The 282,892-nt window shown below is 44.8% G+C and overlaps 16 protein-coding genes, 2 long non-coding RNA genes and 1 pseudogene across 22 annotated transcripts; 6 read left to right on the plus strand and 13 right to left on the minus strand.

Moving 5' to 3' along the window:
- Window positions 1–748: 748 nt before the first annotated feature.
- Window positions 749–7,936, minus strand: LOC114588154 (uncharacterized). The gene is made up of 2 exons (XR_003704394.2): window positions 6,787–7,936; window positions 749–5,359 (listed from the first exon to the last, which is right to left on the minus strand). It is a non-coding gene; the product is annotated as an uncharacterized LOC114588154 (long non-coding RNA).
- A 118-nt stretch (window positions 7,937–8,054) lies between these two features.
- CDC37 (cell division cycle 37, HSP90 cochaperone) lies at window positions 8,055–22,985 on the plus strand. The gene is made up of 8 exons (XM_028712204.2): window positions 8,055–8,222; window positions 13,647–13,928; window positions 15,739–15,844; window positions 17,545–17,660; window positions 18,612–18,734; window positions 19,339–19,521; window positions 20,816–20,887; window positions 22,434–22,985. Exons 1-8 carry the CDS (start codon window positions 8,121–8,123, stop codon window positions 22,584–22,586), a joined length of 1,137 nt encoding a protein of 378 aa, XP_028568037.1. The 5' UTR covers window positions 8,055–8,120; the 3' UTR covers window positions 22,587–22,985.
- A 5,364-nt stretch (window positions 22,986–28,349) lies between these two features.
- On the plus strand, window positions 28,350–76,509 carry TYK2 (tyrosine kinase 2). 3 transcript variants are annotated; one of them, XM_028711858.2, is made up of 24 exons: window positions 28,350–28,517; window positions 35,659–35,863; window positions 40,129–40,252; window positions 45,687–45,846; window positions 47,176–47,339; window positions 47,523–47,907; window positions 50,118–50,306; window positions 52,456–52,613; window positions 52,714–52,831; window positions 54,119–54,311; window positions 55,746–55,852; window positions 56,480–56,656; window positions 58,390–58,477; window positions 58,882–59,009; window positions 60,052–60,187; window positions 62,181–62,332; window positions 64,244–64,394; window positions 65,783–65,880; window positions 67,297–67,489; window positions 68,779–68,897; window positions 70,155–70,327; window positions 71,012–71,129; window positions 72,218–72,328; window positions 72,418–76,509. In XM_028711858.2, the coding sequence occupies exons 1-24, from the start codon at window positions 28,365–28,367 to the stop codon at window positions 72,550–72,552; spliced, it is 3,735 nt and encodes a 1,244-aa protein (XP_028567691.2). In that variant the 5' UTR covers window positions 28,350–28,364; the 3' UTR covers window positions 72,553–76,509. The 3 variants fall into 3 exon arrangements, with proteins under 3 accessions (XP_028567691.2, XP_028567690.2, XP_028567689.2); XM_028711857.2 differs by lacking the exon at window positions 28,350–28,517 and adding an exon at window positions 28,557–28,799; XM_028711856.2 differs by lacking the exon at window positions 28,350–28,517 and adding an exon at window positions 28,931–29,038.
- On the minus strand, window positions 68,472–79,872 carry LOC144326036 (uncharacterized). Its single transcript, XR_013391193.1, has 2 exons — window positions 79,466–79,872; window positions 68,472–70,616 (listed from the first exon to the last, which is right to left on the minus strand). It is a non-coding gene; the product is annotated as an uncharacterized LOC144326036 (long non-coding RNA).
- A 107-nt stretch (window positions 79,873–79,979) lies between these two features.
- RAVER1 (ribonucleoprotein, PTB binding 1) lies at window positions 79,980–104,007 on the plus strand. 3 transcript variants are annotated; one of them, XM_028711908.2, is made up of 15 exons: window positions 79,980–80,213; window positions 85,987–86,053; window positions 87,755–88,224; window positions 89,653–89,844; window positions 90,538–90,667; window positions 91,330–91,430; window positions 92,015–92,101; window positions 93,880–93,991; window positions 95,373–95,608; window positions 96,636–96,729; window positions 97,138–97,280; window positions 97,813–97,890; window positions 98,605–98,730; window positions 101,657–101,740; window positions 102,325–104,007. In XM_028711908.2, the coding sequence occupies exons 1-15, from the start codon at window positions 79,995–79,997 to the stop codon at window positions 102,469–102,471; spliced, it is 2,286 nt and encodes a 761-aa protein (XP_028567741.2). In that variant the 5' UTR covers window positions 79,980–79,994; the 3' UTR covers window positions 102,472–104,007. The 3 variants fall into 3 exon arrangements, with proteins under 3 accessions (XP_028567741.2, XP_028567742.2, XP_028567743.2); XM_028711909.2 differs by having other exon boundaries at window positions 92,018–92,101; XM_028711910.2 differs by lacking the exon at window positions 92,015–92,101.
- A 3,459-nt stretch (window positions 104,008–107,466) lies between these two features.
- FDX2 (ferredoxin 2) lies at window positions 107,467–113,263 on the plus strand. The gene is made up of 5 exons (XM_028712781.2): window positions 107,467–107,705; window positions 108,329–108,368; window positions 109,771–109,877; window positions 110,658–110,745; window positions 112,446–113,263. Exons 1-5 carry the CDS (start codon window positions 107,591–107,593, stop codon window positions 112,600–112,602), a joined length of 507 nt encoding a protein of 168 aa, XP_028568614.1. The 5' UTR covers window positions 107,467–107,590; the 3' UTR covers window positions 112,603–113,263.
- Window positions 113,264–118,103: 4,840 nt separating this feature from the next.
- ZGLP1 (zinc finger GATA like protein 1) lies at window positions 118,104–131,353 on the plus strand. Its single transcript, XM_077921722.1, has 6 exons — window positions 118,104–118,720; window positions 121,696–122,208; window positions 127,182–127,276; window positions 128,294–128,387; window positions 129,918–130,049; window positions 130,177–131,353. The coding sequence occupies exons 1-6, from the start codon at window positions 118,563–118,565 to the stop codon at window positions 130,205–130,207; spliced, it is 1,023 nt and encodes a 340-aa protein (XP_077777848.1). The 5' UTR covers window positions 118,104–118,562; the 3' UTR covers window positions 130,208–131,353.
- Window positions 131,354–134,565: 3,212 nt separating this feature from the next.
- Window positions 134,566–135,882, minus strand: LOC114588094 (olfactory receptor 1B1-like). Its single transcript, XM_028713023.2, has one exon. The coding sequence runs from the start codon at window positions 135,867–135,869 to the stop codon at window positions 134,874–134,876; it is 996 nt and encodes a 331-aa protein (XP_028568856.2). The 5' UTR covers window positions 135,870–135,882; the 3' UTR covers window positions 134,566–134,873.
- Window positions 135,883–145,873: 9,991 nt separating this feature from the next.
- On the minus strand, window positions 145,874–146,837 carry LOC114588095 (olfactory receptor 1B1-like). The gene has a single exon (XM_028713024.2). The coding sequence runs from the start codon at window positions 146,813–146,815 to the stop codon at window positions 145,874–145,876; it is 942 nt and encodes a 313-aa protein (XP_028568857.2). The 5' UTR covers window positions 146,816–146,837.
- An 11,922-nt stretch (window positions 146,838–158,759) lies between these two features.
- LOC114587947 (olfactory receptor 1f45-like) lies at window positions 158,760–159,749 on the minus strand. Its single transcript, XM_028712841.2, has one exon. The coding sequence runs from the start codon at window positions 159,738–159,740 to the stop codon at window positions 158,760–158,762; it is 981 nt and encodes a 326-aa protein (XP_028568674.2). The 5' UTR covers window positions 159,741–159,749.
- A 6,250-nt stretch (window positions 159,750–165,999) lies between these two features.
- On the minus strand, window positions 166,000–166,950 carry LOC114588096 (olfactory receptor 1468-like). The gene has a single exon (XM_028713025.2). It carries the CDS (start codon window positions 166,948–166,950, stop codon window positions 166,000–166,002), a length of 951 nt encoding a protein of 316 aa, XP_028568858.2.
- Window positions 166,951–172,594: 5,644 nt separating this feature from the next.
- On the minus strand, window positions 172,595–173,549 carry LOC144326025 (olfactory receptor 1L4-like; annotated as a pseudogene).
- An 844-nt stretch (window positions 173,550–174,393) lies between these two features.
- Window positions 174,394–175,362, minus strand: LOC114587943 (olfactory receptor 1f45-like). Its single transcript, XM_028712836.2, has one exon. The coding sequence runs from the start codon at window positions 175,360–175,362 to the stop codon at window positions 174,394–174,396; it is 969 nt and encodes a 322-aa protein (XP_028568669.2).
- An 8,441-nt stretch (window positions 175,363–183,803) lies between these two features.
- LOC114587942 (olfactory receptor 1E5-like) lies at window positions 183,804–185,869 on the minus strand. The gene has a single exon (XM_028712834.2). The coding sequence runs from the start codon at window positions 185,867–185,869 to the stop codon at window positions 184,934–184,936; it is 936 nt and encodes a 311-aa protein (XP_028568667.2). The 3' UTR covers window positions 183,804–184,933.
- A 7,221-nt stretch (window positions 185,870–193,090) lies between these two features.
- On the minus strand, window positions 193,091–194,108 carry LOC114588029 (olfactory receptor 1J1-like). Its single transcript, XM_028712947.2, has one exon. The coding sequence runs from the start codon at window positions 194,106–194,108 to the stop codon at window positions 193,173–193,175; it is 936 nt and encodes a 311-aa protein (XP_028568780.1). The 3' UTR covers window positions 193,091–193,172.
- A 14,652-nt stretch (window positions 194,109–208,760) lies between these two features.
- On the minus strand, window positions 208,761–209,696 carry LOC114588097 (olfactory receptor 1468-like). Its single transcript, XM_028713026.2, has one exon. It carries the CDS (start codon window positions 209,694–209,696, stop codon window positions 208,761–208,763), a length of 936 nt encoding a protein of 311 aa, XP_028568859.2.
- A 5,158-nt stretch (window positions 209,697–214,854) lies between these two features.
- On the minus strand, window positions 214,855–215,950 carry LOC114588100 (olfactory receptor 1L4-like). The gene has a single exon (XM_028713029.2). It carries the CDS (start codon window positions 215,790–215,792, stop codon window positions 214,986–214,988), a length of 807 nt encoding a protein of 268 aa, XP_028568862.2. The 5' UTR covers window positions 215,793–215,950; the 3' UTR covers window positions 214,855–214,985.
- A 7,988-nt stretch (window positions 215,951–223,938) lies between these two features.
- Window positions 223,939–232,675, minus strand: LOC114588101 (uncharacterized). The gene is made up of 4 exons (XM_077921664.1): window positions 232,669–232,675; window positions 228,316–228,392; window positions 227,736–227,931; window positions 223,939–226,062 (listed from the first exon to the last, which is right to left on the minus strand). The coding sequence occupies exons 1-4, from the start codon at window positions 232,673–232,675 to the stop codon at window positions 224,165–224,167; spliced, it is 2,178 nt and encodes a 725-aa protein (XP_077777790.1). The 3' UTR covers window positions 223,939–224,164.
- A 28,486-nt stretch (window positions 232,676–261,161) lies between these two features.
- Window positions 261,162–262,127, plus strand: LOC114588103 (olfactory receptor 1E5-like). The gene has a single exon (XM_028713033.2). It carries the CDS (start codon window positions 261,162–261,164, stop codon window positions 262,125–262,127), a length of 966 nt encoding a protein of 321 aa, XP_028568866.2.
- The last annotated feature ends 20,765 nt before the right edge of the window (window positions 262,128–282,892 follow it).

Here is a 282,892-nt window from a genome sequence, read left to right on the forward strand (position 1 = left end):
CAGACATTGAAAATCAACACAACCTCGCCAGGGGCGGGGGTGTCTGCTCCCCCAGGTATCACGGAATAACCCCACCACTTGGCCTTCCATCATACATGTCATCCCTTTCATCTGTACCACACCGACTTGCATTTATTCGTGCAAGGTTCAATATTCTTCCATCGAACCTGCTGAGCCACAGATTTTCCAAGGGTTTGGTGTCTCCGCTATGCGTGTGTGACGGGAAAACTGTTGAATCTCTTCCACATATAATGTTCAACTGTCCCCTACATAGCATAGCCAGGACTAAATTCCTGGGCCCTGCTTTACTGCGCTTGGTTGGCAGGCCTGTTGAGTCACACGCCGCACTGCTTTTGCAGGATACAGATCCTTCTGTAACTCTGCAGGTGGCGAGATTCCTGAATGCGGTTATCTCACACACAAAAATCACCAAAAAACAACAACAACATCAAAAACTAATCGGACAGTTATGATGAGAGTGCATGTCGGATCTCGTCTTCAGTTTTCCTTTTTCTGTGAACCGTCCCTTGGAGCTCTCCGGGCCCCAAGCTGTTATTTGGCTCTGCTCAATGACCCTCCCTTGCATCGTGGTGTTCACCTTCTGTTGTCGGATATATCGATCTTTATGCCTCTGTGCTTTTATGTTTGTACATATTTTATGGGCTAATAGCCGTAAATAAATAAATAAATCAATAAATCATGTAATTAGAAATAATCTATAGAGTATGGGAGAAATAAAAAAACCTGCTTGAAACTCTCACCCAAAGAAGCAATTTATTTGAAAAGATTGAACATGGACCAGCATTGGGGAACATACAGAGATCTTCTAGATTGTTTAGAGCAAGACGTAAAACTGAATAAATTAGAAGATGTTAGTAATATGGTGACTGACTGGCTACAATAACACCAACGAAATGTAATGTCTAGACTACATAAGCAGTATGGTTTTATGGATCAAAGTTTCCAATTCAAAAGCGAATAGAAAATAGAGACCAACTGATCTCTAGAATGTACAAGTTATTAGGAGAGTGGGAAACAAAAGATGAATCGGTAAAATTTGCTACGATACATTGGGCGAGGGTTATGGAACATGATATTGAATTTACTTTGTGGGAGAAACTGTGGAAAATTGATTTAAAATTTGCAGCTTGTTATGCATTGAATGAGAATTATATGAAAATGACATATAAGTGGAACCTGACACCGAGTAAATTAGCTCAGATTCAGGTAATGGCTGGAAATGTAACAAAAACCACCAGAAGTTACGTTTTACCTATGTGGTGGGTATGTAAACTAGCTAAAGGCTTATGGGAGATGATATATAATGTAATGGGGGGGGGGGAATCTTTAAAAGGTCTTTTATAAAAAGACCAGAAGCTTTTCTTTTAGGAATAATTGAGTCAGATGTCAGATTTAAGGTGCTGGTTTTGACCTTTAAGCCCTTCACGGCCTAGGACCCTCGTACCTACGGTACCGCCTCTCCCGGTATGTCCCACGAAGAGCCTCAAGGTCCATAAATAGCAACACCCTAGTGGTCCCAGGCCCTAAGGAAGTTAGATTAGCTTCAACCAGAGCCAGGGCCTTTTCAACTCTGGCTCCGGCCTGGTGGAACTCTCTGCCTCATGAGACCAGGGCCCTGCGGGATCTGATTTCTTTCCGCAGGGCCTGTAAGACAGAGTTGTTCTGCCTGGCCTTTGGCTTGGGGTCAATTTGATTCCCTCCCTCCCTCTCTTTCTTTTTTCTTTTCCTTCTCCTCCTGCGATGAGGCTACATTTTAATATTTTAATGTTTCTTTATTTTAATGTTGTATTTTAATTTTGTTTTTAAGTTGTAATCATTCAGCTTGTTTTTATTATTGCTTGTAAGCCGCTCTGAGCTCGGCCTTGGCTGGGGAGGGCGGGGTATAAACAAAAGTTGTTGTTGTTATGTCCCCAGAAATAATAATAATAATAATAAATATTAATCTATGTAAGTACAGCAGCCCAAATTTTATATGCTCAGACATGGAAAGAGGGGGCATTTCCGATGAGGGAGGAGTGGCAGATGAAGATGATGGAATATGCAGAACTAGCGAGTCTAACCAGCAGAATAAGAGATCAGGAAGAGTGTTCAAGGAAAACTGGAAAACGTTTGTAGAATATATGAAGAATCACTGTAAACAAGTTAAATCATTAATGATAATAATGCCCCACCCAATGTATAAGTGTGGGGTGGGATAATATTGTTTTTGTTTGTTACTGTGGTATGCACTTTTGTGTTTTTGTGCATTTTTGTGTTTTCCTAAACAACTTTTGTGTCCGGATTTTCACTTTTTGAAGTATGTATTTTTTCATTTGTATTTGCATTTTCAAAAACAGGAATGGGGAGCATATTTTAACCCCCCTCCCCTCCCCTCACAACTTCATATAAAATACAGTGGTACCTCGGGTTAAGAACTTAATTTGTTCCGGAGGTCCATACTTAACCTGAAACTGTTCTTAACCTGAAGTACCACTTTAGCTAATGCGGCCTCCTGCTGCTGCTGGAGCACAATTTCTGTTCTCATCCTGAAGCAAAGTTCTTAACCTGAGGTACTATTTCTGGGTTAGCGGAGTCTGTAACCTGAAGCGTATGTAACACGAGGTACCACTGTACATGCGTACATATACCATATGACTTCCCTTCCACACTTTCCCTGGTTCCTTTTACTTTTCTACTACTCCACATAATCAACATCTTTTTAATTATCCAAACTGTTACCTCTTGAAATAGATAAGATCCAACTCTGCTGGATTTACTCGAGAGTCTATACTGATTCTTGAAATAGTCAATAAACATTAACCATTCCTCCTTATATTCCTTATCTTCGTTTTCTCTTATCCTGTTCCTCAGACCAGCCAGTTCAGCATATGTGAACATTTTGCACTGCCATTCTTCCTTAGTGGGTACTAGACTTGTTCTCTACCTATTGAAATACTGTACGGCAACCCTATTTTCTGTTTCTGTTTTGTTATTTTTGGAAAATCAATAAATTGTTATCATAAAATAACAGTAAAAAAGTAAAGTAAAAAAAAAAAAGCGCCTCAGCCAAAGAAGATAGGCAAAATAAATTACTGAACTATGCAGGACAAATTATTACAAAAAAGGGCAATTGTTCAATGCATATTTTTAAAGCTTTGTGTAGAGATTTTTACATTAGCTTAACTTTTAAACGTCACTTGTAATAAGATGAAGGTTTTAAGATTGGATTGTTAAGTATATAAGGTTTTATGGACGTGCATAAACAAGTATATTATAATGGAACCAAGAGGGGGAGTGGAGGGAAGTGGACCAAAAATTTATGGTTTAATTTGGCTATTATTATTTTTTGTTGTTGTTATTTTTGGGAAATCAATAAATTGTTATCATAAAATTAATAATAATAATAACAACAATAACAATAATAACAATAACAATAACAACAATACTGTAATGTAAGAAATATGGCAACCCTACAACCGGGCCATAGCTGTCAACTTACAGATTAGGGGAAAAAAGGGACCAGCAGCCAAAATAAGGGACCTGCAGCCTCACCTGTAGCCAACACTGAACTAGATGGACCAATGATCTGGCTCCATAGAGGGCAGCAGCTTATAATCTTACGGTCTGCTCTGCAGGTCACTGGGACTGTCTCCCTACGTGTCTTCAATCTGCAATTCCCAGTGCAATCCCAGGCAAGCGGGAAACGACCAAAGAGGCAGAAGTCACAGCAACGGGCGAAAAAGAAAACTCGGCCAACCCCAGCCAGCAACATTGGGCAGGTAAGCAGTTGATAGGTTGGGCAACACCAGAAAACGAATCCCTGGATCCCTGTGGCTTCGCTGCCTTGGGCTGCAACCGAGAAATGAATGGTTGGAGATCCTGAAGCTGTAAGGAATGCACTTCTGAGCATGTGCAGAGTGCTTTCTTTGGGTAACACTGGACAACCTCCAGCCACTTCCACCCCTCTGGATTTAGAAGGCCCATTGAGCTTGTGCTTCCTACCAGACTTTAGCCCTGGTGGCATCTCCTTGCAATAATAATAATAAATATTTTTATTTATATCCCGCCCTCCCCAGCCAGAGCCTGGCTCAGGGCGGCTAACACCTGTAAAATTACAGTAAAAACATAATAGGAAAAGAAGAAAAATAAAAATAAAATACAGGTTAAAATGCAATTCAAAATGCAGTCTCGTTTTAAAAGTACTGTAGCCCATAGATCAAAACCATAAGGGGAGGGAAGCATAAGGGCCAGACTGAGTCCAAACCAAAGGCCAGGCGGAACAGCTCTGTCTTGCAGGCCCTGCGGAAAGATGTCAAGTCCCGCAGGGCCCTGGTCTCTTGTGACAGAGACCTAAGTCCATAAAGAATGCTGTATTATTTTACTGTTGTTAGCCACTCTGAGCCCGGCTTTGGCTGGGAGGGTAGAATATAAATAAAATATTATTATTATTTATTATTATTATTCAAAGAAGTGACCCAACTGTTGGATAAACAAGCCCCCTCCGTAGAGGCTGGCCCCTCTCACTGCTCTCGGAGCTTGTTTTCCGGTAACCTCCTCTGGCTGACATCCCGGACAGACCAGGGAAATTTTGATAGGCGACATTTTCCCAGCGTGGGTAAATGCACACCCCCTCCTCCTGCTTCCCTAGCAGGGAAAGGAGATAGTCAGAAACGTCTATTTACATCCTTTTATTTCTGACTTTACAGCACTACAGAAATCATGTCTGACCACTTCAAACTTCATCTAGCAAGAATGACAAACTTCCTTTACATACGCAAACGGAAGGTCTCAAATTACACTCTTCACAGAGCTCTGAGAAGCCTGTGAACTTCCGGGGATATTCTTTCCCACAGCTAGCCGCATCATGTGATGCAAACAATCCAGTTTGCAGCTGCGTTGCTCTCATTTACTGACACCAACAACCAGATTTACGAATCTGAACCATTTGCTTCCCCTTCCGGATCCAGCCTACAAGAGCCTTCAATCATCTCCTGCCTCCCAACCCAGAAGCCCCCCAGACTCCCTGCCATATAGAACAGGACGGTGATGATCCTCAGCGCCATCCTGCTGCTGCTGTTCCTGGCCAGCCCCTTTCCTCTGTACCCGTCGGAGCTCTCGTTGGAGCTCTCCTGCCTCCAGAAAAACAACTACGCCAGATCCTTCCACCTCATGCTCACGTACAGTGGGCCACCACCCACTTAGAAGGCAGGGAGTGCTGGTGCGGCGTGGACTCTTCATAATGCATGGAGAGAAGAAAGTTGTCTCTGGGAGTTCCACAGGCTCTTCCTCCAGCGGGTTCCAGAATCTGTTCCTGCAGTGCAATGCCCAGCTGCATCTGGTCAGAGTTGGGATGTAGCACCTGGTGAAAGGAGAGAGAATGCCCCCCCAAGTGTTCAATTATTAGTTGTTAACACAAATATTCACTGTTAGGCCTATCCTCCTCCATTCATTTAACGGTTCTTAAAAAAGATGGAACATGTAGCCAACTACGCATGCCCCATACGTCTAGGAGTTCCGTAGATTGCAGGTGGCTGCATTTGGAAATGCAGGACCTTAGGTGGTAATTCTGGCAACCTCTGCTCTTTGGTTGCTGTGTTCCACCGAGCCACGTTCCCTCACTAGACGTGGCAACATCTGGAATTGCGGGTGGCCTTTTCTGCAGAACATTTTGCTGCCACAGACTCTGCTTGAACATGAACAAGCCAGTGCCCAGCAGAAGGCCAGAGAAGATACACCTCCTGCCTTCAGAGACGCAGAGCCACCAGAACTGAGCATGTATATGACCCTTTCATTCAACTACCCCTTCTTTAGTATATTTGGCATCAAAGGTTTTCTAATAAAGAGGAGAAAAAGAGGTCTGGTCTTTGCTTGCTGGACTTCCATTCCATCCCACCTTAGCATCGTCTCCTCCTACCAATCCTTCCCCCCCCCCCCCATTCCCACGTTCCTCCAAGACGCGTGAATCCCCTTCCACCAGCAGCCAGGCCGCGAAGGAGAGAGCAGGCGGCACATGGGGCCTGCTTGTGTGTCACGCGGGAACGTGAATTGCAGTTCCTGGGATTATTCAGGGGGATCCGTGTGTTTTAAGTGTACTCTGTGTCTTACGCAGCCCTGGAGCTGCAGTTACAGAGCCTTCCTTGCCAGGTACTCATTTGATAGCTTGGGATTTGCCAGCCCTTTTATCTTAAAGGAGCAGAGATGGGCCAAAAATAACAAATGAACAAACAAATGAGGCCTTTAGGAAGGATGAGCCACCCTTTCGAAGGGAGCCAGTAGCATAGCTGTCAACTTACAGATTTGAAAATAAGGGACCAGCAGCCTTGAAAATAAGGGACCTGCAGCCTCACCTGTTCCAGGCGCTCCAGTCTTCCTGTCCTCCTGCAGTCTGGTCAAACTCATGCTGGTAGCTTCGAGAACACTGTCCAACCAACTTTGTAACCAGAGGTTCAACTGAAGAGAATCTGAATCACATGCACCACAAGGCCTACGCAGCCTCAACTTAAGATGGCTCCCCGGCCTGGCTTTGCACTGCAAAGTTTGCAACAGCACGTGCAACAACATGGCGTCCAGCATTCAAAAAACCCCTCAGCTTGCATTAACTAGCCACACACACACAGCCTCCCCCCCTCGCCACGAGATCGCCAGTCACCCACCATTTTAGTCAACCAGCTCCTTTCTTTCCCCCCATAAGTCAATCGAAGGAGCCTCCAAAACAAATTAAAAAGCCCCCCTCCCACAAGATCTCATTTCCTTTCCCTCCACCATGTGCCCCCGCTGCAGACAGACCTTTTCGCCGGCAAGGGTGAGTGGGCCATCGATGACGTATCCATCCGATTCCGATCCGAGCACTCAGCACAGGTATGTTCAACTTCTGAGCCCCTCTGAGCCAAAGGCAGAAAGCCCAGCCAGCAGCGAAACAAAGCCTCAAGGAAAACCACCGTCACCTCTCCGCTGGGAAGCGTTGAGCAAAGGCAAGTCCCCAGGCAACGCAGCTGATTTGATCGGCACAAGGCATGCAAGATATACCCCCCAGGCGTTCTTAGACTCCTTATTGGGTGAGCAACACAGCCAAGCAACACAGTTGGAGCCTCCCTCCTCCCTGGCCGGCAGGGAGGGAGGGAGAGGAGCTGCTTCCTTTGAAATTTAAGGGACATCATTTAAGGGACATCCATCAATAAGGGACAGCAGCGGGGCATGGCGCTGGAATAAGGGACTGTCCCTCCAAATAAGGGACGCTTGACAGCTATGGCCAGCAGGAGAGAGAATGCGCCTTTGTTCTCTTCCCCACCACCACCATGACACGTTTGTGTGAATTAACAACTTTTGAAGCCGCAGCAATCCAGGTCACCTTGTATGTGTGTTTGCGCACGACAGAGAGGAACGGAAAGATGAGAACGGCTCGCTCAGAAATTCATAGCGCTCAAAGCAAGGCATCTTGACTGCCAGCCAGCAGGTTGAATTGCTAAAATGGAGACGGTTCTGGGACTCGCTTAATTTTGCAGTGGTGCGTTAATTGACATTGTACCATCACTTATGACGAACACAATTTGCACGGAAAAGTTGCAGGTGCTGTGACTTTTGCTGCTTCTGGGTTACACGTCTCTCCCCCTTGTTCTGTTTGCTCAGTATAGGGAATTATAAAGCACCTATTATTTACTTATTTATTTTATAGGGACATCCATCAAGAAGGGACAACAGCGGGACATGGCGCTGGAATAAGGGACTGTCCCTCCAAATAAGGGACGCTTGACAGCTATGAACCGGGCTATGTCCATGTGCAGCCGCCCGGCCGCCCGAGGAACCCTTCGGCCACAGCCCAGGCTACCGAAGAGGCACTTCCCGGGGAAAGAGGAAACAGGCCTGGGGAGGCGCGAGTGCCGCCTGAGTGGAGCACCTCTTGCCTTTGCTTCGTATCTCTCTATCTTCCCTGCGGAGGCGAGAAAGCGGTCGGCGCACGCGCCCCCGAGGGGTGGAAGAAAGTAACGGCGCGGCGCGAGGCTTCCGCGCGCGTGCGCCGAGATTCCGGAAGTGACGTCGAAGCGGAAGCGGAAGTTCCCGAAGGCAGAGGAGGCAGCAGCAGCAGCAGCAGCGGAGGCAGCAACGCCGGCAGGAGGGCGGCCATGGTGGACTACAGCGTCTGGGACCACATCGAGGTGTCCGACGACGAGGACGAGACTCACCCCAACATCGACACGCCCAGCCTCTTCCGATGGCGGCACCAGGTGAGGGGGAGAGGGAGCCCGCCCCGCCCCGCCTGCAGAAGCTCCTCAGGTGCAGCAGCTTCCCTTCACGCCAGGCTCCTGCGCCGGCGGAGTGTCTTCCCTCCGCTTTCGGAAAGGCCGGCCTGCTCCCCCTCCTCCGTCTCCTTCAGGCTCCCCCCGCCCTGCCCTCTCCGCCGCAGCCTTCGCGGGCGACGCTCTCGAAACAGGCCCGCCGCCCACCCCGACCCCTTTCTCCGGCGAGCCTTCTCTACGCGACCCCTCTGAGGCCTGGACCTTCCTGAGCGCGCGCGGCTGAACGGGACGCGCCACTTTCCCGTTATGCTCCTCCCTTCGCTTCTACCCCTGAGCAGTGCCGGATTTACGTATAAGCTAAACAAGCTATAGCTGAGGGCCCCGCTCTCTTGGGGGCCCCCCAAAAAATTAAAGGGAAAAAACCCTGGATGTACATTTCCAAAATATTAGATAAAAAACAAATAAAATAAAGCCTAGATACAGCAACAGTGTTTTGTGTTGTGTAGGCTCCTATGATGTAAGTAATGGTAAAGTAAGTAATGTAAGCCTGCTCCCTAAAATATCACTGGTTTGCTCCTTTCTATATATAGGGTGCCTACATTCTGCATGTGCAAATGGCTTTAGATATCTATTAAGTCCATCAATTACCATATAGCATATATTCAACACAAAAACCAGCCACAATTTGTTGATGACAAAGGACAGCTGGACATACAGTGGTACCTTGGGTTAGAGACTCTTCAGGTTACATACCCTTCAGGTTACAGACTCCACTAACTCAGAAATAGTACCTCGGGTTAAGAACTTTGCTTCAGGATGAGAATAGAAGGCCCCATTAGCTAAAGTGGTGCTTCAGGTTAAGAACAGTTTCAGGTTAAGAATGGACCTCAAAAACGAATTAAGTACTTAACCCAAGGTACCACTGTATCATCATCATTTTTAATTTGTATACTGCCTTTCTATCTTACAGTACTCAAGGCGGTTTACAAGCTGAAGAAACAAAAAATGTACATCTTGTAACAATCTAACGCAATACAAAAATGTGATAAAAAAAAACTTTAAAATAGGCAATCTCCGTCAAAAAAGTAACATTCAACAATCATTAGAATAGTATAAAATAATATCAACATATAAAAGGTAAACGGAAATCCACTCAACAGTTACAATAATATCTAAATTATAATAAATGAGGGACGCGGGTGGCGCTGTGGGTTAAAGCCTCAGCGCCTAGGACTTGCCGATCGAAAGGTCGGCAGTTCGAATCCCCGCGGCGGGGTGCGCTCCTGTCGTTCGGTCCCAGCGCCTGCCAACCTAGCAGTTCGAAAGCACCCCCGGGTGCAAGTAGATAAATAGGGAGCGCTTACCAGCGGGAAGGTAAACGGTGTTTCCGTGTGCGGCTCTGGCTTGCCAGAGCAGCTTCGTCACGCTGGCCACGTGACCCAGAAGTGTCTGCGGACAGCGCTGGCTCCCGGCCTATAGAGTGAGATGAGCGCACAACCCTAGAGTCTGTCAAGACTGGCCTGTATGGGCAGGGGTACCTTTACCTTTATAATAAATGAAACAACAGCAAGCCGCAGTACATAAAACAATACAATACACATTGAGAAGCACAGGGTAGAGCAAGGCAGGTGGAAGGAGGCCTTGCCTGATGGAGTCTCTCCCTTATAAGCTAAACAAGCTTTAGCTGAGGGCCCCCACTCTCTTGGGGGCCCCCCAAAAAATTAAAGGGGGGGGGAACTGGATGTACATTTCCAAAATATAAGATAAAAACAAATAAAATAAAACCTACATACAGCAACAGTGTTTTGTGTTGTGTAGGCTCCTATGATGTAAATAATGGGCCTGCCTGCTAGCCTGCTCCCTAAAATATCACTGGTTTGCTCATTTCTGTATAAAGGGTGCCTACATTCTGCATGTGCAAATGGCGTTAGATACCTATTACGTCCATCAATTACTGTATAGCATATATTCAACACAAAAACCAGCCACAATTTGTTGTTGACAAAGGACAGCTGGACATATAAAGGGCCCCATTACCTGCAGTAGCTTAGGGCTTCATCAAACCTAAATCCAGCCCTGCCCCTGAGCCAAAATTTCGGATTGCAAGCTCCTTGCGAGCAGAGGCTGGTCACCTCAGTAAAATACCACGTGCGTGTATGTATTAAATATAAACATTGTATAAATATCGACGGTGGCTTTAATCGACTGCCACCCCCCCCCAAGCTTTTAGTTGGTTTTGGCTTTCAACTAAGAGCACACTTTCCCCCTGGATCCTGCTTTGCTTCTGGTTTTGTACTGTGACAGGAGGGAGAAAAGCAATGTTTGATACAGGTTTAAATGAGGAGCGACTTAAAGTTTTAAAAGATAAAAGCTATCTCAGGAAGGCATCTTGAATGAATTTAAGTGCCTGTTTTTTCAACCATTTAGTTAGCTAAAGGTTCTTTAGGTGTTCCACACCCCTCATATTTATGCCAAAATAAACCAATATGTCAGAAGAAATGGGTAATCTATGGTATGTAATTTTGTGTTTTTATATTGTAAACTTGGAGACCACCCCAAAACAGTAGTATGATATGATATACTGTATATGTTTTCCCAACTCTCAAACACCTAAGAAGTAAAAAAAAAAAAAACCACTTGTAAGAAAACTCTAAAATCTTTTTGCAGTTTTTCTTTATGAACAAGATTGGTTTGCAGCCAGATAATGAATTGAAAAACCTTAGTTTGCAACTGCCCAAATGTTTAATAAGATTAATGTTTTCCATGTGGGAATGAATGCATATGATGCAGAGGAATAAAACTGATAAATGCAAAAAATTATCCTTGGTTTTCTCAGCAGCTCAAACTTTTTGTTCCAGTTTCTAGCTTCACCTTATGTAGGTTCAGAAGACACACAGCCCTGCCTGTAATAAGTTTAATGTGTGTGTTGTCAGTTTCCAAGGAACAGCAAGTTAAAATGGCAAGAGTGTAAAGGCAGCATAATGCCAAAAATGTCTAGATCCCAGCTTACACTTCAGTGTGTGAGATCAGAGAAGATGATCATCTCTTCTGACCTCCTTCCATATAGGCTGGGGGATTAATCCTACTAGCCATATCTTTTGCTGCACACAGGAGGCTCTGTCTAAAGCTTGCAAGCATGAGCTTGATGGAAGGACAAATCAAGGAGAGGTTGCCAAAAAGAGTAATGGTCTTGAAATTGCATATACAGTATGTGATGGCTATCCCTTTTGAAGGAAGAATTGGCTTATGCTGCTCCTATGTTTACATTTTCTTTGCCCATTTTAGTTGTAACGCTTCTTACATTTGTAACGGCTTTATCCTGCCTGAGCTCCCTGTTAGGACTACTGGTCCCCATTCCCTTGCAGAGGCTGGAGGAATTTGTCAAATAACACAACGTTGCCTTGAAAACTCTGCTTGATTCTTGCTATTTTAACTTGCTGTGTTTAGAAACTAGAAAGTGTGTATAAAATGTTGGCAGAGCTTTTTGCCTTTGAAGCTTAAAGACTAGCAGATTTATTTGTGGCATATGTTAAGCCCATTATATGTTGTGTGAAGTGTCCTCAGTTGACAGATATGGAGATAAACACACATGAGTACACTGCAAAAGGTAGCAGCAGTAAGTCTGTAATTCTGTTATACGGAGTCCAAATTTATGCAAGATAAGAATGAGTGATCCATTCACAATATGAAGGAGTAAAGACATTGTAATATTATTGTTCTGTTAGTCTGAACTCCTGAAGTGAGACTGCTATTTTCTATGGAGTGAAAGACAAGCCAGGAATCTGAATTAAGCTATTCAGCTTTGCTGATAAATTCTAGTTCAGCAATCTCATTTTGGATATACTCCCTTTTGAAGTCTGTAGTTGCTATTGAAGTATGATGACTTCAAGGTCAGAGTAGCAGGGTGTACTTGGAATTTGAAGTATTCTCCTACTGGTTGCTGAATATTTTGACTTGCGATACCAGATTTCTGTCAGGAAAGCTTTGCCCAGAAAGCAATGCCAGCCTTGTTTCCTGGGTTCCAAAACTCTCAGCGACCACCGCAGCAGCTACTCCACCCACCTACACTGCTGTGTATGCAGGAGCAGAAAGATGTTTGTAGGTAGGAGGTATTCATGTGCGGAGCAGCTTCTTCTTTGCTTGGCTGCTGTCTTTGTGCGGTATACATGCACTCCCTTTCTGCACATGTAAAGGTTTGTGTGTGAGAGTTTTTTATTAGTACAATAAAATCCCAACAAATCAGCAAGCAAAAAATATAAATATATAAAATTGTAAAATTCCAACATAGGAGGGCCAAAAGAAAGCCTTGTCACAAGGATGAAAATATGCTCTCATCAAGCTTTTTATATCCCTCATTTTTGGGGGCTAGAAGCCTGAACTGACATTGATAAATATTAAGGGTGGGATCCACCTAACAAGACCCATCAGTGGAAACCTTGCTCAAGGTCTTCTGCTTGTGCAACACAACTTTCACACACACACACACCCCTCTTCTAAGACCTTAAATTTGCTGGGTGTATGTATCAGGCAGACTCCTTGAACAAGGAGAGGGGCTTGTTCTGTCTGGTAGGCTGAAGAGCTTGCTCTGACGGAACAATCAACTTAATGCAATGTTGATTTCTCCTCTTTAAAAAGCTTAACGCAGCCAGAAGAGTTAAGGCTACTCTCACCACGACTCTGTTCTAACCATCCAATCTGTGTAATAACTGCTAAATAACTTTTTTAAAAAACTAAAATAAATTAAAATTACAAATACTTACAATGTTAATAGTTGCCATAAAAAGAAACAGTCCAGTACCCTACACCAGGCTTTCTAGCCAAGTACAGACCCCTAGAAGCTTAGAATAAGAAAGATTATATCTTTGCTTTATGCTGACTTCAGGATAACCCATGGGGGCCTTCAGTAGCAATCTTCTCTGATGCCTTCTGGTGTCCTTGCACATGCTTACTAGTTAGTCTCCATGTGGTGGAAGTGGAAAGTTGTTCCTTGGGCTGCAGGCTACAGGCTATGAGTCAAAGGTTAAGAGCCCTTTAGCTCTTGCTCTTCAACTTGAGCTTCTGACAGGAGCTTAATATTGCCTGGTTGGGAGGAGAAAACAGCTAGGATTTTATTTATTTTTAAAAAGATGAATACATCAGATGTCCACCAGCTGGTGGCAGGGGACTTTGTCCCACATTTCTCTGTCAACTGGAGGTTGTGTGTGTGTGTAAGGTCCTGGTCTCAGCTGACAGCACTACTCTAAACTAGAAATGAACTAACCTTTTTGCGATAGAAGGTGCCAGATGGCTATATTTCATACAGATAACTTGGTGTACCTCATTCTGGGTTGGAAGTGTCCCAGTATTAGCTTGAAGTAATAAAGAGGCTGTAGTCACTTGGACTATATTGACTGAATGCAACCCGTTTTCCAGGCCCGAGTCGAGAGAATGGAACAGTTCCACAAAGAGAAAGAAGAGGTGGACAAAGGGTGTCGGGATTGCAAGCGGAAACTAGCTGAGTGTCAGAAGAAGATAAAAGAGCTTGAATTGGCCAACGTAGATAGCACCAAAAGTGAGCTGCAAAGGCTGCAGGCTGAGGCACAGCAACTCAAGAAAGAAGAGAAGAGTTGGGAAGAGAAGGCGGACGATCTCAGGAAGAAGGAAAAGAACATGCCTTGGAATGTGGACACACTCAGCAGAGATGGCTTCAGTAAGGTGGGTCTAGTTGCTATGCAGCTTTGATTGATATGCACTCATTTGCTACCGGGAAGACTCAGTGTCTGGCCTTAAACTAAATTATGTGAATTGCACATATCTGGGCCTTGGATGACTTTTTACATATATCAGAAAAACTTGATGAAAGAAAATTAAAAATCTAGTTCAATGCCCTGGCCTATATAAATTGGGATCCAGTTACTTGAAGGAGTGCTTTCTCCCATGTCCACCTGCCCTTGCATTGTTAAGACCTGTGGCAGAGGACCTTTTGGTAGTGCTACAGCCACCTAAAATATTCCAGGCAGCAACTCAGTGGAGGGTCTTCTCAGTGTTAGCATTCCAGTTATGAAACACCTTCTGAGTTGCGCCTGGCACTGACTATTAAGAGCTTTAAGCGCCGGCTCAATAATTGCTTTTTCACTTGGGTGTTTGCTGTGCATTCGTGTCTGTTTTCTAATTACTGAGAGTGATATGCTACATTTATTTATGGCTTGTTGTGTATGTTGTCTCCTTCTTTTTACTTATACTCATTTACTCTTATCAGTGATAAATAAGTAAGTAAAACATTTTGCAGGCAAATAACTTTTGGGGGCTTGATAATAAGGCTTCTGGAGGGATCAGAATTTTTAGCAAAGATTGTTGTTTGTCTTGTCGATGAAAAGTGAACTCTACAAATTTTTAAAAATACTTGTATGCCACAATTTAATTTAAAAAATCAAAGCAGTTTTTACAGCAATTATATCTGTAAAATAAAAAATGCCGTTGCTAACAATTAGGTTTTAGGATAGCATACCAAACACTGGTTTTATTTCCTGAGTACTGAACTGAGGGAAGCAAGAATGGGAATCAAGCCTTAGAAATATTCTGGGATGAAGAAATGAAAGCCTCAGAAAGGCTCCCTTAAACCCATTTGTTAAGGCTCAGAGTATTATGAGTTGAGTGACTCATCTTCAAGGGCAATGGAATCAGTTTTAGTTAAGTTTGCCAAGACCAAAATACTCTGACATTCCATTCCAACTTCAGCACAGTTTTGTTTACTAGATCTGTGGGATGATCATTTGAATAGTTTCAGCTCTCGAGAACTCTTGACATAGAGTCAGAGTTGCCTAGAACCTCAGTTGCCCGGAAATGGAAAACCTTGCTGGATTTGTGGTGTTTGTTTTGGTATAAAAATATGTGGAGTTTTGCATTAGCTGAAAAAAGAATTCATAAATTATGTGTTGCCAAAGACTTGGAGGACCCTGAAAAATTATCTTATATACAAAAAATAAACACATAGGACTCATCTCCACAATAAAATGTGAAATTCATCTTTCCTAATGGTCTTAAGTACTTTACCAACTTAATATTAAGTCTCACTTGAATATACTGTGCTGCTTTTTACTATTTATTTTATTTTTATTGTATTGATGATTTACTTCAATAAAATGTTTAAAAAAGATGACTAAATTAATTGCAAGGCTGCCAAATATTTTACACCAATGATGGGAAGCCTGTCACCTTCCAGATCATGTTACACTCCAAATCCCCCCTCCCCACCGACCACATAGTCAGGGATGATCTGAGTTGTAGTGCAACAACCTCTGTAGAGCTGCAGGTTGTTCATCCTGGGTTTTCTGGATTGTTTTATCTGTTCAGTTGCACTTGATCCTTTTGAAGCTGCTTCATCTCTTCATTCTTTTGCTGGTATTTTCCTTTTCTTACTGTATTCAGCCTAGGACTATCCTGGCCACCCTTTGTTGGTTTGGCCAACCTTGATTGCATTGTGGTAGCAATAGTGATTCTAACCATGCTTCCTTTGCTGTTGTAGAGTGTCTTCAATGTCAAGGCGGAGCAGGACGAGGAGTCAGAAGAACAGAAAGAGAAAAAGCACAAAACATATGTGGAGAAGTATGAGAAGCAAATTAAACACTTTGGTAAGGGAAAACTCTGCACTGATCTGAGAGTGCTTTGGGTTAAACACCTTCTTTTTCTGTGGCTAAGAGCAGTTGAGATCAGTGTGGCAAATTGCAGATACAGCCTTTGTGGACTGATAGTCATTTGCTGGTTGCCTTGGTTCTACCATCTGTCTGTCTGGTCGTTTTAACTGTATCTAGTTTTGAAATTGTTTTATGGTTTATGTTTTATGGGTCTTTGGACCACAATAAAGTATTGATTGATATTCATTTGCAGTTAGGTAGACTTGGTGTGGCTGGCTTGTAATTCTAGCTTAAAGTTCTTTCAAAGAAGATCAGAAGAGAGGGACTCTGCAGTCATGAGTACCAGAAACCAACGAGTAGTTGTACTTAGTATGGTCTCTCTGTCTTCCCTACGTGCAGGGAAGCAGGGTGCTCTTGACCCTCTTCAGCAAAGTCAGATAGCTCTCACTGTAGTTAGGAGACTGTGTAGAAATGTGTCTGGTCACCCAGAGCTAAATAACAGGATGATATGTTCTGTGCCCTACCTTGACTCATGTTCTACTGCAATCCCTTTTGGTTTACTTCTATCAGGAGAACATGGGTATCTGTTTTTCCCGGTTACAAAATTGGGTTAGGTCCTATTCTGGGAGAGGGAATGGTATGGTAATCAACATAACCATGTGCCTGATCCTGTCAGGCTGCAGCTAAAGGTAACTGGAGCTTGCCTGGTCCAGCTGGCAGCATTGGTTGGATTGGGGACTGCCAATTTCCAGCGCCTACTCTGTAAATAATACATTGGAGAAATGCATCTAGAAAAATGAGGATGTGCAGATGTAATACTCCATGAGTTGCTTACTTAACCTAACCCTAACCCCGACTCCAACCGTAACCCTAATCTCCAGACCAGCGTTAGGATATTGGAATATATGCTTTGTTTTTCAATGACCAAATTGCTTTTTCTGTGCAAAACAAGACAGAGTCTCTTAGGTCTTAAACATGCTTTAGGAACACACCAAAGTGAGCAATTCCTGATCCCCATACAGTATGAAACTGTAGTTGGGGGGGACGGGACCGGGACCCAGAAGCAAAAGCTTCTAGTCTCCTTGTGGCTATAGTTGATAAAGTGAGAGGAGAGGAGCATTTGAGCCCAATACTTGGCAGACTTGCTACTGTATTTCTAGACTGGTTTATTGCTGCTTCTGCTGCCATTGCAACAAGGACCAGCAATCACATTTTGCATTGAGGACTGTGTTCACACAAAGGCAAGCCTTTTAAGCACTAGTGTGGAATAAGTTTCTTATACTGTGTTTAAGAAAATAAAAGCAGCTCTGCTTGATCATTTAAAAATAAATAGCATTAACTTACATGAACATCAATGCATCTTACATGAACATTGATTCAGGTTATATAAAGTAGCTTTTAGAAACCAGTATCCTTCGCCCTTGTACTAATTGACCAATTGCAATTTCTTCTTTGTTTTAATAATCTTGTTACCATAAGGACTTAACTTCTTTAATATTATGTATGTTCCCAAGTCAAACTTCATCACTATTCTGACTTCCCCAGTTGCTGCTTATGTGTTTCCTGTTATAGGACTGTAAAGTGCTAGCAGTTTTTTACAGTGCTGTCATCTGTGTGTTAAAAGTCCAAAAGCCTGGTTAGGAAATTACCCCCCCCCCCCATCTGATTTTTATGCTCCTATTTTCTTGTTCCAAAAGGAATGCTGCGGCGCTGGGATGACAGCCAGAAATATCTGTCTGATAACCCATATCTTGTGTGTGAAGAGACAGCCAATTATTTAGTCATTTGGTGTATCGATCTGGAAGTAGAAGAGGTGAGTAAAGCTGATGTAGCTTTTCCAGAAGCTGCAGTGGAAAAGACTGAGGACTGTCAACTTTGGTGACTTCAAGGCAAGCCCTTAAGGGCCTCCTGCCTGTATTTACATGCAACCCCCATTTACACGGGGGTTATGTTCAAAGGCACCACACATTTAAGTGAAATCACATGTATTTGAAACACCATTGAAAAAGCCTGCAAACACCCTGTTATGCCCCTTTTTGTGATGTTTTAGGGTCACTTCCAGGTTCGTCATGATATGTGTTTGCCCAGTCACACATATTGAACGTGCATAAATGGGGGTTGCTTGTATTTCAGGTCTTATTATAAAGGTTCCAAATAAGTATTTAGATCTAGCAGTTGCTTCAGTACTAGGAGTTAATAGCAGAGTTTTCTGTGAACCTGCTTCAGTCACTTTGTGCAGTTTGATGGCTGGCTACCTCATAAGCAGCCAGTGTGGTTCTTCTGTCACATTTAACAGAAGTGAACCTGCTCTGCAGGATTTATTTCCTCTGACAGTGGAATTATTTCAAGTGTTGTTTTGTGTCTGGTACTGTAGCGGCTGGGTCTTGCTGAGTCAGCCACTGCTGTCTCACTGCCAGCTATATGCCCAGAAGAAAATTCCAATTTTAGAGATGGCCTCATGAATTTGCAAAAAAACAACAACCCACAAAACCACAGCGTTGATTCTAGATGCTATCCTGGGAAAATGAAGGGAGCAGAAAGGCAGAATTCTGTATGCTTGATGGACATGGTTCTGGGTCATCTGGTATCCTATGGTTGTAACCTTGGTAGCCTGAAGCTGAGATGGAGAGAGGGAGGATTGGGAGTGAGTTTTGAATGACGTTCTGAACGTAATCATTTGCATGCTGGGCCAGGCTCAAATATTGACAAGGGGAGTGTGAGTGTGTCTTTAAAAGTGCAACTGTTCTTTTGTCGCCTATCTCAGAAAAATGCCCTGATGGAACAAGTGGCTCATCAGACCATAGTGATGCAGTTCATCCTGGAGCTGGCCAAGAGCCTGAAGGTTGACCCTAGAGCTTGTTTCAGGCAGTTCTTTGCTAAAATCAAGGTGAGACTATTGCCCAGGTAATAGAGGAAAACCTTATCTTGGCTCTCCCCCACCCCCGGACCAACTTTGACAGGTGAGTTGAACCATTCACCTGTCAGTCACATGATGTCATAATGACGTCAGATGATTAATATATGAAAATTGAAAGCTGATTGGTGTCAGTTAGCTGATCAGTACCTACACAGCTTGAAAGAGGTTCTCTGTGACCACCAGTCAGCTGATCATTGATTATACTGGACCCCTTTGAAGTCTCTGCAGAGGGGGTAATGCTTCTAAAATAAATGTTTTTATTATTGCTTGTAAGCCGTTCTGAGCCCGGCCTTGGCTGGGGAGGGCAGGGTATAAATAAAAAATTATTATTATTATTAATTATTATTAAAAACTCATTTCTTCTGGAAGTTCAGCAGAGTTCTGGCTTGAGTGTATTTAACAAATAGCGTGATGTATTTAGGTTTTGGCTGGCATTTTATGGACAAGATAAGCGTAATATCTTGTAAAGTTTGATTTGCTCCTCTGTTAAAGGGCAAGATATCTGCTCAGTACTGTGTTCTCTGGTGTGTCCTCCCCCCCTTTCTTACCTGCCACCTTTTCCAATTTCATACAGACTGCTGACCAGCAGTACATGGAGGGTTTTAATGATGAACTGGAAGCCTTCAAAGAACGGGTGCGGGGCCGGGCTAAGGCACGCATTGAGAGAGCCATGAAAGAGTATGAAGAAGAAGAGCGCCAGAAACGACTGGGGCCTGGTGGCCTTGATCCTGTAGAGGTGTATGAATCGCTCCCACCCGTGAGTCACTAATGCTTCTAACTGAACAAATTGATTGTATGAGGTTAACCTTTTTGCTCCCCCCCCCTCTCTCTCTCTGTGTGTGTACGCGCATGGTGGCTTAACTTGCTTCTGTCCATTCACTCTTGGCCTATCCTTAGGAGTGGGGGTGAGTGTGAAAGCAGACAGCGTGGCCGCAGAACATTTCTCACACAAGCACACAGCCTCTCCTCAGCCGATCCATGCAGATCAGCTGAGGCTTCCCTCATTACCTTTTTTTAGCCTATGAGATGCGTGATGACTGGGGAGGGGGCAATTTATATGCCTATCAAGGGTCTTGGCTGAACAGAGGTGCTGTGACTACCTGTATATTTTTTTCTCTGCTGCTGCTGCCACCTAAATCAACAGTGTCTTCTGAGCTTAGAAGAAAATGTTTGGGGCAATGGGTCTGGCTCCCAGGGTTAGCCACCTCTAACTTATATTCAGTTTTTAACCTTATCTTAGCCCAGGGGTTCTAGCCATTTCTGTTCTTACCTATCTGCAACTTGGGGTGTTAGGGGAGGAGTAGTACTCCTGGCAGAGGACACATCGTCCTCCCTCCAAGGTGGTTTGTCCAACTTTGATCCCCACCCTGCACTTTGCTCTCACCTGTGGCTCCTAGAAGCTTGTTGGCGTTCCTGCACTGCGGTGGGTTGAACTAGATGACCCTCAGGTTTCCTTCCAATGCTACACTTCTGTGACTCTAGAGAGTTTACTTTATTAATAGCCAGTTTATTTGTAATTGAATGCAGGCCTTTCTGCTTGCACAGCACGTGCTCTGCCTCTGAGCTTTAGATAGTCTGTACTGTTTATACTCTGGGATGCGGGTGGCGCTGTGGTCTAAACCACTTAGCCTTGGGCTTGCCGATCAAAAGGTTGGCGGTTCGAATCCCCGCAACGGAGTGAGCTCCTGTTGCTCGGTCCCAGCTCCTGCCAACCTAGCAGTTCGAAAGCACGTCAAAGTGCAAGTAGATAAATAGGTACCGCTCCAGTAGGAAGGTAAACAGCATTTCCGTGCACTGCTCTGATGTTGGGTTTTGTTGTGCCAGAAGTGGCTTAGTCATGCTGGCCACATGACCTGGAAAAACTGTCTGCAGAGCAGACAAACACCGGCTCCCTCGGCCTGTAAAGCAAGATGAGCGCCGCAACCCCAGAGTCGTCCGCGACTGGACTTAACTGTCTGGGGTCCCTTTACCTTTACTGTTTCTACAACTCAAGATTTCTGCAGTGCTATCATCCCTTCCCCTCTATATACATGCATATTTCTTCTTCCCAGGAGCTCCAGAAATGCTTTGATGTGAAAGATGTACAGATGCTTCAGGATGCTATCAGCAAAATGGAACCTGCTGTGAGTATTCTCCAAGTTAGGATTAGACTCCTTCCTTTCAAGTTATGGGACTATGTATCCAGATAGATATAGGAGATGTTAATTTACACATTCAAACATGTATGAGCACTCTCTGCCACTACTCTCCCCTCCGACGCAAGGCTTGAAGACGTGCTCACATCTGCCACAGTTAATAATTAAACTTCCTCTGTGCCCTCCAAATCCGTAAATTGTGTGATTTTTCGTGGCAGCCCATTTTGGGAAATTTGGCGCGTACAATTGCATGCTGAAGCACCCTAATCTACAAAAGTACCATAAGCATTATTGACCTTCCACTACACAGCTTATTGGACCCATTAGCTGTGTTTGGTACCCTGCTTAAATTTCAGCATTGCATGCTGGCTCCAAACCTGATAAGCTACTGAAATAAGCGCCTGTATACAGTGGTACCTCGGGTTACATACGCTTCAGGTTACAAACTAACCCAGTTCTAACCCAGAATTATTACCTCGGGTTAAGAACTTTGCTTCAGGATGAGATCAGAAATCGTGCGGCGGCGGTGCGGCAGCAGCGGGAGGCCCATTAGCTAAAGTGGTGCTTCAGGTTAAGAACAGTTTCAGGTTAAGAACGGACCTCCAGAACAAATTAAGTACTTAACCCGAGGTACCACTGTATTTTACATTAGGAATCAGACTTGCAGGGAGAAATCTCCCCTTCTAATCAAATTTCTTTTTTCTAACCAAAATTTTCCTTAAGCATAGAGCCACTTGAGGGAATTTTGTCATCATTTCTATAAGAAATTGATACATCCCAACAGAGGCTTCCCTTTTGCCTGTAAAGACCTATGGTTTAGTGCAGTGATGGCCAAACTTGGCCCTCCGGCTGTTTTGGGACTACAGTTCCCATCATCCCTGACCGCTGGTCCTGTTAGCTAGGGGTGATGGGAGTTGTAGTCCCAAAACAGTTGGAGGGCCAAGTTTGGCCATCACTAGTTTAGGGTAAGAGACTTTATGCCTCTTGCATACTTTGCTATAGCAGCCGCTGCTGCAGATTTGTTTAAACTACTTACCTTAAAGACTATTCTTGAAGTTCACAGTCTTGCTTTATTTTCTAACCTTTCATTTTAGGATAAAAGACATTCAAACTTAGTAATAGATGAGCTCCCCTTAGCTCGATTTGGAATTGGTATTTACTCACTTTCATTGCAAAAGTTTTTAAAGAGCTTACCTATTTTCAAAGAGATCTCTCCTAGTTTGTAATGTTAGCACATCTGCTGATGGAGTTGTGCAGGCAGCCTGCAGACTGCAGTGTTATGTTGCCTTCCTGGGAATTGTAGTTTTGGTTAGATACCACATATTGGTCAAATACTCCTTTAGTTCAGAGATCGTAAACCTTTGACTCCTATTTAAAAAAGCAACGTTTTCCAAGCATTTTTCAAAGCTTTAGGTTTTATCAGTAGTTTCCATTGCTTAGAAGCCTAATGAATAAGAAGTTCCTTAGAGTTGTTAGGTCATGTAAAGTGTAACATATGGCCCTTAAGCAGGATGTGTTTTGTGTCCCATTGTAGGAAGCGAAATACCACATGCAGCGCTGCATCAGTTCTGGCCTGTGGGTGCCAAATGCCCGAACAGCAGAGGGTGCAGAGAAGGATGACAAGCCAGATGTTGTCTATGAGGAATTTAAGAAGGAGACTTGTGAAGAAGACAAAGGAAGCCCCTGAACCTTTGGCGCAGATTTCTTTAAAGCAGACTTCTCCTGTCACCCTCTCTCCTTCCTTTCTTTTACACCAAACTATTCAGCGATGATGTGCTTTTACACACTTCGTGAATTATATGAGCTGCTTCCTGACTAGCTCTTGCTCTTTCACCACATCAGAAGCCCCTCCCTGTAAGCCCTGCAGAATTGTAAGGAAACTGTCGGAAGGCCCTGTGTTCCATTTTAGGGGAGGGTCTGCCACACCGTGCAGGCTCATAGGGGCCTGGCAGGTCCACCTTCTCTGTCTTGTGGTAATGCCAGTTGGTGTCATAGCTACAAATGTGCTGTTATATCTTTTTGTTTGGCAACCAGTTAAAGGCTATTGAGCAAATAAAAAGACGGAACTAGCTGAGAGTGGAACGGAGTCAGTGAGCACGGTGTGTCTTTTCTCTTGGGATTCGAACCATTGATTTTGTTGTTGTTTAGTTCCAGATCAGGATTGACTGCGGGAACAGCCGGGGGTGCACAGTCCAGTGACTGAATACATGAAGGTGCGCAAGGTGCAAGATTTGATCCCTGGCATCGCCAGCTAATGCATCTTGGGTAGGAGGGCTGGAACATGGAGAGAACTGCTGGGCAGTCCGATTAAGCAATAGGGGGCTAGATAGAACAGTGATGTGACTCACTAATGGACAGCTTGTGGTATACCACCTGAGTTCCAGTGTGGGTCAGTAAAAGCTTGGTAGCAAATTTAGGGCTCATCCACTGACACATGATTTTTGATGCTTGGGCAAGATACCGGAACTATTGTGTCTACTTTCAAATCTGTTAGAATTACCTGCCGGACCCTCGGAGCCTGATTCACTTTGCACTGTGTGGTGCCTTGTTGACGTCCCCACCAAGCCTGTATAGATAGCTTGTCTTTTTAAAGGCCAAAGCTGTAGAAAGAATGCTTCAAGCTCTGCAGGAATGTCCAGGGGGCAGTTCCCTTACTGCATATTCCTGCAGGGCAATGGGGCTGGACTAGATCACCATAAGCATCCCTCCCAACTCTGCAATTCTGCGTGTAAGAGCAAGAAAGACTCTCTGAGTATTACACCATAGGGAATGACTTTACAATACATTAAGATTGCAGTGCATTATAATTAACAGACATTCCTCTTCAGTCTCTCACAGTAAACTGTAGCGTTAGACCAAGAGCCTCTCTCCGAAAGAGATCTGACTGTAAATTTCCAAAGGTGGCTGGTGATGGACCCGTAGCCTCTGCAACCTCCCAGAACAATTCAGTTGTTTCCTCAGATTCAGGGCCCCAGCTGAGGTGGCCCGCTGCTGTGGGGGGACATTGTTCCTATGGCTTCCCCATCTGAGGATTCAGCAGAATAAAGAGGACCCTCTAAGAAAGCCTTTACTTCTATGTAGCTGGGTGTCAAACTTCCACTTCCAAGCCAAGTAATTAGCCTTATGCCAGCCTCTCCTCAGGTCTATAGGGTGACAGAAAACTGTTGTCACCTGTCCTGCACTGGGAGCTAAGTGGGAAAGAACTGGAGTATTCGCCCTCCCATGTGAGGGCAAAAAGGCTTAATTTATGTCTGTCCTGCCTAGTGGGAGGGACAACTCATGCAAGGATCTCCTCCATTCTTTGCAGAAAATAAATCTTTATGCCATGCCCAATGCCACCTTCGCTCAGATGTTGGTTTTATGTATTCTTGCATCATAATGATAGCCTAGAGAGGATCACATCAGTATTTTACCTGAGCCTTTATTCTGAACTGATGATTAGTGTTTTTGCTTTGCTTTTAGTTCTCTTTCAGATATTGGTTCCAAGAACTTGGGCTAAAAAATAAAATATTCTATCTGGTTCTTGGTAAAGGTTGAGTTCTGCTTGCCTGCCTACACCTAAGTCAGCATCATTCATTGGAATAAATTATATTCTTGCTTTGAAAAGTTTCAAATAACTGTTTAGCATTTCGCAAAATTTGCAGGGCAAAATAATCGGTGTGCAGCATTCCTATCTCACTGTCATGGAGAGTAGGACAAGTGCTGTAGGCCACTATAGATGCTGCAGTTTTAGCTACAGGGCATTAAATAGACGTTTTGAAACAGGAATATTTAAAGTTGTCTTGGACATTTTGTGGGGAGATGGAGTATAAATCAAACTTGGATCATACTCTTAATTGCTCCTCCCCTACCTTTGCAGGCATGTTCTTAAAGAACCAATTTGCTGTGAGTACAGTCCAAGCATGGGCAGGGAGCGAATACCCTCAACAGGAGGGCAGAAAACCAAGACCAGTCATGATTCAGGATGTTTAGCAAACATGTTCTCCAGATCCTGGGAGATGACCTGGAGCCAACCAGAAGCAATGTTAGGAGAGAACAAGCAGCTTCCCTAGGCCTGGGAAAGAGAGAGGTGGTTTGTACAGGAAATTCCAGGACCTATGCATCATACGCGCTCAACATCTACAAGTAGCAGACTTCTTAAATTCCTGTTCATATATCCTGTGCACAGGCATGCAGCTGCTGACTGGAAGCAGGAGGAAGATAAAACTCATAACCAGGGAACATAGAGATCTTGTTGACGGTGGGAGCTGGTGCTGATGAGATTGACCTACAGATCCCAAAACATGGGAGCGAATGTGACGGGGAGACATTAAATAGAACTTGACACTCTTGATGAATGGGAGTGTAGTGTCTGTAAGGTAGTGCATTTGTATATAGTCAGAATACATGCCATGTTATCTTGTGAACTGCCCTGAGATCTTTGGATGAAGGGTGGTATACAAATTTTAATAATAATAATAATAATAATAATACTGCATGTCTAGCTATAAATGTTTGGCAGCCAGAAATTTACAGTGGTACCTCGCAAGACGAATGCCTCGCAAGACAAAAAACTCGCTAGACGAAAGGGTTTTTTGTTTTTTGAGCTGCTTCACAAGACGATTTTCCCTATGGGCTTGCTTCGCAAGACGGAAACGTCTTGCAAGTTTGTTTCCTTTTTCTTAACACCGTTAATACAGTTGCAATTTGACTTCGAGGAGCAACTCGTAGAACGCGGTGTGGTAGCCTTTTTTGAGGTTTTTGAAGACTTTGGTTATTTTTGAAGCTTTTCCAAAACTTTTCTGACACCGTGCTTCGCAAGACGAAAAAAATCGCAAGACGACAAAACTCGCGGAACGAATTAATTTCGTCTTGCGAGGCACCACTGTAGATTGAACAAAGGGAACGGAAGTTGAAAGACACTGCAGGTGAAAGCTAATCCTTCCCATCTGCTTCTGCACGAAAGCCATTGTGCATGGGCTGGGCATAACTAGGACTGAATGTTCTACTCTGTGCTAAATAAATAAAAGGCAGCCCTATGCTCAGGAAGACTGAATTATGTGGCTTTGCATAATTTCATTTTGCAGGTGCTAGGAGCCCAGGAAGTGACATTTTTGTTTCTGACAAAAATGTGATATTGATCAAAAATGATCAAGTACGTATTTCCCCCCAACCCTCCTAAACTACAAGGTCTGCACTCAGGTATTTGTGCCTGGCCATATTTAAAAAACACCAATAATGCACTGAATATTAATGATGCAATATCTCCATTTAATAAAGTAAACTTGTAATGTCTTATAGAGGGGACATGCAAAACACTGCCATTCTCCTTGCCCAACAAGCTACCAGAGAGAGCCAGCTCTCTCGCAGACTCGTAGAATCAAAGAATTGTAGGGTTGGAATGTACCTTGCAGGTCAGCTAGTTCCTGCATTGCAGGAATCTCGACTAAAACATCCAGGACAGAAGGCCATCCAGCCTCTGCTTAAAAGTCTCCAATGAAGGAGAGTTCACCACCTTCCGAGGGAGTCTGTTCTTGTTTCAGACTTCCTATCCTCACTAAGAGTTTTTCCTATGCTGTCCTTATGAAGGCAAAGTTAATGCTCCACTGAGAAACCCTGAATTCTTGTGGGAGAATGCAGGAAGTTTCATACCTCAGATCCTCATCTGTCCCTGTTCTTTCTTTAATCTAAGCCGTTGCATTGCGTCTCTCCCAAGTGTCATCACCAGTGAAGTTTCTGGTCCTTTTTTGCCAGGGGTGGCAGTGGCAGGGAAAAAAGGTATTTGTTTTTTGAGAGAAACTCACAATATTAGTTTGAGAATCCCTGTTTTAGCCCAATAGCATTTGACTTGTTCTGTGTGGTTTTTTCCAAGGCAGGATAGAATAGCAGTGAGAACCAGCCCACCTTTCTCTACAATGATTCTGGTTGTTTGCTTGCTCTTCAGAACACCTTGCAATTTGTCTGTATGTTTGATGGCTTCTCTTGGAGTCATGTCCATCTTTCAGCGTGACTGCCTCACGGCTTAGCAAGATAATTTAGCTGTGTAGACCGATAACCCTGTTTTGAGCTTTGTTATATTTTGCAGTCATCTCCACTAAGTGCTTGATTATGCTCCCAGTGTTTTAACAAAGATACCCAAGCAAATGCTCTCCATTGTCACTTCTGTGCTCCTTCCCCACCCACATACATTGTGTAGCACAGAAGCTGCAAGGCCATCAGACAAATGGGAGAAGAATGCACAGACTTAGGTAATTATAACAAAAGCTCCCTGGAATTATTTGCAAGCTGTTTGTGAGATGAGGGAAGAATAACAGGGCAGAGATCAGAACATTCCTCACAAGGCTTTAGCTAGGCCAGAAACTTCAGAGAAGTGGGAGCAGGAGCAGCTAACTAAACACATTTGGCAGTAAATGACCCCTGAACGGTTAAGTCCAGTCAAAGGCAACTGGGGTGCGGCGCTCATCTCACTTCAGGCCAAGGGAGCCAGTGTTTGCAGACAGCTTTCTGGGTCATGTGGCCAGCATGACTAAACCGCTTCTGGCGCAACGGGACACCGTGATGAGTTCCAGAGCGCACGGAAACACCGTTTATCTTCCTGCCACAGTGGTACTTATTTATCTACTTGCAATGGTGTGCTTTCAAACTGCTAGGTTGGCAGAAGCTGGGACAGAGCAACAACAGCCTACCCTGGATTCGAACCGCCAACCTTCCGATCAGCAAGCCCAAGAGGCTCAGCGGTTTAGACCACAGTGCAGTATTTGAGCTCATGTAGCTAGAATATGAGCTTTAAGCAAATTCCCAAGTCTGTTCTTGCCCCTGCCATATTTCACTGCTCTCAGATCTTAACTGCAATGTAGGAAGAACAATACTCTCATTTACACGTTTATTTCTTCATCATAAGGACTATGGAGAAAACATACAAAGTACTCTGAACACTTGACTGCTAATATAAATGGTGTTGCTGATCAGTACAATGATGTTTCAAGTTGTCCCTGCACAATGTTTTGTATGTACTGGGGGGGACTGTTTTGCTATTTATTTTTATGCCCTGAGATCACCAGACGAAGGGCAGTACTGTATACAAATTCAGTAACAACTTTTTAAAAAGCTCAATTTTGATGGTTTCCTTAAAAAAAAGCTCAATAAGTTCGAGGTCTTCCTCAAAAAAGCTGCTCAACAACTTTCGGGGTGTCCTGGTTTTTACTTTCTGAAATACGGCCACTCTACGCCCTGGCTGCATGAAGGCCGCCCGCCTCCCTCCGCTTCCGCGGCGACGACACTAAGCAGTGCGCGCCTCATCAGCGAAGCGCCTGGCCAGAGCTGCTTTGGGTGACAAGAAGTGCGCATGCGCCCCCGAGACCTCCAGCCCAAGTAAATCCCTTCACTTGGAGTCGCCCATAGAGAGGCGCGCGGGCCGGTGGGTGGGGTCCCGGCGAAGGGGGGCGGGGCGTCGCAAAGGGCGTGCCTGGAGGCGGAAGGCGAGCCAATGGGAGGCGGCGTCTCATGGAGCCTATTGAGAGCTGCGTCTCTGTCCGACGGGCGCGAGCGGCGGGCGGGCCTTCTTTGGCTCCCTGAGGCGGCAGCGGCGGCGGGAGGGGGGGCGTCGGTGTCGAGGGGCTCCCCTCCCCCAGGTCGCGAGGTAGGCGTGAGGGGGAGGAAAGTGCTCCCGGGGTGGGGTTTGGGGGGGGGGAGTAGAGGACTCGGTTAAGGAAGGCAAACTCGGAAGCTAGGCGACTCTTCAGGAACGCCTTCTGAGCCCAAGCCCCGTCGGTGTTTGCGCGAAGTCCGGCGGCCGGTGGAACCTCCACGCCCAGCGGCAGTCTACCTCTGGGAGAGCTGGGCCAGGCGGAGGCCAGCCGCGAGAGGCGCTGGCGCCGACAGCCGCTTTCCGCCTAGAGACAGCTTGAAAAGAAAAGAAAAAGTAAGATGCGCGGTGTTTGGAGGATCGATAGAGCAGCCCCCCCCCCCAAGTCGTGTGGCTGCTTCTGCGGCCCCTGACTCTCCAGTGGCGCGATCTCTTCCCAGAGAGCTGACGAGTGCAATGTGCGAACTAGATGTTTTGACAAAATGCGGAGCCTTGGAAATAAACACGAGGATGGCACCTGCAGCGAGAGGAAGGATGGCTGTTGGGAAAAGAGTCGTGGGAATAATGTGGTGGAAGTTAGTTCCTCCAGCTTTCGTGTTGTTGAGTGGAGCTGATTTTAATATTCGTTGAAATTGTATTTCTTCTATTCATTTACACAGTTCATTATGTTTTGTTTACTTAAGAGAGCTGTGGTGCATGCGTTGGGGAAGATTGCGTGTGTGGAAGATTAATGCCAAATCAATGAGTACAGAGAGATCTTTCAATGTTCCTGTTGACCATGCTTATCTGCATGCTTACCAGAAGCTAGATGTAGACTCCTGATTTGAAACAAGACCTGCTGGTGACATTTTCATGCTTCTAGCTGGCTGCTTTGGGGATCCAAGAAATGGAGCAGGTTTGATCCAGCAAAGTTATTATGGGTGGTGTTGAGGAGGTACTTGTGATGGAGGTAGTGAAAGGTTTAGATTCAGGGTGAGGGCTATCTGGAGGCTAGAGAGAGGCTATGAGAAGAAGAAAGCTTTGAAAATGTGGTGGTGGATTCACTATTTATAAAGGCTTGTAAGAATCACTGGTGTATAGTACATATTACATGGTACATAGGGTGCACTGCACAGAATGTCATGTGTGCCTCAGAGCACTTACTGTCTACATAATCTTAGTAATACCAATAATACTAGTGCAAGATAGCCTTAGGCAATGCAGATTCCCCCCCCCCCCCGTTTCTGCATCCACATTTGCAATATGAAGTTAATACTGCACACTGTCTGGTGTTCTCATGGTAGAGACGAGATCTGTTGTGAGGACTTCCTGACTCACCTTCTTAGCCAGGATGCAACACCAGATCACTAAGTGTCATGGACAGGCTGGAAGCAAAGGAGCCTTGGGAGGCACCAGCTGGGACCCCCCCGCCCCCAGAAGAAGGCTCAGAGCCAGGGGACTGGGGGTGGGATGACAATGAGTGGTCGAGGGAGAAGAGGGAGCAGACTGAGAAGAGGAGGTGTCAGAAGCTGAAGAGGCAACAAGGTTTATTGAGTGGGGAGAGCCCGTGGCAGAGAGCAGTCCAGAATCAGATGCCGAAGCAGAGGCGGAAGGGGCAAGAAGCAGAGATCATGCAGGCTACTGAAGAAGCCAGGGGGTGTTTCCTCTCTTGATGCAACCAGCTCCCCTCCCCGCTGGTCTCAGATTGCTTTGAAAGGAGCTAATTGTGTTTCCTTGAATAACGAGTTGACTTCGCTGATGCCATGTGATTTATTGCTGACCTGCTCCTGGCATCTGCCCCTAACAGTGCTGCAGGCAGAGGGCAATAGATGAAATGAAGAAAGTTTTTTAAAAAAATAAATTGTTGGTGTTCTTTACCTAAACAAGTTCACAAAGAAACTTACAACATGGACTTAGAAGTCTGAGAGAGAGTGGGGGTTGGGAGCTTCTGGATCCAGTGGACCATCTAATGTAATCTGCAGTTATATTGTCTGCAAACAAGAGTCTCTGTAGATGGTTGGTTGAGAGGGAGATTTGAAACCAGAGGAAGCCTGCCTTTGACTATTTATTTAGAGTCATGTATATCCCGCCCTTTGCCTTGCAGTCCCTGGGTGGGTTACATGTATTAACATCTTCCACCCCAAAGCCTTTGCAGAAGTGAGGCACACCTTTGGAGGGGAAGCGATTCCACAATCTGAGGACCACCATGCCGTTTCACATGGTGGTGGAAATTCCAGTGTATTTCAACACATATTTGGGGCCCAATATGAGAGCACTGATTACTTACATTAGTGTTGATAAACCAATGAATCAGGAAGCCCTTAATTCAAATCTATCTTCTAGCATGAACTTAGTGATCTATAGCAAGCAAATCTCTCAGACAACCTCATTTTCCCATCTGCAGTACAGAGATAGTAGTGCTGACCTGCCTTACAAGGTTATTGGGATTGCAACAAGACTTGAACATTATAAAAGCATTAACTCAATGCTAGTTAGCATTATGGAAAGAAGGCAATTACTGGGCTGCATAGAGATTTGAGCAGGGAGTTAGTGGACTGTTTCTGGGGGGTGGGGAGTTCTAGAAAGATCATAGGATTTATAAACGTGTTCAAACCAGTATAGGTTGAATTGTGCTGTGAAAGGGGTAATACAGGATGTTTCTACCAGCTGACATAATGTGGTTTTCGTTGGAAGAAATGATGTGTGCAGATTGGAGGAACCCTTGTGGGTCTTTCTAGGATTGCTGTATGTATATGAGAAGAAACTAGAGGGATGTGAAATGAATTAAGAAACATTACTATGGGACAGGTAGTACCCAAGGAAAGGAGATGGTATGGTGGGCTGACTCACTTGTCTTCTATATCAGGCCTTTAAGACTGTAATTTTTATTGCTTATGAAGGGGCTTGGCCAGCATAGTGTGATCTGATCTATAACTTGTGGAGGTGTTTATAGTTTTTGGTATCCTGGCAAGTGTTTGTTTTTCCACCTGGCCTTCTCCCTTGCCAAATGCTTTGCTCATGGGATTATAATATTTGCTGTGGTGCAATTTTGTATTCTTTGGTTAGCATGGAAGAGCACATCAGGTAAAATCTTAGCTTTAATTCTTAACTTGAATGAAGTTGCTTTCATTGCCAAAGTATGAGCTAGCCAACTGCCTGACTGCTTGGGTTTATACAATGGGTTTATCATATAATAATACAAGTATTGTAATAGGAAAACATAGAAGGTAGTTTCTTAGTGTATTGCAGGTTTGACACTTTAATGGGAGCCTAATAAAAAGAAGGGTCTAGGATGTAAAGTCTCTTGCTTATTATTCAAATGCCTTTCATAGATGCACAGTTCAACTAATCAGGGTTCTGAAGAGAACACTGTTGCACATATTGTTTTTGTTTCTCTAAGACTAAGCAATAAGGTAACTGTGGGTGGATTCCTGTTTGTTTTGTCGTGCTTGTCCTGTCCATTCTTGTTCAGACTGAAATCACTTCTTATTTTATACATCATCCTTTCCCCCAAAAGTAAAGAGAACTTGATTTGCCCATGGGCCACAGATCTGAGTCAGCAAGGATGGCAGCCTGGATCTCAATCTCCTTTTTTGTTTAACTATTCTCCCAAGTGATTAGTCCTGTATTATTTAGTACAGCAGATGTGCAGATACTGAATGTGGTCTGTTAACTTTAGTGCTTTGTAGCAAACTCTTTCCCATTCCTTCTAATTGTGGTGAAGAAGTTCTGAAGTTCAGGCCTTACTTCAAATGCAGCTGTGATACTTTGTTAAATGGAAGATGCATATAGTGAGCACATGGTGTATCTCTCAGCACTGTACTATTGTACTGGATAGAGTGTGTTGGCTTTAATATTGGAGGCTTAGCTACAAGTTGCTGCACAATTATAAGACTTGCAAATGGCAGACAACATATATTAATGATTATTATTCATTAGTTTTATATCCATCTCCAATGGACACAAGGCAATGTACACTAGCTCCCAAAAAATCTGAGGGGTGGGATAGACTGAGAGACTGACCAGCCTATGCCACCCAGTGGACTTCATGGCAGATCTTTGCTCCAGTCCTAACACCTATAACCACATCCTTCCCACACATAAGGATAAATAAAATATGCTGAATAAGAAGTGCCGTCAAAATACATGCCGATTCCTTGCGTTTCATTCCTTTGAGGAAAGGGTGGAGGCAACACTTATCCTCAAGCTTTGCTCAGAAATTGACACTGGGATGCAAGATTAGTACCTGAGACAACCCAGAGAGTTGGTAGATCATGTCAGATTTGAACTGAGGTTTTTCAAAGCCCAGGTTCAGGCATTTTTATCTGCTAGACAATGCTGACTCTTACTGCCCATAATACTTGGTTTGGAGCATAGGATGCTGCATGGAAATAAACTTGTTAGCTTTAAAGGAAAACCATTTGCTTATTTTTGCCGTTAATAGAATGTTTGTGCATGTGTGCCTCTGAAACCTGGCTTCCAGTTCCCTTTAAAGTGAAACTCTTGGAATTGAAAGATAGGTTCCAAGAGATAGAAGTTAAAAAAATCAATTCTGCATTGTTCTGCACCCTTCCTCTGGCTTGGCATTCCTTTCCATTTACCTCAGAAAATCTGGCCACACATGCAGTGTTAGAAACTCAGATATATAAGGTAATTGCCAAATGGCACCTTAAACCTAGGTTATGGTTACCACAACAGAATGTCTAGGTGCCATTTCCCCCTGGGTGAGATTTATTATTGTTATTATTATTATTATACATTTTATTTCTATATTACTTTATATTTTAAATGGGGAAAAAATCACATTATAACACATTAAAACATCAAATAAAGCAATCCAGAATAAAACAAATTCAGGCTTCAAGGAAAATATTTCACATCCTTCTCTAAGTGGCATTTTGCCTCCCCCATATTTATTTACCTATTTAATTTAGCTCATAGCATAGTAGAAGTACTCTAGGAAGCCAGTGTGGTGTAGTGGTTAGAGTATTGGGCTAGGACCTGGAAGATCAGGGTTCAAATCCCCACTCAGTCATGAAAGTAACTGGGTGACCTTGGGCCAGTCACAGCCTCTTAACCCCCCTCACAGGGTTGTTGTAGGGATTAACTGAGTAGTGGGGTGAACCATGTACTCGTTGGAGAAAAAGGTGGGATATGAATGCAATAAATAAGCTCTTCTGCTTACCTACTTAAGAAACCTGGGGGGGGGGCAGCCAGATTGAGATGTCAGTCATCAGCCTGGCATCCACAGATCTCCATGGGGTCACAATTGGACCTGCCCCAGTTGCAAAGTGCACCTGGCTAATTTCAAACACTGCACACATGTACTTCTCAAGTTAACTTTGAGTTGGGGTCGTCCTCCCCAGCCTGTGTGTGTGTGTGTTAAAAAATGTTAGGATAAAACATACCAAATTCAGATAAAGAAACCTAGACTGCAGAACCAGTATAATTTGTAGAGATATATTTATTTTTAATTACTATAATAGGAATGCTCAAGGAGAGGAAAAAGCAGCATGTCCTTTGATCAAGTATATGTCCTACATGAACTTGAGATGAACTCCTTAAACAACATACACATAGATTTCAGTAACAGGGATATAAATATATATTCTGTATAATTTGTGATGCTGAAGTGAATCAACCTCCTCTTTTTCAGAAGCCAAATATTAGGTCTGATTTTATCTTATTTATTTTATTTTAAATACCAGGAGTAGAGAGGAACAGCTGGGTGGTGGGACAGAATTCTGCTCTTCCTACTTGTTCTGCATAAACAACCAGCAAGAAATTGCATTCCTAGACTGGAATTTTACTGCTGCATAGTATAACTGCCAGGAAGACCTGGCTGGTATTATGATCCTTTGGTCTCTATTGAAAGGAATGAGACCTCTGGTTTGACCAGATGTTTGAGTTAATGCTTGCTGCACCTACTTTGGTATGAAAGAACACTTCATTGTACATGAAGCAGGAAAGTGTGTTTTCATTTGGGATCACTAGTGCTTTGGAATCAACACAGTCTTAGATTTAGAGATGGGGAAATATTTCCTAATGTTGACCATGTCAGTTGTTTGTGAAGAAAAGAATAGTTATTTCAGGAATGGCTTCAACCCAGTGGGTTGAACTGAATGATGCATGAGGTCCATTGTAGTTCTTGGATGAGACTCCTATATAATGCATCCCTCCCTACCAGCTAGAACAGTGAGAATATGAACTGAATAACACTTGGCTCCTGTGCCCATTTCTGCCTTATGTGATGATTTATAATGTGCCTTCTTTCTCATGTGCTGGTGGGTAACTTCACTATCACCCATGAAGTGTGGTGAGGCAGTTGCCTCAGGTTGGCAACCTCTGGGCAGCTGGGACGGGTGGTACCACCACTTACACCACCTTATGAGACATGGGTGGCACTGTGGTCTAAACCACTGAGCCTCTAGGGCTTGTTGATCTGAAAGTCGGAGGTTTGAATCCGTGTGGCAGTGGTGAGCTCCCGTTGCTCTGTCCCAGCGTCTGCCACCCTAGGAGTTTGAAAGCACACTGGTGCAAGTAGATAAATAGGTACCACTGTGGCGGGAAGGTAAACAGTGTTTTCATGCACTCTGGCTACTGTCATGGTGTCCCATTGTGCCAGAAGCGATTTAGTCATGCTGGCCACATGACCCAGGAAGCTGTCTGTGGACAAATGCCAGCTCCTTTGGCCTGAAGCAAGATGAGTGCCGCACCCCATAGTCACTTTTGACTGGACTAAACCATCCAGTGGTTCTTTACTGCTGCTACAGCAATGCTGCCCCTCGCAGCTGCAGGGGTATCATTTTCAGTTTTGCCTGGAGTGGCAAAACACACTGGGCCAGCCCTGCTGTCAACTGTGCTTTAGAGCTGCTAGGAACTATTGTAAACTGAGCTGGTTATTTGGGTACTAGTATATGTGGATTCTGGAAGAATCAAACAATCTGTGGATACTCCACATTATCCTTTTGCTTGAGCTGCCTTTCCTCTACAATCTGACTGTAACCCCGTTTCTCTGTTTTAGACTTCATGTATTTGGAAGCTCTTCCTGATATTATCAAAAGGGAAGTGGTGTAGGGGTGTGAATCATTCACTATATATATTACATTGCATTACACACACACTCTATGTTCCTGAGTGTATGCGTTGCTGAAGACTACGTTTCCTGAAATCAATTTAGGTTTCCTTAATGAGGTCTCTGTTTCCTCCCACCTAGGGACTTGGAAGAATTGGCAGAATGCCACTGTGCCATTGTGCAGTGAAGCACAGTGAATCAGACATGGAGGGGTGTCGTTTTTCACCTTCTGGAGGGCTGAGGGTATATCTTCACTGGAAGGGTGAGCAGGAGGAACAGTACCAGACTTATATGCAAGGGACTCCTTGTGCTGAAGAGATCTGCATCGATATTGCACAGAAGATTGGTAAGTGGCCCATAAGGCTTGTCTAGAGAGATGTGGGAAACATGTAGCCCTTCTTGGAGAAGTGTCTTATCACCCATAGAAAACCATTGGAATATGACATCCAGAGGCTTGGGCTGCAGTGGAGCCTTGCAATTGGATTTGTATGGAGTTGTACTCCCCTTGAAGGAGCAGGTTCACTGTCTGATAACCCTCCTGGACTCAACATTTTACGTGGAGGTATATGTGGTGGCAGTGGTGGCTTCTGCTAGCTTAGGGTTGTAGCTGGTGTACCAGTCCTAACTAGAGAAGGCAGACCTTGCCTTGGTGACATCCAGTGACATCCAGACAAGACTACTGTAATGATATATAGGCACTGCACTCTATGCCTTTAAAGCTGGCTTGATACAAAATGCAGCCACTCGGATGCCAGTGGGGGCAAGGCTGTGGGAACATGTGACATCATTCTTGTACTGGATGCACTGGTTGCTGGTGTATTTCTGAGCCCATTTAAGTGCTGCTGTTGATCATTGAAGCCCTAAATGACCAAGTTGTTAGAGCAGCTTCCATCACCTGTATGAACTTGCCTATGCTTTAAGAAAACTCCAGGGACCTTGCTAATGTGTGAGACTAATTAGGTGGACAGGCATGAGATATGGCCTCCTTGGTGTTGGCCTCATGTCTGTGGCAGCGTTTGAAACTCCCCTCCGGACCAAGTGGAGATTTCCTATTGCAACTGAAATCTCCACAGCACCACCTGCTTGAGCAGGAGAGTGAGGGCATCCTTCTTGACTGACCACAAATGTTGGTAAGCTGTTACCAACTATTGAGCTTCTGGCATTCCCTTTCAGTCTTACTCCCCAGGAAGCCTTTTGATGTTCTGAGACTGAGTAGGAAAAAATAAAGAGCTTCACATATGTCCCTTGTCCATTTAAAACTTTCTCATTTCACACCATAAATCCAGCTTTTTGTCACTTTTATGATGGCGTGAACAGTAGCTTGCTTGCCTTCTCCTTTTTTATTATGGAAAGCAGTTCACTCACCAGGTGTTGGTTTTTGCTTTTTGCTAACACACTCAGAAACTCTTTTAGGTTGTAAATTATCTCATTCCAAAGGCAATTAAGAAAGGGAGGTAGTCTTGGTGCCCATAATAGGACTGCAGTGTAGTTTGAGCAAGTTGACAATTCTCAGCTTCCAATCACTCAACTCACAGGGCAGGAGATGAGCCCCTCAGCAGTTCCCCTGTCCCACGAGGAGCAATCCCTTCTTTCCAGCTCCTTTTCAGAAGTGAATAGGTGCAAGTAGATAAATAGGTACCACTTCGGCGGGAAGGTAAACGGTGTTTCCGTGCACTGCTCTGGTTCGCGAGAAGCGGCTTAGTCATGCTGGCCACATGACCTGTACGCTGGCTCCCTCGGCCAGTAAAGCGAGATGAGCGCTGCAACCCCAGAGTCGTCCGCGACAGGACCTAACGGTCGGGGTCCCTTTACCTTTACCTTTAACACCATGGAAACAAATGCTAATATGCCCAGGAACATCACCAAAATGCTGGAGAGGATGTACCTCCACAGGCACATACCTCCGCATGTGGTGGGAATGTCCTAAAATCCAACTCTTCTGGACATCAGTCATATAAGAAATATGCAAAATAATTAAGCAAGTATTAGAAGTCACCCCAGAACTGGGTCTACTAAACATCTTCCAAGACAATAATGCCCACTCACAAAGAGCTCATAACCCACCTACTCTCGGCAGCCAGAAACATCATAGCCAGACACTGGAGAGACCTGTAAGCATAGACCAATGATATCAAATAGTATGGGAAACAGCCTTATTAGAAAATTAACCAACAAACTGAAACTGACACGGGGACAAATAGAAGAAGATGCCTTCACCCCGATATGGTTACCCTTTATCACATACACAGCTCAACAAGACAATAACAAGAACCCGACAACAGCATTTGAATCAATCTGGCTAACCTGATCCAAACACACACACACACACACACACACACACACATCCCACTCACACATGAAAAATAGGTTCACCATAGCCAATCACAAACAAAGAACCACACCCTAGGCCAACTCCAACCTCTCTCACCACCAAAGGAATACAAGTGAATAGTAAAGAGAACCCAGACAAGTGACGCTGACACAAAACCCCACATATACAGTAAGTAGAATAGAAGCATTGCCACCTGACCCCACCCCACTCACCATTCCCCTTCCCCCTCTTTCCCCCTTTTCTTCCTAATGTAACACTAATGTCTCAACAAATGAAACTGATCTGTAGAAAATGTAACTTGAAAAAAGAGACATTGCACATAAACCAATAAATCTTTAATAAAAATATATTAAAAACGAAAAGAAAAGAAGTGAAGCTGGCAGCCAGACTTGTGCCTGGCTATCAGCAAACATCACACTGTTATCACCATTGGTAAAGAACTGACAAAATACCTTCAGTCTGCCGCGATCCCTCCCCTGGAAGTCCCCAGGATAAAAGGATCTCTAATAAAAGGACTAGAAAAGTATTTTGCAGGGGGATGAGTGGTTTGTTTGATTTCCTGCAGATGCTTATCACATACAATTGTATACATCTGCAGTTACGGTACATAAAAGAAGTGTGGTAGATGACTGTGGACTGCAAATTGCTTTACAGTCTGAAGTTGTTCAGCTAGGCTTAAAGCCTTGAGCATTCTGCCTGTTTTTTTTTTTAGCTTGGCAGGGCCTTAACGCTTGGATCCAAACCTAGGACTACCTTCACATTCAATACATTTCGGGGTAGACTTGTGGCATGCTTTGACTTTATAGAACAGTGGGATTTTATGAGCTTTGTTGCCCTTTTTATATTTGTGGATGTATTTGAGCTGAAGCCTAGTCCACACATTCAGTGGAACTTCTCCTGGAAAGAAGATCCTGAGATCCTAAAACCTGGTCCATTGGTCACCAGCTGTCAGGGACTACAAGAAACCACCCCTGCGACCATGCCAGCATATACCTAATTACATTATACCATTGTGTAGATAGTAGACCACTTTGGGAGCCAACCTTAGGTGGAAAACAGGTTATAGATAAATGTTTTGAGGTAGAATAGACTGTACCACTTCAGACTGCAGGCAAAGGACCACATTTCTAATGCTCTCTGCAGATAGCCTGCTCCCCATAGTCCTAGTTTTCTAAACTGAAATCTTTCTTGCTGGTGTGCTAGTTCTTAATGCTGGGAGCCTTTTAAATTGTCCTCATGATTTTTTTAAAAAGGCACCTCTCACCTGCACATGTAGACCATGGGCCCCAGGAGCAGAGGAGTAAAATTTTATGTGCCGCTGACTTCTGTTCTGCCCAGCACAGTAGCTGATGCAGCTCCGTATACGGTACTTTAAGTCAGGTTGGAGTGATGTTTGTGTGTGCCTAAAACCTCTTCAGTGGAAATTCAGAGCAGGAGGTCCTTTCTCTAAAAAGAAGAAAAGCATTTGTGTATGCACCCTAATCCTGGGAATACGAACCTCAGTTTTGCCTTTAGATAACATTGGGATGCAGTACAGTGGTGCCTCGCAAGATGAAATTAATTTGTTCCGCAAGTTTTTTCTTCTTGCGAGTTTTTCGTCTTGCGAAGCACGGTTTCCCATAGGAATCAATCAATTAATGCGTTCCTATGGAGACCGTCCGGGGACAGGGGGGAAGCGCTGCGCGCCTTCCCCTCTGTCCCCGGACCTGTTTTAAAGCAAGGGGCAGCAGGGAGAAGATTGCTTCTCCCCGTTGCCTGCCCCGCAATCTCCGGGGACAGAGGGGAAGGCGCGCGCGCCTTCCCCTCTGTCCCCTTTTTTGAAGCAAGGGGCAGAGGGGAGAAGATCACTTCTCCCCGTTGCCACCCCTTGGTTCAAAAGGGGTCCGGGGACAGCGGGGAAGACGCGCAGCGCTTCCCCGCTATCCCCGGAGCTTGCGGGGCAAGCTTCGTTTTGCGAAGCAAGCCCATAGGGAAATGCGTCTTGCGAAGCGGCTAAGAAAAGGAAAAACTCCTTCGTCTAGCGAGTTTTTCGTCTTCTGAGGCGTTCGTCTTGCGGGGTACCACTGTAAAGATAATGTTAAAACTGACAAGGGTGCTTTCTTGGTTTCATTTAATATGCTATCTTATTTGTATTGACTGTTTCCCCAACCGTGGGCTCAGGGTTAACTCAGGGAACGGGTCAGTTAGAAATTACTGCCTTTTAAAGAGTGACTATCGAGCTGTGCCCAATATGATGATGTCCTTCAGCATTTCTTACTAGATCTTTTTGTCTTCCACAGGAATCACGCCAATCTGCTTGAGCTTCTTTGCACTGTATGATCCACTGGCCAAATTATGGTTCCCTCCTAACCATGTGTTTGACATAGATAGTGGCATTAAGTTGATTCTGCATTTTCGGTTGAGGTAAGAACATCCTTTCCCCATGTATTTCAGCTTCACTTCCGTAGTTTTGGGATTAAGTATTTATTGGCTTTGCAACTGGGTGCTTGTAGAGCCCCCTGCCTAGCACCCATGAGCCCATGAAGATGCTTGAGCTTTCATTTAGACAGAAAGTTATGGAGCAAAATGTGCAGGTACCCTTCTAAGTGATTTCTGTGAAATGAGCCAGCCTAGCTTATCCTGCCTGTCAGTGATTTTAGCTGGTGAAGGAAGTCAGAACTGTGATTGGTAAGGGAGTTGTTTGGACACCATGCAATAGAAATCCCCAGACTCCTCAAGAAGTGCTCTTTTCCCTTCTTGTTTAGTACACTTCACTTCTTCATCTTAAACATTTATATTCCCCTTGTGCGTTTAACTGCTGTATCTCCACAATCGGAAATAGCAGGACATAGCTTCCCATGGTAAACCTGAGATTGTGCAGGGGACGGGATGAGAAGCAGGAATGTCTGCACTCCCTCTAATTCTGTGTTATGCCATGACCTCATGGCAGCCATTTGTTACTGGTACCCATGGCGTCTCTGAAAATACAAAATGTGCCCATCAGTCTGGTAAGGTTGGTGGCCCCTGTTGTAGCAGGTACCGGGGAATATGCTGACCCCTGAATTATTAGGTCAATTGATCGTAATTGGGTAGTGCTCAAAACTAATGAAGATGCAGATTGATCTCCTTCTCTGTGATTTATGTCCAGAGCTCAGACAACATGCTGTAAGCATATGCTTTCTAAAAAGTTCACACACTGGTGATTAGATGTAAAAATGCTTACATTGTAAAGAAGATAATGAGTCAGAATGCTCTCCACTCATAATGGTAATAGGCAGGTACTATTATGCATAAAAGATACCTAGTTTAGTCAAGTCCAGGCATAGGCAAACTCAGCCCTCCAGATGTTTTGGGCCTTCAACTCCCATCATCCCTGACCACTGGTCTCGTTAGCTAGGGATGATGGGAGTTGTAGGCCCAAAACATCTGGAGGGGTGAGTTTGCCTATGCCTGGTCAAGTCTGTGGTCCTGACCAGCTCAAGTAGTACTTTGGTTTATTTTGTTAGCACAGTTACACAGATATGCTGAAACAAGGCATTCAGAATAAGCATATTCATTGCTTCCTACTGGTTCTGAACGACCTTTATGAAGTAAGGACTTTTAACATATCAGACAAGTACCCAGCCAGTGAGCATATTCTCAGTTTAGAGTTAGCAGCTTCTGCAGACGCTTGTGAAATAACTGGATAAATTTGGTCTCAACATCTGGATATTACATCACTATTCTAGCCCCGGTTGTGAGGGGTTCCATAGGACCAGTACTGTCACCCATGTTGTTCAGTATACATGTGTCAAACTGCTAGGTAGGAGAGGAGTGTTACCACTGTGTTTCCAAAGTCTTCAAATCCCTTTTGCCTGGATCTGCATACCTTTGGGGTCATCTCTATCCCCCTGTGTTCTGCCATTGTTTAAAGTCAAGTCAGCCTTGGCAAGGATAATCGCTTTTTCATGGTAGTCCTGAGTCTGTGGAATGGCATCTTAGAAGAGGTTTACTGAATCACAGTCTTTGGTGCATTCAGAAGGGGCTACACATCATTCTTCAGAAAGATGTTTAGAAGACAGTGGATTTGGGTACTTAAGTGCTGCTTTTTATGTTTTAAAAACATTGGCACAAGCAGCATATAAATAATAAAATATAATGATAATAATGATAATAATAATAATAATAATTAATTAATTAATTAATTAATTATTATTAGTGGGCATTTTATCTATAGTTGCAAGGCCTACTTTTTAGGAAGTGGGGTACACGGCAGCATATTTTTGCAAGTTTTCTTACATATAATAAAGTAATTTTCCCAGAGAAACCTACTTGTGCATAGCCATTTGGGCTTTCTGAAAGCAGTGTAAGATTATTATAGTCAAGAAATGTTCAATAAGTCTCATTTATATAAGTTCCATTAGACCAAGCAGGTGTTTTCTTTATTACCCATAGAATATCCAAATGACTTGAGTTATTTTTGTGTATTAAAATGGTTTTTCATGTAGTGTTTGGTATATTAAGATGCTGCTTTGGGCATGTTGAATGGCAAGGCATGAATGCAATACATCCTGCATTCATAAGTTTGCCCTTGTTCTGGAATCATTAAGTATGTCCACATTTGACAGTAGTAGTGTCTTCCACTTTGAATTCAGAGTAAAATAATGGCACAGGACATAATACATTGATTTAATAATGGGAAAACACATGCGCCATTGCTGTTGGTGTCAAAATTAATTTCCCCCCCCCCTCCTCAGCATACTTCCTGCCTCAAGTTAGGTGAATCTGTGTCATGGTCAGTGTGGTTTGGCTACATAATTTAAAAGAGCTGGTTGTTTCTGCCAGAGAGCATGTGCTAGTATAAAAAAGAGCATCCTGTCTGCTGTACCACAATACTGGGGTGTTTGAAAGTAGAGGGAGAGGTCTCAGCCTGGCCTCATTTCAACACTTCCCCAAATCTAATTTTCATATGTATCTGGAATGTTGATGCTCCTTGGGGCATCATATACACTTTTAGAAAAGTAACCTTAGTAGGCAATGGTGACTGGTGCCCATTGGAACTGGTAGGGTGACACCGGAGCAAATGACAGAAGGGGCCAATTCTTGTTTTGTCCCCATCCTCCCTGCTGAGTTCTACAAGGGTAATAACTGAGACTAAAGAGGGAGCTGGCAGTAAGAAAGCAGGCAGGTGGGGGCTGACTGAAGGAAGACTGGGCTTGGTTTAGCAGGGCCTTGCTTGCCCCCCAGTGAACCAGCTTCCATCACTAGTCGGGTATTCTTTCCTTCTCAGACTCCTTAACTGTGCTGTCCTAAGCATATTTACTCAGAAGTAGGTCCCTCTAAGTTTAGTGAGACTTGCTTTCTAGTAAGTGCATCTAGGATTGTGATCTAGGTCTATTTGCTGTGTGTATTTTGGTACGGTACAAACTGTTGTAGATCCTTCAGGCAGATTTGTGTGTGTGCAACTGTGATCTGAGAAGGAAGTGGGTGGGAAGGAAGTGGGCAGGGTGCCTAGTACATCAAGGAAGAGAACATCCTTCAGCTTCTGCGAATGCTGAGCTGAGCTTGGGCTTTAGTTTAGCTTGTGTGTGGTGAATAGAATGAACCAGATGAATAGAACCAGAGCACACTGCTTTAACATTGGAGCAGTATTACCTTTTGACAGAACCTTTTCAGGAGATATAGCCATGCTTATCAGTATTATAAGCTTGTTTCAATCTAATTTACCCTAGCAAGTTCATTTATCTTGAAACTTAGTGGTTTTCCTGTCTGGTGAATAAATTCCACTTCTTTACTACCCTGAAATCAATTTCATGAATCCAGTTACAGATAGGTAGCCGTGTTGGTCTGCCATAGTCAAAACAAAATTTTTTTTCCCTTCCAGTAGCACCTTAAAGACCAACTAAGTTAGTTCTTGGTATGTGCTTTCGTGTGCACACGAAAGCACATACCAAGAACTAACTTAGTTGGTCTTTAAGGTGCTACTGGAAGGAACAATTTCATGAAGTCACAGACACACACACGCTCATACTCATTCATATATTCAGCCTTTATTGGTGTAATATATATACATATTAGTGTATGTACTGTCTTTCCTGAACAAAATTTGCTTGCACATACACCTACAGGCAGCATCTTTGTTTTAACGCTTAAGTCAGCCTAGTTAGGTGGCCTTAGTTAATCACTAGGAAAGGGTCTAAATGGCTTCATAGTTCATGTACAATTTTACTTGCATCTACTGCTAGGATTTTAACTGTTTTTAATTGGCTTTAACTGTATTTATTAATAATTTTAATTCTTACAAACTGCTTGAGGTTTTATTGCAATCACACGGTATATGAATTTTGTTAAAGTAAGGATAGTTTTTATCATACTTGTTTAGAAAACAGATTTTCACTGCCGGCTGAAGTATCCCAGAAGAACCTTGATATTGTTTGTCTCTAAAACATAAACAATAAAGAATTGCTTTAGCAATTGTAGCTAGCATTTATCCAGCACTGTTATTAAGTGTTGAAAACACTTTGCAGGCATGCTATCAGCAATCGTTGCATCAGCTATGTCAGGTGGGCCAGTATTATCTGTATACTGCTAATTAAGTCACAGTGGTTTGCCAAAAGTTGCCCAGTGATTTCATGGCTAGGTTGAGTCCTTTTTTTTATCACTCTGGTAAACCAGCTGCCACAAGATTATAGTAAGTTCAGTAAGTTAGAATTTCTAGAGGGGCAGGGTTCGAAATTAGCAGGTGCCAGGAGCATTTTGTGCCTAAAGTTTCTCCATTTGCGAGCACCTCAAAAAGTCTGGGTGCTTTTTTTTGTGTGCTGGGCTGACACTCAAGTTTTACTGAAATTTATGTGCTTTGAAGCCTTGAAGTATATGTTAAGGATAGACAATATGTTAAGGAGTTTAACAATAAATAGTAGAGTGTTTTGAAAACTGAAGTATGGTACCAATATTTTTATTGTAAACACCAAATTAAACATGTATTAATAATTTCTGCTAAAAATGTGATATTAACAATGTGTCACTTATGTGAATTGCGTATTAATTCATGCTTATCAAAATAATAAAAAGTGTTTCCAATTCCCCCAGTGGCCACTAGACGTTCTGTTTTGGCACCCACAACCCAGGCCCCAGGAGCCATATGGCTCCCAGCTTTTCAGCCTAGTTTCTAACACTGTAGAGGGGGTAGCTGTGTTAGTCTTGTTGTTTCTTAAAGACTAGCAAATTTATTGTGGCATAAGTGTTCATAGGTTGCAGTCTACTTCCTCAGATTAATTCATGCATCTGATGAAGGGGACTGTAACTCACAAAAACTAATGCCATAATAAATGTGTACTTAATGTGCCACAATTTTTTTTTTGTTAAGTTTAAAATATTTACAGTTGAACTGTGTTATGTGCTGTGACCTGTACAGATGGTTTCCTGGTTTGCACTGACTACTATTTTCTCACTGAACTATGGGACTTCTGTCTAGAACCATTGTTCTAATAGTTTTCTTGCCATGGAACGTGTAAGAAAAATTTAAAAGTGGGCTTACCACTGGTGAACAGGTTGAGTGACTCATTTCCTCCAGGTAATTAGACAGAGAAGCGCTTGGAAAGAGTTTGACTCACTTCCACACATTTCAGGCCACTTATATGTCTCAAATAGCCTGGATGGAAAAGTGGCCTAACAAATTGTGAGCTGGTAAGCTTCTGTGAGGGTGAGAAGGTTCAAGGCATAGGTGCCATAGATTAGAGTTGGAAGAAGTAGAAGAGCACCTGTCTGACCTAGGTCCTGCGTTCCTTGAGAAATATGCACCTTGCCTGGGCAAGGTTTAATCATTTCTGCCTCTCATACATCAAGTAAGATGTGCATATTCTCTCTCTCTCTCTCTCAGGTATTATTTCCGAAACTGGCATGGGACAAATGAGAAGGAGCCAGCTGTCTGTCGCAGCCTCCATCGCACAAGTGACTCTGAGGACAAGTCACAGCAATCAAGGGGCGAGCAAGGCAGTGCCCTGCTGGATAAACCATCATTTGAGTATCTCTTTGAGCAAGTATGAAGCTTTGTTGACGTTGTTCTGTTCAGATTAAGCGTGTTATGTATCTGCCAACCCACCCTCTTTGGACTGTCCAAAGAGGTTTCCATCCTTCTTCCTTAAAATTAAGCTTCCTTGGGATTCCATGGCTTCATCTGGCAAACTTTGATATCTCTTCAGTTGCACTTTCAAAGCCATAAAGGCCAACTCCATGCTATACAGCTGATTCATCCATCTCCCCTGACCAGCCTGTGCAATCCAGACTGCAGCATGCCTTGGGCAGAGAAGAGGTACACCACAGTGAAGCGCACACAGAAGAAATAACTCTATATGTCAGGCACTTGGAGCCTAAGTGTCTGTCAAATAGCTTAGGGGGTAAATATCAACCCAGGAGGGTGAAATTACTTACACAAAAAATGTAAGTAAGGAAGCAGGAGTGGATAAAAGCTGTTGAGGTTACTGGTGACATCAACAGACTCTAAGCCAGCACAAGGGAAGTGATGAAATGGGGCATGCGGGGGTGGGGAGATTAGTAGACTTCTCAGCTTTCCCCCTCCTTTTGAGGAAATGTGATGCAGATAGTCAATTCTTATATTCTAGATCTGTCTTCAGAGAGGTGCAAGCCAGCCAAATGAGCCACATTCCACCAAGGAAGGAGAAACTCCTTTCTCATAGTTATTAGGCAACCTGATTCCACCTCATATATGGTGTGCAGTCGGGGGTGGGGTTTTTGGGAATCCAAAGGGTGTACAATTATATTTTGCTTCTTTTTATTTGGTTTTGTTATTAGTATAAGAATTGGGGAATTCGTGGAAGGGAATCTGGGTCGAACTTAGAAAAGGGTTTTAAGAATGAACACTGACGCATAAATATTGATGTTTATAAGTTAAAATTGGTTAACTAAAATGAATTAAATATAATAAGGTTAAAAATTGGGGACAAGAACTTGTTGAACTAACAATTTGAACTGGAATACAAGAAGGGGAGGTGTGGGGAAGTCAGGGAAATATGTTATTGAAAATAAGGACTGCAAACTTTATGTGTTTTTAACTTTTTTTTTCTTTTTTTTGATTTTGTTTTTAATGTATTGTGGAAAATCTTAATATATATCTTTTAAATATATGGTGTGCAGTCAAGCCCTAAATTTTGGAAGAACTGGATTAGTTTATTTCCCTCCTTTTTACACAACTGCTAGTAGTGTTGCCTACATGAGACTGCAGGTTGGATCCCTGACATCATTTGAGTTCAGATCTCCAGTAGCTCAACTGAAGAGCCAAAGGAGAGACTGATTTGGGACCTGTTAGCTTGGGAATGTACCTCCATAATTTTTTATCTTTTTCTTCCCAGGGGAAATATGACTTCATTAACGACATTGCCTCTCTAAAAGACCTACACACTGAGCAGGAGATTCACCAGTTTAAGAATGACAGCCTGGGGATGGCTGTCCTCCACCTGTGTCACATTGCACTTAAGAGAGGCATCTCCCTTGAAGAAGTGACAGAGAGAACCAGGTGAATTATTGTGGGGATGAGACAAGTAGTTGTGTTTATGGAGCGCTTCCCAATCCAATAATCCCAAACTGCTTTGCAGAGGGTTGTTGGTATGTTCTCCCCCCCCCCCCCATCTTCACTTGAAGTGTGGCATTGATACACATCGGTTGGTCGTCCCGCTTACTGTGTTTGTTTCTCTTGCAGCTTCAAGGAGTGCATCCCCCGTTCTTTTTGTCGGCAGATTCAGCAAAACAATTATCTGACCAAATTCCGCATGAGGAATGTTTTTAAGAAGTTCTTGCAGCGTTTCCAGCGACATACAATGAGTTCTGGCAAGCTGACGGAACAGGACATAATGTATAAGTACCTGGTGACCTTGGAGAACCTGGCCCCACGTTTTGGGAGTGAGTTCTTCATGGTCCTCTCACTGGAAACTGTTTCAGAGGGTGAGAAGGTGCCACTTTACATCAATGGTGGGCACACACACCTGGAGAACTTCCATTCCCCACTTCCCAGTGACAGGCTTGCCACGCATGAGGTGCTGGTCACGGGCACAGATGGCATTCAGTGGCGTCCCATCTCTGCTGAGGTATGTTCACTTGTGAGTTCATCACCACCTATTGTCATCAGTAACAAGCTCTCCATCCCTGGGCACTGGGACTCCACTTCCTGGATTGGAAAGCCATGTTGAGTACTTAACTTTATTTGGCACAATACATTAATTTTGCTCTGGCTTTTAGCTCACTTCTCAGGGGATCAGGGCAAGTAATAATCAGTTAATGAAAAGTCCAAGTTACCAATAGTTAAGCCAGGAAGTCGGGTCAACCCAAGCTGAATTGCAGTTATATCTTTCCTGTACTAGAGCAGGATTCACAAAAAGATGGGAATCAGGTTACCGGTTCAAAATATAGGTCTGAATAAACTGAATCTGACATGGTTAGTAAACCCTAAACACGATGAAGCAGATGTGAAACTTAAGTTTAGAAGGGTTTTGCACATTTTGAGTTTGTCTTGACTAATTTGTCCCTTTGGAGTAGCAATTTGCAGGGTGCAAAGCTGCACATTGTGGCTGCTGCTATCCAACCAAAAGTTATTCCTGCCATCACTCTAGCCTTTGCTTTGACTTTGGAGGCAGGGATCGTTTCATCTTGACATGTGTTTCACTTCAGAGGCACTTCAAAACAAACCTGAGGACCTTGGGCTAAACTTTTGATCTCTGACCTAAAATACGTGCTCACCAGTGGTGAACAAGTGCACTGTGGTTGACCAAATAGTTGAAAATAAGTAGGCTAGTTGACTGGTTGCCTCTGACTGGATAGCAGCCAGAAGTTTCAGTCTTCAAGCTGACTCAGCCTTCGGAGACACACTTTGAAGAGCATGTTTTTCAGAAAAGTGAAGAGTGTGTCTTAGTAGCAATAAAAAATTCCACTCAATGCCACCACAGTGCATGCCATTCTGTGGGCCTTCACACTGTTGATACCAAAGTCATGCCAGGTACATCTTAGATGTGGTAATTGTAGAGGCAAGTTCCTTAAGTATGCTGGACCTGAGTCGTTTAGGGCTCTGGCACCATTAATTGAGTTTTAAAGTCACTACAGAATTGGTGGAGATTGTGGAGCACTGGCAAATGTGCTCCCAATGACCCAAGGTAAGTATTTCCACCAGTGCAAGAATTTCAGCTTGCGCAATTGAGTTTCTCCTTGCACAGTTCTGTTGTGTAGCCAGAAGTCCTTGCGTTAGTGAAAGTACTCTGTTGGATACCACCTCAACTATATTACAGCAAAAACAGCAGCATAAAATGGTGGCGGAAATGAATTCCTTCATGGGTATTATGCCACTGTTGCTATTCTGGTCATCCTCACTCTCCAAACTATCCACCTAGCTATGCGCATGCTGCTTCTCAGCAGTAGAACTTTAACAGCGGCCAAAAAGATTCAGAGGCTGGGAAATATTCAGCTTCTGGAAAATGCTGGTCAACTGTCACGGGAGCCAGCAGCAAGCACATTTGGCAAATAGCAGAGAGAAACAAGGTACACAGCTCACTTCAGCTAGCAGCTCTTTTACTAGTGTCAACATAGAAACACACCAAGTTTCATAAAGTATACTCCCGCATCATGAGCTGTTGCCCAAAGTGGCTAGCTCCTCCCATCCTGTCTATTTTCTATGCCTCAGACCTCAAGGGACCCTCTTTGTTTCTGCCTGGTTTTCTGTTCTGTTATGTGGAGTAATTGTCTTGTTTTAGAGGTGAACAGTGGGTCTGGGAGGCTGTCAAGGGACAAGCTGTCAGCTGGTGCTGATGTTGCCTTTATTAGACCTGATTCCTGTCCTTGCTCAGGGCTGAACTTCTGTGTGTTTCCTCCTGTTCCTCACCCTCCTGACTCCCAGCTTCCAGTATTTCCCAGTCCTTCTCCTCTGGGGGGTGTCCTGTTTCCCACCACCATAAACCTGAGTCCAAACTGTCCTCTCCTGTACTTTCCATGGAAGCCTCTTGGGCAGGCAGTCTCCGCCCCTCCTCTTCTAGCCCAGTCCCTGACACCAGCCAAACCATCAGCATGTTCACTATGTGTATAGCATGACCTAGTGTCCTAAAATCCTCAAAGCTCATTAGTGGGATAATTTGTTTTTCTCCCTCTTTCAACCCTGAAACTGCCTTTGGCGTGTAGACACAGCTACCTGTACGTTGGTTGGTGGGGCAAAGGATCCAGGCTTGCTCTTGCCACAGCCAGGCTGCAGTGCTGGTGTGCATATTGATGAGACGGTCCTGGAGCTTGGGCTCTTAGCTCTGTCTTTCTTTTGTAGAGATTGGAAAGCCATCCCCATAGAGGTTATTTGGGAAAGAAGGCCAGGACTAAAGACCACAAGCAGCCTTACCAGCCAATGGAACAACGCGAATCCAAATGGGTACACTTCTGTGACTTCCAGGAGATCACACACATTGTTATCAAAGATTGCAGAGTCAGCATCCACCGTCAAGACAATAAGTGCCTGGTAGGTGGGAATGTGTCCCTCTGCTACTCACCTCGATTCATTTACAATTACTTCTGTGAACTGTTTTTGACTGACCAAGAACAAGGCCTTCAGGTCACAGCAGATAGCTGAATGTGTGTAGAGCAGTGGAAAACTCAGTGTGTAGCAGCCGTGGAAAAGGCAAATTCCATTACAGTGGACCCTCCAGATACAAACTTAATTTGTTCCGGGCATCTGTATGTACCCCGAAAAGTCCACAACATGAGGCGCTGCTTCTACGCACGCACGAGGCACGATAGAGCACTTCTGCGCATGTGCGTGAGGTGAAACCCGGAAGTATACAGTTCCGGGTTTGCCATGTTCGCAACCCGAAAGTTACGTTACCTGAAGGTAAGGTAAGCTGAGGGTCCACTCTACTAGGGTTGTTAGGAAAGGGATTGAAAAATAAAACTTGCAATATCATGATGCTTTTATACAAATCTGTGGTGCAACTTCACTTGTAATATTGTGTAAAGTTCTGGTTGCCTCACCTTGAAAGGGATAGGTCCGAGTTGGAAAAGGTTCAGAAAAGGGCAATGAAAATGATCAAGGTATGAAAAAAGCAGATAAAGAGAATTTTTTCTCCCTGTCTCATAGCACTAGAACTCAGGGATATCGAATGAAGCTAAGTGTTGGAAGATTGAGAACAGATGAAAGTAGTTCTTCATACATTTTCATGTTATACCCCCAGTATGTTTCTAAATACCAGTGGCTGGGAATCATGTGTAGAGAGTGCCTTTGTGCTCATGTCCTGTTTGTGGGCTTCCCATAGACATCTGGTTGGCCACTATGAGATCAGACTACAAATTCTGTGCATATGGAATCTCAAAGGTGCATACTCTGAGCTGCTAGGCTAGACATTAGGGATATACACACACATTTGGTTCGCTTCCCCCATGTCCTGGTGTCACAACAGTATATTTATCCACAAAATTTATACACTACTTGATTGTAAAAATAAAATAAAAATCAAAGTAATTCACAATGGTACCTTGGTTGTCGAACTTAATCCGTTCTGGGAGTCCATTCGACTCCTGGAACCGCTCAAAAACCAAGGTGCAGCTTCCGGTTGGCTGCAGGAGCTTCCGGCACTCAACGGAAGTTGCGTCAGATGTTCAACTTCCGAAAAAAGTTCACAAACTGGAACACTCACTTCCAGGTTTGCGGCTTTCGGGAGCTGATTTGTTCAGGAGCCAAGCCGTTCGAGAACCAAGGTACTGCTGAACAAAAAAGACAAAACAATAAAATTACCACAAATAAAAATTAGCAATAATTTAATACTTTTGAAGAGTTAAAACAATAATAGTTTAAACTAGTTGAAAACACACAGCAACTTTCTAAACTTGCAAATGCCAAAAAAGTACAGCACCTGCCTTAAAGCAATAGGCAGGGAGTTAGTTCCAAAGTATAGGTGCTGCCACATGAAAAGATCAAGTTCCTACAAATGTGGAGCAGGTATGATGTGGTACCTGAAACAGTGCCAATGCCACAGATCAGAGTGGCTGAGTAGGCACAATCTCATAGGATTGCCATCTTTCTCCAATGGAAATTTTCCCCAGAGCATTCAGGAACATAATGGGTTCCATCAGTTTCTGAGGGCAGGTTATCAGAATGGGCCCACCACCCTTACATGTGATGGATGTGTCTGTTCAATGTTGCCTTGTATGACTGATCTACAGCTTTTAGAGACCCTTTTAGAAACAACAAGTTCAGCTGGGTAGGTTGATTAGCTCTGTTCTGTTGTAGAGCACCTTCTTTGCATGTAGAAGGTCCCAGGTTCAGTGTCCAGCAACTCCAGGAAGGATTGGTGGAGACACTTGTCTGACAACCTAGAGAGCTGCTTGCCAGTCAGTGCATTCTATGGAATGCAATTTATAAGAAGAAGAAGAAAATAGAAATAAAATTTAAAAACCATCCAGCATCCAGCACAGCACATTGCTATTTCTACAGCAGGCAGTAAAATCATTAAGTGGTCTTTCAAGACCATCAGCAATTTTCAGGTGGTACATGGAAAAAAACAGCCTGGAAAACACTGGCTTAAAGCACTGTAGCTTCCCAAGGGCCTTCAGCCCAGCATTGTGGCCCAGGACTAATGCTTAACGACTGTGCTTTCAAAAAAATTTCTATCTAGGATCTGACTCTTTCATCCTACGAAGCTGCCCTCTCCTTGATTTCACTGGTGGATGGTTATTTCAGATTGACAGCTGACTCTAACCATTACCTGTGCCATGAAGTAGCCCCGCCACGGTTGGTAATGAGCATTCAGAATGGTATCCACGGACCCATGCAGTAAGTGATCTCTGCTTAAGCCATTCAACATTTTCTTCTCAAAACTTGGTTTGGAACAGGGGTCTCCACAGGCCATGTCTAAAATGTTTTCTTTTCCTAGTGAAGAATTTATTATGGCTAAACTGAAGCGAGAAGAACAGGAGGATGGCTTGTACGTCCTTCGCTGGAGCGTCCTTGATTATAATAGATTGATCTTGTCGGTATTGAGGAAAGGCCAGGTGAGATTTGTGGAAGTGGTTGTGGCCTGTTCTAATTCTATAGGGTTGTGTCAAGCAACTCCCCCCCCCCCCGACCCCTGTGCACCCCTTAAATAGTTTCTGAGTTTTCTCTCAACCCTCGAGAGCAGATCTGGATACAGAGCAGGCAAGGAAGTTGTTTCACTTGCACATTTATTTTGTTGAATGCAGCCCTTGTCCTTGACGCTTTGTGAATGAACCTTTTCCAAGTATGAGTGCATAGCTCTTGATTCTGAGCAGGGTGATCAATCTGTGCTAGGCTACTGGCAGTATATTGTCCAACCAATTTCATACAAAGAAATAAAGATAGTGGAAAGCCACTGGGGAAACAGGACCTGAGGTTCTTGTGTCTGCTGTATGTCCATAAAGTGGAATTGAGCAGTTGAAAAATGAAAACTGATAAGCAGCTGTAAGCCATGGTTGCTCAGATTGGTTTTGTGTGAAGTCTGCATTGATTCACAGAGTATGCTTTATGGTTGCATTAATAAGTCAACTAAGATTGCTGACTCTAGTTTCCCACAATATAAATATGTTTGTCTCTTGTTTCCAAAAAGGTTTGGAGGTTGTTGTTGGGGAAACTCTGTAACATACCCGTGGCTCACCACTTGGGGACCATTCTTATTTACTGCAGGCAAACACCAGAGTTGTTATTTGCAAACCTCAGTTAGCACTTTTAATGAACTCTTAAGATCATTAATGCTATTGAACAAGCAGTTCTTTTAACAAATTATAGTACTTTGTTATAATACAATATGTACATTATTATATTTGATATAAGGCAAACTGAAAACGATTAAAAATAGATTGGGTTTGATTCAGAGTTAAGCACATGTAACAGGTGTAGCTGACTTTTGTGACTGCATCCTCCCCAGTGCAGCCTACCAAAAATGCTCCTCAGAAGGTCGAGGGACCCTGCTGAATGGGGTGGGTTCATAGCAAGGGGCTTGAGGTGGAGGGGAGAGAAATCCCCAGAAATCAGGTAGATGCAGCTTTTGCAGCTGGAAGCTGTGCTTGTAGAAAGTGATTTGGTCTGAAACAGCTGTGCTCATGCTTTTCATGAAGATTGAAGGAGTAAGAAGCATGTTCTTGTGGTCTGCTGACTTCTGATCATTGGGACAAATAGGTGTAAAGTTTGAAATGCCTGTGAGTGGGACAGGCATTTGGGGAGAGATGTGTTCCATAGTCTGCATATTTCAAGCAAGGCTGCTGGCTGGGCATGTAGGCTAGTGTCCAGCTCTTACTCTCTCTCATGCTTCTTGTTTGCCACAGTCCTTCCAGAGCCAGGATGCCACAAGCTACAGACAGTTCCGAATCCAGAAGAAGGGGGATTCCTTTGTGCTAGAAGGCTGGGAGCAAGAGTTTCCAAGCATCCAAGAACTGATGAATGCTCTCAAAGGCTGTACTCTGAGATCTGGAAATGAGACTTTCATTTTCCGCAGGGCGTCTCTCCCAAAGCCAGGAGGTATAAGCCAAGAATTGTAAATACTGTTCCTTTTACAGTGACCTAGTGATATTCTCCCAAAGATAATCTGGCTACATGAATATAGTATAGAAAGAGAAGAGGTGAATCTGCTACACAGCATAGGGCCTTTTTCTTACCACAAGACCTTGTAATTGTTTAGCATTTTGCTGAACATCCAGCAGTTCAGGGGATTCAGATATTGGTCCAAGGCATAATTACTACTGAAGTTGCAGCTTTTTAAAACCACAGTCATGGATAATGTAGACCAGACTTTAAACAGAAGTATGTGGCCACATTAACATGGTGGTTTCTGGGTACTTAACCAGAATTAAGCACTATCTACACTGAGAGTACTATTGGATCTCAAGGGAAGCAGCATCCCTAATCAGCATTTTTTACTGTAGGTTAAGAATAAACTTGGACCTCCAATATATTTCGCTTGCCTGATCTAGGTATAAAATCAACATTTGTAATTGAAAGAACTAGCAGCCACAAACCTTGGGCTTGTGTTCTTCTCCAGCTCTAACAGGAGAATAGCTAAAGCTTCTAGTCAGGGTTTCATGTTGATATGTTTTAATTGCATTTTCTCATTTCACACAAATACAGGAAACTCTGGTTTGTACAAACTATAGCTAGTGAAGAAGCTGGGATATCAAGCTAGGATTAACCTGTGGTTTAATACCATGGTTTCTTAACTATGGTTTTAATAAACCACAGTTTTCTGTATAGAGAGGAAACCGAGGCTTGTTTTTATGTCTGAATCAGGCCACTGTGTGAGAACATATCCAGGATAGCCTCTATTCTTTCTTGCCATGTTGTTTTCCAGAAGTAAAACTTCTCTGTTAGTGGTGTGAATACTTTCCTCTTATTTCATGAACAAGAATCACCTGAGCTTTTCAGGTTCTTCACTTTAGCACCATCCCTTCCAGGGCACTCTGTTTGGGCGAGCTTTAAGAAACCCCATCAGCAGGGTTACACAGGGCTTCTGCTTGTGCACTTGGGCTTCCTCTCCCCCTTCCCACCTCCTGAAATTGGCTCTGGGTGGGGGCAGGAGAACCCCCCAGAACAGCATGCAGGGAAAGAGAAGGGATCTGGCAGGCTGCAGTGATTCTGCAATGGAACATTGAATTCCACCCAGTGTCTTGAAAGAGGTGCTAATTTAGCAACAAGAAGTTGACAGAAAGAAGCTGTATTCAGGTGAGAATGCTGATTAAACTCACTTAGGGAATTCCTTAAATTAAAACCTCTTAACTCTCATTGGGTTGCAGCATGCAGTTACTGATTATTATACCCTCCCATATACAAGTTTCTGTTTGTGAACAAAGTTGTGAAATACTTTCTTAGAAATGGTCTGCTTTTCTGTTCTGTTCTGTTCTTGTTTTTTTTAGTGTGCTTTTGTAGATCTGATCTTTGGGACTAATCTCTCTTCTACAGAGATCTCAGACCTGCTGATCACACGAAAAGTGAAGGACAGCACCCGACAAATTCTGAACTTGACGCAGCTGAGTTTCCATCAGATCCGAAAGAATGAGATCACCCAGGTCAGCACTGTTGTCTTGTGACTTTTGTGGGGGATGAAGGATTAGGATTATAAAGGTGTATCAACCTGGAAAGGACCTAACATTCTCTTTTCGTGCAAGAAACTTTAATCCCAAGTCTTCTGACCATGCAGTATGCTAATTTTGATGTAATGCTAAACTAAGGCTTAGGAACCTATTGGACAAGTTGCTTAGATGTTGCTTATGAGTCTAGTCTCATGGCTTCCAGTATAAATTTTATGCCTTCCAGGGGGTGGAAATTGACTTCACTGTGTGCCTAACAAGCATTGCTGGAAGACAGAAGTTAGTTTTACTGTTATATAACAGAGCTATGAATCCTGGCTTTAGTTCTAGTTGGAGTGAAAGATTCACAGGAAACCATGGTGGGTTATAGGTCTGGGACGAGGGTTGGTTGACTTTTTGTTGTTACTGTTATTGATATTATTTTTGCAGCTTTGTTTTTAGATCTTATAATGCGGAAATTGTTCAATTTGGTGTTTATGACTACTTTTGTTATGTTTGTAAATCTTTCCATGTTGTAAGCTGCCTTGAGCATGATCTTAACTATGGAAAGGTGGCATACAAATAAAATGATGATGATAACACATCCATGTCTTAAATCTCCTTCAGAGAGCTCACCTAGGACAAGGGACGTGCACCAACATTTATGATGGAGTGCTACATGTCTGCGGTGCAGCTAATGGTGATGACGAGTCGGAATACTACTCTGCTGAGCAGAACAACAACAATCGTGAGATGCATGTAGTACTCAAAGTGCTTGACCCTAGCCACAGGGACATTGTCCTGGTGAGTTGTTATTGGCAGCTGTCTATCTCAAGAGACAATGGAGTATGCCTCTGGGCAGGGGAGGAAATCAAACCGCTGCATTAGTAGCACCAGAGTTACCTCCCTAAGGTGCAATCCTGGGCGGTGGGGGGGGGGGATCCTGGGCTTCCCAGACAACAAGACTCCCCTTTCAACCTCACTGATGTGGTCTAAAGGAAAGCAGAGCAGTGCGTTTGGCACCAGCTTGTTTGCAGGAGTTCCCAGAAGGAGCCATACAAGGTCCCATCCAACTGTCTTAGGGACTCCACTCTGGATTTGAGTAGGGTTTAAAGTAAAGGTAAAGGGACTTCTGATTATTAGGTCCAGTCGTGACTGACTCTGGGGTTACAGTGCTCATCTCGCTATCTTGGCCGAGGGAGCTGGTGTACAGCTTCCGGGTCATGTGGCCAGCATGACTAAGCCGCTTCTGGCAAACCAGAGCAGCACACGGAAATGCCGTTTACCTTCCCGCCAGAGAGGTACCTATTTATCTGCTTTGATGTGCTTTCGAACTGCTAGGTTGGCAGGAACAGGGACTGAGCAACAGCAGCTCACCCTGTGGCAGGGATTCGAACCGCCAACCTTCTGATTGGCAAGTCCTAGGCTCTGTGGTTTAACCCACAGCGCCACCCACGTCCCATTGAGTAGGGTTTATTCCTTAGCATTTTCTTCTTCCAAAGATGTCCTGCAAGTCAGTAGAGTTTTCCTGCTCCTAGATGTGCTACCTTCCCAGGTTGACAAGCCCCATCTGTCATCTTTTTGACCATTAGATCCACATTGCTCTTATTTGCTCAATCCACCAGAGCCTGTCTTTGCATACAGGAGAAGTTCCTAACTCACTAAGGGTTTGAAACCCATAAGCTACTCTCACCTGGTTTAGCTGGCCAGTCAAAGCTGTTCCGAGGGTGTGGCTGCAGTCACATGCTTACAGCTTCTAGGAGCCACAGGTGAGAACTAAGTGTAGGGTGGGGACCAAAAGTGGACCAACTACTACAGAAAGAGCACAATGTGTCCCCCACCAGAGATACTACCCCTCCCCATACACCCCATATATCCCTTTCTAATAAGCAAATTGGAAAGAGACAGTGAGTAGGCATCTTAAAACTGTAGCAGGGGAGCCAATAGGCATCCTAGCTGTCTATCTACCTGTATGGAGTGGGAAGGGGAAGCTCTAGGGGGTTAATGGCAGGTTAATGGCAGGAGGGTTGGTGAGTGGAGCAAACGGGTTCATCTCCCAGTTTGTCTATATAGTCATTTGGATAATGAACTCTTAGGAGAAAACATGTTCTTGTCAAATGTGATGATCAATGCACTGGCAACTGGTTTTTATTTTACTTATTTTATTATTTAGTTACATTTCCCCCCTTTTGTTTCCAGAATTGCTACCTCCTTTTGTTAAAACAAATATAATAACAGCAGTATGATTACAAAAAAGTAAATGCAAGATACATTTTGAAACAGAACAGATCTCTAGCTAGCTTTATTTTTTTAGAAAAGGTTTGTTTGTGAAGTTTATTTATCTTGATGGCAAATGCAAATGGCAGATAAGAAACTAACTGCACGACACTGGAAAAGGTAGGAAGAGCTGCAGAATTGTTATTGGCTGGGAATCCAGTCAGTAGTTGCTGGAATCCTGGTCCTGTGCTAGGACTGAAGTGCCCCCATTACCTTGGATAACAACTCTCATGTGATGGCCTCCCTTCTGTCCTCTGCAGGCATTCTTTGAAACAGCAAGTCTGATGAGCCAGGTCTCCCACATCCACTTGGCTTTTGTGCACGGGGTTTGTGTAAGGGGCTTAGAGAGTGAGTATTAACTGCTTTCTGTTGCATGGCTTCTCCCTGTATAGCTCACTGATATGTAATTGTCTTGTGTCCTCAGCTGCCCTGCATGTTTTTATTCTTACGGTCCTGCAGTTTTTTATTATTTGAGAAATGCCGTGTGTTTCATTTTGTATTTGGGGAAACAGTGTCAGACTGTCACCCACTTATCCATGTTTAATCATGTCTTGACAGATTACTTTGGAAGACAGTTGCCTATGGTTCATCTTCCTTTTGTGGTTGTCTTAAATCTATGAGAGCAACCAAAATAGCCCTTTCCCATTTCCATTCATGTTCTTCAGCCAATATGTTACCCACTGCTGAGAAGCAGCAATACTAAACCTATACTGTTTTTGGATTATCACATTTCTTCCTTTTCCTGCTTTCAGATATAATGGTGGAAGAGTACATTGAGCATGGGCCCCTGGATGTCTTCTTGCGGAAAAACAAAGGGCGGATAACGGTGGGCTGGAAATTCACTGTTGCTGCACAGTTAGCAAGTGCCCTGAGTTACTTGGTAAGTCTCCTTAGAAGGGTTTGGAGCCAACCATCTGGAAGTGTCAGATCTTCACTATAGGTGTATACCACCTTATACCACGTCAATTGCCAGGGCTTACCCCTGACACTGGGACGCGGGTGGCGCTTTGGGTTAAACCATAGAGCCTAGGACTTGCCGATCAGAAGGTCGGCGGTTCGAATCCCCATGACGGGGTGAGCTACCGTTGCTCGGTCCTTGCTCCTGCCAACCTAGCAGTTCGAAAGCATGTCAAGGTGCAAGTAGATAAATAGGTACCGCTCCAGAGGGAAGGTAAACGGCGTTTCTGTGCGCTACTCTGGTTCGCCAGAAGCAGCTTAGTCATGCTGGCCACATGACCCGGAAGCTGTACGCCAGCTCCCTCGGTCAATAAAGCGAGATGAGCGCCGCAACCCCAGAGTCGGCCACGACTGGACCTAGTGGTCAGGGTGTTCCTTCCCTTACCTCCCAGAACTTCAGTTCTCTTGGGGAGAATAATAACCATGAATCTAAACCTACCTTGTAAACTATGACATTGGAAACCACCTTGCTTGGGAGAAGCAAGAGGGGCAGAACTGTACACTAGCGATTAGCTTAGAATCTCACAACCTGGTCGATAAGGATAACAGAACAGGAGATGGTTACCCACTGTCAAACCATTTGGGGCTTGTCAGTTTTTGGGATCCTGCTTTGAAGCAAGAATTCAGAGTTTCATGCTTTTTTGACCCCTTCTGAGTCTGTGATTCTCAGGCTTGAAGTGCCTGAATCAGCCAGAGGCAGCAGCACTTGCAGTTCAAGGTTACTTTCTCTGTTGTTTGGGCAGGGCAGGGGCATAGAGACATGGACAGTAGACCAGTTGCTTAAAAGAACTTATAAGGTTTGGCAAGGTGGCCCAGCTGACTACTGAACCAGTTAGCTTTCTGCTTTTTGCTTCGTGATCCCCTTGGGGAAACGGAGGCACAATGGATCAACGGCCGAGTTGCAAGTAGGCATGCTAAAGAGACAGGGCTTCTCACAGACTACCTTTCTGCATCTATTTAAACAGGAAGGCAAAAACCTGGTGCATGGCAGCGTATGTGCCAAGAACATCCTGTTGGCCAGGAAAGGTTTGGAAGATGGCTCGACACCCTTCATTAAGCTCAGTGACCCTGGAGTCAGCTTTGCTGTGCTCTCCCAAGAAGGTAGACCCTCCTCTTCAGAGGGCTTTTTCCCTTTTCACATTCGCTTTCACAGGAGGTGCATGGTTTTGGAGTTGAGCAGAGGGAATTAATTTGGACTCAGTGTCCCTGTTTGCATATCGCAGGAGGTAGGTCATGGTGTATAGTTTGCTGTGAGTGAGCATTGTGCCTGACACCATTCTCTGGCAGCAGCTCCGCGTCCCATCTCCAAAACCAGCTTCTTCAGAAGTAGGTGGGTGCAGGTGTGGGCGGGTGTCTGTTTAAAGAAAGGGAATGTCTGCCTGCCTGTGATCTGCTTCCAGTGTCGGGCAGCTGCACTTCCGAGTATTACACCACATCTCTAGCTAACCATTTACTCATTTCATTTATAAAACTTCAAAGTCACTGTATATTGTTCAGTGACACACAATAAGCCCACAACTTGCACACATTTCACTTGTGCTGATTCAGAATTACTCGTGCCATTTTTTTTAAAAAAAGTAAAAACAATAAAAAGTGGGTTCCGAGAAAATTGAATTTGGGAATCCCACCTTCCATTGAACCCAGTGGAATTTGACTATATACAATTTTGGCATTAGGCACAATCCCTGCAACACAACCCCTGTGCAAGTTGCAGGCTTACTGTGTTACTCAAACATGACGAAAAACAATATAGACAGCATAAAGGCCAGTGGCAGCATGATTCACTTATTTTTGCAGCATTGTTTCTAATATGTGAGGAATCTGCCCTCCATTTATTGGTCTATTCAACTTCTTCAGATTGATATTATCTGTGCTCCCTTTGAAGTGTCCTAAGTACCATATTGGCCTGAATATAAGCCTCACTTTCCCCCCAAATTCCAACTGTGAAAAGTTAAAGTGCAGCTTATATTCACGACTTTACAGTATGCAGCCAGGAGCCTGGGGCAAACAGTTCCAGGAGTGTGGCAAAGCTGCGCCCGGCTCATGTGTAGTCCCCATCCTCCCCGCAAGGCTGGGAAGGGAGAGAGCGAGGAAGGGGAAAAGCCGTCGGCAATGCAGTGCAGCTCCCCGTCCCAAGTATGCAGCTTATATTCGGGTATTTTTTCTCTTTTTTTTCTCCCCCCCCACCCCCAATTTTAAATGTGCAACTTATATTTGGGTGCGGCATATATTCGGGTCAATACGGTAATAGTCTGCAGAGCCCCCTTTAATAGGTAGAAAATGCATCCCAGAAAAATTCCAGGAAAGTTGTTTGCTTGGCTTTGTCAGAACTGAGAGTATGTAACTGAGTTGTGTCTTGTAGGAACCAAAACAAGCATCTAGTTAAGACTCTTAACTGGAAAAGAATAGCTCTGTACTGAAGGAGCAGATTCCTCTAAGGCAGAGGCTTCCTGCACTGGCCCAGACTTCCCCAGCCTTTGGTCCACAAGGGTTGCTGCACTACAACCCCTCTCTTCCCAGACCAATGGCTACGGATGATTGGGGAAAACTGTGCTTATCCCATACTTGTGAAAGTGTAGTTCACACTTTTCACCTCCATATCTGAGGAAAAATAATTCCATGAGTCAAGTGGCTATATGTACAGGCCTTCATGTGGATTGTTCACATTGTGCATTACATCCTATGGCAATCCACATGAACACTGCCTAGGTGAGTGTCTGAGTGACTTTTCTATCATACCTTCAGCAAAACTAGGGCTAGCATTAAATATGTCAAATATTGCCTGCTACAGTGGTACCTCGGTTTTCGAGCGTCTTGGAAGCAGAACGTTTCGGTTTTCAAACGCTGAAAACCTGGAAGTAATTGCTACCGTTTTTGAACGCGCCTCGGAAGTCAAATGGCTTCCGCTGCGTGCTTTTCAATTTTTCCAGTTGAATTTGCAGTCAGCCCTTTGCGCCTCAGTTTTCAAATGTTTTGGAAATTGAACGGTGTTCCGGAATGGATTACGTTTGAGAACCGAGGTACCACTATATTTGTATTTACTTATATGTTATCCATTGGGGGATTTCTAACTCTTGACTTTCCTCCTTGCAAGAGCGAGTTGACAGAATCCCATGGATTGCTCCGGAGTGTGTCAAAGACGTAAACAACCTCAGTACAGCAGCTGACAAGTGGAGCTTTGGTACCACACTGCTGGAGATATGCTTTGATGCGGATGTGCCACTGAAAGAACGTACCCCCTCTGAGGTAGCATCTGCCTCTGCTCTCTTTTTTGCTCTTTTAGGACCTTCTCTTTAGGACCTCTTTTTAAATATTCTTTATTGAATTTTTACATTGATTATTTGTATACATACTCCTTTCGTTCTTCAAAATACGTTATCTTATACACAAATGTAAACCAAAATAAATCAATACTTCTTTGCATGTGACTTCCCTCCACCTCATTGCGGCTCCTTACTTCTTCCTTATCTTTTTAACTGCCCCCCCCCCCCCAATTTCACTTCTCTTACATAATATATGTTATCTATCTGTTATTTAATTGGCAAAAAAATTAGTCGAAACACATCAAATATTGTTTGAGAACAATGTTTTTCCAAGTACCCTTTGAAACAGTAGGACCTACTCTATCTTGCCCGCAGGACTTGGAACAGGGTACCTGCAGAGACTAGCTAACCTATTCCAGAGCATCATCAAATTCTGGGATGTATCTACTGGGCAGGATCTGAGCTGTAACTCTTCCATAGGAATGTTGTGCCAGTTTGTTGTTGGGTTTGGCTTGCCTAGTTTACCATACTTTTCTGTCTATAAGACACCTCCATGTATAAGACATTGGGGGGGGCTCAAATTTAAGAAAATGGGGGGGGGGGGAGAGATGGGACAGAGTTTTCAGCTTTTTTGTGGAGGATTGCCCACAGTTGTTCAGATTTTGGGGGGTAGAATTGACCTGAGTCCTGCTGAACCGAATATCACTCACCCAACTGGCAGACGCTAACAAGCGCAAGTGACAAAAGCCAAATTGCCGAAGCGGCAGCCAATCTAAAGCAGCCCTTGCCACATCCGCTAATAACCCACCCATTTGACAAAGCAGCAGCCAATACAAAGCAGCCCTTGCAGCAGACACCATTCACCCACCCAATCGCTAGATCCTGCTCGCGGATGCAACCAATGGCCCTCACCCCTCAGCACTACCCATGTATAAGATGACCCCCACCCCATTTTTTGCTTTATTTTGGAGTAAATAACCCTTGTCTAATACATGGAAAAGTACAGTAACTTGGGGGGAGATCTTGATTTCTACACCCAAAAGCAAAGCATATTCTGTGAGCAAAGTGCACACACTGAATTATTTAGCCCATAGCTGAGCTGTGAGCTAAGAAGTTCCCCAGCTGTGAACTTGCCAAGTGGCTTGAGGCAAGCTCCTATTATTCCATCCTAATCAGCAATGGGGCGATAGTAATACCTTACAAGATTGCTGTGAGGATTAAAGTGCTTTACATACAAATAACACTCTTAATTGTGCAGTCCTGTGCATGTATGCTCAGAGATTAGTCCCATTTAATTTAATGGTACTCTCAAGTTAAGTGGTTATAGGATTGCATAAATGCTAAGTAATATTGGGTAGAGAAGTCTAAAATTGCTGAATTTACATTTTGTTTTGTGGTTGTAAATTTAGTTGGGAGTTGTGTGGCTTTTTATTATTATTTTCCATAACATGCTGGGGAGGGGGGTTGGTCAGGAACTAGAATAATGGAAAATTATGGAGGACTAGAAAATTGCTTAGAGCAATTTTCATGGCCATAGAAAGCAAGTTAATTGTTTTTCTTTTTCGTAGGAGAATATAGTGCCTATATTCTTGTCTATAGTTTTTGTTATCATTATTGTATTTATGTGTGGGTTTTTTGCTTTGTATTTTTTCTGGTTTGGTATTATATGTTCGTTTTATTTATTGTTTATTTGTATGACACGTAAGTGTAAATAAAGTATTGGAAAAAAGCAAACAAGTTAATGGAACGCAGCTATGCTCTTTTGAGCCTTAGGTTCACATGTCCCAATTTAGACGTATCTGTATGACCCAGAAATGCAAGCATTTTCAACTTGTAAGCCTGGTGTTGCTTTGCAACAGACTCCTTTAATTCATAAATGTGCTCCTTTTTGCAGAAAGAGCGTTTTTATGAGAAGAAACATCGCCTTCCAGAACCATCTTTCAAAGAACTTGCTACCTTAATCAGCCAGTGCCTGAACTATTCTCCTGGGGAACGGCCTTCCTTTCGGACCATCTTACGAGACCTTACACAACTGCAGCCACATAGTAAGGATTCCAGAGGGCTCTAGGATGCTGAAAGAGCAGCTCTCAGACATCTGATATAGTGTGTCCTTGCCCCACCCTGGGAGTCTCACAGTGCCATAGAAGGGGTTGTCTGCAAACTGGGCCAGTTAATGTGTGAGAAGAACAAACAATCCCTTTGTTTGTGGCCTCATCACAGTTGATTCAATTGGAGTACCAGTGAAGACTGGGACTGTGCTAATTAAAGTGTAAAACTTTATTAACACAAACTACAGAATAAAATGGGACGCGGGTGGCACTGTGGGTAAAAGCCTCGGCGCCTAGGGCTTGCCGATCGAAAGGTCGGCGGTTCGAATCCCCGCGGCGGGGTGCGCTCCCGTTGCTCGGTCCCAGCGCCTGCCAACCTAGCAGTTCGAAAGCACCCCCGGGTGCAAGTAGATAAATAGGGTCCGCTTACTAGCGGGAAGGTAAACGGCGTTCCGTGTGCTGTGCTGGCTCACCAGATGCAGCTTGTCACGCTGGCCACGTGACCCGGAAGTGTCTCCGGACAGCGCTGGCCCCCGGCCTCTTGAGTGAGATGGGCGCACAACCCTAGAGTCTGGCAAGACTGGCCCGTACGGGCAGGGGTACCTTTACCTTTACAGAATAAAATACTGAATTTGGAGCAAGATGTAAAACTCAAGAAAAGAAAATGTAAAAGTTAAATGGAGTGCAAAATCATGGTGACTGCACCATACAAGTATGGTGTAAGTCAGCATGAGGAAACCTACAATGGTCTCTTCTCATGCAAAGGCACACCATGGCTCTATGGGCATAGCAGTCAACTTTTCCCTTTTCTTGCGAGGAATCCTATTTGGAATAAGGGAATTTCCCTTAAAAAAGGGAAACGTTGACAGCTATGTCTATGGGTTACAGGACAGCAGACTGCAGACATTTTGCTCCTCCCAAGTCAATTTTGGTGCTATTCTGAGCTATTGCTTCGCATTGTGTGTTATCCAAACCTGGGCTCGTAGTTTAGTTCTCTCCAGACTAACCATGAGCTGTAAGTAACCCATGTTTGTCCTACAGTTTATGACTCATGGTCTGGATGACGCATTAAGCTAAACTATGGCTTGGCTCAGCACAGCAGCAGAGAGACAGGCGGAGCAAAGTGGCTATAATCTCTCTGGTTGCCCATAGGTACAAGCCTTGGCTTGGTTTGGCTTGGCTTGGCTTATTATAATGTGTGAACCAGGGCAAAGATAACCTAGGAAGTTGATGGTGTGCTTAAATGGGGAACAAAAAAATTAAGACAGAACCAAAATCTAGCTCTGCTCAAATATATCTAAGACGATCCAGTGCATTTGTTTCCTTCCACTGGTCAGTGTACATCTTGCCTGGTGTTTTTCAGCTTCTTCCTCTTATTTTTTCAGACCTCCTTGACATCAGCTCTGTGTATACTGAATTCCCTGTACCTGACCCTACTGTCTTTCAGAAGCGCTATCTGAAGAAGATTCGAGATTTGGGTGAGGTAATTCACCTTTGTTAGTGAAGCATCATCACTAATTTCTTTACTTCAGTTCTCACCAAGTAAGAGCTGAAACACATAAACAAAGCCCTTTGTGATCTCTCTGTTCCTGGCTGTACCATTTCCAACAGCAAGTGGTGGATCTTCTCCAGCCTTCAAGAAATAGATCTTTGCCAACAAAACTAGTCATCAGGGAAAAGTTAACACAAAGCCTCCTCTCTGACATAGGATTGTATGTGAGACCTCTGGTTATAGAGCAGTATATAAATTCAATAAATAATAATAATACGATGCATGTATTTTTGTAAACTAAGAAATCTTTAATAAATATATATTTTAAATAAATGAACTATCTGTTTCAGTTGTAGAAAAATATCTCAAGGCAAAAAATGTTGATTCCCAACACACTTTGAGATAACCTTTTCACAAGGAAAATGTAGAATTCAGTAGACTCACAAATTGTGTGGCTGTTACTTTCTGGGGGATTACACATTAAACCAAATTGCATATAGTTAAAACAACCAGCTTCTGGATTGCTGGCACGGGGGTGACTCCAGAAGCCATTCTTGTTACGTAGTGGGATCCTTAGGAAATATTGCAAGGTTCAGATTGGTTTCTGAAATTCAGTACCGTATTGGCCTGAATATAAGCTGCACCCAAATATAAGCCAAACCTTTAAAATTAAAGGGAAATTTAAGCCGCATTTCAACTTTTCATGGCTGGAATTTGGAAAAAAGGTGTGGCTTATATTCGGGGCCATACGGTATTTGTGTTATGTCAGCATAGAGATGGGAAGGCCTTGGAAAAAAACCAGAAAAATTGGGGGGGGGGCAACTAGGTTTTTTTCTGGCTTTTTTCCAAAGCCTTTTTTGTTGTTGTTTGGGGAAAAAATGGGGGGGAACCTGCTCCCCCCCCCCAAATTTTTCCATCCCCCCCCCCCCAGGCCTTCCCATCTCCCTGTCAGCAGAGCTTGATAGGAATACTGGGCAAAGGTGGATCTTGTTGTCAGATTAATCCCTTCACTGGTTTGTGGCAAGATACTGTTCTACCTGAGAGTGTTATTAGTCAACCTTCTGGAAAAAGTTACAGATAGGTAGCCGTGTTGGTCTGCCATAGTCAAAACAAAAAAAATTCCTTCCAGTAGCACCTTAAAGACCAACTAAGTTAGTTCTTGGTATGAGCTTTCGTGTGCATGCACACGTCTTCAGATACAGATGCACACGAAAGCTCATACCAAGAACTAACTTAGTTGGTCTTTAAGGTGCTACTGGAAGGAATTTTTTTTGTTTTGACTTCTGGAAAAAGTGATGTATGCCAGCCAGGTGCAGTGAAGGCTCTAACAGGATAGCAGCTAGAATGATTTGCCTTTTGAAATATCTCATTCTTGGCTTGTTTGTTTTCCCCCTCTTTTTCTACTAGGGTCACTTTGGCAAAGTGAGCTTATACTGCTATGATCCCACCAATGATGGTACTGGTGAGATGGTAGCTGTGAAGTCATTGAAATCAGGCTGCAGCCAGCAGCTGCTGACGAGCTGGAAGAAAGAAATTGACATCTTGAAGACCCTCTACCATGAGAACATTGTTAAATACAAGGGCTGCTGCAGTGAGCAGGGTATGGCATCTACTGAGTTGGCACCTCGAGGGCTGGATGTCAGTTGACAGGAGTGCCTTGTGGGCAGGGGAAGAGAGGCAGGAGATGACAAACGGGATCATGCTTTCATCTGCCACATTCCTTTCTCACAGTTACCCTGAGAACTTCCATACGTACATAGGAAGCTGCCTTATACTCAATCAGGTCCATCTAGCTCATTGTTACCTACACTGACTGGCAGTAGCTCTCCATGGTTTCAGGCAGGAATCTCTACAAGCCCTACCTGGAGAAGCCAGGGAGTGAACCTGGGACCTTTTGCATGCAGAGCAGATGCTCTATGGCTGAAGTATGGCCCTTCAGGCATAGAGCATAGATCTAAATTGAAACATAAATTAGCTTCACTTTGAACCCCCCTCCCACAGTCATCAGTATTCTAACACTTGATATTGATCCATTGATAGCATAAGAGGAAAAATGACTATTACTCAAACTTTGCTGCGAGAAGCCAAGTTACAGGGAACCAGGCAGAAGGCCTTCTCGGTAGTGGCGCCCGCCCTGTGGAACGCCCTCCCACCAGATGTCAAAGAGAACAACAACTACCAGACTTTTAGAAGACATCTGAAGGCAGCCCTGTTTAGGGAAGCTTTTAATGTTTAATAGACTATTGTATTTTAATATTCTGTTGGAAGCCGCCCAGAGTGGCTGGGGAAACCCAGCCAGATGGGCAGAGTGTAAATAATAAATTATTATTATTATTATTATTATTATTATTAATTGAACCACAACCACAAGGGCTCCTGATTAGGCATTTGTCTGTGTGATGTCGAATGTTATTCATTAACCCTGTTCTTTCCTGTTTCCTCTTTGTTATTGTTTAAACTTTAAACCAGTTCATGGACCAAGAATTTAGCATTGTCCACTAATAATGAACCGTATGTTACTGATATTCCTGCAAATTTATTATGCTAGTTTTGTGATAAACAAATGACGTGAGAAGCCTTGGTCTATTTAGTTGTATCATTTATTATTCTTACGATCTCTGTTTATCCAACTTATTTGTTTATCCAACTTATCCAACTTGTTTATCCAACTTTGTTTATCCAACTTATAAACTTATTTTTTTAAAAAAAAATCCCAGTCCAACCATGGTTACACACTGCGGCCTTGAATTGGTCTCCACCTGCTGTTTTCCTTCCCTATATGTGATACCTTCCATGCCAGGACTTCTATAGATAATGAAATGCGGGAAGGTAAAAACACTTCCTTTTGGAGTAATATCATTGTTGGATTTTTTTTCTCCCCAACTCTAGGGGAAAAGGTTGTGCAGCTTATCATGGAGTATGTGCCTTTGGGGAGCCTGAGAGATTATCTCCCCAAGCACAATGTCAGCCTGGCCCACATTCTCCTCTTCGCCCAGCAGATTTGTGAGGTAAAGTCTATCAGTTTGGGGTGTTAAAGTTAATGTAGGTGCCGGTGCAGTGAATATTCCTTTGTTTTGGGATTATTGGTCGAGTTCTAGAAGAGGCATGGACTCCTGTGGTTGAAATAGGCTACGGGGTTTGTTTAAATGGCTGCTCCTTGGCTCTGGGAAGAGAAATGTGTACAGTTATGATTGTCTTGCCTCAAAAAGGATATGACAGAGCTGGGAAAAGTTTGGGGGGGAGGAATGGGAACCAAAATGCTTAAGGGTGTGGAACAACTCCCTTATGAGGAAAGGTTACAATATTTGGGGCTTTTCGGTTTAGAGAAAATGTGGGTAAGAGCTAACATGATATAAATGTATAAAATTATGAACGGTGCAGAGAGAGTGGATAGAGAGAAGGGACCTCTAATGAAAATGAACGCTGGGAGATTCAAGGCAGGCAAAAGAAAGTACAGTCGTACCTTGGTTCTCGAACGCCCTGCGTCCATTTCCGGACGCTGCAAACCCGGAAGTGAGTGTTCCGGTTTGCAAACGTTCTTTGGAACCCGAACATCTGACGTGGCTTCCGATTGAGTGCAGGAAGCTCCTGCAGCCAATCAGAAGCTGCGCCTTGGTTTTCGAACGTTTTCGGAAGTCGAAGATATGACTGTACTACTTCACACACCACATAGTTAAACTATGGAATTTGCTGCCATAATGATGGCTTCCAAGCTGGATGGCTTTGAAAGAAGATAGACGAATTCATGGGGGACAACTACCTACAGTGGTACCTCGGGTTAAGTACTTAATTCGTTCCGGAGGTGCGTTCTTAACCTGAAACTGTTCTTAACCTGAAGCAGCACTTTAGCTAATGGGGCCTCCTCCTGCTGCTGTGCCGCCGAAGCACGATTTCTGTTCTCATCCTGAAGCAAAGTTCTTAACCTGAAGCACAATTTCTGGGTTAGCGGAGTCTGTAACCTGAAGCATATATAACCTGAGGTATCACTGTACTGACTCTGAAAGAGATGTTTTTCCTCCACTGACAGAGGCAGAGATGCTTCTGAACACCAAGCAAAAGGGTCTGTGCTGCTTGTAGGCTTTCCATAAGCATCTGGTTGGCCACTGTGAGAACAGCATGCTGGACCAGATGGCCACTCACCTGGTCTAGCAGGCACATAGGCTAAAATTCAAAATCCGGGCCTCTGATTCAGAGTCTAGTCCTGGGTGTTTGTCCTCCTTGCTTGCAAAGCTGGTGGGGAATAACACCATATTTGCTCTTTGCAGGGAATGGCTTATTTGCACTCGTTACGCTACATCCACAGAGACCTGGCAGCCAGAAATGTGCTCTTGGAGAATGAGAATGTAGTGAAGATTGGAGACTTTGGTCTTGCCAAAGCCATCCCTGAAGGACATGACTATTACCGTGTCTGTGAAGATGGAGACAGCCCTGTTTTTTGGTAAGAAAGCGTTCATAAAATGTCATGGCTCTCAGACATTACAGGGGTTTTGACTGCATTGTAACTCAAGATCAAGTCCTGAGGTGGGGCAAGATGTTATTCTGAATACTCCCATGAACACCCCAAGCTCTTGAACGGCAGTCTCTAAGAGAATTTGCTGTCTTTTTTCTTTACCCTTTCTTCTGATTAATGTTGCAATATGTTTAGCTTTCCGTGAAATGGTTGACACTGGAGGAAATGGCAGCACTTGTGTGCTTCTTCAACTTCTATGGGAACACCAAAAGCATATCTGCAAAATAAGGGAAGAATGGAGATAAGTGAATGTCAAAAGTACATGCCCTCTTTGTGAGCTTTTAGAGGTATATGTCTGGCTGCTGCTGGAGACTGAGAAATGGAATATATGACCTGATTCAGCAAGGTGGCTCATGATACCTGCCTAGCTAGCTAGCTGGAAGCCATATCTAAATAGAACTTGCATGTTCAAGAGGTAATACTATCCACTGGGGATAAAAATATAATCTTCATTCCCTTGTTGTGAGTTTTTCTAAAAGTATTGAACATGTTCCTTTTGGAAGATGGGTCGCTGGACTAGATGAACCTTTATTTGATACAGCAATGCAGTTTTACATTTTTAAAAAATTGCTGTTCATTGGCTCTGTTTTCTTGTTTTTCCTTGTGCTGTAGGTATGCTGTGGAGTGCCTGAAGGACTGTAAATTCTACTGTGCTTCTGATGTTTGGTCCTTTGGAGTTACTTTATATGAACTCTTAACACACTGTGATTCTAGTCAAAGCCCCCCAGCGGTGAGTCTGATTGCTGGGCATACAAGGGAGGTGAAAACATTTGCTTAGCAGTGCTTAAGTCTTAAGTCTACAAATATCTAATGTGTGTTGGAACACATTTAGATCACTGTACTTCAGGAGACTGACTATGCAGACTATGCAGTGCAGTAAATCCAGGGTGCTTTGACCCACCTTGGCCCCGTGGCTAACTGCAGTTGGCACAGAGCCTGCGTACAGCAATGTTCTGACAATCCTTGCCTTACCTTAGTTTGCTTCCTGATTGGACCTTACTGTGGGTGTCTGTTATAGACCCCTGTAGGGATGGCAGATGCAGGGTGCGGGGCACCCTGCCACAGCGTGTCTAGCCGCCATGACCTATCTTTCACCTTTTGTCTCCTTTGCAATGTGCCGTGCACTGTCCTTGACCTTTGCCTCCTCTGCAAAAGGGTTGCTCATTTCCCCCTCTGTTGGGGACATGACGTGGTGGAACAGGTTGCGCAAATAACAGGGCGACACCCAGAGAGCACATGACTAGAGAAGTTAAAGGGCAAAGTCCTGAATGTGTCTGGTGGATTTTGCATATGCTTGCTAATAAACAGAGCTCTGCGAAGCTCGCCAGTGTGTGGTACACAGCCCACCTGCACCAGCAACTCCTGTCTCACCTCCATTCCTTCAGACCCGTTCCCTGGACCCAACTGGTGGCATTGGCGGTGAGGGCTGGGTTGGCACAGTGGGTTTTGTTCATCCTCCACACCCCAGCCCCAGGCACTGATGGAGGATGCTATGTTGCCTTCTTCCTTGGAGATTTTTAAGCAGAGGTTGGATGGCCATTTGTCATGGATGCTTTAGTTTAGATTCTTGCATTGCAGGGGGTTTGTTCTAGATGACCCTGTGGGTCCCTTCCAACTCTACAATTCTGTGATTCTAGATGACCACAGTGGTCATCAAAAATCATAGATCATGGGAGAGAGTCTCATGCTCTTATCAAGCAGCTGGCTGGTCCACCCATTGGTAGAGCTGACCATGTGTGGTATGTGTATGTATCTCAATGGCATCTCGCTGTCTCTTTCTCAAAGTGCTCAATAACATATTTCTCCCTGTTGTCTTAGAAATTCATTGAGATGATTGGAGCAACTCAGGGACAAATGACAGTGCTGAGGCTTATAGAGCTACTGGATAGAGGGAAAAGGCTGCCCAGCCCAAAGGACTGTCCTTGTGAGGTGAGTCTGGTTCTCCCTTTCTTTCTTCTCTTGCTGTTTTTTCTCTTTTTATTCTGTGTGCTGTTCTAAACCTTTGCCATTTTCTACAGATTTACCGTCTAATGAAAAACTGTTGGGAATCGGAAGCTTCATTCCGCCCGGCCTTCACAAACCTTGTGCCTATCCTCAAAGCCTTCCATGAAAAGTACAGGGCCCAAGCCCCCTCCGTTTTCAGCGTGTGTTGAGCAGGATGCAGAGATTCTCGGCCAAAGACCACACTCTTCTCTGCACTCGGTGTCTCAGTTCTGTCTTTTTTGTGCCTGGAAAGCCGCAGTGCCATGGAAGCTGCTTCAGACTACTGGCACACCTTGAAACTCTGACTTCTGCTGTTTTGGTATCCAGAACCAGCGCAGAACATTTCTGCCTTTTGATCTCGCCAAATGTGATGTAATGAATGTGAAGTTTCTCTGCCCTGAACAAAGGCAGAGGCTATTTATGAAGCAGTGTAAATTGCTGTACCCAGCCTGTGCCTGGAAAGCCACGATACCTGGTCCGAGTGTGTGAGGTCACAGGTGCAGGAAAGTGAGTGAATCAGTTGACTTCCTCATAGTCTTTTTGACAGACTGCTGGGCCTGTTGGTCTGGTACAGAGAGAGAATGGGAAGGAGGCCTAAGCTATTCAAGCGCAGCACTCCTGCTTGCTATAGAAAATAACCGTCTTGGACCAATATGTTAAGTGCTGCACTTGCTTATGGAACAGAGGCGAGGTATCTGGCCCTTTCATGTTCCTTGCAAAAACTTTTGAAGGAAATGTGCTTTTTCTGAGACTTGCCTTTGGCCTTTCTTTTCAAAGTAAATGCTTTGGACTCCCAAAGATATATAAACTACCCTTCCCCTCCTTCACCTGATTTCTAGGTGTTTCAGAACTGCAGGAGCTTTTAGATACCACCTCCACCCCTCTTCCTATAATATATTTGTATTTTCAATTTGGAGAAGGCCCTCTACCCTTTATAAGTCCAATGTGGAGCCAGATATGGTCTCAGCTGATTGGATACTGGAGAAGTGAATGTCTTTATCATACATAAGTCATTGTATTTGCGTATATAAAGGATTGCTCCCAAAGAGCTATCCTTACTTGCTCCCAAATAAAGAAAAGGTTGTTGTCCAGAAATATGGCTCCCCGCCCCCAGTGAGAACTTAACTAATGCAGTAGGCTCCTCACTTGTTCTTTGAACTTCCTCAGAGGCTACCATCCAGGATATAAACAAGCCTGACTTTTCTGTTGTACCAAGACGCATTCTCCTTATTATTGTTGGTTTAGAACCAACTACAACCCTCTTCACGCACACCCATCCACTGATGTTGTCAGTCAGAAAACGTGAATTTGAAGTGGGAGGGGGCAGAAAGAAAGCTTCAGGCCTTAAATTGTATGGAAATTGAAGAAGAGAAATGTGTTTTGGCCACTAACTTGGTTGCTGCTGCCCAAAAAAACATGCTTATGTAGCAACGTCGCTGTGGTCTCTGCTAGCAAGCCCACATTCTTAGTCTATCATAGAATCGTAGAGTTGGAAGAGGCCATGAGAGTCATCTAGTCCAAGCCCCCATAATGCATGAATCCTTTGCCCAATGTGGGACTTGAACTCACAACCCTGAGATTACAAGTCTCATTCTTTATGGACTGAGCTATGATGAAAACTAGCTGCCACCTACACATGAGAGCGTAGCTTTCTGACATTTCTCTAGCTTGAGGCCCAAATTTCTGTTGTTGGCATCCATCTGACTTGAGAGATAATGGAGTGCACCTCTGGAGGTGAAGTCAAGTGTGTCAAGCACCCAAGTGACCTCCCTGGGATGCAAGCCTGGACAGTGTGTATGGAGGTCCTGTGCTACCCAGATGACAAGGCCCTTTCTCAGCCTCACTGATGTGATCCAAAAGAAAGCAGAGCAATATGATTGGCCCCAGCTTGGCTGCAGGAGTTGCTGGAAGGAGGCTTACAGGGTGCCATCCAAACATCTTAGGGACTCCACTCTGGATTTGTGTAGGGTTTACTCTTTAGCCTTCTTCCGAAGATATCCCACAAGGCAGCAGAGGTTTAGGATCAGTCCTCCTCCTAGATGGGCTACCTTCCTAGGTTGGTGAGCCCCACCTGCCCCCTCATTTCCCTCTACAGCACATACAGAAACTGCTTTCTTGACACATGGGCCCATTTTTGGTCTTGTCCACTCAATCCGCTGTAGCCTGTCTTCACATGCAGGGGAAGTCCCTAACTCATCAGGGGTTGAGACCCATCAGTTACCCTCACCTGGTTTAGCCAGCCAGTTAAAGCCATTTCCTGGGGTGTGGCAACTGTTGCATGCTGCAGGTCCTAGGACAGCGGTTCTCAACCTGTGGGTCCCCAGATGTTGTTGGACTACAAGTCCCATCATCCCTGAGCTCTGGCCTTGCTAGCTAGGGGTGATGGGAGTTGTAGTTCAACAACATGGGAGTTGTAGTTCAACAACATCTGGGGACCCACAGGTTGAGAAAGGCTATCCTAGGAGTTGAGTACAGGCTGAACAAACTACCCCAGAAGGAGCATGAGGTGTCTCCCACCAGAGGTGGTACCCCTACCCTAACATGCCGCACATGCCAGAATACTTCAGAGACTGCAACTGGGGCACAGTTGGGGGGGGGGGGTAGGTATAGGTAGGACTGGTCAAATGTTCTTATCATTGTCTCCTAGAAGGAATGTAAGAAACATTTAATTTCTGTTGTCTCTCACTCCTGGCAGACCTGAGTCAATCTCTAAAGAATTGTGAAACTAATTCTTGATGGCCAAGGGAAGTAAGGCCTGCTGAACTCAAAAGAGTTATTTAAAAACAAATGTGTATAGGATCACAGCCTTATTTTTTTTTTTTTTTAATGGTATCCCTCCATATCCTTGAAAGTGTTTGTAGCATGAAGAGGTGGCGGTTATCCATTTGACTGTGATGTTACAAAGCTTGTAAAATGTAGGTTGAATGAGGTAACAGGTGGATTTGTAGCTGGTTGACTGACCGAACCCAAAGAGTACTCATTCATGGTTCCTCAACATCCTCAGAAAAAGTGACCAGTGGGGTGCCGCAGGGTGCTGTCCTGGGCCTATTGTTGTTCAACATCTTTACAAATGACTTGGATTAAGGAATTGAGGGGATGCTCATCAAATTTGCAGATGACACCAAACTGAGAGGGGTAGCTAATGCCGCAGAAGCCAGAATCAGAATTCAAAACAACCTTAACAGATTGGAGAACTGGGCCCAAGCTAACAAAATGAATTTCAATTGGAACAAATGTAAGGTTCTACACTTACGCAGGAACAACCAAATGCACAAATATAAGATGGAGGAGACCTGGCTTGTTAGCAGTACATGTGAAAAGTATCTAGGGATCTTAGCGGACTGCAAGCTTAACATGAGTCAACAGTGTGATGTAGCAGCAAAAAAACCAAGCCTTATGAAGAGTGGTTGAAGGAACTGGATATGTTTAGCCTGGAAAAGAGGAGACAGAGAGGAGATTTGGTAGCCAGTCTCCCTCAAGAGGTTATGGACTCCCCTTCCTTGGAGGCTTTTAAGCAAAGGTTGGATGACCATCTGTCATGGATGCTTTAGGTGAGATTCCTGCATTGCAGGGGGTTGGACTAGATGACCCTTGGGGCACCTTCCAATTCTGTTATTCTTTATTACTCCTCAAGTGTATGGGACTACTTGATAGAAAAGGCAGAGACATTTGGTGTTAAACTCTATTTTTTATTTTATAATTGCATACAAAACTCTATAAACTTAAATGGTTGTTTTTCAAAACTTGTCTTCTGTCCCCCGGTACATGTTATTTGTGGCAGCCCACCCACCTGTTTTGGCTCGCAAATTGTCTTTGGGCTACAATGCTAAGCTGGAAAACTTTGCATCTGAAACTGCACTTGATTTGAGGCAAGGACTTCTCCCTCCACAGAAGCCTGGGCAGGTTTTAACTCCCCTCTCCTCCCCACTTTTTATGCATCCAAAACGGGTGTGGGTGTTGGTGTGTGCGTAGAAGGAGAGAGATTGAGAGCTCTCTACTGGAAACCCTGCTCTAATGTGAATGTATTCTGTACTACTCTAGCAGCAGCTAGAATCACCAACCACATGTAACAAGATCCTGGTGATGTCCTTTAAATTTTATTCAAATAAACACCATGTAACTTTTAATGGCTCAGTGGAGTCTTGATTACTGTAGGCTGCTTTTATGAAAATTACCATTACTAGAAAACGGCAATCCTAGAGTATATTCAAAGTGTGGTGTCGAAACCACACATTTCAACAGGTTGTGCTCATTGTTTACTGCACAGTCCATTAATAATAAACAGTCTTGTGGCACCTTAAAAACTAGCAGTTTTATTGTGCATAAATTCTCAAGGACTAGACTCCACTTCACTAAATGAAGTAGATTCTAGTCTACAAAATCTTATGCCATGATAAATCCATTAGTTTTTACAGTGCCACAATACTCCTTTTGTTTATGTACCCTTGACAACTGTCTTAGCCTCCCTAAGAAGCCTAGTACAGTGGTACCTCGGGTTACAGACGCTTCAGGTTACAGATGCTTCGGGTTACAAACTCCGCTAACCAGAAAGTGGTTGCTCCAGGTTAAGAACTTCCCCCCAGGATAAGAACGGAAATCGCGCAGCAGCAGGCCCTATTAGTGAAAGCGCGCCTCAGGTTAAGAACTGTTTCAGGTTAAGAAAGGACCTCTGGGACGAATTAAGTTCTTAACCCAAGGTACCACTGTATTTACTTTTGGAACTGCTGCCCTTGATCTTTGCATACTGAAAGATGCCATTAACATGGAATGCCGATTCCACAGCTTCCTTGTGTAACTTTTGAAAAATATATACATAAAGAGTTTTCAGACAGACTGGGTAAATCTGCATTCTACAATGATGCTCAAGTTTATTATTCTTGCAAGATTTAGGAGCTAACTTTAATGTGAAGGGAGAGGAGGAAACATTGTCTCAGTTCTCTTCCTGTTTCTGGCTAAAAATGAGGGGGAAGGAAATACTGAGTGGCAGTGAAGAAAATAAAGAACAGTAAAGGGCACGGAAGAAGAAGATAAAGAGGAGACATGTGAAAAGGAATGCTAGGATCAGAAAGGTACAGGAATGTCAGTGAAAAACCTTGATCGGGGAGGAAAGCTGAGAAATTGTGATCAGTGTGTTGGAGGAAGAAAGGTCAAGCACTAAAGTAGTTCAGGAACAAAAGGCAAATGAGCAAAGGCTGAATTTTTAAGCAGTTGCTTTCTTAGGTCTATCTGTTTCTCTTGAGCAATTCCTCTTGGAAGCCTTCAAACTCCTAATTTGCTTCTTATAAAAGTAAATGGTGCTGGATAAAGAAAGGAATAACAGAAGGCTTCATCCCCAAAGAAATCAGGGTGGCAGCAGGAAGGATGACACTTTAAATCAGAAACATTGCATGACACTTTTAAAGACAAAAGCCATCCTGCCAGTTACAGAGCCATCCTCCTGGTAGGAGTTTACCTTAACAGTGTGAAAAGTGTTGAGAATGGCATAAACCAAGCAACTCTCAAGTGTGAATGGGGTGAGGAAGAGTAAGCAGGTGGCCCGATCCTATGCATATTAGAAAACCTAAGAGGAGAAACCTGCCTCCCACCCTATTTTTCAGCAACCCAAGTGCCAGTCACCAGGCCCACTTGCTGCGTCTGCTGATGGCTGCTGCTGGTCATGATGAAAAGGTTCAGGGGCAGTAAGCTGGTGAGCTTTGGTCTGATCCAGCTGGCCTCATGTTCTTAATGTCCCAATAGCAACTTGATTTTGTCACTTTGCTTTAGCACATCATCATCATATTTTTTTATTTGTATCCCACCATCCCCTGGGCTCAGAGCGGCTAACATCATGTTATTAACGCAATATACATAAAAACAAGCAATAAATTGATTAAAATGCATCCCAAAATTAATCCAAATAAAGCCTTTCCAGGTATCCCCTTTGCTAACAGACAGGCAGGTCCTGTAAGGTACACCTGTATTTCCAATCTAACACTAGAACTCAAAAACACCCACAACATGTTAGAAGATTCAGGACAGCTTAAAGAAAGTACCTTTTCATGCAGTGCATAGTGAAAACCATGGAACTCACTCCCAGTGATGGCCACCAACCTGGATGGCTTTAAAGGAGGACTAGAGCAGAGGGCTACGGATGGCTACTAGCCATGATGACTGTGCTCTACCTCCATAGCTGGAAGTAGCAATGCCACAGAATACCAGCTGCTGGAAACCACAGAAGAGAAGGGTTGCTCTTGAGTTTGCATTCTGCTCCCTGATTTCCCACAAGAGGCATCTGGCTAGTCACCGTGAGACCAGGGTGCCTGATCCACGAGGATATTATTATGTTCTTAAATGTTAGCAGTGGTATCTACATTTAGAAATCTTGCACCTTAACCATGGGTATTGGCAGTGCCGGGTTTAAAGGTAAAGGTAAAGGGACCCCTGACCATTAGGTCCAGTCATGACCGACTCTGGGGTTGCGGCGCTCATCTCGCTTTATTGGCCGAGGGAGCCGGCGTACAGCTTCCGGGTCATGGGGCCAACATGACTAAGCCGCTTCTGGCAAACCAGAGCAGTGCACGGAAACGCCGTTTACCTTCCCGCCAGAGCGGTACCTATTTATCTACTTGCACTTTGACGTGCTTTCGAATTGCTAGGTTGGCAGGAGCTGGGACCGAACAACAGGAGCTCACCCCGTCATGGGGATTCGAACCGCCAACCTTCTGATCAGCAAGTCCTAGGCTCTGTGGTTTAACCCACAGCGCCACCCTTGTCCCTTAGTGCCGGGTTTACGTATAAGCTAAACAAGCTATAGCTTTGGCCCCACTCTCTTGGGGGGCCCAAAAAAATTTTAAAGGAAAAAAAATGGATGTACATTTCCAAAATATGATAAAGAACAAACCCTACATACAGAAACAGTGTTTCACTGTTTAATTGTATTTCAGTTCAACAATTAATTTGATAAAATACATATTTTGTTATGTGCAAATGGCTTTAGATACCTATTAGGTCCATAAATTACCATATAACATACTGTATATTCAACAAAAAAACCAGCGACAATTTGTGACAAAGGACAGTTGGACATACAAAGGGCCTCATTACCTTCAGTAGATTAGGGCCTCATTAAAACCTAAATCCGGCCCTGGGTATTGCTGCATTCTGCAACAATAACGCGTGAAATACATCATATATATAGGAAAAAGCCAACAGCTGGCAGTAGGCTGGGGGCGACTCAGGCTGCAGCCGAGGCTGCGCGCGCGGTTCTCCCTCTCCGGAGCCCTACCGGGGTACCAGCCCGCGCGCTCGCTTCACTTTCTTCGGCTCCGGCCGGGCTTTCGCACCGCGGCCTCGGGTCAAACTCCTCCCTCGAGCGCGCGGGACGAGCTACCGGAAGAAGAAGAGGAGCCAGCAGCCGCCTCCCGCGCGGACCGCGAAGGGTTAACCACTCCTTCCCCGCCCACGGCCCGGCCCGATCTCATTGGCGCGCCCGACCAACGACTGCCCGGGAGGCGGGCCGAGTTCTTACCCAGGCCAATGGGCTGCCGGCGTGCCGCCGCCGCCGCTCTTTCCCAACCCTCGCTCTCGCTGATCTTAGCCTGAGGGCGGGAGAAGAGGACGGCTGGCTCCCAAGATGGCGGCGGCGGCGGCGGCGGCGGCGGTTGTGGCGGGGGTTCCCGCGGCGGCGGCGGCGGCCGACTCTGCCTCGTCGGCCCCGGCCAGCGCCCGCGAAGAGGAGCTCCCTCGCCTGGAGCCGGCCGAGGTGAGGAGCCGCCTGGAGAGGAGCGCCCGGCAGTTCCGCAACCGGCGCAAGGTGCTCGTCCGGGGGCTGCCCGCCGACGTCGCGAACCAGGTGAGCCTTCTCCCCGCCCCCCGGCCGCCTTTCTCAGTCACCTTCTCCTGCCTGCGGAGGAGCTCTGCTGAACCCTCAAGCCTGCGCGCGCGCGCGGCGAAGGGCGCTTCGCTCTCGGAAAGCGGCAGGCTAATCTGCCTCCGGTTGAGGGTGGACCCTCCGTTCCCAGCACCTGACCCTCCTGCCTTTCAGAAGCGCTATCTGGAAAAGTTTCGAGATCCGGGTGAGGTAATTCGCCTTTGCTGGCGAAGCATCATCACTGCTTTTCTCACTTCAGTTCTGGCCAAGTAAGAGCTGATATTAAACAGACGAACGAAAAGCCCTTGGCGATTTTATCTGTTCCTGGCTATACCATTTCCTACAGCAAAGCGGTGGATCTTCTCCAGCCTTCGAGAAATGGATCTTTGCAAACAAAGCTAGTCTGCCAAGGAAAAGTTAGCGCAGAACCTTCTCTCTGACAGTGGCGTAGCGTGGGTTGTCAGCACCCGGGGCAAGGCAAGTAATTTGCGCCCCCTAACCCGTGGATTTGCGCCCCCTAACCTGTGGATTTGCCCTAACCCCAGATGTTGCGCCTGGTGCGGCCGGCCCCCCCCTGCACCCCCCACGCTACGCCACTGCTCTGACATAGGGTTGTATAGGGAGTATGGGGGGATATTCAAACACTTCACAAACTCACGCCCCATCTGCAACCCAGTACAGATGCAAATGGGAGTCTGACATGTTGTTCAGCTATTTTAAGGGGTGTTCACACACACACACAGTGAACATATGAGAGACAGTTGGATGACACCTTGTAGATGGGCCCCTGCCAACATGGCAACGTATTTTCCGTTCACAGGTATAGTTGTACGCAAACAAGGCTCTTGTACATCCCTTTCACACAGACACTGAATGTGCAGCCTCCAGGGGAGGAAGAGTTGGTGTCCAGGGTGTGTGTCTAGCAGGTATAGCCACCTTGGCCCCTCACATATTTGCTGAAAGAAGGCATGTTCTGAACATGCTGCTAGCGGGAAGAGATGTGTGTTCTGCAATACAGGCACTCAGACACCATGGTTCACAAACAGACTTCAGACCGTGGATTTTGTATCTGACTTCCTGCCCACTCACACACCATGACTTTGTCAGCTTGGACGCCATACCACAAACTATAGCTAAGCCATAACCATAATTCGGCATGATGTCTGAATTGAGCCAGACACGTCATCAATCTTTTCTGTTTCTATGGCTGTTGTAGAAGAATGCACATAATCCTATGGGGCTAGAGGCAACCTCCCAGTTGTGCATTGTTTTGTCCTCAGCTATGTATCATCGATATATTTCATTGCACCTTTAGTTTGTATGCCATCTTTCTGTATTGCTGTACTCAAGGTGGCTTACAAGCTGAAGAAACAACAGAATATACAGCCAGGATCACATATCTTATAATGGTCTGATCCAATGAAAATAAGTCATAATAAAAAGAACAACTTTAAAATAAACAAGTTCTATCAAATAAAGTAATATTCAATAATCTGTTAGACAAAATATCATTCTCAAATTATCAGCAAATAATAATTAACCAAATTCACTCTCAACAACCAGTGAAACATTACTAAACTATCATAAAGTCAAGTCACCATACATAATAATAGCACAATACATTCCCATAACCTACGCATTGTGTTTTTAAATGCAGGAACCAGAAGTTAGGGTTGTAAACTGTGAATTTAAAACAAAAAAAAATTCCTTCCAGTAGCACCTTAAAGACCAACTAAGTTAGTTCTTGGTATGAGCTTTCGTGTGCATGCACACTTCTTCAGATACCTGAAGAAGTGTGCATGCACACGAAAGCTCATACCAAGAACTAACTTAGTTGGTCTTTAAGGTGCTACTGGAAGGAATTTTTTTTGTTTTGACTATGGCAGACCAACACGGCTACCCATCTGTAACTGTGAATTTAAAAGGTGAAGAAGTGCCAGGGCCATTAGTAGGTGTGGTATTTCTATGCAGAGTCCAAATGCATTCAAGATAGTCACAATAGCAGTCGCTGGTGATAACCATTCATGTTGGTGAAAAAATGCTTATTATTATCTTGTTTACATTTGGACTTTGTAAAGAACTCTGACACATCTACTGCTGCTCTCTTGTATTGGATAGAATTTGGCCCTAATGTTCAATCTTTTTTCTTCTATAACCCTGTCACCTGTTAAGTGAGTAACGTGATGTACCTGCTGAAGTGGCTTTTACTCTGAAACTTAAGCAGTAAGAAATATGTTGGCTTTTAAAGTGCCTGCGGGCTTCTTATGTTTTGCTGCGTACATTACTAGAAAGAGATAATTGTTTTCTTGAGTTAGTTGGCATCCACTTAGTGAGGTTGATGAGCAGCAGTTTTAACACAGAAGGAAGATGACAAGTTATTCACACAACACACCATTATACAATGCTAAAAACCTTTCTCTATGAACTGTAAATTAAACTGGCCATAGCTGTCTGCTTTTGAGGAAACAAATGAGCATGTTTTATTACAGAATAGTAGCACTCCAACAGAGTTGTTAAGGGAAATACAATGGTAAGGAAGCAGTGTGCTAACATTTTGTCTGTGTGTGTTTACATATTTGCATCTCTTTCAAGAACATGTGATGCAGTAACTTTGCTGAAACTAATCAAGTGTGGGTTGTCTGGTCATTGCCCACCTTGAGTTGGATGAACGGTGGACTAGAAATGTAATGAATCTACGGCGTCTATGCACATTCTCAGATTTAGTTCATAGAGACCTGAGGGGAGAGTGTTGAAGCTGGAAGAACTCTGATTTCAACCTTGAGCAGTTGAAAGACGGTTGGTTGAAATGCTGCCAATTAATTGCATGCAAGGTGGAGAGCTTAAAAGCTCCTTTTGTGCTAGATTTCCTGGCACAGAAAGAGCTTTTAAGCTCTCCACTTTGCTTATTGGTCTCTGTGAGGTCCTTGTGGGAACTCGCCAGCCTCGCTGGCGTCTCCCGGAGCTCTGTAAGCAAGGCAGAGAGTTTTGGCCCACTATAAGTGGGCTGAAACTCCTAAATGGATAGATACCATTTCTTAGAGATACAGTGGTACCTCGGGTTAAGTACTTAATTCGTTTCGGATGTCTGTTCTTAACCTGAAACTGTTCTTAACCTGAAGCACCACTTTAACTAATGGGGCCTCCAGCTGCTGCTGCGCTGCCGGAACACGATTTCTGTTCTCATCCTGAAGCAAAGTTCTTAACATGAGGTACTATTTCTGGATTAGCGGAGTCTGTAACCTGAAGCATCTATAACCTGAGGTACCACTGTATGTGTTTTATAAACAGGTTCTAAGATGCACCTCTGTATAAATGTCTCATTAAAAAAAAAAAATTCTTGTGAGGATTACATTAGCACCCACATCCTGTAGTGGAGTGAATTGACTGATCAGGAAGGGCAAGTGAACTTTAGAAAGGACAGTGGAACTTCATAGGAAATCCTCATTGTGTACATTTTACATTATTACATAGAAACAGTTGAACAGCCCACCAGGTGAAGGTTTGACCCTGTGACCTGTCCTCATTGTTTGGGTGAGGTCACTTGATTCCCAAGCCCTATTGATTGCTGCCAAAGTATCAGAGGCAGGCTTCTAGAATTGCCTTTAATTGGAATGTCTGCCTTTTCAAGGGCGTCAGTAACACCCTCTCCCTAGAGTTTGGCTAGGTTTATGCTGGAAGAGTACATTGGAGTGTTTCAAGCTGCCTCTGGGAGGCACATTTCAAACCAGAGTCCTGCTTATCCATCTATGCACCCTTGGTCTCATGGTCAGAATGGCGGAGCTAGCTGGCTTGGCAGAGTTTGACCTTGAGCGAGGTTGACTCCTTTCTGTGAAAAGATCACACATGCCTCAAATGAGGTAACCTGTTCAGCTTGCCTGCTTGCCAGAAGTGAAAAGTATCTTGAGCAATAAGCGAAAGTGTTGCCTCAGGCAGCATAAAGCACATGCTAAATATTGGCTTGCTGCTGTTCAGGAAGACTGCAGTCTGGAAAGGAAGCTGATCTCCTGTGGTGCCAGCTGTTCTGGTTGATGATTTATGCTGATTATGCAATTCCCTCAGTAAATACAGAGCATAATGTCATCTTTAAGTGGAGGTATAGTGCCTTCTGGTTCTCTTCTATTAAAACATATTTTTAGTGGAAAAACATTTAATTCCATCAACACAAAGTCATTTGGCAACTAATCCTTATAACGGTGAACGTAGGCCAGTTTTGTTTGTGAATTGTACCTTGAGACAATATTTATTACTAGATTTCTATACCGCCCTTCATCAAAAGATCTCGGGGCCATTCACAAGATAAAAATACAAGATAAAAGCACAAATAAATAGTTAAAACAGAAACAACAAAACAATACCCCCCACATGCACATTTAAAACGCTGTAGAATGTTGTTCAGCCAAAGGTCTGGTTGAAGAGGAACATTTTTGCCTGGAGCCTAAATATATATAATGAAGGCGCCAGATTAACCTCCCTGTGAAGAGCATTCCACAAACGGGAAGCCACTGCAGAAAACTCCTCACTGTGAGAAGTGAAGTTACAGGGAACCAGGCACAGGGTCTTTTCAGTAGTAGCACCCACCCTGTGGAACACCCTCCCATCAGATGTCCAGGTGATAAACAACCCTTTAAGTTTTAGAAGACATTTGAAGGCAGCCCTGTATAGGGTAGTTTTAAATGTTTGGTGTTTTATTACGCTTTTATATTTGTTGGGAGCTGCCCAGAGTGTCTAGGACAAACCAGTCAGATGGGCAGATGATGATAATAATAATATTAATAATAATAATATTAATAATATTAATAATAATATAGCATATCCAAAACATATCCATTGAGCAGGTAAATTTGTTCCTCGTTTATCTCAGAATGGATGAGTTCAGAATAAATTACAACATTTAAACATATTTTACTATTTCAGATACATCATGTGAAAAAGAAAAGAGCCTATGTCAACCAAACCTTATTATAAACTGGCAACAGGGATTGTCAGACCACACCGCAGTAAAGTTATTCTTAATGTGACTTAACACAATCCTCAGCTTATTCAATAATTTTCTAATAATGTGTCCCATATAAAACAGAGAGGGACTTCTGTTTTCCATCACATTCAGTTTTGAAGTTACAAGCACTTTAACAAAGAATAATTTGTTTAAGAAGACTTCCCCAAACCATATTTGATTATTATAGGGCTTTTATGGACTTAGGATCAAAATGTGTATCTGATTACTTTATTTGAGGGGTGGCCAGTAAATATTACTGAGTTTGAACCCAGAAAGGGGACTTTTAAGAGCAGAGCATATTTGCTATTTTTGTCAGTACACACACACACACACACACACACACAGTGTTGCCAAACTTTTACTCTTCTGCTCAACAAGAGAGAGCTTTTCAAACCAGTTCTGTGAAAACCTGAATTGTGTGGCGTGTTTAGTTGGACTTTGTCCAAGCCTGCAAGATAAATCTTCAGATAAAAAATCCAGAACCAGGAAATGCTCAAAGCATTGATTAGGCTTTGCTGGAGTTGCTGCCAGGATGTGGGTGCAGCTTTTACTATAGAACGAAATACTCATTTCATGCTCTGCAGTTTAGCAGTGGGGTGTGACTGGCTTCAGGAATGAGTATTTTGCTGAAACTATCCTCTGGGCAGATTCTGGCCTCTGTGGACTGGAGTGGGGGAAGTGGCTGGGATTCCTTTTGATGAAAGAGGTAATGTTTCCCACTCTGGCTCAAACTGGATTTCTTCTGTTGACTTTACACAGGAAGTTCATGATCTGCTGAGTGACTACGAACTAAAGTACTGTTTTGTGGATAAATACAAGGGAACTGGTAAGTAAACTAGCATTACAGAATTCTCCTTTCTGTCATAGGGTGGGTTGGCTCTGTTCAACTCTTGACAAATGGAAAATAATCTGCTGAACCTAGCTGAATGGACAGCCCCTTTCAATTAATCTCCATTGAATGCAGATTCATGGGTAACTAAAAGATTGGGTTGATGCACATAGTTTATGTGGGTGGAGGTCTTTTCTAATATTCTTCTTGCTTGCTCTCACTGGTGTGAACATGTTGTTTGTCTTGGTCTTATTGTCCTCTGCGTGTGATCATCCTTCAGTTTTGCACATTCAGCCATATGTGAGGTGGCTAGTGACTTCATTTGGAAAATTAGAAGCCTGGGAGCCCCATGAGGTCTTGTATGTGCCATATGGGGGTATCTGGGTTTTGTGCTGGAAATAACACCATTGGCTTTTTCTGTTCATTTCTGAATAGCCATAACTCACTCTCCACAGGTTGGGCAAGGCTACACATATATTCTTCCTTGTTTAAACAGTATAGTATTGTTGTGCATTAGAAATTGTTCATGAAAAGGAAAACTTTCTGGCATGCATGCCTGAAGGTTGGTGGTTCTACTAGTGGGCCATTCATCCCATCAGTCCTAACATCAATCAAGGGGTGCGGGTGGCGCTGTGGTCTAAACCACTGAGCCTCTTGGGTTTGCTGATCAGAAGGTCGGCGGTTCGAATCCCCACCACGGGGTGAGCTCCCATTGCTCTGTCCCAGCTTCTGCCAACCTAGCAGTTTGAAAGCACACCAGTGCAAGTAGATAAATAGGTACCACTGCAGTAGGAAGGTAAACGGGGTTTCCATACGCTCTGGCACTTGTAATGGTGTCCCGTTGTGCCAGAAGCCCGGAAAGCTGTCTGTGACAAACGCCGGCTCCCTCAGCCTGAAAAGCTAGATGAGCGCCGCACCCCATAGTCGCCTTTGACTGGACTTAACCATCTCTTAATAAAATATTAATTTAAAATGGAGTAAAACTGGGATTTAGATGTACGTGTAAATACATTAACAAAAAAAGAGGGAAGAAAGCAAACTTAGCAAGGGATGAATATCAGCAAATTTAAGTCACTTGTATATTATTTGAACAGAGTAGTCACCAAGTTTATAAAAGGCACAAAATATATTTAGGATGGGGAAACACCAAGAGTAACCACAGATGTGCTCTTAAACTGGACATGTAACTCACACCGTAAGCACCTAAAAGTCATGGGGTAAACAATATTAATTTATCATGCTCCTGGCAGTTAGTTTTATTACAGCATCTTCCAGCTCTGAATGTCAGATGTTGGCAATGAAAAGAAAATAGTGGTCTGCCTCATGCTGTGCTTGATATCTGTTGTTTGGCCACAACTAAAGACAGTTTGCCGGACTGGGTAGATTTTCTGCCTAGTCCAGCATGACAATTCTGTTGTGTACAGGCAACAACCAATTAACGTGCATCCTAATGACGTATGGTTGTGCATGCGTGCACAGCACCGAACCCAGAAGTGACCCAAAAACATCACTAAACACGTCAGAGGCACAACAGGGCGGGGCATACCAATATGCAGTGGGCTGGGAACAGAACCTCTGCGCAAAATGGTGATTGACTGTATACACCTTGAAATCTATGCAGAGGTTTGTGGGCCTTGACTTGTGTGTTGCTATATAACGTCTTGTCAATAGCTTTTACGTAACCCTGATCTCTTGCAGCTTTCGTCACGTTACTGAATGGGGAACAGGCAGAATCGGCCATTAAGCAATTCCATCTGAGCAAGCTGCGAGACAAAGAGATCACAGTGCAGTTACAACCTACAGATGCCTTGCTCTGCATTGCCAACCTGCCCCAGCTTTACACGCAGCAACAGTTTGAGGACCTGGTTCGGCCCTTTGGGAACCTGGAACGCTGCTTCTTGGTGTATAGTGAGAAGACGGGGCACTCCAAAGGCTATGGCTTTGTGGAGTACATGAAAAAGGATTCGGCAGCCCGAGCAAAATCTGACCTGCTGGGCAAACAGTTGGGAACACGGACTCTGTATGTTCACTGGACAGATGTTAACCAGTTGACCCTGGACCTCATTCATTCAAAGTGCTTATGCATAGATAAACTGCCACACAATTACAATGACATAGAAGAACTGAGGCAGACCTTCTCTACCATCTGCCCTCCAACATTCTGTCAGGTAAGCACCTTGGGCCACAGGGAAGAGGGCTGCCCTTCCTGTCCTTAGTGCAGCACTCAAAGCAGTTTCATACAATAGGCTTATTGCACTTATTTTAGAATCCATTTACTAGGATATTTCTGAAGCAACAAAAGATCAGGCTGCCACCCCTTTCAGTTTGCTTCTGTGAATAGCACAACAGTGTTGTGTCACAAATTTATTCAATAATAAAATTTAGAAACTTACTGCTGGTCCTAAGTGCTTGGTCACTCACTGCCAGGGGATTAACATTTGGCACAATTTCCAGCTCAAAGAAATTGGTTTGCTTGAATCACATAACCTATCCCAAAAGCAAAAAGTTTGTTTTTCTGTGTGCTCAACATAGAATACAGTGGTACCTCGGGTTACATACGCTTCAGGTTACAGACGCTTCAGGTTACAGACTCCACTAACCCAGAAATAGTACCTCGGGTTAAGAACTTTGCTTCAGGATGAGAACATAAATCGTGCGGCAGCAGCGGGAGGCCCCATTAGCTAAGGTGGTGCTTCAGGTTAAGAACAGTTTCAGGTTAAGAACGGACCTCCAGAACGAATTAAGTACGTAACCAGAGGTACCACTGTAATAGAAATGTAGAGTTGGAAGGGATCACAAGACTCATGTAGTCCATGTTGACTAGATTGCACTTCTGGCCAGGGTCAAGGAAATGTATAGAACATAGAAGCCTAATTCTGTGGCCACAGATAGTCTCTATTCAAATTCTATATAGTTTTGAAATATTGGCACCTGTCGTCTCCATATTTTTTGTGGTTTTCTATAAACGTGAGATGGGCGATATCCTTTTTGCCACCTGATAGCTGTAGCAACAGATGCAGCCACACTAGTAGACTGTTTGCCACACCAATTTAAGTAGTAGTATTAATCTGTTGGGTAGAAAATGTAAAAGACGCTGGCTCAGGCAGTTGCATATTTTAAAAGCTGCACAAGCCCCATCAGTGCAAATGGGATATAATTAGCCAAACTACATGTTGTAACAGTCTGGTAATGAGACAGTTGTGGGGGGTTGCTGTAAGATTGTTCTGTCATTCGCCCCTAGCCTAGCAATTCTCTTGTAGTAGCTTGGTTCTCTTGACAAAATGAGGCGATACATGTCCCAGTAAGCCAGAGATAACCATTGTGGTGCTTTCCATATGTTGGACTACAGTTCTCATCATCCCTGACTACTTGCCATACTGGCTAGGGCTGATGGATGTTTGAATTCAACATCTGGAGGGTACACATTGACTACTCCTATCCTAAGCGCAGGAGGATTTACTGATGCAGAATCTTGCTGGGATTCCCTGAGGCTGTAGGTTCTTCAGCTTTGGTTGGCTCAAAGCGTATAAAGCAGCCATGTCCTCTTTCTTTTGTGCCGAGTCACCTTCTTACTGCCTTCTCTTTCTTTTGCATAGTTGGCATGTGGTCAGGATGGGCAGCTAAAGGGCTTTGCAGTCCTTGAGTACGAGTCAGCTGAGATAGCAGAGATGGTCCAAGAGGCCACCAATGGCCTGCCACTTGCTGGAAACCACATCAGAGTGTCCTTCTGTGCTCCAGGCCCTCCTGGGAGAAGCATGCTAGCTGCTCTGATAGCGGCACAGGCAACAGTAAGGTTCAATTCACAATAATTACTGTATGGTTTTATGTTGTGAGCTGCACTGAGATTTTCTTCATAGCAAGTGGTATAAATATGTTAAATGATGTCTCTTCCTGTGGGTAGTTTGAAATCATCTCCTTGCCAATACTGTACCACCTTTTGTTCCTTTATCCACCTTTCTCCTCATGCCTGTATCTTTTTATGAGGTTTATACTTTGGCCCAGAGTTGGGTGTTGCATCTCCAGGGACTGACACAATGCCTCCATTGTTTTGGTCTTGGACAGACTTCTGCTCATCAACAAGGCTTCCTCCTGTAGCCATTATCTGTTCTATATGGGCATCCGCTGTATTGTGCGGATGGTTTGATACTGATAGTCTCATTAAGTAAAAAGGAGAGCAACTTAATTACATTTCAGCTCACCTCATTACAAGGGTACACGTTTGAATCAAAACAAAATACAGCTCACAGAAGCCCAAATGTCCCCCTCCAATGGCCCAATGTGGCAGGCTGTCTGTCTTAAGTGTTCTGTGTTGTAAACTGTTAATTACTTTGTGAGCTGAAACCTTAACTGTACACTCGGATGCTCCCTTCCTGCATGGTTAGAGTCATGATCATGAAAAGGTTCTTCTGTCAGTTAGTGAGTCCGGGTGCCTCTTGATATTTATTTTTTTGTTTGTTTTTTTGCTGCTGTTGCTTTTACAGGCACTTAACCGTGGAAAAGGGCTTCTTCCCGAGCCCAATCTTCTTCAGATTCTGAACAGCTTAGGGAATCCTACGTCAGTCCAGCTCTTATTCAACCCTCTCCTTCATGGAGCCATTGGAGGAAAGCAAGGCAAGTATGCGTAAGTGGCCCTCAAATAGGGTGTCTCTGAAAGCACCTTTGGTATTGAGCTATGTGATCTTGGGGTTTCCTCCCACTGTGAGCCCATTGAGTATGTTAGATCTCCTCAGCCCTAGTGGCATCTGCTAATGGCCAGATGTGTTGTCACTGACTTGATTGGAGCTGCAATCAGACAGGGATCGTTTGTATTCATGAGACAGAAATGACAGTTGTTGTTTTTATCTTGGGCTGTAGAAGAGCAGGTTCAAAAAGACGGGAAGCTTTCCTCAGATCAGAAAGAGCTTGAATTCTTACCAAATATTTGTGTTGGATACAAAATGGATAAGATGGCACTTTTGCAGATGTAGTATGTGCTTTAGAGTTCTTCATGAGGCAACCAAAATGGTGTTCATTCTTACTTGTAGTTTATCTAATGTGAGGATTTGTGCCTAACAAACTAGTGCTGTCAAGTAAGGGGGGGGCCTAACTTGGACTCATTCATCAAAAGCAAAAGTGAATAAGGTATTCTGATAACTTTAAAAGATGAAGTGTTTCACGGTTTGGGCTGTTCTTTTTGGTTCAGTTTGCATTACTGCAGTATTTTGAGAGGTTGCTAAGGGATTTCCCACCCCATTACATTGGAGAGTTTTTAAAACTTTCCTTTTCTTTTTCAGGAATCCTAGGAGCCCCTCCATCAGTGCACCTGCTAAGCAACCCTGCCCTGTCCACAGCGCTGCTTCAGCTAGCGCTTCAAAATCAAACACAAGCACAACAGGTAACTGCCATTCAGTGTTGCAGGTAAAATAACATTGGTGTTAATCTTTGCCCTATCCATGGATGGGCTGGTGTTCCAGATTGTGAGAAGATAAAGAACAATCTCCTTGTCTCTCTCTCCCCACCCCACTCCCCGCCCCACTCCTAAAAAAACCCCTCTATATACAGATACATATCTCTGCAGGGGCAGTGACTGCTTTGGAAACAAGTACCTTGGGGTTATACCTGGGGATCATTCTCTTCCACTACTCACCAGCAGCCTAACTCACTTTAGCCTCACACTCAAAAGAATCTAGTTGCATCTATTCTTTAATTCTTCACTGGAGCTTCTCTGTGTACTGTTGCAATGCTATGCTGAATGACAGGGAGAATTTTATCAGCTGTGGTTTCATCTGGTTCCTACAGGGCAAGATCTAGTCTGCTTGATCTCCTGGTAATAGAAATGTCCTTGGGGTGGCTTGCAAACAGCAGGAGTTTGATGCAGGCTCTTACTTTCCAACTTCCTTCTCTGTTTTTTCTTGTCTGTTTTAATTCTCTTGGCTTTTAGTAACCCTGTCTCTGGTCTCTATTTGCTTTCTGCTCCAGAAGGCATTTCTTGGAAACTTGCTCTTAGTCCAAAACCAGGTCTGGACACAACTCCTGCAGAACAAGGAAAACCAGGCCATATTCCATGTGAGTGGTAGGCCAGACCTGTGTGTGAAAATCACGCTGCTTGTGTGTGGGTGTTTATTGTGTGTACGCTGCATGAAGGTGCACTGCAGGGACCATCCTCCAGCTTTAATCATATTCTAGTCTCACTGGGGAGGATGTGTTGTGCAAGACATCCCCCTAGATCTAGGACTACACTCTGTTTAAGCCTTAAACCCCATAGTTTCAGGGGGGCTGGCTTGCGGTAGCATTTAGCATGACTAGTAGATGGCTTTCTGATAAAAAGAGGGTTCTTGGTTGATGAGGAGCGCTCTTGTCAGTATGCAAGTCCTCTTCACTGCCTCTTCACTTCCCCTGAATGGGAACATATTTATTCCAGTGAGTGCTGTGTGCCTATGCACCATCAAGTGAGCTGTGCCATTGTGGAGCAAAATTAATTGTGCATGATGGAGCAATTCTGGTGGTCTGAAGTTTTCCAAATATCTAGAATTATTTGACAAGGAGCAGTGGAGTAGAGGGCAAAGAGATAGAGCTGCAAAAAAAATGAACAGGTCTGTTTTCCACATCTCCATCTCCTTCTGGAAGTATACCCAAATGGATTGACATAGGCCCTCTGAATTAGGATGGGGTAAACCTCCTCCTGATGCCTCCTTGTTGAAAACCATTGCTTATCAGACTTCAGACTTTTGTTCTCAACAAGTTGGGTTTCAGAGCATAGCTTTCTAGGCTTCTATTCTGCTTTGCTGCCTCCAACCATTGATGGAAGAGTCTGCCACAAACAACTATTAGAACTTGCCATGGTTGGGGTGGAGTCGCATCGGAATTAAATAGCCTTGAATGTTGTGGTTTTGCCTGCTGTTAATGTTGTCCCTGTTGCAGCTGAACAGCAAAATCCATCCCAACTATCACTTCTTTCAAATAATAGTAAGTCGTATACTCAGAACAGTGATGCAAGGAAGTTAGCAGCCAGGGCTTTCTGTACTGGATTCTCTGAGGGTTGCTTTGAAATGGAAATGGAAAGCTGTAGAAGAACAGTTGGAGAATGGGAAAAGGCCATGAGTGTGCTGGAATTTAAGCTAACAGTTTGTGCTGTAGAATCCTGTTTGTGTTCCATTTGGGCCACTTGCAACAGCTAAACTCACTCAGTCTTTACCACAAAGTCCTGTGAAGTCCATCTGAAAGACATTGGTGCACCTCTCTCCTATCTATAAAGCTCCATCTTTCTCAGGCTGTTCTGTATCTGAACATAGCTTGCCAGGAGTGTCCGGTGGTACTCAGTTACCTGGGCACTGGTTTAGCAAAATGATCTGCCCGGCGTCTGTAAGCTGTATTCAGGTGGTCTGCAGCATGTATGCATTAAATAGTAATACTGGTTTTCAATTGTATTCTTACTGCTGCTGTAGATTCTTATATTGTACTTTATTGTGTCTGAATTTAATAGAATGCAAAATGTTAGAAATAAAAGAAACACTAAAAAATTAATTAAAAAACCATACATCACCTAGCACAGCACAATTGCTGCAACAGGCAGAAAAATCATTAAGTGGTCCATCAGCAATTTTCAAGTGGCCCGTTGGGGGGGGGGAGCTTGGGAACCACTGCTCCTGCTCTAGAGACATGAGTGATGTGGCTGTATGTAATTGATCCCTTTTTCCTTAACCATTTGGATCAGTATGCCTTTGCCATTGCCTTGCTTGAGATTAGTGGCTTGTAGTGGGTTATTGGCTTGAGTGTGTTGGATTTTTATCACACACAGTCTTGTTTCCTGTCTTAATAGTGGGAACATATTGATTTGTTTGTAGAAACCAGGAATCTTGGGAGAGTCTCCACTGGGTTCCTTGCAGCATGCTTTGGGAATGCAAAACACACCAACTTCTCAGACAGGAAATCAGTTACTGGGTGAGATGTCCTCAGGTAAGTGCTTTGTGGTATAGGGTCATAACAACATCCTCTCCAGAATTTAATTTTTGAGTGCTGGTTTCTACTAGAAGCTAGGGAAATTATGTTCTATAAAGTCAATACCTAGGCAGTGATAATATGGAAAAACTTACGGATCAAGGAAACTCCTGTTTCTTTCAGAAACTGACTGACCACAAAATATTGCTTACCTGGTTCTTCTTTTTCTCATTTAACTTACTTTGTAGATTTTTACTTTTAGTAAAAGGTGAAGATTTATACAATCTGAAGAGAAACCACCTTAATAACTGTTAATATATACTATTGTTATACTTTGTATTTTGGGTCTATGGACTGCAATAAAGCTGTGTGTGATTTTTACCTTGCTGATCCAAGTCCAGAATTCTTTCATCATCACAGAAGGGAGAGTATTTACTTGGGTTGCTGTATTGCAGACTCTTCTTTGAATAGGAGAAGGCTTTGGGATGTAGTGAGAAGGCAAAATATTTTTTTTGTTTGAAATCTTAGCATAATTGGTGCTGAACCTCACAGCAACTTCATCTCATCAAGATCTACTCCTACAGCAACTGCAGTAACTCTGTTGTTATTTTTGCGAGCTGCAGCAGTTGCTTCTTCAGCTATGTTCTGGCCCATGAGAAATCTTTCTGTGCATTTTATTTTTACTTCTCTTCATTCACTTCAGAGTAGCTCCTGCAGCCCTGTGTGGAAATTAGGTAGGTGGCGCCACTCCTCACAGAAGTTGTGTAGGAAGATTGGCGGAGCAAAGAACTCTGCTCACAGATCAAACAAGTATATCCTCAGGCCTGCAGTTGTTGATGAAGGGAGAGGTTTCAGGCTAGTTGCACAGCAAGTTGTTCAGCAAGTCCTCATTCGGAGCAGGATAGCATGGAAGGGAGCAGATTAACTCTCCTTCCATGCAGTGAGTCCCGTAGTGTTTAATGAAGGGGTGTTTTGAGTCTTAGCTCCACATGAAGCCACCAACCTGAGCAACATAGAAGGAGAGTAGTGTCTGCTACCTTTCTTGCATTGTCTGAAGGAGTCTTCCCAACCATGTCTTTGTTGAAGGTGGTAGGAAACTTTCACCCCACCCATTGTGCTCTTGCCCCCATTGGAGCTTTTCATTGTCCCTGTGGAAAGGACTCAGACCAGCAGGTTATGTATAAATCCCTAGTAGGTTGGGTAGCCCCATTTTACGCCCTTACTCACTGGCAAAAGCCCAGCAAAGCTGCTCTTTAAGGCATTTTAACCATCATGAGTTGAAAGTGGTTAATTGACAACATTTGAACAGTAAATTGACTGTCCCAACCTGATGATTTGGGTTCCAAAACTACTTTATTTTAGGAAGTGGCTCTCACCTGGGTGCATGTTCCCTCCTTAGGTGGCTCCCTACCTTCTGATATGGCTCCAGGACCTGTGAAGTCTCCAATCTTGCCTTCAGGAAACCTGCCTTTGCCATCCTTTCTGGGACCATTGGGAATGGAGAGGGAGAACTCTGTGATAGGACCCCACCTGACCCAACCTGGGCTACAAGGCCTCACCACTTCTATCCTGGGGTCTGTGATCAGTGGGCTTCAGAAGCCAAAGCAGACAGAAAATGGGCCTCCACCATCTGGAGTAAGTGTGAGGCTATCAATGAACTTTTGTGAGGAATCCGGTACCTTGTGAAGGTTTACATTTGTGAAAGTTTGAGTATATGTCATGTGGTGCTTTTCTGTCCTTCATCATTGTAGTTCAGAAACATGTGAGGGTCTTGACTGAAGTGTTTTTATTTTGCATGACAGCTTCAGTTGTTCTTTTCCTTCCTATACCTTTTCCCTTGCAGCTCTCCTCCAGCTTTTGAATTCTTCAGTTCTCATGCCCGCATTGAAACCCTGGGATGAAACTGTTGCAACTGGATAGAAACGTAACCAGTTCCTAGACTTCTAGATATTATTATCACTAAATTTATTACCTGCCCTTCACCAGCAGGTCCCAGGGCAGGTTACAACAATTTAAAATTCAGAACTGAAAACAGTTAAGGCAAATTACAGTCACAGGAATAGGGTGTGCCCTGAAAACACCTATCTTGGATAGCATAGGCCAGGGTAAAGAACATTTCCAAAACCTGTATAGTGAAGAAGCCAGATGCACATCTGTGGTGAGGAGACTCCTCATCTTCAGAGCTGCTGCAGAGAAGGCCCTCTCCCCCTGGGCCACACACACCAAACTTCTGAGGGAGGTATATCCCTCAGGAGGTGGAACTACCAAGAGGAGCCCCTTATAGCATAACTGACTCCAGGGGTTTCCAAAACTGGGCTGCAAGTGATCAGCTGGAAGATGTTAGTGTAGGCACTGTGTTTAGCCTGTCCACACTTCTGTAATCAGTATGTCAAAAGCATGTATATCCTCTTGCACGTTTTATTAGAAGAAAAACTGCCAAGTGTTTGTTGCTGAGAATCTCTTTAAAACCAATAGATCACTTCACCAAGCGCCAACATTGGACTTAACTTTTAACTTTTTTTTTTAATAGAGGATGCATCCACCTTTTCTTCAAAAAATAAAACTGTTCAACATTTTTATCACACAATGTGTGATTCGCCTTTGTTAGGGGCACCAGCTGGAAACCTCTAGGAAATGGTGCTCACTGTTGCCTCTCTTACAGGTCTCTCTGCTAGGAGAGCCACCCAAAGACTTCAAGATTCCACTCAATCCTTACTTAAATCTGCAAAGTCTTCTCCCTACGAACAAGCCTGGAGGTAAGGTGGCCACATCTTAAGTGGTATTCGGCTAAAGTGGATCTGTTGAAATTAATGGGCCAAATTTAGACATGTTAATTTCAGTGGGTCTGCACTGAATAAAAGTTATCTGAATGCCACCCTTATTTGGCACAAGGGGAAATGAAAGTACAAAACTGTGTCCTCTAGTACTTGCTAGAAAATCTAATTTCTGGTTTGCTTTGAGCTGTCTTATGGAGGCAGGATGGGTAAGAGGCATGGCAGTTTTTAGTGTTCTTTCTGCCTGCAGCTGTAGGCCTTGCATGATTAGACAATGAGGGTGTTTCCTGCAGCCCTGAGGTGAGTCTAGAGTGGGACAAAGCCTATCCCATCCCTGGTTCTTCTACCGTGCTGCCTGCATGCTGACAGTCAACTCTTTTGTCTTTGTAGGTGGGGCCAACAAAGCATTCAGCTTGAAGACTGGTGTACTGGGCAATGTTTCAAATCCCAGAATTCCACAGGCCTCCCTATCTGATGGTGTGTTGCCTTCTTCTGGGCTGACAGGAGACGGCTGTGCTTTTGACTACCAGCCAGTGAGTACTTGAAGATTCATTATGGCCATGGCTTCTGAATATAAACAGCAAGGTTAAAGCGCTGGAGTTGCTTTCATTTATCTTAATGCCCTTTAGGCTCTGCTTCTTCATTCTGTATTATTATTCTGTGTGGCAGCATCTGCTAAAAACATTCTTGTTTAGACAAGCCTGCCCAGATGCTTAGGGTGTAATTTTAATCTCTTTTAGTACTTGACCTTTTGTATGTTTTAGGGTTGTAATTTTTTATTGAGTTTATTGCCTTATCTTTTTGTAAAGTGCTTTGAGGTTATTTTGCAATCAAGTGATGTTGATTTTATGAAATAAATGTTATGTTCCTGTATGCACAGATTTCTAGTTCTCATTGGTGACCATATGAATTCAAATGACATAGAATCATAGAATCAGAGTTGGAAGGGACCCTGAGGATCCATGCTTTAACCAACTCAGCTATGAAAAGTTTGGGGCATCATTATATCCAGTTTACACAACTCAGGATTAAAGAGTTCCTGCCTTTTCTCTTTTCTATCAAAAGGACTTGGGAACACGAATGTATCCGCAGGCCAGAGAGACAGGGCCCCAGCTAGGTGGATTTGCACACAACAAGCAGAAGGTAAACATCCTTTGTTTTAAATGCCTCTACCTAGCTTGGAGGGGGTAGATCCAGAGGCAGCCAACATGGTGCCCTTGTTGAACTGCAGTTCCCATAATTGCTGGCCGTTGGCCATGCTGGTGTGAATAGATGGGAGTTGGGACTCCAGCAGCATCTGGAGGGCACCATGTTGGCTACCCCTGGGCTAGTCCCAAGGGAGCTGCCTCTTTCATGTTTATATTCCTAAATACCGTGTTGGATTTGATATGGTGGCACTAAAAAATGTCGGCTCCTGGCCTCATCCACTGAAAGGCAGTAGGTTTAGAATGCTGCAGTGCCATAACTATGAGATTTGTCGTTATGAAATGTGATTTGTGCTAGTTTAATGTGCATGGAAGATGGTCTGGTAAGGAACACCCACAAACTTGGCGGTTAAGAGCAAGCCGTACTTGAAACGGTCGCTAACTGTGTAGCAGAATGCACAAGGAGGGCACAGAGCTGTGGAAGGGAAACTGACTCTTTCTTCTAGCCATCCTGCAGTGCTGAACTGGTGACAAGTGCCTGCTGCCATCCTCCTTTCTCTCCCTCTCCAAGGCAAGTTGTCTCTTAGAAGTCCTGCATAGGCTGGTGGGAGGGGCTCAGTCATTTTTAGTTGTTGCTGTCCTACAGTGTGGAGAGGGGTGTGAGAAGCTCTGCGTACAAGGAGCCGGTGTGAATCTTGTTCCCCTTTTCCAGGTGTCATCACCTGGGTTTGAACGGAACAGCCTTGGAGCCCCTCTGCCTCCATTCTATTCCGGATCCCCAAGCTCCTATTTCACCAGCGGCCTTCAGGCTGGGCTCAGACAGAGCCACCTAAACAAAGTAAGATTTCCCATAATGCCAGTTGTGCTTTGTGTTAGGATGCAAATTTGGTTAGTTTTGGATGCTACACTGGCACACAAACAGCTCCAGTCACTTGCTGCTGTGGTCTCATTTTTGTTTTGTTATTTGTTAAATTTGTATACCTCTCTTCACCCCAAGATCACAGGGCAGTTCACAACATAAAAATACAAAATAAGAACTCAAAATACATAAAAAGGAAAAAAGAAAGACAAACTCATTCATTGGCTGTCTGAAAGCATCCCCCCATGCTTTTCATTTGAGTTTGTGGCCACTAGTTTTCCCTATGATAACAGCTTTTGCACACAGCCGAAGATAGAAATGGCCAAACCTCAGTAGAATATGATCAAGGGAGATTGCAAACACTTTCAGATATAACCCACAAAGTGCATGAGTTGCCGATCTTGTAAAAGAAAAGGTGAACATGGAATTGCTTTGATTATTATAGTGGGAATAGAGAATCTATTTTGTTGTTGGATTCTAGCTCCCATCAGCCCCAGCCATCACGGCTGCTGGTCAGGGATCGCAAGAATTGTAGTCCCAACAATACCTGGAGGGCAAGAGCCTGGAATAAGAAGGAAAATATTAGTATAATTATCCAAGACTGGAAACATTGGCTGGGATCCAAATAACAAGAGAACTACCGTATTTTTCGCTCTATAACACGCACCTGACCATAACACGCACATCGTTTTTAGAGGAGGAAAACAAGGGAAAAAACATTCTGAATGAAACAGTGGATGTATCATTTTTGTGCTTCATGCTGTGGCCACAGACATGTGATCTGATGGTGAATTTGGGGTGACCCAATGCAAAGATCCTGAGAATCCCTGTGGATCCATGCTTTGTAACCACGTTTTTGCACCATTGCAGCCCCAGGCAACAGTGGGTGCGTGCTTTTTTTGGTGCAGGCTGTAGCCATGGACATGCTATGTGATCTGATGGTGAATTTGGGGTGACCCAATGCAAAGATCCTGAGGATCCATGTGGATCCATGCTTTTTAATCACGTGTTTGCACCATTGCAGCCCCAGGCAACAGTGGGTGCGTGATTTTTTTGGTGCAGGTTGTAGCCATGGACATGCTATGTGATCTGATGGTGAATTTGGGGTGACCCAATGCAAAGATCCTGAGAATCCCTGTGGATCCATGCTTTGTAACCACGTTTTTGCACCATTGCAGCCCCAGGCAACAGTGGGTGCGTGCTTTTTTTGGTGCAGGCTGTAGCCATGGACATGCTATGTGATCTGATGGTGAATTTGGGGTGGCCCAATGCAAAGATCCTGAGGATCCATGTGGATCCATGCTTTTTAACCACGTGTTTGCACCATTGCAGCCCCAGGCAACAGTGGGTGCGTGATTTTTTTGGTGCAGGCTGTAGCCATGGACATGCTATGTGATCTGATGGTGAATTTGGGGTGACCTAATGCAAAGATCCTGAGGATCCATGTGGATCCATGCTTTTTAACCACGTTTTTGCACCATTGCAGCCCCAGGCAACAGTGGGTGCGTGCTTTTTTTGGTGCAGGCTGTAGCCATGGACATGCTATGTGATCTGATGGTGAATTTGGGGTGACCCAATGCAAAGATCCTGAGGATCCATGTGGATCCATGCTTTTTAACCACGTTTTTGCACCATTGCAGCCCCAGGCAACAGTGGGTGCGTGATTTTTTTGGTGCAGGCTGTAGCCATGGACATGCTATGTGATCTGATGGTGAATTTGGGGTGACCCAATGCAAAGATCCTGAGGATCCATGTTGATCTATGCTTTGTAACCACATTTTAAGTGGGGAGCGAAGGAAAAACAAAGAAGGGACATGAGAGGGGTGTGCAGAGAAGCAGCTGGCTAAGAATGCAGGAGAGGGATTTAACGGGTGGGAGGCAAAAGTTCCCCCCCCCCAAGCCAGCCATCTCTCTCTCTCTCTCTCTCTCTCTCTCTCTCTCTCTCTCTCTCTCTCTCCCTCCCTCTCCCTCTCCCTCCCCCACTCTCTCTCCCTCTCCCCCAGCAGTACCGGAGCACAGAGACGACACTTTCCCCTCTGCTTGCCTGGAGGGGAGGGGCTTTCCCTGCTCTTTGTTCCGTTTCAGCAAACACAGCAACGAAACAGAGGAGGGTGGGCAGTAAGACCCTGAGGCAGAATACAGGAAAGCTGCCACTTCCTCTTTTCAGGTTTCCCTTCTCCGTGACTTGCGATTTGACTTTTGCTTGATTTTTTGGCTCCAGGGACCACACATTCGCTCCATAACACGCACAGACATTTCCCCTTCCTTTTTAGGAGAAAAAATCTGCGTGTTATAGAGGGGAAAATACGGTAGTTTATGTGCCTATACTGTGCTCTGGGCTTGCTTTGCCAACAGCAGACCCCATGATAACATTGTAAACCTTTTGGAAACTGATGATGCTTTTTAAAAAGCATTCTGATCTTGCATTGATCTGTTTAAAGTGCAAGATCCTGATGGACATGCCTTGGCAAGCGTAGTGATCTGTTCTTGTATTACTAGCAGTCTCAAAACCTGCAACTGCAGACCCTTCTGTAGATTGACCCCAAGGTATAAACTAAATTAGTCTAATTTTATGCTGTTATTTTGCACAGAGGGTTTCTGGCTTCATTTGTTAGCGTGAAATTTTTGAATGCTTTTCTTCAGGAACTTCAAAGAAAAAGCATTTGGAGGGAAATCTCACAGGACAGCCAGAGAGGTTGGGGGGCAGATTTACAGCCATGCTAAGCAAGCAAGCCAACTCACTCAGGCCACTTGTGAGACCTTCCTTTGCCTCCATATCCCTGAAGGACTGACATCTTGCCTTTATCAGTATAGTGTTTTTCATAGTATCATGCTGGGTAGTGGAGGGGGGTGTCAGCCTCGCAGTCAGAAATGATGTTAGTTCTACTCTTGCCTTTTCTTCCAGGCAGTTGGGATGCCACCTGTGAGTGCAGCAGATGGCATCATGGGACTAGGACCAACAAGTCACTCACACAGCACCTACTCAAAGGTGGGTTGGTACCGCTTTGACCTTTGAAACCTTTAGCTCCTCATGGCAGATGAAGGTGATGGACTATATGGAACTGGCGGAAATGACCGGCAGAATCCGAGACCAGGGAGAAGAGTTGGTGGAAGAAAATTGGAAGAAATTTAAAGACTATTTACAGAAACACTGCAAAATTAATGAATGTTAGAATGATGTTGGATTGAAGTTAAGTGGTTTTTAGTAGCAATGTTAAGGATTATGTAAAATTGGATTGCTAACAGGTGATACTTTAAAGTTATAATATATTAAGAAAAAAGGTTAAGATAAAATCAAAGAGGGAAAGGATTTGCTGAATTAACTAATTGAACTTGAATACAAAAAAGGGAGGTGTGAGGAGGTCAGGGAAACAAGCAAACGAAAGATAAGATATGGAAAGACTGATCTGTTTTTAACTGTTTTTACTTTGTATTTTCTTTTTCTCTTTTTTTTCTTATTTTTGTAAAATGTTGAAACTTTAATATCTTTTTTTAAAAAAATGAAACCTTTAGCTCCTCCATATCTTGTCATTTCCCTAATTCTGCCTCTCTTCCCCCTCATTGCTTTTGCAGACTCCGGTTGGTGGCCAGAAACGGGCCTTTTCCCACCTGCTCCCATCCCCAGAACCCAGCCCAGAAGGGAGCTATGTGGGTCAGCATTCTCAAGGCCTGGGAGGGCACTACGCAGACTCCTATATGAAGCGAAAGAGGATATTTTAATCAGTTTCCTATAGAAGCACTCACTTTTCTCCTTCCCCAAATATGTAAATTTTTGTAAAAATGTTTTTAATGTTTTGCTTAGACTTGGTTTTAAGACTCTGTGCAGAGGACTTGGCTTCTGAGCATGGGATCCAGTGCAAGCACATCCTGGGCTTTGAAGATGAACCCTTGGTGCTTTTTGCAGCAAATGCCCCTTTTCCCTAAGTGAGGCTATTTCGACAATCAGGAGAAGCACCACCAAACTGCAGACAGCTCCCTACTGCCTCTCAGTCAGCTGGACCAAAATGAACCTGGATGCCTTTTCCCTACTTGGGCTCCTTCCTGTTCTGTGCTCTTATTGCAGTATATTCTACTTGCACGGTCCTGTTGAGCAAGGGCCTTGTCTTCTAGAGATACGAGTGTCTTGCCTTAACACTTTTTCCAGCGAAGGAATGTACTTGCATTCTCTAGGTGCCTCTGGATTGCTGCAGTGTGATAGAGCAAACTGCTAAAGAGGAAGAAGATGGCAACGGAGAACTCTTGCGTCACGATGGAAAACACGGTCCTGGTCAGTTGCAGCCTGTCACCTTCACTATGCTCCTGCAGCCCCCAGGTAGAGACATGACTCTGCCTCCCCTGCAATCTGACTTTGCTTTTATTTTTTTAAACATTAAGTCTGTGTACTTATTTTGGTTATAATTAATTTGTAAATTACCTTTTTTTAAAAAAAATCCATGCTTTTAGTTACTTCCTTTAAAAATACATAGCTTAGAAGTGTGTGATCTTGGTAAACTCTATGAACTTGATTTATTTGTTTTAAATTCTCTCCCTCCTTGGGTTGTTGCTGTTTTTTCATTGGTTTAGACCAATTCCCTCTTGGGTGCAAAGGTTTTTTGAGTGAGTGTGGTTTTGTCTTAATGCTGATCCTGCAGTCTGATAACACTTAAGCCAGGCTCCTGTGGCTGGGTCTGCCTTTGGGTGTTGTTCCCTGGGGTGACTTAGAATTTTGCTTAGTGTTTTTCCATCTTGGTGGCAACAGGAGTCCTCCATTTGGCTTTTTGAGAGGACCCAGCTTTGAAGCTACACCTGCACTTTTTGCAGAGCTACGATTTTTGAGTGGGTTCCACTGAACTGGCATTTTCAAGCTCCAGTCTGAACTTAATGGGCTGTGAATGATCCTCTTCCCCTTACACTGGGCTGAGGGAGAAAAATGGAAAGCACAACCCTATTCTACCAGGACATTTTCTGAACAAGGTCCAGGTTTAGCTTGGTACAGAGATAAATAAATAGCCCTATAAGTTGCTTAACCATCTTAGGTTCACAGTAGTTCCATATTACCCATTCTCAGTGTGTGGAGTTTGCTTTGAGACAGAGAAGGGGTCTGTGGCCTTTTTCCTGGGGGATTTGTAGTTTAGCCTATATACATTTTCTGTTTTATAAACATGCTATGATGATTCTACTGTAGATACTGCTTGGTTAGCTGTATATGTCGTGGGATTTGAAATCCATTGGCAGCTGGATACCAACTTTCCAAAGTAAAGTTATATTTATATCAAACCTTGTCTCGCTTTTTCATTCTTTGTGCATGGAGCTTTAAGAATAATGAGCAGTGGAAGCAGATGTTTTTGAGCAAGTAATACTACTTTCTGGCTTAAATAGAAGATGGAGAGGTGAGTGTGTGGTTGGAACTGGCACTAAATTGTAGGCTGTGTTCAAAGACGAGATACATCCATTGTTGTTCTTCCTTTTGTCCCTGGCATTGCCTGCCACAAGAATGCAGCACCTGGAAAGTTGTCCAGAAGAAAATATGACCCTCTGGCTGAGAAAGGTTTACTCCCCCCCCCCAACTTGTAACTACAAAACAGGTTGAATTATTATTCAAATAGTACCACATTAAAGTGCAAAGGTGCTAGACTACAGGTAAAGCATCTGTTTCAACAAAGGCTCCTCTAAATGAATACTACAACTTCTAATTTCTTTGGGAAAAGTTGGATTAAGTTTGAATGATATCCTTCCAGCATAGATTTGTGTCGTCTTTTATAAGAATTTTTTCCCTGTAAGGTATACTTAATTCCCTCCTCTGTGACATATTGTATAAAAACGAAACAATTTTGTATCGAAACAAAATTACACATACACTTGCTTTGCTTCAGTGTACAATGCAAGTTGTGCAAAGTGCTCTCACTCCACTGGGCAAAGGAAATAATCTCTTAGTTTATGAAAGGCTTGTCGGCCCTCAACCACTCTTGTTCCATAGATTTTAAACATAATACCTGTCAAAATATTCAAGATTAGATAAATGGACCTTGTTACAACAATGTTGATGAAGGGCTTATTTACACCTTTGGTGCTAACTAGTGTATAAATCCAATATGCACCAGAAGAGAGTGAGAAGGCTACATAGTGATGTCCCAAAAGGGAAAACAGGTAAGATTTAATGGTGGACCATCCATAAGCTTACGTGAGACAAGATGGAATAGGGCTACCATTGGCTTCTGATTAAAATATTAAGATCTGCCATTTCCCAGAGAAACGGTTGCTACCGTGGCTAAGCAGTAGGCCTTCTTGCCTCATAGATCACTTTCTTTCTGTTTGCTTCCTTCATGGCTGCCATGCTCATCTGCTTTATTTTGGTATTGAATTTAAGTGAATTCAAGCACAGGACCTTTTGGACTTAATCCTCCTATGTTTAAATATGCCTGACTGCTCTAGATGTATCCCAGCCAAGACTGTCATTCACTGAAATACCTTGTACTTCCCTTGTCCATGAGGAACTAACAAAATGGTTATTTTAGTCCTTTCAGCATCTGCAAAGTTAGGGGATATCCTGCATTTCTAAGATGCTAAAACAGAAGCACCAAAGGTTCTCAAGTAGCGTTGTGCCCAAATGACTTGCAATAAAACAGATCTGATTGGGTTACTTAAAAGCAGCTTAGGAAGGTGGAAAGGGTGGACTCTAAACATTATTAAAAGCAGCAATATTTGGAGGATTCTTATGGACAAACTGCTTTGATCAAAATCCAGTTCCGCTTCACCCAAGCTACTTCTAAGAATGAAGAAGTCCTGTGGAACCACTCACAATTCTTTAATAAAAATTATTAAAAATACAAATAAACAAACAATTTGTGTTTGATTTGCAGCTTTTTAAATCAAAAAAATGCATCTGATCTCTTCAGTCTCTTGCGTCTTATGTGATTCTGCTCTTGGCAAGTAACTTATCTCAGCCTTTTAGTATGATACGGCCAGGCGGACAGGTTTGGCAGGAAGTTTTTCCTCTCTCCAGGCATAATATATCACGAAAAGATAGATGTCATAATGAGACAGGAGGGCACTGAAAGACACTTTTCTTTGGAGTACATCATCATCAGCGTCTTCATCATTTTATTTGTATGCCGCCTTTCCACAGTTAAAACAATGTTCAAGGCGGCTTACAATATGAAAAGATACATAATTACAATAGCGAAGTAGTTATTAAAAAAAGAAAACACATTAAAAATTACATAATGTGATAAGAATTTTAAGGTCTTAGATATATATTAAATGTTCATAAATGTACCAACCAAGCACGTACATAGATCAGCACAGGAAGACCGACCTGAAACCATTTTTGATTCCCAAACTGACCAAATGTTTCCTCTGCGGGGAGGGAGGGGGTCAGGGAGCCTTCCCATTGTCTCAGGAATTGCATAATTGGCATTTTAATGGGTGACAGACTATCAGATAACCTGGCAGCCAGGAAAAACAACATTCAAATTTCTATTTTAGACCACCTTTTCTGTGATGTAGGTATGTGGGGGGTGGTCTTGAGCTGCACCCCTCCTGTGATGTATGTATGATGTTTCTGGGGGTGGTATTGGGCTCCAGGGCTGGGAGTTTAAAATGTCTATATAAGGGCAGGCACACCTTTGTTCTGGGTTCCTCCTCCACTCCTGCGGGTGAGGGGAGCACCCTGTTGCAACAGATCAATAAAGATCAAGCTTACTAGCTGCTTTGCTTCTCAATATTCTCTGGTTGGTCCGTATAGTTAAAGCCATGGTTTTCCCAGTAGTGATGTATGGAAGTGAGAGCTGGACCATAAAGAAGGCTGATCGCCGAAGAATTGATGCTTTTGAATTATGGTGCTGGAGGAGACTATTGAGAGTCCCATGGACTGCAAGAAGATCAAACCTCTCCATTCTTAAGGAAATCAGCCCTGAGTGCTCACTGGAAGGACAGATCCTGAAGCTGAGGCTCCAATACTTTGGCCACCTCATGAGAAGAGAAGACTCCCTGGAAAAGACCCTGATGTTGGGAAAGATGGAGGGCACAAGGAGAAGGGGACGACAGAGGACGAGATGGTTGGACAGTGTTCTCAAAGCTACAAACATGAGTCTGACCAAACTGCGGGAGGCAGTGGAAGACAGGAGTGCCTGGCGTGCTCTGGTCCAGGGGGTCACGAAGAGTCGGACACGACTAAACAACAACAACATTCTCTGGTTGACCTCTGTGATTTTCTCCTACCAATAGGGAACCTACGTAAGGACTCTATAAGGATACCCCATAAGGGGAAAAGGGCAGATTTTGTTTACAACAATAACCACATAAAAACTAAAAAAATTCCTTCCAGTAGCACCTTAAAGACCAACTAAGTTAGTTCTTGGTATGAGCTTTCGTGTGCATGCACACTTCTTCAGATACACTGAAACAGAAGTTGCCAGATCCTTCTATATAGTGAGAAGGTGGGGAGGGGTATTACTCAGAAGGGTGGTGGGAATGGGTGATGGGCAGATAGCTGAGGCAGACCTATCTGTCACATAAAAACTACAGTACTGTACTAATGCTTCTGCAGATGCTGCCCAAGGCCAGATAAGCGACCAGGCGACATTCCATCAACTGAGCAAGTTGAGTTGTTGACATTATTTATCTTGCATTTGGTAATTCGAAACGCTTCTCAGCCAACGCTTTCTAGCCTCCGCCCACAAATATTTCCAGCCGGAATACGCAAGGGAGACTGCCTTCGAAAGGGGCGGAGGAAGAATAAGACAACGCCGCTTTCCAGGAGCGGGGGAGATCCCCGCGCAACCAGCCAGGCTCCCCTTCCCCTCCGTTTCCACGGAAACAGCCGCCGCCCTCTGACCCCGGCGGTCACGTGGCGCCTGTCATGGCGGCCTCCTGGGCCGCGAAGGGCGGCGCTGGCGTCTCCCGGTGCCCGGGGCGCCGTCGGGTCCTGGCAGCGGCGGCCGGCCGGCTCCTGCCCCGGGGCTTCCGCACTGCAGGTGGGCGAGGAGAGAGCGGGGCTCCTCTCTCCCCAGGGGTCAGGGAAAGACTACCGGGATGCGGGGAGGCTGGTTGCTCTTTCTTCCCTCCCCTCCCCCTTCCCTGTAAACGGCCGTGAGTGCCCGTCGGGGAAAAGGCGGTGTGTCAATAAATGTACAACAACAACAACAGCACCACAACTTGGTCACGAAGCGAGGGGCGCCTCGGGATTCATCGGCGGTGTTTTTGTTCCAGCAGGATCCCTCTCCCTCTGTTGTGTAACCAACAGCTCAGATTGTTCTTCGTCAGAAGTTCGATTTGGCGACCCAAACAAACTTGCTCCGAATTGGAGGAATTCAGAGGATCACTCCCTCCTGCTATGCAGCCTTCCCCCAACCTGGTGCCCTCCAGAAGTTTGGGGGCTCTAGTCCATGTTTTAGTGTTACGCATGGTGTGCCTTGTTGCTTTAAGCTATATAACAATAAATAATAATATATTTTTATTTATACGCCGCCGTCCCTGGCCAGGGTCGGGCTCAGGGTGGCTAACACCAACATATGTACCCTGCCTTGAGATTGAATAGTAAAAGGCAAGGCTCTAAATGCATCTAAATAAATAAAATGCTATGTGTTTTTTTCCCCAGTCACCTTTCAAGCAGAAGATGAGAACTCTGCCGCAGAAGTGTGAGTAGCACAAAATGTAGCTGGGTTTAATTTTGGGGAGTGGGTTGGGTTAAACTAATCTTAGATCTTCTTTGGGCAGTTGACATATTTTGTGCTTTTGACAGCATCATCTCAATAAGAATTTGTGGTTTGAAATATTGCTTGTTAATTGTAAGTAGCGTACATAGTTAGGCTAGGTGGTTGCAAGAGTCCTAGTAGCCTAATTTCTGCAGTGGTGTGTCCAGGTGGCAACTTCACAAATACTTTTTTTTAAAAATTAATTTTATTAGTATTTTCCACACAACAACAACAACAACACGAAAGATATCAAAAATATCTTCACAAATACTTGTGTGTGCTAACCAGAAATACAGGAAGCAAAACACACTAGGTACAATTGTTTGCTTAGTTCACAGTGCAGCTCTTACTGGAGTGGTGGCTCATCCTATACTGGTCTTGCAGTTACCACTTGTTACTTGTATCATGCATTGGCAGGACCATGTAGGGGGGGGCTGCTTTGAGTGCAACTGGACTGCATACCAGATGTACATCTGTCTCCCTTCACAGCTGCTATGTTGATACACACCAGTGCTAAACTTTGAACACTTAAAACTCAATTGGCTAGAGGAGCTTTTTGCTCTGTTGAGTCTTCAGCACTTCCTGTTTGTTTCTTTTTAACATTACTAGGGACTGGCTTACCAATTCTGCCTACCTGCTGCATCCCACACCCCCTTTGCCAACCTCCTTCTGCACCTTGCCCAACCCTGCCCCCATCCACCCCCTCAAAGTCCTCAATCGCCATGCTCCCCATATTGCTTTCTCTCCTTCGCCCACTGCTGCTGCTGGTGGTGGTGAAGAGGAGAATGAAGAGGAGAAAGTCATTGTCCCACCACCACTGACAGAATGCAGGCTTCCTTCTACTGGCAATGTATCAAAGCAGCAGGGAAAGAGCAAAAGGGAGAAAGACTTTCCTCTCCTATTTCTGCCAGCGGTGGGGCCATCCACTCCTTCCTCCAGCCTACTCAGGTCCTAGGCTTTCCTTGTCCTATTGGGCATGCACTAACCCTTGTGTTTTTATTTTTATTTTATTTATACCCCACCCATCTGGCTGGGTTGCCCCAACCACTCTGGGCAGCTTCCAACAGAAATCATCATCATCATCAAACATTAGCAACAATCAGATCCTATATAAAAAGTCACAATAACAATGCCAGCATGACAACAGATGAGTGCAAATATAGTATAGAGGGATGAGAATATTTGGAATTCCAAACCTAAGTCAGCTGTTATATGTTGCTTGGTAATCTGTGCCTTTATGCAGAAACCCAGGAGACTTTCAACCATGCTTGTAGCTTTTCAGCACCTGACAATTATGGGAGGGTCATTGATTGAAGATGTGCCTATGCTTTTTATCCTGCCTCAGAGTGAATGTGGTGTTTATAGACCGGTCTGGGCAAAGGATCCCAGTGCAAGGCAGAATTGGGGATGATGTGCTGCGCTTGGCTCAGAAACATGGCATTGAGCTAGAAGGTAGGTCTTAAGTCCCCTGCTCTATCCGGCTACGTAGCAGTCCAGTCTAACATCCTCTTTCCAATAGTGGCTAGCCAGATGCCATTCGGGAGTCCAAATATAGCCTCTCCTGCATGCTTTGTTATCTGATATGTACTGTCTCTGCACTTGGAGGTAGTATTTAGCCATTTTGGCTAATGGTATGCACAATAATGTGCAAGTATGCTTTTTTGGTAGTGTCCCAGCACTGTAAAATCCCTTCCTATTGACTTGCAACTCATCCCATCTGTTTAGGCAAGTTCAATTGAGATTGTAAATAACTTGGGTGTTACAGAGCAGCTTTTTAATTATTCTGTGTGCTTGCCAATGTGGCTTGCTCCTGTCTGTTGCTTTATGAGGGCATAGCTCCAAAAACACTTAGCCAATGTTACTTGTTTCACTTTGTGTGGCAATGGGTGCTTTTTCAAGTAACCTGGTCACAGTATCAAGTTCTAGTATTATAATGGAAGGAGTAAAACTCAACCCTTCCTCCAGACTGTTCATCAATGCATAAATATTACACTCTCCCTCCCCCCTATTTCTCCCCTTGTTGTATGGGGGAGGAGACGAAGTCCCAACAACTCTGGTATTTCCTCATATCAAAGGTGCCACAACTCCTTGATCATTTTGGTTGTCCTTTTCTAGTTTTATGATACACTTTTTGAGAGGCCAGGTGATTGGAATAGTGCACAGCCTGCAGAGTGCCTTCTCTTGACTTGGCAGCAAAATCTCTCTCATTGTCTTTGCTTCTTACCTGCACAGGTGCCTGTGAAGCTTCCTTAGCCTGTTCCACTTGTCATGTCTATGTGAGCCATGATGTTGTAGACAAGCTCCCCCAGCCTGATGAACGGTAAGGACCACCTTACGACCATAGAGTTGTAGAGTTGGAAGAGACCCTGAGGGTCATCTAGTCCAACCTCCTGCAATGCAGGAATCTTTTGCCCAATGTGGAGCTCAAACCCATGACCTTGAGATTAAGAGCCCCATGCTTTACCAACTGAGCGGTCCCTTGACACTCTCCTTGTAGCAGAAATGGCCTTTCTTAGCTCCCTGCTGATGGCATTCCACAACTTCCTCAGCATGGCTGGGAGGGCCCTACTGTCCAAGCCTAAAGAAACTGGCAGGTTTCTGGTGCAAAAAAAAAAAAAAAAAAAAAGGAGGCAGTGCCCCAGAGACAGAGAGAGAGACCTCTAGTGGGGTAGGAGAGCTGAACATAATGCCAAAAAATTTCACATTGGGCAAACAATGCACCCCTTGGGTTTCAGATGGTACCTGGATAGAAGAGTCTAAAAAGACTGGGACACAAATTTTCATGGCCCTCTAGTGACTATGGTGGCTCATTTACAAGAAGTAATGAAAGGAAGACCTTTCATTGCCTACAGACAGCCACCCAATCTTAAACAACTCCTCACCCACAATAATACAACAACCAGACTTAACATGGACACTGGTACCTGAGCCTGCAATAAACCCAGATGCCAACTTTGCTGCCACATACATCCGGACAACACCATTACTGGCCCCAACAACATCAAACACACCATCTCAGGACTATTTAATTGCTCATCTTCTAACATTGTGTATGCCATCAAATGTCAACAGTGCCCTTCAGCTCTCTATATTGGACAAACAGGCCAAACCCTACGCCAAAGGATAAATGGACATAAATCTGACATCAGGAATCACAAGACAGAGAAACCAGTAGGAGAACACTTCAATCTCCCAGGACATTCTATACAACATCTCAAAGTAGCTGTCTTATTACAAAAGAATTTCAGAAATAGACTGGAAAGAGAAGTTGCTGAATTGCAACTTATTACCAAACTTAAAACCATGGGGAGACCTGGTCTGAATAGAGACATTGGATTCTTATCTCATTATACCTGATATAGCTATTTTTAGCCATCTTACCCCTTGCTTTTTCCTGTAAGACCAATTGCAGTCATTAACAGTCGTCAACAGGTTTACCACACCTATCAGCCAATCACTCATTCCCAACCACCCTTCTGAGTAATACCCCTCCCCACCCTCTCACTATATATAAGGATCTGGGGACTTCCGTTTTAGTGTATCTGAAGAAGTGTGCATGCACATGAAAGCTCATACCAATAACAAACTTAGTTGGTCTCTAAGGTGCTACTGGAAAGAATTTTTTTTTTTTATTTCGACTACGGCAGACCAACATGACTACCTACCTATAACAAGAAGTAATGTAGTTAGTGTTACCTCTGGAAGTGTATACTTGATTCTGACCAAACTAAGCCCCCTAGAGCACAATATATACATCAGGATGTATATTGATCAGAGGGGGAGAATGGGGATTGTTTTTTCTGGCAAGTTGCACTGCTTGCACTGACGTGAACATTTACCATAGTGCAGTGTTGAATTTCATCTAGTGACTTGATTCTTGTTTATTGTTTAAAATGTGTTCAGGTGAGCTATAATGTGGACTTGCTTGGTATTTTAGCACTGGTCATACCAACTCTTCTTCATCTTCTTATCCACCTTGGGGGTTATGGGCTGGAAGTCACTCTTCTTGTCTTCTCGCAGGGAGGAAGATATGTTAGACATGGCACCACTGCTTCAGGAGAACTCTCGCCTTGGCTGCCAGATTATCCTCGACAAAGAATTGGAAGGAGCAGAGTTCACCCTCCCCAAGATCACTAGGAACTTTTATGTGGACGGGCATGTCCCCAAACCCCACTGAGTGCCATGGAGCCAAAGGCTGGACCAGTCTCCAAAGTGAGCCTGATCTCTTAAGCAACCGTCAGACAGGGAGACAGTGATGCGGTCAAAGCACGCATGATGCTTTAAAAAATAAAATTGTGTTCTATGAACAAAAGACTGATGCAAAGAAAAGAAATGTGTCTCTTCCAGAGAGCATTCTGAGTAAGGCCAGAGCTTTCTGACTCTCTTGAGCCTCCCTTAAGCTATTGCTTAACTGCATTCATGGCTTGAGAAGGATGTTGGGAGATGTACCTCACCCAACCTAGAAGCACTTTCCCAAGTCCTGTGGGAAATGTCTCAAGGGGAGAAGAGGCTCCTGCACATTAGCACCACTATTTTAAGGTGGGCACAGCAAGTACTGGCTTCATGGAAGGAAAGCGAGGGATGAGGGGAGTGGGTTACCCTCCACAAACACTTTGGTTGTGTTCTTTCTCTCTGTTTCTGTGTTTTCTCTTGCTGCGCAAGCAAGTGCATTAATTTTCATTGCGGACTTCTTGTTTCTCACCTGCCATTTGACTGCTGAGAAGATCGGTCGGCAACATCATTTATAGCACCAAATAAGCTGAGAGGAGGAAGGCACTCGCCCCACACCTTCTCTGGTTTTTGTCAGTAAAAAAAAATAAAAGCAGCCTATTACTGTTGTTCTTGCATTTGTGTACAAATTGCATTGGGACATTCAGTTTACATTATAATTTTATTATATACAGAGTTGTATTTCATTGGAATACCATACAGGCAAGAACAATCCATCTACTCTTCAATAATATCTTCACATTAAAATTCATTGAAATAACCCCTCCCTCTTCTATTCTGACTTAACCCTAATGGCTAGGTCTCCCAATGCTTTCAGAAAATGTACAAGTTTGCATATTGACAAGTCGTTTGAGAAGGAAGGAAAATAATTCCATTATAGTGCAAGTGGTGATACACCATCAGAAACAGTTCCTTCTATACACTTAACCTGACTGAAGTTGATAATACCATTAGTAGTGGACACTGAATGGGAAAGGAGACAGCATTAAAGGTATGCTGAGCTTAAGCTACTGTTGAAATGATCAGAAGATTAAATCCAGAGATGAACATCTGTACATGAGTGGTGGATTTCACTCAAAATGTTTTCTGCGGTGCGCTTACTTAAAAGTGCAGTTTATATAAAATTATTGCTACTGTCAGACACAGTGGTGTAGCGTGGGGGGTGCAGGGGGGCCGGCCGCACCGGGCGCAACATCTGGGCGGGGCGCACTCGCAGCTCTCTGCCCCTACCTGGCTCACTCAGGGTTAGGGGGCGCAAATTACTTGCCTTGCCCCGGGTGCTGACAACCCACGCTACGCCACTGGTCAGACAACAAGTGCTTCAGTCCTGTGCACACTTACTTGGGAGTAAGCCTAACTGAACAGAGTGGGACATACAGCCGAGTTAAGCAGTGCAGCCCTCTTGGCTAGGGTCAGTAGTTTTAAAAACTTGCTGCACCATTCAGAAATCATTTCTTGCCTTCCTGGTACTGCCTGAAGCTGGCTATTTCATCCTACTGCATAGCAGTCCTGATTGCAAATATGTCTTTAAACTTTTGACAAAACTAGAAACTGACCAGCAGAAACACACAACTGTTGCTGCAGAATTAAGTACAGTGGTACCTCAGGTTACAGACGCTTGAAGTTACAGACTCCGCTAACCCAGAAATAGTACCTCGGGTTAAGAACTTTGCTTCAGGATGAGAACAGAAATTGTGCTCCAGCAGCATGGCAGCAGCGGGAGGCCCCATTAGCTAAAGTGGTGCTTCAGGTTAAGAACAGTTTCAGGTTACGAACGGACCTCGAATTAAGTACTTAACCTGAGGTACCACTGTATTTGGAAGCAGATACTTTCAATATGGTACACAATATAGTTGGACCAGTGCAACTATCCGTATGCCCAGATGCTTATCTCTTTACACAGGGAGCCCCCCAAGTAATCAATAGATTGAATGTGGCAGTTCCCGCTTCTCTTTGCCTAAACTGCAGAGATAGGGAGGCGCTGAGCATAAGTTGTTGAACTGCAGCTGCCATCATGGGACTTGGTAGTCCAACCATATCTGGAGGATCACAGGTAGTAGTTATATTATTAATATTTGTTAATTGCTTTGCTCAAGGAAGTGACTCAAAGCGACTTCTAGACACAGTCCTGGCCTTTTGTTGTCCAGGAGAAACATCTGATAAGGCAGGCATAGGCAAAGTCGGTCCTCCAGATGTTTTGGGACTACAATTCCCATCATCCCTGACCACTGGTCCTGTTAGCTAGGGGTCATGGAAGTTGTAGGCCAAAAACATCTGGAGGGCCAAGTTTGCCTATTCCTGTGATAAGGGAAGAGAAGTGCACAAAAAGAAGTTTTAAAAGATTGAGAACATCCCCAGGGAATGCTGTGGATGTCTTCAGCAAGAGTCCAGGTTGGTGAATAAATTCTCCATGCAGGGAGCCAAGTTGATAAGAACTGGGGTCAGTGTTTCCCAAAGCAAAACATCTGAGCAGAATCCAAAGTGCCCTGCTTTTTGTGGTGGGTGGGAGAGGATTTCTGATGGGGAAAGAGCTTTGCTATGATGTGTTTATGAGGAGGGTTCTGCCCATTTCTAATGAAAACATTTCTCCATCCATTCACCTGTTCCCAGGCTTGCAGTGCAGAGGACCTGTGGTTCTCCAGATGTTGGGACTCCAACTCTCAGGCATTATGGGGGTTGCAGTCCATCAGCAAGATCTGAAGGGCTACAGGTTTCACCTCCTCCCCAATGTATGGATTTTCATAATTCAAGCCCAAGCATTATTTAACTCTGGAGACATGAATACAGAGCATGGCTCTTTTGGGGTTCATTCATCCTTACAGCAGGAGCTGCAAGGAGGCTGCTAGGAGCACAGTGCAAATGGGGCATTTGCCCATCATGGGGCAGCTTGTCATCAAACCTGACAAGCAGATGGCTCAGCTAATACAATACAGACGAAACATAAGAAGACTAATTGCTTGACACAAGCTTAGAGCACCAGAACTGGTTTCTACTGGTTGGTACATGGTAGATTGGAATGAAGGGTAGATTGCTGGGTGATTTGTAGCATAGCATTCAACTTTGAATATGGTATTTAACAACAACAGCAACAACAACAAAAATATTGCCCTAAATTAGGCTGTTGGAATATTTGATCTGTAGTAATTCAGATGTAGATTTGTAACAGGGTGGTGTAGTGAAAACCTGCTCAGATCTCAGCCGGTAAATTCAACTGGGAAATCTTGGAGTAGTTGCTCTCTCTCATCCGAACCTACCTTACAGGGATGTTGGTAGGGAATGCATGCATGCATGAAATGAAATGAAACTTATACACGCAGGCAAGTCCTGTGTATGACTCATGTGAGGCAGTAGATAATTGCCTCTTCCCTCAATCCAGCATTCATAGAGCCAACTCCTAGGGGCTTTGCCCCGCCCCTGAAATATTTGAAGTTGAGGTGCATTGCCATTCAAATGGTGTGCATGCATGCACCATGTCATGTGATCGATTAAGTGGGGCAGGGCTCACCTGAGCCCCCCCCCCCCAGTATTTTATTCAAGTTGGCACCCCTGCCAGAATTTTGCATCTAGCTCTGGTTGGTGGACCTCAAGTTTCAAGAACATAGATCCCACTAGTCTAAGATCTACCCATGTCTGCAAACTAGACCACACCTACCAACCAGGAAGTTCCTACAACAGTTGGTCTGCAAGTACTTAGAAAAGGATGCTGTGATTACTACGACCCAGCATAGGTTTCTCAAAAACAAGTCATGCCAGACAAATCTCATTTCTTTTTTGACAATTACAAGCTTGGTGGATCAGAAGAATGCTTGGACATAGTGTATCTCGATTTCAGGTTTTGTCCTGGGCCCGCTGTTATTTAGAAATATGATAAACAACTTGCATGAAGGAATTGAGAGGTTGTTCATTCAATTTGCAGATGACACCAAACAGGGATGGGTAGCTAATATCACTGAAGACAGAATCGGGATTCAAGAAGACCTTAACAGATTGGAGAACTAACAAAAATAATTTCAGCTAGGACAAACATTAGGTTATTCACTTTGGCAGGAAAAAACAGCTGTACAAATATAAGGTGGGGGCTACCTGGCTTCCTAATAGTACATGTGAAAAGGATCTAGGGGGTCTTAGAAGATCACAAGCTGAACGTCAACAGTGTGATGCAGGCAAAAAAAGAGCTAGTGCTATTCTTGGCTGCATCAACAGACGTCTAGCATCCTGATCAAGGCAGGTAATAGCACTGCTCTGTTGTGCCTTGGTTGGACCCCACCTGGAATACTGTGTCCAATTCTGGGCACCACAATTTAAGAAGGACATTGACAAGCTGGAACATTTGTAGAAGAGGGCAATCAAGATGATCAAGGGTCTGGAAACCAAGTCTTATGAGGAAAAGAGGAGCCAGAGGAGATATGATAGATCTTTAGCTAATTGAAGAAGATAAAGCAAGCTTCTTTCATCTTGCTCTGGAGGGTAGGACTGGAACCAACGGCTTCAAGTTACAAGAAGGGAGATTCCAACTAAACATACGGAAAAACTTTCTGACAGTAAGAGCAGTTTGACAGTGGAACAGTCTCCCTCAGAGGGTTGTGGACCCTCCTTCCTGGGAGACTTTTAAGCAGAGACTTTTAAGCAGAGTTGGCCATCCATCACAGATGCTTTAGGAGAGATTCCTGCATTGCAGGAGGCTGGACTAGATAATCCTTGGGGCTGTGCAGAGAAATAAGGTTGCTGGCTAGAAAACAGCACCAGAAAGGCCTTGGTCCAATTTTCTAGCTTTTGGGAGAGTTTTGCTGAACCAGATCCAACATACGTTTCCAATACTGTCTCTGGAAAGCCATATGCAGGTGATGCCCCCAGTAGATACACTGCAGTTGAACATGGAGGCTCTGTTTAGGTATGGCTACTAATAGCCCCATATGGAGTCACCCTTCCACTACATTACCTCATTCTTCTAAAAGGATTTCTTGCTCAATCACAAACACTGAGGACCCTCAGTTAATGCCTCTGCTGCCTCAGTTTCCCTCTCTGTAAAAGAAGGCATTAAGGTAATTTTAACCTTTGGGGTTTGCTACTCAGGTGCAATGTATGGAAGTGAGAGCTGGACCATAAAGAAGGCTGATCACCGAAGAATTGATGCTTTTGAATTATGGTGCTGGAGGAGACTCTTGAGAGTCCCATGGACTGCAAGAAGATTAAACCTATCCATTCTTATGGAAATCAGCCCTGAGTGCTCACTGGAAGGACAGATTGTGAAGCTGAGGCTCCAATACTTTGGCCACCTCATGAGAAGAGAAAATCCCCTGGAAAAGACCCTGATGTTGGGAAAGATGGAGGGCACAAGAAGAAGGGGACGACAGAGGACAAGATGGTTGGATAGTGTTCTTGAAGCTACCAGCATGAGTTTGACCAAACTCTGGGAGGCAGTGGAAGACAGGAGTGCTTGGCGGGGTCACGAAGAGTCGGACACGACTAAACGACAACAACAATTCAGGTGCAATGTGCTTTACACCAAAATGTGGTAAGTTAGCCCTGTGGCGTTCCTGGCCGGCAGAGACCCTGCTGCTCCTTCTACTAAGTGAGGCACTGAGCATCTCTGCCTTTAAGTCCTACCTTTATGGCATCCCTCCTGCCATGGGAGAGACAAATCATTTGGCACCCTAAACGGGGCTCCGGAAGAAGACACTCTTTCTCAGGGATGCTAATCCTGCCTCCAGCCTCTCTCCACACACCCCTTCCCGCGACCCGGGCCCTTTTGTAGTCTTCCTAATGGTCCTCTCCCCTCCCCTTATGGCTGCCGGCGCCCTGGGCTTTCAGCTGTATCCAATTAAGCGCCCTCCCCGGCCCACTGCAAGCAATATCTGATGGGCTCGGGAGAGCCGCGCTTCCCCGCTCGGTCTGGACCCGCTAAGTATGGAGGGCGAGCTTTTCGTAGAAGGGCAGCTCCCGGAATTCTCCGTCCTGCAGGATCTGCTCAGCCCGCCCTGCCTGGAATCCGAGGCAAGCAGCAGCCCCGGAGGGCCCAATCCGGCGGGCGCTGAGCCAGAAGCCGCCGCTCCCAGAGGATCCAGGTTAGCTCCTCTTGACACCTGCTCGTGAGAACGGGGCGAATCCAGATCAGTTGCCCCTAAAGGAGGGAGGATCCGAAGCTTCTTCTAGATCGGCCCCCGGGCACCGGTCCCTGACGGTAGGCAGGAGAATCCAATTTAACTTTAGGAGCCCATGGAGAGCAAGCGAGGGCTGCAGTCTGCGGACGCTAAACTCCGCAGGGTTTACTTTCGAGTCAATGTCCATAACATCGGACTGTGCGGGCTGATCTATGCGTATGTCTTGCATGGGCGAAGTCATCGGGGTGCAGGGGAACAGTTGCACCCCCAAAGTCAAGTGAATAAATAAAATTTATTAATTAACTGACCGGTTGTCGCAGATAACTCGGTTCTACCAACCAACATAAAGTTGCCTCCCTAAAATAAATCCTGGCAACGCCCATGCTGCTAGGGAATAAATCCCCTTTATGGGAAGATTAAAAACTGCTTAGGATCGGCCTGCGAGACCGATTCTTCTCGCGCTTCCTCGAAAGCAAGCCCCCACCTGGGCGTGCCGATGCTTACTCCCAAGTAGCCGCGCGTTCAGGGGACCGGCTTCCAAGTCAGCAAGCATTGGATCCGGCCTTCGGCGCAGCTCCACGAGCCGGCGTCTGCTCCTTGATCAAATCGGCTAGTGGATCCGACCCGAACTCTGCTCCCAGCCGGAAAAGGCGCCGTGCTGCTCGGGCTGCTCCTTCGCGCGCGCGCTGCCCCGGATCGCCAGCCCGCCAAGCGGCGCGAGCCTCCGCCATTGGCCGAGGACTCGGGCGTGGGAGGGGCGCCTGAGGGGAGAGGCAGCAGGAGGGCGGCTCCGGGGAGGTCAGTCGGGGGGGAGAGGACGGGCGAAGGGGGACGAGGCGCCGCCTCGGCAGGGCTGGTGAGACAGGCGCCGGTCCTTGGCGCAGCCCCGGGAGGAGCGGCGGCGGAGGGTCGCCCCAGCTGGGCGGGGCAGGGCGCCGTGGGCCTCCCCCAGGGTCTTTCCCAGGGGCCAGCCCCCCAGGGCGCGGCCTCGCCTCGCCTCAAAACCCGTTGGAAAGGAGCGCGAATGAACAGCTTCCACGAGTCCCTTCCGCCTGAGGGGAAAACCAGCGCTGAGGGTTCGCCTTCTTCCCCAGGTGGTTGAGCTCCAAACTCAGCCGCCCACATTACTCGAGGGATCCTCCTCAGAGTCGAGTTCCCCTTCCCTCTCATGCCCGCCTTCTGCTGAAGTGATCCTGGGAGATACAATGAGGGCCGTCAAGGGTCGTCTAGTCCTGCCACTAAGCTACTGAAGGCAATGGGACCCTTTATATGTCTAGCTGTCCTTTGTCAACAACAAATTGTCGCCGTGTTTTGGGTTGAATACATGGTAATTTATGGACCTCATCGGTGTCTAAAGGCATTTGCACATCACAGAGTCGCTCCTCGTCCCGCCCCTTCAGCTAGTCTTGGAAGCGGGCAGCTCCGGGCTCGGCTTTTTAAAGACCTTCATTTCTGTACCTCAGGAGTAACGAAAATCAGTCCGTGGCTTCTCTCTCCTTCTGCCACACCCGCCCGCCCAGTGGCGTAGCGTGGGGGGTGCAGGGGGGGCCGGCCGCACCGGGCGCAACATTTGGGGTTAGGGCAAATCCACGGGTTAGGGGGCGCAAATCCACGGGTTAGGGGGCGCAAATCCACGGGTTAGGGGGCGCAAATTACTTGCCTTGCCCCGGGTGCTGACAACCCACGCTACGCCACTGCGCCCGCCCGCCCGCCCCCGAGTCGGGATAACTTGGGGAAGCTCCTTGGTTTCAGGAAGGTGCTCATTACAAGGAATTCCTGAACTTAAAAGCAACTGTTCGGAGTTACTTTTAAGTCCCTGCTTCCACAAGCCCAGGGCGCAGAAAGGCAGGTGGTGTGGGGGGATCTGGCCAAGGGGATCTAGAAGTATCTGACAGGTCGCAGGGAAGGATCCGCTCTCGCTCTGGAAGTGTGTCTAACGGGGCTGGCCGACCCGGTCCCGAATGGTGCCGCGCTGACCTGGGGCGCCCCCGGGCTGCTTTTGGCTTTTCTGCTCGCCGCCACAGCCCTCGGGTTCCATCTACTGGCTATCATTGGGAACCCTTAAAGAGCCCCGGGTGCTAACTGTGCGAGGAGGACACTGCTGCGAGTTAATCGGAGGCTTTGCTATTGCTGCAGCTCTGGAAAAAGCTGCGCTTGGTTTTGGCCACTAGCCCTTCCGTCCTGTCCTGGGGGGCTGAGGGCAGAGCGGAGGGTTTTTTTTTCCTTTGGGTTCGTTCCCTCGTGGCAGCAACCCACCCAGAGCCGCCCCGTGGGAACACGACCCGCGTGGATGTCGACCTGTGCTCACGATCTTGCCTTTCAAAGAGTTCGGGGAGGGGGGGACGCGATCTCCAAGCGCGAAGGTGCTCGCTCCGACGCCGGGCGGCTCTTCCCTCCCCCCCCCCCCCAATTTTTTAAATTAGTTTTCACACTATTATAAACAAACACACACACACACACACACACACACACACACACACACGACAAACATAAATCATAGCCTTATTAAAAATTACACTTATTAACTTTAGTTACAGATAGGTAGCCGTGTTGGTCTGCCATAGTCAAAACAAAAAAAATTCCTTCCAGTAGCACCTTAAAGACCAACTAAGTTAGTTCTTGGTATGAGCTTTCGTGTGCATGCATCTGAAGAAGTGTGCATGCACGTATCTGAAGAAGTGTGCATGCACACGAAAGCTCATACCAAGAACTAACTTAGTTGGTCTTTAAGGTGCTACTGGAAGGAATTTTTTTTGTTTTGACTTATTAACTTTGTTCAGTGACTTCCTCGCTTCCCCTTGGTTGAATTTCATTGCATGTCCTTTTAACGGGTTTCCAAATCCCAGTTCTTATGAAATTTAACTGAAACGTTAACATCCTTAGATCTTCACCTTATGGAATTAAACATATTCCCGGCTCTGCTTCTCCCTCCTCCGCAGGTGCGAGCCCCTCGGCGCCATGGCCTGCTGCCTCCAGCTCTCGGACCCCAGCGCGCTCAGCTTCCTGCAGGAGACCGCCCAGCTGCTCTCCCCGCCGGAGCCCATGGGCAGAAAGCCAGACAGGCCGGCGGGCCGGGACGCTCTCGAGCCCTTGGATGCCCTGAGCCTCATCAGCCTGCACTGCGCCAGCCTCGGCGCCAAGCCCGCGGATCGGGGCGAGCGCGCAGAGCCCGGCGCGGCTGCCCGGGAGAGAATCCCCGGCGCCCCCGCCAAAGGGCTCCCCGCCCGGCGCCAGCGCGCAATCGGCGCGGAGGCGCAGCGCGGGACGGACGCCTTCCCTGCGGCCGAGTCGCCGCGGGCCGGGAGGCGAGTCTCCCGCAAGCAGCCCAGACCCCAGCGGAGCTGCGAGGCCAGGGACGCCGCCTTCCAGGGGGTCACGTTTCGGATGCAGCTGAGCTTCTGCCGAAAGAGCTCCGGGGGTTGTCGGCTCCTCATCCGCCCGCGATACAGCAGGTACAGCCGCCACCCTGGGAAAGAGCAGGTTGCGTTTCTCTTCTGTTTGGATGCAAAAGCAAAGCCGGCATGAGATGTTTCATGAGATGCTTTGCTTTTTCCGCCTCGTCTTTAACTGCCCCTTAGATCCCCAAGAGGGCATAGATGTACCTCCTGTAGTCTGCTTCTATGGCAGTTCCCAGGCCATTCAATGGGAAGACAGGCAGACGTCTTGTGGTAAGGAGGAGGCCTAACGCTTCGCCTGATGGGGGAGTACTTGCAGGATAGGTAAAGGTAAAGGTACCCCTGCCCATACGGGCCAGTCTTGACAGACTCTGGGGTTGTGCGCCCATCTCACTCAAGAGGCCGGGGGCCAGCGCTGTCCAAAGACACTTCCGGGTCACGTGGCTAGCGTGACAAAGCTGCATCTGGCGAGCCAGCGCAGCACACGGAAACACCGTTTACCTTCCCGCTGGTAAGCGGTCCCTATTTATCTACTTGCACCCGGGGGTGCTTTCGAACTGCTAGGTTGGCAGGCGCTGGGATCGAGCAGCGGGGGCGCACCCCGCCGTGGGGAATCGAACCGCCGACCTTTCGATCGGCAAGCTCTAGGTGCTGAGGCTTTTACCCACAGTGCCACCCGCGTCCCAACTTGCAGGATAGCCAGACCTAAACACAGGCAGCCTAATATGTTTGAGGGATGTGGGTGGTGCTGTGGGTTAAACCACAGAGCCTAGGATTTGCCGATCAGAAGGTTGGCAGTTCAAATCCCCACGACGGGGTGAGCTCCCGTTGTTTGGTCCCTGCTCCTGCCAACCTAGCAGTTTGAAAGCACGTCAAAGTGCAAGTAGATAAATAGGTACCGCTCCAGTGGGAAGGTAAACGGTGGCGTTTCCGTGCGCTGCTTTGGTTTGCCAGAAGTGGCTTAGTCATGCTGGCCACATGACCCAGAAGCTGTACGCCGGCTCCCTCGGCCAATAAAGCGAGATGAGCGCAACAACCCCAGAGTTGGTCACGACCGGACCTAATGGTCAGGGGTCCTTTTACCTTTTACCTTTTTTAATATGTTTGAAGTTAATGTGTGACCTCCAGCCGCATTCATACTCAAGAAGAAATCTAATGAAATCAATGAACTCCAGTCTTCTCTCAGTATGAATAACACTGGAGTCGAAAATGGATTTTTGTTAAATTAAAAAGCACCTAGTATAACAGCACTTTTGTATTTATTGGTTGGATTTCTGAAAGGCAAGGGCAGATTTCCCGCTCAGTTAACAACCAAGGTGAATCTTCTTGGCACAGGATATGTTGACTTAAGATTAAGTTATTAATCTTATTACTATTATAATTATTATTAAGTTATTAGTGCTTGCATGATGTAGTTTTACAAAGGACTTAAATGTATTTAGAAGTCTTTTTTTAACAAAAAACAGCATGGCAGGGATTGGCCAAATTGGACTGAAAGCATAGCATGGAAGGAAGAGGTGTTTTGCCCCTTAACATCCTGAGAATAAAAGTTCAGAGGAGACAATTTCAACTAACAACTTATGTCTTCCTGAGTGAAAATATATTGCCTCTTTCTTAGAACACTGAATAAAACAAATTCTATTCAACATGCTGGAAGGGTGATTAATGCTGCTGTATTTTCAACCACACCTGTGATGTAATTTTGACATGTTCATTTAACACACTATTATACCACTTTAAGCAGCCATTGCTTCCCCACAAGGAATCTTGGGAACTGTAGTTTGTTAAGGGTGCTGAGAGTTGTTCTCCTCCCTTCTCCTCACAGAACTACAATTTCCAGAGTGGTTTAATAATCAATCCCTCTGCCCAGGGAACTGTAGCTCTGTGAGTGGAATATCCCAATCTGGTGATAACAGAATGATGCAAGGAGTGAGCTGCAGCCCAATATAGGAAAAGAGGTGGTAAGTGAACCCCTAGCTACTTTAAATGAATTCAGATCTCCAGGGACTGATGAGATGCACCCAAGGGTACTAAAGGAGCTTGCAGATGTAATCTCAGAGCCTCTGTCTATAATCTTTGAGAATTCTTGGAGAACAGGTGATATCCCTGCAGACTGGAGGCAGGCAAATGTTGTCCCCACCTTCAAAAAGGAGAGAAAAGAAGAACCAGGTAACAACTGACTGGTGAGCTTGACCTCAATACCAGGAAAGGTCCTAGAAAAATAATTCAGCAGTTAGTCTGTGAGCACTTAGAAAATGATGCTGTGATTACTAAGACTCAGCATGGGTTTCTCAAAAACAAATCATGCCAGACAAGTCTGGTGTGTGTGTGTGTGTGTGTGTGTGTGTGTGTGTGTGTGTGTATAAAATTACAAGCTGGATGGATCAGGGGAATGTTGTGGATGTAGTGTATCTTGATTTCAATAAGGCTTTTCACAAAGTCCCCCACGATACTCTTGCAGAGAAGCTGGCAGAATATGGGCTGAATGAGGTTACTGTTAGGAGGATTTGTAGCTAGTTGACTGACTGAGCCCAAAGAGTACTGATTAATGGTTCCTCATCATCCTAGAAAAAGGGACAAGTGGGGTGCCACAGGGTTCTGTCCTGGGCGCAACATCTTTATAAACAACTTGGATGAAGGAATTGAGGGGATGCTCATCCAATTTGCAGATGACACCTAACTGGGAGGGGTAGCTAATACCACAGAAGACAGAGTGGGGATTCATAATGACATTAACAGATTGGAGAACTGGGCCAAAACTAACAAAATTAATTTCAGTTAGAACAAATGTAAGGTTCTACACTTAGGAAGGAAGAACCAACTGCACAAATATAAGATGGAGGACACCTGGTTTACCAAGTGTGAAAGGGATCTAGGGGTCTCTGTGGATCAAAAGCTTAGTATGAGTCAACAGTGTGATGCAGCAGCAAAAAAAGATAATGCCATTCTAGGCTGCATCAACAGAAGTATAGTGTTTAGATCAAGAGAAGTAATAGTCCCACTCTATTCTGCCTTGGTCAGACCCCACCTGGAATACTGGGTACCACAATTTAAGAAGGATATTGACAAGCTGAAATGTGTGTAGAGGAGGGCAGTCAAGATGATCAAGGGACTGAGATCTGATAGTCATCTTCAACTATCTTAAGGATTGTCACATGGAAGATGGAGCAAGCTTGTTTTCTCCTGCTCTGTAGGGTAGGACCTTTACCAATGGATACAAGTTACAAGAAAGATTCCAAATCAACATCAGGAAGACCTTTCTGACAGTAAGAGCTGTTTGACAGTGGACTAGACTCCTTCATTGGAGGTTTTAAGCATCTGTAATGGAAGCTTTAGTTGAGATTTGTCCATTACAGGGGGTAGGACTAAATTACCCTTGGGGTCCCTTCTAACACTATGATTCTGTGATTCTATGGGAAGGGTAGCTAATGCCACAGAATAAGGCTTCAGTGTGATTGTAACAGATTGGAGAACTGGGCCCAAACTAAAAAAATGAAAATCAACAGGGACAAATGTCAGGTTCTGCACTTAGGCAGGAAGAACCAGCTGCACAAATATAAGCTGAGGGACACCTGGCTTGCTAGTAGTACATGTGAAAAGGATCTAGGGGTCTTTGTAGACCACAAACTGAACGTGAGTCAACAGTGTGATGCAGCAGCAAAAAAAGCTCATGCTATTTTGCATCAACAGAAGTCTAGTTTCCCAATCAAAGGAACTAATAGTACCACTCTATTCTGCCTTGGTCAGACCACACCTGGAATATTGTGTCAAGTTCTGGGCACCTCAATTTAAGGAGGATATTGAAAGGCTGGAACATGTGCAGATGAGGGCAACCAAGATGATCAAGGGTCTGGAAACCAAGCCTTATGAGGAACAGTTGAGGGAGCCATCTTCAAACAGCTGAAGGGGTGTCTGTCACATGAAAGATGGAGTAAGTTTGTTTTTTTTGCTTTGGGACCTGAACTATTGGATTCAATGGAAGGACTAAACATCAGGAAGAACTTTCTGATGGTAAGAGCTGTTTGACAGTGGAATGGGTGGACTCTCTGTTCTTGGAGGTTTTTGAACACTGGTTGGATGGCCATCTGTCATGGATGCTTTAGTTAATATTACTTCATTGCAGGGCATTGGTCTATAGATGACCCTTGGGGTTCTTTCCAAGTCCACAATATATGATTCTATGAATAGGGGTACTCCAATAACTCTCAGCATCCTTTACAATTTTCTGGATTCTTTTGGGAGAAAAGAGGCAGTGTGGTGTAATGGTTTGAGTCTTGGGCTAGGACCTGGATTACCTCACAGGGTTGTCGTGAAGATAAAATGGGGGGGGGGTGCATGTACGTACACCACCTTGAGCTTCTTGGGGGAAATGTGAGGTGCAAATGTAATATACAGTATATATATGCCATGATTATTTAAAGTGGTGTAATAGTGCTTTAAATGTATGGGGCAGAGGAGCCTTAACTCTGAAGTATTTTCAGTCAGGGAAGGTAAATGTAATTGTAGCTCCATTTCTGGGATGAGTTACATATAACTGGTAGCTGCAGGCTTTAAATACCTGGGTCTTTAAATACATAAATTTAAACAGGCTTTAAATACCTGGGTCTGATTTTACTACTCCACAGGCTTTCATATTCATTAATGTTTTCTTTTAAGCATGTGTTGTATGGTATAATTCTAGTAACCCTCGCTTATTTTGCTTCTGTCTGTAATGGAAGTGGATTAAGTGGCAAATGATGATTCTAGGAGATGTCACAGGTTTCAAATCCCTCACTCAGCAATAGATTATTTAGAATGATGTTTAGGTGTCCTTGAATGCATGACTCACCTCTCAGCCTCAGTTCCCCAATCACCAAAATGGGAATAAGGTGGCCTGTCCTAGAATGACTGAAGACACGTGAGATGAGGAAAAGGGTTGTTGGTTCTCTTGAGTCTCAGGAATCACTGCAGAGTGCAAAACTAAGTCAATTAGTTTAGAAATTAGATTTCTGAAGCAGATCTAAAATGCTATACATCTAATCTGTGTTCAGTGGAAAACTTGGGAAAAGAAGCCGAACCCCTTTAGCGAGAGAAGAATGCAGAGCTGGCAGTTCCAAGGAGGAAGAAGGATGTCCCTCTACCCACAGTATGTCAATAATTTAGGCAATAAATACTTGTAGTATCAGCTGGCAATATTTGGGATACTAAGGACAAAAGAAAAGCTTGTGGTGATAATTTTTTCTCCAGGAGAAGTACAGAGTGGGGAGGGTTTTCTCCCACTTGCTAAGCATGCGGTTTTTCTGTAGCAAACCAATGAACGTTGTTGTTTCACCTATTGGTAAGGCTAGTTTTTTAAAAAAAAACAAAAACAAGGGAGGGGGAGAGAAAGAGAGGAAGTAAATGGGTGCCCCTCCCCTATTTCAATGTATGAATTTATTTTTTTAGAAAACCATCCATCCCAGAGTCGCTTCACGCCATTAGTGGCTGCTGTAATAAACCCACAGGCGCGAGGGGTTACTTCCCTAAATACTCAGTATGCCTTAACGGTGGGTTGTGCTGAACTAAGTGTAGCCATGTGCAACTTTGCTAAACACTTTAAGGGCTTACTGTGGGAAAGGCAAGTGAAGCTGGGCTGCTGTATCATCAGAGCCAGTGTGGTGGTGTGGTTAAGAGTGGTGGACTCATAATCTGGTGAACCGGGTTCGATTCCTCACTCCTCCACATGCAGCTGCTGGGTGACCTTGGGCTAGTCACACTTCTCTGAAGTCTCTCAGCCTCACTCACCTCACAGAGTGTTTGCTGTGGGGGAGGAAGGGAAAAGGAGACTGTTAGCTGCTTTGAGACTCCTTCGGGTAGTGATAAAGCGGGATATCAAATCCAAATTTCTTTCTTCTTCTTCTGACCTCTCAGTCTGATCACTACTCAGCTGATCAGAGTAACTTTTATTCACATTTTGAAATGCTGTTCTGGAATCTTTTGATGAAGTAATATTCCAAATAAAGTATGCCAGGCTGTTTGAAATTAATACGCATGAGGGAGGTGCTTTGAACATCCAATAAGCATTAAGTACTGTTTATAATAAGATTTGTATTAATCCATTAAATACCACCCAGGGTTGTGGCTTATAAACTGCTATTTGACCCAGTTGCCCTTTGTCTTTAAGGGGATAAGTGCTGTGCTTCTTGCAAGACCAGGAAAACACCACTATGGAGAGATGCTGAAGATGGGACCCCCCTCTGTAATGCTTGTGGCATTAGGTACCTTATGACTGCTGAAATAGCATGGCGTATTTCTTGTTGGTTTCCTTAAAAGGTATGCCCAGCATATCTTCTGGCAGTGCAAAAAGTTTAAAAGATAATACACAACAGCACTGAGTACAACTTGCCATGTAGCCTGAAAAGGCTCTTCTCTGTTATCTGAAGCCAGATTTAGAAGCGATTGCAGCTCTCCTAGCGACAGCTAGAATTTGCATCGCTAAATACTGGAAGTCTGAAGCAATTCATTAGTTGAAAGATGGGCTGGAGAAGACACAGCAAGTGTTAACATGCATTCAGATGACATGCTAAATCACATAAGCCAGAAACCAACATGAGCATAAGTTCTTAGAGTATTGGGTGCTGTGTGATTGTGGAATGAAGGAGTTGAGGACAATACCTTTACAGCTTATCCTCAGTGATCTGACTCGTAGATACTCTTTCTTATTCTTCCCCTCATTTGTGGCATCTGCTAGTATTATTTTAATATTTCAATAGGCTAAGATACTTACCTGTGTAATGGTGTCTAATGAACTCTGCCATTCTTCTCTCCATTTATTTTTGATTTTTCACTATATAGGCACCCCCCTCAAAAAAAGCGATGATGAGACAAAAGCGATGATCTGAACTGCATGGCAATATTAAAGCATTTATCTGAGCTTTTTTTTTTTTTTAAAGAATAAAGTCATACCCAACTTTTCACCACAAATTTTTAAAAGCTACAATGGTCAAAATTTTATATATTGAAGAGTAACACATTAGAACAGTATGTATTGTGCAAGAGCATCCTGAAATAAAACAACTTAACCTGTTTGTTCAAGGCTTATTCATCTAAAAGGGTCTAACAGTTACCACTGTACAGAAACAAGCTGTAACAAATTAAGGTCGTCAAACCTTAACAAACAAACAAAGGTCGGCAGTTCGAATCTCTGCAACGGGGTGAGCTCCCGTTGTTCGGTCCCAGCTCCTGCCCACCTAGCAGTTCGAAAGCACGTCAAGTGCAAGTAGATAAATAGGTACCGTTCCAGGCGGGAAGGTAAATGGTGTTTCTATGCGCTGCTCTGGTTCGCCAGAAGCGGCTTAGTCATGCTGGCCACATGACCTGGAAGCAGTCTGCGGACAAACGCTGGCTCCCTTGGCCTATAGAGCAAGATGAGCGCACAACCCCAGAGTCATCCGTGACTGGATCTGGGGTCCCTTTACCTTTACAGTATATAACAGGCCACAGCACTTGAGGCCATTGCAGTCTGTGTGCCACGCTCAGTGAAGCCCCAACACTATGCTGATTGACCTTTATCATATGCCACCATCACCTTTCATTCCTATATCCTGGCATCTGGTGTCCGAAGCCTGATGTTTCACCTGACACCCCTCTGAAAGATGATGCATCTCCGCTTTCATGCCATTTGGAATTAACTGGGAGATTAAGTTGCGCCGGGGGCGGGGGGGGGGGGGAGAAGGTTACTACAGTCAGACCTAAATGAATGGAATGACCTGCCACATGCCTTAATCAACTCTGTTTTTGACCTTCAGGTACAAAAAGTACAGAATCCGGTGTTTTCAGTGCTGGAATATTCCAAAGCATGGTGGGAATCCCTTTTCTCATTGTTCCAGTTGTGGACGCAGGCTGCATTTAGTTGCTGCCCAGGAGAAATCTCGGAAAAGGTAAAGGGGGGGTGGTTAAGGGGCATGCGGCGGGAGAAGCAGCTTCTAAAACACACCAGCCCTTCACCGGCAGGAAGAAAACACAGCTGCTGCCAACCTAAGGGCTCTCTTTTCTTTCCGTTTCTAGATGTGGAAGCTTTCTAAGGGTTTGCAGTTAGCCTTTTGGCTAAGATCAAGTGTAAAACAGCTCTTGGGAAATCTGGCTGACTTGTCGGAAAGGTCTGGCTGAACAGCCTTGGTAGATTGGTCATTAGGAGGTTCAGTGGATGAAGGGCTCTTCTTTGTTTGTCTTTGTCTTCTGTTTGTACGCTGCTTTTGTTTTTGAAGTCAGTGCTATGTGTCGTATGTTGGGTGTTTGTTTGCAGTGTATGGGAGGAGGCAGGAAAGAAGGGGATGTTTTTTGCAAGGAAAAAAGTATTTGTTTCCATTAACTTCCATAAGCAATTGGGGCTACATGCTGGAACAGAATGCAACGTTCCCATTGAGGATGGACATATTGAAATTGCTTTCAGGCAGTGATTCCCACCCAACCTTTTAGCACTTTGGGTTGCTGCCTCCTTGTTAATAGTTCTTTGTAGCGATGGACTGGAAAGTACAAAGAAACATTTCCACAAACTATAAACTTTGGGAACAGCAGTCATTGAGCAGTTGTGGTGGGGGAGGGAGTTTGTTTAAAAGACATGAAATGAAGCTCCTTCATGAATTCCTGATGATTTTCTATTGCACTAAATATGGCAAGTGTAAATATATAATATTTATGATACAAAATATTTATATACTTGATTCAAATATTTGTTGGGGATGCTGATGAATATCCTTTGTTAGTAAAACATGCAGCATTGCTGAATGTGTCTCAGAAAGTGTGTCCAACCAGGATTGTGCCATGTGGCACTTTTCAAAGTGGTATTTATTTTTGTAAATAGTGTTTATATTTGAGGTATTTGTTTTCTGTATTCTCCCTTACATAGCACAGCCAAAAGAAAATGAAAATAAAACATGTTGTGAAATTGAAAGCAATTACTCTGATTTTCCTGTAATATTTTGCTTACTATCCCAAGTCAAGGTTTTGTTCAAGAGTACTGAGCTTCTTGATGGTTATTTTGCTGGTTATAAGCTTCTGCAATAAATATTATTTATTGTAACTAAGTGTAGGAAATTCTTTTAACTCCTAATTTTTCAGTCAAACTTGGAATAAAGCTTTGAGGGAAAGGGAAGCAGGAAAAGTAGTATGAGAAATACACAATTGAATTTAGGTGTGGTTAGGCAATTACTGTACTACTTTGTAGTCCTTATTATAACAGCAGAGGAAACCTACAAAACAGGAGCTCATGATGTGCTTAGGATTTTGATGGTGGCTAGCTGTTTTCTAAGCAGAGACCTTGGCCTCTAGTAAAACGGTAGAAAATTCCACAAGAGACCTTGGGAAACGATCTGGACCCAACAAGCCTTACAGGGGCAAACCCCTGAAACTGAACCATGCTACTCCTCTCCATCCCCACAAGTGCCCTAAAGGTCCAACTGAATTGGATAACAAGCTGCCTCTGACAACAGAGCCATCATTAATTCCCTTCTCTTTCCACCTCCCTACCCCAGTACAGAAAGCCAGATCCAGTATGTGTCCTGCCAAATGCATATTGATCTGATGCAGTTTGACAGAGAACCATGGTTGTCATAGCAGACATAAGAAACCAAGCTGCCACAGACAAGACTAACTTGGTGGGTATGTACAAGTTACCCAATAGAGTGGTATCTCGGGTTAAGAACTTAATTTGTTCTGGAGGTCTGTTCTTAACCTGAAACTGTTCTTAACCTGAGGTACCACTTTAGCTAATGGGGCCTCCCACTGCTGCCGCCGTGCGATTTCTGTTCTCATCCTGAAGCAAAGTTCTTAACCTGAAGTACTATTTCTGGGTTAGTGGAGTCTGTAACCTGAAGCGTCTGTAACCCGAGGTACCACTGTACCAAAAGCCTTTTAAGGTCTTCAGTGCCACATCTGAGGCATGGATTAATATTTTTGCCCATTGATTCATATATATAGCTTCCAACCCTTTGATAAATGCTATCCCAAAGTGCATAATTTCCATAGTTCTCTTCATAAATGCCCAAGAGGCATTGTCAAATGCTTTTTCAATTTCCAGAAATATTAAGATAGCCTCTTTTTCATTTTTCTTTTCTAAGAGTTCGATAATATTCAATACATTTTGAGTGTTATTTCTTAATTGTTTTGTCGGTAAGCAGCCTATCTGCTCTTCATGTATATAAGTTTTAAAAACCATTCTCTGTTCAATCCAGTTTGTCCTTATCTCCTGCCTCTTTCATTCAAAGTTTCCTGGGAATTTCCTCTGTGGCCCCCTTCTTTGCTGCCATCACTATCTGTTTTAATTGTTTTCCTTCTACACCTTTATTGTGACTGCTTTTTTGGGTTTTATTCAGAGATCCTTTCTTCCACCTCGCTTTGACCTGCGGCTGTTTTCTTCACTCTGCTGTACACCTACTATAATCAGGCTCAAGGGTATTTGGATATTCCTTAGATCTGCTGGCATTATAATACCTTCTCCCCCCCCTTTCCCCCCTTGCCATGTCCGCACTTTACAGTCTGTTCTTCCTTCGCTTGTTTTTTCAAGTTCCACCACTCACATTATTGTTGTCGTTCTTGTTCTTATTTATTAATTTGTGTACTTCCCTTCATCTGTAGACCTAAGGGTGGTTTGCAACATAAAAATACAAGATAAAAACCACACACAATACATAATAAAAACAAGGACAAAAACAAACCAATAATTGCTCCCCCAAACACATTTAAAAGGGTGCATCACACTGTTGACTCTTGTTAAGCTTGTGGTCTACTAAGACCCCAAAATCATTTTCACAGGTACTGCCAATAAGCCAGGTGTCCCCCATATTATATTTGTGCAGCTGGTTCTTCTTTCCTAAGTGTAGAACCTTTTAGCCTTGTTGTAGTTCAGCATGGGCTCTTAAATTTATCTCCTTGAAATCTATGGACGTAAGAAATGCTTAACTTTGGCTGATGTCAGTTTTTTACTTGTACAAGGTATGTGAGAGAGCAAGTGAGTGTCTGTGAGGTTCAGTGGAACCTCGGTTTTCGAGTGTCTCGGAAGCTGAACATTTCAGTTTTCGAACGCCGAAAACCCAGAAGTAAATGCTTCCGTTTTCAAACACACCTCACAAGTTGAACAGCTTCTGCTGCGTGTTTTTCAATTTTCTTAATTGAACCTTCAGCCCGCCCTTTGCACCTCAGTTTTCGAACATTTCAAAAGTTGAACAGTCTTCCAGAATGGATTACCTTCGAAAACCAAGGTACCACTATATTTAGTTTAGGCTGGGATAGTCAACATGGTAAGGACGCGGGTGGCGCTGTGGGTAAAAGCCTCAGCGCCTAGGGCTTGCCGATCGAAAGGTCGGCGGTTCGAATCCCCGCGGCGGGGTGCGCTCCTGTTGCTTGGCCCCAGCGCCTGCCAACCTAGCAGTTCGAAAGCACCCCCGGGTGCAAGTAGATAAATAGGGACCGCTTACTGGCGGGAAGGTAAACGGCGTTTCCGTGTGCTGCGCTGGCTCGCCAGATGCAGCTTTGTCACGCTGGCCACGTGACCCGGAAGTGTCTCCGGACAGCGCTGGCCCCCGGCCTCTTGAGTGAGATGGGCGCACAACCCTAGAGTCTGTCAAGACTGGCCCGTATGGGCAGGGGTACCTTAGTCAACATGGTGCCTTCAAAACTCCCACTAGACCCAGCCAGCACAGCCATTGTTCAGGGATGATGGGAGCTGGATTCCAACAACATCTGGAGGGCACCATCTTAGCTATTCCTAGTTCAGGGGAATTTAGATTATTGTTGTCTGCTGCCTTCTATGAAACTGCTTTATATTAAGTCGGACTATTAGCTCACAATGCTCACTAATTATATTCACTGCCTGACAGCTGCTCTCTAGCATTTCAGAGTGGAGTCTTTCCTCTTATATTTGGAGTTGTCAGGAATGGAATCTGGAACATTTTGCATGCAAAATATATGTTTTATTGCTGCATGACAGCTGTTCCTTCAGTATTGTCCCAGAGAGGTAGAATACAATCTTCCACAAGTGGTGGACATGTAAAAAGGTAAAAGTGTATTGGGAAATGGTTTATGATGAATTAGAAAAAAATGTTTAAAACTACTATCCCACAAAAACCAGAGTCCTTTTTGTTGGGGATAATCCATACTGAAATTCCCAGGTGTTGAAAAAAGATTATTTATGTGTGCAACAACTACAGATCATGTTTTATTAGCTCCCTAATGGAAAGTGAGCGAGGTCCCAACTAAAGAGGATTGGCAACTTAAATTGACAGAATATGCACAACTTGCAGATTTAACATATAGAATAAGAGAGCAAGAAGAACATATATTTCAAGAAGACTGGAAAACATTTATTGAATATATGGAAAATAGCTGTATACATCTGAAAACGCTGGCAGCATGAAGATAAATTCAACAGAGTAAATAATTTTTGATGGATGTAAAAGTGGAAAACTGATCTGAATGGTTACAGTAAAATATGCCAGGATGTAGGATACGTAGAATGAACCATGGAAAGAGAAGAAGGGAAATTGCTGGATATATTAAAGTTTGTAAAATGTTTATTTGAAATTGAAAAACTGAAAATTTAATAAAAATTATTATAAAATAAGAAGAGAGGTGGAATACAAATATTTGGATGAACGAGCGTACGTTGAACAAGGTCCCATTATTCCCTTTAGCCATCCACATCTGAATCGGATTCAGTACATCATAGCTGATACAGTGGCAATATGAGATGCCTGTTAACCAACCTCTCACGATGACTGTTGAAAAAAGACCCTCTTTCCCAGGAGACCCCACAGAGCTTCCTTGACATCTTTGTTCCTGAGGCTGTAGATGTAAGGGTTGGACATTGGGGTGATGACAGTGTACACCACAGCAAAGACAGCCCCTCGATGCGATGAGTAGCTGGATGTTGGCAGAAAGTAGGCAGCAATGATAGCTCCATAGAAGAGGGTCACCATGGTGAGGTGGGAGCCACAGGTGGAGAAAGCTTTGCGCCTCCCCGAAGATAACTTCATCACAGCTACCACAATGCGGACGTAGGTGAGGAAGATTAATACACAAGGTCCAAGAAGGACGACGGAACCTTCAAAGAAGATGAGGGCTTCATTGATGCTGGTGTCTGAGCAGGACAGCTGCAGGAGAGGCTGATGGTCACAAAAGTAATGGAACAAGTGGTTGTCCCCACGATAACTGAGACGCAGGAGGAGGCTGGCATGGAGCATGGAGTGGAGGGTAGAAACAATCCAGCAGCCAGCGACCAGGTGTCCACAGACCTTCTGGTTCATTACCGTGGTGTAGTGTAGTGGATTGCAAATTGCAACATAGCGATCCAGAGCCATGACGCTGACTATCAGAAGGTCAGTCACGCCAAACACGCAGAAGAAGAAGAACTGAGCCATGCAGCAGTAGAAAGGGATAGTCTTGGAAGAGGAGATGATGTGAGCCAACATCTGAGGCACAGTGACTGATAGGAAGCCCACATCCACCACCGAGAGGCTCCGAAGCAAGAAATACATGGGAGTCTGGAGTCGGGCATCCAGAGAGATGAGAATGATCATCATGATGTTGCCCAGAAGTCCTGCTCCATACATCAGCAGAAAGATTAGGAACAAGAGTGGCTGCTCTTTAGGCTGGGCGGAAAAACCCAGAAGGACAAACTCGACGATGTCTGTGCCATTCTCACAGTCCATGGGACCTGCAGCGAGAAACACAACACACAGCTGGCATGAGCCAAAGGGCTTCATAGCATAACTACCTGTGTAGTAATTGCATGGGCTATCCACCCCCCCCCCCAGTCCTCCAAAGACTCTCAAGACCTGGCAGGGAGAGGGAGAGGTTGTGAGGTGTTGCAAATCACAAGCCAAACGGTAAGCTGCCACCACCTCCTTTCCTGGGCACCCTAGAATGGGGTCCAAGGAGGAGAACCCCCCTTTGATATTTACCGGGTTGCCCAGTCCTGTGTCACTGTACTGTGACGCAGACAAATCCAACAGATAGATGTACCAAGGGGTCAGGCACCATTTTAGCTTCTCTGGGCAAAAGACACAAAAGGCAAAAGTCCTTTCCCAAGTTTATTGAAAAAGCCACTCAGAAAGTAAAAGCTTGCACATTTCTTGGAAGGTTACAAACAGAAAATAAAAAACATTATAAAATATAGCTAACTAAAACATACTCACAAAATCCAATAGTTCAAAGCACAGCGAGTAGTCAAAATCTCTTTGCTGGTCAAACGCCTTCTGGCAACAAACGCCAGGGCAAGATGTTCTGCAGTTTTCATCTGAATTCCCCAAAGCTTTATCCTTGAGAATCCCACGTGGAGAAGGGGTTTAGGGACCAATCATTTATTTAGGTTAATTACCAATTACCAATGGCTGTATGATGGGACTATGTCTGCTGATTATCAGGAGACCAGCACAGCTGAACTTTGTTTATGCTCAAAGGACCTTGAGATGAAAACACTGCTTCTTTGTTCCCAGACTTTTCTGACATGTATCAGGCTCTTGAGCTGTAAATTGCCTGATAGCCTTTTCACACCCAATCCACATCCGAGCCCCCAGCTGGCAGGATCTACAAATCAGATAACATCTCTTTCCTGCTGTGACGGTAACATATGAGAGTGCTGGAGGTGAAATAGTTAAACAGGTTACCCAATCAGAACCCAGGGGGGTGGAGTCAGAGGGACTATTAAACCAGCTCTGTGTGATGGCCTGGGATTCCGAGTCTGAGAGCGATCCGGAGGAATCCCAGCCGGCACAGGAGTCCCTGCCTCCAGGGCCGGCTGAACTGGGGCAAGGCCTAGATGCTGAGGAAACTCAAGAGCAGGCACCAGGTGAAATCATTCAGGCCCCAGAGGTGCTGGAAGACTCAGTGGCTACAGGTGAGCCTCCCCCGGGGCCCAGTAACCCTTCGGCCTCTCCTGATCTGCAGAGGCTTAGGGCAGAGAGGCGAAGGGAACTGGTGTCTCCCAGGAGGAGTGCTCGCCTTAAGGCCAAGAGAGGCGGGGCTTCTGGGGGCCGGGACCGCCCCCGGCCTTAGAAGAAGATAAAGGTCAGGCAGCCCGGTCCCAGGTTGCGGGAGCAACGTCGTTGTGGAGTACCTGTTTTACCCAGTCCTTGTTCGGCACCCCCAGTGTGCCTATTCCTCGCCCGGCTTCCTGTTTCTGACTCTCCGGTGTTCCTGTTCCTCGCCTGGATTCCTGCTTCTGCCCTACCAGTGCTCCTGTTCCTCGCCTGGACTCCTGCTTCTGCCCTACCAGTGTTCCTGTTCCTCGCCTGGCTACCTGCTTCTGCCCTACCATCGTTCCTGTTACCCCGCCCGGCTCCCTGTCTCGGACCTCGCGTCTCATCTAGTGATCATCTACCCTGCTAGAGACTCTGAACTGATCTTGGCCTACGGTAATAGTACCTTATTCCCCCTGGGACCAGCACAGTTTGCTCCCGCCACACCCGCACTCCCTCTTTGTTGGGGTGCGTTCGGGAAGAGTCAGAGGCCATGGCCGACCAAGCGGCTAGACTGTTGGCAATAGCCCAGGAGAACCAGGCCTTGACGCACACCGTGCAGCAGCTCAGTAACGCGGTTACGGCACTACAGCAGCGTTTGGACGCCCTACCGGCTCCTGGGGCCGACGCCCCGGCTTCTGGCAAGTACCCAGTGGCCTTGCCTGAGAAATTTGATGGGGCCCCGGCCAGCTTTCCCATGTTCCTTGCCCAGGCCAAGCTGTATATTCAGGGGCGCGCCCGGAACTTCCCTGACGACCGCACCAAGGTGCATTTTTTGATTAGTTTGTTAAAGGACCAGGCGGCCAAGTGGGCGTTGCCGCTGCTCAGGCAAGACTCCCCCTTGCTGGCAGACTATGGGGGGTTTTGCAATCTGTTGGAGGCCGCGTTCGGCAACCCCCAGAAGGAGAGTCAAGCCAACCGGGCGATTCGGCGGTTGAGACAGGGCAAGTCCAAGGTGGCCGCATACACCACAGAATTCCGGCTGCTGGCACAGGACTTGACCTGGAATGACTCTGCTCTTCGGGACCAGTATCTCGAGGGGCTTTCAGATGAGATACTGGACCAGCTGGCCACAATGGAACGCCCCACCACGCTAGACACCCTTATTCAACAGAGTCTACAGATAGACGATCGGCTAGAGGACCGGCGTCAGGCTCGGGGCCGCCGGCACCTCCAGTTCTCGGCCCCAGTGTCTACCAGCAGCCCCACAGGCCCAGCTGAGTCATTGGAGGAACCTATGCAGCTTGAGGCAGTGCGGCCACGCCTCTCCCCCACAGAGAAGTCGCGGCGTCGGGAGGGGAACCTATGTCTCTATTGTGGCGGAAGCGGACACTATGCACGGTCCTGTCCTGAGAAACGCCAGCCGCAGGGAAACCGCCAAACCCCAGTAGCTGATGGCCCTGGCTACCTGGGGTCCCAAACAGCACAGAATGGGGCCGCACCAATTGAATTACAACACCTTATGGTTCTGGTACATCTATACCCTCCAGGAGGGCCATGGATTCTTACCCATGCTCTGGTGGATTCAGGGGCAACCCGCTCTTATATGGACGCTGCTTTTGCTGCCCAGCATCGGGTGCCACTTCGGAACAAGCCAGAACCGGTACAGGTGGAGGCAATCGACGGACGGCCCCTGCGTTCGGGTGCCGTCACTCAGGAGACCCAGCCCCTGGTCCTGTGCCTCCAGCAGCACCGTGAGATGCGAACTCTGGATATTGCCTCCATGCCCCGGTTCCCCCTGGTGCTTGGGATGGACTGGCTGGAGGCTCACAATGTGCAGATTGACTGGGTCAAACGGACTGTACACTTCCCAGACCCCAGTTCTCCTGCTGAGACTGAGATGCTAGCAGCTGCGCCCACTGAGGAGGCTGCTGCAACGCTCCCCGCTGAGTACCGGGACTATCACGACGTGTTCGAGGAACGGGGGGCAGACCAGCTGCCGCCGCATCGGTCCTTTGACTGCGGCATAGACCTCCAGCCCGGAGCGCCTCTACCGGTGAGTCGCTTATACTCGTTAACAGAGCCAGAGCGCGAGGCTTTGCAGGACTTCTTGCGCAAGAACCTGGAGCGTGGGTTCATTAGACCTTCTACCTCGCCCACTGCTGCGCCAGTGCTCTTTGTTAAAAAGAAATGTGGGGAGCTCCGCCTTTGCCATGATTACCGGGCCCTGAACAAAATTACCATCCCGGACCGGTACCCCTTGCCCCTTATTTCAGAGTTACTGGAGCGGGTGCAAGGGGCGCAGGTGTTCACCAAGTTAGACCTCCGGGGAGCCTACAATTTGATTCGGATCCGCGCCGGGGATGAGTGGAAGACAGCATTCGGGACCCGGTACGGACAGTTCGAATACCTGGTTATGCCCTTTGGTTTGTGCAACGCGCCTGCTGTGTTCCAACGGTACATCAACCACGTGTTCCAGGACTTGCTAGACAAGTACGTGGTGGTGTACTTGGATGACATTCTGGTTTACTCCCGTGACCCGGCGTGCCACGAGGGCCATGTCCGGACCGTGCTGCAGCGCTTGCGCGAGCATCGTCTGTATGCAAAGCTCAGCAAGTGCGAGTTTCATCAGCGGTCAGTGGACTTCCTGGGTCACCGACTCTCACCAGGTGGGGTGCAGATGGATCCGGGGAAGGTGGCAGCGGTTCGAGAATGGGCGGCACCTCGGAACCGCAAGGACCTACAGCGTTTCCTGGGGTTCGCCAACTATTACCGGACCTTCATTGCGGATTATGCTCACCGCACCATCCCGTTGACCCGGCTACTGCGCCCCAAGACACCGTTTTCCTGGGACAAGGAGGCGGAGGAGGCATTTCAAGGGTTGAAGGCCTGTTTCCAGAGAGCGCCAATCTTGCAACATCCGGATCCTTCTCGACCCTTTGTGGTAGAGACTGACGCCTCCAGTACGGCTCTCGGTGCCGTCTTGTCTCAGCAGCACGGATCGGAAGCGCCACTCTTACCCTGCGCCTTCTATTCCCGCCAGCTCCTTCCAGCGGAGCGTAACTATACCGTGTGGGAGCGGGAACTACTGGCCATCAAGGTGGCCTTTGAGGTTTGGCGCCACCACCTGGAAGGAGCAAGACACCCGGTGGAGGTAAGAACCGACCACCGGAACCTGGAATACCTCCAGACCACCCGCAAGCTAAACCAAAGGCAGATCCGGTGGGCGTTGTTCTTCTCCCGGTTCCAGTTCCGGATCCGCTACATCCCTAGCTCCCAAAACCAGAAGGCGGATGCCCTGTCCCGGAAACCTGAAGACAACGCAGACACGGTTCAGCAAGCAGCACCCACCACGATCCTACCACCAGCTGCATTCCTGGCCACCCAGGAGGTTGAGCCACTGCAGGCTCGGGTGCGGGAACAGCAGCGGGTCGACGCTTGGGCCCAGGAACGACTCCGGGAACTGGCCGAAGGATCATGCCCTCAGTATCCAGGGCTGGTCTCGCATCAGGGCCTTCTGCTGCACCACGGGCGCCTGTACATCCCACCAGGGCCGCTGCGGGCTGAGGTTCTCCGGATGACCCATGATGCTCCAGCGGCGGGGCACTTTGGGCGGTATCGGACCACCCATCTGGTAAGCCGTGAGTTTTGGTGGCCCCGTTTGAAGGCTGACGTGGCTCGCTACGTCGCTGGTTGTGAGGTCTGCAGGCGGGCCAAGGGGGCTACCGGGCGACCCCCCGGCCTTCTACAGCCGTTGCCGGTTCCACCACGTCCTTGGCACACAGTTTCTCTGGACTTTGTAGTGGAGTTACCCCCGTCTCGTGGCTGCACCTGCCTTCTAGTTTTCTCCGACCACTTCACAAAGATGGTGCACTGTGCCCCCTGCCCATCCGTACCCTCAGCTAAGGAAACCGCGCAGCTGTACCTTCAGCATGTCTTCCGCCTGCATGGCCTACCTGAGCGTGTAGTGTCCGACCGCGGCGTTCAGTTCACGTCCCGGTTTTGGCGTGCTTTGCACCAGGCCCTCGGAACAGAGGTCTGTCTCTCATCTGCTTACCACCCACAGACCGATGGCCAGACGGAACGGGCGAACGCGGTGCTGGAACAGTACCTCCGGTGTTACTGCAGCTACCAGCAGGACGACTGGGTCGACCACCTAGCATTGGCGGAGTTCGCTTATAACAACGCGGTGAATGCGTCCACCCAGCAGACCCCGTTCCAGGCCAGTTATGGCTTTCATCCACGGTTGTTTCCGGATGTGCTGCCGGCATCTGCGGTCCCTGCAGTGACGGAGTGGCTTCAGGAGCTCCAGTCCCAGCAACAGCTGTTGATGGAGCAGCTGTGCCAGGCCAAGGAGGCGTACAAGGTCCAGGCTGACCGCCACCGCCAGGTGGGGCCGGAACTTCACGTCGGTGACCTGGTATGGCTTTCCACTCGCCACCTCCACCCTTCTCGACCTTCGCGGAAGCTGGACGCCCGGTTCACCGGCCCGTTCCCGATCGTGAACCAGGTCTCGCCTGTGGCATTCCGTCTCCGGTTGCCAGCAAACCTGAAGGTTCACCCGGTATTCCACAGGTCCCTGCTGAGTCCGGTGGCCCCACCCGACGAGTTCCACCCGGACCGTCCCCGACCGCAGCCAGTTTTGGTGCGGGGAGAGCCTGAGTACGAGGTGGAACGCATTCTGGACTCCCGATACCGCAGGGGAAGGCTGCAGTATCTCATTGACTGGAAGGGGTATGGGCCAGAGGACCGTTCCTGGGAACCAGCGGTCAACGTCCATGCGCCTGCCTGCATCCGAGAGTTTCATGCGGCGTACCCCAGCAAGCCGGGTCCGGACCCTCAAGTGAGGGGGGGGCCTGGGAGGGGGGATGGTGTGATGGCCTGGGATTCCGAGTCTGAGAGCGATCCGGAGGAATCCCAGCCGGCACAGGAGTCCCTGCCTCCAGGGCCGGCTGAACTGGGGCAAGGCCTAGATGCTGAGGAAACTCAAGAGCAGGCACCAGGTGAAATCATTCAGGCCCCAGAGGTGCTGGAAGACTCAGTGGCTACAGGTGAGCCTCCCCCGGGGCCCAGTAACCCTTCGGCCTCTCCTGATCTGCAGAGGCTTAGGGCAGAGAGGCGAAGGGAACTGGTGTCTCCCAGGAGGAGTGCTCGCCTTAAGGCCAAGAGAGGCGGGGCTTCTGGGGGCCGGGACCGCCCCCGGCCTTAGAAGAAGATAAAGGTCAGGCAGCCCGGTCCCAGGTTGCGGGAGCAACGTCGTTGTGGAGTACCTGTTTTACCCAGTCCTTGTTCGGCACCCCCAGTGTGCCTATTCCTCGCCCGGCTTCCTGTTTCTGACTCTCCGGTGTTCCTGTTCCTCGCCTGGATTCCTGCTTCTGCCCTACCAGTGCTCCTGTTCCTCGCCTGGACTCCTGCTTCTGCCCTACCAGTGTTCCTGTTCCTCGCCTGGCTACCTGCTTCTGCCCTACCATCGTTCCTGTTACCCCGCCCGGCTCCCTGTCTCGGACCTCGCGTCTCATCTAGTGATCATCTACCCTGCTAGAGACTCTGAACTGATCTTGGCCTACGGTAATAGTACCTTATTCCCCCTGGGACCAGCACACTCTGGGAGGGACGAAGGGAGAGTTCTTTGGGTGGTTGGTTGGAGTGGGAGTGAATTGGGATAGAGTCTGTGGGTAGGTTGAGTGAGTGTAGCAAAATAAACTGAGTCAGGAACAGTTAGGAGCTAGGAAGACAAGTAAATATCTGAGAGGTGGTTTAGTGAGTTAGAGCAGGTAGTGGAACATATAGGTCTGGATAGGCACCCCATGATTGTAATTGACTGAGACCGTTTAAGAAACCACACGCTTGTTAAACTGCAATAAATAAACAGAGGTTTATGTTCCAATTTAACCCTGACTGGACTCAGTATTTTACCAGGTAGGGCCTGGGTGGCGGCAGTGAGAAATAAAGTGGTGGCACAGGGATCAATGGACGATGAAACGTCCGGGGACCCTGTGTGATCGTCACAGAAAAGTGGCGGCAGCGGCAGGATTCGATAAGTCTAAGAGCCTGTGAGGGGAAGCAATACACCTGGAGAGGGGAAGGGTAAATCGGTGAAGTGATTACCTGGGCCGAGGGTGTGATTGAGGTAAACCCCAGATTGCCATGAAGCCGAGATCACAATAAGAGCAAGAGATCTCAGAAGTGTGATGGCCTGGGATTCGGACTCGGATGCTGAACCTGAGGAATCCCAGCCTGCACAGGATTCCCCGCCTCCAGAACCATCTGAGTCGGGGCTGGAGCTTGAGCCTGAAGGGTCCTCACCTGTGCTGGATCCTCAGGTGCAGGCACCAGCTGAGTCTTCTCTGGCTCCTGAGAGGATGGAGGACCCATTGTCTGCAGGTGCTCCACTCTCAGTCCCATTAGGGGAAGATGAGGTTACCTCTGGGTCCGGTAACCCTCCAGCCTCTCCTGAACTGCAGAGGCTCAGGGCAGAGAGGCGGAGGGAAGTAAGTTCCCGCAGGAGGAGTGCTCGCCTCCAGGCCAGTGGACCTGGGCCGCCCTATGCCTTGGGGCAGATAAAAGCCAGCCAGCCCCAGTCCCAAGTTGCAGGAGCAACATTGTTGGTAGCCAGTTCCTGCCTGAACCCTGTCCTGCTTTCTTGCTGGAGCTCCTCACCTCACCCTACTCCCTGCCCTGTGCCCAGCTTCAGCTTTGATGGACTGCCTCCATGCTGCACCTTCGACCTTGGACTGGACTCAGACCTCGCCTCACGGTTAACCCACGGGACCAGCACAAGAAGACTGTTCTGGCAGAGGCTTAGGGTCAGGGTCAGTGGAAGTAAGCTTGCAAGGTTAGAGGCAAAAACCTAAAGCTATACTTTGAGGACCAGGGTCTTGAAAAGCCAAGCCGGGAGGAACAGTGTTGAGAGTAAAATTCTCTTATTTAATTAATTAGTGCAAAATACTAACTCACACATAATGCCCCCCAAGAAGACCAAGCACCCCGTGAGAGAAAACCCATACGAAAGCTCTGGGGAAGAGAATGGGAATCCCCAGGGGGAGGAAACGAGAATGGAAGAGATGACTAAAACCCCACCTGAAGTAGAAGTTCCACAGTTCTCAGAGGATTTTGAAAAGTGGAAATTTGTACAAGAATATAACTTGAAATTAGAGCTTGAGAAAACTAGAACTGAACAAGACTTGGAAAAAGAAAAAGAAAAATTGAGGCTTGAGCAAGAATTGGAAAAAGAAAAATTGAGGGCTGAGCAGGAAAGGGAACAGCAGCGGTTTCAGTTAGAGATGAGATGGTTGGAATTAACGGTATGATTGGAAAATCAAAATAATAGTAATAAAACCAATGGGCAGAACCAAATGAAGATAGATTTAAAACGCTTTCCTGAGTTTAGGCATAAGGATAGCCCAGAAGCATTTTTAGTATCCTTTGAGAGAGCCTGTCACAATTTTCAAGTGAGAGAGGAAGATAAAATGATGATCTTGAGAGCTAGAATAAGTGGTCCTCTAGCTGAAATATATGCACAAATGACTGAGGAACAATCCCGAAATTTTGAGGTGTACAAGCAGTTAATATACACCCACTTTGGGATTACCTCAGAGCAGTTGAGAAAAATTTTTAGAAGTGTGACAAAGGTGAGGGAGGAAACCTATGTGCAGCTGGGTGCAAAGATAAAAACTTACCTCACGAGATGGTAAGAGCAAGAGAATGCAGACACGGTACCAAAGATTAGGGAAGTGATAGCGTTGGAGCAATTTTACGACACAATAAATGGCCAATTGAAGTACCTGATAAAAGAAAGGAACCGCAAGACAATAGAGGAAGCAGCTGGTTTAGCCGATAAAATAAATGAAATGGCCCACGGATTTGTTGGGCCAAAATTTGGTAGGAGATATTGGGAAACAAACAAGAATAAATTTCAGCAAACCAAAGGAAAGATTACCTCAGAAACTGATAAGAGAAGTAGCTCCTCTTCAAAAAGCCAACATGAGAAGGCACACACCCATACGGAGTTTACTGAGGGAAAAGTCAATAAAACAAGTTATGCAGGACCCAAAGACATTTGACGCTGGAGATGTGGAAAATTAGGTCGTAAAAGTTTTGATTGTAAAACAGGAAAAGAAACGTCTATTGGTAGCACCACACAAAAACAGACATATTGTATCCGGCCTGTGGAGCAGTGCCAGGCTAGTCAGGTTGTCAAGGGAACCAACATGCCAGCTGAAATTCCCAGGTGTTGAAAAAAGGCTATTTATGTGTGTAACAACTGCGACCCGTGTTTTATTAGCCCCCAAATGGAAAGTGAGTGAGGTCCCAACTAAAGAGGATTGGCAACTTAAATTTGACAGAATATGCACAACTTGCAGATTTAACGTATAGAATAAGAGAGCAAGAAGAACATATGTTTCAAGAAGACTGGAAAACATTTATTTAATATATGGAAAATAACTGTATACAGCTGAAAACGCTGGCAGCATGAAGATAAATTCAACAGAGTAAATAATTTTTGATGGATGTAAAAGTGGAAAACTGATCTGAATGGTTACAGTAAAATATGCCAGGATGTAGGATACGTAGAATGAACCATGGAAAGAGAAGAAGGGAAATCACTGGATATTTTAAAGTTTGTAAAATGTTTATTTGAAATTGAAAAATTGAAAATTTAATAAAAATTATTATAAAAGAAGAAGAGAGGTGAAATACAAATATTTGAATGAACAAATGAACGTACATTGAACAAGGTTCCATTATTCCCTTAGCCATCCACATCTGAATCAGATTCAGTACATCATAGCCTGTTAACCAACCTCTCACTAGGACTGTTGAAGAAAGACCCTCTTTCCCAGGAGACCCCACAGAGCTTCCTTGACATCTTTGTTCCTGAGGCTGTAGATGTAAGGGTTGGACATTGGGGTGATGACAGTGTACACCACAGCAAAGACAGCCCCTCGCTGGGATGAGTAGCTGGATGTTGGCAAAAAGTAGACAGCAATGATAGCTCCATAGAAGAGGGTCACCATGGTGAGGTGGGAGCCACAAGTGGAGAAAGCTTTGCGCCTCCCCGATGAAGATAACTTCATCACAGCTACCACAATGCGGACGTAGGTGAGGATGACTAACACAAAAGGTCCAAGAACGACGATGACACCTTCAAAGAAGATGACGGCTTCATTGACACTGGTGTCTGAGCAGGACAGCTGCAGGAGGGGCTGATGGTCACAAAAGTAATGGAACAAGTGGTTGTCCCCACGATAACTGAGACGCAGGAGGAGGCTGGCATGGAGCATGGAGTGGAGGGTAGAAACAATCCAGCAGCCAGCTACCAGGTGTCCACAGACCTTCTGGTTCATTACCGTGGTGTAGTGTAGTGGATTGCAAATTGCAACATAGCGATCCAGAGCCATGACGCTCACTATCAGAAGGTCAGTCACGCCAAACACGTAGAAGAAGAAGAACTGAGCCATGCAGCAGTAGAAAGGGATAGTCTTGGAAGTGGAGATGATGTGAGCCAACATCTGAGGCACAGTGACTGATAGGAAGCCCACATCCACCACCGAGAGGCTCCGAAGCAAGAAATACATGGGAGTCTGGAGTCGGGCATCCAGAGAGATGAGAATGATCATCATGATGTTGCCCAGAAGTCCTGCTCCATACATCAGCAGAAAGATTAGGAACAAGAGTGGCTGCTCTTTAGGCTGGGTGGAAAAACCCAGAAGGACAAACTCGACGATGTCTGTGCCATTCTCACAGTCCATGGGACCTGCAGAGAGAAACACACCACACAGCTGGCATGAGCCAAAGGGCTTCATAGCATAGTTTCCTGCCTAGAGGAAGGCCCATCTAACACAACACTGAAAGGGATGGTTCAGTGGTTAAGATTGCAAATTTTGGAACACAGATTCTGAGGTTGAACTCTCAGTATGTGAATTTTGGCCTTTTTACATTTGTTGAGCAGTCTTTTTGTTTTGTGGTTTTATCAGGTGGAAAATGTGGAATGCCATTAACAAACTGTCAGCTACCAAATACTATCAAATCCTTTGGATACTGCCCACCATTTCATATCAACAATAAAGTACTGTCAACATTTCTAAATACGATACCATATAGAGAATCAAATATTTTTGCTTAATAAATATTCTGGCATAGCTACCGTTAAATACTAGGTGGTCATTTCCCCCCTCATTCAGTTGTTTGGATATTGATAAAGGTCATCTCCTCCTAAACCAGAGATGGGGGACTTGTCGTCTTCCAGCTGTTGTTGGACCTCAACTCTCACCTGCCCCAGGTAGCACAGCCAACAGTCAGGGATGATGGAAGTTGAAGTTCAACATCTGAAGGACACAGGTTATCCACTCCTGCTCTGAACTATCCTTTCCTGCTTACAATGATTCTCCAGTTTTGTTACATTATATCTGGCTAATGACCACCAGTCACACTCATTGTTTCAACACACCTATTTGTTTGTGGCTCCACCTTGACAGTTTTCATAGGATGGAACAAGAAACAACACGCGACAAGCTGTGATGACCTGGTGCATTTCCCAATTCTTAAAATTATTTTATAATTATTAAAAAATGAAAAAAATGGTTCAGGGCTGCCTTTAATGTGCTTTCAACACTTAATGATGCACTATATTGAGTAAAGCCATTGGTTTACCTTGCCCAGTCATCTCTACTGTGACTGGCAGCAGTGTCCCAAGATCTTGGGTCGAGATTGCCCCCAATGAGTCAATTTAAGAGTATTTGTCGTGATCGGGAATCTGTGGAACAAAGTAACATATTCACATGGCATGCATTATCTTTTGCAACCTGATGATGCCATGGAAAACCAAGGCAATAACTGATCAAAGAAGAATCTGACAGATTCAGGGACCACAGGGCACATGTGAATGAAGTATAGAGAGCCAATGACTGAGTGGGGGAAAGTGGATAGCAGATAATCTTTTAGCCCTGTGCCTCTTACTAGACAGTCAAGTGCAACAGCAGATATATAGACAGAAGATGGGGAGGGAGAGAGAGAGGGAGACACAGAACATAATTTTTAGTGGTGGTGAGCCATGTTCTAAAATATGGGTTTGCTGTTATCACGTCTAGTAAGATCACATCATAGTCTGATCACAAAGTTTCATGGATATTGAATTGGATGTAGGGATTTTTGAATCTGTCCATTTTGGTTCCTTTAGTTCCTGTAATCTTAAATTCAATTCTCCACATTCCTACATCAGTGTCCTTTTTAGTTTATGTCCGTGTGATAATTCATCAGGATTTTAGTGCAATTTCCCTCCAATTTGCATATTTTATATGCACGCTTTTACAAAGCAAATTGTAATGCAATTTTGTATGTTCTTTTTGGTAATATATGCATTTTTTATGAGCACTTTGCCTAGTAAATTCATTTTTGTACACATTACTTGACTGGAGAACCACAATGCAAAGTTCAGAGAAGCATGAAATTTGAAGGATGGCTTTGTTTCAGTTTTCATGTGGCTTCTGAAAGTGTGGATTAAGTAGCCCACCCTCTTCCCGCAATAACTCTTGCTCTCACTCTCTAATCTCCCATGGACCCACTCTTTCTGCCTGCACAAGCTCCCATTCAAATTCTCGCTCTCCTCCTCCCACCAGACCCACTGTCTGCCCATGCAATTTTGAGAAGGAGCCTGAATATGTGAAGAAAAAGTAGTTGTGTTTGAAGTCCAAACAGGACAGGGGACACTTTTCTCAAAAAAGAAAAGAAAAAGACACTCACATTTTTTTAGGGATGGGTGGCAACCCTAGCTAACACTTGCTTTGAAGTATCATGCAGTATCTCTGCACACAAATCAGAATGAATGCTAATTAAATCCCCATTATCATCTAATCTCTTTGCAAATTAATAAACAGGTTTTCTGGAAGCAGTCTATTAGTCTGCTCCAGTGCAAACAATGAAGGGGGCTTCCTGATGGCTGTTTATTGTAGGATCAGAGTTCCTCATGCATGCAAAGGCGTGTTTGTTTTTTTTTGCAGAGGACACACCACATTGTTGTGATGTTTCAAGGACCCATTTGCAAGTTATGCCCTCATCTGAAAGCACCCAAAGAGGTGGAAGACTGCGGTAAACACTTGCCCCGCCCCCCAAATGGGGCAGTATAATTCACAATAACAAGCTTAAGATGTGAAGGTGAGCAATCAAGCTGAAACTACAGCACATATTAGAGGTCTTCTACTGTCCCACAATCACTTTACCTATTTTGTGGTCCCATATATCAAATGTCCACATTTTACATCCTTGTGCACAACATATCCACAGGCTTTTCATTCACAGATCTCTGTTGCTCATGCCTATAGGAACATACACAAGAGCATTTTCTCTCCAAACTATTGCTGGGCTGATCTTGCGTCAGAAGGGCTGCCTTGCCTTGCCTTGGTCTGGGCCAGACAAATTCAGTCCCACCACAGACTCGCATTCTGTCTCATCTAGCTGATGAAGGTCTAAATAAAGGGTGCCTAGCACACTGTTACAGGCATTGTGTTAAAAGTTAATGGGGCATCAGAGACAGTGGCATGCCTCAAGATGGTAACTAAATCCATCCTTACCTGCCTCTGTTTGGATGCTCTTAACTCCTCGCCCACTTGATCTTCAGGCTTGAACAAAAGCACTGGGTAAAATGGAACAAAACCCAACAGAACTGCTTTGCTTAAGTATCTCTAAGTTCTGATAAGAAACAGGAAGGGTCTCGTTAAAGGATTTGCATTGGGAGCCTGTAGAGATCTCTCACAAGCCACTTGAGAATAGCTGCTCTTCAACTCTAAAAAGAAAACTTAGCAATCGTGTTCTATATATCAAGTATAAAAATTCCACCCTTTCCCCAGCTTATGTTTCCCCCCATAAACTGGATTGTATCATATCTGTTTACATGAAATCAGGCCACCAAAGATTGCAACAGACTACAACCGACCTTGCTTTTTAACCTCTATGGATTCAGCTAGACTGGTAACGAAAAGCAATTTATATGTGTTGTATGTGCAATATGAAAGGAACATTTCGTACAAAGATTACCATAATAAAGGACAAAAGTGGTAAGGACCTAACAGAAGCAGAAGACATCAAGAAGAGGTGACAAGAATACACAGAGGAATTATACCAGAAAGGTATGGATGGCTCGTATACCCTAGGTAGTGTGGTTGCTGACCTTGAGCCAGACATCCTGGAGAGTGAAGTCAAATGGGCCTTGGAAAGCACTGCAAATAACAAGGCCAGTGGAAGTGATGGTATTCCAGCTGAACTATTTAAAATTTTAAAAGATGATGCTGTTAAGGTGCTACACTCAATATACCAGCAAGTTTGGAAAACTCAGCAGTGGCCAGAGGATTGGAGAAGATCAGTCTACATCCCAATCCCAAAGAAGGGCAGTGCCAAAGAATGCTCCAACTACCGCACAATTGCACTCATTTCACACGCTAGCAAGGTTATGCTTAAAATTCTACAAGGAAGGCTCAAGCAGTATGTGGGCCGAGAACTCCCACAAGTGCAAGGGGCAGAGGAACCAGAGACCAAATTGCAAACATGCGCTGGATTATGGAGAAAGCTAGAGAGTTCCAGAAAGACATCTACTTCTGCTTCATTGACTATGCAAAAGCCTTTGACTGTGTCAACCACAGCAAACTATGGCAAGTTCTTAAAGAAATGGGAGTGCCTGATCACCTCATCTGTCTCCTGAGAAATCTGTATGTGGGACAAGAAGCTGCAGTTAGAACTGGATATGGAACAACTGATTGGTTCAAAATTGGGAAAGGAGTACGACAAGGCTGTATATTGTCTCCCTGCTTATTTAATTTATATGCAGAATTCATCATGCGAAAGGCTGGATGAATCCCAAGCCAGAATTAAGATTGCCAGAAGAAATATTAACAACCTCAGATATGCAGATGACACAACCTTGATGGCAGAAAGTGAGGAGGAATTAACGAACCTTTTATTGAGGGTGAAAGAGGAGAGCACAGAATATGGTCTGAAGCTCAACATAAAAAAAATGAAGATCATGGCCACTGGTCCCATCACCTCCTGGCAAATAGAAGGGGAAGAAATGGAGGCAGTGAGAGATTTCCCTTTCTTAGGCTCCATGATCACTGCAGATGGTGACAGCAGTCACGAAATTAAAAGACGCCTGCTTCTTGGGAGAAAAGCAATGACAAACCTAGACAGCATCTTAAAAAGTAGAGACATCACCTTGCCAACAAAGGTCTGTATAGTAAAAGCTATGGTTTTCCCAGTAGTGATGTATGGAAGTGAAAGCTGGACCATAAAGAAGGCTGATCGCTGAAGAATTGATGCTTTTGAATTATGGTGCTGGAGGAGACTCTTGAGAGTCCCATGGACTGCAAGAAGATCAAACCACTCCATTCTTAAGGAAATCAGCCCTGAGTGCTCACTGGAAGGACAGATTGTGAAGCTGAGGCTCTAATACTTTGGCCACCTCATGAGAAGAGAAGACTCCCTGGAAAAGACCCTGATGCTGGGAAAGATGGAGGGCACAAGGAGAAGGGGACGACAGAGGACGAGATGGTTGGATAGTGTTCTCGAAGCTACCAACATGAGTTTGATCAAACTGCGGGAGGCAGTGGAAGACAGAAGTGCCTGGTGTGCTTTGGTCCATGGCAGGGGCGCCGACTTATAAAAAATATTGGGGGGGCCCATACCGGGGTCCCGCCCCGGGAAGTTTTCTAAGTTCCCCGCAGGGCGGGGCCGCTGCAGAAGGGTGAGTGGCGAGGGCGGGATGGGGCCGCGCGCTCCTTTCCTCGGCTGCCCTCGTCGCGGGCCTTGGCTCCCGCGGCCGGCGAGGGGAGCCCGGGCCGCGCGCGGCTGCTGCTGCCGCCGCCGCCACCTCTCCTGGGGGCGCCGCCTCCCCGGGCGGGAACGCTGCGGGTGCGCGAGGGATGCCATGGGGTATTATTTTCACCTTGCTTTTTTAAAAAGGAAAACAAGCCACACTTTACTAAATGTACGCAAAACACCTGGAACATGCAGCTCTTTAGATGGCAATGAAGGTGGTGAGAATGGAGAAGTGATGATCTCATTGCCCTCTGGATTTTGGGTTAAATATTTGAGAGAATAAGCTTTATCGTAAAGCAGGTTTTAGAAACGAAACTCACCCTGATAAGGCCCATCTAAGGACTAAATGCCATCTACATAACATGCCCAGAATCTTATGTTTTTTTGCAAGTCATGTTGTTCTGCCAAAACGCAGGCTAAAATGACTGCATGGAAAACGTGGCATGCTAATAGCGATTTGAAGTTAAATATTCATACTGATGAATAGCTATATCAGCAGAGCAGTGGCGTAGCGTGGGTTGTCAGCACCCGGGGCAAGGCAAGTAATTTGCACCCCCTAACCCGTGGATTTTAGCACTTGAGTGCGAGCGCCCCCCCCCCCTAGATGCCTGGTGCGGCCGGCCCCCCTGCACCCCCCACGCTACGCCACTGGGAACAGCTAAGGGAGCTGGGCATGTTTAGCATGGAGAAGAGGAGGTTAAGGGGTGATATGATAGCCATGTTCAAATATATAAAAGGATGTCACATAGAGGAGGGAGAAAGGTTGTTTTCTGCTGCTCCAGAGAAGCGGACACGGAGCAATGGATCCAAACTACAAGAAAGAAGATTCCACCTAAACATTAGGAAGAACTTCCTGACAGTAAGAGCTGTACGACAGTGGAATTTGCTGCCAAGGAGTGTGGTGGAGTCTCCTTCTTTGGAGGTCTTTAAGCAGAGGCTTGACAGCCATACATAGGCGCCGACCCCATGGGGCCTGAGGGGGCCCGAGCCCCCTCAAAAATTTTATTGGGGGGGCTCCGCCCCCCCAATAATTAAAAAAATTATCGCGCGCCTTGGCTCCCGCGGCCGGCGAGGGGAGCCCGGGCCGCGCGCGGCTGCTGCTGCCGCCTCTCCTGGGGGCGCCGCCTCCCCGGGCGGGAACGCTGCGGTTGCGCGAGGGAGGAGGGCGGCCCCCGGGGGCTGGGAGAGCCGGGCTGCCGTGGCCGAGAGGGCTGCTCTGCCGGGCGCCGCTGACATAATTTAAGCAAATTATCGCGCGCCTTGGCTCCCGCGGCCGGCGAGGGGAGCCCGGGCCGCGCGCGGCTGCTGCTGCTGCCGCCGCCGTTTGTGGTCATGGCGGAGCTGCCGCCTAGGGAGGAGGGGAGAGGGGGCTGGCGGGGGGGGCAGGCGGTGAAGGGGGCTTGGCTGCGCTCTCTCTCTCTCTCGCTCTCTCTCGGGCTCTCTCTCTCTCTCTCTCTCTGGCTCTCTCATAGGCGCCGACTCCATGGGGCTAGGCGCAGCACGCTCTCCCCTATTCGCTCACGAGGAGGCGGCGCCACTTTATTTGCATATTCATGAGCTTATTTATTATTCATGAGCTTTCCCGGGCCCCCCCAATATTTTTTATAAGTCCGCGTCCCTGCAGCCATATGTCAGGAGTGCTCTGATGGTGTTTCCTGCTTGGCAGGGGGTTGGACTCGATGGCCCTTGTGGTCTCTTCCAACTCTATGATTCTATGAGGCTGTGTCAGATAGGGTGGAAATTTCATCCTTTCTGTCCCTCACATGGGAAACCGAAAAACACCCTCTCAGAATTAACTAGGGACCAGGATTACCAAAGCCCCATTCTCCCTGCAACCGCTCGGGTATCCGGTGGGCACCTAGTGAAATTATTTCCAACCACAAAGTCCAATACAAAGTATTTTTGTGGTAGGGAAGGAGTTTCAGCTTTGCCTTGTAGGCTGTTCCTCCAAGCTGTCTTTGCGGCGCGTAACAGCCTGGAAGAGAATCGGCGAGAGGATCTTTAGAATTCAGTGCAAATTGAATTTCACCGGAGTCGGCGCCTATGGTCCATGGGGTCATGGAGAGTCGGACACGACTAAACGACTAAACAACAACAACAACATGTGTGAAATAACATTGTGCCACCAGATGGTGATGTGGAGTCCCGTTTTTCTCTACCTGTTTTTCCTGTTTAAATTTACAACACTTTATACTGAAACACTTCTGCCTATGTCAGGCAGGGCAGGGCTAAGACATTTTGGCACCTGAGCTGAACCATGAAATGCCCCCACTGCAGGGAGGGGCATGAAGATCTACATCAGGAACAAGATGGGGGGGATATATATGGGGGAGAAGGGAGAAGTGAAGAGCTACATTTGGAATAAGGGTGGGAATCAAATCAACCTTACCCAGTGGATGAATTGGGAATCAAAGGCCACTGCAGTGGGAGTGGAGCCTTCTCTGAATCACACCAGAGGAGTGCAGATCCCAGGAGACTCCAGAGGGCAGCTCCCACCATTTCCTCCCTGTGGGTGGGAAGAGGCCAGCAGCACCTCCTATTAAAACATTAAAAGTGTGTTATATTAGGGAATGGGAATGTTGCTTTGCAAATGTGTTTATTAGGCAAATTTTCCATATTAAAATGTATATATGGGATACTATTGCATTAAAATGCTGCAGACATTCATTTTTCAATAAAATGCCACCAGGTGCAGAAATATCACGTGACATCATTATGATGTCAGGACAAAGCATTTGCCTTTGCATACTAGCTTGCATCAAATGATTCACTTCCTGCTTCTTGCTTTCAGCAAGTATTGGCTGGCCTTGGATGCTCTGAGCAAAAGGCACCAAATGAAATTCCCACTTGCTAAGGAACCCCCAGGAGTGCTCTTAAAGTGCACTTGAGAGCCAGCGTGGTGTAGTGGTTAAGAGTGGTAGTCTTGTAATCTGGGGAACCGGGTTCGCGTCTCCGCTCCTCCACATGCAGCTGCTGGGTGACCTTGGGCTAGTCACACTTCTTGAAGTCTCTCAGCCCCACTCACCTCACAGAGTGTTTGTTGTGGGGGAGGAAGGGAAAGGAGAATGTTAGTCGCTTTGAGACTCTTTAAAGGGAGTGAAAGGCAGGATATCAAATCCAAACTCCTCCTCCTCCTCCTCCTCCTCCTCCTCCTCCTCCTCCTCTTCCTCCTCCTCCTCCTCCTCCTCTGCTTCTGCTTCTGCTTCTGCTTCTGCTTCTGCTTCTTCTGCTTCTTCCTTTGCAACCAGGCCTTTGTGGGTGTGATTGGGGCGAGGTGGCCTCACGGGCTGAATTGGGACCTCTGGAGAGCCCAGTCTGAGGTTCCTCATCTCTGGTCTACATGAAGCCACTAGGAGACATCATCCTGAGGTTTAGGCTGAGACTCCATCAGTCCATGACACCCAGCTCTCCAAAAAAGAGGATGCTGATTTGCATAACAGTGGTACGTGTTAATTTATACATATAGGTGTAATCTTGGATATAGTTAATATCATTTAAACAGAAAGACAACACATCTCCCCAGCCATTGCAGATGACCTGGGTGTACTTGCTTGATCTACTGTCTAGGTGCTAGTCGTGGGTAGGCAGCTTCAAGGGCCATCTACTTGCTCTCCCCTTTGGGGTTAAAAGGTAATGGTAAAGGGACCCCTGACAATTAAGTCCAGTCATGAATGACTCTGGGGTTGCGATGCTCATTTTGCTTTACAGGCCGAGGGAGCCAGTGTTTGTCTACTTATGCAGACAGTTTTTCCAGGTCATGTGACCAGCATGACTAAGCCACTTCTGGCAAAACCAGAGCAGTGCACGGAAATGCCATGTACCTTCCTGCCGGAAGGATACCTATTTATCTACTTATCTGACTTTATTTATCTACTTATCTGACTTTTTTCAAAGAATCTGGGGATACTTCTTTTTTTTTTTGAAAAGAGAAACAAAAGTTATTAAAAAAGGTGTTTTGTAAAAAAAGCAACGAAGTAATATCTTCTCTTCTGTGGTCTCTTCTGGCCTTCCTCTGCAGCCTTCCTCTGGGCCCTGGCCTGCTCTTTTGGAGTGCTAGCCGCCATGGAGTAGGCTCGGATCAGGCCTGGGCTCAGCCACGTGTCCTTGCCCTCCCGGTGCTCTTCTACCTCTTCTCCTCAGTGGCGGCAGTGGCGCAGCAAGGTCGGGGCTCCCCTCTTTTTTCTCCTTCCTCTTTCTCTCTCTTCCTTCTCCCTGCGTTGGCTCCGGGGTTTTCCTGGCCCCGGAGCACTGCTGGGCAATAGGCTGGGTGCTCTCACTCCCAGCTCGATTTGGGTCAAGGGGGGGGGGGGATCAGCGGGTTCCCCAGTTGACGCACCGGGCATCCCCGGTTCCCCCTTGGCAGTGGCACTGGCAGCAGCAGTCTCAGCAGCCCGGAGCCAGCCTGGTAGCGCAGTTGGCTCTGGCTGGCTTCAGGAGCTGTTCGCTGCCGTGGCGCCTGCCATTTTGCCTTGCCAGAAGTCCCCATATGATGTGTCTTGTGCCGCTGAACCAATCACGAAACATTAATTCCCTACCAATAAATCTATAACACTTAAAATATAAATCCGGGGACATTCCGGGGATGGATTTTGTCCAGGGACAGATTTCTAAATCGGGGGGCTGTCCCCAGGAAACGGGGACATCTGGTAACCATAATCTACTTGCACTGCGTGCTTTTGAACTGCTAGGTTGGCAGGAGCTAGGACCGAATAACGGGGGCTCACCCTGTCGTGGGGATTTGAACTGCTGACCTTTCGATCAGCAAGCCCAAGTGGCACAGTGGTTACTTATCTTTAAAATGGACTTGGAGCCAGACAGCCTTTCACATAGAGAATGCCTTTCAACAGAGGACTTTAAAGGAGGACACAGTAAAGGAGGACCACTTATGTACATCCTAGGCAGATGGTAGAGATTATGATGTTTCTGAACTAGTATCAAGGAGTAGCCTGAACAAGTGGAAAATTAATCCAGCAGGACAGAGATACTATTTACTGGGGAGTCACGAGTCCTGGAGAATGTGTATGATGGGGTTGCACTTTGCTTTGTTGCTTTTGGGTACTCCAGCACTGCCTGAGATTGCCCAGGTGTATGGGATGGCTTCTTAAACACTTTTGCTTGGTGTAGCTGTTCTGTCCTTTTCCTGGAGAAGTCAGACTTGGCCACAGTCATCCATGTGTTGCACGCCAACCCAATCTCCCAGTGGTGCAAGATTCCAGGAGTTCTAGGCACTTACTCGGGGTTCACTTTCCTCGGAATGAGGGACAGATGAGACTGTGGTGTCTTTGTGATATATGGTTTATTTACACATGCTTCTCCTATAGTCACAGCCTTGGATTCCAGCAGAAATCAAGCATGTCTCTCCCTCACAAGCTTCAGCCTGCAGCCTGCTTCTAGCTTCCAGTTCACACACACACACACAACACAACTCTGGCTTTTGTCTTTATAACCAACAGCCAGTTGAGGGAGAGGGCCCACCCATTTGTCTTCTGACACAGAGCCACTTCCTTTGTTACCTTAATGACCCATACTTGGGGAACCATTACCTCTTCCGGAACCTGGCCTGGCGATTCCAGGCAACTGAAACCTTGCTGGATCCAGGAATTAAGAGAGTCTCAGGCATGCACCCTGCCCCCAACTCACAGCACATGCATTTATGATACGCAAATTAGACTACAATAATACAACGAAAATCAAGTGCATTTAAAGAGTGTTTAGAGATTTCAATTGGTTCAAAATGTGGCTGCCAGGATATTAACTGGAGTTAGTCGCACATAATATATAACTGTTTTGTTGCTTTTTAGAATTGTAGAGTTGGAAGCGACCCTGAGTGCAGGGGCGTCTAACAGGTTGATTATGATCTACCTATCAATTGTGGGATGTACCTGGTTGATTGCGGGACCCTGATGCCCCCCCCCCCAACCCCTCCCAAAGGCTCAACAACTTTGGCTGACCCTTCCCCCCAAAAAACTCAACAACTTCGGTCAATTCAATGGGTAGATCACTGCTAGTTTATTTATACTGGGAATAGATCACAGTCTCTTGGAAATTGGACACTCCTAGTGCAGCCCCCTGCCATGCAGGAATATGCAGCTGTCCCATACTGAGCTCCGTCATAGAGAGGAGAGGTGGACTTACAGAGAAGGAAATTGCTACATCATCCATAACTGGCAAAGACCACTCTGCTGTGTGATGATGAGTCATCTTCCCTTGGAGTAATTTCAAAGCTACTCCATTGTCCTACAAAAAGTCGGATTTTCTGAGTGGGGATGAAGGCTAAACAGGGGAAACAGGGAGGGCATTCCTGATGTCAAGGAGGTTCCTTGTCAAAAGTGGGTGAGCACCACAAATGAATAACCACACCCTAGGCCAACCCCAACCTCTCTCCCCACCAAAGGAACACAAGCAAACAGCAAAGAACCTGCACAAGCAACGCTGACACCAAACCCTACATATAGTAAGCAAAATAGAAACATCGCCACCCCACCCCCATCTCCACCCCACCTCTTTCCCCCTTTTCTTCCTAATGTCTCAACAAATGAAACTGATTTGTAAAAATGTTACATGGGGGGCGGGCGGAATACGAGAGAGAGACATTGCAAACTCTTTTGTAAATCAAGAAAATCTTTAATAAAAAAAAGAAAAGAAAAGTGGGTGAGCAAAATGTGTCTTTCCCAAGTGTGGAAAAGTCAATATCAAGTGTGGTAGCAACTCTAACTTTCTAAGATTGCTGCTGGTTTGTTTAGCAGCTGTAGTTTGTGTGCAACATTAATCTTTAAATTGTTTGGTGTATTTTATTGATTTTTCTAGCCGCCTTGATTATTCTTTTTACGGACAGAATTTTTTAATATATCAACATCAACATCACCACCATCAGCAACGCACTCAATGCATTTATGAAAAAGACACTGTGCCTTTTCCAGGTGCCTGCTTCCTCAGAAAATCTCTGATCCTGCCGAGAAGCCTCCGTGCAGCTGCCTTTATGTCCTGGTTCCTCAGGCTGTAGATGAAGGGGTTCAGCATGGGTGTGACCACTGCGTACAAGAGAGAGATGACGGTGCCTTTCTGGGCTGCGTAAGCAGAGGCAGGCTGGAAGTAGAGGGAGCTGATGGTGCCGTAGAACAAGACCACTGCAGCCAAGTGGGAGCCGCAGGTGGAGAAGGCTTTGCGCTTCCTAGCGGTAGGTGGGACTCTCATGATAGCACAGAAGATGTGGATGTAGGAGATGAAGATGAGAACAAAAGGCCCTAGGATATCCACAACTCCCTCTGTCTGCACCAGAATTTTTATGAGCCCTGTCTCAGAGCAGGAGAGTTCCAAAAGAGGATAGACGTCACAGAAGAGGTAGGGGATCTCCCTAGAGGCACAGAAAGACAGGCGGGATACCAGAAGCGTGTAGAGCAAGGAGTGGAGAGCGGAAATGATCCAGGACCCAGAAGCCAAAACGAGGCAGCACTTGTGGCTCATCAGGGTGGTGTAATGTAAAGGGCGGCAGATGGCCACATAGCGGTCATAAGCCATGCAGGCCAAGAGGAAATTATCAGTGTTGCCAAAGGTCAAGAAGAAATACATCTGGATCAAGCAGCCATTGAAGGAGATGGTCTTGGTTTCGGACATCAAACTCATCAATATCTTAGGAACAGTGGTGGAAGCAAACATGGCATCTGCCAGCGAGAGGTAGCTGAGGAAGAAGTACATTGGGGTGCGACGGAGGTGGTCATCAAAGCGGATCAGCAGGATTATCAAAAGGTTCCCTAGTAGGGTTAACAGGTAGATGAAGAGAAAAAGAAAGAAGAGGAGACTCTGATGTTCTGCTAGGGCAGAGATACCCAAAAGGACCATTTCAGAGATGCTTGTCTGGTTCTTTCTGGCCATTTTACATCTGTAAAAGGGAATGAGAGACCAAGATACCGTTTAACTGCTGCTGTGCAACCTTGCAACTTAGCCACACAACGAGAAGGGTTCGGTTGGGTCTTGCTTACCTGCAGCAGGTCACAGATTTCCCTTTGGAGAATGTGGTAGCTGAGATCACAAAGGGCACACACACAAACGATTTGAATCAAGACCACAACCTGCTTCACATGTCTGTGCGGCAAAATGTGTGAGCCACTTTATTGAGATAGGGTTGTATTTATTCAGTACATTTATGTCCCATGGTGTGTGTAGGGTGTGTGTGTGCCAGGAGGGCCGTTGCCCTGGGCGCACACTGGGGGGAGCACGAACCAGGCGCCCCCCGGCACATGAGCACCCGTCTGTCGCAATGGGGGCTGGGGAGCACAGAAGATACTCTTTGCCCTCTGTGCCCTGCCCCCAGCCAGGCGTACAAATGCCTACCTGGCAGCAGTGAAGGCTGGGGGGCACGGAGGGTGAAGAGCACCCGCTGTGCCCTGTGCCTGCCCAGCGGCATCGGCAGCAAGGGCCGGGTGAGCGCCCCCTGGCACGGGTGCACCCGCTCCAGGCACTGGCAGATGGCGCTATGCCCTTGTTTATATGCCCCTGTTTATTTTCTTCCATCCTGGTACTTAAGGAGATGTAGGCTACATTTATGCCATACATGTAAAGCATGACATCCCCTGAAGAATCCTGGGAATTGTATTTTACCTTTCACAGAACTACAGTTCCCAGCACCCTTTGCAGTTCTCAGGCTTCTTTGGGGGAAGTCACTTTATTTTACATGGCCCAAAATGCCCCTGTTCTCCTATAACACCAGGGCTGCTTCCTTCCTGTTCCTTTCCTCCTTATATTCTGGGCTTTCCCACACCTCTTTTTATGTAGTTTCGGAAAACAACAACAACAACAACAACAACAACAACGACAACAATTTACTATTTATACCCCGCCCATCTGGCTGGGTTTCCCCAGCCACTCTGGGCGGCTTCCAACAAAAATATTAAAACACAATAGTCCGTCAAACATTAATAGCTTCCCTAAACAGGGCTGCCTTCAGATGTCTTCTAAAAGTCTGGTAGTTATTTTTCTCTTTGACATCTGGTGGGAGGGCGTTCCACAGGGCGGGTGCCACTACCGAGAAGGCCCTCTGCCTGGTTCCCTGTAACTTGGCTTCTCGCAGTTAGGGAACCGCCAGAAGGCCCTCGGCACTGGACCTCAGTGTCCGGGCTGAACAATGGGGGTGGAGACGCTCCTTCAGGTATACTGGGCCAAGGCTATTTAGGGCTTTAAAGGTCAGCAACAACACTTTGAATTCTGCTTGGAAACGTACTGGGAGCCAATGTAGGTCTTTCAAGACCGGTGTTATGTGGTCTCAGCAGCCACTCCCAGTCACCAGTCTAGCTGCCGCATTCTGGATTAGTTGTGGTTTCTGAGTCACCTTCAAAGGTAGCCCCACATAGACACATTGCAGTAGTCCCAGCGAGAGCATGCACCACTCTGGTGAGACAGTCCGTGGGCAGATAGAGTCTCAGCCTGCATACCAGATGGAGCTGGTAGACAGCTGCCTTGGACACAGGATTGACCTGCACCTCCATGGACAGCTGTGAGTCCAAAATGACTCCCAGGCTGCGCACCTGGTCCTTCAGGGGCACAGTTACCCCATTCAGGACCAGGGAGTCCTCCACACCTGCCCACCTCCTGTCCCCCCAAAACAGTACTTCTGTCTTGTCAGGATTCAACCTCAATCTGTTAGCTGCCATCCATCCTCCAACTACCTCCAGACACTCACACAGGACCTTTACCACCTTCACTGGTTCTGATTTGAAAGAGAGGTAGAGCTGGATATCATCCGCATACTGATGAACAACTGGAACAATTGGAAGATACGGTATTCAACATGTTCGTCTTGATGTAGCTCAAAGACAATGACCAAGTGTGTGGCAGCCACGAAAAAGGCAAATCCATTTTAGGGATTGTTGGGGAAGGGATTGAAAAATCAAACTGCCCTATCATAACGCCAACATACAACATACAAATATGTGACTTGGAATGCTGTGCGTTCTCACCTCCCTCATAATACTAGGAATCAGTACCATCCAAAAAAGCTGGACACTGCAAGATTCAGCATGGACCAATGAAAGTGATTCATTGATTCATCAAAGAGTGCTTACTTAAACTATGGAATATTCTCCACAGGATGACCACCAGTTTGGATGACTTTAAAAGAGGATTATTATTATTATTTTATTATCTATTCCATTTCTATACCGCCCATCATCTGAGAATCTCATGGTGGACCAATGGTCTGATTGGGCAATATGAGGCCGTTTCCTAGGTACCTCCCTGGAATTTGTAATTTTATTTACTTTAAACTGCATAAAAAGAACCATGTGATGAAGACTTGCTAGAAGTAAATAAATGTCCAATGTTCAAAATGTCTGGATTTGGCTTCCATGTTTCTCATACCTTCAGTCCTTCTCACTCAATTCCAGCTCCCATCAGCCCCAGCCACCAAGACGGAGAGAATTGAAGTTCAACATCTGGACCATCAATTCTCCGTTCCTGACTTATGGGAGCAGGAGATGGTGATACACACCAGTTATATGCTCTTAAATAAAGTGACTGGGACTCACCTGATAAGGAGGTGCTAGTTCCACAAAGTTGGTGCACCCACCTGTTGACAAAACAGGAATCTGTGTGTGGTAGAAAATATATCCATTCAGGAAAGAAAGCATCATAGCCAGCTTGGAAACTGGCTGAGAGAGATTCTTTTTTCCTTCCTGCAGGCTCAATAAGATCTCTTTTATTTGGATGATAGATAAAAACATTACAAAGTGTAAGGCAACAGTTGTTTAAAATCAGCAGGATGCCTTATCTATCTTGGATGTACAAGTTCCACTGCACCTTGTAATCCTGAATGGAGCATATATTTCATTTCATGGAAGTTGTGCAATCTCCAAAGAGGAAAGAGGCCTCTTGACGGTTGAAATTTTGCTGGGCTGCAGCAATGAAAACCTCCTTGACCATTAGGATCTGTGAGAAATCACAACTGGGAGAAATGTGTGATATGAATAAAATAGATACATAAATAAACTGTTTAGTTCAGCTGAGAAATAGTCCCCAGGAGTATTGATAGCAGTGGAGAACTGTGCCAGAGAGAGCTTATTAATTGGCACTGTTCTCCACTGTTCCATCCATATCAACATGTAAGGCCAAGACCATCTGTCCCTTAGGGAGCAAAGTAGTGGAATAATGTAAAGCCTCCAGGAATGTAGCAATGTTTGCAGAGGTTTCTTTCATGGTGTTTTCGTGATCATCTTTGCAGTTACAAATTTACGGGACGATAGGGAATGTAAGAAATGAAATGAATGGGATGGAATGAAAGTAGCAGCCAGCAATCTACCTCTTACAAACTAAACAACTCTGTACAGTGGTACCTCGGGTTACAAACTTAATTCGTTCTGGAAGTCCGTTCTTAACCCGAAGCGTTCTTAACCCGAGGCACGCATTCCCTACATAGGCCTCTTGTGGCCCCGGAAGCGGATTGTGTTCGTATCCCAGGGCAAAGTTCGCAACCTGGAACACCTACTTCTGGGTTTGTGAAGTTCATAACCTGAAGCGTTCGTAAGCAGGACTGTTTGTAACTCGAGGTACCACTGTATGTAGTTTACAAAAACTCATTAACAATAATGTACAGCATTTCAACAGCTTCTGTTACATGAAACCTTAAATAATATATATACAATGCCAAATACTTGGTATCTCAAAGCCAAACACCTGGACTTTGTTCTTTTTTGAAAGATGAGCAAAGTGCCATTCCAAGGATGAAGCTGATCTATTTGGTGGAGCATTGAACTGCCATTGTATAGTTCCTTTTTGGGCCATCCAGAAGAAGATTCGAGAAACAGAGAATGAAATCTGGGTATCTTGTTGTAGGAGTTCCATTGGGACGGCACCAGCACAAGTATACGCATAGAGAGTTTCTCTCATGGACTTATTTCAGAAATATTTGGACTGCTTGCCTTTGTAATTAATGAGTTTTTGTAAACTACATACAGAGTTGTTTAGTTTGCGATTTATCGCTCTGTATTCCTTGGGTGTAGTCTGGCACTCTACCTGTTAGCTTCCAAATTAAGAGACAAGTATCTATGAAATCTCCAGAAACTCTCTGCTATTTATGGGGAGTGATCTCTTCTTGACTGCCGGTTTTATACTTGAGGCATTCAAGCATATTCTGGAAAATGTAAGTTTGTGCAATTAAAGTGGATTGCTCTATCACCCTTGCGCAACAAATCCACTTTATGGGGAAAAAACTACTTCTTGTGGTCATTAAAGTGATAGGAAAATGCATTGAAAAGTGTGGATTAAGAAGAGATAAGATACATAAACACCAAGCAAGGAAATCACATCTGCTCACTGTCCTATATCAGTGAGAAGACAAACCAACCCAGATTAATTCACAATAAAGACCAGGTGTAGTCTAACCTGTGTGGAAGCTTTGTGCAAGTAAGTCAGGATGAGCTCATTATATAATCATGTATTTTTTAATCTTATTTTTATTAGTTTTCATATTGTTATGGAACCACAGAGACAAGTAAACAACGACAGAAATTCATTAGTATAGCCAACTAAAGGCAGGGCATACAAAATGTAAACCTATAATAACAGAATCTAAAATCATGAGAACCATTTTTCTCATGAGTAGAAATGCTAGTAAATCTGAAATTGTATGAAATAAAATATCACATACTGAATAGAAATGATCAGGATCTTCCTTTCCCTTAGATTCCAATTAACTCGCATTATTTTTTTTGTAATAATTAAATTCCAGAGATTTTTATACCATTAGAATACTGTAAAAAAATAACAACAATAGTTTCTACTGTTGTGTTATAGGACGGTTGTGAGACGCAGGTGGCGCTGTGGTCTAAACCACAGAGCCTAGGGCTTGCCGATCAGAAGGTTGGTGGTTCGAATCCCCGTGATGGGGTAAGCTCCCGTTGCTCAGTCCCTGCTCCTGCCCACCAAGCAGTTTGAAAGCATGTCAAAGTGCAAGTAGATAAATAGGTACCGCTCCAGTGGGAAGGTAAATGGTGTTTCCGTGCGCTGCTCTGGTTCACCAGAAGCGACTTGTCATGCTGGCCACATGACCCAGAAGCTGTCTGCGGACAAACGCCGGCTCCCTCGGCCAGTAAAGCGAGATGAGCGCTGCAACCCCAGAGTCATTTGCGACTGGACATAACAGTCAGGGGTCCTTCCCCCCCCCCAATTTTTTAAATTAATTTTCCAAATAATGTTTTAAACAAACAAACAAACAAACAAACAAACAAACAAACAAACAAACATCATTACCTTATTTGAACCTATCTTAGTATCATTGTTCAGTTACTTCCTTGTATCCCCCTGGTTGAATTTCAATATATATATATTTTAACGATTTTCCAAAACCAATATTCTCTTAAAATTAACTTAATCACTTAACCTCTTTCTTTCTACCCAATTCTGTATTTAAACATATTAATTCATCACATTACATATTTAAATCATAAGCCTAACTGGTATTTGCAGGCTTTCCAATTTAAATTATCTTAACATATTTAGCTAAGTAGTCTTTAAATTTCCTCCATTCTTCCTGATAATCCTCCTCCTTCTGACTCTTCCCGTCAGGTCAGCTAGCTCCGAAAAAACAGTCAGGGGTCCTTTAACCCTTTACCTTTACTGTTGTGTTATAGAGATCCTGGGAGCTGCTAGAATTCATCTCAAAAGTTCATTTTGACAAACTTTTGGATGGAATCTTGGGGAGGTTTCAAGTGAATGAGGGAGGCAAAATTGTCTCTGCGTTTTGGGATCAGGGTTGGTGAATTTCAACTTGGGCCACTTCTCCCAGCCTAATCTTCCACACAGGAGTGTCACAAGGAGGCAAGGAGGAGTAATGTAAACTACCCTGAACTCCATTGAAGAAGATTGGGATAAATGTGTATTAATCATAATAAATCACACCCCATCACTCAGTATTTTATTAAGCAGAAAAATCTGGTGAAAATCAGCTGTAATTAATAAACAGCTATACTAAATTGATTTTACATACCAGTTCTAACTTCTCCCTAAGAATTCTGGAATTTAAGTTTGGTGAGGATGCTGAGGACTCACAGAGATCTCTCACCCCCCACACTTAAATATGGTTTTTGACAGAGAAGGGATGACCATGAAGCCTGTTTAAATCTTCCCTGGTGTCCTTTGTCTTCTAACATCCTTGAACCATTTTCATCTTGATGATCAGTCTTCTCAAAGCAGCTTTCATCTCCTTATTCCTGAGGGTGTAAATGAAGGGGTTCAGCATGGGGGTCACCACAGTGTACATGAGAGAAGCGACAATGCTATTCTGGTCAGACTTCCTGGAGGAGGTCGGCTGCAAGTAGACCCAACAGAGGGTGCCATAGAAGAGGACTACCACAGCCAGATGAGAACCACACGTGGAGAAGGCCTTGCGCTTCCCATTGGTGGATGGGACGTTTAGAATGGTGTAAAAAATGCACACGTAGGAAATCACAATGAGGAAGAATGGGCCCAAAACATCCAAAAAGCCCTCGATTTGAGCTGTGGTCTTCACAGTGCTTGTGTCTGAGCACGCAAGTCCCAGCAATGGGTAGATCTCACAGAAGAATTGGGGGATCTCCTGAGAGGAGCAGAAGGTCAGATGGGACATTAACAGCGTATACAGAAGGGAATGGAGAGATGCCAGGAGCCAACAACCAACCACCAGTAGGAGGCAACGTTTGTGGTTCATGCGTGTGGCATAGTGTAATGGGTGGCAGATGGCCACGTAGCGATCATAAGCCATGGAAGTCAAGATGAAGCTGTCTGTGTTGCCAAACACTATGTAGAAATACATCTGCAAAAAGCAACCACCATAGGAGATGGTATTGACCTGAAAGAGGAGGTTCTGCAGCATCTTGGGGACAATCACAGAAGCAAAGCCCACGTCTGCTAAAGAAAGGTGGCTAAGGAAAAAATACATTGGTGTGTGGAGGAGGTGAGCATCAGAGTAGACCAGCAGGACAATCAGCAGGTTCCCCAGAAGGATCAACAGGTACATGGTGAGGAAGAGCAAGGCAAAGAGATGCTGATGCTCTGGCTGGGGAGAGACATCCAGGAGAATGAACTGCAATGGGCCCGTGTGGTTCTCTTCTCCCATGGCTCAGCTGTGAAAAGTAAGGGAAGAGAGTCAGGCATGTACAACTTCTTGGCACACCCACCAAATGGACCAAGGTGAATGTCTTAGGCTGGTGGGGGAAGGGAAGAGAGTCTTGCTCATCCATATGAGTGTCTGGAGGTGGCTGGAGGATGGGTGGCGGCTAATGTATTGAAGTTGAATTCCAACAAGGCAAAAGTATTGTTTCTGGGGGACGGGGTGGGCAGGTGTGGAGAACTCCCTGATCCTCAATGGGGTAACTGTGCCCTGAAGGACCAGATGCACAGCCTGGGAGTCTTCTCCCAGCTATCCATGGAGTCACAGGTTAATTCTGTGTCCAGGGCGGCTGTCTACCAGCTCCATCTGCTATGCAGGCTGAGACCTTACCTGCCTGTGCACTGTCTTGCCAGAGTGGTCCATGCTCTAGTTATCTCCCGCTTGGACTATTGCAATGTGGTCTATATAAATCTCTCTCTCTCTCTCTCTCTCTCTCTGTGTGTGTGTGTGTGTGTGTGTGTGGAATTACATGTGACTGGAAACAGAGTGTGCTTATGGGAGGTGGGGAGTAAATGCATCCCTTTGCCATCACTAAACAACAACAGCAATCTGCATGAGATGCTCTCAGTTGTCACACCATGGATTTTCTAAACTACATTGTACCTGCTCTTGGAGAAATTATTCCTTCTCTTCAGGGTTTGTGCTAAAGCATGGAAGTGGACACATGAGGAGCTCTCAAATTAAGAGAATGAGAGAACGAATCAGACTAAAAAAGGAAGGAGAGGAGAGTAGATGGTCTACCTCATTCATCCCTTCATCTCAGGAAATGTTTCTTTTAAATCTCCTGCCATTAAGAATCACATCCATAACAGCAGCGTCCTCAAGATACCACTCTGTCTGTCTGTAAACCTAGAAGGATCCTCCTGAGTACTTCTGAAATTTGTTGCAAGTCACCTTGTGGAAAATCTTTTAGAAATGAGACATGTGAATACGATGATAAATAAATAATCTTGGATGCTGACTGCTGCCTACCTAACAGATTCCTTCCTCTTCTTTACTTTCTGTAGTTGCTATTAGAACACATTCTCTAAGGAAACACTGGGGGATATTTGGCATTTACATTCACAGAAGGTATTTGTGTTTGTGTGTGAAAGTAAATTCATTTCTGCTCTACACCATAAGCCTTCTTGTTTGATCCATGTTGAGTTGATCTGCCGTTGCTCTTGTCAATATCTCAAAACGGCTGAATTACATCCTCTCTCTGCAATGGAGGACTAGTTGGGAGAGAGCAGATAGCATAAGCAAATCAACATTGTGTGGAAAGAGTTTGCAATGGAACCAAACGAAATGGATGCCTTTATAGAAAGCAGGAGAGCTCTGAGCCCCCAGCTGGAGGGTTCCAGGGCAACTACAGGGCCCAATCCCAGGTTAGCAAAGATTCCTGGCTCAAGGCAACCCAGATTTTATACAGTGCAGGTGCTCACCAGGTAAGGAATGTCCAATTTGCTCAGCAGGTTGTCATTTCAATGTGGAAGAAGTCAGATTCTAGAGGAAGTGAGCAAATGAAATGAGGTCCAGTTGTTGAAAAGGAATTGGGGTGAGCAGGGGAACGTCGTGGCATGACAATCCATTAGCACTGTGACTCAGCCAGAAATGTTGAGTTAGCGAAGCTCTCTGATGCAGACAAATGAAATGGTGTAGATTTTTCTGTCCGTCTATCGCGCAGTGTCACTGCTGATCTTGCAGTCCCTACGTTACAAAAGAGATTTATCTTCCTTTCTTGAGTGCTAGCTGGGTTGTTGCAGCATGGAAGAGCACGCATCTGCATGGCATTGGGGTATTTTTCAGTTGAGAAGATGCTTTATGTCTCTGAGGGACTTGTTTTATTTCCCTGTGTCAGTGGTGTCTGGCACTGTGTATCCCACAAGGAACTTGTTAACTTTGAAACAGCTCCCTTCACTTGGGAATCCTCCAGTGCCACCACTCCTTCCACTTGAGGAATGGCCATAGGGTGTTTCAAGTGGCGTTTGCAAGCACAGATATGGCAGACTTAAGGCTTGTTGGATCTACTTTGTTGCTAGGATGCCCCCTGTCTGCCCCCGAGTATCTACCACCCAGAGACAAGAACAGAAGAGCAAGGGGCTTCTGGGCACATTCTGAGCCCTAAGAGTTGGCTTTCAGAACCAGAACTAAACTGAGCTTATGGTCTTTGACTCAAAAGTCCACCCCTGATTAGCTATCTTCATTTCAACTGTCTAATTTAGGTGGGGAAAGTGGTTGTAGCCAGGGCTTTTTTTTTCCCAACCAGAACTTACCGGAACTCAGTTCTGGCACCTCTCAGGTGGGCACCATTGCCATTTTAGGAGAACAAGGGAGTTCCGGCACCTCTTTTTCTAGAAAAATAGCATTGATTGTAACACTGTTGTCATTGATAAACAACTGGAAATAAGAAACACTTATTGATCTGCTACAGGTCACCCAGATAGATTTACCAGTAGATCCCAGTATACCTTCTGTCCACCTCTGCACCAAAGAAGCAGGCAGCAGTTATATAAAAGAAAATCCTTTATTTTTATTGTTGCACTATTTACGGCATCTGCCGAAAACATTTTTGCTTAGGCAGATCGACTCACATATGTAGCTGACATGTATCTTAATGTGTAGTTTTATCTTATGATGTATATTTCCCTCTGAATTTCTCTAATCTTTTATTACTATTTTTATTATTTCCATCCAACAGAAAAGATACCATAACAACAGAAGAGAAATATTACACTAATCATCTCCAGTTATCTTCCGCATCAGAACTTTAAGAATCCATCATTAACACTCAGAAATACTCCATGTAACCTACAGCAATCCAAACATTTATTCCATCTTTACACGAAAATATTTTGTCAATAATGATGATGATGATATGATTTATACCTCAGCCATCTGGCTTATATAATATTTCTTAAACATTATATAAGGTTTATGGGACTATATAAACGGTAAAGGTACCCCTGAACGATAGGTCCAGTCACAAACAACTCTGGGGTTGCGGCGCTCATCTTGCCTTACTGGCCAAGGGAGCCAACATTTGTCCGCAAACAGTTTTTCGGGTCATGTGGCCAGCATGACTAAGCCGCTTCTGGCAAAACCAGAGCAGCGCACAGAAATGCCATTTACCTTCCCACTGGAGTGGTACCTATTTATCTACTTGCACTTTGGCGTGCTTTCGAACTGCTAGGTGGGCAGGACCTGGGACCGAACAATGGGAGCTCACCCCGTTGTGGGGATTCAAACCGCTGACCTTCCGATCGGCAAGCCCTAGGCTCAGTGGTTTAGATCACAGCACCACCCGCATCCTATGGGGCTATATAGTAATAACAAATTTAACATATCATATGGTATTGGGGTTATACATTGTCCCCCTTTCAATACTGTTAGTTTCTGCAAAAGTTTTGGGGCTGGCATACTGCTTCATTTCCATTTCCATGCCACCAATTTTCCAGGGATATTTTTGTTCTGCTTTTGTATTGCTGTAGTGCAAGAGCGACCCTCTGGATGGCAATAATGCAGTAACACTGGGGGAGCATGTTGTGTGGAGGGTTCAGTATCTATCCACTACTTATGCACTATTCCTGCCTGAGTGATATTTTGCAGAATGCATATGCAGCCTCCCTCCCCACCTAAAGCTTCTTGGTACCAGGCTATAGAGTTGGGAGTATCCTATACCTGGGCCTGGGAGGATGTGCATCATGGAATAGGTCCCTTTGAGAGACTGTGGAAGTTCAGTTGTGAGTTCATTTTCTTTCTGGCCTGTATCTGTGTAGTTCAGAGTTCAGCTCTGTGAAGAGGGAAATGTGGATTCTGTTCCCATATCAGGGCCTTCTGCTGGCTAGAGGCTACACTCACTGATCTGTCCGTAAACACAGAGAGTTCCTCTGTGGTGGATGTCCTTTCTCAGTGGAGAAGCACCTTCACTTCTCTCCAGTCTAGGCCTCTCCCCTCTGCCAGTGGACCTGAGGGTTAGGATTGCTCTGTCATGTGTTTTACTATTACTGTAAGTCACCTTGTGGATGTAAATAAAGAACGAATTATATTATGAATTCATTTATTATAACAGTTTTTATATATCAGTCTTTAACACAATTCACAACAGTGGTTTACAATAAAATTCAATTAACTAAAATCACTATACATAAGTAACTAATACGACATATGACCTGGGACCCTTGTACCTACGGGACTGCCTCTCCTGGTATGCCCCATGGAGGACCTTATGGTCCACAAACAATAACATCTTGAAGGTCCTGGGCCTCAAGGAGGTTAGACTGGCCTCAACTAGAGCCAGGGCCTTTTGGGCCCTGGCCCCAGTCTGGTGGAACGCCCTGCCACAAGAGACTAGGGCCCTGCAGGACTTGACATCTTTCCGCAGGACAGAGCTGTTCCGCCTGGCCTTTGGTCGGGGCTCAGTCTGACCCCTCTCCTTTTACAAGACCCTGCATATAAGCGGTCTCTCTAACTCTTCTCACCGGCTCATACAAATAGCTGAGCCTGGTGAGTACTTAAGGTTCCCAACCCCATAGTTATAGTTATAATTTGCGGGTAGCCGTCTGATCTTATTTTGATTTTAATCCAATTTTAAGCTGTATTCAGTTGATTGCTGAATTTTATGTCTTAATGTATTATATATTTTGATGTTAGCCACCCAGAGCCTGGTTCTGGCCGGGGAGGGCGGGGTATAAATAATAATAATAATAATAATAATAATAATAATAATAATAATAATAAATAAATAAATAAATAAATAAATAAAAATTTATTATTATTCAGAATTACAGCTCAAGCAGCATAAAAAGGTAATAAATGCCATCAAACAGAGATGGGGAACCCCTGGCCATCCAGATGTTGCTGGACTGCAACTTCCACCAGCCCCAGACAGCATGGACAATGGTCAGGGGTGAGCAGAGTTTTTGGTTGTTCGTTGTTGATGTCCATCTGTCTTGAGCGACAATGGAAACAGTGCCTCTGGGGCTGAAATCAAACCTCTGCATTAGCAACACCGAATGGACCTCCTCGGGTCACAAGACTGGGCAGTGTGTCTGGAGGTTCTGGGCTGCCCAGACAACAAGACCCCACTTTCAGCCTCGCTGATGTGGTCCAAAGGAAAGCAGAGCAATATGTTTGGCACCAACTTGGCTGCAGGAGTGGCTAGAAGGAGACACACAAGGCATCTTAGGAACTCCTCTCTGGATTTTGTAGGGTTTACTCCTTAGCATTTTCTTCTCCCAAAGATGCCCTGCAAGGCAATGGAGGTTTAGGACCAGAGTTTTCCTTCTCCTAAGTGGGTTACTTTCCCAGGTTGATGATCCTCAACTGCCCTCAATTCCTGCATTGCAGGGGGTTGGACTAGAGGAACTCTGTGATTCTATTATTCTCACTTCCCTCTACAGCATGTTCAGAAAACACCTTCTTGACTGTTGGACCCACTATTGGTCTCATCTGCTCAATCCCACTGTAGTCCCCCCCCATAGAAATGTAGACTAGGACTTCATAGCGTTGCACCACAGAAAAATGGCTGCCTCTCAGCTGCAGTTGTGAAGGCCCATGAAAGTGAGTACAAAGGGAAGCTGCTATGTGGCAAAAAGCACTCTGAACTGTTTCAGTGCCTTCTTCTCCATGTGATATATTCTTTGAAGGACCATTTCATGCCATTCATAGGTCCCCCAAGCTTCAGAAACCAAGCCCTCCAGAATCTCCTTGTGACCTTCTGCATCTCATTGTTCCTCAAGTTGTATATGAAAGGATTGAGCACAGGGGTGACCGCAGTATGGAATATAGATGCCACTTTCGATCTGGAGCCAGAGTAGGTAGACGATGGGCAGGTGTAGGTGCCTATCAGGTTGCCATAGTACAAGGCCGCAGTGGTGAGCTGGGCGCTGCAAATGGAGAAGGCCTTGTACCTCCCAGAGGTTGATGGGACCTTCAACACCTTGGGTACAGTGAAGATGTAGGAGAAGAGGATGAGAGGTCCAAGAGCAGCTGTGGTACCTTCGCTGACCAGCAGCATTTCAACATAGGAAGTATCTGAGCAGCTTCAATAAAGGGTAGAGGGTCACAGAAGAAATGGGGTTTTTTTTGAGACGCACAAAAGGTGAAGCCAGATACCTAAAGAACATACAACAGAGAGTGGGCATGTGCCAGGAGCCAAGACCCAGCAGTCAACAGCAGCCAGTGCATATAGTGGTGTCACGTAGTAGGTGGCAAATGGCCACATAGCGGTCTCATGCCATGGAGGCCACAATGAAGTTATCTGTGGTGCAAGAGAGCAAAAAGAAGTACCGCTGGGCCAGGCAGCCGCTATAGGTGTGTGTCTGAGCCAGCAAGATCGGAAGCATTTTAGGTACTGTGGTGGAGATGATTCCTAGATCAGTCAATGACCGATGTTTGAAGAAGAAATACACGTGGGCACACAAAAGGCTGGTGTTGGAGAAGATCAGCAAGAAAATCAAGAGGCTCCCCAGAAGCCCAAGGAGAGGAAAATGGGGAAGAGGAGTCCCTGGAAGTCCAGTGCAGATGAGAGACCCAGCAGGATGAGTAAGGTCAGTTTGTTCCATGGGTCTAAAAAGAATGTGAATGCATTCTTATTCATATATCAGTCCTGCATTTAATCTAGATGCATAGATCCATTTGGGGGTGGATAAGAAGAAATACATTTCTTTACTTAAAGCATTTGATATGCCAGCCTTCTGTTGAAAGGAATCTTGCAACCTAACTATTAAAAATAGTTAAATATTAAATTATTAATTAAATAATTAAAAATAATCAGCACACAGCACTGGAATGCCTGTATCTTTAAGAAGATTTTAAAGGTATATTAAAAGACCTGGGGGAATTTTAAATGTTCTTCATCTGGCAGTGAAGAACAGAGGCACACTGAAAGCTGCCTGATACCATCTCAGCCCAATCGTCCAGAGAACTCAGTCCTGCTGACATGGACTGACAGCAGCCCTACCTGGAGGTGCCTCGGATTGAATTTGGGACTGTTTGCAAGCAAAGCAGTTGCTCTACCTCCAAGCTAAGGCGCCTCCCCTAAATATTTGTCAACCAGGCAAGTCTCTCTTTGAAGAGAAGTGTGTGGCCACCACAGAAAAGGCTCGTTCCTGAGTTGTTACATGTCTAACGTCTGAAAGTGAGGGCACAGAAAATGACCTCAGTATTCAGGAAAGTTCCCATGGAGCAAGCAGCCTTTCTTTTAGACACCTCTAAATAGGGCTTTGAAGGTTACACTTTGAATTGTACTCAGAAGCAGTTCAGCAACTACAGCATAAATTTAGCTGGAGCAAATATTGTGGTTTTATATATGTAGCAAATGGCTGAAAAGCTAGATAAAAGTTGGCATCTTCCCACTGATTGCCCTCTTTGTTGGTTTTCCAAACTGGTGCATGGCTGAGTCTTTAATCATCTCATATCCTCTATGCCTCTTGTCCTCTGAAACCAAAGCCTTAGTAGCCTTCTCATTGCCTCGTGCATCTCAGTGTTCCTCAGGCTATATATGAAAGGATTGAGCATCGGCGTCACCACCGTATAGAATATAGAAGCCACTTTCAATCTGGAACCAGAGTAGGTGGACGAGGGGCGGATGTAGGTGCCCATCAGGCTGCCATAGAATATGGCCACAGTGGTGAGGTGGGCGCCGCAAGTGGAGAAGGCCTTATACTTCCCAGAAGCTGATGGAACCTTCAAAACCATTGATAAAATGAAGAGGTAGGAGAGGAGAATGAGTAGGAGAGGTCCAAGCATTGTTGCTGTGCCTTCAATCATGAGCAGTGTTTCAGCTGATGAGGTGTCTGAGCAGGAGAGCTTGAGCAAAGGGTGCATGTCGCAGAAGAAATGGGGGATTTCTCGGGAGCCACAGAAGGAAAGTTTAGAGATCGTAGATATATACAGTATTCCCTGGGAAAAAGACAGGAGCCAAGACCCAGAAGCCAACAGCAGGCAGCGCTTGTAGCTCATGATGGTCGTGTAATGTAGTGGGTGGCAGATGGCCACGTAGCGGTCATATGCCATGGAGGCCAAGAGGAAGTTATCTGTGGTGCAGAAGACCACAAAGAAATACAGTTGGGCCAGGCAGCCGTTGTAGGAGATGGTGTTTGATTGAGAAACCAAGGTGTGCAGCATCTTGGGCACAGCGTTGGAGCTGAATCCTAGGTCAGCCAAGGACAGGTGGCTGAGGAAGAAGTACATGGGGGCATAGAAGAGAGAGCTGTTGGAGAAGATCAGGACGATGATCAAGAGGTTCCCCAGAAGGCTAATTAGGTACATAAAGAGGAAGATGGGAAAGAGGAGCCCCCCAAACTCTGGCACAGAGGAGAGGCCCAGGAGGATGAATCCAGCAAAGCTGGTTTGGTTGTCTTGTCCCTTTTCCATGGCTCTGCTGAGAGTGGGAATAAAAGAAATGGAATCATGTTCTTATCTACACCCAGGTTCTATACTTCATCTTATGCAATAATAAAATAAATAAATCTAGTTTCAAAGATGATAGGTGCAGGGGCAGAGAAGGGGAAACAGTGACCATCTTATTATATTATAATCAAGCAGACAAATTGGGCTTCCTCTCTTCCTTGGTGCCCTTTGGATAATTATGGCCTATTAAACAGGGAGGCTATTGCTTTTGTTTATTACTGTGTTGTGCGTTTTTGTGTTTCTATACTGTAAACTGCCCTGTGATCCTTGGATGAAGAGAGGTACAGAAATTTAATAAATGAATAAAAGAATAGGCTGGCTTTATTCAGGATCTGCTGGTTTTGCACTGACTCCTTAACTACGAACCTTCTACTCCTTCCTCACAAGAATTCCAATGCTGCAATCCTGTACCCGCTTACCTGGGAGTAAACTCCATTAAATACAAAGAGCCTTACTTCTGAATAGGCGTGCAGACCATTGTACTGTAGGGACTCAGCTGTACAGCTGCAAATAAACGTTTTAAGTATGTTTTAAGTGCAACATACAATGTGACACTAGATGCCAATGGTGAGCCTTATGGGAAATTCAATGTATTTTTAAAAAATGCTTAAAGAAACATTTCCAAACCAGTTTTTATATTTGGCTATATTCCACCTAGGTTAACTATAGACTGTATTTTTAATGACTGCTTGGATTTCAGCTTCTTACTGTGTAGTGTAGTGGTTAAGAGCGGTAGTCTCGTAATCTGGTGAACCGGGTTCGCTTCCCCGCTCTTCCACATGCAGCTGCTGGGTGACCTTGGGCCAGTCACACTTCTTTGAAGTCTCTCAGCCCCACTCACCCCACAGAGTGTTTGTTGTGGGGGAGGAAGGGAAAGGAGAATGTGAGCCGCTTTGAGACTCCTTAAAGGGAGTGAAAGGTGGGATATCAAATCCAAACTCTTCTTCTTCTTCTTCTGGTAGCATTTGAAGAAAACAGTATGTAGGGAGTACCTTCTCTCAGATTAAACTACCAGAGGAAAGATATGTCTTGGTTGTTAGGAAGAAAGGGAGGGGGGAAGTGGGGAAGTTAGTAGGTCTTCAGGTTTACAGAGACTCTAAGTACTAGAAAGAAAGAAAGAAAGAAAGAAAGAAAGAAAGAAAGAAAGAAAGAAAGAAAGAAAGGTTCACTAAAGGGGAGGGGATAACAGCAGCTCCTTCTGATACCAGAGATTTCTCTAGCCTGGTGTCCAAATAACTGAATCACAGTTCTGATTTCACTCATGGCTAAAAAATTCTGAAAGTTGGCCTCTTCCCCCACCTCTTATGTGCATCCCTTTACATTTACTTACGTTGAACTGCATTTGCCACTTGGTTGCACATCTGCCAGTCAGCCTCCCTGAGTTTGAAAATGGAATTCATTATTTACCTCTGCACTCACCCAAAATAATGGTTGTTTCCTGCAAACAGTGCTGCTGGGGTCAAGTACAGTACCAGGGAGATTAATGTTGGGGAAATAGTGTCCAGATCAGAAACACTTTCTGGATTAGGCTCTGTGCAGCTGCTCCACCACCCCACCCGGCCGCTTTTTTCCAAAATGAAAATGGCCAGATTATGAACACATATTTAAAAGAATACACAATATCTAATTTTCCCCAGAGACAACGGCAAAATGACATTCAGAGGGATACCTGGGCATCTTGAAAAAGGCATTTATGAAAAAGCTCAGCAGTTTCTAAAATAAGGTTCCTGCATCTATCCTGTTCCTTTTGGAGCTGTATAGCAGGGATGAGGAGCCTGTGGCTCTCCAGATGCTGTTGGACGTCATCTCCCGTTAGCCCCAGACAGTATGCCCAAGCATGAGAGATGATGGCAGTCCAGAAACACCTGGAGGACCACAGGGTCACCATCTCTGCTGTATCGTGTCACCTGTGCAGCATCAATCACCACCCTGGAAACATAGCAGAATATTACCTACAAGGTTCAGACTCACCTTGTTGAATCTTGGTAGTTTGACAAAGGGATAGTAATGACGATGATGATAAAATGCTTTCTGCTTTCCTATATGGAGGGAAAGCAATGGGAGATTGTGCAACTAGCTTAAGGCCGCAATCAGCATAAAACAGGACCTTTAGATTTCAATGTGAAATTAATGAACTGATGGGAAGCAGGCATTCCTGTGAGAAAATAAGTCAGAGAACAGAGGATAAATGTAATCAACTGCTGATCATGCCAAATGGTAATGAAAATCCCAGCTATGCTTGCAAAGTTGAAAGGGCAAAAACGACTTGCATACCTGGACATTGGTTTCACTGAAGTAAATAAACTGAAGCAGCAGCAAAGAAGAGCATATAAACTTTGTATCAAACTGGAGAGCATTTCAATGGCATGGGCTTTGGTTGCCAAGGACAAAAGCATCAGGAGAGCATAACTCCACAGGGAAGTTGTTAATCAAAATTAGAGCACCGCACTGCAGGTTCTGTGGTATGAAATTTCCAAGTCCCTCCATACAGCCATCAGGAGATTTTCCAACCCAACTTTTACTCACTTTTCCACTTTAGTGAAAGATAACTTATGACACAAGTCCTCAGCCTTTGGGGGCCTGGGAGCATAGCTGGAAATCTAAGAAACTGTTATGGGCACCAGAAAATACCCTTTTCACAGAAGAGAAACTGGCAAGTCTCAGAACAGCCCCCTCCAAATAGGCAAAACACCCCCCCCCAAACAAACACCAACAAATAAAAAGCAGAAAACATCCTCCCACGAAAAACCCCCAGACAAGGCTCCCATATCAAATAACTCCCATCCAAAAAACCCAAAATTTATTTTTAAAAACATGGGAGGGGCATGGGGTCTTGTTTGTGAGGGTACTATGATGCCCACAGCCACATTGGGGACCCCAGACATACGCCATACCTAAGGATGAGCTTTCAGAAGAAATTTCAGAAAATAATACAATGCATGATCTTCCAAGTCATCTTTACAACAAACCTATAAGTAGGTTGGTTTTATTATTATTCCCGTGTTTGCAGATCAGGGACTGAGACAAAGGCCAGTCATGCACATTCCAATCTTTGCCTGTTAGGTAGATTTGTTTGTGCAATGTTTTCTTCAGTTTGGGGTCGGTGTGTTTTACCAACATGGAGGATATAGGGTGGTGAGCTTTGTGAAACCTCTACTTAATCCATAAGGCTTGACAGGGTAGAACTGATTGACAAGGTGGAAGTACTGGGAACCTTGGGAGGAAGTCAGCTTGCTGTTGATGCCTGGAAAGGTCCCAGAACAAATAATTAAACAGTTGGTCTGTGAGCACTTGAAAAAAGAGGCAGTGATTACTAAGATCCAACATGGGTTTCTCAAAAACAAATCATGGTACATGAATCTCATTTCTTCTTCTTTTTGATAGTACTGCAGGGTTGATGGAATGCTGTTGGTGCAGTGCTCCTTGATTTCAGTAAGGCTGAAATTTCTGTGTAAAATAGCAATAAAAAATAAGGAAAAGCTGTAAAAAAATAGATAATATAAAAAGAATAAAGTAATAATTATAAGTACATTCGATAACAGAAATGGTAAATACATTGGGAGCTGACGGGAAGTCTTTTGTATCATAAGAATGTATGGTGAAAGGGATTGTATAGGATTAAATTAGTTTTTATTTGTATATTCAATACACAAGATTGTTTTTGTTATTAATCAGTTTCAATAAAGCATTAAAAAAAATGATATGCTTGTGGATTTTGTAGCTGATTGACTGACCGAACCCAAAGAATACTCATTAATGGTTTCTTGTCTTCCTGGAAAAAAAGTTGCAAGTGGGATGCTCCAGGATTCTGTCCTGGTCCTGCTGTTGTTCAACGTCTTTATCAATGACTTGGATGAAGGAATTGAGGGGATGCTCATCACATTCGCAGATGACACCAAACTGGGAGGGGTAGCGAATGCTGCAGAAGACAGAATCAGGATTCAAGATGGCCTTAACAGTTTTGAAAAATGTAAGATTCTACACTTAGGTGGGAATAACCAGCTGCACAATTATAAAATTTGGACATATTAGACCTGGCATGTGTCTAACTCTGGCTAATGTGCCAACTTTCCTTTTATGTATTTGCTAATGTGCAAATTGAATAAGCTCCACCCCACCCCCAGTACAGACACAAGAGCTATCCAGAATCACATCTGATCAGCCCGGACACCAGAGCCGTCTTTCCTATTGGGCTTACTGGCGTGTTGCGCCAGGGCGCTGGCCTCTCAGGGGTGCCCCAGCGAGTGGGGGAGCTGTGTGGCTTTGCCGACGGCCTCCCCTTTCCCAGCATGCCCACCAGCTGTGCCCCGTCAACCATATGGCTGGCGGGCATGCAGCTTCCTTCCCAAGCCTCCGCGGGAGGAGAGCAACTCTGGGAAACGGGGGGAGGGGGCCACCAGAGGGATCTTTGAACCACGGCGCTGGATATGCTTAAGACGGCCCTGCCAGACATGGAGGTCCAGCTCTGAGGGTCTTCTGGCGGTTCCCTCATTGTGAGAAATGAAGTTACAGGGAACCTAGCAGGGGGCCTTCTGAGTAGTGGTGCCGACCTTGTGGAACTCCTGTCAGATGTCAAAAAGATAAATAATTCTACAATCTTCCATAGACACCTGAAGGCAGCCTTGTATCGGGAAGCGTTTAATGTGTGATGTCCTGATATTCAAAACTTGCCACACACACTCCAGGTGCAAGATGTTCACACTAGGGCTGGCCCACCCATGAAGCAAAGTGAGGCGATTGCCTCAGGCAGTAGGATCCACAGGGAGGCAGATCTGGCCTCCAATGAATGAATTGGCCACTGCTGCTCTTTATTTATTTATTTTAAATGATATTTATTACTTTTTTCAACACAACATTACAAACAAAAAAAAGAAAAGAAAAAGAACAATACAAATACAATACAAAAACACTACACAACACCAACACATCAAACCAACAAAACAAAGCAAAAATAAACAAAAACAGTTTAAAAACACCTCAAACATTTTCAATATCTTATCTTTCATTCACTTATTTCCAACGACCTCCTCACACCTCCCTTTTTGTATTCCACTTCTATTAATTGTTTCAGCAATTCCTTTCCATCTTCCTCTGTTTTCTATTCTATAATTATCTTAACACATTCTTGCCTTATTTTTTCCTTTAATTTTCTATTAATCTATTTATACTTAATTCCTTATAACATTTCTACTAAAGCCATATAACTTCATTCCAACATTCTTCTAACATTCCTTAATTTTACAATATTTCTATAAATAGTCTTTAAACTTTTTCCAGTCTTCTTCCACCGACTCTTCTCCCTGGTCTCGGATCTTGCCAGTCATTTCCGCCAATTCCATATAGTCCATCAACTTCATCTGCCATTATCCAACACTTCAGTACTTTCAAGAAGCAGCCATTCTCTCAGCCAGCAAAAAGCAGATGGTTCACAACAAAGTTTAGGGGTCTGGCAGGGCAAGTCCACCTCCTTCTGGCCACTGCTGCTCCTTCCTGATCTAGATCTTCACTCATTCCTTCTTCCCCAAGGGGGACACCATTTTGTGGTTCACTTCACATGCCCAAAGGTCTTGCACTGGCCCTGGCTCACGCATTACAAATATTTTAATTGTACAACTCTGAGAGGATTGGAAACGTTTCTGTGAAGTCACTGCATGCATCCATTTAAAATGGGTGTATACTTTTACCCTTATGCCCAACAAAGAATTTGCACACCAGTAAATAGAGGAAGATTGGTTTATTACAGAGAAATGAAAGCAGTGCCCAGCAATGCAAGGAGGGAGCTGAAGAACAAAATAGGAAAAGGTAAGGGAACACCCAGCTACTTGAAATGAATTCAAATCTCCAGGGAATGATGAGCTGCACCAAGGGTCCTAGAAGGAGCTCGAGGATGTAATCTCAGAACCTCTGTCTATAATCTTTGAGAATTCTTGGAGAACAAGTGAGGTCCCTGCTGTGTGAAGGCGAGCAATTTTTGTCCCCATCTTCAAAGGGGGGTGGGAGGAAGACCAGTCAGCTTGACACTGATACCAGAAAAGGTCCTAGAACAAAGAATTATTGTACTTGATAAGTCTGTGAGCATTTAGAAAAGGATGCTGTGATTACCAAGACCCAGCATGGCTTTCTCAAAAACAAGTCATACCAGACAAATCTCATTTTTTATTTTATTTTATAGCATTACAAGTGGATCAGGGGAATGCTGTGGATGTAGAGAGTCTTGATTTCAGTAAGGCTTTTGACAAAGTCCCCCTCTAGAGGAGATATGACAGTCATCTTCAAATACCTAAAGGGCTATCACATGGAAGATGGATCAAGCTTGTTTTATCCTACTCCAGGGCGTACAATCTGAACCAATGGCTTCAAGTTACAAGAGATTCCAGCTAAACATCTGGAAAAACTTTCTGAAGACAGTGGAACGAACTTCCTTGGACGTAGGTGGCCTCTCCTTGGGAGCTTCTTAAGCAGAGGTTAGATAGCCACCAACCATGAATGCTTTAGTTGAGATTCCTTCATTGCAAGGGGTTGAACTAGATGACCCTCAGGGTCCCTTCCAACTCTACATTTCAGCAATTGTATGATTCTATGATTCTAAATGGGTGCTGTCTTGGGCAGCAAGATTACACATATCTGGGCAGCAATGCAATCATTAAGTCAGTGTTTCTCAAACTTGGGTCCCCAGCTGTTGTTGAACTAGAATTCCCATCACCACTGACCACTGGTCCTGCAAGCTAAGGATTGTGGGAGTTGTAGTTCAACAATAGCTGGAAACCCAAGTTTGAGAAACACACTGTGTGAGTGAATAATGCAAAGACCATTTGGTTGCCTTTACTATTCCTGAATCATAAATCTACTCTTGGAAGATTTAATTATCTATTTGAAGTCTGGTTACTACTTACAGGGGAGTGATTTTTAATATAAGGCAAATGTAAGATTATGATGCTGATCTTTAGTTTTTTTGTCAATCAATCCTTTATTAGGCATATCAAACCCCACATTATAAAACAAACACCGTATACAGATTGTGGAAAATACGAATTCAGCATAACAATTTGCATAAATAATACAGTATAACACTACCACATCACCGGCCAATCAAGAACCACTAAATCTCTCTATAATGGCCCAGTCTTTCCACATGGACAGCACACAAAAATTTAGCCACTATTAAAGTAATTTGATCATTCCTGTCCGAGAGCAGGTCCTGAACTGTTGGTGGCATAGAACCGAGCCTGTTAAGTTGTAAGGCCTCTAATAATTGTCTTCCGGCATAAATGCCAAAATCACAAGAAAAGAAAATATGCTCCAATGTATCGGGTTCCTGCCTACCACATTTGCAGAGATGCTCTGCTTCTGGGAGAGCTAAATATCTTCCTCTTACTATCATCAAGGGAAACATATTAAATCTGGCTAGCATAAACAGCCTGCACAGTTCATGATTCTTCAGATTTGTCATGTAACCCTTTTGAAAATCTCTACACAAAGGGAGATTTAAATAGAGAGGAGAGCAAGTGCTGTGCTTTGCAACCTCAAGAGTGGAGAGAACACTTTTTCCTGTAAAATTCTTCCTGGTAATTTCCCAGGTATCTTTGGCGTCAGAATTTTCAAAGTCAATTAGATGAAGCCCTATTGAGTTCAATTTTCTCCTACAAATCAATGATAAATTGTAAATTACATTATCACTTAAGAGGTCGTAAAGGAGAGAGTTAGGAGATAGGGCTCTATAATGCAGGAAGATCCAATATTCCAAGGTTCTCAGCCATACTCTTACTGATAAAGGAAGTATTCCCAACTCACAACATATTGATTCATATTTAATGGAATTTGCAAGTCCTAATAATGACCTCAGAAGGAATGCATGAAATTTATCCAACCTCTTAAGGTCACCTGAAATCCACACTGGGGTGCCATATAAAAGTTGGGCACAAAGTTTCATATCAATCACTTGCAATACAGCTGGAATATATCTATTTCCTACAGGAGAAAAAAAAATAGGATTTAATATGGTGAGCTGTCACTTTAGCCTTAGCCATTGCAGCACAGATATGTGTGTTCCAATTCATGTTATTTTTAAATACAATTCCCAGATAATTGAAATGCTTAACTTCTTGCATTAGATGTCCATTGGTTATCCAATTTTTTTGGTTCCCTCTCTTTGTAAATTGCATAATTTTTGTCTTATCATAGTTAATTTTGAGGTTATTAAGAGAGCAAAAGTTTGAAAAGCTCTTAAATATTTTTTTTAAGCCTAAAGAGGAAAGTGAGATAATTACCGCATCATCTGCATAAAGTAATTAAAAAACTGGGATATTATTTAAATAAGGAATATGAGTGGTTACATTTTGAAGAAATAATGAAAGGTCAGATAAAAAGAGATTAAATAGGGTAGGGGCCAGGATACAGCCTTGCCTAACTCCTCGGTTATTCAGAATTGGTCCTACAAATCTACCATCTTTTGAAACTTTAACATATATTTGGTTATTGGAGTGTAAACTTTGAATCAATGTAAGCAGGTATGGGACAATACCAAGGTGTTCTAATTTGGTCCACAGTTTATTACGATCGACCGAATCAAAGGCACTTTTTAAATCTACAAATGCCACAAAAAGTCTTTGTTTGTTTCTCAAGACATATTTGTCTACAAGATGACTTAACACTAGACACTGGTCAAGAGTTGAAGAACCTGTCTTGAAACCAGCTTGTTCCTTACCTTTTGTAAGCATCGATTCTTCCAGTTTAATAAGCAGGAATTTGGCATAGATTTTACTTATGCATGGTAACAAACTAATAGGCCTGTAATTCTCTTGGCAATTCCTATCACCTTTTTAAAAAATCGGCACCACTATTGAGTTATTCCATGATTTAGGTACAAGGACTAAATGATTAATAGAGTTAAAGAGCCGGACAAGATTAGTGGCCCACTATTCCACATTTAATCTCAGCAGATCTAGTGAGATGCCGTCCATATCAGGGGATTTTCCTTGCTTTAACGAAAGAATTATCTTTTTCATCTCCTCAACATTAATTTGAAATTGTGTGGTTATTACTGAAGAAGATTTAAAATTTTCCATCTTAAAAACTTGCGAATCATAAAAAACAGCAGTAAAATGCCTAATCCAAGCTTCATCACTTATATTAGGAAAGTCAGTGGTAGCTTTTATTGAAAGGAGTGAGCAAAAGGTTTTGGTATCTTTAATTTCTAATGCAGTGACAATTTTAGACCATTTGGCTTGTGAAAACACAGATATTTTTTCCAGGAGCATGTTCTTAAAAGCGTTTTTCATTTCAAAATAGGTATTCCAGAGACCTTGGGAGTTAGTGATAGAGGCTTCTTTTAGACAGGCTCTGAGTTCCATCTTATGGTTGATACATTCTTTATCAAACCAATTATACTTATTTGAAGGTTTTTTTTTGCTGAACTGGAGATTTCAAAAGGAAGAAAATAATTCCTGAATTAGTATTAGGGTTAATATATTTGTTCTGCTATCCAAGTGATGTTGGCTCCCACTCCTGCTACTATAAGGTGTGACAGCAAAAGACACTAATGAAAATGGCGCCTAATGATCCTCTTCAAGGCTGCTTTCATCTCACTATTCCTGAGACTGTAGATGAAGGGATTCAGCATAGGGGTCACCATGGTATACATGACAGCAGCCACAGTGTCCTTGCGATCCGAGTTGTTGGAACGTGGCTTGAAATAAATCCAGCTCACAGTGCCATAAAACAAGACCACCACAGCAATGTGGGACCCACACGTGGAGAAAGCCTTTTTCTTTCCAGAGTTGGATGGAATCTTGAGGATGGTGTAGAAAATGCCCATATAGGAGATGACGATCAGCAAAAACGGTCCCAGGACCTCCACCGACCCTTCAGTCAGAATCAGCATTTCTATGACACTGCGGTCTGAGCAAGAGATCTCCAACACAGGGTAAAGATCGCAGAAGAAATGTGGGATCTCTCTAGAGTTACAGAAAGACATGTGGGACATCAAAATGGTATAAAGCAGAGAGTGGACAATAGGGATAACCCAGGACACTGTTGCGAGGAGGAGGCAACGCTTACGGCTCATCAGGGCAGAATAACGCAGGGGGAAGCAGATGGCCACGTAACGGTCGTAGGCCATGGAAGCCAACAGGAAGCTGTCTGAGTTGCCAAAACACACATAAAAGTACATCTGGACCAGGCAGCCATGATAAGAGATGGTCTTTTTCTGAGACAACAAGTTTTCTAGCACTTTGGGGATGGTGGTGGAGGTGAAGCCCAAGTCAGCTAAGGCAAGGTGGCTGAGGAAGAAATACATAGGAGCTTGGAGGAGCCGTAAATCAGAACGGATCAAGAAGATGATTGTTGCGTTCCCCAGAAAGGCCAGCAGGTACATAGAGAAGAATAGCAGGAAGAGGAGCCCTTGGAACTCTGGCTGGATTGGGAAGCCATGGAGGAATAACTCAGAGAAGTCTGTTGCATTCCCAGGACTCATTAGGCTAAATCTGCCGTAGGGGCAAGAAGAAGAAATGTTTAGGCTAGTAAATTCTCCACCCTCTGCTTGCTAGCTGCCCAAACTGAACTATGCAGAAATCCCTCTTTCCTCTCCTCATATCATATTCTCCATCTCTGTTTTTGAGATACTGCCAGACATTGACATAGCAAGGGACTTTAAGACTCTGGATTAGAAGCTGAAGGGCCTTAGGGTACAGGTGGTTTTTTCATCACTGTGGGCTAAAGGTCACATCCACACCAAGCATTTAAAGCACACCTGACAAACATAGTAAGTCTCTCCCCCCCCCCCCCAATAATTCTGAGAACCATACTTTGCTAAGGGTGCTGGGAATTGCTTCTCTATGAGTGGTAAAATACAGATCCCAGAAGTCTTTGGGGATAGGCATGTGCTTTAATTGTACTGAGTGAATTCAGCAGATACTGATTAGTAACCATTAAAAAATCCTCAATAGGTTTCTTGGATGTTAGAAGCTTTTAAGTGGGTAACACATTGTTTCACCAATCTATGAGCAGTGAGAGATTCCAGAGGTACCAGTGTGATAGGAATTTTGAGGTCTTAGATATATGGTAATGTTCATAAGTGTACCAACCAAGCATGTACATAGATCAGCACAGGAAGACCAACCTGAAACCATTTTGATTCCCAAACTGACCAAATGTTTTCTCTGCAAGGTCAAAGGAAAATGGAAAAGCCTCCCCATTGTCTTTTCCTTCACAAATCCTGTCTTAAGGGTATCTGAAGAAGTGTGCATGCACACGAAAGCTCATACCAAGAACTAACTTAGTTGGTCTTTAAGGTGCTACTGCAAGGAATTTTTTTTGTTTTGACTATGGCAGACCAACACGGCTACCCATCTGTACCTGTCTTAAGGGTATGTCTGTGTTTGAATAGGGTGTGAGCCTGTGACATGGCCCATTACAAAAGACTGGCTAGGCTCCCCAGGCAATCCAATCTAGTAAGCAGGTATCCAATCAAGTAACCTGCCAGACAGGAGAAAAACAACATTCACATTTCTGTTTTAGACCGCCTTTTCTGTGATGTAGGTATGATGTATCAGAGGGGTGGTCTTAGGTTACACCCCTTCTGTGATGTATGTATGATGTTTCTGGGGGTGGTCTTGATGTACAGGGTGGCAATTTCAAAAGTCCATATAAGGCCTTGCGTGCCATTGTTCTGGGTTCCTCCTCCCTCCTTTGTGTAGTGAGTGAGAACCCTGTTGCAACCGATCAATAAAGATCAGGCTTACTAGCTGCTTTGCTTCTCAATATTCTCTGGTTGGCCTCTGTTATTTTCTCCTACCAATAGGGAACCTACGGAAGGACTCTATATGGGCTCTTGGATACCCCATAAGGGAAAAGGGCAATTTTTGTTTAAAACACCAGGCATGTTTAACAGGGTCTGTGTTTACTTTTGGAACAATGAGGCCAAGTGGAGTCCGTGATCTCTTTCTGATTCAGGGTTTACTTACATATCTATGCAACCTGTGTCTAGATGGAGAGAGATCAGAGCATTCACATCCCAAGAAGGTCCTGTTTCTTCCATTGCTGCAGCCTCAGATTCCAAGAGACTCCAAATATCATGCCTGACCTCCTCTGCAGCTTGAAACAGACTGCCTGCTTTATGCTTTGCCCTCCACACTCTGGCTTCAAAAAGTGACAATTCTTTCCTGTTTGCTTACCTCATTGCCCACTGCAGTTCTGCTCCCCCCTCCTGAAACTCTGTCCTTTTGTCTCTGCTAATCATCTCTTACCTCAGCGAGGGCTTTCCCCATTTTCTGTCCAGCCCATACAGAAAATGGCCTTCTTAAAGGGTGTTTCCAGGACATGGAAAAACAGCTTTAAACTCAAACCCCCATTAGGCCCGGGAATTTAGGAGTTTCCTTAAATTCTAACCCTTCACCGAATCCAGACATTTTAGGGGAGCCTTGCTCCCACCCAAAAACATAAGAATATTCACACTTACTTAAGTAAAGGCACTTCCTGTTTGCTCTCTTGCTCCTGTCAATGTGAAGAACAAAGGAAGTGGACTTGTTCTGCATAGGACGAAACTGGCCTCCTTCATCTGCTGAGGAGATTAGCTCTGTGTTTTCTGATGCAAGGGAAGCTTTTGTTCATCTCTGCTTAAGGGTGGTGATCTCCAGGGTCCAAGGAAGACTCAACCAGGTTCCCCCTCCAGAATTAATAGAATGCAATAGCATAAACTCTGGAGAATCATCATTCAGAGACCCAACCCATCATTCAGCTTAACAAATTAGCTCGTCCTCATTAATAAGTGTTAGAAAAGTTTTTCCCTTTGAGTATGGATATTGGAGGATTCTGGTTTTTTCCACAACTGGGAACAAGTTGGAAATATACTCGGAGTCGAGTGTGAATTTCCTGCGCTTTATTCAGCTCATAGTAGCAATGAATGAAACTTTCCCCAAAATGGCTAGGTACCTCAGTGGTACCCCAGGATGCGAACAGGATCCGTTCCGGAGCCCCGTTTGCATCTTGATTAGAACGTAAGACGTGATGGCGCGTCTGCGCGTGCATGGGTCGTGTTTTGCCGCTTCCGCGCATGCACGTGACGTCATTTTGAGCGTTTGCACATACGCGAGTGGTGAAACCCGTAAGTAATGCGCTGTTACTTCCGGGTTGCCGCAGAGCACAACCCGAAGGCGCTCTACCTGAAGCAAATTCAACCCGAGCTATGACTGTACGTTATTTACACAATGGGCCCCGCGTGATTGGCTAATTCCAGGCTGCTCCTGTAGGCCAATCAGGTTGCGGAGTCACCTCCTCCAGAAGCCTGATTGGCTGCTCCTGCAGGCCAATCAGGTTTGCTGATTCACTTCATCCAGGAGCCTGATTGCGATGCTCCGAAGGGTCCAAGAGCCCTCCCGCCACCTTCCCAAAGCCCACCTAGCTGTAGGAAGGAGGCAGCAGAGCTCCACCATCCTGTTAGAAGCCTGGTGACTCATTCCCAAAGCCCCGGAAGCTTCTGCCCAGCTTTGGGAAGGAGGCGCAATGCTCACGGACACAACATCAACACCCCTTCATCGCCCTGGTAAGCTGGTGCCCCTACGAAAAAGATCACTGCACGTTACTGCTCTTACCCCAAGTATAATTGGATGGGTGGGCTTGTGCCCGCTCCATATTTTTGAGCGGTTTTTGAGCACTAAGTATTTCCCCAGGCAGCTTGGTTTCATCTCACAGGGGCAATAACGTCCTTGCAATTGGACATCCAAAACCACAGATTCTGGATCTACCCTGAGATGTCTTTCTAACAGTGCAGTCTGACTTGGAAATGTGAGAACCATCCCCATATGGGAGCTCCCCATAGTCTTGACTTCTGAAGCATATCTCCACATCTCAGTCCTGCCTCTCCTCGTTGTTTCCATATTTTCCACATCCCGATTTTAACGCCTTAATATTCTCCGTCCCTGGTTCCACAATTCTCAATCATGTCAAACTTCATATATCCTTCCATCCATCGAATACAGCTTTATTTGTATGTATATATTTTTCCAACTGCCTTTTTACCAGCGCAGCTTCCTCTGACTCCATTCCAATCCGGGATGTTATCCAAGTCTGTTATCTGAAGTTCAATGCCGCAGCAACTCCCAGTCATTAATCCTTCCAATCCAGGCTCTTGTCCAAACCTTCCTTTTGAGCTTTAATGAATCAGTACCTTCCACGTTAAATTGTTGGGCAAAACTGTTAGCAATATTGCATTGTAAGTAAACTGTATTCCACAAATATCAGTCATTTGGCGATCGATCAGCCTCTGGAGACCGCACACTCCTCTCTCCGGGCCCTAGAGGGGGGGCTGCTAGACATCCATTTAGCCTTCTCTCTCGCTCATAATGAAAAACTTCTGCAAACAGCTGCACTGTATATTGTCCCAAGTTGTTATCTCAAATCATTGCAAAGTCAGCCAGCAAATAGCTCCTGCTTCCCATGAAGAAAGGGAGAGAATCACATTTTTCCATGCTGCATCATATTAACAAGCGCCATCTTGCCTCCTCTTCCATCTTTGTCAAGTAAAGCTGCAGAATTAAATACCTAATTATAAATAGAGGTCCATCTGTCCTTTAAAAAAATAATAATTATATTAAGTTCTTACTGAGGCTTGGCATAGAAAACCAATTGTAGATGTTAAGAAGAGGAAAACAAACAAACAAACAAAAAAACACCATACCAAACACCTCCGTAATTCAAACGCCATGGTGAGAATCTCTTTGAGATCCGAGCTTAAACCCGCAGGGACTGTACAATTCTGCAGGTTTTTCCTTAGGCTTCTTCGGTCCAGACCATGTCTGTTTGTTGTCCAAATCTATTCGTTTTTGCAAACAGATATTCCCGGCCATGAGAATGACATCGGAGAGTGCCAGCCGTATTGTGTTCTGCGACCCAGTGTCCTGCCGCTTGCACCTTGATGCAAGTTGGCAGTCTCGGACAATCTGCGGGTCTACGAGATAGTCCTCCCCCACCTTGGGGAGTCTGCCAGGGCTAATTACCCCCATATCAGCCCTGAATTACCAGCACGGCTTGTTGGGATCCACAGAATGCTGTGTGAGATAATAAGTCTGCAGGCTTGAGGTTGAGAGCTGATGCAACAGGATGAGAAAGCCTTGGCTACGATCATCCTTGGAGTGGACGATAGCCAGCTGGTCTACGTAGCAGATAAGGTGACGGCAAGTGAGGCATGGAATGCGCTCAAGGCTGTCCATGTGCGAGAGACAGCTGGCTCGCTGATAACACTGACCAGGAGAATGTACCGGTGTCGGAAGAAAACGGGGGACTCCCTGGTAAACCACCTAAAGTCCCTAACAGGCTGTTTCCAGGAGCTAGCCTTAAGAGGGAGGCCTGTGGGGGAAGAGGACAAAGTCTTTATAGTCCTGAGTTCCCTTGACGACAGCTATGATATGCTAGTCAATTCCCTCGAGTCAGTACAGACTGATAAACTGACTCTGGAATATGTTACCGGACGGTTGTATGCAGAGGAGGACAGGCGTGCAGAGAGAAAGACGACCTCAGCCCAGCTGTCAGAGCATCCCAGAGAGAACAACAGCCGGGAAGAGCAGAGGTGTTGGGAGCCAGAGAAACAGCCAGGAGGAGCTGCTGCAGACCAGCCGGTGGTCAACAAAGTAAAAAGGTGGTTTTGCTGCAAGTCCAGTGGTCATCTGCTTCGGAGCTGTCCGAGAAAACAACAAAAACAGCAGAAGCACAGGAGGCAGCAGAGAGAGTCTACCGCTTGGGTGTCTGCATATGGCCAAGAAAATGAAGAGCTGTGGGTTCTGGACAGTGGAGCTTCTCAAACTTTTTGTAAAAGAAAAGCATTGCTGACTGATGCTAGGGCTTCAGACAAAAAGCATGTAAGTCTTGCTATAGGCCAGAAAGCTAATGTGGTCTGTGAGGGTGAGATTGTGTTCCCACAGCTGGGACACACATTCAGGAATGTGTTGTATGTGCCTAGTATGCAAAACAATCTCCTGCGTATTCCTGACTTGGCAAAAGCAGGCTTTGAAGTAAACTTCATGGGAGATCAGTGCCAGATAAAGCAAAATGGGGCAGTGTTGGCAAATGCTAACCTTAGAACTAATATGTATGTACTATGGTGTGAGTCTAAGGTTGCGAATGTGCAAAATGTCCCAACCCACGATATGTGTATTCATGTCCTGCACAGGCGTCTGGCTCATGCTAGCTTTAAGGTGCAGCCAGGTACTCTGTCTGACTGTATGAACTGCTTCTGTAGATATTTGTATATAAAGCTCACAATAAATAATAGTGCACTGAAGAACCTGGAACTCTGAGCATTTCTGCTAAAGTGCTGTGAAGAATTCGCAGAAGGCTGAGATCCGAACGTACGGGAGTCAGCCATTTCCCACCGCCGGAAACAGGAAGCTCAGTTTGAGGGTCTTCAAAGCCCATGACACCTTTGGTAAAGGCTGTTCTCCAACTGGAGCACTCACAGGCCAGTGTTTGCCAGTTTTCAGTGTATATACTACATTTTTAAAGATTTGCCTTGAGACAGTCTTTAAACCTCTCCTGTTGACCACCAGCATTACACTTTCCATTTTTAAGTTTGGAATAGAGTAGTTGCTTCCATAGACATCTGAAGGCAGCCTTGTATCGGGAAGCATTTAATGTGTGATGTTCTGATATTCAAAACTTGCTACACACACTCTAGCTGGCAAGATGTTCACACTAGGGCTGGCCCACCCATGAAGTAAGGTGAGGCATGGAAGATGGAGCAAGCTTGTTTTATCCTACTCCAGGGGGTACAATCTGAACCAATGGCTTCAAGTTACAAGAGATTCCAGCTAAACATCTGGAAAAACTTTCTGAAGACAGTGGAACGAACTTCCTTGGACGTAGGTGGCCTCTCCTTCTTGGGAGCTTCTTAAGCAGAGGTTAGATAGCCATCAACCATGAATGCTTTAGTTGAGATTCCTTCATTGCAAGGGGTTGAACTAGATGACCCTCAGGGTCCCTTCCAACTCTACATTTCAGCAATTGTATGATTCTATGATTCTAAATAGGTGCTGTCCTGAGCAGCAAGATTACACATATATGGGCAGCAATGCAATCATTAAGTCAGTGTTTCTCAAACTTGGGTCTCCAGTTGTTGTTGAACCAGAATTCCCATCACCACTGACCCCTGGTCCTGCAAGCTAGGGATGGTGGGAGTTGTAGTTCAATAATAGCTGGAAACCCAAGTTTGAGAAACACTGCATACAGCACATATACACAACTTATATCTAAAGGGTAAAATAAGTCCCCAGTGAACCAACCCCCCACCTAATGCGTGGGTGTAACAATATGCCACAGACACATGCTAAAAAAAGAGAACAAGGGAGACGGTTATTTTGAATCCATCTATACTCTATAGAGAAGGGGGAAACTTCCTGTGTGAGTGAGTAATGCAAAGACCGTTTGGTTGCCTATACTATTTCTGAATCATATATCTACTCTTGGAAGATTTAATTATCTATTTGAAGTCTGGTTACTACTTACAGGGGAGTGATAGTTAATATAAGGCAAATATAAGGTTATGATGCTGATCTTTACTGTAAGTATTAGGGTTAAGACATTTGCTTATGGTAGTTCAGCTAATCCTAGCAGATGCTGGCCCCAAATACCTGAAAGACAGATTGCAGCCCGTTTCTCCATTACAGATACCCAACATTTGGGCCCAAGTTTAAAACAGACCCAAAAGCGCACACACCATCTGTGTGCTCTGCTATCCAAGTGATGTTGGCTCCCACTCCAGCTACTATAAGGTGTGACAGCAAAAGACACTAATGAAAATGGTGCCTAATGATCCTCTTCATGGCTGCTTTCATTTCACTATTCCTGAGACTGTAGATGAAGGCATTCAGCATAGGGGTCACCATGGTAAACATGACAGCGGCCACAATTTTCTTGGGATCTAAGTTGTTGGAACGTGGCTTGAAATAAACCCAGCTCACAGAGCCATAAAACAAGACAACCACAGCAATGTGGGACCCACACGTGGAGAAAGCCTTTTTCTTTCCAGAGTTGGATGGAATCTTGAGGATGGTGTAGAAAATGCCCATATAGGAGATGACGACCAGCACAAATGGCCCCAGGATCTCCACCGACCCTTCAGTCGGAATCAGCATTTCTATGACACTGCGGCCTGAGCAAGAGATCTCCAATACAGAGGGAAGATCGCAGAAGAAATGTGGGATCTCTCTAGAGTCACAGAAAGAAATGTTGGTCATCAAAATGGTATAAAGCAGAGAGTGGGCAATAGGGATAGCCCAGGACACTGCTGCGAGGAAGTGGCAACGCTTACGGCTCATCAGGGCAGAATAACGCAGGGGGAAGCAGATGGCCACGTAACGGTCGTAGGCCATAGAAGCCAACAGGAAGCTGTCTGAATTGCCAAAACACATAAAGAAGTACATCTGGACCAGGCAGGCATGATAGGAGATGGTCCATTTCTGAGACAACAAGTTTTCTAGCACTTTGGGGATGGTGGTGGAGATGAAGCCCAAGTCAGCTAAGGCAAGGTGGCTGAGGAAAAAATACATAGGAGCGTGGAGGAGTTGTAAATCAGAACGGATCAAGAAGATGATTGTTGCGTTCCCCAGGAAGGCCAGCAGGTACATGGAGAGGAATAGCAGGAAGAGGAGCCGTTGAAACTCTGGCTGGATTGGGAAGCCACGGAGGAATAATTCAGAGAAGTCTGTTGCATTCCCAGGACTCATTAGGCTAAAGAAGAAGAAGAAATGGTTAGGTTAGTAAATTCTCCACCCTCACAAAAAATCAGAACTGTGGGAGTGAAAGAGAGATTTCTGGAGAAAAACACAAAGGAACCTGGCTTGGAAAGTTCTCCTCCTTTGGGTGTCGGGGCAGAAGGCCCCTAAAAAATCAAGATGTCCTTAAAAATTTACTCCTGGAATGTTAATGGTTTAAATTCTCCGAAAAAAAGACACCAAGTTTTTCATGTTTTGGCGAAACACAATTTGGATATAATTTGCCTACAAGAAACACATGTTACCAGACTGCATAGAAAAACCATACAGAATAAAAAACTTGGACAAGATTTCATCTCATCAGACAAGGTAAAAAAAAGAGGAGTGGTTTTTTATATTAAAGAAAAATGGAACCCCAAGTTGTTGTTTAAGGATGAGGAAGGGAGATACCTTGTTGTAGAAATTACAGCACAAGGCGATAAATACCTTCTATTGGGAATTTATGCATCAAATGATGGAAAAGTGGAATTTTTTAGAAACTTGGACTTAAAGCTCAATGAATATCTGGATTATAAAATAATACTAATGGGGGATTTGAATGGAGTAGTCTCTACACTTATGGATAAATCACAAGAGCAAAAAGGACAAAATGCAGGCAGACTTCCAAAATTGTTTTTTGATATGGGGACAAATATGATCTGTCAGATATATGGAGACTACAAAATCCTACAGAGAAAGATTACACCTTTTCCTCAAATTCGTCCCAAACATTTTCAAGAACAGATTACTTATGGATTACCAGAGATTTAGCTTCAAGGGTATCAGAAATTCAAATATGCCCTAGGACATGCTCTGACCATAATGCAGTGTTATTGAAAATGAAAGTGTATCTGCAGGGTTCCTTCAGATGGAGGATGAATGATGGGTTGTTGAGGAATGAACAGGTGGTGGGAAAGGCCCAAAAGACTCTAAAAGATTATTTTGAACTAAACATAAATACAGAGGTAGAAACAAGAGTCATTTGGGATGCTAGTAAAGCCGTTATGAGAGGTTTCCTCATACAACAGAATGCCATAAAGAAAAAGATACAAAAGGAAAAAAAGGAAAAAATTCTATCTCAAATAAAAGAGAAAGAAAAGAATTTAAGATCAAAGCCTAAAAGCCAACAGATACAAAAAGACATCAAAGCTTTGCAGACTCAATTTTCTCAAATTATAAATCAAGAAATAGAGTGGAAAATAAAATTAATGAAACAGGAAAAAAATCTGGAAAGTATAGAGGTTGGCCAAATTTTTTAAAATAGTATTAAGGTGATCTATTCTGAACAAAAAGCTAAAATTAATGTTAATAATGTGGTATTAGAGGAAATTAAAACTGAGAAAGGAACCAGGCAAGGGTGCCCACTTTCCTCTCTATTATTTATTTTGGTCCTGGAGGTATTGCTGAATATGTTGAGGAAAGAAGAGAAAGTAAAGGGCATTGTAGTAGGATCCAAGCAATATAAATTAAAAGCCTTTGCTGATGATTTGGTTATAACCTTACAGGATCCAGAGACCAGTGCATTGAAAGCACTGGAGATGATTCCGGAGTATGGGCAGCTGGCTGGTTTTAAATTAAATAAGAGCAAAACCAAAGTATTGGATAAAAATTTAGATAAAGATGAAAGAAAAACCCTTGTAGAAAAAACAGGGCTGGTATTCATGAAGAAGGTTAAATATTTGGGTGTGAACTTAACAGCGAAGAATTTGAATTTATATAAAGATAATTATGAGAAAGTATGGAATGAAATAAAAAGAGACTCAGAGATTTGGTCAAATTTAAAATTCTCACTTAAGGGTCGAATATTGATGGTTAAGATGAATGTATTGCCGAAAATGTTGGTTTTGTTTCAAACTTTACCCATTATTGATAATGTCAAATGTTTCAAAGACTGGCAGAAGGCCTTGTCCAAATTTATTTGGAAAGGGAAAAAACCGAGAATTAAGTATAAATTACTTACGGATATAAAAGAAAGAGGGGATTTCCCCCTGCCTGATTTAAAGATATATTTTGAAGCTGCGGCCTTCTGCTGGATTAAAGATTGGATTAATTTAGAAAATGAAGATATTTTGGATTTAGAGGAATTGGACAATAGGTTTGGTTGGCATGCATATCTTTGCTATGACAAAATAAAGGCCCATAGTGGTTTTAAGAACCATATAATTAGGAAGGCGCTTTATAATGTGTGGAGTAGATATCAGGATCTTTTGGTAAGAAAAACACCCAAATGGATTTCACCAATGGAAGCGCAGGCACAAAAAAAGCTAAATATGGAAAATAAGTGGTTGAGATATTCTGATTTACTGATAGAAGATGGTGAGGTATTTAAATTAAAACCATTTGAACAAATCAAAGATGAAGTGAATTGGCTTCAATATTACCAAATTAATGAACTATTTAAGATTGACAAGAAAAAAGGTTTTGCAACTGAAAAAACCAAATTGGAAACGGAGTTGTTAGATACTAATGTTAAAAACATGTCTAAGATGTATAGTTTGTTACTGGAGTGGCATACAAAAAATGAGCAAGTAAAGTCAGTTATGATTGATTGGGCACAAGATGTGGGACATAATATAATGATGGAGGACTGGGAGAGACTTTGGAAGAAAGGGGTTAAGTTTACTGCATGCACAATGTTAAAGGAAAATATTATGAAAATGATGTATAGATGGTACTTAAACTCTGTTAAACTGGTGAATATCTACCATAAATATGATAATTTATGCTGGAAATGTAATTGCTCCAAGGCAAAAGACTTCTGGGGAAAAAATTATAATGAATTTTAAAAAATGATGAAATATACATTTATGAAAAAAACAGAATCCTTTCTTTTTGGAATAACAGGTTCTGAATTGCCCAAAAAAGATGTAAAAATATTTTTGTATGCCACAACTGCTGCACGGATTTTACTAGCCAAAAAATGGAAAACACAAGAACTACCAACGGTAGAAGAATGGCAGATGAAGATGATGGAGTTTATGGAGCTGGCTGATCTCACCGGGAGAATCCACGACCAGAAAGAAGAGGAACACCAAGAAGATTGGAAGAAATTTAAAGACTATTTGAATAAATATTGTAATATTAAAGATATGTAACCACTTGAAAGAACTAATTAGGCCTAGGATTAAATTAGGATTAAATAAATAAATAAGAAAATGTACGATAGAAAAGTTAGGAAAAATGATTGACTGTAATACGGTTTTATGAAATAATGATATTGGAAACTGCTACATTTAATTACAAGGAAATTCAGATGGAAGAGATTAGAGGAAGTCAATTAATATGTTTATGAAGATGGATTTTAATGTAACTAATCAAGTCTTAGTTTATGTGGTGATATATGGGAACTTTGAAGTATTTTATATTTCATATTCTTTCTTCTTTCTCTCTTATTATTGTTTCTTCTCTTTTTTGTTATGCTTTTGTATGAAAAATAATAAATTTTATTGTGTGTGTGGGGGGGGGAAGCATTTAAAGCACATCTGAAAAACATAGTAAGTCTCCCCCACCCCAAGAATTCTGCGAACCATACTTTGCTAAGGGTGCTGGGAATTGCTTCTCTGTGAGTGGTAAAATACAGTTCCCAGAAGTCTTTGGGGATAGGCATGTGCTTTAATTGTACTGAGTGAATTCAGCAGATACTGATTAGTAACCATTAAAAAATCCTCAATAGGTTTCTTGGATGTTAGAAGCTTTTAAGTGAGTAACACATTGTTTCACCAATCTATGAGCAGTGAGAGATTCCAGAGGTACCAGTGTGATAGGAATTTTGAGGTCTTAGATATATGGTAATGTTCATACGTGTACCAACCAAGCATGTACATAGATCAGCACAGGAAGACCAACCTGAAACCATTTTGATTCCCAAACTGACCAAATGTTTTCTCTGCAAGGTCAAAGGAAAATGGAAAAGCCTCCCCATTGTCTTTTCCTTCACAAATCCTGTCTTAAGGGTATGTCTGTGTTTGAATAGGGTGTGAGCCTGTGACCTGGCCCAGGAACTAAGTATTTATCATTACAAAAGACTGGCCAGGCTCCCCAGGCAATCCAATCTGGTAAGCACGTATCCAATCAAGTAACCTGCCAGACAGGAGAAAAACAACATTCACATTTTTGTTTTAGACCGCCTTTTCTGTGATGTAGGTATGATGTATCTGAGGGGTGGTCTTAGGTTACACCCCTCCTGTGATGTATGTATGATGTTTCTGGGGGTGGTCTTGATGTACAGGGTGGCAATTTCAAAAGTCCATATAAGGCCTTGCGTGCCATTGTTCTGGGTTCCTCCTCCCTCTTTTGTGTAGTGAGTGAGGACCCTGTTGCAACCGATCAATAAAGATCAGGCTTACTAGCTGCTTTGCTTCTCAATATTCTCCGGTTGGCCTCTGTTATTTTCTCCTACCAATAGGGAACCTACATAAGGACTCTATATGGGCTCTTGGATACCCCATAAGGGGAAAGGGCAATTTTGTTTACAACACCAGGCATGTTTAACAGGGTCTGTGTTTACTTTTGGAACAATGAGGCCAAGTGGAGTCTGTGATCTCTTTATGATACAGGGTTTATGTACATATCTATGCAACCTGTGTCTAGATGGAGAGAGATCAGAGCATTCACATCCCAAGAGGGTCCTGTTTCTTCCATTGCTGCAGCCTCAGATTCCAAGAGACTCCAAATATCATGTCTGACCTCCTCTGCAGCTTGAAACAGACTGCCTGCTTCATGCTTTGCCCCCCCCCCCACTCCAGCTTCAAAAAGGGACAATTCTTTCCTGTTTGCTGACCTCATTGCCCACTGCAGTTCTGCTCCCCCCTCCTGAAACTCTGTCCTTTTGTCTCTGCTAATCATCTCTTACCTCAGCGAGGGCTTTCCCCATTTTCTGTCCAGCCCAGACAGAAAATGGCCTTCTTAATGGGTGTTTCCTGGACATGGAAAAACCACTTTAAACTCAAGCCCCCATTAGGCCCGGGAATTTAGGAGTTTCCTTAAATTCTACCCCTTCACTGAATTCAGACATTTTAGGGGAGCCTTGCTCCCACCCAAAAACATAAGAATATTCACACTTACTTAAGTAAAGGCACTTCCTGTTTGCTCTCTTGCTCCTGTCAATGTAAAAAACAAAGGAAGTGGACTTGTTCTGCACAGGACGAAACTGGCCTCCTTCATCTGCTGAGGAGATTAGCTCTGTGTTTTCTGATGCAAGGAAAGCTTTTGTTCATCTCTGCTTAAGGGTGGTGATCTCCAGGGTCCAAGGAAGACTCAACCAGGTTCCCCCTCCAGAATTAATAGAATGCAATAGCATAAACTCTGGAGAATCATCATTCAGAGACCCAACCCATCATTCAGCTTAACAAATTAGCTCGTCCTCATTAATAAGTGTTAGAAAAGTTTTTCCCTTTGAGTATGGATGTTGGAGGATTCTGGTTTGCTCCACAACTGGGAACAAGTATGAAATATACTCGGAGTTGAGTGTGAATTTCATGCTCTTTATTCAACTCATAGTAGCGATGAATGAAACTTTCCCCATAATATCTAGCTATATATACAGTGGTACCTCGGGATGCGAACGGGATCCGTTCTGGGGCCCCGTTTGCATCCTGAATAGAACATAAGACGCGATGGTGCATCTGTGCGTGCGCGGGTCGCGTTTTGCTGCTTCAGCGCATGCGTGTGACGTCACTTTGAGCGTCTGAGCATGCGCGAGCGGCAAAACCCAGAAGGCGCCCTGAAGGCGCTCAACCTGAAGCAAAGTCAACCCGAAGGTAAAGGCTGTTCTCCAACTGGAGTGCTCACTGGCCCGTGTTTCCCAGTTGTCAGTATTTATACTACATTTTTAAAGATTTGCCTTGAAACAGTCTTTGAACCTCCTTTGCTGATCACCGGCATTATGCTTTCCTTTTTTAAGTTTGGAATAGAGTAGTTGCTTCTATAGACACCTGAAGGCAGCCTTGTATCGGGAAGCATTTAATGTGTGATGCTCTGATCTTCAAAACTTGCCGCACACACTCCAGGTGGCAAGATGTTCACACTAGGGCTGGCCCACCCATGAAGCAAGGTGAGGCGATTGCCTCAGGCAGTAGGATCCACAGGGCAGCAGATCTGGCCTCCAATGAATGAATTGGCCACTGCTGCTCCTTCCTGATCTAGATCTTCACTCATTCCTTCTTCCCCAGGGGGGACACCATTGTGTGGTTCACTTCACGTGCCCAAAGGTCTTGCACTGGCCCTGACTCACGCATTACAAATATTTTAATTGTACAACTCTGAGAGGATTGGAATCTTTTCTGTGAAGTCACTGCATGCATCCATTTAAAATGGGTGTATACCTTTACCCTTATGCCCAGCAAAGAATTTACACACCAGGAAATAGAGGAAGATTGGTTTATTACAGAGAAATGAAAGCAGTGCCCAGCAATGCAAGGAGGGAGCTGAAGAACAAAATAGGAAAAGGTAAGGGAACACCCAGCTACTTGAAATGAATTCAAATCTCCAGGGAATGATGAGCTGCACCAAGGGTCCTAGAAGGAGCTCGAGGATGTAATCTCAGAACCTCTGTCTATAATCTTTGAGAATTCTTGGAGAACAAGTGAGGTCCCTGCTGTGTGAAGGCGAGCAATTTTTGTCCCCATCTTCAAAGGGGGGTGGGAGGAAGACCAGTCAGCTTGACACTGATACCAGAAAAGGTCCTAGAACAAAGAATTATTGTACTTGATCAGTCTGTGAGCATTTAGAAACAGATGCTGTGATTACTAAGACCCAGACTTATCAGATAAATTACAGGTTTTTTTGCAAGATCAGCAACTAGTGAAGATCCCAAAGCGCTGCATCATAATCTGCTGAAAGAGACAAGGTTTCATAAATATTATAGACCTTATAACCCATTACTGGAATAGCATTCCTGCTGCCTCTGGAAGAGTAACATCTAGAGAGAACTTAATAGTATATAATATTATTGAATTGTACATTATTAATTGAAAATACTCCCCAGTTCTTCTCCTATTATTTATATATACTTTTTGTATTTTCTTCCTCCTTTATTCCTTTACAAATTATAAATAGCATTATTATTATTATTACTTTCTCTTGCTTTATTTTTCTTTTACTCTCCCATCTTTTCTTTGTTTCTTTCTTTTGCAATTTTCTTTTTGGGTATTTTTTTTTGCTTTGTTTGTTTTGTTTCTCTGTTTCATTTTTGTTGTTTTTCTGGTTATGTTTTTGTGTGGTCTTCGACTTGTGTGGTTTTGTCTTGTGTTTTTTCCATTGTTTTTTGTTTTTGTCTTTTGTTGCTGTTTTTCTGTTTTTGTTTGTTCTTCCTTTCGCAATCTATTGGTAGCTATTGCAGCTGATATTAGCATCAGATGTCATTAGTTTTGTTGCAAGGTGCTGATTAATTGAGCCGCTAACCTGTTTAAAGATTTATATATATGATCTATCACCCTGAATGAGCAAGTGAACACAAGGATTGCAATCATTTATTATATTTATTTGATCTGATGAAGCTGTGATATTGCTGTATTGACGATAGGCTGTAACTAATTAGATAATTGTTCATAATCAATTTTAAATATACTTAGTGAAACTGGTGAATATAAAGAATTAGTGAATACATAGGCCGGAGATTATTATCAGATTGGTAAAATTGTCGTGATTGTATTAAGAAAGATTGAATTTAATTGATATCCAGTCTGTAAGACAGACAGAAAGAAAACAAATTACCTTGTGAGATAATTGAATTTCATAGTGATGTTTGGTAAAAAAAACAACTGTGTCAGGTTCTGCGGCAGTTTCAGCCTCACAAATCAGGAGAATTTCAGTAATTGACATGGATCAACCGCTAGATACGAGAGAATTAATTTTAAGTTTGAAGAAAGATATCCAAGATTTTAAAAAAAATGTAAATGAAAAGGCAAAAGCAACAGAAGAAAAACTTATTTCAATGGGAGTTAAAATAGATGAAAATGTGAAAATAACAGCTGAGTTATCAACTTAGGTCAACAATTTAGTACAAAAAAATTCAGAACTGATGAAAATAGTGCTAGACCTTAAAGGTAAAACACAGACTCTAGAGGAAGCTCAGAAAAAATTACAAAATGAAAATAGAGAGCTGAAAAGGGAATGCGATAAGATAAGGAAAGAAACAGCAGTTCTGAAAGCGCAGCAGGATTCAACTCTGGATGCTGTTGCAATGTTGCAAATGCAGAGAAGGGAGAATACCCTAAGATTCAGAGGATTAACAGTGGACACAGAGGAAATAACTGGGGGGGAAATCTCAAAAGAGCTAGCAGCTTGGTTAGACCTAGAAGAAGCAGAAGTAGCACAAAAATAGAAAAAGCATTCAAAGTCAAATCTAATGTAGCAAAAGCAAATAACTGGCCGGCTGATTGTTTAGTCTCTTTTAACTCTATGGATTTCAGAAACAGAATTTTACAAGCTAGTAACAAGAAGAAATTCCAGTCGGAAGGAAATTATATTATCGTCCACAAGATTATCCCAAATCGATTGATAAAAAAAAGAGAAGCTTATAAACCTCTGGCTGATGCACTAAAGGCAAAGGCAGTGGACTATAGGTGGGAGTACCCTGAAGGCATCTCCTTTTTCTTTGAAGGGAAACGTAGAAAGTGCTTGTCGGCATTAGATGCGGACAAGTTCTGGAGAAAGTACTGGAAAGAGCTCGGAGGAAAAAGACAATTGTTGGGAGAATCAGAGGAAATTGAACAAACAGTTGAGAGTTAGGAGTCAGATCTAAGAAGGGAATTTATTAAAAGTATATTGAGACCTTTAGTGTGTAATTTTTTTATTTTATTTTTTTAACCTGTTGACTTATCATAAGAAATAAAGTATGGATTATAAATCTATTACTTGGAACGTAAATGGTTTAAATGAAAAATCAAAAAGGAATAAGGTGGAACATATTCTGGTTAAAAATGCTTGTTAAAAATGTAGCCACAAAAGAAAAGGACGACTTAGAAAAAATATTGGGCCTGAAAATCTCCTCAAAAGCGAAATACCTGGGTATTTGGATCACCCCCAAGAATATAAACTTATTTCAGGATAATTACACCAAAACTTGGTTAGAGATTAGAAAAAACTTTGAAACCTGGAGTAAATTAAAATTAACATTTCTGGGTAGGATTTCCATTATAAAGATGAATGTGCTTCCAAATTAATCTTTTTATTTCAAATGATTCCAATACGGGGCGAAGCGGGTTGTCTCAAGATATGGCGAAGAGAAATTTCCAAATTCCTGTGGGAAGGGAAGAAACCTCGGATTAAACACCTGATCTTAATAGACATAAAAGAGAGAGGAGGCTTTTCTCTACCCGACCTAAAACTTTACTACGAGGCAGCCTGTTTCACCTGGCTAAAAGATTGGTGCACGTTGCAGGATCTGGACCTCCTGGACCTGGAAGGTTTTGACAACCGTTGGGGATGGCACGCCTACCTGATATATGGAAAAGCAAAAATTCACAAAAAAATTACCAACCATATAATAAGAAAGTCACTCTTTGCTGTATGGGAAAAATATAAAGACCTGATGGAGCCTAAAGTCCCGTGGTGGACTTCTCCAATAGAAGCCATAGCAGTAAAACAGAAAAATACCCAGGAAAGCTGGCCAACATATAAAACACTTCTAAAAAATGAAGATAACCAATAAAATTAAAAAACTTCAAGGAAATAAGAGAACACATCTCAGACTGGTTCCAATACCATCAGTTATTTGAAAAATTTAAATCTGACAAACAAAAGGGGTTCTCAACAGAAATTTCCTGATTCGAATCTGATCTTGTAAATTCTAAAAGAAAAACTCTTTCCAAAACTTATCGACTCCTCCTTGACAGTCAAGGAGGAGGAGGTAACAGTGGCAATGGTGAGGTGGTCCCAGGATTTTGGCCATTCAATAACCATGGCCCAATGGGAAAACTTATGGAAGATCAATTGGAAATTCACAAAGTGTTACACGATTAGAGAGAACTTTCAAAAAATGAAGCACCGATGGTACCTAACACCATGGAAACTTTCAAAAATGTATAAAAGTGTGTCAGGTAATTGTTGGAGATGAGGAGACTCAGGAACTTTCTACCATATGTGGTGGATATGTAGGAAAATACAGGTATTCTGGGACAGTATCCATGCAGAACTGCAAAAAATGCTAAAGATCTCTTTCCATAAAAACCAGAGGCCTACCTCCTGGGAATAACAGATTTGGATACTCCGCAAAAGAGGAAAGGGATCTTTTTATATGCAATGGCGGCAGAAAGAGTTCTGATCACGGCAAAATGGAAGAGTAATGAAATCCCCTCTATACAAGATTGGATCCAAAAGCTGACAGAATATGCCGAATTAGATGGTCTATCAGAAAAAATAAAGAATAAATTAAAACAGGAATTTGTTTCAAAATGGGAGGTTTTCAAAGAATATCTGAGTAATAAATATAGTAGTTTAAATTCTGTTGCAGAGTTTGAGGAACTTCAGTAATAGTTGCAAGGTAGATATAAGAAATCAGATATATTAAGAAAAAGTTTAATTATGATAAAAGTGTGTATTGGCAATAAGTAATATGAAATCAAAATATGGAATAGACGGGAGGTTGGGTCTTTAGTGTTAAGACCAATATATGTTTTATTGTTTGCTAAGAAAAATATGTGTCTATGGCTATTCCTGTGTGTAATTTGGTATTTGTGTTTTTTCCTTTTGTCTTGCTGTATCAATAAAAATCTAAAAAAAATATAATACCCAGCATGGCTTTCTCAAAAACAAGTCATGCCAGACAAATCTCATTTTTTATTTTATTTCATAGCGTTACAAGTGGATCAGGGGAATGCTGTGGATGTAGAGAGCCTTGATTTCAGTAAGGCTTTTGACAAAGTCCCCCTTTAGAGGAGATATGATAGTCATCTTCAAATACCTAAAGGGCTATCACATGGAAGATGGAGCAAGCTTGTTTTATCCTACTCCAGGGGGTAAAATCTGAACCAATGGTTTAAGTAACAAGAGATTCGAGCTAAACATCTGGAAAAACTTTCTGAAGACAGTGGAACGAACTTCCTTGGACGTGGGTGGCCTCTTCTTCTTTGGAGGTTCTTAAGCAGAGGTTAGATAGCCATCTGCCATGAATGCTTTAGTTTGATTCCTGCATGGCAAATGGTTGAACTAGATGACCCTCAGGGTGCCTTCCAACTCTACATTTCAGCAATTCTATGATTCTAAATGGGTGCTGTCTTGGGCAGGAAGATTACACATATATGGGCAGCTATGCAATCATTAAGTCAGTGTTTCTCAAACTTGGGTCTCAAACTGTTGTTGAACTAGAATTCCCATCACCACTGACCACTGGTCCTGCAAGCTAGGGATGGTGGGAGTTGTAGTTCAACAATAGCTGGAAACCCAAGTTTGAGAAACACTGCATACAGCACATATACACAACTTATATCTAAAGAGTAAAATAAGTCCCCAGTGAACCAAAAAAAAACCCCCTAAAGCGTGGGTGTAACAATATGCCACAGACACACACTAAAAAAAAAGAGAGAACAAGGGAGACGGTTAGTTTGAATCCAACTATACCCTATAGAGAGGGGGGAAACTTCCAGTGTGAGTGAATAATGTGAAGTGTTGGACAGCTGACTGGGTTCGGTACGTTTCCACAGCTCCAGAATTCCCAGCCAGTAGCAGAGCGGTGGCGCGTGCCTGATGTGTAAGTGAAGAGAGAGTCCATACGCTGTTTCTTTCTAATCTAAACAGCTTTATTTACACAGACAGATAAAATAACAAACACCGTCCGAGACAACAGACATTGCATGTGTCTCTCTTTTTTCTCCGTTGAGTAGTGAAAGTAACTCACAAAGAACTCAGCTCCCGGATGTAGGAAGCTCCTCCCCAGATGCAGGACACATAGAGGTTAACCCTATAAGCACCAAACCTCATACCCCTTCTTGTCCTGTATCTGGGGGAATGTAAGTATAACCACTTACCCCAAACACAGACCTTCACAGAACTCCCCATGGCGCTGGAAGGTCAGTGGTTTCGTGAAGCCATCTGCCAAGTTTCAGTTGTACTAATCCCAACCGAACATTCTGGCACACATTCTGAAACTGGATGTCTAGGTGTTTGGTTCTGGCCTTAAACTACCCAGACTCCGCCAACTTCAGAAAGGGTTGATTGTCCTCCCAAACCGTGACGGGCAAACAATACTCTCCGCAGATCTCTTGAACCAAGCACACATAGAACTCCAATTCCCTGCAAATCTCAGACAGCGTACTGAACTCAGCTTCAGTAGAGGAGAGCGCTATGAGACTTTGCTTCCGGGACTTCCACCCAACCAAAGAGTCCCCGAACTTCACCACCATACCAGACACGGACTTCCTGTCTGCCAGATTTGCCCAATCGCTGTCTACCCAGCACGTCAGCTTGACGTCACCCTTGGCTGACAGCTTGAGGCAAAAGTCTTTGGTATCTTGCAGGTAACGCAGCACCAGTTTGATACCATTCCAGGCTTGTATGCTTGAGTTTGTAGCTTCCCGGCTGAGCAGATTGGTAGCAAACGCTATATCAGGTCTGCTCCACTGGGACAGATACAACAGACTACCCAGAGCTGACTGAAAGAGCTCAGCATTTTCGAACACAGAGCGTTCTACTTGCTGACTGTCTTTCACGTAGCTAGTCTCCATGGGTGTTCTGACCCCTGCACGTTCAGACATCCTGAACTTCTGATACAACTGCTCAATTTTGCCTTTCTGACTGAGCAAGAAACTTCCATCTTCTGAAAATCTCCACACCTAGGAAGAACCTTACTGCACCCAGGTTCTTGAGCTTGAACCGTTTACCAAGGTCTTTGGCAAACTTTTACACCTGTGCACGTGTCTTTGAGACATGGACTATATCATCAACAAAGATTAAAATCAACTCCTGTGACTCACCTGACCCTTTAAGGTACAGGCAGCTATCAGCAAGACTTCTCTTGAAACCTAGATTCTCTAAGGATCATTCAGACACAAATTCCAGTTTCTGGCCGATTGCCTCAACCCATAGATCGATTTAGGCAATCGCCAAACGATGACTTGCCCCTTGGCCTCAAACCCTGGAGGAGGAAGCATGTACAACTCCCCCTGGAGGTCTGAGTTCAAGTAGGCTACATCCACATCAAAGTGATGCACCTTCCAACCTCTTTGTGCAGCTATGGCTAAGAGCATGCACAGTTTCACTTCTGGAAGTAGAAGCATACACCTCAGTGTAATGCAGCCCCTTCCACTGCGTGAACCCTCTGGCTACTCACCTAGCCTTGTACTGCTGTTCTCCAGATTCTGTGGGTTTAAGGCGATAAACCCACCTGCTGCTCACAGCCTGTTTGCCAGCCGGCAATGTTGTGAGGGAAAACACACCTAGAGACTCCAATGAGCTCATCTCCTTCTGCATTGCCTCTTGCCATGACCAAAGCCGTCTGACCAAAGCCGTCCAAATCCCATGGCAAGACAATAACCCATCAATGTGAGGCAATTGAAACGCCTCAAGAGCCATTACAATATGGGACATAGCTTTCTGGTCCTTCTTAATTGCGGTGTTAACTCTCTCAATCTCAGCAGCATTTGCCCCAGCAGCTGCCACTGGTGACTCATTTTGGGTGCACTCCCAGTGTTGTTTGCCCAACAGCCAATATTTGATCTGCCCCGACCAGTCCTCCCAATTGCGGTAGTTCAATTGCTCAAAAGGAACATTGAAAGTCTCATGCGATTGAGATGGATTTTGCTGCGCCATCTTCCCGAGGCTATAAGCTTACTCATGCTTTCTGCCGGCCGGTTGCTTCAAAGATGCTTCCTGCAGCAAGCTCCACTTTCACCAGCGAGATCACAGCTGCCTCTGCCCCTTTCCCAGCAGCAGGCAGGATCTCAGAGCTGGACTCTGCTTTGTCTCATCCTCACACTCAGCACAAACGTGGCCTGGGTCCTTCCATAACCTGTTGGACAGCTGACTGGGTTCGGTACGTTTCCACTGCTCCAGAATTCCCAGCCAGTAGCAGAGCGGCGGTGTGTGCTTGATGTGTAAGTGAAGAGAGAGTCCATACGCTGTTTCTTTCTAATCTAAACAGTTTTATTTACACAGACAGATAAAATAACAAACACCGTCCGAGACAGCAGTGTCTCTCTTTTTTCTCCGTTGAGAAGTGAAAGTAACTCACAAACAAAGAACTCCCGGGTGTAGGAAGCTCCTCCCCAGATGCAGGACACATAGAGGTTAACCCTATAAGCACCAAACCTCACACAAAGACCATTTGGTTGCCTATACTATTCCTGAATCATATATCTACTCTTGGAAGATTTCATTATCTAATTGAAGTCTGGTTACTACTTACAGGGGAGTGATAGTTAATATAAGGCAAATATAAGATTATGATGCTGATCTTTACTGTAAGTATTAGGGTTAAGATATTTGCTTATGGTAGTTCAGCTAATCCTAGCACATGCAGGTCCCAAATACCTGAAAGACAGATTGCAGTCCATTTCCCCATTACAGATACCCAACATTTTGGCCAAAGTTTAAAATAGCCCCGAAAGCGCACACACCATCTGTGTGCTCTGCTATCCAAGTCATGTTGTCTCCCACTCCTGCTACTATAAGGAGTGACAGCAAAAGACACTAATGAAAATGGTGCCTAATGATCCTCTTCAAGGCTGCTTTCATCTCACTATTCCTGAGACTGTAGATGAAGGGATTCAGCATAGGGGTCACCATGGTATACATGACAGCAGCCACAGTGTCCTTGCGATCCGAGTTGTTGGAACGTGGCTTGAAATAAACCCAGCTCACAGTACCATAAAACAAGACCACCACAGCAATGTGGGACCCACACGTGGAGAAAGCCTTTTTCTTTCCAGAGTTGGATGGAATCTTCAGGATGGTGTAGAAAATGCCCATATAGGAGATGACAATCAGCACAAACGGCCCCAGGATCTCCACCACCGCTTCAGTCCGAAGCAGCATTTCTATGACACTGCTGTCTGAGCAAGAGATCTCCAACACAGGGTAAAGATCGCAGAAGAAATGTGGGATCTCTCTAGAGTCACAGAAAGACATGTGGGACATCAAAATGGTATAAAGCAGAGAGTGGACAATAGGGATAACCCAGGACACTGTTGCGAGGAGGAGGCAACGCTTACGGCTCATCAGGGCAGAATAACGCAGGGGGAAGCAGATGGCCACGTAACGGTCGTAGGCCATGGAAGCCAACAGGAAGCTGTCTGAATTGCCAAAAGACATATAAAAGTACATCTGAACCAGGCAGGCATGATAGGAGATGGTCTTTTTCTGAGACAACAAGTTTTCTAGCACTTTGGGGATGGTGGTGGAGGTGAAGCCCAAGTCAGCTAAGGCAAGGTGGCTGAGGAAGAAATACATAGGAGCTTGGAGGAGCCGTAAATCAGAACGGATCAAGAAGATGATTGTTGCGTTCCCCAGAAAGGCCAGCAGGTACATAGAGAAGAATAGCAGGAAGAGGAGCCCTTGAAACTCTGGTGGGGTTGGGAAGCCACGGAGGAATAACTCAGAGAAGTCTGTTGCATTCCCAGGACTCATTAGGCTAAAGAAGAAGAAGAAATGTTTAGGCTAATAAATTCCCCACCCTCTGCTTGCTAGCTGCCCAAACTGAACTATGCGGAAATCCCTCTTTCCTCTCCTCATATCATATTCTCCATGTCTGTTTTTGAGATACTGCCAGACATTGATATAGCAAGGGACTTTAAGACTCTGGATTAGAAGCTGAAGGGCCTTAGGGTACAGGTGGTTTTTTCATCACTGCTTCCTATTGAAGGTTGTGGCCCAGGAAGAGAGGTGAAGATACTGGGGGTAAACCAGTGGCTGCTCAGGTGTTGTTGTCAGGAATGATTTGGCTTCTTGGACCATAGTTTCTGCTTCCTTCAGGATGGACTTCTGGCAAGAGATAGGTTATACCTCACAGTGGTCGGCAAGAATGTGTTTGCTCATCAGGAGAGCTTTAAACTAAATCCTAAGGAGGAGGAAGACAATATTACAGACGAAAGGAAAACACCTGGTAGTGGGGTTAATGGCTTTGTTGATGCACAGGAAACTGAGGTGGTGCTACAGAAACCTGTTAAAGGGCAGGAAACTACAAGAAGGAAGCAGCTGGACGGAACATCTTGTGGTTTCAGTTGTCTCTATACAAATGCACAGAGCATGGGGAAAAATGAAGACGAATCTGAACTCTTAATACAGGGTGGTGGCAGATATGACCTAATAGACACTACTGAAACCTGGTGGGATAAGACACATGATTGGAATGTAGAAATTGGGGGGTACCACCTATTCAAATGGAATGGACCAAACAGAAAGAGTGGAGGGGAGGAGTATTATATGATGTGTACACTTGTGAAGAGATCCATGACCTGGAGCATGGAAGGCAAGTTGAGAATATATGGGAGGAAATAGTACTAGAGAGGAACAACAGTGACCTTACTGTGGGTGTCTGTTATAGACCTCCAAGCCAGAGACTTGGATGATGCAGTCAGCAGTATGCTTAAGGAGAGATATCTGCACAAAACATCCAGCCCCTGGCATTTATTTCTTTTTGCTATGAAAGTTTTAGCAAGCTATCTCCATCATCAGATATGCCAAGAGGTCACATCCACACCAATGTGGATTTAAAGCACATCAGAAAAACATAAAAAATTCCTTCCAGTAGCACCTTAAAGACCAACTAAGTTAGTTCTTGGTATGAGCTTTCGTGTGCATGCACACTTCTTCAGATACACTCATCTGAAGAAGTGTGCATGCACACGAAAGCTCATACCAAGAACTAACTTAGTTGGTCTTTAAGGTGCTACTGGAAGGAATTTTTTTTGTTTTGACTATGGCAGACCAACACGGCTACCCATCTGTAACTGGAACTGTGTATCTGAAGAAGTGTGCATGCACACGAAAGCTCATACCAAGAACTAACTTAGTTGGTCTTTAAGGTGCTACTGGAAGGAATTTTTTTTGTTTTGACTATGGCAGACCAACACGGCTACCCATCTGTAACCAGAAAAACATAGTAAGTCTCCCCCCCACCCCAAGAATTCTGAGAACCGTAGTTTGTTAAGGGTGCTGGGAATTGCTTCTCTGTGAGTGGCAAAATACAGTTCCCAGAATTCTTTGGGGCTAGTCATGTGCTTTAATTGTATTGGGTGAATTTAGCAGATACTGATTAGTAACCATTACATAATTCTCAATAGGTTTCTTGGATGTTAGAAGCTTCTAAGTGGATAACACATTGTTTCACCAATCTATGAGCAGTGAGAGATTCCAGAGGTACCAGGCATGCTTAACAGGGTCTGTGTTTACTTTTGGAACAATGAGGCCAAGTGGAGTCCGTGATCTCTTTATGAATTCACATCCCAAGAAGGTCCTGTTTCTTCCATTGCTGCAGCCTCAGATTCCCAGAGACTCCAAATATCATGTCTGACCTCTGCTGCAGCTTGAAACAGACTGCCTGCTTCATGCTTTGCCCCCCCTCCAGCTTCAAAAAGGGACAATTCTTTCCTGTTTGCTTACCTCATTGCCCACTGCAGTTCTGCTCCCCCCTCCTGAAACTCTGTCCTTTTGTCTCTGCTAATCATCTCTTACCTCAGCGAGGGCTTTCCCCATTTTCTGTCCAGCCCAGACAGAAAATGGCCTTCTTAATGGGTGTTTCCTGGACATGGAAAAACCGCTTTAAACTCAAGCCCCCATTAGGCCTGGGAATTTAGGGGTTTCCTTACATTCTAACCCTTCACTGAATCCAGACATTTTAGGGGAGCCTTGCTCCCACCCCAAAAACATGAGAATATTCACACTTACTTAAGTAAAGGCACTTCCTGTTTGCTCTCTTGCTCCTGTCAATGTAAAGAACAAAGGAAGTGGACTTGTTCTGCATAGGACGAAACTGGCCTCCTTCATCTGCTGAGGAGATTAGCTCTGTGTTTTCTGATGCAAGGGAAGCTTTTGTTCATCTCTGCTTAAGGGTGGTGATCTCCAGGGTCCAAGGAAGACTCAACCAGGTTCCCCCTCCAGAATTAATAGAATGCAATAGCATAAACTCTGGAGAATCATCATTCAGAGACCCAACCCATCATTCAGCTTAACAAATTAGCTCGTCCTCATTAATAAGTGTTAGAAAAGTTTTTCCCTTTGAGTATGGATGTTGGAGGATTCTGGTTTGCTCCACAACTGGGAACAAGTATGAAATATACTCGGAGTCGAGTGTGAATTTCATGCTCTTTATTCAGCTCATAGTAGCAATGAATGAAACTTTCCCCAAAACGTCTAGCTGTGGTACCTCGGGATGCGAACGGGATCCATTCCGGAGCCCTGTTCACATCCTGAATAGAACGTAAGATGCAATTGTGCGTCTGCGCATGCGCGGGTCGCGTTTTGCCGTTTCCGTGCATGCGCTTGATGTCATTTTGAGCGTCTGCGATGCGTGAGCTGCGAAACCCAGAAGTAATGCATTCCGTTACTTCCGGGTTGCCGCGGAGCACAACCCAAAAGCGCTCAACCTGAAGCACATTCAACACGAGGTAGGAATGTACGTTATTTACACAATGGGCCCCATGTGATTGGCTAATTCCGGGCTGCTCCTGTAGGCCAATCAGGTTGCTGATTTACTTCATCCAGGAGCCTGATTGGCTGCTCCTGCAGGCCAATCAGGTCGCTGATTCACCTCCACCTGGAGCTGGATTGGGTGGCTCCTGCAGACCAATCAGACTGCTGCATTCTGGATCCTATTGTTCTAGGACTCAGCTCAGTACATAACAAAGCATAATCTCTGGGCGCTGGGGGCGGTCTTTTCAAAGATCAGAACAGATGTGAGGGATAATCTACAAACTGATACCCAAAGGAGATTGACAGCACAACAGTACGCAATGGTCTAAAGGCTGCTTCCTTTTTAAACATTTTACATTGGCAAGATTTTGATTTGGAACAGGAGATGGGATGGACTAGGATGGACTGGGCCCCAGATAGGAGATTCTCCATGTACCAGAGAGGAAGCAACTGGGATCCTGGAATTGTGTTTGAAGCAGCTACAGAAATTGTCAGCAGGGGTTCAGCTTCTGCACTACTCAGTGAGTTTTGAGGGATACAATGGAAATCGCTTCCATGACTTGCATAAAGGAAGGAGTGGGGAAATGAGAAGAAAAGACTGGGGGATATATCACCCTCCCTCTTACCCAGTGGTGTGGGGTCATTGAAATAGGGGAACTAGGCTAGTTCCCTAAACGTTTCCCTTGCGCCTCCTTCCTAAAGCCTGGGAAGCTTCTGCCTGGCTTAGGAAGAGAGGTGCGATGCTCCGAAGGGTCCAAGAGCCCTCCTGCCACCTTCCCAAAGCCCACCTAGCTGTAGGAAGGAGGCAGCAGAGCTCCAGCATCCTGTTAGAAGCCTGGTGACTCATTCCCAAAGCCCGGGAAGCTTCTGCCCAGCTTAGGGAAGGAGGTACAATGCTCATGGGCCCAACATCAACACCCCCTCATCGCCTTTGCAAGCTGGTGCCTCTACGAAAAAATTAAACGCACGCCACTGCTCTTACCCCAAGTAGAATTGGAGCCACATTTTTCACCAGCTGCAGCCTCTGGACCATCTTCAAGGACAGCCCCACATAGAGCGCATTAGAGTAGTCCAAACAGAATTGTCCATTAGATAAATTTTGTGCCCAGCTCCATTTTTTGCAAGACTTGAAATAAATATCTCCATTCTACTCTATCAAACACTTTTCCTGCATATATAAATAACAGTCCATATGGATTGCATTGTTTTCTAATTATATAATTAATATTCAGCTAATATTCAGTTAGATGCCATTTTGCTGTTCATAAGAAATGCTGTTTGATCATTCTTTATAGAGTTGTCAAAAAATGTAAATCTTGCCACCAAATACATGCCCAGTGTTTAAAATATTGATAAAGTAATATGATAGGCTGTAAGACTAAGCTTAAACTGCATATATCCCTGGTGTGGCAATCTTTGCTTTGCTTCCCCCTCCCCCATGACTGTATTGAGAGATTTTAATAGATGATTAATAAAATTATCTGGAAAATTCTCATAATACTCAGCTTTAAAGTAATCTGGGCCTCAGCCAGGAGTTTTGCTGCCCCTTTGTCTTTTAATCAACTGAGTTAATTCTGCTATTGTAATTAGGTTTTAAAGAAATTTTCTTTCATCAAAAAAATATTTTAGGTAAAACATTTTCTTTACACATAATATTCATTATTTCATAATTGATATCAAAAAGTACTGCTTTGTCAAATCTGCATTAATTCCAGCACAAAATAAATGAAGTCCAGTTTTGCTATTAAAAAACTTGGGTTCTTTTCTCTTGTAATTGTCATATCTAGTAATTTTATTCAGTAGGATGGTGTTCCAGTTCCTTCTCAACCACTGATAACATTTTGTTGTATCATTACATGTACAATACAAATTTTCAAAAGCACACACCTGAAAACCAGCCGATGCAACATTGGTCCATGATTGTCAAAGATTGACTTCTACCGTTTTTTCTTCTTATTTCTGAAATCACATGTCATGGTCTAAATCTGAATGCACTTTTAACTTCTGATGGACTCAGAAAAAGTCACATTCCTGCAGGTGTTCTAAAGGAAGGGATAGATGTCTCTTGGGCTTCTGAAATTAAATTTGCTTGGACTGCCGTGCTAAAACTATTGATAATTAACATCTTTTGCGTTGAGTTTTAAAGAAATCTGGGGATTTCAAAGCTCATCTTCCACCTTTAATCCCTAGATACTTCCTCAGAGACTGCTGAATCTCAGAATTCCTCAGGCTGTAAATGAAGGGGTTCAGCATGGGAGTCACAACTGTGTAGGCCACAGACATCACTCAGACCTTGGAGCCAGAATAGGTGGAGGACGGGCGGACATACACAGCTATAACAGTTCCAAAGAACAAAACGACTGTGGTGAGGTGAGCGCTGCAGGTGGAAAAGGCTTTTCTCTTCCCAGCAGCTGATGGGATCTTGAGAACCTTGGAGAAAATGAGGATGTAGGACAGAAGGGTGACCATGAAAGGTCCCACCATGGTCACAGTGCCCTCAGTGAGGGTCGTCATCTGGATTGCTGAGGTGTCTGAGCAGGAGAGCTTGATCAAGGGATGGAGGTCACAGAAGAAATGGGGGATCTCCCCGGAGGCACAGAAGGAAAGGAAGGACATCATCAGGGTGTAGAGCAACGAGTGGAGAAAGCCTAGGACCCAACAGCCTGTAGCCAACAAGAGGCAGTGTTTTGCGTTCATCAGCGCAGCATAGCGAAGTGGGTGGCAAATGGCCACAAAGCGATCATAAGCCATGGAGGCCAGGAGAAAACTTTCAGTGTTTCCAAACCCCAGGAAGAAAAACATCTGTGTCAGGCACCCTCGATAGGAGATGTGCTTGGTATGAGTCAATAGGTTCTGCAGCATCTTAGGGACAGTGGTGGAGGAAAATCCCATATCGGCTAATGAGAGATGACTGAGGAAGAAATACATGGGGGAGCAAGAGAGCCGGACATCGCGGTAGATGAGCAGGACAATCACTGAGTTGCCCAGTAGAGTCAGCAGGTACATGAAGAGGAAGCCAGGGATGAGGAGACACTCGTATCCTGACTGGTTTGAGACAAGACCCTGCAGGATGAATCCATCGGGATACGTCATGTTGCCCTGAGGCTGAGAAAGAGTGGGGGGGAAAGAACTGACGGCATGTTCCCCTTGTACACTTGATAGTAACAAGAATACAAGAGGACACTCCACAGAAGGAATGACAAAGCAAACACATTTCCTTTCCCCATGCTTCCAATGCCAGCAGTGGTGAGGAGGCAGGTGAGTTCCCCTGGTGTGTTTGCATCTCCCAACTGCAAAAGCCTGGGAACAAGAAATGTAAAATCATTTGTGTTTTCCTCTCTCAATTTTTCTGGGGATCGCACCTAAATCCGGAGGTTATCACTTGGCTCTCCTAGTCCCAATTGTGGAAAAGGTATATATTTATCAAATGGCACACTTGTAGGTCACACCAAAGATGGTAGTGTGCATGGGAGATCACACTCGGTATGTGCACACTAGCAGGAAATGTGGTGATGGGGCCCTTCAGTGATTGTGGGGCCCAGAATCATTGATACTAGGGCCCTTCTATAGATTCTGGGGGCCAGAAAATGTCCAGCCTTGCCCACTGCTGGTGCCGGTCACTTCTGAAGTTGTGTTGGGGGGAAACTGGTAGAAAACAGGTGGGGACAGGATGGCTAATAAACAGGTATGATGGGGTTTGTAGTGTAACAGCATCTGGAGAACCACAGGCTAGCCACACACCCCCTGCTTTATAGCAAAGTGGGTTTGGGGGGTTACTTTTTACCACAAATGGACCACACAGGTAAGGCAAGCAGAGGCTTTCCCACCCCCCATTTTCTCTCACCGTGCACTCCAATGCATGCAGCACTTTTTGACCCCATCCTGCATCAATTTCTGGGAGGGTTGGGACTTGGGAGTCTGCAGCAAAGGAATGTATGGGGGTGGGGGAGATCCTAAGCAACCCTGTTGAGGCCAAGCGTCAGCCTCCTTCCTATTTTAGACGTGAATGGGGAGTGGGAATATGAGAATAGCAAGAATGGCTTCCGCCATCTGTCTCAGGTAAACGATTCAGAGCTTTCCCATATTCCAACAGAATATTAAAATACAATAGTCTGTTAAGCATTAAAAGCTTCCCTAAACAGGGCTGCAGGGACACGGGTGGTGCTGTGGGTAAAAGCCTCAGCGCCTAGGGCTTGCCGATCGGAAGGTCGGCGGTTCGAATCCCCGCGGTGGGGTGCGCTCCCGTTGCTCGGTCCCAGCGCCTGCCAACCTAGCAGTTCGAAAGCACCTCTGGGTGCAAGTAGATAAATAGGGACCGCTTACTAGCGGGAAGGTAAACGGCGTTTCCGTGTGCGGCTCTGGCTCGCCAGAGCAGCGATGTCACGCTGGCCACGTGACCCGGAAGTGTCTCCAGACAGCGCTGGCCCCCGGCCTCTTGAGTGAGATGGGCGCACTACCCCAGAGTCTGGCAAGACTGGCCCGTACGGGCAGGGGTACCTTTACCTTTAAACAGGGCTGCCTTCAGATGTCTTCTAAAAGTCTGGTAGTTGTTGTTCTCCTCTGGTAGGAGGGCGTTCCACAGGGCGGGTGCCACTACTGAGAAGGACCTCTGCCTGGTTCCCTGTAACTTGGCTTCTCGCAGCGGGGGAACCACCAGAAGGCCCTCGGCGCTGGACCTCAGTGTCCGGGCAGAACAATGGGGGTAGAGACGCTCCTTCAGGTATACTGGACCTGAGTAATAATATTTTACACCAGCAGTTCTATGGAGTTGTTTCTTTAGTAGCCAGCCAATTTAATGATTGCTCTGTATTGCTTTTAATGGCTTTTTAAAAGATTCCACATTGCGGAGGACTCCCCTCAGCATAGATTATAGATTCCCTCTCATAGATCATTCTATGAGAGGAAGGTATATAAATATTTTAAGCAGACAAACAATTTTTCAGTTGAAGTTAAAGTGTTACAAAAATCAGAATTATTAATAATTTATGTTTATGAGAATTAATTAATCATGCTTGATTTGCTTTTGTACTAATTGCTTGCTTCTAAGTATATTTTTTCTAAAGCACAGGACAGTCAGAGAGGGAATGAAATGCAGGCTATGTGTAAGCAGATAATACCAAGAACAGAGCTGGCAGAACCAGCTAGCAGAACAAGGGTTTGCAACAAATTTGGCTGGCAGAGAGGAATTGGCAGTGCAGTGCAGGATAGATAACATGGCAAATACTCCTTTGTTTAACACTGTTTCTCTGGAATGCATTTTTTATATATAAACTCTGATTTCTTTCTGTACCACGCAGACCCTTTTTCTGACCTGAGAAGTCAGCGGTCTGTCCCTTCTTTAGGTAAAGGTAAAGGGACCCCTGACCATTAGGTCCAGTCGTGGTCGACTCTGGGGTTGCGGCGCTCATCTCGCTTTATTGACCGAGGGAGCTGGCGTACAGCTTCTGGGTCATGTGGCCAGCATGACTAAGCCACTTCTGGCAAACCAGAGCAGTGCACGGAAATGCCGTTTACCTTCCCGCTGGAGCGGTACCTATTTATCTACTTGCACTTTGACATGCTTTCAAACTGCTAGGTTGGCAGGAGCAGGGACCGAGCAACGGGAGCTCACCCCATCGCTGGGATTCGAACCGCCAAACTTCTGATTGGCAAGTCCTAGGCTCTGTGGTTTAACCCACAGCGACACCCACGTCCCTTCTTTATTCAGCTGAATAAACCTGAGTTCTGCCTCTAAGAAGTCTGATTCCCTTTCCTTGAGTGGAAAATCTGGAACACCTATCCAAGGGAAGAACAGCATAGATTTCTGCAACAAAGGATTTATAGTGTGATCCTAATCTCCCAAATATACCAGCTGGGAGAGTTTAGAGTGTGGGGTGAAATCTCCCTTGATCCGGGCCACCTTCACTTGCAGAGGAGATCTGCTGGTGGATGCAACCCCTGACATAGCTGCCTCCTTAGGTTTGTTCTGCAATGAAACATTTTGGGGAGGTTAAGATAATGGGACTCACCAGGGCAGGAGACGTTGACATGGTCAAACAAGTAGTTCCATCACATCCTGATGTTGTGATCTGTGCAAAGAACAGAGATTTTGGAGAGAAAAAACTAGGTTGAGGCAAACCGTTGACAGTGGCAAGAAATGAGGATTCCTTTGCTGGCTGTAATTATTGATGCTTTAATTTATAGTGAATTGCCCTGAGACCCCTGGGTATAGGGTGGTATATAAATTCAATAATAATAATAATGGAAACCTGTTAACTTTTAAAAACTAACCATTTCAGAGGTTTCATAAGTGAGGAGTGGGGGATTCCTATAATAATGATATTGCCAACTGATAGAGGAAGCACCTCAAAGTTAATATATTCAATGTCTATTGCAAGAAGTGATCATTTCGTGGCAAGATCACCCAGTTGGTTTCCCTGTTCTAATGAATCAGTGGCTGCAGCATGTCTTTCTCCTCCTTAGTTCTCTGGTCAGCAGACTCTTTTTACCCTCTCGAGTCCCAGGTGGATTAGAACATGACCAGAGCCCTGCTGGATCAAGCCAAAGCTCTTTCGAGTCCAGCATCCTGTTCTTAAAACATCCCATCAGATGGCTGGGGCAAGACAACAAAGAGCAGGCTCTGAATGTAACTGCACTCTCCCCACCAGTAATCTCCGGCAACTGGTATCCAGAGATAACATGACTGGTATTCTGAGCCAGACCATTAATCCATCTGGTTCAGTATTGTCTACACTGACTGGGTGCAGCTTTCCAGGCTTCCAAACAGGGAATTTCCCCAGTCTTACTTGGAGATGCTGGGGACTGAACCTGGGATCTTCTGCATGCAAAGGAGATGTTCCACCACTGAGCTATTGCCCTTCCCTTAATTGTGTCAACCTGTCGCTATTTCAATAGAGTGGGAGGTTTTCTCCAGAGGCAGCAGCAGGTGCCAGCTGGGTGCATGTGAGGCTTGTTAATCAAACCACTTCTCCCCTCTAGAGAGCTGTACTTTCTTAGCTAAACTCAAGAGAGGGCCCAGACATAGCTGTCAACTTACCGATTTGAAAATAAGGGACCAGCAGCCAAAATAAGGGGTTTTGCTTATACAGAAATCCGGCAATGATGGAGCCATGCTGCTTTTGCTGCCACTGACTGTGTTTTGCAGGGGGTTGGACTAGATGATCCTAAGGGTCTACAACTCTGACCAAAGAAGAGTGGCACACAAAACTGATGAACGACGTCGAGATGGCAAAGCTTACAGGCAGAATTAGAAACCAGGAAGAGGACCTTTTTAATAAAGAATGGGGAAAGTTTATAATTTATTTGAAAAGCTATTGTAAAGAGTTTCATACACTGGTAGGATTGACAGAAAACTTGTAGTAAAAATTTGAACAATGGATGGACAAATGATTTATAAAAATAGAGTTATGAAAGGGATGCAGAGGGGGAAATCACTACATTAAGATGCTGCACAGGTTGGAGGGTATGCTAAGCAGCACGTTGGGGCTGCCGTCGTCCTGGCGCGAGGAGTTCCATCGGCCCTTCCCCGCCTGAGAGAGAGGGAGGGAGGGAGACTTGCCCATGCTGCCCGTGAGCCCGGCATGAGGCGGCTTCGGTGCTGCGGCGGCCGCTGAAGTGCCGCCCTTCTGCGTCCCTCCCCATCCCCTCCTCTTCCTCCTTCCTCAGGCTGCCTCCTCAGCCACCGCCGCCACTTCCGGCTTCCCCTGGCACTGTGGCGGAATTCTCGCAAGAGAGGGGCTGTCTGCCCACCCGCCGCCACCTGTCTCCTCACAACGTGCCCCTGAGGGGGGAGAGACGGAGACGCGGCAGCCAGTGCGTGCTCTCTCTCATGCGCTCTCTCTCGCGGTGTAGCCTCCCGAGCTGGGCGAGCATGAAACCTGGGAAATTTAAGAGACATCATCAATCCAGGACAGCAGTGGGAAACTGTGCTGGGATATGGGAGTTTCCCACCAAATAAGGGGCGGTTGACAGCTACGGGCCCAGATCAGAAGGTTTGTAATCACCAGTGATGCAATTTTGCACGCCCTGGTGGTGGGATACAAAGATGCTTTGCATGGAACCTCCTCTCTCAGGGCGGCCTCTGAGCTATTGCTGAAGGCACCCCCCCCCCACACAATTTATTTAACTGCTCTTAATTTGAACAATCCTATCTTCATTGTTGGGACGTGGGTGGCGCTGTGGGTAAAAGCCTCAGCGCCTAGGGCTTGCCGATCGAAAGGTCGGCGGTTCGAATCCCCGCGGCGGGGTGCGCTCCCGTTGTTCGGTCCCAGCGCCTGCCAACCTAGCAGTTCGAAAGCATGCCAAAGTGCAAGTAGATAAATAGGGACCGCTTACCAGCGGGAAGGTAAACGGCGTTCCGTGTGCTGCGCTGGCTCGCCAGAGCAGCGATGTCACGCTGGCCACGTGACCCGGAAGTGTCTGCGGACAGCGCTGGCTCCCGGCCTATAGAGTGAGATGAGCGCACAACCCTAGAGTCTGGCAAGACTGGCCCGTACGGGCAGGAGTACCTTTACCTTTACCTTTTTATCTTCATTGTTGCCTTTCCTAGCCTATTCACATGCAACAAGTGCTCAAGGTTGCTGGCTTATGGGAATTTCCTGGAACATTAACGCCAGCTTTTCCTTTACTTACCATAGTTCCAAGGTGAAATTTTTAAAACCACGTTATTCAGTCCTCCCACATTGATTGACATATAGTCTGATTCAGCTCGAGTTGTAAGATCCTGTGGTTTTTAGTTGCTAGTGTTGAACGAGAAGCTGGGAGAGCAGACAATAGAACACACATGGCCAAAAAACAGTCAAACACAGTTACAGCTTTAAGCCAACACAAGGGCAGTAACAGCTTGTTCCTTTCAAGCAGGTTTTCAAGCCACCTGGATCTCTTCAGGCATTGCTCCTCTTCCTTGTTGGGCACTCCCAGTCACTGTTCTGTATCCAAGATGCTGACCCCATCCTTGGCACGCCCAAGACGAGCTTCCAACACATTTAAGCCTAGATGTAAGCCAGGGAATTCTAATCTAGGAATTAGAATGGAGCTCAGGCTTACAGCCTTACCCCCACCCCAAATTCATAACAATATATTTATTCTGAGACCATCCGGTTAATGTGAGTATTCCATAATGTTACCTGATCCAACAGGGGTCATAAGAAGTGTTTGTTGATGTTAATATGTTATAAATGACCACTGTGCTATGTCAAATTTGTATTTCTTCTTCTTCTTCTTCTTCTTCTTCTTCTTCTTCTTCTTCTTCTTCTTCTTCTTCTTCCTCCTCCTCCTCCTCCTCCTCCTCCTCCTCCTCCTCCTCCTCCTCCTCCTCCTTCTTCTTCTCCAAGACCCCTAACCACTCAGTTGTGATATGTTCTGAAAGTGCTACATACTGTATTCTAACACACCAAACCTTCACGATCAATCCTTTAGATCAGGGGTGGGCAATCTAAGGCCCAGGGGCTGGATGCGGCCCAATCACCTTCTCAATCCGGACCGTGGACGATCCGGGAATCAGCGTGTTTTTACATGAGTAGAATGTGTCCTTTTATTTAAAATGCATCTCTGGGTTATTCGTGGGGCATAGGAATTCGTTCATCTCCCCCCCCCCAATATAGTGCAGCCCACCACAAAGTCTGAGGGACAGTGGATCAGACCCCTGCTGAAAAAGTTTGCTGACCCCTGGAATAGAGCCTTACTGCGAAGACTGTGTTGTTGGTCAGCATGCACTGATCTACACACATAAAACAAATTCACTCACAAATTCACTCATGCCATCGGAATAGAGCATGGGTAGGCAAACTAAGGCCTGGGGGCTGGATCCGGCCCAATCGCCTTCTAAATCCAGCCCACGGACGGTCCGGGAATCAGCGTGTTTTTCCATGAGTAGAATGTGTGCTTTTATTTAAAATGCATCTCTGGGTTATTTGTGGGGCAAAGGAATTCGTTCCTTCCTCCCCCCCCCAAAAAAAATATAGTCCTGCCCACCACTTGGTCGGCGGGACGGTGGACCGGCCCACAGCTGAAAAAGGTTGCTGACCCCTGCTTTAGATAGAACACCTTTTAAAACCATGTCTGAAGCACAGTGTATTTGAAGTGCATGCTCTCCTTTCTTTTTGAAACGCAAACGTACTAGCCAATGTATTTATTTATTTTTAGGGTTAAAGGATTTGTGCCTTTGGCATGCATGTCTACTGCAGATGACCATCTAATTGTTTATAGCACTAGTGAGTCATATGAATGAACCAGCAAGTTGGTCAAAAACAGAATAAACTGAAGTGGTCTGAAATATAACACCCACCCACAAATTTTGCTCCTGGTGGCTTTTGTAGAGCTCTGTATGTACCCCTTTTATGATTTCTATTTATTTAAACATTGCCGCCCACACAGACACCACCGGGGGAGATTCTGCTTCCATGGGCTGTGATTTGAATGAAGAAGAAGAAGAAGAAGAGGAGGAGGAGGAGGAGGAGGAGGAGGAGTTTGGATTTGATATCCCATTTTTGTCACTACCCCAAGGAGTCTCAAAGCGGCTAACAATCTCCTTTCCCTTCCTCCCCCACAACAAACACTCTGTGAGGTGAGTGAGGCTGAGAGATTTCAGAGAAGTGTAACTGGCCCAAGGTCACCCAGCAGCTGCATGTGGAGGAGCAGGGAAGCGAACCCGGTTCACCAGATTACGAGTCTATCGCTCTTAACCACTACACCACACTGGCTGTCATGAACAGATAGATCCTGGGGATAGAAAAGATAGATTCTAGAATGAAGAGATAGATCCTGGGGAGATCCTTTAGAAGACTCACATAGAAACAGTCACTGTGCTCCGAAGCCCAAATTGAGTATTTATGAAGTGGACAAAGGGCTACTCTGATTTTCTCTCTCTTGCTTTTAACACTGGAAAGCTCCCTGGACATTGACTTCAAAGGGTGGGATCTTTGCTACTCAGGATGAATGCTTTTTAAAAAATGAGAACAGATTTATTTAGTATGTAGAGCAGACTAACACTGATGAACACCCTTGATACCTCCATATTCATCCCAATTTCTTCCCTTTCCTGATTTGATAGCTATGTAGCTTATTCTTTATATATGTCTGTTCATTATAAATGACCCAGCTGCTAGATGAGCACCTTTTTTACTTGATTTCCAATATTGCCTTATTCTTTATATATTTCTACTTTTATTTTCATATATAAATTCATTGCTAGATAAACAAAATATAATTACATTTTTCAAGTTAAAGCAGCTGGCAAGTTCCACTGTAAACATTTTTATGTTTAAATAGAGTAACTTAATTTAATCTAATTAAATTAAATTAGAGCAATACAAACTATAGTAAACTCACACTGCGGAAGCAACGAGGTTGCTCTAGAATAACCTTACACTTATTCCTAAAAAACATATGTTGGGGCAAAAAGTAAACACTACTTTCATCAATAGTCTCTGACTTTCCTTATTCAATGGAGGGAACCTCTGGACCCCTCAGTGCCGCCATGGATACCCATATCGATTTGAAATGTTCATTTCTTTCTCCCGCTCCACAAAATATTTCACTCTCCCTATGGAAGTCCATTGTGATGCCTCCTCCCTCTCCCTCTGAGCTTGCCGTTTCATTGCCTCTCGGATGGGCCGCTGTTCTTCGGTTATCGGCAAGGACTCCTCGAGGTCGTCTGGAGGTGTCCTCCAGGGAATAAAAGTATCCCCTCGGTATGGCGGAGAGGCTGGTGGTTGCAAGGGCTGAGCTCTTGTTACAGAGGGTCGGATGTTGCTTGGGAACCTGGAGCTTTGGCGTGGCACAGCTGGTGGGTGAGGCCGGGTGGGCAGCCTCCCAGCATTGGTGGGATGTGGTCTTAACCAGCTGGTGTGGGAAAGCTGTGACGTGGGTGGCCATCCTTCATATGTAGCTGGTGGCTTTGGCAGTGGTTTTGGCAATGGATGTTCACAATGAGTGGGCAATCTCTGGGAGGAAGAAGAAGAAGAAGATTGCTGCCTAGGAACGGAGAAGGGTGCCAGCCTCCGCGCCAAGTGGGGGGCTGGCCTTGGCAGGGAGGGGGGCTGGGTAGGGGGCACTGGCTTATGCAGGGACTTCAGGAGAGGTACCTCCTGTGGAGCCTGTGAGTTCCCAGAACTACTGCTGGTGGCAGTTAGTGGAGGGAGATTTCTGGCCACCGTGGATGTATTCTTCTTCTTCCCAAGGGGATGGAAGACTTGCACAGACTCCATCATGTGCCAAGCCAGATTGGTCCTTGGGATTGGCACCAAGGGGCGCTCTTCCAATTTGATCTTTTTCCCTTTAATGCCTGGTGTGCTCCCTTTTACTGTGGCCTTCTCTTTGGTTTCAGGTCCCATCTCATTTTTCTCCAATCCTGTCTGGCAGTGTTTGGAGTTTCCTCTATCCAGATTGTCCTCTTCGTTTTTTAAACTTCCCTCCTCTTGAAATGGAAGCTTTCTCTTTTCCTTACATTTTTTCTCCTGACTAGGATGACTTTCCTTAGAGCCCGTTATGCTTGTTCCCTCTATGCTCAGAATACACTTGGGAAACTTGGGTGAAACTTCTGCCTTTGTCGAAATGCCTTTCCTTTTCCCCTTAATCTCTGATAATGCCTTTGGCTTCATGGACTTTTCATGGGTGGGCTGGCATTTTTTAGAGCCCTCTGGGATAGGTTCCAGAGTGATTCTGGGGAGCTTGATTAACGTCTGGGACTCAGCAACACCCCACTTTCTTCTCCCTGTCATGCTGATGGGTTTGCCTTCAGTTTTCCCGTTCCCCTCGTGTTTGCCTTTGCTTTGGGTGGAGTCACATTTTGACTTCTGGGTTTTCTTCAAGGATTTGGGTCTCAGAGGATCTGGTGGAAATGGAAACCCAATATCTTTTAAGATGTAAACTGGGCGCTGGATCAGTGGATTACCCGAGGGCTTATTCAGTTTTGTATCCTGCTCATCTGTTGGAGGAAGTGATGCCTGTCCCTGTGTTGCTGAGCCCTTTCTGAGTATGGCCATCTCTGTGCCCTTGATGTTTAGATCTTTCACAAAGGAATGCGGGTGCAGGGCTTTTGGCACCTCTTTGCATGGCTCAGGGGCATCCGGGATTGACTTTGCCTCTACTCTGAAAGACCTTGTGGACACTGGTGCTGATGACTGGTGGCTCCCCAGGGCTTCCTCTGGAAGGCAGGCCTCCGCCAGCATTCCTTCACTGCCTTTGGTTGTCTCACTGGAAGCAAGAGGTGGAAAGAGGCCTTCTGGAATAAGCGGCTCCAGTGAAGCAATCAGGGTCTCTATCTCGGGATACTTGGAGAGGAGGTCCTCTGGCAGCTGGAACTCGTCTCGGAGGAGACTTTCTTCATCGGCTGGTTGGGGAGGTGGTGGCGGATGTTCCACCACTGAAAGAAAACAAATGAAAAGCACAGCACTGAGTGTCTGAAGACAAAGAATCTACTCCGGTTGGCTGAGACAAACTTGAGGAAGTCCAAGACTCCCATGACTATCTGTTAGAGCTTCTCCATATTAAATAAAGTTAAAAAGTGGCATATGGTTCTGGCTCCATGTTTATCATGTGTAGATTCTTAGCTGACCTATCAGAAGTGCTAGATTAGGCCATGACATCTAGCCCGGAAGGCACACTTGGAAAGCACATGGTCTCAGTCACCCACTTACCATTCAGCGCAGCATTGTTGGCCTGGGTTCCTTCCAGTTTTTCTTGTGCTATAGATGCACCTAGGACATCTGTCACTTGGGCACTGACTGCTCCTGTCCCCTGAAGTCCATGTGGGACTTGTACCACTGAAAGAAATTAATCAGGAGGGATCAGTGATTCTACAGCCAAGGAAGACCATTAATTAATTAATTCAGTTACTCTTTCTTCCGTCCAGAGGAAGGTAAGTGAAGGCCTTGTTCTCTGTCCTAGGGAGGCTCAGCAGCCATAGACTTTCCAACTAGATAATGCACAAAACTGTCTAAAGGTGGGCAGGCTGGCTGCCTGAAGGTGGGATCAGGGGCTAAAGTGGCCTAGTTGCACTACTGGGCTCAGTGTGTTGTCAGTGATATAAACTGGGGTCCATTTTTATATACCTCAGTGTTCAGTGATGAGGTGACAGCGGGGAAACTGAATAGTATAAGGTACCCTGAATCCAACATTGTCCCAGAGGATTATGGGTGGTAGTATATGGTGTGTGGTATGCTCACATGACATGCTGTTTTGGATTAAGAACATAAGCCTATGAGAAGAGCCCTGGCTAAAGGCCCATCGCGTCCAACATCCTGTTCTCAGATGATACAAGGAGGACCTGCGTAATACAGTGCTTTCCCCACTTGTGATTCTCAGCAACTGAGAATAGGGAAGGTAGAATATGGCTGTTGTGGCCAGTAGCCATGAATAACTTCAGCTATGAAATTGGATTGTTTTTCTAAACAAACTTGTTTCTCCACTGCGATGAGAGGTTGTCCCTTGCTATCATAATCTTGCCAGAATTGTGCACTGTACAGTATTCCAAATGTGGTTCCACCGTAGATCAGCTTTTGGATATTGTAACTTACTCTGTTCCATAAGAATATACCCAACGCTCACCCACATTGCGGATGCAGGTGGTGCCGTGGGTTAAACCACAGAACCTAGGGCTTGTCGATCAGACGGTTGGCGGTTCGAATCCCAGCGACGGGGTGAGCTCCCATTGCTCAGTCCCAGCTCCTCCCTACCTAGCAGTTCGAAAGCACGTCAAAGTGCAAGTAGATAAATAGGTACCACTCTGGTGGGAAGGTAAACGGCATTTCCGTGCGCTGCTCTGGTTTGCCAGAAGTAGCTTAGTCATGCTGGCCACATGACCCGGAAGCTGTATGCCAGCTCCCTTGGCCAATAAAGCAAGATGAGTGCAGCAACCCCAGCAATCCGTGACTGGACCTAATGGTCAGGGTCCCTTTACCACTCACATTGCAGGGCCATGTGGAAATGGTACTAGGAAATGGTACCTACTGAGGCTAGGTTAATTGCCTGATGGGTTAGAGGGTCCCAGACACCCATTAGAAAGCAAATGATTCATTTACAAAGATGAGCACAAACCTTGTGAGGCTGGAAAGTACCCAGTGGCTGGGGCAGGTTCCAGGGTGGACTGAGGTTCCACCTGCTGGAGGACCAGGAGCATTTCATTGTTCGCAGCTGGTGGCATAGGGACAGCGCTACCAATCCGGACGATCGGGTTCCTCTGCTCCAGTGGGATGGGAGCTAATGTTCCATGGTGGTAGAGGCCCACCCCGTCCTGGAAGGTGGTTGGACGAATGGGTCCAAGACCAGGAGGCTGCACCTGAACCAGCTGGAGGTGAGGTTGTCTATATAATTGATTCACAGGTCTGGCTGTTGCAAAGTCCCTGTGCTGTGTTTGCAATGGTGCATACAGAGGCACTGAGAGATGTCCAGTTGTGCCCCACCCATGGAAAGAAGGACGGAGAGCTACTGGGGTGAACAGCTGCTGCTGATCATTCGGTACACCCTGTAAGAGAGGTATTTCACCATGAAGGTATCCCTGGGTGGTGGTGCTGCCTTGGTTTGGTTGGAAGGGCAGAGCTGATCCTTGAGCCTGCAGCCAACCGCAGTTCTCACATGGTGCTGATGAGTGGGAGATGCTGTGCTGACATTCTCCCACCGTGGAGCTGGTAGTCACGGGGGTGCTCTGAGGCTGGCTGTTGCCCCCTTCGGTCCGCCTGCTGTTCGGAGCCTGATCTGCAATGCAAACAAAGTGAGCAGGAGTGTAAAGATCCCTGCAGTTTTTGATCAGCCTTCCCAAGAATGAGCCCTTCCTTAGCAAAGTGGTTTTCTTACTGTCAGGTCAGCCTCTTTACCACTTCTAATTGTTAGGTATTTTAGAGACCCCTTTCTCCAGTTCCCTCTCTACTCTTCAGTTACTGCTATCCATCCCTCCTGCCTTTGGGCCTTAACCCCTCATGAATGTATGCTGTTCTCAGCAATGCCCACCTTGTTTGACTTTTCCCCAACTCCCTTTGCTGGAGGTTCTAAACTACTGGATCTTTGAAAAGGGTTGTGTAAAATGCTGATGAATGGCCTTCTTTTGCTGCCTTGAGGTCTTCCTGCTATTCTATTATCCCCTAGTATCTGGTTGCTTATGATCCCATTGGGGAGGAATCTTTTCCCCATCCTATCTCCCTCCCTCTCTCTTCCATGGAGAAATAGCGCCACCCTGCTGATGTTGCCATAACACATTCTGTCTTTCATGATGCTCTGCTATGTCCCCCCCTCCCCCGGGTAAACATGAGGGTGAATTTTTCCCCAGTGCTCCTCACCCATGCTCAGTGTCAATTCTAGTCAGTATCCCTTAGGGTGAACCTATGGATCTGTGATCATATGAACCTGTTTACTGCTGTCACCACAGTAACCAGCAAGATTCTAACTGGCCAGAGAATGTTATGATGCAAAAGGCAGTGCAGAGTCATGGGCAGTTGGCCTGAACTGAAGGTGCCAGGAAAACAACGATGTCTGTTAGCGGAACTGAAGAGTAACTGAAGTTATGGCCAGTTTGAGTCATAACAAGCCCTACCACACTCTCCTCCCATTGAGGGCATCCCCCCAGTGTGACCGAGTTAATCTGGATACCTAGTGAAGTGACAGGCACCCGCTACCATAAATCTAACACCTTTTAAAGCCACCTGTTTATATAACTTGGCGAGATAAGGGTCACAACAGCAACAAAGAGCATCATTCATCTAAGGACGCCACTCCTCTCAAAGAACAATTGCTGTTTCTGGCTCTCAGATGAGAGCAGAATCAAACCAAACTTCATTTGGCTCTGGATCAGTGGATAATTTATGGATATGTACTTATTGATCTATAAAAACCCGTAAAAGAAATGGAGTGGCCCTCATAGTCAACAAAAGAGTGGTGAAAGGTGTACTGGGATGCAATCTCAAAAATGATAGAATGATCTCGATATGAATCCAAGGCAGACCTTTTAACATCACAGTAATCCAAATTTATGCACCTACTGGTGCTGAAGAAACTGAAATTGACCAATTCTATGAAGACTTACAACACCTTATAGAAGTGACACCAAAGAAGGATGTTCTTCTCATTATAGGGGATTGGAATGCTATAGTAGGGAATCAAGAGATAAAAGGAACAACTGGCAAGTTTGGCCTTGGAGATCAAAACAAAGCAGGGCAAAGGCTAATAGAGTTCTGTCAAGAGAACAACTGGTCATCAGAAACATGCTTTTCCAACAACACAAGTGACGACTCTACACATGGACATCACCAGATGGGCAGCATCGAAATCAGATTGGTTATATTCTCTGCAGCCAAAGATGGAGAAGCTCTATACAGTCAGCAAAAACAAGACCTGGAGCTGACTGTGGCTCAGATCATCAGCTTCTTATAGCAAATTTCAAGCTTAAATTGAAGAAAGTAGGAAAATCCACTGGGCCGGTAAGATACAATCTAAATCAAACCCCTTATGAATACACAGTGGAAGTGAGGAACAGGTTTAAGGATTTAGATTTGGTGGACAGAGTGCCTGAAGAACTATGGATGGAGGCTCGTAACATTATACAGGAGGCAGCAATGAAAACCATCCCAATGAAAAGGAAATGCAAGAAAGCAAAGTGGCTGTCCAACGAGGCCTTACATATAGCGGGGGAGAGAAGGCAAGCAAAATGTGAGGGAGATAGTGAAAGATACAGGAAATTGAATGCAGATTTCCAAAAAATAGCAAGGAGAGACAAGAAGGCCTTCTTAAACGAGGAATGCAAAGAAATAGAGGAAAACAACAGAATGGGAAGAACCAGAGATCTGTTCAAGAAAATCGGAGAAATGAAAGGAATATTTCGTACAAAGATTACCAAAATAAAGGACAAAAGTGGTAAGGACCAAACAGAAGCAGAAGGCATCAAGAAGAGGTGGCAAGAATACACAGAGGAATTATACTAGAAAGATATGGATGGCTCGTACACCCCAGGTAGTGTGGTCGCTGACCTTGAGCCAGACATCCTGGAGAGTGAAGTCAAATGTGCCTTAGAAAGCACTGCTAATAACAAGGCCAGTGGAAGTGATGCTATTCCAGCTGAACTATTTAAAATTTTTAAAGATGATGCTGTTAAGGTGCTACACTCAATATGCCAGCAAGTTTGGAAAACTCAGCAGTGGCCAGAAGATTGGAGAAGATCAGTCTACATCCCAATCCCAAAGAAGGGCAGTGCCAAAGAATGCTCCAACTACCGCACAATTGCACTCATTTCACACGCTAGCAAGGTTATGCTTAAAATTCTACAAGGAAGGCTCAAGCAGTATGTGGACCAAGAACTCCCAGAAGTGCAAGCTGGATTTAGAAGAGGCAGAGGAACCAGAGACCAAATTGCAAACATGCGCTAGATTATGGAGAAAGCTAGAGAGTTCCAGAAAGACATCTACTTCTGCTTCATTGACTACGCAAAAGCCTTTGACTGTGTCGACCACAGCAAACTATGGCAAGTTCTTAAAGAAATGGGAGTGCCTCATCACCTCATCTGTCTCCTGAGAAATCTCTATGTGGGACAAGAAGCTACAGTTAGAACTGGATATGGAACAACTGATTGGTTCAAAATTGGGAAAGGAGTACGGCAAGGCTGTATATTGTTTCCCTGCTTATTTAACTTATATGCAGAATTCATCATGCAAAAGGCTGGGCTGGATGAATCCCTAGCCAGAATTAAGATTGCCAGAAGAAATATCAATAACCTCAGATATGCAGATGACACAACCTTGATGGCAGAAAGTGAGGAGGAATTAAAGAACCTTTTATTGAGGGTGAAAGAGGAGAGCGCAAAATATGGTCTGAAGCTCAACATCAAAAAAATGAAGATCATGGCCACTGGTCCCATAACTTCCTGGCAAATAGAAGGGGAAGAAATGGAGGCAGTGAGAGATTTTACTTTCTTGGGCTCCATGATCACTGCAGATGGTGACAGCAGCCACGAAATTAAAAGACGCCTGCTTCTTGGGAGAAGGGCAATGACAGGCCTAGACAGCATCTTGAGAAGTAGTGACGTCACCTTGCCAACAAAGGTCCGTATAGTTAAAGCCATGGTTTTCCCAGTAGTGATGTATGGAAGTAAGAGCTGGACCATAAAGAAGGCTGATCGCAGAAGAATTGATGCTTTTGAATTATGGTGCTGGAGGAGACTCTTGAGAGTCCCATGGACTGCAAGAAGAACAAACCTCTCCATTCTTAAGGAAATCAGCCCTGAGTGCTCACTGGAAGGACAGATCTTGAAGCTGAGGCTCCAATACTTTGGCCACCTCATGAGAAGAGAAGATTCCCTGGAAAAGACCCTGATGTTGGGAAAGAGAAGGGGACGACAGAGGATGAGATGGTTGGATAGTGTTCTCGAAGCTACCAGCATGAGTCTGACCAAACTGCAGGAGGCAGCGGAAGACAGAAGTGCCTGGCGTGCTCTAGTCCATGGGGTCACGAAGAGTCGGACACGACTAAACAACAACAACAACAACAACAACACTTATTGATCTACTGCTTTTTCTCCCAATGTTCTGTGTTGTTGCTCCCTGGAAACTCTTGGCTTGTGAGCTGCTTTGGACAAAGTGCAGTGGACCTTATTCTACAAAGTGCAATGTAGGTTGACAGTGGTTCTGAAATAATTCTGTGATTTTGAAGGCGCCTCAGTCTTGATTGGCACATCTCGTGCAAGTTGTATTGAAGACTAAGTCCCATTGAAGAACACTGAATAGGACTTAGTCATGGCTTATCTAAACCCTATATGTGGTACTGGGACTCTGACTACCTGGAGTGGACTGTGGCTGGTAACTTTTGAAAGGAATCCCCCTTTCTACCTATTCTCTTGCTTCCACTTCCACGTATGTTGCCTTCTCTAAGTTGTTGAAAGATCTACACCATTCCCCTGCTATAATCCCTTAACTTCTCAGATGGCTTCTCTGTCTGCTTCATGGGACAATGAAGCAGAACATCTGAACATTTAGATGGCACCATTTCCTACCTGCCATGCCGATAGGAGCGCTCAAATAGCACAAACATAAAACGAACCAATGGAGAGCAGTGCTTGCACTTCTCATGGATCCAGTGTCCGGTAAGAAGTGGGGAACGAAATGGCGATGGTACAAAGCTGTTCATTAGTGTCTCTATGGTAACCCTGCAGAATGTGAGGAAGGGGCTAGGAGAATATTAGAATCAGAATCAGATGATGTCATCATGGAAGGTGGAAGAGCAGCCCAGAGGTGAGAAAAGGGTGATCCGTTCACACTACCTGGTTGACAATTCACAGGCTCCCTTCAAATTTTTTAACATGGCCATCTAAATTTTCCTTGGGGGTGGTATTTTTGAATGGAAGACCAATGTATTCTTATTTTTCCTTATTAAATGCTAGCTCCACATCCTGTTAAGGTCAACGCACCTGTAGCTGTGTCCCATCATGTTAAGTATAATGGTTTAATGGAGATTGAAATGGATAATGCTTGTATATATGTTGCCAAAGGTTTAACTGAGAAATTCCATTGGGCTATATGGAAGCTAAGAAGAGTTATCTGAGAACCGAGATGGGTTGATAATTAACTGTTGATGTTCTCTGCTAGTTCTCACATGGTGAGAGAGGGATTCAAGTGCAAGTGCAGGGATCTCAACTCAAGCATCCATGACAGACGGACATCCAACCTCTGCTTAAAAACCTCCAAGGAAGGAGAGTCCACCACCTTCTGAGATATTTTGCTTCACTGTCAAACAGCTCTTATCATCAGAAAGTTCTTCCTGAAGTTTAGTCGGAATCTGCTTTCCTGTAACTTGACGTCATTGGTTTGGGTCCTAGCCTCCAGAGCAGGAGAAAACAAGCTTCGTCTTCCATGTGGCAGCCTTTTAGATTATTTGAAGATGGCAAGCATATCTCCTCTCAGTCTGCTTTTTTCCAGGCTAAACATACACAATTCCCTCAACCGTTCCTCATAAGTTTGGGCAAGGAACAAGGTGACTAGAATGAGATGTGAGACCGATTGTAATGTCAGTGGAAAATATTAATGTTCACCCCAAGGTGAAAGACAGAAACCTGTAATTCACAGGACATTTTGATGGAAAAGTGACATGACAGGCACTACAATTTATCTTCAACGCCTCCTCTTCCTGTGACATGCCATGACAGGTTATTGTTGTCACTCTTTTTCATGGAGTGGGATTGCTGTAACGATTTTGCAAAAACAATCCCATTATGCTCTTTATTTGGGGCTGCTTCTTCCTCTAGCCTTTGGGAGTGAAAACCTTGTTGCAACAAAATAATAGTCGCTTTGCTTCTTGCCTGGCTGGTTGCAACTTCTGATTGACTGACAAGAAGGACTTGTGGGATCATGGTGAGTCCCTTGAGCCCTAGGGGTGGGCAGTACAGAGTGACCCCCTATTTCTTAAAACACAGGTTATATTGAAAGCCCCCCTAAACCTTAAAAGCCCCCTGAACCCTGGAACAGACCCCACACCTCTCGAAATCAGGACAATCAAAATTCCTCTTCCTAATTCAGCTTTCCCTATCAGCACTTGCCACCGTGGTCAGCATACCAGTGTACTGGAAGAAGCAAAGATCACCAGTGTTGAAGCAATGTTTCTTCAACATCAACTTCGTTGGACTGGTCATGTTGTGTGGATGCCTGATTGTCGTCTTCCAAACCAATATTCCGAACTTAAAAATGGTAAGCGTAATGCTGGTGGTCAACAAAGGAGGTTTAAAGACTCTCTCAAGGCAAATCTAAAAAAAATGTAGTATAAACACCAACAATTGGGAAACACTTGCCTGCAAGCGCTCCAGTTGGAGAACAGCCTTTACCAAAGGTGTCATGGGCTTGGAAGACGCTCGAACTCAGGACACAAAGGAGAAACGTCCTAAGAGGAAGGCACACTTGGCAAATCCACACCGTGATCAACTCCCGCCCGAAAACCAATGTCCCCACTGTGGAAGGACGTGTGGATCCAGAATTGGCCTCCACAGTCACTTATGGACTCATTATTAGAACCATGTTTATGACAATCTTACTTGGCTATGAGTGATCGCCAAAGAAGAAGAAGAAGAAGAAGATGGCAGGGGCTGAGGGGAGTTGCAGTTCAGAGCCCCCAGGGGTCACCAGGTTGAGGGGAGCTGCACCAATTCATTATCAATGCATTTATCCTTGCCCTCCCTTTCCCACCCTGAAAGCTGATGAAGACTGCAATTTGAAGAGGACAGCTCGCTATATTGCCCTCATATTAAGGTTCCTCTTTCTTTTTTATTTGCATTTCCCTGTGTTTTGTTTTTTTATTTCATAAAAGTTATATACCAGAGATCAGTGGCATACTGTGGAGGGGCCAGGGCGGCCATGGCCCCAGATGCAAAATTCTGAGGGGGCAATGATTTACAGATGGTATTTAACTCTGAGTAGGCTTGCTAAAATGTATAAGACTGAATCAGATAAGTCCTGGGGATGCAAAGAGGTGGAGGAAACGTTCATGGTGGAATAATGGGTGGCACGCCAGGGGGATTAGTGGGGATGGGGTTGGGGATAGTTTGCCTATTTGTGTTTTCCATGCTTTGAGCATGGTCTGTGTGTACCTGCTAAGTGTTGTGGGAATTTTTTTGGTTGGTTTGGGAGGAGTGAGAATGCTGTGGTGCAGGTACTTTCAATTCTGTCCCTCTCTAGGTGTACCCATTGTTTTGTCTCATCTTCTAGTATATATGGGATTATATGGTGTATTTGGTTGGCAGTGTAATATGCTTCTATGTTGGGGATTCCCCATCCTCCCTCTGAGGTGGGGAGGTGCAGGTATTTGGGGCTTATTCTTGGTTTTTTATGTGAGAAGATAAAAGAGTGTAGTTTTCTCTGCCAACTGCGGAGTTGGGTTGGGGGGATCCAGATTGGGAGGGTTTGGAATAGGTAGGAGGTTTGGAATAGGTTAGTTTTGGGAGGGTGATCATTTTGATCATGGCTATGTTGAAGCCCAAGTGTTCAAGAAGAGATGGGGACAGCCCAGTTGAGTAGGTTTTTGGGTGTTGTGCTTGGACCATCAAGTGACGGACTCTTCCTGAGCTAGATATTGGGCAGTCCTGTGCCCAGTTTGAAAACATTTACCTTATGCCAGTATTTTAAGGCTGCTCACCAGGCCCTGGTCAGTAGAAGGCATTCCCCAGTTTCCAAGAAAATGTCTGAGTTAGGCATACATCTGGGGATCTGGAGGAGAGCCCTCAGTTATTTAGCCTGGAGATTATCCATCTAAGATGCTAATCTTCCACTCCAGGTATTAGAGGCATATAGTAATTGGGCCGCTGTCATTTTTCTCTTTTTTTTGGAAATGATTTTTATTGGTTTTACAAAATAAATCTCACATTTAACACATTTAGATTTTAAAATCGAACAAGATTCTTCCAAACCTTTGGACTCCTCTCTCCTCTGTGGGTCCTTCATATATCTACGTCAACTGCATATTATAATTCATCCGCATTACAGAGGATACCTCAGGTTATGGTACCTCAGGTTACGGACGCTTCAGGTTACAGACTCCACTAACCCAGAAATAGTACCTCGGGTTAAGAATTTTGTTTCAGGATGAGAATAGAAATCGTGCGGCAGCAGGGCTCCCCATTAGCTAAAGTGGTACCTCAGGTTAAGAACAGTTTCAGGTTAAGAACGGACCTCCAAAACGAATTAAGTTCTTTAAAAAAAAAAAATTATTGGAATTATATTTACAACATAACATAAAGCCCCTCCCAATACACAAATCCACCCTCATGAAATGTCAACATAACATACAGTGCTGATCCAAAACACCCACCCACCTCACTCACACACGAAAACAAAGATCACCACAGCCAATCACAAGCAAACAATCACACCCTAGGCCAACCCCAACCTCTCTCACCACCAAAGGAACACAAGTGAACAACACAAGCACGCTGACACCAAACTCTACATACATTAAACATAATAGAAACACCGCCACCCAATCCCACCCTTATCCATCTTCCCTCTCTCCACCCCCTTTCTCTTCTCTCTCCTTTTTTTTATTTTTATTTTTATTTTCTTCTCCCCCTAATGCCTCAACAAATGAAACGGATTTGTAAAAATGTTACATGGGGAAAAATATATATGAGGCACTACACTTCTGTAAAACAAGAAAATCCTTAATAAAATATTTAAAAAAAAAAACAAAAAAAAAAAAACATAACATACAGTGAGCATAACATACAACAATACAAACAGCCAAATAAAAGACTTCCTTTATCCTGTATCTGGCCTCCTTATTTACTTCTTATAAACTATTTCCTTTATGAATAATTATTAAGATTTTTCTAATTATAAATATCCACAAAGTCTCCTGCAGACATTAATTGAAACAAGTCCCGGTATGTCAGAACGAATTAAGTTTTTAACCTGAGGTACCACTGTATAGTCCTCCAAAGTAACCAAAGTCTTTGTAACATTGCAAGAGTTATTGAAGATCTGCCAAAGAACCCAAGTGAGTACCAGTGGCCAAGCTGCATGCTCCGGCACTGGGGGCGGAGGGCAGGCGGGGACATGGCTGGCACGTGTCTTGGGGGCGTGGCGCCTGGCACGGGGGGGTGCGGCACATGTCCAGGGGTGGCAGCCGCGATGGTACCCCCCTCCCCTATGGTGCCGGGGGCGGTGTGCTCCCCCCGCCCCCATTCTTCCACCAGTGTTCTTTTAAGTACAATCTGTATTTGTGCCATTCCTTATTGAAGTTTTGATCCTCATGATTTCTCATCTTCCCTGTCAGCCTCGCCATCTCTGCATACTCTAGTAGTTTCATCTGCCAGTCGGCTTTTGACGGCGCCTTCTCCTCTTTCCATCGCTGGGCAAACAGCATCCTTGCAGCTGTTGTCGCGTACATGAATAGTCTTCTCAAATCCTTCGGTATGTCTGCACCTAAAATTCCTAACTAAAAGGCTTCTGGTCTTTTAACAAATGTATTTTAAACTTTTTTTTAGTTCATTATATATCATTTTCCATAATTCTTTATTTACAATTCCACCACGTATGATAAAAGGTGTCCTCTTTTTCCTTACATTTCCAGCATACATTTGAGTTAGTTCTATACATTTTTGCTAACTTACTGCGTGTTAAATACCAACGGTACATCATCTTCATATAATTTTCTTTCAGCATGTAACACGCTGTAAATTTTAAGTCTTCTTTCCATAATTTTTCCCATGCTGTCAACTGTATACAGGATTATATCCAAAATCTCTTGCCCATTGAATCATTACAAATTTGACTTCATCTTTAACAAACCATTCCAACAACTATTTATACATTTTCGAAAGAAGTTTCACCTTATTTTGTAACAATACCCTATCAAAACTCCATAATTCAGTAGTGAAACCCTTTCTTTTATCCATTTTAAAAACATCGTTCAGCTGATGGTATTGTAACCAATCTGTTAATGGGTCTCTTGTATGTCATCATTTTCTTTTTCAATTTTAGCTGATTTTCCTCCTCTCTATGCCATTCTTTATATGTTCCCCAGTCTTTTCTCAGATGCAGTTTTTCCACAGAAATTGCTTCTAGTGACAATAACCACCATGGTGTTTTTTGTTCTAACAGATTTTTATATTCATCCCATACCGCATATAGGGACTTCCTTATTACATGGTTCAGGATTCCTGTGTACCTTAACTTTTTCATACCATAAATACTCATTGGGCAGCTGTTTTGGCATTGAATACTTTGATGGCAGGTGGAATATATTGACCTCCTTTAGTAAAGAAGAAGCACAGTAGCTGACAACCTGTGCTTTCTGGAGGACCGCATATCTATGGCTGGGTCCATGTCATTGTGTGATGGAATGTCAGCCCCAGGTATTGGAAGCTTCTAATCTAATTGAGGGCATGCCCATCTTGTGACTATTTGCACTGGGGAAATGTCTTCTCAAAAACCAAGATTTTAGATACCCCAAAGTTAATTTTTAGATCATTCTGAATGTCATAAGACATGAACCTCCTCTAATTGGTAATGTAAACGTGGTCTGGAACATGAGAGAATGGCTGTGTCATTAGCATACAATGGAGTCCTCCTGACCCCAAGTCTGGGCAGGTGGCCAAGTAGGCACCCTCAAGGTCCTTTAAAAATATGCTAAAGAAGGAGGGTGCAAGGATACAGCCCTGTCTGACTCCTCAAGACATATTTCACTCCAAAGCTGTCCCTGGGTACCGCATCTGACTAACAAGGGCCTTGATGAGGCAGAAAAGTATTTTGACAACCAGAACCTGGTCCAACTGTCCCCATAACATGGCTCTGGAGATGAAATCAAAGACTGATTCTAGTTCCATAAAAGCTAAATGCAATTTGCCTTGTAGAGGTTTTGAATATATCTTGGCAAGGTGAAATAGAACTAAACAGTGATCAGAAGTTGAGTACAGTGGCACCCCAGGTTACATACGCTTCAGGTTACATACGCTTCAGGTTACAGACTCCGCTAACCCAGAAATATTGCCTCGGGTTAAGAACTTTGCTTCAGGGTGAGAACAGAAATCGTGCTCCGGCAGCGCAGCAGCAGGAGGAGGCCCCATTAGCTAAAGTAGTGCTTCAGGTTAAGAACAGTTTCAGGTTAAGAACGGACCTCCGGAACGAATTAAGTACGTAACCCATGCTACCACTGTAGTTCTCTCTAAATGCAGCTTGTGCCTCAGTAAGGAAGCTATTCACATTCAGAAAGGCAGGCAGTCTATTGCAGAGGTAGTGGGCATACTTTTCTCCCATTATTGGTAACAAGCTAATGGGTCTATAGCAGGGGTTGGCAAGGTTTACCTCTCCTGGGCCAGGACACTTCCATGGAGATCGCTTTGTGGGCGTTCTGCACAGAGACAATTTCCAGCGCCACAGAAGTGAATTCCTGCTCTGTGCTGTGCCGGTTTAGCTCAGTGTGCGGGGACTCGCCAAGCGGGCGGCTCGGTTTGGGGGCAGCTTGTGGGCCATTTAAACGATCCCCGTGGGCCACAGGTTGCTGACCCCTGGTGTATAGTTCTCAGGGTCACTGGGTTGGCATTTCTTGGAGTTTGGGACCATTTGTGTGCCATGGAAAGGTGAACTCAAGGAAGAGGATCTTTAGTCACATGATAATGAGTTTATTGGGGTAACAATAGGGTTGGAGATGGGATGAGAGTTCTTTCTTTGCAGGACATGGAGGAAGTGGATGGGATCAGCCATGTCTGGCACCCTTGAAGAAGGAGTGGGGTGATTAAGGCCAAAATGTCTTTAAACAGCAAGTTGCAGCTATACTGGTGACTGGGAGCATGGCTGTCAACTTTTCCCTTTTCTTGCGAGGAATCCTATTTGAAATAAGGGAATTTCCCTTAAAAAAAGGGAAACGTTGACAGCTATGACTGGGAGTGACTGCCGGGACCTAAAGGATCTTCACTGGCTCCCAGTATGCTTCCGAGCACAATTCAGTGTTGGTGCTGACCTTCAAAGCCCTAAATGGCCTCGGCCCAGTGTACCTGAAGGAGTGTCTCTACCCCCATTGTTCTGCCCGGACACTGAAGTCCAGCGCTGAGGGCCTTCTGGCGGTTCCCTCCCTCTGAGAAGTGAAGTTACAGGGAACCAGGCAGAGGGCCTTCTCGGTAGTGGCACCCGCCCTGTGGAACACCCTCCCACCAGATGTCAAAGAAATAAACAACTATTGGACTTTTTGAAGACATCTGAAGGCAGTCCTGTTTAGGGAAGTTTTTAATGTTTGACATTTCAATATGATTTTATGCTGTAAGCCACCCAGAGTGGCTGGGGAAACCCCACCAGATGGGCAGGAAATAATAATAAAATCTACTTCTACTACTACTACTACTAAATAAAAGAATATAACCTTTACCACACAACCCCTTGCCCCTCTTTTTCTTCCCAATCCTATGCAGCATATAACACTAATATCTCACATCAAATGTAATTGATCTGTAGAAATCACAACCTGAAAAATGAAACAATGCACTTACTTTTTAAACTAAGAAAATCTTTAATAAAAACAAACTGTTCAACTATAAAACTCTTAAAAGGCTATGAGACTATTAAAAGATAATAAATATAATAAAACAATAAAAGCAATTCTTGCAAGCAGCATTACAACAACCTTGGCTATAAAATTGGAGGCTTCAACAAAGCTACTGCTGCCAACGCCATTTTCAACTCCTCGCTTGGCATGCTGTGTGACCCGTATCAGCAGCCTATGCCAATGGTGAGCAGGCAAGGACTCACCTTAGTCAATGGAGGGAACCCCTAGACCCCTCAGTAACGCCATGGATACCCATAGCAAGTTGAAATGTTCATTTCCTTCTCACGCTCCACAAAACATTTCACCCTCCCTACGGAAGTCCAGTGTGATGCCTCCTCCCTCCATCTCTGAGCTTGCCTTTTCTTTGCCTCTCGGATGGGCCGTTGTTCTTCAGTTATTGGCAAGGATTCCTCAAGGTCGTCTGGAGGTGTCCTCCAGGGAATAAAAGTATCCCCTCTGTATGGTGGAGAGGTTGGTGGTTGTACTTGCAAGGGCTGAGCTCTTGTTGCAGATGATTGGATGTTGCTTAGGAACCTGGAGGTTTGACCTGGCACAGCTGGCCGGTGAGGTCTGGTGGGCACCATCCTAGCAATGGTGGCCAGTGGTCTCCAACATCTGGTGAGGAAAGCTGAGAGCTGGATGGCCATCCTTCATTGTGGATGTGAGCCTGATGGCTTTGGCAATGATTTTGGCAATGGGTGTTCCACATGGGTTGGCAGTCTTTGGGAAGAAGAAGATTGTTTCCTAGGCAGCGAGAGAGGTGTCAGCCTCCGCACAAAGTGGGGTGCTGGCCTCAGCAAGGAGGGGCGATCGGAAGGGGGATCTTCATTAATTCCTCGGACTCTGGAACACCCCAGTTTCTTCTCCGTTTTCCTTCCCATTTGCTTTGGGTGAAGTCTGGAACAAAAAGAAGAAGGTGAAATCATTATTTTAGATGGAGCTAGTTTGTCCATAATGGAAAGTCTTAATTTATTCCATTGTTCTATATCCATATTTATACCTTTCCAAGCTGACTATAATTAAACTGACCCAACTTGTTCAAATTTTGGGTAATTTGTACCCCTAGATATCTAAAACTTTTCCTAGCTTTTGGAATCTTCAACATTGCTGTAAAAGTCTGCTATATATTTGGTGATGTATGAAAAAATGTTACCTCTGCTTTCTTAAAAGTAACTTGTATTCCTGAGACCCCGGAGGAACTGTTCCAGTTCTGTGCACAATATTTTGCCTGCTCTGATAGAGTCAGAGGTGCATAAAATTATATCATCTACAAAGAGGTCTGATTTTTGTTCATTTCTGTTTATAACCACTCCTGTACCTTTGTGGGGAGGGGGGGGGAGTTTTTTTTAAGTATAATTGGTAGAGTAGAGAGAGAAAAATGCTTATGTATGCTACCATTGTTGCTTAAATGACTTATGCCCAAAGATGGAAGAAGGAAACAGTTCTAAAAGAAAAAGATTGGTGATGTGGAATATGTAGAAATAGCAAAACTAACCAGAGGAATAAGAAATTAAGAAGAGAGACTTTTTAAAACAGAATGGGGAAAATTTATTGACTATTTGAAGATACATTGTAAACAAATCAAAACATTACTGGGGCCGATATAAACACATGCAGTAAGAGATAATAAAGGGGGAAATAGGAGGAAAATAAGGGGGAAATAGTAAATATATTTGAATTGGACATGCAGTAATAAAAAATATAGAATAAATAACTGAGAAAGGAGGGGAGGGAAGTTGAGTGGAAGGTACATTAGATCTGTAAAGATTTTCGGTTTTTTGTTAACATATTTATAAAAAGTGGAAATGGAAAATAAATATTTATAAAACAAAAATGTTTGTAACCATTCCTGGACAAGGGAGAGCATTGCATACTTTGATTGCAAATGGTTCTAAAATTAATACAACCAACAGGAGTGACAGGGAACATCCTTCCTTCTGAACTAAAAGGCCACAAGCTTTTCACATAAGGTAGTTACTCCAACCCCTGGATAATTTTAATTGCTTATGATCCCATTGGGGAGGAATCTTTTCCCCATCCTATCTCCCTCCCTCTCTCTTCCATGGAGAAATAGCGCCACCCTGCTGATGTTGCCATAACACATTCTGTCTTTCATGATGCTCTGCTATGTCCCCCCCTCCCCCGGGTAAACATGAGGGTGAATTTTTCCTCAGTGTTCCTCACCCATGCTCAGTGTCAATTCTAGTCAGCATCCCTTAGGGTGAACCTATGGATCTGGGATCATAGGAACCTGTTTACTGCTGTCACCACAGTAACCAGCAAGATTCTAACTGGCCAGAGAATGTTATGATGCAAAAGGCAGTGCAGAGTCATGGGCAGTTGGCCTGAACTGAAGGTGCCAGGAAAACAAAGATGTCTGTTAGGGGAACTGAAGAGTAACTGAAGTTATGGCCAGTTTGAGTCATAACAAGCCCTACCACACTCTCCTCCCATTGAGGGCATCCCCCCCAGTGTGACCAGGTTAATCTGGATACCTAGTGAAGTGACAGGCACCAGCTAAATCTTACACCTTTTAAAGTCACCTGTTTATATAATTTGGTGAGATAGGGGTCACAAGAGCAACAAAGAGCATCATTCATCTAAGGACGCCACTCCTCTCAAAGAACAATTGCTGTTTCCGGTTCTCAGATGAGAGCAGGATCAAACCAACTTGCTTTTGGCTCTGGATCAATGTGGATAATTTATGAATATGTACTTATTGATCTACTGTTTTTCCTCCCAAAGTGAATGTTTTGTGTTGTTGCTCCCTGGAAACTCTTGGCTAGTAAGTTTCTTTGGACAAAGTGCAATGTACCTTATTCTATAAAGTGCAATGTAGGTTGACCGTGGTTCTGAAACAATTCTGCGATTTTGAAGGCGCCTCAGACTTGATCGGCACATCTGGTGAAAGTTATATTCAAGACTAAGTCCCATTGAAGAACACCTTAGTCGTGGCTTATCTAAACCCTATATGTGGTACTGGGACTCTGACTACCTGGAGTGGACTGTGGCTGGTAACTTTTGAAAGGAATCCCCCTTTCTCCCTATTCTCTTGCTTCCACTTCCATGTATGTACACCATTCCCCTGCTATAATCCCTTAACTTCTCAGATGGCTTCTCTGTCTGCTTCATGGGACAATAAAGCAGAACATCTGAACATTTAGATGGCACCATTTCCTACCTGCCATGCCGATAGGCGCGCTGAAATAGCACGAACATAAAACGAACCAATGGAGAGCAGTCCTTTCACTTCTCATGGATCCAGCGTCCGGTAAGAAGTGGGCAATGGAATGGCGATGGCATAAAATTGTTTATTGCTGTCTCTATTGAAGCTGACCAGATTGGTCCTGGAGACTGGCTTGAAAGGGCATTCTTCCAGTTTGATCTTTTTCCATCCTTCATGTCGATGTGAGCCTGATGGCTTTGACAATGGATTTCCCACATCGGCTGGAAGTCTCTGAGACAAAGAAGAAGATGGTTGCTTAGGCAGCGAGAGAGGTGCCAGCCTTTGCACAAAATGGGGTCCTGGCCTCAGCAGGGGATCAGAAGGGGGCACCAACTTAGGTAGTGTCGGAGAGGACCTGGGATAGGCTTCAGAGGCCATTCTTCAAATTTGTCCTTGTTCCTTCTAGTACCTCGTATTCTCTCTTTGCTTTCAGCTCCATTTGCTTTTTCACCTCACCTTACTGCTGTCACCACAGTAACCACCAAGATTCTAACTGACCAGAGAATGTTATGATGCAAAAGGCACTGTGGAATCATGGGCAGTTGGCCTGAATTAAAGGTGCCAGGAAAACAAAGATGTCTGTTAGGGGAACTGAAGAGTAACTGAAGTTTTGGCAAGTTTATTGAACAATTCCCAACCTGCCATGCCGATAGGAGCGCTGAAATAGCACGAACATAAAACCAACCAATGGAGAGCAGTGCTTGCACTTCTCATGGATCCAGCGTCCAGTAAGAAGTGGACGACGGAATGGCAATGGTACAAAGTTGTTCATTGCTGCCTCTACGGTAACCCTGCAGAATGTGAGGAAGGGGCTGGAGAATATTCGAATCAGAAACATATGATGTCATCATGGAAGGTGGAAGAGCAGCCCAGGGATGAGAAAAGGGCCATCAGTTCTCCATACTTGGTTGACAATTCATCTTCACAGGCTCCTCACCATTTTTTAAACATGGTCATCTGAATTTTCCTTTGGGGGTTTGTTTGAGTGGAAGACCAATGTATTATTTTTATTTCCTTATTAAGTGCTTGCTCCACATCCTGTTAGGATCAAGGCACTTGTAGCTGAGTCCCGTCATGTTAAGTATTTGTCCCTTCCAATCCACTCTTGTACATAGCTGTACTTGCACCCACGAAGATCTCATACATTCACTCAGTTTGTGGCACTCAGTTTGTGACATTCATTCTGTTTGTGGCGGTCTAAGAAAATAAATTGAGGGAGTCTGAGTCAAACAGCCTGAGAAGAACAGGAGGAAGAGGAAGAGGAGCCTCTCTCCTCATTTCCTGTATTGTTTTGTTTTAGGCTTTCTTGCTTCCTGCTTCCACCAGGGTAATACCACCTGTCAAACACTGTTGGAATTTCAGCCTTTTGGCTCTTGTGATTCTGGAAGTACTGTATTAAGACACAGCACTGCTCTTTTTGTAACCTGGGAAATAAGATACTGCAAGGAAGAGGCACATACAGTATGAGCTCCTAAGAATCAATGAAACAGCTAGAGGCATGGAACACAACAAATTGCTGTTGTTGCTGCTGCTTTTTTATAGAGTACATCACTGGTCTACACTCTCTTCATATTGTTACTCTCCAGCGTGACCAATGGTCACAGAGGATGGGAGCTGTAGTACAATGTCATCTGGGTGGCACCATGTTGACATCCCCTGCTCTATCTTCTGCGCTGTCTTCAAAACATTAAATGGTAAAGTGAAGCAAGCTGGTTGTCAATTCTTCCAGCAGCAACTGATCGCTAAATTCTGCTGGTATTCTGGGGCCGCAACTAGTAGCAACTCCAGCTTCTAATAGTAAAAACAAAAAAAATTCCTTCCAGTAGCACCTTAAAGACCAACTAAGTTAGTTCTTGGTATGAGCTTTCGTGTGCATGCACACTTCTTCAGATACGTATCTGAAGAAGTGTGCATGCACACGAAAGCTCATACCAAGAACTAACTTAGTTGGTCTTTAAGGTGCTACTGGAAGGAATTTTTTTTGTTTTTACTATGGCAGACCAACACGGCTACCTATCTGTAACTTCTAATAGTAAAGTGTTGGTAAAATCACCAGGGCAAATCCCTGCTCCCCACCACCACCCCAGCCTCCGAGTCCATTTTAAACAACTTCTTTGACATTTAGTTTTTCCTTATAGAGTTGGAAGAGGGAGCTTCATTGTCCAAACGTGAATGCCTGGTTGGAAGAGGTCATATCCAGCAATGTTAAGGAAGAATCACTCTATTGTACCCTTTTCCCATTCCCTATCCAGAGGTCACTTAAAGGATTTAAGAGCCCATTGTCACTTGGGAAATAGACAATCTGAGTTAATCATCAATGCTTAGAACTCCAAGGAGGCCATTTCCTATATTTGGTTTTAGATTTAAATATCAGAAGGCATGATAAATCACTAATCTTGGGGTTCCTGGAGAGATTTTATCTCTCATTCCTTGCTGGACTGCTTTTGTAAGGGAAGCATGATAGTTTATTGATAGAAGATGTTGTTTCTATTCCAGATGATTCCAATTGGGGGGGGGGGACACGACAGGATGCTTCTGGGAATGGCAGAGGGAGCTATCAAAATTCATTTGGAAAGGGGGGAAAAACCAGGATTAAACATAAATTACTAACTGATATTAAGGATAGAGGGGTTTTTGCATTACAAGATCTGAAGCTTTACTATGAAGCATCCTGTCTTTGCTGGAACAAAAGAGTGGATGATCTTGCAGAATACTGACTTATTGGATTTGGAGGGATGGGACAATAGATTTGGGTGGCACGTCTATTTAGGCTATGAAAAAGTAAAAGCACACAGGGGTTTTCTAAATCATATAATACAGAAATCACTTTACATACATGGTGTGGGACAGGTACAAAAATCTATTGGAACCAAAAACACCCTGGTGGTTACCTCCTCTAGAGGCCATCTCAGTAAAGAGGAAAAACCTGGGGGGGGGGGAATTGGGCAACCTATAAAGAAATTATAGAGGAGGAACAAAACCAACTCAAATTGAGAAAATTTGAAGAAATCAGACATCACCTCACAGATTGGTTGCAGTAAAGGTAAAGGTAAAGGTACCCCTGCCCGTATGGGCCAGTCTTGCCAGACTCTGGGGTTGTGCGCCCATCTCACTCGAGGCCGGGGGCCAGCGCTGTCCGCAGACACTTCCGGGTCACGTGGCCAGCGTGACAAAGCTGCATCTGGCGAGCCAGCGCAGCACACGGAAACGCCGTTTACCTTCCTGCCAGTAAGCGGTCCCTATTTATCTACTTGCACCTGGGGGTGCTTTCGAACTGCTAGGTTGGCAGGCGCTGGGACCGAGCAGCGGGAGCGCACCCCACTGCAGGGGTTCGAACCGCCGACCATGCAATCGGCAAGTCCTAGGCGCTGAGGTTTTACCCACAGCGCCACCCGTGTCCCATTGGTTGCAGTACCATCAACTAATTTATATTTTCAAATTTGATCGGAAAAATGGGTTTGCAACAGAGGTATTGAAAAAGATATATTACAGAATAAAAAGAAAATACTACCTAAAATGTACAGACTGCTGCTAGATTGGGAAGAAAAAAGAAAAAAAAGTGAAGGATGTGATGATTAAATGGTCAGTATACTTTGGTTACTCCATTCAGGTGGCTGCTTGGGAAAAATTATGGAATAAAGATGTAACGTTTACTGCTTGTTATACACTAAAGGAAAATGTTATGGAAATGTTTTATAGATGGTACATGACCCCAAGCAAATTGGCCAAAATGTACAAAACAAATTCAAACATATACTGGAGGTGCAAGAAAATGGATACCATACGTGGTGGGGCTGTGAAAAAAATTAAGAACTTTTGGGATATTGTCTATGAGGAACCAAAAAAATGTTTAAACAAACATTTATGAAAAAACCGGAAGCCTTCCTTCTGGGCATTCTGACAGATGATATTCCGAATGACAAGAGGAGGGTTTTCCTGAGCGCAACAACAGCAGCAAGAAAGTTGATTGCCAAAAACTGGAAGGGAGAGAAAATTCCAAGGAAGGAAGAATGGCAAATTAAATTATGTGAATACTTAGAACTAGCAAAGATGACAGAGACAATCAGAAACAAAACAAAACAAAACAAAACATAAATTTAAAACTGAGTGGGAGTGTTACAGAGTACAGTGGTACCTCTGGTTAAGTACTTAATTTGTTCCGGAGGTCCGTTCTTAACCTGAAACTGCTCTTAACCTGAAGCACCACTTTAGCTAATGGGGCGTCCCGCTGCCGCTGCACCGCCAGAGCACTATTTCCTATTCTCATCCTGATGCAAAGTTCTTAACCCGAGGTACTATTTCTGGATTAGCGGAGTCTGTAACCTGAAGCGTATGTAACCTGAAGCTTATGTAACCTGAGGTACCACTGTATTTTTAAAAAAACATTGTTCCAAAACAAAATCTCTAATATGATTTTATTAATTTTTGCAAATTACTTAACAGACAGATAATGTACACCACATGAGATCAATGAATTAAAAGGTGAAATAGGGCACAGTTAAAAAGAAAAAGAAGAAGTAAGGACCTGCAATGAGGTGGAGGGAAGTCATTTTCAAAGATGTTGAATTATTCTGGTTTTTCTTTATGTATCTTATTGTGTTTTGAAGAATGAAATGAATAACTGTATTATTAAACAAACTCAATAAAAAATATGGGGGGGAGAGAGATATGGATAGAAAATGAGACACAGATTTTTGAAGCCTGGTTTTTACTCCATCTCGAATCAGCATGTACAGGTCACAGTCAAAATAGTACGAGGTTCAGATTTCATGGGAAATATATTAGGCTATTCCTAATGGGGAACTTGTGACCCTACAAATAATACTGGACTCCAGCTCCTGTTGGTGCAGAAAAAAAGAAAAAAGAGAAAAGAGAATTCCTGGATGCCAAGATCCAAGTTTGGGGCAAGTAATCTTTGGTGAAAGACCCCCAGCAGAGATTAAAAAATACAAAATATGCAGCAAAGTAAAGCATGGAGCTCTAAACCTATAAAACATGCCCTTCCAAGTGGTTCACAATTTTCCTCTTCCTCCAGCATAGGAAAAGACCACACATTTGGCAAGCTAAAAATTGGTATATTTATAAACTCTTCAAAGGTCTGCTTCATGTCATTTTCCATATATCAGTCAGAAAAGTTGCACAAGCAGTGAAACGTATCTTAGTTACAAGGTGGTGAAAGTTTCTAAATAATTGGTATAGGAACTCAAGAGAGGCTGGTGAGAGCCATGCGGCTTTGCTGGAGCAACCCACTCATAGCTCTTCACACACTGAGCTTCTCAGGTTGTTCAGCCTGGGTGTTGGACAAAGGCTTGATTACCTATTTCTTCCCAAAGTAAGAGGAAGTGACATAGCTATGCCTGGCAAGACAGCTTACTCCTACCTGCATTAATTAGACTTAAGAATGTTGGTTATGTGAGGTTGGTTATCCCACAGTTCCCATCAGCCAATAGTAGGGGATGGTGGGAGCTGTAGGCTGCAGGCACACTATACCTTTAAAGCATATTCAAAGCACATTTCCCAACCTCAAACAATTCTAGGCATTGTTATTTGTGGAGAGAATCAGAACTTACAGGGTTAAGAAGTTCTGAGTGACGTCTCACATTATGAGGCGTGGCTTTGTCCACAGAGGGGAGTGTTTCTCTGTGTGTCTGTTGTTGTTCTGTTTCCGTTCTTCTGGCGTGAGGAAGCAAGATGAGTGCTCTTTCGCCGGGCTGAATTTATGATTTGTTTTTCTACACGATTAAAGACTGGAAAGAGATAAGCAAGAACGCGAGCGTGCAGCCTGATTTATTACACACACACACACACAGCAACAGTTTCTACGCTGCGTACACTCTGCTACAGGTAGCTGACGGGAGTCCTGAGAGGAGCGCGCAGAGGAAGCGTGTGGACTCGAGCCAAAGGCTACATACTTCCATATTATTTACCCCTCACAGAGTTACAATTCCCTCTCACTTTCCCAGGTACTGGCAGCAACCTCAGTACAGTGGTACTTCTGGATGCGAACGGGATCCATTCCAGAGCCCCACTCGCATCCTGAAGTGAACATAAGATGCGTCTGCGCGTGCGCGGGTCGTGTTTCGCCACTTCAGCGCATGCGCGTGACGTCATTTTGAGCGTCTGCACATGCACGAGCGGCGAAACCTGGAGGTAACATGCTCCGTTACTTCTGGGTTGCCGCGGAGCACAACCCGAAAATATTTAAGCTGAAGGTATGACTGTATTGAGAAGCCAGGTAAGCGACAGTGTCCCACCCCACTCTATCTGGCTGGCTGCTACCGTCTAAATAACCTCCAAGTTCACTTCCAATTCTTAATTCTATGACCCTATTGTGCCAGGCTATACTTTGGATCCTACCCAAACTGCTGGGCTCCTTCTATTGCTCACCCCCCGACCCAAAATACAGTGCTTCTCACTGAAACCATCCCAAAGAGACTTCAAATTATGGGACTCCTCCCTGGGGCCATCTGAAATGGCTGGGCTCAACCTTCAGTTATGGGCCCTGTTGTAAATAAAAAATATGCCCTTTTCCCTTATGGGGTATCCAAGAGCCCATATAGAGTCCTTACATAGGTTCCCTATTGGTAGGAGAAAATAACAGAGGCCAACCAGAGAATATTGAGAAGCAAAGCAGCTAGTAAGCTTGATCTTTATTGATCTGTTGCAACAGGGTACTCCCTCACACGCAGGAGAGGAGGAGGACCCAGAAAGATGGTGTGCAAGACCTTATAAAGACTTTTGAAATTCCCATTCTCTAGATCAAGACCACCCCCAGAAACATTATGCATACATCACAGAAGGCTTGTATCCTAAGACCACCCCTCAGATACATCCCACCTACATCACAGAAATTTAAATGTTGTTTTTCTCCTGTCAGTTTATCTCCTGTCTGGCAAGTTACTTGATTGGATTTCCTGGGGAGCCTGGCCATTCTTTTGTAGTGGTAAAATACTTATTTCCTGGGCCAGGTCACAGGCTCACACCTTATTCAAACAGACATATCCTTGAGACAGGATTTGTGAGGAAAGATACAATGGAGAGGCTTTTCCAGTTTAACCTTGCAGAGAAAGGATTTGGTCAGTTTAGGAATCAAAATGGTTCCAGGTAGGTCTTCCTGTGTTGATCTATGTATGTGCAGTTATGAACATTACCATATATCTAAGACCATAAAATTCCTATCACAGCCCACCCAGGACAAAACAATGGGCTCCACCTATATATTCATGACCTTGGCCTCCTGTGAGCTCTGTTTCCCTATCAAGGGGCTCTATAGGCAGGCCCTGCCTAGAGACATGATTTATTTCCTCCCAGAATGCATTCTTTGTCAAACACTTTATGTCTTACGACATGTATTGGAACATATCCAAAAGACCATTGTTACCAGAATTTTTATAAAGGTTGGGGGTTGCTTCCAGTTAAATGGGATGCTGCACCCCCGGACCGTCCCCCAAACCGACACCATTAAATTTTGTAAATATCCCCATAAACCCACCACAGTTTTGCTACATTGTATCTTGTTCAAGGTTACATAGTATTCACCTTTCCTTTTGCATCAAAACCTTCAAATATTCATATACAATCAGGCCTATTTCAGATCGAGCCATTCCAAATTCATTTTACTCAGGGAAAAGGGGGGACTTGGGAAAGCCATAATCTTTGAAACCTAGGATCACATACACAGCAGCCTCTTGCACAAGAGATAATCACTGGCATCCTGGCAAATGGGTGCCAGACAGGTAGTCATCCCACAGACAATAGCAGACCATCCAAGAATGGATTGTGCTCTAGTTCAGGACAAAGAAGTGTGATTACCTGCTGGGGAAAACCAGGAACTTGTAAATATTTCCATTGTATCACTTGATGGGTGTGCAGTAGAGGGCAAGGGAGGGTTGGGGGCAAACTTGATGAACTGGTTTCTGCCACAAACCCCTCCCTGTTTGTGACATGTATGGTGTATTTATGATGTATGCATGATGCTTCACAAAAGGTGTTTGTGGGTAAAAGGGAAAACTTATTTTTTTTAAAAAGGAGCCATCCTTTGTTCTAGGCTTTTCCCTGTTTCTTGCATGAGGTGGGTGGAAGTCCTGTTGCAACAGTCTTTTGAATGAACATAGGCCTACAGGCTGCTGTTTTGCTCCTATATACCTGGCTGGTATATTTGTTTGGCAAGCCAAGCAAACCCAAGGGTTTTCCTATAACACCACTGTATTATGAGGAGTTAGGGGTGATGCTCTGCCAGCTGAGCAAAAACACGCAAGATGCAAAGCAGAGCCAGTGCAGGGTGTGACCTGGGGAATGTTTCAACATCAGACAGAGAGGGGTTGATAGGCCATGTTTGTCTAACAGTCCTGTCCTAAACTGTCTTAGGAACTATGGTTCTCAGGTGCCTGAAACTGCCTGGTTTAAGACACAAGATCTCCCACAACTTTTTTTTTAAATATAAATTTTTATTATTTTCTCCTTAAACAGTATTTCCAATAACATACATAAATCCTTCTGCTCTGCCGAGCCTGTGGCTTCCCTCCCTCCCTTCAGTAGGTTTTCTGCTTTCAAGTCTTTGTCTCGCACTTTGACTCCCACAACTTTTTAGATCCCTCTCTAAAGTATATAATCAGCAGTATCATGTTCACACACTGATTAATAACATGAGTAGCCCCCCGAGTTTTACCCCTTTGACTTTTGGATTTGCTCACACAGTTGAGGCCAGCATTCTTATCACCACCACTGATTCTGAGTTTTTCTGTTTTACTAAGTTAAAAAGACTCTCCAACATCCAGCATCTAAAGAACAAGCTCATAAAGGGCCATTCTATGCTATCAAATACCTTAATATGGTGATTGGATGCTTGCAAAGCAAGCAAACATTCCAGACCCTGATGATGGACTCTGCCAGCTGATGTCTCGGGATAAAGCCTGTTTTGTTTCTCTTTCTGACCACCTGTAGATCTCTGGTAGCTGTCATGAGCCGCTTTGGTTCTGGTTGCTGCTTAGAGGCCCAGTTCTATAGCCATATTTGTGGCTTTAGCCATTTCCCCTTCTTTGTCCAATACTCAGTTTGGCTTCTGATGGGGACAGCCCATTTATAAGCACTGTCTTCAGTGCTTATTAGAAGCATAAGTCTTCAGTCAATTCAATTCAGACATGTTGATTTAAAGGAGGTAGGTAGTGTTAAATTTCCAAACTTTCAATACATCTGCACACACACCTTTGAGCACAACAGCTTCTTCATCCTCATTCAACTGCTCTGAGTGGCCAAACTATTTTTTTGTCATTAAGCTTAATTTTGGGGAAATGGCTCTCAACCAATCTCCTGTATCACCTCTTCGGTGTTTTATGAAGAATTGATTTAAGTACCCATGTAAAAGCTATCAATGCTATTTATTACTCATAAAGAGGGGAGCTCTTGAATTACATGTTTGTCCGACTGCTGGCAAGCCACATACACCTCCCAAGACCTCAGGGTTTTAAAATTTTCAGATACAGTTTGATGACCCTACTTATCAGTCAGAATTAAGTATCCAGCCATTCTGTCTGCTAACATCAGCTATCAGCTCCTGTGTGTGTGTCAGGCAGGAGCGCAGGTAGATATCTATCAGCAAGCCTAGCCAGCCATATAGTTTAGTTACCTAGTTTTATTTTAAAAGTTTTAGTGATTTTACATATACCTGTTTTTAATAGTTTTTGTGGATTTCTGATATGATTTATCTACAATTTTATCATATACACGGCTTTGAGAGCTCTTTGATTAAGTTCTTTCTAAATCATATACCCACTGTTTCTCAATACCTACTGATGATGTGAGCTTTTGCTACGGAGTCTCATGCCACAAAAAAGCTAGCTTTTAATGTTCTTTGTTTTAGACTTACGAGAGGATATTTGCCAATAGCTGTTATACTTAACTTACTGGGAAACCATCAGACTCTAACCATCAGACTTAGTCCCCTGCAGATTTGCTACAACATACACACGTCTCATCACGGGGTGCTGGAGTCAAAACAAAATCTCTATTAATTAACCCTTATGGAATTGCTCACTAATAAAACTAATTTTCTACCAGATTCCCCTAAGGAGACGCCCTCTGCTGTCAGCCAATTATTACAAGTAAACAAATGAAAAAGTTAATGAGCAAACTTTTTAAAAGTAAGATTACAATTAATCTACAGTGAACTTAAGTAGCCTTAGGGGAGGCAGGCCCTAAGTGGGTGATGAGAGCAACTGGGATATACAGTTACTTTATAGCAAAGGAAGTTTAATATGAGTTGCCAGAAAAAAGAAAATCTCTTAAACTAAATGACAAATTTCGAAAAGAAGACCTTGGGTCACTTTTATATATTCAGTGGAGAAGAGCGTGGGAGCTGCATCAACAAGTTGAAATCTCACACTGTGGAAGAGTAAAGTGAATGATGTGACCAGAATCAGTACTTGCTGAAAGAAAGGATACTAGCTGGGCAGGAAACTAATATTACTTTACCTCTAATACATTCAGGGACACGGGTGGCGCTGTGGGTAAAAGCCTCAGCGCCTAGGACTTGCCGATCGAAAGGTCAGCGGTTCGAATCCCCGCGGCGGGGTGCGCTCCCGTCGTTCAGTCCCAGCGCCTGCCAACCTAGCAGTTCGAAAGCACCTCTGGGTGCAAGTAGATAAATAGGGACCTCTCACCAGCGGGAAGGTAAACGGTGTTCCGTGTGCTGTGCTGGCTCGCCAGATGCAGCTTGTCATGCTGGCCACGTGACCCGGAAGTGTCTGTGGACAGCGCTGGCTCCCGGCCTATAGAGTGAGATGAGTGCACAACCCTAGAGTCTGTCAAGACTGGCCCGTACGGGCAGGGGTACCTTTACCTTTACCTTTAATCATACATTCACTTTTTTTATTGTTTTCATGAAAGACCCTGATCAAACACAACACATGGTCCAGTCTAAAGTCCAATGAGTGTGGGAAGTGGAATTCCATCAAGGCCACTCCATTTTGCTAACATGTCTCAAACTGGTGTGATGTATTCTGTAAAATGGGGGAAATAGGTAGCGCATGGCGATGTGGTCCAAACCACTGAGCCTTTTGGGCTTGCCAATTGGAAGGTAGGCGGTTCGAATCCCAGTGATGGAGTGAGCTCCCGTTGCTCTGTCCCAGCTCCTGCCAACCTAGCAGTTCAAAAGCACACTAGTGCAAGTAGATAAATAGCTACCGCTGCAGCTGGAAGATAAACGACATTTCCATGCGCTCTGAGACACATCCCGCTGTCCCATTGCTCCAGAAGCAGTTTAGTAAAGCTGGCCACATGACCCAGAAAGTTGTCTGTGGACAAATACTGGCTCCCTCGGCCTGAAAGCGAGATGAGTGCCACAACCCCATAGTCGCCTTTGACTGGACTTAACCATGCAGGGGTCCTTTACCTTTTATCTTACTCTGTAAAAAAAGCAGCAGCAACAAACTGTTGTGTTCCATGCTTCTAGCTGCTCCATTGATTCTTAAGAGCTCATATTTGCTTCTTTATCCCAACCAGTATGTTTCCGAGCAGAAAAGTGCTGACCTTTAAAGCCCTAAACTGCCTCGGTCCAGTATACCTGAAGGAGTGTCTCCACCGCCATCGTTCTGAGGTCCAGCACCGAGGGCCTTCTGGCGGTTCCCTCACTGCGAGAAGCGAAGTTACAGGGAACCAGGCAGAGGGCCTTCTTGGTAGTGGCGCCTGCCCTGTGGAACGTCCCCCACCAGATGTCAAAGAGAAGAGCAACTACCAGATTTTTAGAAGACATCTGAAGGCAGCCCTCTTTAGGGAAGCTTTTTAACAGACTACTGTATTTTAATACTTAGTTGGAAGCCGCCCAGAGTGGCTGGGGAAACCCAGCCAGATGGGTGGGGTATAAACAATAAATTCTATTCTATTCTATTCTATTCTATTCTATTCTATTCTATTCTATTCTATTCTATTCTATTCTATTCTATTCTATTCTAACCAGGGACTTTTCTGCAATTTGTTGTAGAGACAGCGACCAATTTATATGCGTCCAATTGACATGCAACCCAGAAGTGGCCAGGAAAGGGTGTGGGGCTTAACGGGGTGGGCCAGTTGATGCACATTCCACCATCAGGCACAATGACCTAGAACTCAACCCCTGCACAAATCGGTGCCTGTACATGTCATCGCTTTCCCCGCTGCCACTAAACGAAGTTTCTCCTTGTGATCTTTGTGAAATGACAGAATTATCTTGAGCACAAGGTGTAGTGAATTGAGAGAGCTTGGTTCTTGCATCATCCCAGAAGCCACAGGGATGGAAAAGAAACGTGTTCCAGGAAATACCTCACTCTCAAGACAGTACTGTAAAGTGAAATTGTGTTTAATAGCTGCAGGATTCTGGTCTATTTTTGGCTTACTGGGCTTATGATGGGTTGCAGTTGTTTCAGAACGAGCCACTAGAGAGAGATGTTGCACTCCTGGTGTCCCAAATACCTGCTGGAGATGTGGAGAACCAGGTGGTACCATGTATCAAATGTGGTGGGTGTGTAAAAAGATCAAAGTCTTTTGGAATGATATTTATTTAGAATTTTAAAAAATGTTAAAAGCACCTCTTCTTAAAAAGCCAGAATCCTTCTTACTTGGTATTATGGGCTCCAATATTCCCCGGAATTCAAGAAGGATCTTTCTATATGCCACAGTAGCTGCGAGGGTACTCATTGCTACACATTGGAAAAGTGATAAAATCCCCTCTAGATCACAGTGGCTAATGAAGCTCGTAGAATACACCGAACTAGACAATCTATCAGAAAAGATAAAAAACAAGCCTAAGCAAGAGTTTATTTCAAATTGGAAAATTTTCAAGAATTACCTCAAGAACATTTGCTATAGCTTAAATTCGGCAGCAGCCTTTGAACAACCTCTGTAAATAATTCATGTAAAAGGAAAATGACATAGATATCTTTCCTTTATTACCAAACGAGTAGATATGTTTATGCAACAGATTTAAAATGTATGAAATATGGAAAGGACGGGAGGTCAGACGCTTTGGAAGAAAAATTATTGTTAAAATGTCTGGTGTTTTATGAGTTTTTTGACGATTTAGTCTATCGACAACAATGAATTGAAGTCTATGATGTACAGATGTAAATAATAATAATAATTTATTATTTATACCCCGCTCATCTGGCTGAGTTTCCCCAGCCACTCTGGGTGGCTCCCAATCAAGTGTTAAAAACAATACAGCATTAAATATTAAAAACTTCCCTGAACAGGGCTGCCTTCAGATGTCTTTTGAAGATAGGATAGCTGCTTATTTCCTTCACATCTGAAGTGAGGATGTTCCACAGGGTGGGCGCCACTACCGAGAAGGCCCTCTGTCTGGTTCCCTGTAACCTCTCTTCTTGCAATGAGGGAACCGCCAGAAGGCCCTCGGCGCTGGATCTCAGTGTCCGGGCTGAACGATGGGGGTGGAGAGGCTCCATCAGGTATACAGGACCGAGGCCGTTTAGGGCTTTAAAGGTCAGCACCAACACTTTGAATTGTGCTCGGAAACGTACTGGGAGCCAATGAAGATCTTTCAGGACCGGTGTTATGTGGTCTCGGCGGCCACTCCCAGTCACCAGTCTAGCTGCTGCATTCTGGATTACTGTAATTGCAGTTTGCGAGTCACCTTCAAAGGTAGCCCCACGTAGAATTTGTAATTGTTTCTTAATTTTTACTGTTTTACCTTTTGAGGTATTTTTTTTTTTACATGTTGTTGTTTTATGAAATAAATATAGAATAAAGAATAATTAATTGACTGTGGCCATTCACACAAAACCTTTCTTTGAAAACAAAGACATCCCAACACAGATAAGCCAATAAGACATACATACAATCACTCAACAGGGACACGGGTGGCGCTGTGGGTAAAAGCCTCAGCGCCTAGGGCTTGCCGATCGAAAGGTCGGCGGTTCGAATCCCCGCGGCGGGGTGCGCTCCCGTCGTTCGGTCCCAGCGCCTGCCAACCTAGCAGTTCGAAAGCACCCCCGAGTGCAAGTAGATAAATAGGGACCGCTTACTAGCGGGAAGGTAAACGGCGTTTCCGTGTGCGGCTCTGGCTTGCCAGAGCAGCGATGTCACGCTGGCCACGTGACCCGGAAGTGTCTCCGGACAGCGCTGGCCCCCGGCCTCTTGAGTGAGATGGGCGCACAACCCTAGAGTCTGTCAAGACTGGTCCGTACGGGCAGGGGTACCTTTACCTTTACCTTTACAATCACTCAACAGAGAAGAAAGGAAGACAAATATTCCCCTTGCCTGCCCCACCAAACTGTCCTGAATTGAAACTCTATGGACCCTCTCAGGGTATTAACAGCGAGGTGTGAATGAGCTGTGGGTTCTGATCTCTGGTTCTGTGTTGCAAAGAGTTGCTGATAGCCTCCTTCCCTGGTCCAATGGGCTCCTTGTCCTCCTCCCTCTCCCTAATCCCACTGCCGCTGAAATCATCTGCCTCCTTCTAACATCAGGCTCTCTCTCCCTCAGCTGCTTCTGAGAGGTGGGAATCCCATGCATCAAGATGGAACCAGGGAGAGAAACCTCACAAAGAGAAAATACCCAAAGATGATGGTCCAGTGGCTATGGACAGCCAAGGATCCAGGCATCAAATTGCAGTTCAACAATAGACTCGTTTGAGTGGCCTTAGAGCTCAGTCCACCTTCTCCAAAAGAGAATAAGTGTGAGCTACCCCAAGGCCAGGAGCGGGGAACCTTCAGCTCTCCAGACGTTGCTGAACAACAACTCCCATCAGGCCTAGGAGGCACAGTGAATGGCCATGGATGATGGGAATTGTAGTTCAGAAGCATCTGAAGGGCCAGAGGCTCCAACCTCCCCCCCCCCCACAACCACACCATAGGGTTATTGTAAAGGGAAACATGAAAATGAGTGTATAGCATTTTACAAACTTTGGAAAATGACAGAAAGTCCTGCAGGATTTCAAGACTGTGTTTCTCCACTATTTTGAACATACATGGTCCGATCTGAAGTCCAAATAAGTGCAGAACTTGGGGAGTGGGATTCCACTGAGGCCACCCTATTCTGCTAACAAGTCCCTAGCTGATGTGATGCACCCTGTTAAAAACAACAACACAAAAACAAAACCCTGTTGTGCTATGCATGCCACTAGCTGCTGCATTGACTATTAACAGCTCATATACCCCTCCTTATTCCAATTACAGTATTCTCTGCTGAGGATGCATCGTGCCTATGACTTTAGGAGAAGGCTGAGTCTCCACTACAGTATCTGCTCTCCCAGTTACAGACAGAGAAGCGGTGCTGCAGCCACCACCTTCTTAATACCATCAGGATCCCAAGGGCTAAACAGCTGAAACTCCTACAGTATTTGACAGGTGGAAGCAGGTATGGGGGGGGGGAGCCGTAGGAAATAAGGAGGGAGGCTGGATTAGGACTCTTCCTTCTGTCTTTCTCAAACTCCCCAATCCTTCTATTTACTTTCTTAGCCCCCTTTAAAAATGGGGTGAACATATGAGACCTTTGTGGGTACATGTACAGTTGTGTACAAGAAGGGGTTGGCATGAATGGCTATTCAGGTCTTCTTTCCCAAGCCTTAGAGCTCATCCACACTTTCTTTTTGCCCCATGCTTTCTAGACTATGCCGGTCCATGTCCAAGGACTTCCCCCCCTTTGCCTGAGAAATCCTGATCTTTACAGCTGAATCAGAACAAATGGCAATTGGGGTTTTCTGTGGATTGTTGTTTGATCCGATTCAGCAGTAAAGAGCAGGTTTTCACAAGGAAAGTTCCGAGCCAAAAAGAAAGTGCTCAGACATGGGTCTGGAAAGCCCAGACCTGTGCCTAGCAATGCAGGGCAAAGATAGGTGTAGATGAGCCCTTATATACTGCCTCTCAGTAAAAAGCTCCAAAGGCAAGGTACAATAAAATCAACATAAAAACCATAAAATCACATGCAGTCTCATCAAAATAATAGTAGCAAAAAGCCTGCAAACTGAAGCCACATCAAGATGTGAAGTTCAGCCCCAACCCAACCAAACTGCCTCTGGGCTGCTTTAGTTTTTCTCACAGCACTCTGTCTTATTGTTGCTCCTCAATTCCCTTAAACCCTGCTTGCCCCTAGACATCAGTTTCCTTCCTATTCAGTTAGGTCCATACTTCTCAGTCCACTTCCTGTTCTGCACCTCCCCCCTCAAGCACCCTAATCTGTATCCTCATCTCATTCCCTTTTCCTCAATCCTCACCTGCCCCACACAGAGTTTCCTATCACTGAACTCTGTACTAGGTTTTCAGTCCAGCCCAGTGTGTAGTTTTTTTCCATCTGCCACAGAAGCTAAGAAGGTGCGCATTCTGTTGCTGCTCCCTCTCTGCGCATTCAGAGGGTTCATGAACATTTTGTGATGTGACAGTTCAGGCAATCAGTGTCAGAGGTCTTACTGCCATGTGCAGGAATACAGTGTATGTATGGTGGATTTTTGTCGTTGTCTTGTTGGGCTGTGTCTATACCACATTGCAATAAATGTTGTAGGTATTTCTCGTCCGTGTTCTGTTGTGTATATTTAATAAAATCACCCCATACAGTGTAAAAAATCATCTTGTTTTTTCCTTTCCCCTTGGCACCTTCAGTTTTTGCAAACATTCCCATCTCATATGTTTGTATGTACCTACGATTTGGCATCATCTCCAACATAATAGAGAGCTATTGTGCTCTATGTAGGCACCTCAGTGTTAAATAACATCCGTGCACAGTTTTTAGTGAATGTGCCCTAGTAGTTGCTGACAGAGATTTATATGGTGCTTTTATCCATAAATTGTTCCATTTATCCTCTTCAGTGTTTATATCCCATTTTAATTCCCACCAGCTTTTGAGACCTTCTCCCAGATAAGTGTATAATAAATCAGCTGATGCAGAGAAGGTATTTTGGGCAAACCTTCATGGGCCAAATTTAGCCTGCAAGCCAGAGGTTCCCCACTCCTGATATAACAATTGAAAATGGGGTATGTGGTGCAGACTGGTCTTGAAGGTCTGAAAAGATCGAAGATGACTAGCCTAGCCTGTCCGACAGTGGATCTCCAGGGAATGGGGCAGTTCTGCCATCTAAAATTCTTTAACTAAAGGAGATGCCAGAGGTAAACTTGGGGACAGCTGTCAGGCCATGTGCTTGGGTGGGAGTCAGCGTGGATTACATGATGGTGGCTGGATGGACTGAAGTGAGCTACCTATCATTGCACCCCTCCCAGCTTTCAGCTTATTTTTCTGTGGTTCTCTCTCCCCAGCTCAAACCCATGGAAAGTGAGAACCACACCAGCCAGCCTGATTTTATCCTGCTGGGTTTGTCCAGTGGGCAAGAGCAGGACCGCCTTTTCTTGGCTCTCTTCCTCACCCTGTACCTGCTGAACTTGCTGGGGAACCTGCTGATTATCCTCCTGATCCGCTCCGATGCCCAGCTCCTCCATGCCCCCATGTACTTCTTCCTCAGTCACCTCTCCTTGGTGGATGTTTGCTTCACCTCCACCACCATTCCCAAGATGTTGCGCAACCTTCACACAGGCCACAAGAACATTGCCTATGCTGGCTGCCTGGCCCAGATGTACTTCTTTGTGGCCTTCGCCATCACTGAGAACTTCCTCCTGGGCTCCATGGCCTTTGACCGCTTTGTGGCCATCTGCCAGCCCTTGCACTATTCCTTGGTGATGAGCCCCATGCGGTGTCATGTGATGGTGTTCATTGCCTGGCTGCTGGCCCACCTCCACTCCTTGCTCCACACTGTGCTGATGTCCAGGCTCTCTTTCTGTTCCCCTCGCCACATCCACCATTTCTTCTGCGACTCCCAGCCTTTGCTGGTGATGGCTTGCTCTGAGAAGAAACTCAACGAGATACTGAATTTCTACGAAGGTGGCAGCATTGTAATAGGGAACTTCATCCTCATCCTCATCTCCTATGCTTTTATCTTCCGAGCTGTGCTCCGGGTGTCTTCTTCCCAAGGCCGGAGCAAGGCCTTCCAAACCTGCGCATCTCACCTGACTGTGGTCACCCTCTTCTACGGCTCGGCGATCGGAGTCTACTTCCGGCCCCTCTCCAGCTACTCTGGGGACAAGGACAAGATTGCCACCGTCATGTACACTGTGGTGACCCCTATGCTCAACCCTTTCATTTACACCCTGAGGAATGCAGACATGAAAGCTGCCCTTCACAGAGCATTGGAGAAAGTAAGAAATGCTTTGGGGAAGCCACACAATGTCAAGCCGTGATGGGAAGGAGGGGAACCTGTGATGATCAGTCGTGAGAGATGCGTCGTGAGAGACGTGAGAGATCAGGCATGAGTCGGAGGAGCATGGATCTTTGAAGGACACCATTGGTTGGTAGACAGTCATCAAGGCTGTCTTATAGGTCGCGCATAACTGCCCTTTCCCAGCATTCTCAGGCGAGCGGCAGATCTGGATGGCCCAGCGCGCTGCGCAGGTGCGATCCGCTCCAAGAAAAGGTCTGTGTGGGAGTTGCAATAAGTAAGGCAGCAATTCCCTTGTTTTGCCTGGAGGTGATTCATGGGGAACGGAGTTATGATCTTCTCCTGCTCCTGCTCCTCACCCACCGCGCTCCCCCTTCCTCCCAGTTTCCCCTCAGACACCCCCCTCCTTCCTCCAGGAAACGAAGTGGGTGGGGATCGGCGCCTCTCCAGAATGTGCCGGAGCCCCGAAGGAGCCTGTAAGTTTGCCCTCCAATAATGGAGGCCGTTATGCGCCACCTGGTTCCGTCCTCTCCTTTCCTCCCCCACCCCAGAGGCATTTTCATCTCGAAACCATTTTTTTAAAAAAATAAATCAAATAATAAATAAATAAAATTTAAAACTCGCTCGAAAGCAAAGGCTTTTAATTCTAAAGCTGCCGCTGCCGTTTTTTTGCTGCACTCCAGATCCCTCTCCTCCAAGATTTACCTGGGACGTAAATCTCGCCTCTTTCTTCATCGGGGAAGTTTGCTCCAATTCCTCTTGTCGGTAGAAATGCAAGTTTTCTTCACGAGGAAAGCTCTGGGCATCTTAATTGTTTTGGTGAGCGCTTAATTTTTTTAAAAAATAAATAAAGCCCTGCAAAAAAATAAAGAAGGCTGTCTTATAAGGTGAGCTGGAAGGGCCTGACCTTACCCATCTCTCCCACCTGGGTATTCTGTGCAGAACCAGTCAACGTCAGAGGGATGGGAAGGAACTTCCATAGAAATTCCATTGTTCTCCACAGAAGGGAAGCCTGTCTGGGAGCTGGATGTGAGGGTTTCTCCTTGGTGCTGGGTAGCAGAGGCAGAACAGGGATCTCATTCAGGTGCCAAACAACCTCCCTGACAAAGCTGGCAGAGGCACTCTCTGGTTTAGTGTTGGAGAACTTCACTATCAATGTCAAATCTGCCTTGCCTGGGCCGGCTCATGACCTCATGGGTGCCATGACAACCATGGGGCTGCCTCAATATGTCATGCACACCAAACACATGGCAGGTCATTCCCTAAATCTGATTTCATGAATGCCCTCCCTGGCAAAGTGCATCTGTCTCCTTCATTATTGAAATTTATAAGAAATTTAAAAACATTCCTGTTCACCTAGGCATTTGATGGCTGAAATATACTGGCCATGAAATTAATAACTGTGAGGGTCTGTTGTTGCTTTTTTTTTAAAAAAAAATTTTAGATATTCTAAACATTTTTAAGTTGTTTTTAATTGTTTTAAATGTGTTTTTTTTATTGTACTGATTTAATCTTTTAATGTTTGCTACCCTGGGAGGAAGGGCAGGATATAATAATAATAATAATAATAATAATAATAATAATAATAATACTCACAGAGCCCTTCAAAATCTGCTATGGACATAACTGGGTGGGACTTATATTTCAAATAGCCTAAGATTATTGTTTTCCTGTCCAGAGGCAAAAATACCTTTAACTTTAAAAATGAATTACTTGACCTGCATTGATAACACACTGCTATAGCTATTAAAGGTAAAGGGACCCCTGACTGTTAAGTCCAGTCACGGACGACTCTGGGGTTGCGGCGCTCATCTCGCTTTACTGGCCGAGCGAAGCTAGCATTTGTCCATAGACAGCACACGGAAACGCCTTTTACCTTCCCACCTATATATCTACTTACACTTTGATGTGGTTTCGAACTGCTAAGTGGGCAAAGGCTGGGACCGAACAATGGGAGCTCACCCCATCGCGGGGATTCAAACCACTGACCTACCTATGGACTGGCAAGCCCTAGGCTCTGAATGCATTTTAAAAGAAACAACAGAGATACACCTTCAGATATTCTTCAGATACACCTCAGGTGCAACCAAAGCGAAGCCTCAAGAGCGGCTCTTTCTTTCTTTCTTTCTTTCTTTCTTTCTTTCTTTCTTTCTTTCTTTCTTTCTTTCTTTCTCTCTCTCTCTCTCTCTCTCTCTCTCTCTCTCTCTCTCTCTTTCTCTCTTATAATCTTTATTTGGTTTTACAAATTCATTCACATTCATATTCATCCATAATAAAAAAATTACACAAGATTCTTCCGACTTCCCTTCTGTGGGTTCTTTGTGTAACTTTTTAACTGCATATTAAAAGTCCATCCAGTTTACAGTCCTCCATTGTGTCCAAAATCTGTTTCAAAAGAGTTATTTAAAACCTACTAAAGAGTTCAAGTGTTTACAATGGTCTTTCAAATATAATATAAATTTGTCCCATTCTTTGTTGAAGTTTACGTCCTCCTGGTTTCTGATTTTCCCAGTTAGTCTCCCCATCTGCGTGTAGTCCAATAGTTTCATCTGCTAATCCACCCTGGTAGGCATCTTGTTCTCTTTCATCACCCAAATCTCTGCTCCATGGTCGGCCTCAATCAGGAGTGCAACATCTCTCTCTAGTGGCTCATTCTGAAACAACCTGCAACTCATGAAAAGCCCAGTAAGCTTCAAACAAGGAGTTACGCTAATAGCAGACCATGTTATTACCGAGGAGGCAGGTTTAGTCGTTGTTTGAAGACTATCCCTGTCTCTGGGTCTGGTCTTGACTGGAAGGATACTGGAATCAACAAAGGAGACCCAAGTGACCTTAAGGTGCTGCTATGCAATGCCAGGTCAATGATTCACAAGACCGTTGTCATCCACAACTTGATCCTGGATGGAGGACTTGACCTGGCATGTGTAACAGAGACTTGGTTATTTGAAGCAGATGGGCCTGTTCTTGCTGCTGCTTGTCCACCAGGCTTCTCTTACGCACAGCAACCCAGGTCATACAGGTGGGGGGGGTTGCAGTGATTTTTAGGAATTCATTAGTTTGCACCAGGCGTCCTATTGGGAAGACCCAGTTCTCTGAGTGCATGTTCTGGAAGCTGGGCAATAGGGGCAGTACAGGATTCCTTTTGGTGGACCGACCTCCCCGCTGCACCAAGGATTCCCTGCCCGAGCTGCTTCAGGTCGTGGCGGATGTTCTCCTGGAGACACCTAGTTTGGTTGTCCTAGGGGATTTTAACATCCATGCCTACACGACCTTACAAGGGGCCACTCGGGACTTCGTAGAAAGCATGGCCTCCATGGGGCTGTCCCTGAATAAGTTTGGCCCAACTCATAGTTGTGGACATGCCTTAGACCTGGTGTTTACCTCTTTGGATGTGGGTGATCTGACACTAAGTAAAAGTGAAACAAAAGAAGTGCCATGGTTGGATCACTTCCTGGTGCAACTGGACTTCTTCATGACCCTTTACCTCTGCAAGGAGGTGGAACCAATTTGGATGGTCTGCTCCCACCACTTAATGGATCCAAATGGAATCCAGAGAATGGTAGGGGATGTTTTATCCCACACTGATGGTGATTCAGTTGATTCCCTGGTAGCCCTGGTGGCCCACTGGAATGCAGAGTTAACCAGGACTATTGACTGTCTGGCTCCACCCCGATCATTCAGCCCGGACACTGAAGTCCAGCACCGAGGGCCTTCTGGTGGTTCCCTCGCTGCAAGAAGTGAGGTTACGGGGAACCAGATAGAGGACCTTCTTGGTAGTGGCACCCGCCCTGTGGAAAGCCCTCCCATCAGATGCCAAGGAAAGAAACAACTATCCGACTTTTAGAAGGCATCTGAAGGCAGCCCTGTTTAGGGAAGTTTTTTATGTTTGAAGTTTTATTCTGTTTTTAATGTTCTGTTGAAAGCTGCCTAGAGTAGCTGGGAAAACCCAGCCAGATGGGTGCGGTAGAAATAATAAATTGTTGTTGTTGTTGTTGTTGTTTCCTGACCTGCTGCTAATAAACACAATTTCATTTTTTCACAATTTCAAAGAAATTAGGTCATTCCTGAAATACATTTCCCCATCACCACCTTCCTGGACAGAAAATGCACTTTTGGAGCACATGGGCTGATGGAAGAACTCAGATATCATGAGCCACTGCTCCTTGTTCTCAAGAAGATTTTATCTCCTCAGAAAATGACAGGGAGGAACTTTGTAAAGTGGCAGTGAGGAAGCTGATAACATGTACAGGAAGGGGATTTCACCACAGGGACGACAGAGGCAGGGCAATAACTCCTCCACAAACAGAAGGCAAGAACATGTTTGTTTGTTTGTTTGTTTGTTTGTTTGTTTGTTTGTTTGTTTGTTGCATTTCTGTATCACCTTTTTTCTCCAAGGAGCTCAAGGTGGCATACATGGTTCTCCCGCTCTTCTTTTAATCCCCACAACAATTCTGTGGAGTAGTTTAGGCTGAGAGGCAGTGACTGGCCCAACATAAGTCAGTGAACTTCATGACCAAGAAGGGACTTGAACTCAGATCTGACTCAGCTGTACTACACTGGCTGCTCCTTAACTGGCCGGAAGTTAAGGATAGCTGGATGGAAAACCTGAGCAAGCACCCCAGAGTCATCTGATTCATGCAGGAAAGCCCCTCCCCACCACACAACCTCACCTTCCAACCCGCAAGGCCCCAAACTGAGGGTCAGAATTTGAACTCTGGAAGCTGACACTAGCACAGCTAGCTCAGTATTGCTAACAGCAGCTCTCCAGGGTTTCAGAGTGACACCATACATTTAAAGCACATGACTTCTCCTCCCCAAAGAATCTTAGGAACTGTAATTTACTACCCACAAAACTACAATTCCCAGTACCCTTAATAAACCACAGTCTTTGGGACAAGGCGTGTGCTCTGACTGCATGGTACAGATGTTTCTCCAAGCCCTACCTAGAGATGGTGGGGATTGAACCTGGGACCTTGCGCATGCAAAGCAAGTGCTCTACCACTGCGCTACAGTGGCCTGTATAAATTAAGGGACCTATATGGAAGTTGAGTGTGCATGGAAACAATGGAATCCCAAGACTGAGGTCTGAGTTCATCTCTGAGTTCAGGGTGAACCAAAGTGGAAGTTGACTGGACAGCATGAGCATTGTCAAGGTCCAGAGATCCAGAGATGATCCCTGCTGCTGTTTCCTTATCAGGAGCTCTCTTCAGAGTTTTGGTCCTACTAACGTTCACAGCCCTTAGAAGTACAGTGGCACCTTGGTTTGCATGCGTTTTGGATCACAAACACGTCAAACCCGTAAGTGCGTGTCCCGGTTTGCAAGCTTTTTTTGGATTACAACCCATTTTGGGGGGATTATGAACAAAAAAATTTGGAGGCCCCATTGGCGAAAGGGCACCTTGGGTTACAAGCTTCTTTGGTTTACAAATGGACCTCCGGAACAGATTATGGTTGTAAACCAAGGTACCACTGTACTAATACAGTGGACGCTGGGGTTGCGAACGTGATCCATGTCTGCGCATGTCTGGGTTGCGATTCAGCGCTTCTGCGCATGCGCAAAGAGCAATTTAGCGCTTCTGTGCATGCACGACCGCTGAAACCCGGAAGTAACCCGTTCCGGTACTTCCGGGTTTCGGTGAGTTTGTAACCCAAAAAAACGCAACATGAAGCATCTGTAACCCAAGGTATGACTGTACTAGTATTCAACAATGATACAAAGTAGAATTAACAATGCAAACCATTGCCTTTGTGAACAAGCAGTTAGGGTTCAGGATACAAGATATCCATGATCCCAGTTTGCAGTCTTAGAATATTGCCATTATACGTGACTCTCGTGTGGTCCTATACAATTTTTTTTCATTCCACCACCTAAAGAAATCCAACTTCCCGCCACAAATGATTGTATTGCATTCTCCCCTCTGCTGTGGAATTTGCTCTGGTGGACCACACAACACTGCAGAGCTTTCCGGAAACATCTGAAGACTTTATCTCTCTGCCCCCTGCAGGGGTTTCTTCCCCCCCCCTCCACCCCTGTTGAAGGAGGTCTTAATTGGTGGGTTTGTTTTCTATTGCAGGGTTTGGCTCTATCTTTGCAATCTTTGCCTGTCAGCTTGTCTTTGCAGTTGTCGGTTTTTACTATAGTTTTTGTAAGGATTTTCTGTGTTTTATTGCAAAGTTTAAATCTTTATTGTCAAAGGTTAACTTTATATTATTGTTCGCTTCCTTGTGAGAAATTTTATAAAAGGTGGTGTAGAAATTTATTTTTAAAATGAATAAATAATTACATTTCCAAGGCACCTACACAAAATTTCTGTTGCCTTATTTGTAAGTATAATGTTCCTAGTTTTCTGGTGCCATTCCCTCAGAAGCTAAACTTTTGTAGAGAAATCCAACTCTGTCTGGTAGATAATAATATATCACTTACTGTGTCAGAAGATTCCAGTATCAGTTAAAAAGGCTAATTGGAATTCTATTTTCCACCATGAACCAAGATTATCCCCAAAGTTGTTGGTCAAAGTTCATCACTGAAATTGGCCTTTTTCAATGTTATCAGACATTTCATATGACTGTAACAGTCTCTAAACAAGTTGGAACAAGACTTTAGATCGTATCTGTGAATCTGGAGTTAATCAACAAAGGATAAGGAAGTGTTGAAAAGGATTCAGATTTGGTCTGGTTTTTTTTTTAAAAAAACCCAATATAGTTGATTGAATTGTTAAGTGCTCAAAAAAGTTTCATTTCAGGTTAAGGTTGAGAACCATGTTGAGCCATCAGGTAGGTTAAAAAAACCCAACTTTAATGGGACCAATAGAATTGTGCAAGCTTTCAAGATCAGCAGAACTATGAATCCAGACTCAGAATCTAGTCTTAAAAAGAAGCATAGGGAATTGAAAAGCTTACACATTAGTTTGCAATAGATCTATTTTGTTGGTCTTAATAAATGTATTGCTGTACCCACAACAACAGCAAAACTTGGGGTCTCTTGAAGACTAATGCATTCTTATACATGTCTATTCAGAAGTGAGCCCCATTGAGTTCAATGGGTTTGCTCCCAGGAAGGTGTGTGCACATACCTATTTACCTGTGAGTAAGCCTCAGTGAACTTAGTGGAACTTACTTTTAAGTAAGCAAAAATAGGCATAATTGCTCTGTAATAGGTCTATTGTGCTCTAACCTTTCCTGAACTAGAACTTAATTTTCAGACCCCAGAAGACAATATGACTCAGTATGGATGTGGTGGTCCTGCCTTCAGGCTTGTACATCTTGGAATCTGATTTTTAATGACTTATAAAAGGTTATAAAACAGCCTATGGAAAGAACCCCATAACTGGCATTGCTGAAATTTTCCTTAAACCAAAATAAAGATGTACATAAGACTTGCCTCTTAATCACAACGTTCCTGACTGAAGCCAAACACTGGAATGACATGGAAGGTACAACGCGGATATATTAGTAAAATACATGGCATATATGGAAAAACGGAGACACAAACTCAAAGTTACACATGTTCTTTCAAAATAGCATAAAACGAAGTTTGATTTTATCATGCAAGTCTAAAATCTAGGTCCACCACCACAATAAGCCACAATAGGGAATGCACAGTGACCCTACCTCTTCTTTGACTTTTTCATGCCCTTATTTTGATACTTTTTCTGATACCTCTCCAGGTTCTCAGTATTTTTTCTCTGAATCCTGCTTACAGTCTGCATTATAGGTATTTGCGGGGGGGACCATTATCTGGATGTTTGTATTGATTGCATGTTTAAAATGATGTCACTTCCTTTATAATTAAAACAATAAAGATTTAAAAAAATAATAATAGTAAAAAACCTGTGCATATGAACCCTTTTGTGTTTCCACAAGACTTATTTGATATGGTGCTGCCACCCAACTATCCTTCTGGGCTTCCTCAAGGTTAGTGTCTCAGGAGTAAGGCTCGATTTTTAAAAAGCTCCATTGAAATCATCGTCGGAGTCACACACGTCTGGGTTGAAGGGGAGATGGCAGGATGGAAGGCAAGGTATGGCTGGAATCTTGCTCTTCTTGCATCCTATTTTCTCTCCCCCCCCCCATCTAAACTAATTGGCTCTTCTGATCTAATCTAGTCTGAATGTTAATGAGAAGCAAGCAGGGCTCACAGTTCCCCCTTCCTTGCACAATGGTCCATCTCCTTCCCCTCCCATCGCCCTTTGATATTCATGGCTGTAGGAGCCCACCTCCCGCTGTGGGGTGAGACAATGAAGGCTTGATTTGCCCGGGGCCCCTTCAAGAAGACTTTCACAACCTCCATCCATCCATCCAACCAGAAATGGAACCGACTTCAACAACAACACGAGCTATCTCAAATAACCAGTCCTTCTTAGATGATGTGGGATGGGTCTTCCCTTGGGTGGCACAGAGTTCCTAGGGTTGGTATTTGACATGTTTTTACAAAGTTCTAGAGAGAGGACCTTGAAGGGACTGTAGCTTTCCCCCCTCCCCAGTCAAGGATCCCGGTGAGCTGATGTCTCCTTGGGAGACGATCCTCATTGGTTCAAATTTAGAAGGATAAATAACTATGAACCCCCAAATTTCATGGTTAATTAAGAGTCTTGTGACAGCCTAGAGACTGAACAGATCTATGATGGCATCCGGGATTTATGGAGTAATAACAGTCCACTTTATCAGGTGTATTAAGATGTACAGTTGGTAGATAGATAGCGCGCACACACACACATACAGAGAGAGAGAGATGCAGAGGGGGGAAACAGTAAACATGATGTTCAAGAACAGCAGTAAAAGGTAAAGGTACCCCTGCCCGTATGGGCCAGTCTTGACAGACTCTAGGGTTGTGCACTCATCTCACTCTAGAGGCCGGGAGCCAGCGCTGTCCGCAGACACTTCCGGGTCACGTGGCCAGCATGACAAGCTGCATCTGGCGAGCCAGCGCAGCACACGGAACGCCGTTTACCTTCCCGCCAGTAAGCGGTCCCTATTTATCTACTTGCACCCGGGGGTGCTTTCGAACTGCTAGGTTGGCAGGAGCTGGGACCGAGCAACGGGAGCGCACCCCGCCGCAGGGATTCGAACCGCCGACCTTTCGATCGGCAAGTCCTAGGCGCTGAGGCTTTAACCCACAGCGCCACCCGCGTCCCGCGTCAAGGACAGCAGCCTGTGACAATTGTACGTAAAACCTACATTTATATTATCCGCTCTCCCTTCCCCACAGGTGGGCGGGGTTTGCGGCACCAAGCGAGGCTCACCTGGGCGGGTGCCACCCACCTGCCTGAGCTGGCCTTTGACCCGCCCCCGGCCAGGGAGGACAATGGCCGGCCGGCCGGGGTTGGGCCTAAGGCCAAAAGAAAAGAGGCTGACTCCTGGGTTCAAGTCTCTTTTGCTGCTCTTCCTTCTGGGATCCTTTATATAAGGAAAGCGCATTGAACAGTCACACTCTGAGTTTATCTTGTGTATGGACTGAAACATTACTTGAAAACTACTTTTTGCATGATGTGGACATTTGACTCAATATATTTCCATCTGTGGAACACTTTGGGACTTCACCCATATTTGAATTCTCCCAGTACATGAGATGTAACAGCAGTGGCGTAGCGTGGGGGGTGCAGGGGGGGTCGGCCGCACCGGGCGCAACATCTGGGGTTAGGGCAAATCCACAGGTTAGGGGGCGCAAATCCACGGGTTAGGGGGCGCAAATTACTTGCCTTGCCCCGGGTGCTGACAACCCACGCTACGCCACTGTGTAACAGGGAGTGGGGCCGTAAGTTTCCACTGAATTTTGACCAAGGGATCAACATATTTGACTGAACTCTCATTCTACTTCCAGGATTGCAATCGCCCAAAATATGGCAATGAATAGCTCAATCTTACTTACTTACAGTATCTCCACACTCTGATCTTCCTCTAAAACAGGGATGGGTGACCTATGGTCTTCCAGATCATGTTGGACTCCAACCCCCATCAGCCCCTGCCAGCGTGGCCAAAGATGAGGGAGATGGAACCCAATAACATCTCAAGGACTCCTCCTGCTCTAAATGCCATCTGCCAAAAAGCAAACATAAGTGCCAGACCTGCTTCGCTTCAATAACTGAACTGACTTGTGTGCCTTTGGCCCAGTCTTATCCTGTTAATGCAAGGCACAGTCCAATGTCCACATTTCTTCTAAGGTACTGAGGGTAGCATACTCAAGAGTTTCCCCACTTATTCCATCACAACAACCCTGCCAGGTAGGTTAGGCTGAAAGATAGTGATTGGCTCTGGTACACCTGGCCTAAGCAGGAATCTGAACCCATCTCTTACAGGTGGTAAAGTGCATTGTATTGACTTTCCATATTTGATGTGTCTCACTGTTCATCTGAACATGTGGAATCAGTTTCCATGGACAGGGGGCAGGAGTTCTCAAGTAAGTCCACATCCCCAGGTGTGTCCACACCTTCAGTCACTGGATTTCCCTGCACTGAGCAGGGCAAGCTTACAGGTGGCCTCTACTCATGTTCCCTGGGCTGGTGGGCCAGGCTGGTTGCCAGTGTCAGTGACAAAGTGCTCGGCTGTGTGGTTCCCTGGGCTGATATGCAACCATTGTAATATCCAAGCAGAGGGAATCAAGTGTGGTGCAGTGTCAGGAATGTTAGACTCGGGTTCAAATCCAACATAGCCATGGAGCTATGAATCAGCTGACCTTGGGCCACTCAGCCTCCTTCACAGGGTTCTTGTGAGGATAAAGTGGGAAGATGGAGAACTGTGTATGCCACCTTGAGCTTCCAGGAGGAAAGAAGGGATATAAATGTAATTTAATACATTTATGAAAAGTAAAGTGGAGGACTGGCAAGAAGGCATATTATCTTTGAGGGAGAGCACAAAGAGTTCAGAAAGCAGGGGAGAAGGTGTCCCTCAGCACAAATAGCATATCACAGCCCAAAAGAGCTTGTAGAATTTATCCATTTATTCCGTTTCTATCCCTCCTGCATATGGGGTTCCCCCTCTCCTCATTTTATCCCCACAACAGCCCTGTGAGGTAGGATGAACTGAGAGACAGTGTCAGAACTGCATGCAGGAATATATAGGGCTGTGGTTTCTTCCCAGGTTCTTAACTCAGGAATGGAGTGTAGGGGTGGGAAGCTGTTAAATGTTTAAACAAACCCACACATGTGTCACTATCATTTCCCTCTGGGAAATATCCGAGGTTATGCATCTAGTGAGTTTGTGGCTGAAGAATGATTCGATCCTGGGGAATTTCCATACCCACCACGCAAGTAAAAAGGTAAAGGGACCCCTGAACGTTAAGTCCAGTCACAGATGACTCTTGGGTTGCAGTGCTCATCTCGCTTTACTGGCCGAGGGAGCTGGCATTTGTCCGCAGACAGCTTCCGGGTCATGTGACCAGCATGATTAAGCCGCTTCTGGTGAAACCACAACAGCGCACAGAAACACCATTTACCTTCCCACTGGAGTGGTACCTATTTATCTACTTGCACTTTGACGTACTTTCACCTGCTTTCAACTGCTAGGTTGGCAGGAGCTGGGACTAAGCAACGGGAGCTCACCCCGTCGCTGGGATTTGAACCGCCGACCTTCTGATCGGCAAGCCCTAGGCTCTGTGGTTTAGACCACAGCACCACCTGTGTCCCTAGCTAACATGCTTAGCTACTGCCTAAAACCAGCTCCATTGCCACCAAAAGTGTCTGGATCCCCCAGAACTGAGTAATGGCTCTGCATCCAAGGTCGGGAGCTAAAGAACAGAAGAAGAGCCAAATGAATCAGGCCAATGGCCCATCTAGTCTAGCATCCTGTTCTCACAGGAGCTAACCAGATGCCTATTGGAAGCCTGCAAGCAAGACCTGAGTAAAACAGAACTCTCCCCATTTGACCCCATGTTCTATTTATGACAGAGAGAGAACTGCCTATCCAATTTCCCTGTGCTATGCATAATTTTTATGCACCTCTACCATGTCCATCCTTACCTAAATTAAAAGGCACAAAATGTTGTAACTTTCCCCATAATTCATTGGGTGAAGTCCTGTGCTTCAAATGTATGGTTTGTACCCAGAGATGCCTGCTCTGTATCCCTACTGAAACTTCTGGAGAAATGTGGTTAAGAGAGGACTGTGGACAAAGAAGGCAAATGTTGGCCATATTTATTCAAGGACATCTATTTGAATTAATGTCTACTGGTGCTAACTTGCTCTCAGTAACCTTGCCATAACAAGCCAGCTCAGGATAAATGCCAGCTAGCAATACACTCGCCAAGTCCAGCGCTAGTCGCTCACTTGCTCCATAGCTTCAATAACCTCACACAAACTTCCTCAAGCATTATCCCAATGAACTCACTGGGGAGGGCTTCCTTCAGAGTCAACCTCCAGAGACTCCAGCTGTAAATCATTCCCTACCAAGTCTTTGGCTTGCAGCAAACCCAGAAGCCATTGCTATTGCTGTGACTTTGCTTTTCCTCACCGCATTTGCTTGGGGAAGTGTGGGGGGGGGGGATTGGCCTCCCTCCAGAGAGAACTGGAATGGGCAGCCAGCAGCAGGTCTGGTGGGGAGGGCTCATCTTTGGGGTGCAGACAGCTCTGGATCCAAGCCCCCTTTATTGCTCCTTTCCTCCCTCCAAAACTCAGTCCTTTGTCTCTGTTTGCTTCCCTTCATCCTGCCCTTCCTCAATTTGCAAATGAATTTCAGCCTTGAAGGCCACATTCCTGCATATCAGATTAAGGGATGTGAGACCGAAAATACCTCCTTGCATACAGGCAACACACACAAACACACACACTTGTCACTGGTTGCTGAAATCCCTCTCCCAAGAAGGAATAAGGATTGTTTTTTTTGGACAGGCCCCAGCAATATCAATCTACAACAACCTGGGCCAACCTGGCTTCCTCCATCCAGCTTTCAGGCTGGGGCTAATATGAGTTGCAGCCCAAAGCATCTGAGGGTGCCAGGCTGCTAAAGGCTGATCTATGCAACCTCAGTCCTCACATATTTGGGAGCGAGCCTCATGGATCACAGAGGGTCTTACTTTTGGGTCAGTGTGCCTGGAGTTAGGCTGCACAATGTCTAAACTTCATTCTACGTGGGGCTACCTTTAAAGGTGACTCACAAACTGCAATTAATCCAGAATGCGGCACCTAGACTGGTGACTGGGAGTGGCCGCTGAGACCATATAACACCGGTCCTGAAAGATCTTCATTGGCTCCCAGTACGTTTCCAAGCACAATTCAAAGTCTTGGTGCTGACCTTTAAAGCCTTAAACGGCCTTGGTCCTGTACACCTGAAGGAGCGTCTCCAGCCCCATCATCCAACCCAGACACTGAGGTCCAGCTCCGAGGGCCTTCTGGCGGTTCCCTTGCTGCGAGAAGTGAGGTTACAGGGAACCAGGCAGAAGGCCTTCTCAGTAGTGGTGCCTGCCCTGTGGAACACCCTCCCATCAGATGTCAAGGCAATAAACAACTACAGTGGACGCTCGGATTGCGAATGTGATCCGTGCGGGATCACGCAACCCGCAGCTTTCGCAACCTGAAAAAACGCAACCTGAAGCGGCTGTAACCTGAGGTATGACTGCATTTTACTTTTAAAAGACAACTGAAGGCGGCCCTGTTTAGGGAAGTTTTTTTATGTCTGACACTGTATTGTTTTTAATATTCATCCCTCCAAGCAGTTCCAGGCAGCATACATAACCCCCCCCCCAAATTATTCTCACAGCAGCCCTATGAGGGAGACTAGGGTTAGAAACAATGACTGGCCCAAGGTCACCCAGTGAGCTTCATGGCTGAGTGGGGATTTGAACCCTCCCAAGTCCTAGTCTAAGATTCCATCTACTACACTACACTAGCTCTCAACAGGGAAAGGGCCATAGCTCAGTGGTAGCAGATCTGCCTTGCATGTAGAAGATCTCAGGTTCAACCCCCAGCATCTCCAGGTAGATATCAGGTTTGGCATTCAGGTCTCTCAAATCCAGACTCACAGTTCTCATTTCAGTAGCTTACATTTGCTCTCACCAACAACTGCAATTTGAAGAATTTTGGGTGCTGTCTTTCCTAGCGACTAATGTAACAACCATCCTCGTAAGAGTTAAAGGGGAGACCTAAGAAACTTCCCAGTATGGTATAAGAAACAGAATACTTTTTTTTACTATTGAGGACTGCATTCCCTTGGGGGTTATCTAGTGGGTTCAACTCCCCACTCAGCCATGAAGCTCAGTGAGTGACCTTGGACCACAGGGACACATCCTTGCTGAGGATGGTCTTCATCTCCAATAAGCATCAGCAATGAGGCTCAATAATGAGAAACACACGCACACCAAAAAATAAAAATGCTTTCCCCAGCAAATATTGAAATGCTACTTGGTTAGAAAGCAAGACTGAATTTGGGGTCATGTGTTTCTTTTGGTATTGCCTGAAGTCATTTCACATGCTGAGGCCGAAAACAAAGCCTAGAGATGATTGGATTTGGGCTGGGTGTGAGTCATCTTTGCCTAGATGGTGATAGCATTTACACAAAGGGTGAGTGATAAGGACTGAGTCACTCCATGGAGCATTTGAGGTGCCACCCTTGGCCAATAGCTTAAGTAATGATCTATCAACACAAAGCTCAGGAAATCCCCAGGGAATCTGCCCATCCCATCCAGGCTTCCAAAATAATGGATCTCTGGGGTTTTGGAAAGAGGGGTCTAGACTAGGATAACTGCATCTAAGCACTGTGAAAATAAATGGTGGTTTGAATATAATGTGGCTCTATCAGTGCAAGGCCAATGTCTCTCAACATCTTGGTAAGAATACCCACATACAACCCAATACATTTCCTGGCTATTGGAGACAGAGAAACCTACAAGCGGGCCAGGCTTCTGACCCAAACTTTGTATCTTGCACTACAGAGGAATGGACAGGTGAAAGGGGATCAGGGATCTGATACTTTCCACACCCCCGCCCCCCAACAGTTGGGGCTACCAAGATGTATATGAAATTGAAATTGAAATACTTTATTGTCACTTCTACAACTTGTATACAGTGAGATTACACGAGCACCCCCCACTCAGCTCTCTTAGTCTTCATTCCCCTCGTTTACTGACGCACACCCACCAAACCCGAAAGTCAGTTGCCCTGTTGTTATCTTTTCATTGAGCAGCCTAACAGCCCACGGATAGAAGCTGTTCTTTACCGTGTTGGGTAAAGAATCATGCTTCTGTATCTTCTGCCTGAGAGCAGGAGATCAAGAAAGTGCCGGCCAGGGTGTGAATCATCCCTGAGGATGTGAATCATCCCTGAGAATTTTCCTCACTCTCCTGAGGCACCGTTCTTCCACTATTTCATCCAGCAGATTCACCGGACAGCCCTGAACAGCCCTTAATATCTCGTGCTGTATTCACCACCCTCTGCAGGCACTTCCTATCAGTTGATGTCAAACCAGCGTAACACACCGTGATGCAGTATGAAAGGACACTTTCTATTGTGGAACGCTGGAAGGAGATCATCAAATGTTGATTAACATCGTTCTTTCGCAATACTCTGAGGAAATGGAGTCTCTGTTGGGCTTTCTTAACCACCTGGGTTGTATTGATTTTCGAAGTAAGGTCTTCACTGGGATAAACTCCTAAGAATCTAAAGGAAGAGACTCTCTCCACACAGCCCTCCCCGATGTACAGCGGGGCTAGTTCTCCTCTCTTCCTCCGAAATTCCAACACCGTCTCTTTTGTCTTGCTGATATTAAGGTGCAAATTGTTCCCTAGGCACCATGTAGATATTTTTTGGACCTCCCCTCTATACGCTGATTCGTCTCCACCTGTTATTAAACCCATTATGGTGGTGTCATCTGCAAACTTAATAATTGCAGTAGACGGGTCAGGTGATACACAATCATATGTATACAATGAATACAGGTAGGGACTTTGCACACATCCCTGTGGTGTGCTAGTGCTGATTTTTAAGGAATTAGATGTCCAATCCTCACTGTTTGTGTCCGATCTATCAGAAAGTCTTTAATCCAGTCACAGATGGTAGAAGAAAGCAAATGTGGAGGAAATAAATCCAGACACTGCGGATTTTGCAGGATTGAGAGTTTTGGCAAGAACAGCATTTCTCAACATTAAAAAAACTACCTGCTGTTTGTTTCATGCCCATCTTCTGTGAGAAGCAATCTGCATGGAGCCCCCAGATGGTCTCCCTCTGAGTCCTGCCCAGGCCCAGACCTGCTTAGGACCTGCTTCCATGGAGGATAACACACTTAAGTAGTAGTAATGGCTATTTTGTCTTCTGCCTCCACTATCAGAAGCTACATAACTCAGTATGCAAGGATTCACAGTCAGGAGACCACTGTTGCACCCATGCCCTGCTTGCATGCTTCCAGTGGGATCTGGTTGGCCACTGTGAGAACAGAATATTGGACAAGGTGGACCATTGGCCCAATCTAGAATGACTATTTTTTCTGTTTGTAAGTTCTTATATGCCTTTAGCCCATGCCTAGGCTGTACTCTCTAAATTCTACCTCCTGGGACAACATCATCACCCCACTCTTATGCCACATGAAGTTCTCCCAGACAACAATATGCATTTCCCTCCTGCAGGAGGAAAACAGAGCTTGATGTTTTCCTGAGAGTTTTCAGAGCTAGTGTGGTATAGTATGTAAGAGTGTTAGGCTAGAATCTAGGAAACCTGGGTTCAAATCCCCGCTAAGGCATGGTTCTCACTGGTTGGCCTTGGCCCAGTCACTGTCTCTCAGCTAAACCTAACTCACCTTGAGCGGTTCGAATCCCAGTGATGGGGTGAGCTCCCGTTGCTCTGTCCCAGCTCCTGCCAACCTAGCAGTTCAAAAGCACGCCAGCGCAAGTAGATAAATAGGGAGCTCACCCCGCTGTGGCGGAAAGGTAAACGGCATTTCCGTGTGCTCTGGTTTCCGTCACGGTGTTCTGTTACGCCACATTCTGGCCATATGACCCGGAAAGCTGTCTGCGGACAAATGCCTGCTTCCTCAGCCTGAAAGCAAGATGAGTGCCACAACCCCATAGTTGCCTTTGACTGGACTTAACCATCCAAGGGTCCTTTACCTTTTACCTTTAAAAAAGGTAAAGGTACCCCTGCCCGTACGGGCCAGTCTTGACAGACTCTAGGGTTGTGCGCCCATCTCACTTAAGAGGCCAGGGGCCAGCGCTGTCCGGAGACACTTCCGGGTCACGTGGCCAGCGTGACAAAGCTGCATCTGGCGAGCCAGCGCAGCACATGGAAACGCCGTTTACCTTCCCGCCAGTAAGTGGTCCCTATTTATCTACTTGCACCCAGGGGTACTTTCGAACTGCTAGGTTGGCAGGCGCTGGGACCGAGTAACGGGGGCGCACCCCGTCGTGAGGATTCAAACCACCGACCTTTCGATCGGCAAGCCCTAGGCGCTGAGGCTTTTACCCACAGCGCCACCCGTGTCCCTTTTACCTTTACCTTGGAGCAAATGTCAGGTATAAATGTAATGCAATGAATTCATTAAATAAAATCGAGAAGAACATGTAGATGGCAGGGCACTTCACCTCCAACTGATACCTCAAAAAGCAAGTTGTGTTGCTCCAGACACCACTCCCACACATCTCAGGGGTCACCTGAAGGAGCGTCTCCACCCCCATCTTTGAGCCTGGACACTGAAATCCAGCGCTGAGGACCTTCTGGCGGTTCCCTCATTGCGAGAAGTGAAGCTACAGGGAACCAGACAGAGGGCCTTCTCAGTAGTGGCGCCCACCCTGTGGAACACCCTCCCTTCAGATGTGAAGGAAATAAGCAGCTATCCTATCTTTAAAAGACATCTGAAGGCAGCCCTGTTCGGGGAAGTTTTTAATATTTAATGCTGTACTGTTTTTAACACTTGATTGGGAGTTGCCCAGAGAGGCTGGGGAAACTCAGCCAGATGGGTGGGGTATAAATAATAAATTATTATTATTATTATTATTATTATTATTATTATTATTATTATTATTATTATTATTCCAACCTCTAGAGCAGTGTTTCCCAACCTTGTGCCTCCAGCTGTTTTTGGACTACAATTCCCATCATCCCTTGCCACTGGTCTTGCTAGTCAGGGATGATGGGAGTTGTAGTTCAAAAACAGCTGGAGGCACAAGGTTGGGAAACACTGCTCTAGAGAACCTTGTGTATGATTACATTCCCCACCCATCTTTCCTCCATGGAGCTCAAGGCAACATGTAAGATTCTCCCCACCCCGTTGTTAAACCTCACAACAACCCTGTGAGGTAGGTTAAGCTGAGGCATTGACCTGCCCAAGGCCATCTAGTGAACCCAGGTTTCCCGAGTCCTTGTCTGACACTCTAATCAGAACACAACACTGGTTCTCTTGAAGCATATCTGACGAGAGGAGCCAATGACCCCAGAAGGAATTGCTTCCATCTCAGTAATGGGTGACCTTAAGTCGGAATGGTAGATTTTCATCCATCCAACTGAAATGGAGCGGATGGAGGGCTCATCTGGGAATCTCCAGTTTGAGGGCAGAATGAATTCAATTCACAAACCCACAGCAACTTGGACAAACACTGGTGGCAACATGAAAAGGTCCCGCCACTGAACTAGTGTGTGGGATATGCTGGATCAGACCAGTGGCCCATCTATTCCAGCATCCTGTTTTCACAGCAGCCAGCCAGATCCCATGGGAAACCCGCGAGCAGGAGCAGAGTACAATAGCCTAGCAATTGGTATTCCAAAGCATTGCTGCCTCTGACTGTGGAAGCAGAGTGTGGAATTACCGTATGTCTTGCAGCCATTGATAACCTTCTCCTCCATGGATTTGTCCAATTCTCTCTCTCTCTCTATTTGATTTTATTAATTTTCCAGAAAAGGGATATAAGAATAACATAACATCAAAATAACTGGTTCCCCCGCTCCTACATCTCCCCTAGAAGGCAAATACAGCAATTTTCCCCATAAATCTATATTTGTAGTTGTTGGGTCCCACTCATTAAAAATTGTCAATAAACTTAGGCATGGATTGCATTGTACACCCCGATTCATAATTTTGCATATTTCTGTAAATATCCTTTTCTAAAATAGGTGTAATTCCAATATCCAATACACTCCTAAAGTCATCTCTCTCTCTCTCTCTCTCTCTCTCTCTCTCTCTCTCTCTCTCTCTCTCTCTCTGTGTGTGTGTGTGTGTGTGTGTGTTGGAAGGTTTTGCAATTAAATATATGCTTTCCACTCCAGGGCCAGAAACACAGTGAAGCATTAAAAATACACTTTTGGTTTCAGCCACCCATGCAATTTCATGTCATGTCGAATTTTTTTTTCAAAGAGGACCAGATTTGATGAAGTGAAGGGCCATGAGGGATAACCAAAGGGCCAACAATAGTTGTTAACCTTTTTTTAGGATTGAAGTTGTTGAGGTTTTTTTAGGATTTTACCCCAAATTTGTTGAGCTTCTTTTAGGATTGAAATTGTTGAGGTTTTTTTAGGATTTTACCCCAGGAAATAAACTGCCACAGGGGCCGATTAAGCCAACCGGCAGCCCGGATTAGACCCCCAAAACGGACTTTGGACATGCCTGTCAGAGATCAACCATGGTTGCCCATGAAAACATGATGAGAACCACCTTGACAGTAGGCTTGGCAAAGCCTCAATTATCTGAGATTAACCTCCTGCCTGTATTGCAGGAGGTGAGCTTGAACGTGCTTGAACAGCTATTCTGGGGAATTAAAAATGATAGAATACGCAGAGTGAGCAGGTTTAACTAGTAAAATAAGAGAACAAGAGGTTCAAGTATATAAAGAGAAATGGGAAAACTTTGTGGAGTATCTGGGAAATAACTGTAAACTATTCTAATATGCACCATGTTGGGGCAGGGAACTTGTGGCCCTTCAGATGTTTGGCTCCCAATTCCCACCATGCATGGATGGCGATCAAGGATGATGGAAGCTGTAGTCCAACAACACCAGCAGGGCCAAAAGTTTCCCATCACAACACTATCTGGACTGTGTCTGCAATGGCACACTTACCAAGCTATAGACCAGGGATTGGGGAACCTGTGGCCCTCCAGGTGTTGTTGGGCTTCAGCTCCCATCATCCCTGACCATTGGCCATTCTGGCTGGGGCTGATGGGAGTTGGAGACCAGCAGTAGCCAGAAGTCCATGGGTTCCAAGGAAGACATAAGAAAAATAGAAACCTACAGTCTATATGGAAAGAATCCAGGAAGCCACTAGGCATGATCTGGCAGATCACAAGTTTGGCCTAAGGAAGCTGTAAAGGAGGATTTTTGCCTTCTAGAGAACTTAGCAATGGAAACTCTTGGAAAGGAGCAGACTTGGAGAACTTCTCTTTGGCCTTAGGTTCATTTCCCTATCAATTGAAAGTTGATTATGGAGTGTCTTTGCAAGTCAACCTTGGCTCCAGGCTTCTGAAACAGTTCCAGGAAGATGCTTATGATGGGTGGGGGATGTTGAGATAGTTGGTGGCAGGACACTTAATCTTCCCATCACAAAGCCTCTCTGTCTATTGAACTTTCATTCAAATGCAGAGATATCCTCCCCCACCCCAACCCCCTATGGGCCAAAGATTTCCTGCTCTGCCCTCCTCTCAAGACTCTTCCCAAAAACTATTGATATGCAGGAATCTTCAACACCCCCCCCCCAGCCCTTGCTGTAAGCCATCAGCAGCCAGTAGAATGGGAAGCTTGATCCTGGTGGCCAGGATTCCACCCCCACCCACCCCACCTTCACTGTTAACCACTTCAGTTCTGGAGCAAGATTCCTGATGACTAAAATAAAATAAAATAACTCCTGTTTTCAGCCAGATTTGTCCCCAATTAGCACATCTGTGGTT

This window comes from Podarcis muralis, chromosome 17 (assembly GCF_964188315.1).
Source record: "Podarcis muralis chromosome 17, rPodMur119.hap1.1, whole genome shotgun sequence".
NCBI lineage: Eukaryota > Metazoa > Chordata > Lepidosauria > Squamata > Lacertidae > Podarcis > Podarcis muralis.

What these genes read in the sequence shown, in the direction of transcription:
- CDC37 (XM_028712204.2), top strand. Translation starts at nt 8,121, where the DNA reads ATGGTGGACTACAGCGTCTGGGACCACATCGAGGTGTCCGACGACGAG. An exon ending in AGTTCTTTGCTAAAATCAAG is followed by an intron (nt 18,735 to 19,338) that starts GTGAGACTATTG and finishes AATTTCATACAG; the next exon opens with ACTGCTGACCAGCAGTACAT. An exon ending in TGTATGAATCGCTCCCACCC is followed by an intron (nt 19,522 to 20,815) that starts GTGAGTCACTAA and finishes TCTTCTTCCCAG; the next exon opens with GAGCTCCAGAAATGCTTTGA.
- TYK2 (XM_028711858.2), top strand. Translation starts at nt 28,365, where the DNA reads ATGGGAGGCGGCGTCTCATGGAGCCTATTGAGAGCTGCGTCTCTGTCC. An exon ending in TTGAGTATCTCTTTGAGCAA is followed by an intron (nt 45,847 to 47,175) that starts GTATGAAGCTTT and finishes TTTTCTTCCCAG; the next exon opens with GGGAAATATGACTTCATTAA. An exon ending in GCCACAGGGACATTGTCCTG is followed by an intron (nt 56,657 to 58,389) that starts GTGAGTTGTTAT and finishes TGTCCTCTGCAG; the next exon opens with GCATTCTTTGAAACAGCAAG.
- RAVER1 (XM_028711908.2), top strand. Translation starts at nt 79,995, where the DNA reads ATGGCGGCGGCGGCGGCGGCGGCGGCGGTTGTGGCGGGGGTTCCCGCG. An exon ending in GTGCTTTTGACTACCAGCCA is followed by an intron (nt 97,281 to 97,812) that starts GTGAGTACTTGA and finishes TTCTATCAAAAG; the next exon opens with GACTTGGGAACACGAATGTA. An exon ending in GACAGAGCCACCTAAACAAA is followed by an intron (nt 98,731 to 101,656) that starts GTAAGATTTCCC and finishes CTTTTCTTCCAG; the next exon opens with GCAGTTGGGATGCCACCTGT.
- FDX2 (XM_028712781.2), top strand. Translation starts at nt 107,591, where the DNA reads ATGGCGGCCTCCTGGGCCGCGAAGGGCGGCGCTGGCGTCTCCCGGTGC. An exon ending in GAGAACTCTGCCGCAGAAGT is followed by an intron (nt 108,369 to 109,770) that starts GTGAGTAGCACA and finishes ATCCTGCCTCAG; the next exon opens with AGTGAATGTGGTGTTTATAG. An exon ending in CTCCCCCAGCCTGATGAACG is followed by an intron (nt 110,746 to 112,445) that starts GTAAGGACCACC and finishes GTCTTCTCGCAG; the next exon opens with GGAGGAAGATATGTTAGACA.
- ZGLP1 (XM_077921722.1), top strand. Translation starts at nt 118,563, where the DNA reads ATGGAGGGCGAGCTTTTCGTAGAAGGGCAGCTCCCGGAATTCTCCGTC. An exon ending in AGGATGTCCCTCTACCCACA is followed by an intron (nt 127,277 to 128,293) that starts GTATGTCAATAA and finishes TTTGTCTTTAAG; the next exon opens with GGGATAAGTGCTGTGCTTCT. An exon ending in CAGGAGAAATCTCGGAAAAG is followed by an intron (nt 130,050 to 130,176) that starts GTAAAGGGGGGG and finishes TTCCGTTTCTAG; the next exon opens with ATGTGGAAGCTTTCTAAGGG.
- LOC114588094 (XM_028713023.2), bottom strand. Translation starts at nt 135,869, where the DNA reads ATGAAGCCCTTTGGCTCATGCCAGCTGTGTGTTGTGTTTCTCGCTGCA.
- LOC114588095 (XM_028713024.2), bottom strand. Translation starts at nt 146,815, where the DNA reads ATGGACTGTGAGAATGGCACAGACATCGTCGAGTTTGTCCTTCTGGGT.
- LOC114587947 (XM_028712841.2), bottom strand. Translation starts at nt 159,740, where the DNA reads ATGGCCAGAAAGAACCAGACAAGCATCTCTGAAATGGTCCTTTTGGGT.
- LOC114588096 (XM_028713025.2), bottom strand. Translation starts at nt 166,950, where the DNA reads ATGGGAGAAGAGAACCACACGGGCCCATTGCAGTTCATTCTCCTGGAT.
- LOC114587943 (XM_028712836.2), bottom strand. Translation starts at nt 175,362, where the DNA reads ATGGAAAAGGGACAAGACAACCAAACCAGCTTTGCTGGATTCATCCTC.
- LOC114587942 (XM_028712834.2), bottom strand. Translation starts at nt 185,869, where the DNA reads ATGAGTCCTGGGAATGCAACAGACTTCTCTGAGTTATTCCTCCATGGC.
- LOC114588029 (XM_028712947.2), bottom strand. Translation starts at nt 194,108, where the DNA reads ATGAGTCCTGGGAATGCAACAGACTTCTCTGAATTATTCCTCCGTGGC.
- LOC114588097 (XM_028713026.2), bottom strand. Translation starts at nt 209,696, where the DNA reads ATGAGTCCTGGGAATGCAACAGACTTCTCTGAGTTATTCCTCCGTGGC.
- LOC114588100 (XM_028713029.2), bottom strand. Translation starts at nt 215,792, where the DNA reads ATGACGTATCCCGATGGATTCATCCTGCAGGGTCTTGTCTCAAACCAG.
- LOC114588101 (XM_077921664.1), bottom strand. An exon ending in CCGTGACTACCAGCTCCACG is followed by an intron (nt 227,932 to 228,315) that starts GTGGGAGAATGT and finishes ACCACCTTCCAG; the next exon opens with GACGGGGTGGGCCTCTACCA. An exon ending in GTACTTTCCAGCCTCACAAG is followed by an intron (nt 226,063 to 227,735) that starts GTTTGTGCTCAT and finishes GTTTTCTTTCAG; the next exon opens with TGGTGGAACATCCGCCACCA.
- LOC114588103 (XM_028713033.2), top strand. Translation starts at nt 261,162, where the DNA reads ATGGAAAGTGAGAACCACACCAGCCAGCCTGATTTTATCCTGCTGGGT.